The sequence below is a fragment of the Euleptes europaea genome, chromosome 2, assembly GCF_029931775.1.
Source record: "Euleptes europaea isolate rEulEur1 chromosome 2, rEulEur1.hap1, whole genome shotgun sequence".
NCBI lineage: Eukaryota > Metazoa > Chordata > Lepidosauria > Squamata > Sphaerodactylidae > Euleptes > Euleptes europaea.
Window position 1 is genome coordinate 25180268 of NC_079313.1, and position 241412 is coordinate 25421679.

A 241412-nucleotide genomic window follows, 5' to 3' on the forward strand; every position below is an offset into this window, starting at 1 on the left:
TACATGCAGCTTGATTTGAACCTTTCTCCCACAAATATACCATAACAGCAGCAACAAACCCTGAGGAGTTCAGAGTGGCATAAAAGGATGTTTAATCTTTTTTAAAAAATCAATTTTATCCCTCTTGACCTGAATTCTCAGGAAGATGTGAGGACCTGAGAATTCAAACCAAGCCTAACACTCTACCCGCTACACTTTCTTGTTCATAAAGAGGTACTGCTCACCCATTGGGGATCCCTGACCCTGTTCAGAAATTGGCCGGTGCGGGAAGAACTCTTTTTTGATGCTGTCTTGGTACTCTCTCTAGCACATGCCAGTCCTCCTACCCACCTCTACTCCACATGGCTCCCCTGAATCATTCACAGATATCTATCCCCTCATCCCAAGACAGTGAGGCTCATAGCCTATATCTATAAGACTTCAACAAAAGGCAAATGCTATCAAGTCCTACTAAAGATCTTACAAAGCAACCACAATAGACTGGAATCACTGCAAGTGAACACGAATTGCAAAAAGCAAGGAACTGCCACCTCCACTCTTCCTACTGAAATTGCATAATATACACGCCAAAGGCAGCCAAGCTGCATTAATGTGTGAAATTATTGTGAACACGTCACCAGCAAATGATCCCTTAATTTGGGATTTGTACCTGACCCTGGCCCTTTGCCCATCAGCCTCCTCCTACTTCCATCAACACAAAGCCACAACAAGTAGTGATGCGGTAGACCTGAATTCAATTCCCCGGGCCTCTAACACATGAAGAAGCTGCCAGGTAGCGGTCCACACACTGCATTCTTGTAGCAGCCATGGTAACTTGGCAGTTAAGCAATACTACTCTCCGAATCCAGCAGCACCTTCAAGACCAACAACATTTTTCCAGTGTATGAGCTTGTTGGGAGTAAAGCTCACTCTGTCAGATACAAATGGTCATGAAGATCCATCAGGCCTTCATTCTCATTCGCACCTGACAAAGTGAGCTGTGACTTACAAAAGCTTATGCCCTGGAAATCTAGTTGGTCTTTCAAGAGCTACTGGACTCGAATTCTGTCCTACCACTACAGATGAACAAGGCTACCCACCTGAAACAAGAATCACAGAGTTGGAAGGGACCACCAGGGTCATCTAGTCCAACCCCCTGCACAATGCAGGAAATTCACGTCTACCTCCCCCCCACACCCCCAGTGACCCCTACTCCATGCCCAGAAGATGGCCAAGATGCCCTCCCTCTCATGATCTGCTTAAGGTCATAGAATCAGCATTGCTGACAGATGACCATCTAGCCTCTGCTTAAAAACCTCCAGGGAAGGAGCGCTTACCACCTCCCGAGGAAGCCTGTTCCACTGAGGAACCGCTCTAACTGTTAGAAAACTCTTCTTAATGTCTAGACGGAAACTCTTTTGATTTAATTTCAACCCGTTGGTTCTGGTCCGACCTTCTGGGGCAACAGAAACAACTTGGCACCCTCCTCTATGTGACAGCCCTTCAAGTACTTGAAGATGGTTTTCATATCCCCTCTCAGTCTTCTCCTCTTCAGGCTAAACATACCCAGCTCCTTCAACCTTTCCTCAGAGGACTTGGTCTCCAGACCCCTCACCATCTTTGTTGCCCTCCTCTGCACACGTTCCAGCTTGTCTACATCTTTCTTAAATTGTGGTGCCCAAAACCGAACACGATTACCATGTTCCCTACTCAAGCTTCCAAATAACACAGGCAGAACGTTTCTTTCATTGGGGACCCTTCAATGGGGGAAGCGGTCATAAGGTACCTCTAGGAAGCCCACACACAAGGCGAGAGCACCAGAAACATCAGGAACCTTCCCGCCCAACCCCATAATATTTCTTGAATTTTCAGGTGCATCAAGGTTAATTTTACTAACGTCTAAATCCAATCTCCCACGATCAGGGGAACCCATTTTCTCCCATATTTATTCCCATAAGGGCACAGCATCGCCCCTCTTCCTCACCTCCTCCATGTTGCGGCTGATGAGGGGAAATGCGCGCGCACACACACTCACGCGCGCGCGCTCACGTTGACTCCCCTTTCCCGTAAGGGGGGCAAGTACGCAGGCGCAGTACCAATCCTCGCGGCAATAAGTACGCAGGCGCAGTACCAATCGTCGCGGCAACGTCGCCAGCGGCCCTCTAGCGAGCCACCGCCCCCCCTGCACGTCACCGGCTTTGGCGCGCGCGCGCTCTCGCTGCGCTGTCTGTTGATCCTGGGACACGCCCACGCTGCTGTCTTCTGCCCCAGAGGCAGAGAAACGGCTCAGGACTCAACGCGACCCTTCCTTCCGGCTGCCGTTCGAACGCGACGCTTTGCAGCGGCGGCACCCTTGCTCCCCGCCCCTTCGCTTGGGAACCGGAAGTATGTACGCTGAGTTCTGTGACTGCTTCCGTTTCCTTCCATAGAGCTGAAGTACGGCTAGAGCGGCACGCTCAAGATTCAGCGCTGCAACGGAAAGACGCTCTGAAGTTGCGCCTCTCGCGACGAAGGCCCGGCGACGCTAATGTCGCTAGAGCTTGGCCCTTCGAGTGGAGTAATTGGCCGAGAGTGGCTGAGTTTAATTTGGAGCGCCGCTGGCATCCGAGGGCTGAAGGGGAAGCAGCTCACTTACTTTCAGAACTAAGCAGTAGTACCCCGCGGAATTATTTGTACCTTTTTGTCGCAGTGTCCCCCAACCATGACTTCACCCCTTCCAATTCCAGGTAGAGGTGCCAGCCTCCAAGTGGGACATGGGTATCCCCAAGGGTACTTAGAAAAATATAGTACCAGGCTGTGTGAAATACACATAAATTTTAGTGAAAATATGAGAAAATTGAACATATAATAAAGGAAACTTACAACGTATACACTTAGAGACAACCAAAACAATACAAAAATATGTATCAAAACACGGAAATCTATGTCTTCTAACAACGCTTAACTGTTGGTCACAAAGGACTCTTATAAAGTTCATATGCATTCAAATCCCACAGGCGCAGCAAGAAAGCGACAGGCAGAAGATGGAGGAACGCCGTCCGGATGCTTCGCGTTTTCACTGCCACGTGGGCAGCTTCATCAGCTCTCCGTTTAGTTTAGCTTAGTTTGGAGTCAAAGCTCCTTCAAAATAGAATACTTATTCATATAATAATGAAACTACAAACTTTCCATGCGCCTGCTAGGCTGCTCCACTCTAAACCTCTTGCCTATAGGGATCAGTTCACCTGGAGAAAATGGGTGCTTTGGCAAGGGGAACTATGGCATTGAAGTCCATCCCCTACCCAAACCCCGCCCCAAAAATCTCCATGTATTTCCCAGCCTGGAGCTGGCAACCCTAGGATCCATCGGAATTAAAGCTCATCTTCAGAATATAGACATCAATTTGCTGGAGAAAATGGATGCGTGGGAGAATGGAATCTATGGCATTGTACCTCACTGAGGTCCCTGTCCTCCACAGGCTCCTTGTATCTCCAGGGGTTTCCCAACCTGGATCTGGCAATCTTACCTGCCCATCCCCTGCTGGTGGCCCGGGGGCGGGGGGGGGCAACCCTGATTCCAAGACATTACAAAGTGAGGGGCTGCCCATTTGGGAGGTGGGTAGGAGCAAGTACTTCCCAACAGGTTTTCGGTGGTGATTGGTCCAGACCCATTTATAACATAAAGTATGCAAAGTGGGGGTGTTCCCAACCTACTCCCCTTTATTCACCCTGCCAATTTCCCCTTCGCTGCCTCCCCCCACATACACTTTTAAACACTATTTGAAGTGAGTCTTCTCGGCCTCCCCCCACCTGCAGTGACAGCATAACAATGACACATTGTACAGCTTCCCATATGCCACTCTGGTAGCTTCAGCCTGCAATATGGAGATAAAATTGAACTATATTTACATTTACAAGGGGATTTTTAAAATATTTACAACCCACCCTCAAAATCCATTTTTATACAGAACATGAACAATTGAAAAGAGCACAAAGCCCTATTGTTCCTTCTCCAGGGGTTGGGGGGTGGAGGACGATGCCTCAGTGCTCAACTTAGCCATGCTAAAATACCAGACCTCTCCATTTTTTTCCTACATACAGCTTTTTTATTCTGCTGGTGGAAAAAACTACCCAAAAGTAGCCAGGAAATCTCACCTCTAAAAATCTATGGCGAGAGTAACTAGCTTAATTTTGGACCAGAGGTGCCAATCATTGCTCTAGGCTCCCCCCCACCCGGTCAGTTTTTTTTCCTATTATTCTCTGGGGCTGGTGAGGGGAGGAGCCATTTTGTGATTGTGGGCCTCACCATGGAAATACCAACTAGCACACCAGGTTCATTAACTGGTTGCCCGCCCGTCCACACCCAACAGACGAAATGGCCCATCTTGAAGAAACGACATACCCTCTTTGCAGCCAACTCCACATTCATCAGCCCCTGCAGCATCTTTGCTTAGTGCAACAGTGACTTGGGGGCGTTCCAACACCCCATTATGTTCTGCTACTGCTCACTTCTAACGTGATGTTAGTGAATAGTCTCCAAGAAGAAATCAGAATATCAGTCTCTCTCCTGCAGTTCCAGATAATGTTTTTAGAAGGCCCTTTGGCTCCTCTAAGAGATGAGTGGTTTGACATTTTTGAGGTGTTCTTGAAAGGCAGCAGTCTGTGTTGGCCTCTTTTTAAAATGTCCTTATTTTTTAATTCTTGTTTTTACAGTATGTCATGTTGTGCTGGTGCTACTGGTGCCTTGGGTCCTACTTATCTTGGCGAAAGGAGGATCTACACGTATTTTAAATAAACCAACATGAACTCCTGCCCATCGGCTCCTTTGCCCCTGTAGCCTGGTCTGCATCTTCAGCAGCAGAATGAGGTGGTAAAATCCTGAACTGGTAGAATGATCTGTACCACCTTCAAGCTGCACAAATGGGATACTATTTTTAACACCTACCCAATTTTTTAAAAAATCCTGTAAAGAGACATGACCCATGACCACTTCTAAACTGGCTGTAGCAAAAGTTAGCATAGGCACACTGCCAACTGCTGCAGCCGGGAGCTAAAGCTGATCAAACTCCAGCTTTGCTCTGTTGTTGCATTTGAAACTATTTGCAGATTGTCTGCTAATGAAGTACAAAGTAAGCATCATTGAACTTTATTGTACAGAACCACCAATAGGCTATTGCGTTAATTTGGATTAAAATCAGAACAGGACAATGTCCATAGAACAATTTTCTTAACATGAAAACCAAATACACAACTAACTTCTTGTACAGTAGTGATGCTGACTTATGAGACATCATTATACATGTTAAATATAATAAAAAAAATATTTCCATCAATTTAAGCAATAGTTTAATTCTCCATGAAATAAGCATTTCTATAAACACTTTATGTTCAATTCAAAAATGTAACAAATGTTTTTTTTGCACGTTAGAAAGATATAAAACAAGTATGGTTTCCAGACAGATACAGGAATCTTCTGAAAAGTTTGCCTGACCAGTCAAGACTGAGGATCGCTTTTCATGTAAATGTTTTGGACACATTTTACCAGGAATGTCTCCTGTTTCCTGTGTGTCCCACTGAAATTACTGGGAGTTGTGCAAGAGCAAAAGGAGCACAATAATATACCAGGAAGTTCTCTGCAAGCCCCGATTCATTGTAAAGGTGCGGGGGCAATGTCCTAGAGAATTGTGCCCCGAGTCTGCTAGTTGGCAAGAGAACACAGACAATCCTCTCCCTTAGTTGTAACGTTATGAAATAACTTACGGAATTCTTAAAGTAAAGGCAGCATTGAAGGAGACACCATTTTATGACATATTCTCATTTAGTAGCTTCGCAAGAAAAAATATTACTGCTGTTCTGCTCATAGTCGTGGCTTGAGATCCAAGCCATAGAAGAGTAGGTGCACGATTGCAGAGTGTGATGACAGATGTAAACCTCTGAGATGGGTCTGAGACACCAGCCCACTGTCTGGCGTTAGTATGGTGTGCTTTTTCTTAGTTACATCACCCTGCCCCCCCTTTTCCTCTAACGGAAAAAAACCCCTCTATTTATGCAAGGTAAAAAATAATTATGAACAATTTTTAGCAACATACTAAACACTTAGTTCTGAATTATTCGTTACCCATCTTTTAACAACTAGCCATACAAAATAACGTGTCAGATATGAAGGTATGGGGGCGTGGCTTTGGGCAAGGCAGCTAGGAAAGAAATATTCCACGTAAAAACAGGGATTCTTTAAATAACTTCCCTTTAGAAAGGGCCACCATTGGAACAAATGAAAGACACCAAAGGAATACGTTTCAAGGCTGGCTTTCTGCCTCCCCCCCTTCCCCCCACAGAAGGTGCCTTGGGAGGAATTCTTGAAGGGGCTGCAGCTGCTTTGTTCATTGTGCTCTTGTGCTTGGGGACCTGGCTCCAACTATGTGCTCTCCTCTTTGGGCGAGGATGGCACTGGAGGGGGCTGCGGCGGCTGCTGGGGCAGTGGTGGCGGCTGTGTGCCGGTTGCCGTTTTGATAGAGTTCAGGGTTTTGCTAAACCAAGAGTTTTTGGCCGCTTGGATTTCACTCATAAGGGCTCCTCTCTGGTGCTCCAGTTCCTAATGAGGGAGAAGAGGTCAACAGTGAGCAAAATAAAGCAGCAATACATTCAGAGCTGTTTATATCCAAGTCATTAATTGATGCTGCTGCCCAAATAAATGTAATAAGTACATTTATTTAGAACAGTGCATTACTGAAATTATACAGGGAACAACATCAATCCATCAATGGATGGGCAACTTTGTGTAGAATAAAATAGTAAGTACAGTATTGTCAACAAAAGAGTTCACAGTCAACACCGTTAAAAATTATCATGGCAATTTCCCCTCTCTACAGAGCAACAAGTAATACTACTGGTGTGGCCATACCCCTGCATACCCAGCTTTCCTAGCACACATGGAACAATGTGCAGAACTGGGAGCCCATGCAGAAGGCAAGCAACATGGCGAACCAAGGAGCGGAAGTGGCCTAAACTCCATCCTGGACAAAGCTGCAGAGAGCAAGCAGCACCCTGCAAAAGGCAAGCAGTGTTGTGAACCCAGCAACAGAAGTGGCCTGAACTCCATTTTGGATGAAGCTGCAAACCACTGGGAGAAAGAATGTTTCCAGCCTCACCTGTAACCCCTGAGCCGTGGAAGAGTGGTGTCTCTCCAGACAAAAGAAAGAACATTGTTACCTTTGAATAACTATCAACGTGGCCGCTCTATCAAGATCAGCCTGAAGACGGGAGCCAAAAGACAATAAGGCTCCTCTACACACCCTGAATTCCTTCCTTGGGAACAGGTTAATCTCATCTCTCAATTTCCCTCCTTTCTTCCTCACCCACATACACCTGACAGACTTTTAATACTGACAATTGCCTGATACTTGCCGATCATCAAGCCTCTATTGTTCTCTGTAATGCCTAGCTCCTGTTCTTTCTTTCTTACTGTAATGTTTCAGTACTTGAGAAGCAATCATACCTTTGTGTACCTTGACCACCTTTCCAGTAAAGTCACCCTGCCTTAGAGGAGAACTTTAGTATAAATATAGCCACCCTCACAGTGGCAACTTCGTATGCATTTTTCCTGGATCCAAAACGTCTGCCCCATACTGCTTGTGCGGGGTCTCTCTCTCTCTGTGAAGCACCTGTAGCTGATCACTCCTCACTGCAACCACTCTCCTTTGACTGCTCTCAAGACCTCTGATGGTAGCTATGATAACAGAGTTTCACTTACCTGTAACTGTTGTTCATCTGGTGGATCTTCTATGCAGTAACACACTGGGACTGCGCAGGCCAGCCACGGATAAGATTTGTCAGCTTCTAGCAAAATTGAAAGTTAGAGTGCTCCCCCTCCCCTTGGGGCATGCAGCCTTCCCGCCCAGCGGTCACATGACCCAGGGGGAGGGAGCACTCTCCCCTCCAGTTCTCCAACCTGCCGCCACGGAACCAATAACCACATGATTGCGGAGAGGTCCCACAGCGGGGAAGGAGGGAGGGAATGTGTTACTGCATAGAAGATCCACCAGATGAACAACAGTTACAGGTAAGTGAAACTCTGTTTTCATCTGCGTGGCTTCTATGCAGTCCCACATTGGGAGAGTAGCGAGCTCGGTTACCCGGCACGGTTAGAATGATACCTTGTGTAAAAGAAAGCTCGGGTTTCAACAGTACTTATCAGCGTGAAACTTAGTAAACGGTGAGGAACGACAAAGAGCAGCTAAATCTCTGACATGACTGGCCGAGGTGATAATGACCAGACAGACAGTCCCATAGGTATAGCAAAGAGAGGCCCCAGGTGGCCAGGCTCAAACGGTGTTTCATGAGTCAGGACAACATGAAGGGAAAGCTCCACTGAGGAACAGGTGGAGATACCCTGAGATAGAGGTTGATATGGCCCCATAAAAAAAGTTCTGTGAGTCTGGGTGTGAAAAAAGAACACAGAAAGAGAGTCCAACTCAGCATGAAGGGCCGAATTGTAGTTGAGGTAGCCAAAATTGACAACAGGAAAGAAGCAGCTCTGGACAAACCATTGCCAGTAGCCCACAGAGACAAATGTCTCCGTTAGGCCTCAATAAAAACGTCTCATGGACAACTTAATGGGGTGCAGCAGCACCTTAGTCACCCTATCTGACTATAGATTACATAGAATTCTCCATGCTGCCAGCTTAATTCTGGAAGGAATGTGAGAAAAATCTTGGGGAGGAACAGTACTCCCTTGAGTCAGGCATTAGAATTGTGGACTAGGATCTCCTGGGCCAGATGGTGCTACCAGGATGCCACTTGTCTTTTCCGACCAGATCTTGACCAGAACCTTGGTCAGCAAGGGGAAAAGGTGGGGGCGGCCAAGTACTTGGAAGCGTCCCCCATGGAGCGTAGGCTCACCCCCGCTCTGGAGCACCATGAGGAAACACTGAATTGAGCTGAGTCACAAGAGATACATTTGCGTGGTGCCCCAGATTAGAACTAGATAATGGAGACAAAGAGAGTCTATAGTGAGCTTGCGACAATCGTCAGGGTGATAACTTACGAAGTCTACGAGAACGTAACTCGTGCCTGTGAATGGTAGTGACAGTGGAGCCATGTGTTATGACCAGGCCCAGACTGCAATGGCTTCTGTGCACAGCAAAACCTTATGCCGCCCTGTTAGTGCTGGGCGGTGCTGTCCATTGTGACCTGAACATGTCGATATTGGAGGACCCTTGTAAAGGAACAGAGAGTAAGCCTAATAGAATAAGGCTCAAGAAAGTTAATGTACAGGGTAGATTCTAGAGCAGGCCATACACCATGGGCCTTAAGAGCCTACAATGAGCTCTCCATCCTGATAAGGAGGCGTCAGGAACAATGAGCCTGTGGAGAAAGCCATGAGCCTCAAGTAATGAATTTTAGTGGTCGTATGGAACCTTTCCTAGAACAGGTTAACTAACTGACAATGGAGTGTATTTCCTGTATTAGAAGGTAAGCTCTAGCTGTGGCCAAGTGCAGGTGGATACCATGAATCTATGACCTTAGAAGAGGTCAACAGAGACTTTTATAGTTGACCAGGAGACCAGGTTGGTTAGGACGGAAATTAAGAACCTCTGCCTGACTAGCAAAGGCAGGCTCTGAGTAACCGACTATCGACCCGTCATATAGGTATGGAAAACGACACATCCCTGCAGGGCCGTGTGTGTAAGTCCTACAGATAAGCACAACATGAAGGTGCAAGGTGCCGCAGCACGACCAGGGACAAACTGCATATCCATAGTTCCTGCCCTTGCAGAGAAAGCGCGACAGATTCCACAGTCTTTGAGGATTGCAATGTGCAATATGCATCACGCAAGCCCAACGGCAAACCCCATGCGCTCATTCGGGAGTGGCAGGCCCTTGGGTATTTAACATATAAGCAACATATGAATTTGTGGAACTTGACTGTGTCGTCCAGTCCCCAGGTCTAGATAGGGGTACTCCCCCTCTCTTTGTTAACTAGGTAGACATGGGAATAGTACCCATAGACCCGATCCTCTGAGGGGAACACCCAGATGGCCCTTTTCCATAGAGGTTCCCGTGGGCGGGAGCCGGCGACATAGTGCAAGCCGGAAAGAGGTAGGGAAGCAGCATCTCGAACTCAATAAAGCATCTGTGCTTTATCATTTGAGAATCCAATTATCATCCATGATGGACATCATATACTGTAACAACCAGACAACCGGTCTGTGAAACGCACTTGAGTGTCTAGCCACGCCTGCTTGGGCTTGAGAGATGGGCTAGGACCCTTGCTATGTCTAGGAGTGCCCAAAAAAACTCCCTATCCTGCTGGGCAGAAATGAGATTGGGGGTGGAAGGTACCCTGGTACCTGTATAGGCGAGATGTTTGAGACTAGATGCCAAAGTGTGTTGGCTGTAAGCTGGCACAGTGGGGCGATGCACAAGGACATAGCAGTTATCCTTGAGACGATCAAGAAAGGCATCGTTTAATCGCTGAAAGCGAGGTGCCCTCAAAGGGTGGGTTCCCAACATGCGACGGAGGCGCCCTCAAGGGCGAGGTGCTAGATACACAACCGAGTGTCATACGGAAGGGTGGATTGGTTAAGTCATGCCTGCTTCCAAAGGACTATGGACGAGGCCCTGACCTTGCTGGAAGGGTCCGCAATGTGACGCGCCGCAACAAAGTGCTAGCTGTCGAGGGTCATGTTTATGCTCTGAGAAGTTTATTCTGATGGGCATTGATCCTCCGGTAGGATATTAATTTGGGATGAAATTCCATCCCAGAGGGCATATTAGTATCTGGCCATAATTGCCATTAAATAGAAATGTGAAAACCAGTGGCACTGGAAGTATAAACATTCCTGTGTAAAGCATCTAGCCTGCGTCCCCCCCGGTTAGGGGCAAGGAATGTGAACATGATCCATATTTGCCCGACAGGGCGTTGACCACCATAGAATTTGGGACAGGCGAATGGTACGGAAAATAACTGTATTCACAGCGGATCTGTAAAGACTGTCAACTCTTCTGGCAAAGAGGGAGCCAAAAATTGGCTTGGTCCAAGCCTTTTTAGAAGTGCCTTCTCCGGCTTCCAGATGAAGAGGTTCAGACGATCATTACGAGCCTTCAGTGCTCTGAGGGTGGAATGAATGTGCCGTTCCCTCAGGCAAAGGAGGCAAAGCTTGTGGCAATAAGTCTTCGCATTTTGGTGCCACAAGAATAACATTGATTGAAAAGCGGAGCCTTCTTAGACTCCACTCAGTAATAACAGTAGAAGAGAAGCTATAGACACGTTCTCTCTCCATGGCGGCAGAAAGAGAACTGGAGGGGAGAGTGCTTCCTCCCCCTGGGTCATGTGACCGCTGGGAGGGAAGGCTGCATGCCCCACGGGGAGGGGGAGCACTCTCACTTTCGTTTTTACTAGAAGCTGACAAATCTTATCTGTGGCTGGCCTGCGCCTGCGCAGCCCCAATGTGGGACTGCATAGAAGCCACGCAGATGAACTTCCAGTTACCCTATCCCTACTAGGACTCTAGGAAAAGTTGAGGGCAGCAGGAAAAGAGGAAGACCCAACAAGAGATGGATTGACTCAATAAAGGAAGCCACAGACTTCAACTTGTAAGATCTGAACAAGGCTATCAAAGATAGGACATTTTGGAGGACTTTCATTCATAGGGTCGCCATGAGTCGGAAGCGACTTGACGGCACTTAATACACACACACAGTAGGACTCTGTGAGAGTGTGTTGAATTATTATGGTCTTTCTGTGTGTGTGTGTGTGTTCTCCTAAATAAAGAACACCTGTTTTACTGTTTATATTGCTTTATGTCAGTTTATTCCTCCTGATTTGCTCATCCCGTGTATGGGTAAAAGACCTCGCTTTAAACCAAACCCCCAGCAATCCCTGTAACAACTGGGGGAGGGGAAAACAAACCCTGGATCAATTTGTTTCCATTAAGGAAAAGCCAAGAAATATATTTCTGTGAATTAGAACATTTAAACTGAGTATTTTTATTGATTCAAAACAGTTCTACTGTTTCACTGTAATTTTTCACTAAATTTCCTTTTGCATTGCCACACCTCAACTGAATGCAACACACACCTCCAGAATCTAGCTATATCAACAATCAACAGATGCATCTCAGCTGACCAAAGGCAGTTCATGAGTGGCTACTGCAAGCGAGAGTCATTCATTTCAGTAACTCTCCTATATAGGAAATCTTCATATTCTAGGAATATAATGCAGTCTATTTTGCAAGTTTTAAACACATTTAAAATAAAAGTATCCAGCAGTATTGGTGGTTCCAACAAGGGAACAAGCTTGTGTGGTTTACCTAATGATGGTATCGCTGCCGAATAGCACAGTGGCAAAGGAGATTCCACATGGCAGTTTTCATGCCCCAGTCCCCCAACAGTAGCCATTCCCCTTTCCCCAGGATACTGGGGCTTTTTCAATTTTTTAAAAAAACCATTAAATAATTTCATACGGATGTATCAATATACTGTTATAACAATAACAGGTTCTGTGAATACCCAGCTTTCATTAAAAAAAAAAACCCTCTCTAGTCCCTTCCTTTGCAGAGATACTCTTCTTAAAAAAATGAAAGCAGAGAATTCACAAAAACTGCTGCTGGCGTACAAGGCTAGATCCAGTGGCAGAATGGTTACCAACTGTGGGGTGAAACTGGGGGGGGGGCGGTCTGTTGGGACATATGGAAGGTTAGGTGACTGTGTAGGCGGTCATATTTTTATGATTTGGTGTGCAGAAACAGTCAATCTGCAAAGTTAGGGAGCTCAGGGAGTGTGAACCAGTGAGTGGCTGCACTCTGCCAACCGCTTATCCACATCCACTGTGATGCCAGCCAATGATAAATGACTTGGCGACTGTGGTGAAGCTTTGCCCTTCAGCTGGAGTCACAGTGCATGCTGGGACCACAGCCGGGCTTTTGCAGGAAAGATGCCAGAAAGAACAGAGGCCTTTGCAGCCAGGACTCATCAAGATGAGCCAGGACTCAGTGACGGTCTGTGAGCTGAATCCTCACTTCACAAACCAACCACAGCTGAAATAATCCATGGTTTTGTATTGCGTCTGAACTGAATCAGTGGTTCAGTCCCTAGCTAAGAAGGTTGTTCATTTATAACAATCTCTGAAACAACTCTGACCAGGAAAGAAGCACTTAAAAGCATGTAGCATTTTGAAAAATGCCTCACTCCACCTTACAGTATCAGCTGAAAGCGGCGCATTTGCCGGGGTGTGTGTGTGCATAAAGAAGCAGCTTTTCCTTACTGCAAAAAGGCACATGTTCTCCAAAATGAAGTGGTTAGCTGCATTGTTACAGGAGGCCACAAAGGGAGGTCACATTGTTCATAATGGTGTCCACATCAAAATAAACAGCCATTCGTTTCCCCAGCACTGCTAGAGGGGTAGCAGAGGTGTCATTCACTGTACGGCAAACTATTCTACAACGTTCTCAGCCTATAAAGAGAGATCGCGTCACCTGTATTTTGCATTTGGCTTCCACAAGTTGTAGTTTGGTCTGCGCCAGGTCCAGCTCCATCTCCCGCAGCTGTTTCTTAAGGGCATCCTTTTCGTCATCTGTTTCCACCCCTTGGCTTTCTCTGGGCACGGCAGGCACTTTCAGCGTCCCTTCTTTACTGAAGATTTCACTGCAGTGCTTGCATGCCATCACCTTGCCCTGAAACAGAACCAGTTATGACACTTGAGAATGATAGCGTCAGCTCAGCTGATGGTCTTGGCGGCGATGGCAAAGTCACTGAGCAGATGGGAGTCCAGCTTCCCCGTGTAACTCTGCTTGGCCAAAAGGGTATCCAGCTATATTCAAGAGGTCACAGAGGCAACGTCATCTGGAATTATCCTTATATTAAGCTCCAGAGACAACTGCATGTCAGCTCTCAGAAGCCTCTCTACTGATGGGATATAGAAGACATTGCTTCCTCTTGCCCTACTTCTTGAGTCCCAGCAGCACTGTATTCCCAGAGTGCCATGTGCCCTAAGTTGCTCCATTACATGCCAAGCTTTTGCTTGAATTATTACCAATATTTAAGGTATATTAATATCAAATATCATCGGGAGGGATTAAAGCTTAGTAAATTGGTGCATTTCTCCATCTTGCACTCTTGACCAGGCTTCTGTAATTTCGGTTTTTGATAGCATATATTTGCCCAAAATGCACATAGTTTGAACAGGAAGACCACACATTTCTAATGGGAGGTGGTGGTGGCTAGGTTCCTTTTTTGTTCTTCTCGCCAACTAGGAGAAGGAAGGAACCCAAGATTAATCCTGCATATTGAGGTGAGAACTGAGCTAGCCTGTGCCTAATAGAAGAAGAGTTGGTTTTTATATGCCGATTTTATCTACCTTTTAAGGAGAATCAACCCGGCTTACAATCTCCTTCCCTTCCTCTCCCTACACCTTGTTAGGTAGGTGAGGCTGAGAGAGCTTGAAAACAACTGTGACTAGCCCAAGGTCACCCAGCTGGCTTCATGTGTAGGAGTGGGGAAACCAACCTGGTTCACCAGATTAGAGTCTGCTGCTCATGTGGAGGAGTGGGAAATCAAACCTGGTTCTCTAGATTAGAGTCCACCGCTCTTTACCACTACACCACACTGGCTCTCTAACAGGAGGAAGGAATTAGGTTGTCAATGGGGTACATTCAGTTCAGCTTTTGCTTTAAACCAGCACAGACTACAAGAGGTAATTCTACCCCTCTCCTCCTCTTTTTAGGAGCAAAGAGAGGAGGAGCCAGGAGGGTAGGGCTTTCTATGTCACTGCCAGCCATTCCATCACAGGCAGCCATTTCCATCACAAAACAAGATAAAATCATAAAATCATTAAAATGAACAAATCATTCAAGCCTACAGCGTAAAACAGCACAACCTCCCCCCAAAAAAGTCCAAAGCATAAAACAGCATAAACATTTAGCAGTTGAAATGTTCTCCACATCCGTCTTCAGGCTAGAAGCAACTGCAAAAACAATTTAAAAGATCAACACTTTAGTTAAGAGCCTGGGTGAAAAAAATAAATGTTTGGGCCTGTCACTGTATCAGGGTGATGCTCTATGATTCCCCTCAAACTCTCTTGTAGGTGAATCCTAGAGCGCTGCCCCGAAGCAGTGACGTCACTTCTGGTTTCATGCCTGTTTGTCTCGGTCAACATGATTGAAGTTTGGCTGCAATCTTGGCATTTTAATTGGGATTTTAATGTTTTACGTATAAGGCTTATTGATAAATGTTATTATTTTTAATGTCATTGAAGTATGATTTTAAATGATGTTACCCTCCCTGACCTTGGCCAGGGAGGGAGGGCTAGAAATAGCATAAATAAATAAATAAATAAATAAATAAATAAATAAATAAATAAATAAATAAGGAAAGAAAGAAAGAAAGAAAGAAAGAAAGAAAGAAAGAAAGAAAGAAAGAAAGAAAGAAAGAAAGAAAGAAAGAAAGAAAGAGAAATAGTGTATGCACCAGGTTAGCATCACAAGCAAGTGCCACCACTGAAAATGCCATGCCTCGTCACCACCCACTTCACCTCTAGATTTCCTAAATTCCCTTCTGGATCCTGATTCCAAAAAAGGCAACTACAAACAAAAACAGCAATTTCACACTTTCTTTTTAGGGAAAGCAGCACAACAGAAGAGCGATTAGTTCAGTCATTTTCCTATTTATTGTACTCACGAAAAATGGGACAGAGTGAGCTTGGACTGGCTATGGCAGAACAGCTTTCTGAAGAGAAGGCTTTTACGGAGGGAGACGCCAAAGAAAATAGAGAAGATTATCAAGAAATGAGACTACACTGCTTTGTTGATCCCACAAAGAGGAAGTATCTGAAGATGCCGAGGAATTCAGAAACCATTGCTCCCCCATCCTTGAGAAAAACAGTGTTGTACTTACCTGTAACTGTTGTTCATTGAGTGGACTTCTGTGCAGGCACACACGGGACTGCGCTTGCACAGAGCCAGCCGCAAAGAAGATCTGTCAGCTTCTGGAGAGATTCGCTCCTAGGAATGCTCCCCCCTCCCCTCCCCATTCGAGCCAAGGAGAGTTCCCACCCAAGCTGTCATGTGATGAGGAGGGAGGGGGGAGCACTTTCCCTCATTTCTACCACGCCGCTGTGGAACCACTGTACACGTAGACACTGGAACAGCAGTCTACTGCGGGGAAGAAGGGAGGGGTGTGTGCCTGCACAGAAGACCACTTGATGAACAACAGTTACAGGTAACTGCAATACTGTTTTTCACCTTGGTGGCTTCTGTGCAGTCCCACATGGGAGAGTAGCAAGCTCACCTGTATAGGCGGTAGGAGTATGACTGCTCATTTGAATAGTGACTGGAGTACTGCTTTTCCCACAGCTGCATCCTTCCTGGAGTCCACATCCATGGAGTAGTGCCGGATGAAAGTAGACGGCGTGGACCAGGTAGCCTCTCTGCAGATGTCCCCGAGATCTACATTGGCCATGAATTCAGCAGAGGAGGCTTGAGCCCTGGTAAAGTGGGCTCTGATGTGCAATGGGCAAGCTTGCTGAGCCTTATCATATGTAAGCCTGATGGCAGAGGTGACCCATCTGGAGAGTGTTTGTGAGGGCACACCCTTTCCCTTGTTAGACCCTTTAAAACAAATAAATAAACTGCTTTCCTTCCTAAAAATGAGGGTGCGTTCTAAGTAGAACGACAGTGCTCTACGCACATCTAGTGAGTGTAATGCCCTATCGGCTGCCGATAGTGGATTTGGGAAGAACACAGTTAGTATGATGTCTTGTGATGTGTGAAACCTTGACACAATTTTCAGAAGGAAGTCCAAACTCGGTCTCAGAACCACCTTGTCCGCATGAAATTTTAAGAAAGGTGGTTCAAAACGCAACAGCCTCCAATCCCCCACTCTGCGTGCAGACGTGATGGCAACTAAAAATGCAGTCTTGTAGGAAAGATAGTCCAATTCACAGGTAGCTAATGTGTGAGCCACAAAGATGAACTAGATGGGAATCCACCGTTTTAACTGATGAGAGAACTTGGAGGGCTTTTGCTATTTGCAGCATTAAAGGAAAGATCACAGGCCTACCAAGGCCAACGTAGGGGGGTGTTCAATCGTTCAAGCTTTAGGATTTCTGCATTTTAAACTGTTGAATGGACAGTTTACACAGGCGCAACTTTAAAAAAATTTGCAGCACTGTGACAAGCCATACTTGCATTTCTACAACTGTAAAAGGTAGAGAATATCTACAGCGGAAAGCCTGAACATCCCAGTGTAAGATAGAAACATAATTACCATGGCAATATATTGAGGAAGCAGCCACTGGCCCTTGCCTCCATCATGGTATAGTACAGGAAAAAGCCTCTGAATGTTATCTCTCAGATTAAGTAGCTCACACGTTTCCTCTGTGGTGCTTCAAACATGTTTCTGTTACGTGCCATTTTGAGGAAGGGTACCCTCAGAGGTTAATTGTTAAACTCTACCTTGACCACCTGTGAAAGCTAGCTTGCCAACTTGTCACGGTACAACTGTCAACAATGTCTGACTATTCTGTGTTAGTGACATCTGTTCTTACCTTCACAACCTCCAGTTCCTCTTTACTGGCCGTCTGCTGTTTCTCCAGCCTGCTGCTCAGCTGGGAACAAATCTAGGAAGAAATAACAAGACACTCTCAAATAAAGTTTGTTTTTCAAAGAAAGAGGAAACCTAACATGTTTTAACAAGGCCTCAACATTTCAGCTCCTTACAACTCACTACAAAGCCTGCATTCTGTCAACAGTCATTTCCTGACAGATGACTGAGGAATATATGCCAGGCTGATGATTAAACTACAAATTAGCTCTGAGGAGCTGCACCTTTAATGGAGTGAAGGATGTGACTTATTATAATTGGCTTAAAACATATGGCAAATAGAGATGAGCAAAGGGGAAAACATGTCTTTTACTGGTCTGCAGTGGGAGATGGCTAAGCATTTAATTTTATCCTCAGAAATCAGAAAATTATAATTTGTAAAGCTGCTTGTAAAAAGTACATGTACTCTAACCGACTCATTCTTCACAAGGTTAAACATATTGTATGATCAGCTGATTAAAAAATAAATCAAACACATTACTTGTTTATATTCTGCAATAATGGCAGTGGTCTTCTTTATTTCAGATTCTGCCTTCTCCAGCTGTTTTCTGAAGATTTCTTTCAGCTACACATAGAATTAGAGAAAGCATTAATACTAAGGGTGGACAAATGTCTCAGCGATCAAGTAAGTAATCACTCTCTTGAACACACCCTTCATCTACAATAAAGCAACTGGCGTATATTAGGAATTCCCAGTTCTTAGGAAATCTTTGCAAGAAATTTTAATTGCTAGGTCAAGCCTGAACATTTTCTAGGGTGTAGTAATTTCTCTCGCGAGTACTACTGTAATTATGTCCTTCAGATTGTGATATACCGTGCAATATTTTCCACCCAAAGATGGTAATCACAGCACAACAATGATCTACCAACAGTAGAAAAAGGCTGGGAAGTCCTTGTCAAATGGGCTCTTTTCTTCTCCAGCTCTATATTTTGTTCTCAAGGACTAGGGATGGCCTACACCAGCCCTACCAAGAAAGGGAAGAGAAGCATGATGGTCTTATGATTCTAGCTAAGGGTATGAAAACAAGCAAAGTGCTTTTCACAACTGTCAAATGTCACAGAGCATGCTGGGAATGAAACTCAGGAAGGCCCTAATCTCTTTTCACAAGTGCCTTTCCAGGTCCCTGTCATATCCCCATTGTGAAGTACACATTTGGGAGTTAGTAAATGTAGATCTGCTGATCCAAGACTACTATATCACTGAAGTGTTTTTAAACAGTTGGGGTGGCATGTTCAAAATTAGCACCTTTCATGTAGTCAAAATTAGAGGTAAACCTCTGCATATCTCCTCCTTTCTGAGTGAGTGTGTGTGCAGTAATGATTCTAATCACAAAGAGTATGGAACTGGGTATTGGCGCTGCAGGAATAGCTCCACACCTTGTTTGTTTGTAATAAAAGACATCTTGTATATGAACCTTTTGTAGGCCATTTAAATGTGTATGGCTTCATACTCTTTAGACAAACTGGAGGTTGTTGGATCAAAGCAAAGAAACCAGCCTCAAGCACAAGTTGAACTCAAACATTCCTGAATGGCACTTCCTCTCATCAAACAACATGAGGCACAATCCACTGGGAACTTTGCCAGGGGAAGCCTCATTGGTGTGAATGGGATCTGCACAAAAGCACTTCCATATATTCCCAATGGATTATCGCCCATGGACCACTAGTATCTTTCCAACTTGCGAACACCCAAAAGCTGCAACTTGAGATGGCCACACTTGCCTTGCAGTAGGACCTTGTGAAGTGAAATTACTTAGAAGTTTGATGCATAGTTAGCTAACATGCTACAGTGCATCAACGGGAAAAGTATTTAAGTGTTTTGCACACAATTGCTAATGGGGGGTTAGCAAGTGTGTACAAAACACTTAAATACAATGCCACCCCACATACACACACTCACACACTGAGGAAGTTTTACCTGGGCTGTTTCTTCTTCCTGTTTCCGTTTCTCCTCTTCAGTCTCTACCAATTTCTGCTTTGTCAGTAGCAGTTCCTTGTTCAGAACATCTGCCTTGTCTTCCGCCTGAGAATTTAAAGAGGGGCTCAGCTACACAAGACTGACATTTAAAACTGAGCAGATGCCACAGTTCCATCTCGTTCAGAGTCCAATCCTTCCCTGCTCCTTGGGATTTGGTCCAGACATCTTCCATCATACCTTGAGAACTTCATCAGAGCGCAACTCTGAGAAGGAACGGCCCACTCCTTGCCTCACCCCCTGGCCTCCCTTTACCCACTTTCTTGCTCCAGCAGTGTGGAGACAGCAGCCTCTAGAGGATTCCCCCCCCCAATCCAGGCACAAGGTTGTCTGAGTGCCTGTGTCAAGACATGGAGCCCAGAAGTACACATCTCTAGGCATGCAGAAGTGAGTTAGGTACTTAAAGAGTCATGTCTAAATTTCTGAATTTCTTCCTCTAAGCCCAGTACTGGGGACTAGTAGGCTCTCAGAAACACCCAAGGCACTTAGAGAGTGATCTTTGTGCCAGAACCAAGCCTCACTCTAACTTGGTCACACTGCTTACTAGAAGTCCACTGGAACAAATTTGATCCGATTAGCAGTCTGAGGGAGTGCTGATCCTGTTTAGATTGCTCACAGCCAATCTAATTGTATTTTGCAATCATCCACAGTGATCCAATTAGTTCAACCTTAGTCTGGAGCCATCATTCTCAAGATGGAAGGCGGGCTCCCTTAATGATGTATGGAAAGCTGCAGCCATGTGCCCGTGTGTGGGGACAGCTGACCCTTTACAGTCTAGTTCATGAATCAATAACGAACAACGAAGTTCTTTTCACATATTGTTAATTCTTATAAGGACCCCAGAAGAAAGAATACTGTTATTGTGTGGCAAGATGCACACCGCAATCTAAGGCCAAAAGGACTTTTCTCATGTACTTCAAAGCTTCGATCCATACGCCTATCACAGCTCTGAACTACTTCAGGAAATTCTCTCTCTCTCTCTCTCTCTGGCAAAAATGCTGTTCGAAATTATATTCTGGCCCTGGCTTGCAAAACTGAAAAATTGCTTGCAAAATTATATTCTGGCCCTTGCTTGCTAACATTTTCCAATCTAAACATCTCCACTATTCAATCAGCAATTAGTTAGGGAGTTATTATTACACGCTTGCAGTGTCATCCAGATAGCAAAATGACATCCTGTTTACAATTATAGCCAACTCCATCCCCTTCCTCCAGGCCTGCAGCTAATGGATGCCACAAAGCTTGGGGACCATAATTATTGCTCGAATTCTGCTCTGCAGTGGATTTCTGCACAGGCCTTCGTCTGACGCTTGGTTGTAGAGAAAGGCCTTTTTCACCTGGTCCAAGTCATTCCGTAGAGCGATTTTGCTTGTTACAAGTTCATGCGCGAGATCATCGTTCTCTTGCTCAAGCCGCATGCTGGCTTCCTGAAGCCTGCGGTTCTCCTTCTGCAGAAGAAAAGAGAAGCCACCAGAAAAAAACAGGAAGTTAACCAGTACTGAGCAAGAATGTAGAGAAAGGAAATTTATTTGGGTGTGCAAACCTCGGGAGACAGAGAGTGATACAAGTAGGACAAGATTGCAGCTTTAAGCTGCTTTAAGAGTGAATTAAGCTAGCAGTGCAGCAGTTTCAAAATCTCATCTGACCTGACCCTTTTAGGAGAAAGGAAAACACACCCCTCCTTCAAGTATACCTTGGAAATTAGTGATGCCACTTCAACTCCTGCAATGTTATGCTATAGGTGGTTATTTAAGTGTGAAACTCAAAGAACAACACAGTGATTGTAGGGTTTCCTAGCAGAAGAGAAAAACTATTTGACATTATGGGATAATCATCACAGGAAGAAGGGCTAAGGATAAAATCTGACATGCCAGATACAATGTTAAAGTGACAATGATTACAAAAAGTTAATCTGGCTCTACTTATCTCATGCCTTTTAAAGATATTTCCAGTGGTCCGTATCTCATTAACTCCTAGTTTCAAATGAATCAAATTAGCTTGAATGACGTGTACACATTCTTTTCGCTTCTTCCAAAACCCATGTGCATGCGCATGAAATATGTCGATGGGGGATACAAATTGTTTTTGGTAATGCTTACTTGAAGCACAGTCCACAAGAAATGAAAATTATTGGATGGATTCACTTGTTGAAAGTAACTGTAAAATGCTATTTTGTGCTTTATATTTGTGTTTATTTACTTAAATTGTATTTTGTTATTTTAAATTAAACTTAGGTGTATTTGTAAGTTGCTTTGGATCCCCATTGTGGAGAAAAGTAGGGCAATGTATTTCCTAAAGACAGCAGGACAGGACAGCAGGAAGAATTTGGATATAATTCCAAGGGGTGAGCTGGAGGAGCTGCATACACATCCACTGCTGATTGTCCTACATGGGTAGATGTACCTTGCTAGCAAAGCAGAAATGTGTGGAAGCCAGAGACTCCATGAACAAACCATGTGAAGGATCTGCTCACCTAAGACTTGGGCTCCAGCCTCAGAGCTCTCGTAACAATACATTGCCCGGGAGAATGAAGCAGCCCACACAGATAAGCAACAATTAGGGTTGCTTTCACTGGCTTGAGAAATTCCTGGAGACTTGGGGGCAAAGTTTGAGGGGGGGGGGCTCAGTGGGGATGCGATGCCACAGATTCTGCCCTATGAAGCTGCCATTTTCCCCAGGGGAACTGATCTCTGAAGAGAATCAGTTGCAATTCCAGGAGAACACCGGGCCTTGCCTGGACGTCAGCAACTAGGGTTGCCAGGTCCCTCTTCGCCACTGGCGGGAGGTTTTTGGGGTGGAGCCTGAGGAGGGTGGGGTTTGGGGAGGGAAAAGACTTCAATGCCATAGAGTCCAATGGCCAAAGCAGCCATTTTCTCCAGGTGAACTGGAGATCAGTTATAATAGCAGGAGATCTTCAGCTACTACCTGGAGGTTGGCAACCCTATCAGCAACTCTAGCAACAATCGACATCTTTATTAGGACGTTTTCTACATAGGCCCTGGGTTTGATGTTGTTGGGAAGCAGTGTTTTGTTTTTGTAAAAATCTGCTTCCCTACAGCATTACGGTATATCTGTGTACCTTCCAGGATTTCACTTGCTTTTCTCCAAGAGTTTCCAAACCTGCTTTGCAGCAAAGTTTTGAGAAAGACCGCAGCAAGCCTGGATGGGTCCCATTCCTGATTCCACTAGGGTTGTCAGGTCCCTCTTCGCCACCGGTGGGAGGTTTTTGGGGTGGAGCCTGAAGGGTTTGGGGAGGGTCTTCAAGGCCATAGAGGCCAATTGCCAAAGCGGCCATTTTCTTCAGGGGAACCGATCTCTGTCACCTGGAGATCAGTTGTAATAGAAGATCTCCAGCTAGTACCTGGAGGTTGGCAACCCAAGATTCCACCCACATGGCAGCCATTTTCCATCCCCACAGCAGCTATTTCCTTCCCTGGCTACTGGGGTTTCTGTTTTTGTTTTAATTAGCAACTGAATATTGTTATAACAATCTGTGTAACAGGTTCTCTGAATTCCCAGCTTTCAGTTTTTTAAAAAAATCTCTAGACCCTTTTGTTGCTTTGATAAAAGGGGAAAGGAATATCTCTACTATCATCAGGTTTTTTAAAAATGACATTATTAGTGACTTATTCAGGAAAAAAACCTGATAATGGATTCATTTCCCTTATATGGAAACAGTCTCCAAACATCAAAATCAGGATTCCAAATATACAAAATGTTCCTAATTTTTTACTTATAATAATTATGTTCAGTTTGCTCCAATTCTTAGCTGTGCCACTGTCTTAATGCTGGAATTATGACAAGAAATCATATATTTTTTCTCATATCAGGGTGCTGATAACTCATGACTGGCCCAGCGATACTTCAGAGCATCTCAGAAGAAAGGACATTTAAAACACAATGCTTTGTGTCTTTTTGGCTGTTCCTAATAAAAGGTACTACACGGATTTCATCTAAAGGGACACCAAAGTTCTAGATTCAGTACATCTATACCCAAGCTACAAGGAATGGAGCTACAGCCATTCCCACCATGATATGCTAGAAGGAGAAAAACTGAACTAATATCTCAAAACAACTCTAGAACTTCAGGTATGTGCAAGGTGTACTTTAGGTATGTAGGTGTACTGTACTACATGTGAAATAACTAGGTCTACGTGAAAGGTAGCCAAATGTTCTGTATTTTAACCACAATACAAAAGGCAGACCAGTTACTTAAATGAAGCTAGCTGACAGGACAGCAAAGGAAAGCTAACATAGTGTAGTAGTTAGTGTGCTAGATCAGGTTCACCTGGGTTCAACCCCCCCCCTCCCGCCCTAAAACTCAACTGATGCTCTTGGGCCAGTCAGCCTAACCTACCTCACAAGGGTGTTGCGAGGCCAAAACCAGGGGGAGATCATTATGTTCACCACCTTGATTTCCTTGGAAGGTAGGTTGTCCATCTATACATTTTTATCCTACCGTTCCCCCCATAGTGGGAGACAGAAAAGGGGTTCAAGTTGGTAACACTTCTGCTCAGATTAAAAAGCAAAACCAAAAATTCAGCATAAATGACTTTTTAGAGCTTTTCAAGACAGCTATCCTGCCTGAACAACAGTTTGCTTTACATGCTCGCCAAAAGCTTTGGTGTCTGCAAAGCGAGAACCACACTTGTGAGCTGGAGATCCTGGCTCTGTCATCAGACAAGTGAGCAAGCAAGCAGCGTGGCCGGAAGTGCAGTGTCCTCCCCACTTGTGATAAAAAACTATGTGCCAAATTTAAAGACGAATGTTTCTTATCTATTACAGGAAATGACTGCAGGCAAGTTCTGATGTCCAGTACTTCCCCGTTTTCTGCATGATGGTCTCTATCAAGCTGCTGTTTACCCTTCTATACTCTACATAAAATGTCTAGGAACCAATTCTAACATAATTTTTCCCCTCCAAGGACACTTCTCACAAGGAATAATAATGTCATGTTAGACTCAGCCCTTGCTCTCCACAACCCCAGCAATGAAGAAGTTGCTGCTGCTTCTGGACACAACAAACAAAACATTTTAATCCTGGAAAACACTGTGACTCACGGAGGAAAAGACACTGAATTATGCATCTCAAGGAATAAGCAGGATAGTTTTTGCAGTCTCTGGGGAAATTTCAGATTCAACTTAAGTGTAACACACTGGAAGCAGACTTTCATAACCATGCTCCCCTAGCCTTAGATGTAAACAGAGACTTCCTCTAGCAATGCCCCACAGCGTTATAGCCCCAATGGCTGTAACTGAAACACCCCAAAATGCCAATTGTAGGTCTTTGCAGAAGCAACAAGAAGGCATACAGCTGGGGAGAATGTTTGTTTTCAGCTGCCCAGGAGGACACTGCATTTCACAAACAGAGAGAAATAAACAGAATACAACAATATACACATAGATCAAACTTACCTCCACCAAAGTCACAGAGCAACTACTGTTTTCAATCATATATATAAATTCAAGAGAGAGAGAGAGATGGGGGTAATCCAGTGAACTTTAAACACCAGCAAACAAAAATTAGGAAGTAAGCAAAGTCTCAAGTTTTCAGTTTTGCTGCGAAGGGTGGAGGTTGACTTGGTTCTTTTTAAAAATGAGTAACTTATTCCAGTTTCAAGCTATTAAAGCAGCTGGAAGGAAGTTTGAAGCCAGAAGGCAAGTTCCAACTCAGAAAAGTTGGTGCTGCCCTAAACTCCACCCTCAACTATCCTTTTCCAGCACAGATGGACACATTAGACTGATTAGCCAGGCTGATTTTATTGTTGTTCCTAAAGCCGAGAATGACTCAATGTGTCAAGCACCTTGCCAAACATCTTCATTGTCATACTTCATTGCAACAGACCGGACATTTGGATACTGAGAGTCTTTAACAGAGGATAATTTAAGAGTGAGTAAAAAGAATAAATAAAATTTAAAAAAATATCAGAATAGTACTAGTGTGGAGGGTGTGGTTAGACCTCAGAACAGGTCCCTACTCAACCAATACGATCGGTGCATAACCCTGAAACATCCCCCATCCATCTCACAAAGTTCTTGTGAAGACGACATGGGGGAGGGTCATCACCTACATCGCCCTCAGCTCCTTGGAAGAAGGACAGGAGGATAACAGGAATAATAGGAATAATTTCAGACTCCTGGATGTCAGCTGCTACGGAATCAGTCCAAAGGAGAAAGTATAAATGCAAGACAAATAACTGAAAACTATCCACATCACTATGCTGTCAAAGCTAAAGTTAGCCTTGGAATTTTGTGAAGTACAAAGTTTTTCCACTGTGTTGTCTGTTGCTAGGTGTAGTTTAAAAACACAACTCTTCCAGAGAGTCATTTCTTGAAAAGAAAAATGGCACTCACAGAACAGCTAATTTTGTCTTCTCCTTCAATCGCGACATTAGCACAAACACACTGCCACATTAGAAATTACTCGGCTGTCCGTATTCTGAACAATTGAAACAGACTGATATTTCAGTCCCTACCCCAATTAAGAGCCCCGTGGCACAGAGTGGTAAGCTGCAGTACTGCAGTCCAAGCTTTGTTCACGACCTGAGTTCAATCCTGACGGAAGTCATTTCAGGTAGCCAGCTCAAGGTTGACTCAGCCTTCCATCCTTCCGAAGTCGGTAAAATGAGTACCCATCTCCAACTACGCATGTTTTGAGATAGTTGGAGGCTAGTCAGGAAATGTAACTAGTGCTTCCCTCATATTAATTAACAGGGTTAACTAAGTTCTCCTGTGCAAGCTCCAGTGAAACAAACCAACCACCTTTAAGAACTGAATCCTGTTTCTCATCCACTCTACCATGCTAAAAAGCATACTAAATCAAATTGAGAGTATTTACTAATCATTTCTCTATTGTTTTCTGCAAGCTCATGTATATAATTTTAATGTGTGTGTGTGTGTATATATATCCCAATAAAATTCATTTATTTCCCCTTCTCAATGTACTGCTTTGATTACAAAATACCCATTTAAAACCACCAAGAGTTTGTCAGTACAGTTGTTGATTTGTATGTCTCGGGCAGCCTCAAGACCCTGAATTGTTAGAGTGTGCCACTTTCTCACAAATAGTACCCCAAACAAAGAGGTCATTACGTGTAAATGTCTATACTAAATACCCTATGCCTGCTCCAGGAGATTTGGTGGTGGAGTCTGGGGAGGGAAGGGACCCCAGTGAGATATAATGCCATGGAGTCCACCCTCCAAAGCAGCCATTTTCTCCAGGAAATTATAATTCTGGGAGATCTCCAGGTCCCACCTGGAGGCTGGCAACCCTAAGCAGGGATGGGGAAGTGAAAATAAAGAAGTGAAGGAGAAGGAATGCCTATGCCTTCCCTGCTATTCAGTTCTCCATTCTAAACAGTCTCCCCTCAACAATTTCTTAGACAGAAGGATTTCAAACATGTTTGTGAGGATAAAGACATTTCAAATCCTGTGAAGAAAACCATAAGTAGAGGGTGGGTGAGAAATGGTTAAACATCCCTCCTCCTCTAGCTTTCTGATCTCAACCCCCCCCCCCATATCACTCTACTAGTAAACAGTCTGGCCCCTATGTGGATGATAAAAGCAGCAAAATCGGGTCACCTATAGGTCTATAGACAAGGTAGAGGTCTCAACCAACTTAGGGGACCATGAATGCAGAAAAAAATATGACACTGTAAATTACCCAACCCTAACAAAAATTCGTAATGAAGAATCTATTATTCTAAGAGGACTAACTATGTTCTGGAAGGGACAGAAAATTGAGCGTAGCTGAGTGTCAGTTAAAGGAAAAAAGTGGGGAAGGAGAAACCAGCCTGCTCAACCCCTGTCAGTTTAGAGAAGAAGGAGAATTAGGGGGTAGGGTAGGATAGGATTTCCAAATTTCCCCCTTCCTCCACTATTCCCTGTAGGTCCAGAGCTTGTCAGAGTACTAATATCCAAGCTAATATCCAGCCATTTCGCCTAGCCTTGTAGCAGAGCACCTTTCTAACGCCACACAAGCTACATGGGAATAAGCACCTAGAAAGGTCTCTGAAATTACTTTTTTCATGGGGAAAAATAACTTTGCATAATATATACATTACTCAATTCTTCTAACTGCTTTTCTCACCATTTCCTTCCTGCTATATTGGTTTGTCAATACTGGAAGCAAGCATATATGTCGGCTGATATCATAAAAACCCCTCTGTTCATGATGGGCATGAACTCAGTTTATTGCCTTGTTCATATGGTCTCCTTCCCTCGCACATGGAACATGACTGAGGATTTCTTGATTTAAAAAAAGCTTTTTAGTCAAACTCCAGTTTGCTGTGATGTTCCAGTATAGGTACTTGGTCAATTTGGTTTCCTCCCCACAAACCAAGATCCTAAATTACAGTTTAATCCCAGTTTAGAATCCTGGTTTGTGGGGCCCAGCAAAATGAATTTCAACTGAAGCCTAAAACCATACCTTGTGGGGGAAGGGAATGAGTGAGCACGGCAACAAGCAAAATTCATGCCCATCATGAGCACACAGATATTTGTCATGACATTTCAGTGTAGCATAATCCAAAAAATAATGATTGGAGAGTTTTGAGGGTGTGATCTTATGCATGCTTATTTGGAAGTAAATCCAGTTTAATTTAGTATGACATCTAAATAAACATGCACAGATTTTCGCTGTTAACTATGCACAATTTGGATACATATAATTTGCAACTGCACAGGAGTTCTCCATTACAAAAATAATGAACCAGCAAGCTAAATTATGATGTGACTTGAAGGGGAGTTTTCACATTAATTTTTCATTAATGCAAGAACATGCTACCATGATATATAGAACCTTTTCTTACAGTTTGATTTTTCAGCTTTCAGAGCTAGCCATTGGTCAACCATAATAATACTGGAAAATGGTAGCCATTGAGCGGTTCATTTTTTAACCCTTACTGGCAATATGGGATTCACTTTTATGTTTATATTTATATATTTTAAAAGTTACAGCCCACCACCATGGCTCCCTGGAACTCTCAGATTGGTAAAAAATTTATTTTATACAAGTATATGAAATTAGTAACAAATATTGAAATATTTTTTCATTCATATCATGCCCCATTGTAGACAATTGCCACACTGGATACATTCTTGGGCTAATTTCTATTCCTGTTTATGAACTGGGCAAATGCTCAGCAGCTATGGGGTAGACTGTTCTGAAATTATTACCACTCAATGTGGAAAAACTTGATGAAGGCCTCCAAATATGTTTTTATATAAGGACACATTAAGTGTGTATGGCAGAGAATACTATGACTGGGGAAAAACTTTTCATCTCATTTCCAGTCATTCAGCATTTTTCATTAATGCGATTTTAAAAGAAAGTAAAAAGCTTCTGTGGATCTGTAGGGGTTACAGACAGGGAAGAAGAGGACCACATATATTTCTATTGCTTAGAGTCAATCTGAAATTGCCCAGCCTCTGAATAAATCCAAGTCTAGAAAAACAAGCTGCTGTCCCATATATCTATATAGCAGAGGGGTCTTCCTAAACAATAATGGAAACAGTATTTCTGATCAATACTTTAACTGAACCGAAAGATAACTGTTTCTATCTGTCAAACTGTCTTGATTGCAGAGCAACTATTCTGACCTAGAATCCTGTTATACTTCAGATCAATATAACAAAAAACATTTATTTGCTTTTCATGCCATTTGGGGGTCTTGTTCATTTATTCCAGTACATAATGGATAATGTAGATTTGTATTTGTTTGTATTTTTATCAACGAACAAAGGAATCCAAATATGGATTAGGACCATATTAACAAAAAATTGGGAAAATATTTTATTAGATCAGTCAATAGTTTAAAACAACACAAACCTCCAAACTTAACATCTAACATTTAACCGGCATATTTCAAGTATTCAAAGCACTTCACAAACATTGTCTCAAGAATCCTTACAACAGCCCTGTAAGGTAGGCAGCTGTGAGCATCAACATATTACATATGGGAAACCAAATCTGAGAGAATAATGGCTTCCCTAGTGGTGCCCTGTGAGTTTATGGCTAAGGTGAAATTTGAATGTGGGACTTCCTAGCTTTCACTTTTAGCTACTCTGCTTCAGAGCAATGATAATAAAAACATAAGGCTTCACCTTAGCGGTGATTTTCACTTTATCTTTGCCTATACAACCATTGTGACCAAACAACTTGATCTAAATTCACCTATTCTGTCTCTCTCATTCTGTGTGATCGAAACAGCCACAAACACTAACAAAGCTTCCAAAAGTTTTGCATTACACAGAGAGAAAACAATTCAGTCAGTCAAGTCAATATTGGAAGCATTCACCTTCCAAAATGTGCTTGTGAGTAGCAGACCACACACTGCTTTGTTTAAAGCAAAAGGAACTCCTTTTGTGTGTCAGTGGTAGAGAATCACTCTGTTTTTCTCTGCATCCCATGAAGTTTCCCAGAAAAGCTCAACTGTAGAACAGTTACCTATAAACATATAAACTGAAAGAATAAAAGTGTTATATGTGACTGCTCGAAGGTGCCCATTTAATGGTTTTAAATAAAATATAGATAGATAGATAGATAGATAGATAGATAGATAGATAGATAGATAGATAGATAGATAGATAGATAGATAGATAGATAGATAGATAGATAATTTACTTACGGCCCTTAGCCAGATAAAGCAAGATAAAACAGAAAACATGGGCTAAATATAAATGTATATTTTAAACAACTATAAAGTGTCTGAACAGAACCACTTTTAATGAGCTACAGCATGCAGCCCACTAGTGCTGTATACATCCATTCTTTACACTGCAACTGTAGTTTGTTTTCCTGTAACTGAGAAAAGGACACTGTCAGTATACTTTGTACCTCATTACCTTGTATCTGTCCAGAGGGTCTTCCTGCTGCAGCTGGTTCTCTCGCATCATTTGATATTCTCTCTCATATTTCTTCAGTTTCTTCGTGGGGACCTTCGTGGGAATAAAGAAAACCATGCTAGTAGTGTCAAGAGAATCAGGGGAGAAACAGGATATTATATCAAAACACACGCGCACGGATGGGGAGCAGGAGATCTGGACTAGGTAAGGTAAAGGTCCCCTGTGCAAGCACCGGGTCATTCCTGACCCATGGGGTGACGTCACATCCCGACGTTTACGAGGCAGACTTTGTTTATGGGGTGGTTTGCCAGTGCCTTCCCCTTTACCCCCAGCAAGCTGGGTCCTCATTTGACCGACCTCGGAAGGATGGAAGGCTGAGTCAACCTTGAGCCAGCTACCTGAAACGAACTTCCATTGAGATCGAACTCAGGTCGTGAGCAGAGCTTGGACTGCAGCACTGCAGCTTACCACTCTGCGCCACGGGGCTCCTAGATCTGGACTAACCCTACTGAATTTCAGCAAGATCATTACATGAACAAGCCAAAGCCTGTCAAGGCATTCAAGCTTCAGGCAATGCCTAGACTGAAACTGTATGTGTAGACTGCCCCTAAAGGAGCGTGATATTGTTCCCATGACCAGCAGGGTTTGGCAGCACTGTTCTACCCAAGAGACAGAGAGAGGGATAGTGACCAAGAAAGAGCCAGTATTAAAATAATAATGGATCCTGTCACCCATGATGATGATGATCCAGCTCTTCTCCTTAAACCTGCCTACCAGCTGAGTAGCACTTCCTGGGGCAGTGGAGTTTTTCATTCCAATGTCCTCTTGAATGCCTACCCCCCCTCCAATGAAGTTTAGCCAGTCCACTTGAGTGTACCCAGGCCCCCCATCATTAGATTCACCTGCCCCAGTTGCAGAACTGGCAGCATAGACAAAAAAGCATTAATCACTGCTCTGCCTTCATAACACTACGTATTTTGTACCCATATAATCAACAACATTAAGTCCAGATAGAAGGGCTGTGGCTCAGTGGCAGAGCATCTGCTTGGCATGCAGAGGGTCCTAGGTTCAATCCCCGACAGCTCCAGTTAAAGGGAATAGGCAAGTAGGTGATGTGAAAGACGTCTGCCTGAGACCCTGGAGAGCCGCTGCTGGTCTGAGTAGTCAATACTGACTTTGATGGACCGAGGGTCTGATTCAGTATAAGGCAGCTTAATGTGTTCATGTGTTCAATTAGTGAATAACAGAGCATACTGAAGATAATGGGTTGGATTCTGATTAAGGTTTCTGCGGGTACAATGATTTCCATGCACAGAGTGTGATTTCCCACACACACGGAAACCCAAAATGCTCCCCAAATCCTGTATCTGGCTCCTGATTCCCTGGTGGGAAAATCATGCTCTGCAAGTGGAAATCCTTGTGCCCACAGAAATTTTAGTCCTGATCAAAATCCTTGGTCCTGCTGCCACACTCAAGAAGCCAAGATGTATACCCATGCTATCTAAGATTGCCTCTAAGGAAGTCTCTGGTACCATGTCAGGGTACTCAGCCTGAGTGAAGGCAGACATCTTGGAGGTGGGCAGGCAAAAAAAGAAAAAGAAAGTAGACTTGAGGTACACAGGCTTGAAGATGGCTGGTAGTCTTTGTGCAGATAGTTAACCAAGTAGTCTCCCACAAAGGCGGTACTTGGACTGAGAGAAGGCATTGGATGGGTGCTCTAGTATCATCTGACTCAATGTGTCAGGAGGATGCGTGAATATCCTGTCTGGAACTGCCTATAGCTTCCCCGCTCTGGTCTGCCGCCCTGGTGGTACTTGTAGCAGGAAGTCAATGCCTGATCAGCATGGTCCCTGGTTCAAGCACCATTATACCTGACATTGTTTCTATAGCCCTGTGTACATATTATTTGAATGCATTGGGGAGGAGATATAAAACAAACAGGCCTCACAGTTGCCCTCCACATATTTGGGTGATTTTTTGTATAGTGTCTCCACATGTACAACTTTATGCATATAAAACACTTCTACTCTTCTAGGGCCTCTGGTCACCTGGAGAGAGCCATTATACACACAAGGTCTATGCAGACAACTGTTCAAACATGTGACGTTGAGGAAAAGGAACCATGTGTGTGATCCTACCTTACACTTTCCCCCCCCCCCCATGCATTCAAACAGCATAGGTACAAGGCTTATGAAGTCCACAGCTAGCTCTTGGGGAGAAAGGATGGGAAAACAGTAGTTGTAAACCACATGTTTGCTGGTTCATAGTATTCCTCTCTGCCAGTTTCCTCCAATGAGATATTAAAAGACCCAGGTTTTCCAATAATTTCCATTCTTTATAACAAGTAGATAAATGAATGAAGAACAGCGCGGGGTGGGGGGGAGCACATCTCCCAACCACGCAAGACACTTTTATTTCATCAACATTCAGGTGTAAACAACATTGACATATCCCAAAACTGCCAATTCTCTGACAAAATGCTTCATCTTAAAAATATTTTTCATTATTTAATCATCCGTGAGGGAAAACAGGGAGTCGTGCCTAAGAATTTACTATCTCATACTTTTGTACATTTGGTTTCTAAAGCTACTGTTAACACATTTCAAATTCAAACTCAGATTTTTAAGAACTGAAGACCAAAATGCCCTTCTGTTACTGCCTTGCTGTGTTGATGTGATCCTTACTTTGATTGTGCTCAGGGAAACAGCAGACTCCTCGAATGGTTAGTTGCTAGGATACCTCTTAAAAGCATACATCTTGTGTTCTGTGGTGCTCTGCAACTGCCCTTCCATCAACAGAAGCAAGCAAGACAACAACAAGAAATACAGGGAAAGAACATGGGCAGAGGAGAAAACTGCTGCCATCAAAGCAAGCAAAGCCAAGATTCCCAAAATATGGGGCTGCATAGGCAGAAACACCAGAGCTGGTTATTAAATGAACAGCAATGCTTTTCTTTGGGCTTTTATAATTACACTGGATAATAATTAAAGGCACAAAAAGAAGGATTTGTACCCGATTCTTATTCTGCAGACATAGTTTAGGGACTGTATATCTGCTATGAATGCATGACCTCAGAGTCTGTTTTATTGCAAATACTAAGTTTGTATGTACTACAAAGGCAGAAAAGTATATGCTCCCCCCGCCCCAATTTTGCTTAAAATGGGCATTGTAGTTAATCACCCTGTAGTAAATCACTATTAATGAAATAATTTTTTAAAAAAATACAACCTTTGAAATGATCTTGTGATTACACAAAGCTTATCTCAGATTCTACTCATTTGCTGCTTAGAATTGAGACTGAAAAGCAAATCATCACATGCAGCATATTGTCTCATGTTACAAATTATTACTTCATCAGTTTGTTCTAGTTGTCAATATGTTTTACACAGAACACACCAATAAATGAGAATGAAAGAACACACCTCCGAGCAGTCCATTATGAAGCATAGTTAACGTATGAATATTGTAGCTAGCTTGATAAACACACCCTATATTTTGCAGATACCTCTGTCATTCTTTCTGAAAAAGTAATACTGGAAAGCATATTAGGCTTTAAGCTACTCCATTCAAAGGAGGGGGGAATGCAATAGAATTTTGATGGGACACGACAGACCCATTCATCCCTCTATTAAACTACAAGGAATTTAATCTGCAGAATTGATATACTAGACACGACACAGCAGAAGACAATGCAAAAAAACCTCTTCTAGGAAGCCTGATTAATCATAAACAGAAGATCCCCACAGGAAGGAAAGGGCAAGTCCCCAATGCAGTTCCAGAAGAGTTGTCATGTTGTTCTTCTAAATCCAGGATTAACTGGTTCCACCAATAGGATTCCAGCACATACACTTTACCAAAGTTGAGAGAGCTGAGAAGCAACCACGTCACTGGCACTGGCCACATGATCCCAAAGACACAAATAGTAGTCACAGGCTTCCATTAGTCATTCTTCAGCAACACGTCAACTCATATCTGAAGCTAAATGGTGGGCAGTGTCATACATTTTAGGAGATTCAGTTAAAGGTCACATAAATTTATTCCAAATGCAACACAATTCTGCTAATTTACTTGTGCAAAATCATCTCTACTACTCGTACTACTACATGTCTTCCTCTGTCCTACCTCTACACAGACAATGCAAGCAAGTAAATAACATTCCATTGTTTTGCCAAGACACCCCCCAACCCGGTTATTTCAGTTACAGATCAGAAAGAGATAAAAGATAATAGTTTTCTAACAGCAGATTCCTTCAGAATATTCAAAGACTAACTGAGGCCCTCTAAACTGAGCATCATCTTTACGGATGTATAATATAGGCAGCTTAGGTAAGAGTTAACATTGCTTGCATTTTTCTTGTTATTATCTAAATGTTAAAGAGGCAGTAGCTCAAACAAATGAAATGTATAGTACAGAAAAGTATGGACTATTAAAAAAATTATGCTATCCTTTTTAGGCATCTGTTCGCAATCAAATGGACTCCAGGAATGCATCTAATGCAGTACTACAGACCACTCAGATATTACCAAGTGAAGAGACAAAAACTGTATGTTGCTAAAAAAAGCCAGCACTACCATTCCACTGGAATGCAGTCTTCATTATTGGGGCATTTGCTTTCCGTTGTCAAGTGGGAACCTATGCTCAACTCTTTCAGCCTAGAATAAAGGACAAGGCAATATAAGGAGCTTCCATGAACTGTCAGGGCTTAACTACATATTACACCCTGGCCTTAACTACATGCATATGGGGTGTGTGTGCATGTATTTAATTTTTAAAAAAGTTTGTCCCTTACGCATAAAATATAGCAGAGACTCTGTACACACCCTTCCCAAGCACATATATAGAACATAATGGTACAATCCAAGAGAACTTCTCTTCTACATAAATGAAGCAGTACAAGAGGGATCTGTTTGATGTCTTGTGGCATTGCACAACTCACACTCCCATTGGTCTGTGCCTCAAAAAAGGTATCAGCCTCACCTCCCCACAAATCCCTGCATGAATTTCATGTGGGGGAAATGCAATAACTGATCCAATGCACGAGGTAGGCTGCAACCTCTAACCAGTTTAATTGGTAAATTAATCAAAGCTTTAGCTGATGCGTGGGGGGGCTATTCTTCTAATTAGTGAGGGTGAGAGGGTGAGGGGTGGATGTTTTGCTTTGTGTACCACTGTACTAAGGAATGAAACAATGTCAAAGATGGCCTTTATTTCTAGAGATAGCTTTTGCTTCTTGCAAAACTTTCAGTGTTGCAGGAAAGCACCTGCACTGAGGTTTGGGTACTATACACATCCATTTAAATTACTTTAAAGACATTCGATTTGCAATCTCATGCACACTCACTTGGGAGTAAACCCCAGTGAACCAAATGGATCTGACTTTGAGAAAACTCGGGAAAGACTGCCTGCATTCATACCAGTACTGATGGCGCTAGAATGAAATGTAACTGAAGGCACAAAAACCTATATTAATAGTTTTACATTGTTATATTTGGTTTAATTAGTATTTTATCTGTATTTTATCTGTTTCGTTAGCATTTCTTGATATGCAAGATTTTAGGTTTTGGAAATGTAGTATAGAAATGTATTATGATATTTTCTGGTCTATGACTGCAATAAATTAATTATTATTACTCTATATTAGTAGCTAAAGCAGGTTTCTAATCAGTTAAACATCAATAAATAAGCAACTACTGCCTTTAAAAGCCCAGCACAGTATACTTAACTGTGTACCACGACACATGGTAGTAAATGGCAAAAAAACTATTAAATTTCATAAAGCGTTTATATATAAACTTTTCTATGTTTTGATCACATTGAATTTCAATACAACAGAGGTGACAAATAAGGGAAGGGGACTGAGGAACAAAAGACTCCCTGCTTTTGTAAGTGGACATTCTTGCTTTTCCAAAGCTGTTTTCCATATCCAAAGTGACAATATCAAAGGGGCACACTGCACCTACATCTTGAAGGCCTCATTCACCTGCACATCCCCTAAAGTGATCTCACATGCCAGCCATGCTCTCCTCTCATTTATATCAGCCAACCTGGGCAGTCTCTACACAAGAGAATAAATGGATAGAAAGGAGACTTAAAAAAAAAAATGGAAACACTGGGAAACCAATGGGCGTGCATTTAGATCTTCTAGGACATTCATTCACTGCAAAGGTTGCAGTGTTTCAGCAGAAAGTTTCAAAGGGAGACTCCAGAGAAGCTACTAAATTGGAATCCATATGCAGGTTTGATAGTGTCAGTCTTGGAATAAATAGGTAGTTGGGATGGTTAGCTCAGAACAAAGAGCAATTGTTCCTCCTAACAGGTTTATTTACTCTGTCCAGATTCATCCTCCTTTGCCAATTGACCAACAACTGGGAGTGGTCTGCATCCACTCTGAGTGGATCATTTTACTCTTTTGACTGGATCTTGTTTTCATCTGTGTTTAGCTGTGCAATATAGCACACCTTGTCCAGGGGAACTGGAACTTCTTTTTTTTTTTTTAATATAGATTTTATTGGATTTTATACTAAAAATTTTCCATTGCATTAAACAACATCTATGACAATATAAAATTTCAATTCTAACCTAAAGTTGTTATAGTTCCATAACATATAATAAAGAAAAAAAAGAAAAAAAAGAAATGAAAAATTTTGACTTCCCCTTCACCTCTATCTTCCTCTTAATAAAAAGTTCATCTCGTCGTAGTTAATCTAATCTTAATAAACTATCAATATCCTGTATAAAAAAAACCATAATCTGTTAGTAAATATAATTATGCTTATTCATTATAAAAAAAACCAAAAATAATCCTCTGGATCAGATTAGAAAGTATTCTTCCATTCTTCCCAATTTTAACTCATATTCACAATAATGCATCCACACCTCCCATTCCCCCAGAAACCGAACGTCATTTTCTTCATTTAGAATAGCTGTGAGTTTTGCCATTTCTGCCACTTCAAACATTTTAACAATCCAGTCTTTTTTCTCAAGAATTTCTAGCCCTTTATTCCCAAAATAATGTCTTAATCTTAATTCCACTACATCATTAATAGCCATGCCACCCGTCCACACTATCAAAGCCTTTGGATCCAGCAATCTTGTTTAAATCAATCCTTTAACCATGGTCTAATACTTCCTTCTGTAACTGAAATAGGCCAGTCAGGTATGGGAACAGGATTTCTTTGTTCTCTCTCATTTCCTCAGACAGGATACGTATCCAAAAATAACTCTTTCTGGGCTTCATCTCCATCGTGGCTTCAATCTGTATTCCTTGACCTGCTCTCTTCTTCCTTATATCCAGACGTCGTTCCATGACTTTTTTAAATGAAAAGTCTATTTCTTGTATGTCTGATCTCTTTATCGCCGGCTGGTTGCTTTCTTGAACATCTGTCTTCTTCTTTGTATCCTTGTATTCTTCCATGACTTTTTGGGCAGAAGAGTCCATTGCTTGTATGTCTGTATTTGTGGTCATCGTTTGAATTTTCAAGACTTTTATGTCTTCTATAACCAGATCCAACTTCTGATTGCCTACCTGTGATGATTGGTCAAGAGTCGTCATCATTGAAATCAGTTGAGCCATCTGTGTTGAAATCTGTTTTAATTGTTTAATTGTCGCCTCAGAATGTTTAGCAAGCATGTCCTGTATTTTTTTTTCCATGTTTGAATTCTGTAAAATTCCCTTTGATTTCATAGGAGCAGGGCTATGTATTAAGCCAAAAGAAGCTGGTAAAATACATGTGCACAGACAGGGCCTTTAAAGTTCTAATTAAAAGATAATAATTCAAACATCAGCCTTATAATTTTTTCGGGTTGAAAAGAGTCGAAATTGGCTCTAGAATTGCGTTTTAAAGTTTTGAAATACCAGTGAGTTTTTTTCGGTCGCTCTAGGTCGGGCTGATCAGGAAGTATACAGGAAGTTGCTAGTGCCGTGGACCTTCTACCGCCTCTTCTCGATGGTTGTTCCTTCAGGAATGATTTCCAAGTAACTCGAGTGCGACGCGTAATCGGTCCTACAACTACTTCCTGTTATTTTAGTTCCGATGATAGATAGGTTGTTATAGAGGGTCTTCCGTTCCAGGCGCTCCCTTACTGCAAACGTGGCAGGATATTCTTCGCCGGAAAATCAGGAAGAAAAATCACCCTCCCCTTCCCTTGGACCTATTGGTGATAGTTCTTGTCAATCAAAAGGTATCCTTCCGACTCTTTATTATGGTTTAGGCTGATCGGATTGATAAGGCTCCTGTTGCTAATCCCGATGGCTAACTCAGATCAAACTTTTTCAGTTCAGATTAAGGAGGAATGGGGGTCCCAGAAATATTCTTATCAGCCCCCCGTCTGTTCAAGTTTCCAGTAAGTAGACGAAGAGTTCTTTTGTACTCACTTGGGTGTCAAGAGGTGAGGTTCTTTTCTTTATGTAGTCCTTATGTTGGTATTAAGGTGGTGGAGGGTGGAGCTTGATGCCTAAGTTGCGTTTTGGCGATGTCCTTCCCTAGTGCCCTCGCAGGACCGGCGTCCAGGACTCCGAGGGGCTTAAAAAGCCCCCTCAGAGTACCTAGGAGGTCAAACCGCGTTTGCGGGCTGCAGGGAATTCCTGCTTTCCAACCCACTTGCAAGGGTCGGATTGGGGTATCTATGTACCCCAGAAATAACGCAAACTTGGATTTCTCCCAGGACAGCCTGGGGAAATGGAGTGCTCTCCCCAGCAGCACCACCGGAAGTCCCAGGGGGGGGGAACTGGAACTTCTGGCCTCTCAGTAATAGCTTCCCCTCCACTCCCTTCACTGTTTGCAGCTCTGGGTATAAATCTTTCTGACAGTTCGATTTTATACCTACAGTAACGGTGATAACTGCATGAGGATAGTACTTCCTTGGTTCCACTCAGTCAATTAGAATTCCTAGGGGCTGAACTACTGGTTTCCAGCAACCAGTCATAAGTTTTCCGGATAGTGGTGATCTGGATGCTAGGTGATGCAGACTGTCAGCAATTCTATGAGCTCCCAGACCTTTGAAAGGGAGGGGAGCTGATTCCATCTCCTTCCTCTGAGATGGGAGTCCCTGACACCATTCCTAGAATGCTGAGTGAGCTCTGTTTCATGTTAGCCAGATAGATGTGGGAGGAGCTCACCGTCCATCCTTCTGAAGTATGCTTATACATCTGCAAGGGTCCCCATACCCCAGTTTGAAAAATGCTGGGGTAGCTAAGGCACATGATACATCTGAATGACAAATGCTATCTACCACAATTGCTCTCATCACCTACTGGCGCTTGCCACCATCTTCACCACCTCATATAAGCCCTGGCTTGAGACTGGCAAGCTCTACCAGTGAGACTTGTTAAGCGGATTGAGAAAATGTCTCCAAAGCATCTTTGTGCAACTGATAAAGGATGTTGTTATCGACACATGTGTGTGCTACATTGTATCTGTCCCTAGGGAGGGGCTGCAGCTCAGTGGTAAAGCCTTTCCTTGGCATGCAGAAGGTCCCAGGTTCAATCCCCGGCATCTCCAGTTAAAGGGACTAGGCAAGTAAGTGATGTGAAAGACCTCTGCCTGAGACCCTGGAGAGCCACTGCCAGTCTGAGTAGACAATACTGACTTTGATGAACCAAGGGTCAGTATAAGGCAGCTTCATGTGAACATACATCACCACTAATCTTTTCTGCCATTAAAAATAGGTCTCTATCACAATTTATCTGCTTGTACATTTGTAGTCACACATACGTTCATTCCCAAGGCTGGAACATAAAGATTTGGGATGTTTCTGGGACTAACACATTTTCACCCTGCCCTTCCTCCAAGGAGCTCAAGGCAGTGTACAGGGTTCTCTCCCCCCAACACCCCAGTTTGCTCTCACAACAATCCTGTATAATAAGGTTGAAGGAGTCTGACTGGCCCAACATGAGCTGCAGAGCAGAGCAGGGCTTTGATTTCCAACTTTCCAACCCACTGGAAAGCGGGCAAGGCTATTGGTTGATGGGGTTGGCACTTAGAACAGAGAGAGGTTTCAACCACCCCATTCTTGCAACACTAGAGTTCAACTTGAAGGACACTTTGAACATAAGGAAGCTTATCTTTCAACATCCAGCCTGATAGTTTTCTTGAGAACCTGAAAGCCTGCATGCTGTTTTGCGTCATCAATCTGACCCGCCAGCCCTTCTCCTCACTCCAAATACACAAAGGCTGGCTGTGGATCAATAGTGGAAGGGAGAGCCCCCCCCCCTGCATGCACAGAGATATTCCAGTAACTAAAAAGGTTACAGCTATACATTTAATATTAAAACTTACATTAATTTATTATTTATGTTATTTATAGTCCGCCTTTCTCACTTGGACTAAAGGCAGTGTCTTATTGAATGTGTGTGTGTGGTGGGGTGGCATACAGTTGTCATGTGGCTATTTTGGTAGATGGCAATCGCAAAGGTGGCTCTCCAGAAGCTGTGGAATGAGCACCACCGCTCTAAACCCTGCACATCACTCACTCTTGGTCAATTTCTCCTTCCTTGCCATTTATGAATCAGCAGTTGCCACTGGTATTAAGTGTAGGGAATATATAAGGCAATCAACTTTTGTTGTTATTAGACAGATTTTTTAAACATAATTTACATTTTACTTTGAGTGACAGAGGGAGGCTGAAATAAAGCTCAAAAATGCAGAAGTTCAGAAGTGCAAGAAACACTGGTTTAATGAAAAAAATCTGTTTCAAAAAATAACACTGGAACAGGCATTTGTGTTTATAATTTCCTGAATGGGTAAGATAAAGAGTGATGACGGTCACTGTATAAAACTGACATTTTGGTGTCTTGAAAACAAAGACTACATTTTAATGTTTCGTAGCAGAGATTACTCTCTTCAACATCACAAAGCACACGTTACTTGACACAATGGGAATCCCTTTCACAACAGAACAGGAGATCCCAGGAATTGTATTTATGCCTTACAAGCCATTCTGCTTGGGTTTTTTAGATCGTCTCTGCATCTCTCATTGCTGTCATCAATATCCGAGGATGATGACAGGTGTTTAAAATTCTGCAATTCACAATTCCTCCTCTAAAGGACATAACATGTTATTGTTAAATATATAGAGATGGGGGAGCATAAATGTTAAAATTAACACTGTAAAAAACTTTTGTGATAACTGAACTTTGCAAACCTTTTGTTTAGAGACTACAGTGCGTTATGACAGCATGTGTAAGAAAAGGCCTATGACAGTGTCAAAAAGATACACCTTGACCAGAGGTCCCCTAGATTTTGAGGCCCTAGGCTTCAGCCTGCGAAGCCTATTGGTAAATCCGGCATTGGCTGCATTGTAAAGGAAGCTGGGTGCCACACAAGCACATGACACACAGACAGCAGCTGGAAGCAAGTATTTCTTGCTCTCAGCACAGGCATGCTAGATCTGTTCTAAAGAGCACCTCATGAAATGGGAAGATCATAAACTGATATTTTTCTTAGCTGAAGTTAGTATTTGAGAGATTAATTACTTAATAAGCTTGCTACCAAGAAACGGAATCACAATGTGCAACATTTATTCTCATAGTGCCAGGAGCACTGAATCTAAGACTGAATTTACACAATGTTAGCGCTATTACTCTAAAGCAGATAAGACAGTAATTAGTAACAAGAGTATGAAAGACTGTAAAGAAAGTTTTATTGTTTTTCTACAGGAAAATTGGCTTCAGGGAAACTTGTAACCTACTTCTTTCTTAACAACATTGTTCAAACCAGCATTATCTTTATCTAGAATTAATAGTTAGCAGAAGATTGTATTTATTATGCAATATTTAACAACCAGTACTTACTACACAGACCTGCCCTCCACAATGTGTAGGGTTGCCAACTCCCAGTTACTAGCTGGAGATCTCCTGCTATTACAACTGATCTCCAGATGATAGAAATCAGTTCACCTGGAGAAAATGGCTGCTTTGGCAACTGGACTCTATGGCATTGAAGTTAGGGTTGCCAGGGAGATTTTGGGGGTGGAGCCTGAAGAGGGAGGGGTTTGGGGAGGGGAGGGACTTCAATGCCATAGAGTTCAATTGCCAAAGCGGCCATTTTTCTCCAGGTGATCTGATCTCTATCGGCTGGAGATCAGTTGAATTAGCAGGAGATCTCCTGCTACTACCTGGCAGTTGGCAACCCTAATTGAAGTCCCTCCCCTCCCCAAACCCCACCCTCCTCAGGCTCTGCCCCAAAAACTTCCTGCCGGTGGCGAAGAGGGACCTGGTAACCCTATCAATGTGGTACCTGCGGGCCCCATGGCACCAGTGCATTTCTTGACACCCACTTACTTCTTCCTCAAAGTAAAGAGCCAATTCTAGCTTCCCTCTATTTCACTGGAGTAGGAGATACTTCATAACTGTCCAAGAGGCATCAACTTTGTGTCTGCATGGAAAACTCAAGTGGAAGAAGCTGCCTCTGTCAACGCAGCATGGTTGCCTTAGAACATCTTGATATTCTGTACAACCTTCCAGTGCTTTGTGATTTGACTCCTCCCCATGGCAGCCATTTTGTGGATTCACCCACTACCTGTTCTCAAAATTCCAAGAGGGCCCACATGTGCAACAAGGTTGGGCATCTCTAAATGAACATTATGGGCCAATCCAGACCGAAAAATGCAGGGGGGGTATTGAAGGCTTGGACCAATGGGGGGATTTTTACATTGGACCAATTGATAGACTATGATGATGAGTTTTTGTCATTTTCTCAGCTGAGGTCTAGATAGGACTTGTCAACTTCTGTTGAATGGCAACATCTGCAACATCTGTTGGTATCTAAATAAGACCCTGCGGCATTAAATGTCTTAAGAGTCCCCTTTGCTCCTGGAAACACTAATTGAGCCAATGCCGGGGGGAAACCTACAGTATTTGTCATCATCAACATCAAAATGTATTTCAATACAAGATCAGCTCCAGAAGATTAACAAATGTGTTAAAATAAAAATAAAAGTAAACATATATAATGTGGCAAATATAAGACAATAAACATAAATTGAGAGGGAAACAGAGAAGAATAAAGCCCTCCCCCATCAACCAGGCACAGTTGGAAAGACTTAGTCAACCACTTTCATACCCGGCATGCCCACAGGCAAAATTTAGCAACTTTATAAGGTATCTCCTGGGAAGAGTCAGAACGAAGAAAGGAGGCATAAAATTGTCCAGATCTTCCTGGTATGGTTGACAAAGCTGGAACTATACACTGATGTCGAATATTATCAAAAAATGGGCAGTATCAATGGACTCTGCTTTCCCAGTATTACATGGCTAGAAGGCAGATGCCATTATGTCCCACTTTCTCAATGACTCTAGCAAAGGACTGAGTAAAGTCTCTAACTGCTGGTGTTGTAACTCACTGGATGTGTCCCTTAAACATGCTTTTGCTGTGTCCATTCATTTGGTTTTTCTGGGAAGAAGTTATTAGATCAATTTTAGATTAGAATGTTCATTGATTTTTAAGGATGCTTATGTACTTTTAAACTATTTGCCAGTCTCACAGAGGCTAACCGACAGTCAATGAAAATGCCTCCCCTCCCCCATGCCTTTACTACAGCTAAAAGACTTGTATTATAACACTGGAAAGATAAATGCCCACCTCCGGTAAATCAAACGACAGAGGACCTTAGAACTCCATTAATATTTGAACATATGGAATATAGACTTATTTATAGAAAGTTGGAAATGTTTTATAGAAACTTGTGTGTAGATCTGCCACCATTATTGTTGTATTTTCTGATTCCACTTTATATGTATACCTTTACAAAAATATATTTAGCTGCTGGATTTTGAGTTTTTTCTCCCTTGTTCTTTTTTTGTTTCTAAAGAAAGAATTCTTTTAAGGGTTGGGCATCTCTGCCGTAGACAGAGCCCATATGTCTTTCAAGTAATAGCATGTCTGATATGGATCAGGGGAGGCCGAGGTTTGAATCCCCACTCTGCCTTGAAAGTTCTCTGGGTGAGCTTCAGCCCATCGTTCTCTCTCAGCCTAAGCAACCTCACAGGGTGGTTGTTATAAAGGTAAAACCGAAGAAAGGAGAACAATGCTATAAAACACTTTGAGTCTCTGTTGGGAAGAAAATCACCTCTTTTGTGACTTAATTTCTATGAAAAAGTGCAAAAGAGAGGACTAACAGCTTGAGACTATGGCCACCAGTGTGCGATCTAGATGTCAGAATATGGGAACTTCTGCTTGCCAACCTCCAGCTCAGAGCAAATCTATCTCAAATCTGAAACAAACTTTTCCTTTTTGAAGTTCAACTGACAAATGGGCAAAAGTAGTTTTGTGTTTATTCATAAATGTCACATTCCTCGTTCTCCATTACAGAATTAGGCAAGTCCTAATTCTACTGGTAAAAGAGCCCCGTGGCGCAGAGTGGTAAGCTGCAGTACTGCAGTCAAAAGCTCTGCTCACGACCTGAGTTCGATCCCAACAGAAGTCGGTTTCAGGTAGCCGGCTCTAGGTTGACTCAGCCTTCCATCCTTCTGAGGTCGGTCAAATGAAGACCCAGCTTGCTGGGGGTAAAGGGAAGCTGACTGGGGAAGGCACTGGCAAACCATACCGTAAACAAAGTCTGCCGCGTAAATGTCGGGATGTGACATCACCCCATAGGTCAGGAATGACCCGGTGCTTGCACAGGGGACCTTTACCTTTAATTCTACTGGTAAAATTCACAATTCAATACTATATGTTCGATTGACTCAATCTCATTAGCATTGCAGGGGCATAACTGTGGGCCAGCATTGAAATCTTCCGCTGAGCAGGGCCAAAGGGAAAGCATTAAATCGGGCTCTAGAAAGGCCCATCGATACTTGGAAAAGGTGATAGTTGCTAAATATGGAGCAGCAGAGATTCCAGCCCATGACTTTAATTTCCTGTATGAATAGGTCTCATTTTGTATCTCAATAACGGTAAGGCATTGGTGGATTAATGCTTTCGCCCTCCTGAATCCTAGTTCCAATAATTGTTCAGGGTCTATGCCTAACGTGAATGTTTTAACTATCTCTTCACTCCAAGTAGATTGCGGGATGAGTAGAAGGAGGAAAGACATTAAACCTGTTGGATGAAGGTGTACTTTTAGCCAAACGTTGATAATAATCATCTTGGTCTAGCCAATCACATAATTTAAGACAGAGGTGTTTGGCATATAGTTTACTGACTATTTTTAAAAGGCTGATAGGTCTGTAATTGGATGAGTCTGTTTTGCAGCCCTTCTTAAAGATAAGGACTATTATGGCCATGCCCCAGTCCTGAGGAATTTGGGCTGTTTGATCAATGCAAGTGAACAACTCAGCTAAAACTGGGGCCCACCAATCAGCATTCGATTTTAATAAGTCAGGAGGGGTGAAATCATTACCCAGGGCTTTGCCACTCTTTAGCTGAATAATTAGTTGTTTGACTTCATAAGATGTTCCTGGGGGCCATTGTGGAGTGGAGTCAAGTGAAATTTCTAATTGAGTATTAATATGTTTGTCTCTATACAGAGAAGATGAAAACAATCATGTAATCTTTGAACATATTCCAATAAAATACTGTATAGAAGATGAAAAGCCCTCCCATCATTACTTCCCTTTACAAAGATATGGGAACTCATAAGCCAGCACAAGATTCTGCACATGACTCCTATAGTTTAAAAAAACAACAACCCACTTGTACTGAAGCAAGATAATAGGGATGATCTTGCATAGGTTTCTCAGATGATCTTGCATAATTGTACTTTCAATTGCACCCCACCCTTGTAAAGCCATCCGGACTGTTTGTTTTTGCTATTGAAAAAATATTCTGCAAATTAAGAATGGGAAGGCTCGCTATTTTTCCAGCATCTTCAGAAATGTTTCAGGGAAAATAAAAATTATTCATCTTTTTTGGACTATGGGCAAAGGAAGATTAGATTGCCTGATGTTTTGATATTTTACGCAATTTTTAATAGACAGAAAGGCACATCACTTCATCATCATTGAAAACTATATCCAGCAGATGTAGTGAAGCAGCAAAGATGCAAGCTATGAGCCAGAAAATCTCCAAATCTCTTTTCAGCCACAAACACATTAGGCAGCCTTAGACAATTAACGTGCTTGCAACCATATCACAAAATGAGGATAATACAACCAACCTCTCTTAGGATTGTTGAGGAGTACCGAAATATTGCTTCAACATTCTAAAGCACAATAAATGCTATTATATTACTAATCTATTTCTCTTTTGTATAAATATTGTATTATATCTATTTCTGTTTTAGTAAAGTTGGACCCACGCTGATGTTCTCATTGAAACTTAACTAAATGGAAATTGTATCAAGGAAATAACTTGTGTTCTTGCTTCTCTTAGTTTAAATTTTTTTCCATAATTGCTAAGATTCTAAGATTTTTCCACTTCATATTTTATTAGTCTAAAATTCTAAGATTTTTCAACTACATATTTTATTAGTCTAAGTAGTGTAAACAGCCCTGGTTAGTATTTGGATGGGAGACCACCAAGGAATACCGGGGTTGCTGTGCAGAGGAAGGCACTGGCAAACCACCTCTGTTAGTCTCTTGCCATGAAAACCCCAAAAGGGGTTGCCATAAGTCGGCTGCGACTTGACGGCACTTCACACACATACACAAGTACTGTAAAAATTGCAGTCTTCTCTCTCTCATAATACAGCCTTTCCTACCAAGGTCTTCTTATTATCCAAAACTAATATGATTCCAAGAGACAAAACTAACGCCCAACATAAATCAACCATAAAACCAAAAGCCTTTAACAGATGAGCAGGTATGAGGCTTTAGGTCTGAATCACAATTTCAACATAAATCAGAGTAATTTGACAGTTCTGATGCACTGGGACAACCCTGTCTTTCACACACACAAGAATTATTTAGGGCTTTTGTAATAAGGGCAGGTTGATGGGGGCGAGACAGAAATCTAGCCAGTCATTTATCTGTGACAATAGACCAAAACTGATGCTTTGCTTCTGCTGGCTGGGCATGGTCACCCCTCAGTGTCCATCTCTAGGATCCTCTCCCCAAAAAAGGAAGGGTGATTATGCATTATTGTTCCTCATCACCCAAGGGTCTTCGTGACATTGCTTAAAGCACAATTTAAACAGCAGTTTGAGAAAATATACCTTTACTTTCTTCACAGGTGCGGGAAGGGGGCTTGGGGAGAAAGTTGTGATGTCTGTATGGTGCAAGTAGATTTATATGAATAGAGAACAGGTAACATAAGCTTTGCAGGGTTGAAGAGGAATTAAATAAGCACAGCCATCCTATTAGAGAAAATGGATAAAAATTAAGGGCTCTTCTGAGGTGAAGGGGGGGGAGAAGTAGAAGTTACTGCAGGTGAGGTTGATCTGGGGAAGAAGGGGGGATTAAGGCAACAGCATTAAAAAATGACATATTTTGTGAACTTCGTTTTTAAATGTGTTTCACATTGTTCTTATAATATACTTATCAATAGAAGCACACTCTCCCAGAACAAGAATGTAAACAGTAAAATTGCATGCAAATGTTGAATGGCTTGTTGACTGGTGTGGAAGCTCAACTACAATGACTACCCAGGAGGCCACAACGCAGCCCATCAGTGGACAGCCCTGTGTTAGAGGGATTCATTCACAAATCAGTGTTGGTGCAGTGCAAAAGTACGAGACATTGAGAGAAACACAAAGAGACCCAAAATGCCCTGTCAACACTTGTTGTATCCTGTTTTATCCCTTCAGGAAGGAAAGAATTCAAAATAAACTATACTTGTGGACACTATGTACTCAAGTACTGTATAATATTTGTTTAGGGAGTGTACGGGCTATGTCAGTGCTCAACAGAAGAACTAGAGGTCCATACCTTAGATATCTGTATACACTGGAGCTGACATAGCAATAAAAGCTTTCAAATGGAATATACTTTGATTCTGGATTGCACCGGATTATACCATTTTACACCAGGTTTGTGAGGATAAATTGAGAATTAAAATTCCCCAGGATTAAGCTACTCAGCTCTCGTGCAAGTAGCACAATAGCTAGCCTGTATTTGATCCTATGAAATACCAAGTATTACACACGAAAGCTACCTTCTCATTCCAAAACCATCCTTTTTTGTGTGAGTTTTCATCCCTAATGAACTGAAGACTATGTAACTGCCGATGCTCACACTGCCTTTCTCCTCACTTCTATAAACATAAATTCTAAATAAAACATAACAGTGTGGGTGGGGATGTTAGATAAAGTGGCGACTTGAGCTTACTAGTTCTACAAGTTAAGCAAAGCCAGCCACAGACACAAACAGCTGCCTTAAGGCGTCAAAGTTTGTTTAGTGTAGCAATTCCAAGGTTGAGCAAACCAGCCCTCCAGGAAATAGCAATGGGCCACATAGAATTATTCTCACTGGTGCATGAGAGAGTAATATTTGTGAGAGTGTCATAGCAATAGACATGGGGAACCACATCAAGTCAGTGAGGGCTAAAGAAGGCAGAGCAAGGAGAAACACCTTCCCTATAGACATTAACAATAAACTGGAGTCAACAGTATTTCACAAACTGGACACCTACCACACATTTGGGTTTGCTGATTGCCACCAAGCTGGCCAGAAAGTCTTCATCATACAGCTGGCTAAAAACATGGGAGTCGTAGGCCACCACAATGGAAATTTCTTCCATCATTTTGTCGGCACGCTCTCTGCTAGCAGTGGCCAGCAACAGGTTCAGCATTCAACGGCAGAGAAATAGCTCAGCTCTGTGCCGGTTGCTCACACCCACCTGAAGAGACTAAGTGGGTGGAGTGTCACAGAAGGAATAGAGGAAAAACACACACACACACATACAGCAGCCAACCAGATCTGCTTCTGTGTGCTGCTTTCCTCTGGGAGTCTCTCTGATCTTTGCAGAAGTCCAATTTAAACACCTGTTCATATGTTCAGAAAATATAGAAACTATTCAGTATGGTAGTCTTCAATTTAGAAGTCTTCTACCAATATGAAACTGTAAAAAAAAAAAGCAGTGATGTGTCCATTTGAAACATTCAGTTCATAACAGAAAATTCTTTTGTATTTCCCATAACACTATATTTTTTGAAATGCTGTTTTTCGCCACAAGTAAAAAAATGTTTTCAGTGGAGAAGTCTAAATTTCTTACACAGACATGCTTTAAGGATTTCCACAGAAGGAACAAAAAAATTCTGCCATTCTTGGAATGTTTCAGAAGATCTTATCAGACATCCAAGGAAAAATGCTGCTTCTCTGGCAGTTTTGCTCTGCCTGGGAGCTTTTTTCTTTTTTCTTGGAGTTATACTGACATAAAATAGAAATATGGTGGCTTCATCAGTCTTTGTGATCGCCGTCTGAAAACTATCTCACGTAGCTGTACGATTATAATTACTATTTTCCTCATTAGTCGAAAAAGCAAGATCACATTTCAGGATGAAGTCTTATCCAAGTAACGCTTGCTTAAAGCAAAATGTACATTCTTGTTCAAGAATCAGAAGAATAGGAATCCAAATTATCATTTGCAGGCGTGTGAATCCAGGTAATGTAAGACTACTAAAATGTCATAAAGTGACAAAGTTACTACTAACAGTAACTTTATCAATAGTAAGAGTTGAGCAAAAAAAATGGCAGGTCTGAAAAACATGAGTATTTTGAACTACAGTTCTCCGAAGACTTGCAAAATGATGTAAAAATTTAAGTCTCCCAAGTTCACCATAAATTATAAATTCACCTTCACATTGAAAGGCAATCTTCTTGGATTAACAAAGAACCAAAACAACAACAATCCAAAATGATGTTCTCATCTCACATACAGTACATATTTTATCTTTTTCTATAACATTTTGTTTCAGCAACAGCAGATTCAAGATGTATAAAATGACAGAAGCATGCATTTATCACACATAAGGGTACATTTCCGATGCTGCAAAAATCCTTTGGCATTTCCTAGTGCAAGCTGTTGTTCACACATTGCCCACATACTTGTTTTTTAGAATAAAATACAGTTATCATCAACTTTCCTCTTCTCTTTCCCTGTTTTCCTTGTGTCTCGCTCTAGAAGATTACATGTATATTTTCAACAGTAGGAGGACCGTTGAACAGGGAAGTTGGTCACAGCCACAGCATTTAAGATGAAAAAAAGTCCACTTTAATAAGGGAAGGGTAAAAGGACATGTTATTGCTAGGAAACAGCAGAGAATTTTAATAGGCTTAAGGCAGGCGAAATTCAAAACCTGAACAAATCTTTGTGATTACAACAGCTTCTGAACAAATATGCAGGTAAAATATAACCTGCAATGTATGAAGAAAAATCAATTTGATTTGAAACTTGCATGAATGCAGTTTTCTGCTTCTGAGGCTGGGTAGCTTTACTGGTTTTCCCGGCAGAGGTAGCTCAGCTCTAAAGAGTAAATACAACAAGCCATTCTTCTTGGATGTCAGTGGATAAAATTCCTACCTCATATTGTAAAGCCTTCGCTCTGTTTTTTTAAAAAACTTTATCAGATCCTGGGAACCTCTTCAACAAACATTTCCCCCTGCAGTCTGGCGTCAACTTCCTTGTAAAAAACGGCTGCTATAAGTGAAAGCGGTTCTTCCTGCCTTTGCAGCTTTCTCTCTCAGTGTGACTCACTGTGGGCAGGAGATAATGCGCTTATGTGAGGTGAACAGACAAAGGCACCTGTTGTAGGAGGAGGTAAGGAATGGGACTTCCCGTGATCCCACACTTCTTGCCAGGCTGTGGCTGCCAGGGAGGGATGAAATTACATTTAAGCAGCAAACGTGCTACAGCAACCTTCAGGCTTCTCTTTTAGTTAGAAAGACACCTCAGTCTGTGACAGAGGCAAAGGATAAAGGTGAGGAATGCCAGATCCTCCCCTCCCCACTTAAAAAGTGTCAGCATCCAAGTCTTAAGAATCATGTAAGGTATTAGGAGTCAGGATTTAGAATAATCTTTCTTCCAATGATCCTAGCCACATGCATTTAAATAGGCTTTTGTGAATTTAAAGCTGACACCATTTGCCCATGTGTTTTAACCAGTGACCGTGCTCACTAATACAGAAAACCAGAATACATAATACTAATGCAGAAAAGCCCTGTATTCTTGCCCAGAGCATTTATCTCCACTCCCATGTTTAGAGAACAATCCTAACAAGGTCTACTTAAAGTACTACTCGGGCTTATTCAGTGGGGGAAATGCACTGTTAATCACCAACCCTATACACCCTCCAGCCAGCTTAAGATGCGTGGTCTCCTAGGAGAGAATGCAGGAGGTAGGAATAATTACATACTTGAATATCGTGAAGGAGGATCTCAGAAATCCCTTGCCCCAATATTATCAATAACAATATTTTACAACGCTGGGCAGGGAGGACACGCTCTTTATAAAAGGTGCATTCCAGGGAAGTTATTATATTTTTTCTGACCTTACACAGACTCCCTTCTAAACATTTCCAGCATTTCTCTGCACAATAACTTACCGAATACATGATAACTATTTATTTAAAACATTTCTATCCTGCCTTTCCACCCAATTCGGGGTCCACAAGGTGGTGAACACTGACACTAAAACATTTCAAATATTTAAAAAGCATTTAAAATGTACACACGCACACAAAAATATTTAAAATAAATAAACCATATACACCCACAAACAGGGAGGATGACTAATTAAATTTAGTGAGTGCATGCCAAGCAAAACAAAAAAGTCTTCACCTGCTGGTAAAAGACAACAATAGAGGGAAACAGACGAATCTCCCTGGGGAAGGAATTTCCAAAGATTTGGCACCACAACTGAGAAGGCTCTTTCTGAAGCTGCCTCAGATGATGGGAGCACCTAAATCAGGGCCTCTGAAGATGATGTAGGTTCATAAGTCATTTGGGTACGCTGGCCCCAAGCCATATATGGATTTAAATGTCTACACCAGCACTTTGAATTGGGCCAGGGAAGAAACTGGGAGCCAGCGTAGATGGAATAAGGCTGAAGTGATATGGTCCCTATGACCCACTCCAGTCAGTAGCATTCTGTACCAACAGCAGCTTTTGGGCAGTCCAAATTGTGGGCCATGAATCCACTTCTTTAGGGGAGTGCAACCCCATCCAGAACAGGAAACATCCCAGTTCCTGGGTTAAACCTTCCCTCCCACTAGGAGCACCTCTATTTTGTTGGGATTAACTTTCAGCTTGTTAGCCCTTATCCATCCCAAAAGTGCCTCCAGGTAGGGATGTGCATTTGGATATTTCTGAAATGAATAAATATCTGAAAAATATCTTAGCAGTATTTTCCAGACATATTTAGGTTTCCAGATGGTATCTGGGATTTTTTCTTTCATTTTACTGTGTGTCTGTGTCACTGTCTTCTTGCCAGGTCTTGGTATCAGCTTGAATTCTGTACTTTGAAATTGGTTCTTAGCCTTGCAACATTGAGTTTGTTGTTCAAGTTAGTTTGAGTTGGATTCTCTGGTTCGACATTGGGGTATGTACTAAAACAAATGTCAGGATTGCCCACTGACAACAATGGGAGATGATGAAATGACCATTGGATATAATGGGAGCCAGGAATACCAATTGGCTTGCATGGGCTTCATTGAAATTACTATAGCACACGAAAGTGGCAATGAAAATGCAGAACAGATTTAGAATGACAGTCTCTGAGCCCAGATAGACTGCTCTAAGACTGTAATGACGCTCCCCAAAGTGGAACGATGGTCCCTGAAAGTAGAAGTTATTTTCTACAACTGGAATAACATAAGAACATAAGAAAAACCATGCTGGATCAGACCAAGGCCCATCAAGTCCAGCAGTCTGTTCACACAGTGGCAAACCAGGTGCCTCTGGAGGGGAATGACAGTCCCTGGAACCAGATAAACTGCAGGTGCCTCTAGAGTGGAATGACAGTCCCTGGAACCAGATAAACTGCTCTGGGCCTGGACAACCCCCAGAGTAGATTGATGGTCCCTGGAACCAGATAAGCTGCTCTGGGAATTCCAGTCCCATAGCAGTGTATCTGGTTCCAGTGACTATCATTCCACTCTGAAGCCTGTCATTCCAGTCCCTGAGCACTGATTCTATTCCTCAGCGCCATCATTCCACTCTGGGGCCTGTCATTCAAGTTGCAGAACACTTCTGCTATTCCTAGGGACTGTCCTTCCACACTGGGGGCTGTCATTCCAGTCCCTGAGAAGAAGAGTTGGTTTTCATATGCTGACTTTCTTTACCACTTAAGGGAGAATAAATCACCTTCCCTTCCCCTCCCCACAACAGACACCCTGTGAGGTAGGTGGGACTGAGTGTGACTAGCCCAAGGTCACCCAGCTGGCTTCATGTGTAGGAGTGAGGAAACAAATCCAGTTCACCAGATATGCCTCCACCGCTCATGTGGAGGAATGGGGAATCAAACCCGGTTCTCCAGATCAGAGTCCACCACTTCAAACCAATGCTCTTAACCACTACACCATGCTGAGCAATCTAGCTGGGCCCAGAGATCCTCACTGTAAATCCAATCCATATTTTCAATACAACTTTTGTGTGCTGTAATGTATTTCAATGGAACCCACAAATGTCAATTGGCATTCCTGGCTCCCATTATATCCAACAGGCATTCCAGCATCTCCCATTCTTCCCAATGGGCAACATTGTAGTTCATTTTAGTACATCCCTCCTTGTTAAATAAAGCTGGCTTCGATTCTCTCCTGAGATAATGATTGTGTTGGGCTTCTTGGTTCTGTTTCCATTGGGAGGCTTTTGGCCAGTGGTTGCTTTGCTTGCTCTTGTGTCTTGAGCTATTTTTTGCCCTGGAGAAAGCATGGAATCCCGCCCCCCAGAAACAATGGAAGATGGCTGGGGACACCTTGTTCAGGGGCCCATAAAACTGGGCCTCTTGGAGGTCCAACTGAAACTGGGGGGGGGGGTGTTAGTGCACAGGTCCCATCAGCTCTGCTGCAATTTTGGTACTATTTGCTTAAAAAACAGCCGCTCCAGCCCCCTGGAGAGATTCTCCATAGGGAATAAAGGAGCCAAAAAATATTGGAGTCTCAGGGGGAAAATACAACAGCTCCCATCACTAAACTAGTTATTTAGGACCTGAATAAACCTGAATACCGATATTTTTTGGTATCCCTGATATCAACATCTGAAAAATACCAATCTTTTTCATGGTACCCATCCCTACCTCCAGGCACTATTTATGGTTTCCACAATTTCCCTGGGACCTGCTGCAACCACAAGACAGGGCTGAGTATCATCTGCATATTGGTGGCAACTCAGCTCAACTAATCACTTCTTCTTAGCATTTCAATTAAATGCTACTGCTTTACATTAGCATACTGCAATGATACTACATTAGTAGCCCATGGGGGTGATTCATGGTGTGTTTCCTTCACTCTGAGCTTTTATCAATGATCTCAAGCATCTTAACTCGACCAGGCATTTTCTTTTACTGTCCTAAAATCACCATTTATTCTCAGCTTGACATGATGCCATTTGCTATATACCTGTCAAGGTGGGATGTGGGTTTTCAGCTAAATGACAACAAGATTCTTTGGGTTAAGGCAAAGGCACAACTTCAGTACAAGCTCCATTCAACTGCAGTTTTCATACCAATGGCTTTGTAGCTGTGTATGAAACAATGACCTCATTACATCAAGATAGGACTGTAAAAGCATTTTATTATCACTATGGCCCATCAAACAGAAGCCTATGTAATACCAAATGACATTTCAGGTGTAAAGCAAGGAGTAAATTTCATATAGACTTAATGGCACCGATGTGTCCACACTCCATAGCTTGGTGGAAAAATAAAACAACATACAGGCCATTAAGGAAAAGCACATACAATTCCAAGCTATTAAGACAGTATTTCACTGCCCACAGTGCAAAAATTTGTTCTGCGTTCTATCATGGTTTCAGGTCAAACCAGTTTTCCCAGTTTCCACAGCACTTCAAACTCAACCATGGAAAAGGCAAAAATAGCCCCAGAAGCATACAATAAGCATACAACAGACTTGTGTCCATTGCTTTGTGATTGTTCAGCACCCATTAGATAGTATCCATGACAAGGAGGCACAGGAGAAATGCTGCTGGTATTACATTAAAGGTGTTTTGATTACATTACTATTTTAGCAAGTAAAAGGAGGCATCTACATCCAGATGTGGTCGTGCAGCTCTTCAAAATACAATTAAAAAATAGTTCAGAATAGCAATCTCAATAGTAAAATGCCTTCTAGAACAATAAAAAAATAGTTTTGCATCTTCTCCTGTAAGAGATTAGAAGGAGCGACTGGGAGGCCAATACAAAGCCCTCCTAGATTAGGGTGGTTAGGCACGGTCCCTGATCATTTAAAGTCTGCAGGTATCTTTGGAAAGCTGACACAGGGTGGTGGGTGCAACCACAAAATGGCTGACACAGGAGGCAAGGTCAACCACAGGGAGCACAGCTATGCACAACTCTAGTAGTAACTCTTCAACATTTCAAGCAGAAGCTCTACTTAACAGGATGCCTTTAAAAATGAACATTTTAAAAGTATTTTCTTGTTTACACGCAGCTTTCTTTCAGTCATGCAGTGAAGATCCTTGTGCTGTGGTGGCAGCTGCTGCCAAAACAATAAAAAAAAACATTTTGCGCAGCCAATCAGATCTCCAATAGCCAATCAGAAGCCCTACTGGGCAGAAGCCCCATCTGGTCCTTCCCACTTCCTAAATATACCTGGGGGCCTCCACAAAAGATGATGGTGGGCACCATGGCACCCACAGGCACCCCGCTGAGGATCCCTTCTCTAGCAATTCGCTAATAAACATCCCTGTTTCACCCCTTTATTAGTTAAAATCATTGGGGTAAGTCTTCCAAAGGGAGAGCATCTCACTTGGCAAGAAGTACCATATATACTCGAGTATAAGCCGACCCGAATATAAGCCGAGGCACCTAATTTTACCACAAAAAATGGGAAAACTTATTGACTCGAGTATAAGCCTAGGGTGGGAAATGCAGCAGCTACTTGTAAATTTCAAAATAAAAATAGATACCAATAAAATTACATTAATTGAGGCATCAGTAGGTTAAAAGGTTTTGAATAACTTTAGGTTTTGAATCAACAATAACTTTAAAAGTACAAAAACCTTAGCTCAATCAGCAACCAAGCTAAAACACAAGAGTTAAAATCCTTCAAAACTGGATTCCTCCTCATCATCTGTATGTCCAAACAGAGCTTCAGCTGTAGCTGGTGTGAGGTTATCAGCATAGACTGTCATCATCACTGAGTTCGCAGTCATCACCATCACTGCTGTCGTTTTCATACAAAGCGCTGTCTTCACTGCCATCCATAGCATTACTAATGCCACATTTCTTGAAGGCGTGTTGCACCATGTCCTCTGGAATCTCTTCCCATGCAATCCGAACCCACTTTGCTATCAATTCTATGTCGGGCTTCATCAGATTTCCAACTTTTGTCAGTCGGGCTTGACCAGATGACATCCATTCATGCCACATCTTTCACACAGTCTTTGAAAGGTTTATTTAAACACACATCTAGGGGCTGCAATACAGATGCAAGCCCACCTGGAATAACGGCCAAAGTAATTTGAGAAGACTTTGCCAATTTTTTTATGTCATCAGATGTGTGGCCTCTGAACATATCCCAAACTAGCAATGATGTTTTTTTTCTTTAAGGCTGCTCCTGCTCGTCCGTTCCAAATTTCTTCCAGCCATTTTTTTGTTCCGTCTTCATCCATCCAGCCTTTAATATGTGCGCGCACTGTAATTCGTGATGGGAATTTGACCTTTTTAGGCAAGGTCTTTCTTTTAAAAATAATGACAGGCCGCAGCTTAGTTCCATTAGCCAAACATGACAGAACGACTGTGAAATGGTTTTTTTCATTTCCTGTGGTTCTGAGTAAAATAGTTTTGTCTCCCAAACTTGCCATAGTTCTGTTGCTTGGAAGATCAAAGGTCATAGGGGTTTCATCCATATTCCCAATAACTCCCAGGTCATAGTTATGGATCCTTCTTTGTTTTATGATGAATGAATGGAATGACATCACTTTTTCATCAAGGTCTTTTGGCAACTTCTGTGAAATCTTTGTTCTTTGCCGCAAACATAGGGCAAACCTATTTATGAAGCGGGTACACCATCCTGCTGACACAACAAAATTTTCAGTGCCTGGTGCTTTTAATTTGTCATCTTTAGCCATTTGAAGGGCACGTAAGCGAATTCCCATGAATGTTACGCAGTAACCATTTTGACGACACTCCATAACCCATTTATGCAATTCAGTCTCTAGAGCCCCATATGAAGTCGTTAAACCACGTCGAGCTTTTTTTGCCTTTGGAATCTTTTCCAAGTCAGCTTTCATTTTCCGCCACTCCCTCACTTATTTTTCGTCAACACAAAATTCCCTACTTGCAATACTGTTATTGCTTTCTTCTGCTCTTGACACAACCTTAAGTTTGAAACCAGCTTCGTATGACCTGCGTTTTTGTTTTGGTCCAGGATTAGAAGTATTGGGATCCATTTGTAACAGGATAAAAAAAAAGACTTTGAAAAAGAAGTGCTAACGCAACACATGCAGTAACACAGTGTGTACACAACGCAGCGTGTATATTATGAGCCCTAACATGCGCTCCCCCACCCCCAGCCACGCCCCCTCATCCTACGCCATGCACACGCTCCCCCTCAGCGTCGGGCGCCTCCATTCTCCCCCCTCCTCCTCCTCTTCCATCCTCGCCACTCCATCTTTTTTTCCCCTCAGCGGCGGCGGCCGCCGGAACTCTCTGAGGAGGAGGAGGGGGTCGGAGGCACCCCTCCCCCCACACTGCTTTCCCCCCTCATAACCGCCAAAGCCCCCCCTCCCAGTTGCCCTCACTGAGGGGGGTTCCGCCAGTCCGCCCTCCCTCCCCCCGAGGGACTCTCCCACGCCCCCTCACTTCCCCCCCCACCCGTGAGGCGGGCGCGTGGTGCATGTGCGGAAGATATCAGCAGTCATCGGACCTCCTACAGAGGCTGCAGGCGCCCGCAGATGAGTGGGAGAGACCGGAGAACACCCGCACGGTACCGGAGAACAGGTAAGTGGGATCCTCATTCCAGTATAAGCCAAGGGGGGCTTTTTCAGCATAAAAAATGTGCTGAAAAACTCGGCTTATACACGAGTATATACAGTATCTGAGTATAATCTCTTTATAAGAAATATCAATCTCTTGTCCCGGATCAGCCGATCAAGTTTCTCCAAGAGTAAGGTTCTCAAGACAGAATCAAATGCCCCTTTTAGACCTAAAAATGCAGCGAAAAGCTTACCCTTCCTTCTTTTGACATATTTGTTTATAAGGTGGGAGAGAAGGATACAGTGATCAAGAGGAGATTTACCTTGGCTAAAGCCAGTTTGTTCAGGGCCTAAGATTTTAAGGAGTGAAATCCAATTGGTAAGTTTAAGTTGCAAAACTTTGGCGTATAATTTCCCAATGATGGATAATTACAACAAAGGTCTTTTATGCATGGGTTGGATCTCCCTGCTTGGACCTGGGTTCATTGCACGTTAAAGTAACCTGGGTTGGGGAAAACTGTATGCATTGGCTTGAATGATCAGGGACAAAACTGTGTACTAATAGAACCATGAATACAGAAAAACAGTCTCCCAAACTCAAATCAAGTCCCACCCCTTTAAATGCTGCTCTGTAATTGGCTTACTTCAGTGCTCCCCGTGAAAGAAGATTTCTTTCCCCTAAACCCAGCTGCCACATAAAAAAGCATTTTAAGAACAAAAAACAAAAAACGGAACTAACTGAAACAAGGGGGGTGGGGGAGAAATCCAAGCCTCGTTTTTAAAAAGCCTTTCTTTTGCTCAGAAAGAGCTCCGAGGTAGAAGGAAGCACTTGAATCCCCGCCTCTTTACACACTGCTTTGTGATTGGCTGTGAGAGAAGCTAATCTTCTGTTTTCCCGTTTAACTATCAGCATGCTGCTTTGAGGAAGGAGTTGGAAAAGGGTGGGGCATGATGGCGTGGGGAAGCTCAACCCGAGAACGGAGTATGCACGCTCTGTGACTCCGGAATGAGCCAGGATGAACGGTTTAATTCGGGCCAGAAGAGGAATGGGAAAAGCCGGGTTCGTTTTGCATCGAAACAGCATTGAGCTTCAAAGGAACGAGACTTCGTGCATACTGAAAAATTTGATCCTGGCTGAAACGGGGAATAAAGGAGGTTAAAGCAGCCATGCATAAAACACCTAACAGACTTTTAATGTAACTGAGAAGTTTTAGCTGGTTCAGGTATTTTGTCCAACTTTCATAGCTGCACAATGCAATTACAAGTTAAAGTATTTTTGTAATAAATACCTTGATTGGGCTATTCCATACCATTCTACATCTCATCAGATCTCAGAAGCTAAGCAGGATCAGTACTGGGAAGGGAGACATCCAAGGAAGGCTCTGCAGAGGAAGGCAGTAGCAAACCACCTCTGCTTCTCACACTTGCCTTGCTGGCCCCTTGCTGGGGTCGCAATAAATTGGTTGCAACTTGACAGCACATACATACATACATACATACATACACACATACATAATGAACACCCTACGTTCTGTAATAATTTCAATCTCTTCTCCCAATTAAAATGAACAATTATTATTTAACTGCATTTGCAAAAATTACATGGGCACCTCCATGTGTACATCAGTTGCATGAATACACAGGAAAAGTGTGTGCAATTCAAAGTAGCTGGAAAAACAGAATCAAGTAGCTGGCAAAATGAAAGATACGCAGTACGCAAAGGTAAGTATGTCCGTCACAAGTTAGGTATTTGGCAACATCCCCACTGATTGTAATAAGAACACCCTGGATTAAGAGATCTCTGGCTGTCGTCATGCGTGGCCAAGGAAACAAAGGAAAGACATATATAAGCAGCAGTGTGTGTTTGCTATTTTCTTTATAGAAATTCCCCTCACTGAGGAGGCAAGTGCATGAAGACAGAGCATAATACAGCTGCCATACTGTTGCCCTGTATACACAACTGTGGTATTAGGGTAGCTCACATGGCTCTCTCACTTTGTCTTCTAATCCTTCAAAAGTTGTGTGTGTGTGTGTGTGTGTAAAGTGTCTTCAAGTCGCAGCCGACTTATGGCGACCCCTTTTTGGGGTTTTCATGGCAAGAGACTAACAGAGGTGGTTTGCCAGTGCCTTCCTCTGCACAGCAACCCTGGTATTCCTTGGTGGTCTCCCATCCAAATACTAACCAGGGCTGACCCTGCTTAGCTTCTGAGATCTGATGAGATCAGGCTAACCTGGGCCATCCAGGTCAGGGCCTTCAAAAGTTACTGGCTCTTTAAGGTTAAAGGGCAGAACTTTTTTGTAATGGTATTTTCTCATTTATTTGATCTGGTGGAGGCTGAACTGTGCCATTTAAGCACAGGACAGCTGGTATAGCTCTTTAGACTGACAAGGTAACACAAGGTACCTCCCCTTACCCTGCAATACCCATGCACTGAAATCCTGCAGTGCTACCTAAGGAAACAAAGAGCATGAATAACACACTTGCCCACACATTCTCTCTTTACAATAACTTACAAAAACAAAGCCACAATGGGGTGTGAACTGTGGGTTAAACTGTGACTTGGTATTTCTGGCTCACTGTTTCTGGTAAATATTTATTCAGGTACCAGTTGCACTGATAAAAGCTGAGGAACCCAGAGTACTTAAACTATAGGATGCATGCATGACAGAGTCACACACTGGATTCATCTATGAACATAAAGCAGCCATCCTGGATCAGACAAATGGCCCATCTCGTCCAGCACCCTGTTTCACACACTGGCCAACCCTGATACTCCCAAGAGGACTACAAGCAGGGCACCAAGTCTCTCCCAGTTAATACCGCCACCCTAGTACTGGTAGTCATGAGGGCTACTGCCTCCAAACCTGGAGTCACCATGAGTAATAGCCATTGATGGACCTATTCTCTATGAACTTTGACTAACCCACTTTTGAAGCCAATTAAACTAGTGACCATCACTACATCCTGTGGCAGTGAATTCTCTAAGTTAATCACTCTGGGTGTAGAAGTACTTCCTTTGGTCTGTCCTGAATATTCTGTCCATCAACTTGCTTGGGAGTTCTAGAATGATGGGAATGAAGTTCACTCTATCTCCTTCCTCCACCCCATGCATAATTCTATAAATCTTTGTCATATTTCCTATTTAGTCATCTTGTCTCTAAACTAAAAAAAATCACCCAGCCCCTTAACCCTTTCCTCATACTGTAACTCCTTGATTATTTCGGTTGCCTTTTTCAACACTACTGCATCCTGTTTAAGATACAGCAGCAAGAACTGTACATGTTCATTAAAATGTGGCTGCACCATAGGTCTATACAACAACCCTGGTATACCAGCCATTTTCTAATAATCCTTAGAATAGAATGTGCTTTTTTCACCACTCCTCCATACTAAGATTTGCATCAAGCTATCCACCACAACCAAGTACTCTTTCCTATTAGTAACTACCATTTCAGACCCCATCAACATATGTAAAATAAGAATTTTATGTCCCAGTGTGGATCACTTTACACTGATACTGAACCTAATTTGCCCCACTGTCACACATGCTCACCTAATCTAGAGAGATTCTTTTGGAGTTCTTCACTATTCACTTTGACTTCCACCATCCTGTCCTCTGCAACTTTGCACCTCATCCCTGATTCCAGATTACTTATGAACAAACATTTCTTTATCCAAGTCACATGGTCACTCTATAGAGCCTCTGAACCAATGACTGCTGCAGCTGAGTGGCTGAAGGCAAACAAGCTGAAACGCAGTCTTGACAAGACAGAGGTAATGCTGAGACCCTGATGGACATGGGGATCCCCTCTTTTGATGGGATCCAATTGTCTCTCACTGACTTGATTAAGAGCCATGGGGTGATTCTGGATCCAGCTTTACTGCTAGAGAAGCAAGCTGATGCAACTGGGGAAGAGGTGTTCTGCCAACTCCACTTAACGCAAAAGATGGTCCTTGAACAGCTGACCTGGCCACATGGATCCAGGCTATGGTTACCTCGAGGCTAGAATGCAGTAACACAGGGGTCTGCCCTTAAAGACAATTCAGAAACTCCAGTTCATACAAAACATAGTGGCCTGGCTAAAGCCAGGTGCCAAGCAGAATTTGCATATCACTCACTTTCTTCCAATACTCTTTTGAGTACCAATCAGGTACTGGGCTCATTTCAAGATTCCATCACCTACAAAATCCTTAATGCCACTGAACCCTTGTACTTGCAGGACCACCTCTCCTGCTATGTTCCACTGTGAAAGCTGCACCTGTCTGAAGCTGCCACCCTGCAAACAGGTAAAACTGGCAACTGCCAGAATTCTTGGTGGCAACTCCCACATTAAGGAACTGTCAGCTTGAAACTATTAGGAAGGCCTTCATGTTTCTATTGTTTCACAAAATGTGAAAACATAATTGTTCAGGAGGGCATTCTTGTGGAGGAGTACAGCTGTGATGTAATGGATAGGCTTGAGCGGTAACAAAGCTTTACTAACTTATTAAACATACAGGAAAAATGTCATCAAACCCTAGATAAACTAGTAAATGCACAATGAGATAAGCCAGCAGGACTTTCAGTGTTGTATATGCACATGCTGTATATGCTACGCAGAAACAAGAGGCAGTATTGTCTGAGTTTGCCTTCATTGGGCAGAGCTAAGCGGGTAGAGGAGTTCCTCTACAAGTTCCTCTACAAGTACAAGTTCCAAAATAATTTTGCCAAACCTGTGGAATGAGCAAGATTTCAAGATATGTAACTACAACTCTAGTCGACACTGTAAACTTTCGCTCCGTACAACCTTCCAGGAGCGATTCATTCAGGCAGAGAACGTCTTGCAAGTGTTTATGTTCTTAATCTAACTTTTGGTCCACAACCGAGTCTGCAAATTGGTTGCAGGGACTGAAAAGCAACTTTTTGGTAAGCTCCAAATGTTTACATTCAGTTATTTTGTACTTTTCCATTGCCTGACATTATTACAGCGAACTTTGTTAAATCTCTGTATCTGAACAGGAGTCTCAACACAGTCACTTCACAGTGGCAACTTCCACGATTGCAGTGGCACATTTTTCAGTTGCTGCAGTCATAGGAATTGCCTTGAAGAACCACCAGCTGCATCCATGTACTTTGTTCATGAGACACTTCTGAGCAAATTAGATCTTCTGACAGCCTTGCACTGAGACAAAGCCAATAGTGAGGGCCAACCCTTAAGCAAGAGTGATCTGACATAACGGGTGTCACTTTTTTTGTTTACAAATATGAGAGTGTGTAACCCAGTGGTTCCCAATGTGGGGCACATGCCCCACAGGGGGCAATTTGATTTTTAAGGGGGGCAATTCGAGAATGAGTTATTAACAGTGAATTTTTGCATTTCTTATGGTTCTAGGGGTCTCATATACAGTATATAAATGTATATTGTGACATACACATTTTTAAAATGAAAATAAGAATGTACACGGAGGTCAGCTGGTGACAATGTCACGGGGGGGAGGGGCATCAGGATTTTAGAGATGCTTAGGTGGGGCATGGTCAAAAAAAGGTTGGGAACCACTGGTGTAACCTGAAGACCAATCAAATAATATATATAACATTCCCAAAGGAAACACATGTCTGTACAGTTAAAAAAAAGTTCAGACCTATGAACTAGCAGGTTTTTCTATTGGTAAATACTCTGTGCACGTGGTTTATGCCTTATAGAAAAAAAGCTTTAACATTCAAATAAAGTCATTTATATCACAACTGAAGCTGTGAATCAGAACACACCCCATAGAGTGAAAAATAAAAACGTGGCCCTTCTTATTCCAAAATCAAGACTGCATTTTCACAAGCCGAAGATAATAGTGCAAGGATAAACAGAGCAAAGGAAATTTAAGTAAGACATACTACATTGCCACAGAAGCCTTTCCTATGAAGTTGGAGGCAAGCTTTTCCCTAATAATTTAGTATGTTTCATTTATATTTATTTCTAGGACACATCTAAATGTTCAGACAAATAACCACCCAAAGCATAAAACATACATTCAAAATACTCTGCCACAAATATACAATCAAACCTGAGAACCCTTTCCACTATTTTGTCCATCCTTACATGAAATACAAAATCCAAATAAAATCCTTCCTGACCATTGAGGAATTGTTTCTGTCTCTTCTATTACAGGATATATCACTGATATATTAACTGATATACCACTGGCCAAAGTGAAAGCTCACACAATCCAGCAGACTACCTACAATTACCATCTTAATTCCTGCTGTTCTCGGTTGGCCTTTTCCACTACACACAGTATAAATTACTTCTGTAGCATCTTCACTGTGGAGGTGAAGTATTAGACTGATAAACTATTTAGTGATAATAGCTAAGCCAGCATTGCCCGCAAAACCCCTTTAGACTGCAGGGCAGATTATTAACAATGATATGAATACTCCTTTCTTGGTCAGAAAGGTTAAATTTCATATCATAGTTTGAAAAACATAATTGAGCACAAGTAATATTTACACAGAAAGGGAAATGTGTAGTTCAGGAAGTTTTAACAGAGAAAATTATTACAAAAATAATGTTCTATGAGATTTCCTAAGGACCACAAGTTCTCAAATCCAAAGAACAGCCATGGTTATACTAAAGAAACAGCTTCGTCGACACACCATGGTGATCCAGCTTTCATTCAGGAACAGTTTTCTTTCTCACTGTGTTAATACCAGCCCCTGCAAAGTTATAGTTATACAAAACTTTGACTCCCCCAGATCTTCCTGGATTACATTTGGAAATGTGGCTTCTGAATGTATAGGCCTATCTACATATTGCAGAAGTAGGGTCAATATTCCAAACATGAGTAACAATCAGCTTCTACTGTATGTATCATTCTGTTGTGATCATCTCAATCAAACCAGGACAGACATAAAGGAAAACAAAATCTGCCCATTTCATCCTTATGTCCCACAACTGACAACAGCCTCATGCTGATCTTTATGGAGCACGTTTCATCACCACAGACATGTCTGGAGCTGGTCTCCAATAAAACTCCCTCTTCCAAATGTTCAGCAATCCCAAATCTACCATTCAGCAAGAACCGTCTATTCAGATAATGTTACACATCTACAATCATCATCAATAGGCTTGTGAAGGACAGAATGCATTTCAACAAATGAAGACTATGTATATTATAGATTGTATAATAACATCTGTTTTCATTTTGAAATCAAACAGACTGTGAATGGGAGGGAGAAGAGTTGAAGGAACAGGAAGAACACTGATATGTTCTCCCCCCCCCCAAAAAAAAACTTCATCATGCTTTCTTACTCCAAATTCCCACTCTTAAAATTGACTGTTTCTTATCTGAAGACAAATATGATCGCTCTTACCTTTACATTGCATGCCTGTTCCATAAGCCGTCTAGCATTCTCTTCAGCTCGGTACCTTTTGGGCAGCTGTACTCTAAAGAACTTCAAGGCCCCTTCAAAATCAGCTTGCAGAAGATCCTCCTTGGAAGTCTGCAAAGAAACACAGTGGAGAACTACTATAAGCAGAGAACACAGTCATATTGGCACTCTTATGGCCTGAATTTGTAATCTGTTGAGGATACTCTACACAGCATTATGTGGACAAATCTCTATTCTCTAGAAGAAACAGAAATCTCTGTTCTTTGAATGTCAGAGCACATTCAAAGAGATCACAAAAAGAACAACACAGGAGTTAACAACCTGATATACTTATTTTTCTACACCCAACAAGTAATCTGGCAAACGCTGTCAAGATAAAAGTTTGCAAAAGAAAAACAGAAAGGGAATTAGTTCTGACTATTGTCTTTGCTTTCCAGTACCTAGCTGGTTTTTCTGTCATTGTTATGGCTTTGCAAAGCTTCAAACATGACAGGACAATGCAGCAAATACATTCCACAATTAATACATCAGGAAGTTATCCATCAGCAAAGATAAGGAACATCACCAAAAACTTGGGCCTGAAAACACTACCATACAAAACAACATAATTTCCATTACATTCAGATTGACTATGCTGAGCTAAATCAACATATAAAACTAACTTCCAGAAGGCTCCATGTCAACCATAGTTGTTTTCAGAAACATTGTCAAGATCTAGCACTTGAATGTAAGAGTATCTTCAAGTATGTGAGTACCCACAGCACATCCCTGCACATCTGGGCTTTTCAAGAAACATTTTGCAACAACCAATTTTTAAGCAGGCTTAAGAACTAGCATCTCTCATTTGAAAGATTAAACACAGGAGCAAATACTATATCTCTATATTTCCATGTATCAAAAGTTATAATGGAAAGGAAAATGGATGGTCTTTGGAGGTAAGTATTTGCTGCCGATGGGGGAAGAGAAGTCCATCTACTTATGCTCCAGCAGCACAGTGAAGTGACATCAATTTCTACCACAAGGCACCAAGCTACCTGCCCCTCTGCTCCCAAATCAATCTGGCTAGAATAAATTACAGATGTGCTATAGCAACAGGAATAGCTGTCTTTTGCTTTCCACAATAAGCTATGGTTTCTTTGAAAAGTCTGAATACAGGAAACCACAGCCCTAAGTTTGCAAGACCTGAGCAAGGCTGTTAATGATAGGAGGTTTTGGAGGTCATTAATTCATATGGTAACCATAAGTCAGAAGGAACCTGAGGGCACTTAACACACACACACACAGTTCCAAAACTAGTTACCAAAGTTATAGAGCCTGGTTGGGAAACCAGCAAGGCTTCCCTTATCCAATGGATCAGACTACAACCTAGATTTACAGTGCACCATGCCAAAAATTAAACTTTTTACCTACTACAGTATTATGTTATTTTAATGTTATTTTAATTTTTTGTATGGTGGATTGTGATGGCCTTCGGCCGCAGACAATAAACTTTATCACTAGTACCTACTACAGTAAACAATTAGTTTTTTTGGCAGATTGAAACATCAGGGTCAGACTTTAATTTCATGGGGTTGGAATCAACAATCTTTTTATCTCAAGATCACTTAATGTCCAACCTTATTATAACATCCACCCCACAATTGTTTTGTCCAAACAGGTTTAATAATCCCCAGCATACTCTTTTTTTTTATTCAAAGAAGGCAGCTTTCCCTTCTTGTTCACCTGATAGAAAAGCTGGTTGGATCCAACTCATGGCATTTCTTCTTAAATTTGCTTTACTTAAGATATGTGAGCAAGAACCATGAGCAAGGCAGATTTAACATATAAGGAATCCAATAGGCCACTTGGGGCACCAGAATTTGAGGAGGACTGCAATATAGGAGGCAGCAACAGGTGTGGCTTACACCAATCATCATAATTACACTCCAAACCCACCCCACCGCTGTGTCTGCCAGAAACAAAGTGAACTTCAGCAGCGTTGGAGCTCTGCTAGGGCTCATGAATCCATGCTGCTGGAAGCAACAGCCCGTCACCTTCCCAACCTACACCTCCACTTCCCAGGAAGAAAGTGAGGTCCCACCACCCTAGAATGGTATCAGAAAGAGACAGGGACCAGAAAGAGCAATGGAGAAGAATGCAGGACCTATACCTTCTGCTTATAAGAGTGGTAGGATACTGCCCTTCATCAGGATGCAAGTCTGTTAAATAAAGCTCCAGTATGCAGAATCTACACAACAGTAATATGTGCCTTTTTTAAATTGAATGCAGGAGGGAGATCGACTTTTGGGATAAAGAAAGAGCTCCTCTTCATCCTATATCCACAAACTTAAATTTGGTGAGTGAGCTTTGATACTGAACACAAATGGACCCAGAGGGGATTCAGGAAATGTGGGTAGGGTATATATAAATTTTGTTCCAGGCCCAGAAAATCATGCTAATGACCCTGCTGGTATCATCCATTGCATACACTGTAGAAAAGTTTCTAACTCTGGACCATTTGCAACATTGCAGATGTGGTATTAAGACAGCAGATCTTGTGCATGTTTGGTCATATTACTCAAAATTTTAAAATACAATTGGAACCTGCAATGACTTGTGGTGAAGGGGAAATCTGCACAGGAGCCACATGGCTGTTCGATATAAGAACTGGTAGAAAATGCTTCATCTAATATTTCAGGCTAATGCAATCTCTTGCTGGAGTGTGTCACCAAACGTGTAGATGGAGTCCTCTGGTAGACTACATATGTCAAACTTTTAAAAAGCTATTGAGAAAGTCTTTCACAAACATTTAGTAGTTCTTGGATAAGATGACAGACAAAATTGATAAGTTAAAATCAAACTCATGGTAGGAATAATATTTGAGACAAGTAACTAGTCTGTTTCTCACCCATGAACTTTACTGAAGGTAGAATAAAAATGTAATAGACAAATGTTAACATTGATAAATGATTTGAAGCCAGGGAAAGAAGCCAAGTTTGCAGACAGCATCAAATAATTCTGGATGATGAAATGGGCAGCAAGAAAGCAAGATGAGACTCAAGGTTAGTAAGAAACATTTTGGAACCATAAGGATATGCTCGATGATGCCTCTGTGTATTTCAGAGGCAAAACAAGGCAAAGCCCATGATGTACGTTATTAGGCAAAATGAGTGACACACACACACCCCAGCCCATAGTTCAGTTTTTAACTTGGCAAGCCAAATTATTTATCCTAAAACATGGGCCCAGTTGAAATCTGATGGTGTTAAATGAGATCCGATCCATCTCCCAATACACAAGGTATCCCAAAATCCTTCTCCTAAACTCCCTTACTTAGATATGGTAGTGGCTGTTCTACTGGCAGCAGGAGGAAGGTATGTTTCCTGCACTCCCTGCTCTTCCTCCTAAGACCACTCTATGGCAGAAATGCAGGCTGCCTCAGTAGTCCTGAGAAAGACCCTGCTTCACCAGAATATAGCAGACATCTGGTGTGTGTGTGTGTGGGGGGGGAGAGTTCTCCAGCTAGGATTCTAATCAAAATTTAACCTGAGGAATTATACCTTTGTATTCATTGCGAAAATTACAAATTGCCAAGGAATTATGAACTTCAGCAAAATTGCTACGAAAAATAAACCCTGCATATCATAGCTGAATTATATAAAATGAAGTGAGGCTGATTTAAAAATACTGTGTACTCCTCTGACTGCCCTATTTCAAAAAGGAACTGGAAAAGGTACAGAAAAGAGAGAGTAAAGTGTTCAAGGGTTGGCGCAAGCACCCTATGAGGGGAGGAGGGAGATCAAGGAAGAGCAATATCTCAGTGGCAGAAGGTCCAAGATTCAGTTCTGAGCATCTCATCTCCAACTAAAAAGATCAGGCAGCAAATGATGCAAAAGACCTTGGCTTAGGACCTTGGAGAGTTGCTGCCTGTCAGAATACACTATACTGGGTTAGATGCATCAAACAGACTGACTCTTTATAAGGCAGCCTCATGTAAAACTAAATACTACTTTTAAATGTAAATAAACACAAAGGAAACAAGGAAATGACAGGTTCCACCCACAGGTATTCACCACCACACTTGGCTTTTCTGAATTTGTCTACACACCTTTTTTTTTTAGAAGCGTAATTTGCAGACAGTGAAATGTGCCTTTTTTAAACCTAGCATAAGTCAGATTGACAACACCTGTGGGTAAACATATTCTTCAATGTTTTCAGCACATAAAAAAGAGGAGGTCCATATAGAACCAGCAACACTTCAACTTCCTCTGAAAATGACTGCATGAAATAAGGCATAGATGATACCTATCATGACTCCTAGGTTTATGGTGAGCTATGAATCCACAGAATAAAAGGAACTGAAATGTTCTAGAGACCTAGGCACACGTTCTGATCCTATTAGAAACAGGGAGTTGGGTTTATTTATTTATTTATTTATTTATTTATTTGGCCTCTCTTGACTTTTGCTAAATGGTCAAATGATCTGATGTCATTTTGGCAGTCTATTAAGTAAAGAAAGCCTAGATTACTTGTGATGCTAAGAATTAGATGCACTAAAAGAGTTTAAGCAATAAGTCTGGATCACTCAAACCAGTATTTTTTTGCCTGTCGCTGAACAGCTCCATATTTACCACCATACTAAGCAATGCAAATCAAGTCCAGACAGCAATGTGATGCATTTGTTGTAATGGATAAGAACACCTTTACACCATTTAATGCACAGATAGCAAGTTATTTTCTTGCTTCTAGCCATATAAGTACTTGGTTTGTGTAACTGTTGATTACCAACACTAAAGAAGCTGTAATCTTAGCTTCAAGATACCAAGTTTTAAGTAGTTGGAATGCATTTGCAATTAGCATTAGTCTGCCAGCTTACGAAAGCATGCCGTTTGAAAGAAGAAAAATCAGAGGGCTTAGAAAATCCTTCTAAAAGCAGATCCAGCTGTGACACCACTGGCCAACAGAGGAGTGTCTGTGTAAGACACTGAAGGGAATCTAATCTGGTCCCTCCTTGCCCAATGCCCATAAGGAAAGCAGCCAGAGTCATTACTTCCTCAATGTACTGTGTAGAACAGGGGAAATCCTGATGCAACCACCATATGCAATGGAACCCTTGCAGACAGCTGGAATGGGAAAGAGGATGGCAGAATTACCATGCATTAATCTGAAGAAAACAAGATCTCACCGCAAGAAGCCGAGGCACAAACAGGCGATGCCCCATCCCCAGAAGTTCCAGAACTCGACAGGCATACTCATTCACAAGCTTGCTTCTCTCATCATGTATATCTTGGGACTTTCTGATGGGTGGTGCGAGCTTGGGAGCCGGGGCTGGGCAAGGCACCCCTTCTTCCATCAGCAAAAAACAGCAAATATCCAGAGTGAGAAACACTGTTCTCTGAAGCCACAAATTCGTACCGTGGTACTATGGGAGCCAGCTTTAAGTCTCATATGCACTCACTGTCTACAGCAGGAGCTGTCAAGGCAGGGTCTCAAAAGAAGGAAAACCTCTTTGCTAAGAAGCATGGGAAAAGCTGGTTCCAACGGCATCCCAGAGTAGACCAAAAATGCAAGGCAAAAAAAGACATGGGTCTAAAAATGCCTGAAAATGGGGGAATAGGGAGAAAACGATGCAGTGCAAAAAAAGGCTAGGATGGCCCAGCTTGCCTGTGCACATATATGAGAGCAGACTGGAGCAGCCGTAACAGCAATAAAGCCAGGCCAGTTGTAAAGCTGCAAAGAGAAAAAGGATGAGCTCATTGCAATCCCTGATTCGTGACAAGCGTGGCTGGGCTGCTGCTGCCGCCTCTCGCTGTGAATCAGTAATGAAGGGTAGGAAAGGAAGGAGGGGGAAGGGAGAGGCGGAGGTAGGTGAATGAGCATGCAGAGGCTGTCTCAGGGGAGAATGCTGTAATAAGAAGCCAATAGTGAGCTCTTGGATAGATGAGCTCCCCCTCTCATTCCACCTTCCATCTCCATTAGTCTGATAGTTGCCCAAATGCACAAACGCACAGGGACATGGAAGCACAGCCTCAGTGCTTTCGTGCCCGGAGGACATTGTGCTGACGGCCATGCAAAATACTGGCCTCAATTCATTTCTGCTTTCAAATAATGATTTCAATCCTTTCTAAGGCAGCACACAGAAGTGGGGGGGGGGAGACCCAGGCAATCCCACCCAGTTACTGCATGGATGCAAGACAGATGGAAGAAGAAAAGCGGCAGAGTGCTGATGAAGCACAATAAGCTGAAACGGCACAGCCTGTATTTCTACTCTCTGTGCAGCATGGATGGCAATCTCTAAGGTGGGGAGCTTCGAAGCTGTTGAATGTGGAAAGATCTGCAGAGACTGAAGAAAACTGCTCTAAATATATCAAATAAGCATGTGGGGAGATAATACTGACTGGGAGGTGCCATGAAGGACATTAGTGAGGTCCTCAGAGTGGAAGGACTGCTGAATTTAAGAGATATTTTTCTTTGCATGTAAGTCATTTCACATCCCTCTCCCCCCACCCCACCCACGAAAATCTTAATAGAAGCAGCTGACGATCATTCTGGAGGCAACACAATGGGCGCTTCTTTTTATTTGCTTGTTTCTAATCCTTTAGCATTCATACCTGCCATGTTTTTAATTAAACATGAAGTGCCGGTAGTATGCACATAAGCTGTATTTTACCCACCCATATTGCCATATGACTATTTTAAATGTGCCTGGGAGCAGAGATCATGTGCTCCTGCCCCCTGGACAGAGTCTTCCTGATTTGCTTATATTCGCTATCATTTGAATGTGTGCGTGCATGCATAGCTGCTAGCTGCAAATGTGCAGCAGACAATGCCTCTCCCAAACTCCCCTGACTAAGTCCTAGTTTTTACTCAGGTGGAAAACCTGTATCTGGCCTGTACCACTGTTGACTGCTTGGGAGTTCTGTACAAAACCCGCCTGCCCTTAGAAAACTAGCATGCCAAAGAGAAGGTTATGTAAGGTTCAAAGTCAAATTTATTGTATAAGGCCATAGGCCATTACAATCTAAAGCAATATAACAGCAGATCTAAAACAATTTAATAGCAAATTAACATATACAATATCATTAAGACGAATACAAAGGTTAAAAAACTGAAGCACGCCCATTCGGCTCTATCCAGTTTTTCTACCTTTTGTGAATTGCTTCGCCCTGCTTTTCTTGGTCTCTAGTCCATGCAGTGCCATTTTTTGAAAAATATAAGGATCTATATCAGATAACAAATTGATTAGTCGGTCAGCATCAGATGATAACTGTAATACAGAAAGAATATTTGCCAAAATCTTGTTCTGAGGCTCAGTGTATAAAGGACAGGAGAAGATTATGTAAAAATCGTCCCTGACCTATTAGCTTTCTGAGTGCTGGTAATTTTTTGCAAGATGCCCTCATGTACAGCAGTACACCCGGACACAAGTTTACCACCCCACCAATGTATTTCCTGGTGCCCATTTGCTTCTCCCACCCCCAAAAAGAGCTGGTTTTCCTCAATCACGCTGGAGCAGGAGATGGTTCAGAGGACCCCTGGAGGCATCACCTTTAAGTCTGCAAAAAGCACACATTTGGAAACAGCTGTCACATCACACAAGGATGCTTGGCTTGGAACCTCCCAACCTTCAGTAATTGCTCCCTCATGGCAAGTATTTTGTAGTGGCACCCACTACCCTCTCCCAGAAATTCAAAAGTATCCACGGGATTAATGTTAGGGACCCCTGTCCTAATTAAGGTTATGTTTCTGGGTCCCATCGAGCAGACATACACTGAGAGCTTCCAGTGGAAACTTGGATTCTCAGGTGCACGGGAGTTGATTCAGATTGGGAATTTGGCATGTGGGGAGAGGAGGCATAACCTTTCTATGTGCACCTTTTGTCAACCTGAAACGACCTCCAAGCACCTGCAAATCTAAGTTTCAACTAGGAACTCCGAGCATACGTTTGCTTGAAAGGACCGGGGTAGACCCAAAAATAGTGGATCATGTAGTTAGGCCCTGAGCCTGTGCACAAATCACCACGCTGCTTAAAAAACAAACAAACCCAAAGTGATTTAGCATGAGAGCTGCTATAATAGAAACATGCAAGAAACCTACAGTGAGCAACAACCTGTTAAAGTAGCTTAACCACTTTGAGTGGATTCAGGAAGTTATTGTGTTTGTCAATTTGTTTATGGAAAATATATGTTTGTAAAATTTATAAACCAGAGAAAACTTCTATTCCACAGTGAACTCAGCAGACATTTCCCCCCAGTGAATTTGGCACATTAAATTAGGTTGCAGCCACACCTCTTAAAAGAAAAGGATGTTGTACATTTGCTGTCTGAACTGTGAATAGGTATAGTTTTTCCTAAAGTGACTCCAGGTGGGAGTCAGGGACTTGATAGAGAAGAACTTCAGCGTCCCTTAATAGCTGTAGATATTTCCTGAATGGGCAATTCCACTGCAGGAGTGGGGTTTGTGTTCAGTCCTTGGGAGATGAATACATCCAAAACAGCAGTTTACTTACAGTTTTGAATCTGGAGGCAAGCAGAGCTGCGAAATGGCTAAAGGCAAAGCTGCTTGAGGTGTAGGATTTCTGAAAATCTAATATGGGGTCACAAATCTGCAGCCCTTGTAGGGGTGCCTCTCTGCCTGCATTGGTGCTTTACTTATGTATTTGTAAATAAAGCAAATATCACAAAGATGACACAAATCTAGTCTTCTCTCTTGTAAAAGGAAGAAACCAGTGGCACTGCCTCTGGTACTTCTAACTGTTCAGGAAATCAGGGAGCACATAATGATAAAGTTAAATACCCTTTTAAGTACGTGGGTAATTATATTGGTCTCTTGATTCCTGAGTCACTTGTCCTTTAGAAAATCTAAGCATGGGAGAAATGTAGCAAAAGAAGTCTTCTTGGCAATTGTTTAGGTCTCATGGGCTTTTCCCCATGTTCCATGGAACACTTGTTGTTAGCCATGTATAACTTAGGAAGCACCTCCTCTCATATTCCAGACCTGTTACAGTTGGACTTTTGGCCTGGTTTTGGCATGGAAACTAATTTGGTTGATTTAGACGAGGTCAGGGAGGAGTGCAACTCTGTTAAAGTTCCAAGACCTCACAGCCATTTTCAGTACCATCAAACACTTCTACCCTGCTTTTCTTCCATGGAGCTCAGAGTGATATCAATGCCTCTCTCTAGGGGTGTGCATTCGGTAAACCCGAAATGGAAAAAAGCCCCTGCTTTCAAATCACTGCTGCTTGCAGGGTCTAATCTCCACATAGAGGTTGCAGTTTGCAAGCAGTGGCAATCTAAAAGCCCCAGTGGAGCAGAACTGAATGCTGGGCTCCGTAAAGCCCACCATTTAGCTCTGCCCCACGTATTTTTCAGGTTTGGGTTTAATAAACCCCCCAAAAATCAAATTTTTCAGATAGCCAAATTCATTATATAGCCAAATTCATTTTTGGATTTTTTGAAAATTTCCAGGTTTATTAAACCCAAACCCAAAAAATACCAGGGAGAAAGATGCACAGCCCTAGTTCTCCCTTCCTAAATTCATGCTCACATAAACCCCAGTGCAGTACGTTAGGATGAGAGAGAATGGCTGAACTCTTTTCCCACCCCGACTCAAGTAGGGGAGGGGCCATGGCTCAGTGGTAGAGCCTCTGCTTGGCATGCAGAAGGTCCCAAGTTCAATCCCCAGCATCTCCAGTTAAAGGGACTAGGAAGTAGGTGACGTGAAAGACCTCTCCCTGAGACCCTGGAGAGCCGCTGCCGATCTGAGTAGACAATACTTACTTTGATGGACCAAGGGTCTGATTCAGTATAAGGCAGTTTCATGTGTTCATGTGTCATCCTTGCTATATGTTCCATAGGTCATCAAAACCATGGCGACCCGGCTTCTTAATTATAGGTAGAGGCCATCATGGAGCTATTTATCTCTCTACTGCCCAAATCACCTCCCTCTCCCGGGAGCAGACTAGGGCTTCAGCAGCCATGTCCCTTGAGGCTGTCTGGAAACATACTTGGTCCATAAGCCTTAATGACCCCAATTTAGTAGGTCCCACACACCATGAATACTCAACCATCACTCTTAGTTTAGATCAGTATTTGCTTTCATATTGCAATCAACACCCTTGAACACCACACACAAAAATTATTTTTCCCTAACATTAAAAAATGGCCAGGATTTTATCACAAATGCTTTGTACGTGCATGGTCCTAAGCCTCACCCTTCCTCCCATCCCCATCACACACATACCTGCTCAAAACACCAAAGAAAAATTTTCTGCCCAAAAGGAAAGAAATATCAGCTTACAAAACAGGTTGCTTTTGATAAGGTAATGAACTCTCCACAGCCAACCCCCCCTTTTTTCCTGGTTCTATATTCAAAGGTGAGCATCTCCAGAGCGCTTTCCCGTCACTTTCCTTACAAGTTCCTGGTTGGAAAGCTATGCACCTAGCCAAACTAATAAACTGAGTGCTTATACAGGGTATGGAAAGTAACACTGACCAAGGCTAATGGAAGGTTTCACCCCCAATTATCACTTGGGGAACACATCTGGAGACTTCTGTAAACACTTTGTTTTCTGAATAACAATGTACCAAACTTACAAGCTTTTAAAAAAAGATACATGTGCCCTCTCTAAGGGATGGTTCCAGCAATCTGTTATTGACAGTGTGGATCTTCCCTGCTTTCCCCCTCCTCCTAACAGCAACTTTCAGCTAAGTCTGGGACATACATGAATAGCAGTCACTGAGAGGGAAAGAAAGGACTAAAATCACTCTTCCTGCCTCTTCCATTGGAAGAGCTGCCTCTTTCGCTAGTGGAACTCTGCTAATGGAAGAGGGAGGAGTGAATCAGAGAGCAAGAGGAATATTGAGAGTTGGGTGTGAAATAACTGCAATCCATCTTGAGCTCCCAGGAGAGACGAGAAGAAATTTCAAATGAATATAAATGCACTTAACATACATACCTTCTGTGAGATAGGTTGTGCCAGAGGGAGGGAACACTGCTGTAAGTTCTCACAATGTATCTGAACTTTTGATACTAACTCCAACCACCTGACATCATAGAGCTTTAGAGAAGGCCAGAGTATCCACTGAATTACACATGCATTTACCTCGAAAAACCCTTTCACATTAGGCAATGTTTTAACAAATACAGTTTCCCACAATCATGCTATAACACCTGCTGTCTTCTAAGTCAAGAGATATTTGATTTCTATTATTCAGGTTATTATTCTATTATTCTGCAAACTTTGTGGGCAGGCTTATAAATAGCCTTTTGTCTGGTCAGCTGTGGCAAATAAGAACTAATAAGAACTACTTCTAGGTGACCATGTCAGGAAGCTTTTGTGTTGGAAAGCAGCAGGTTTTTACCCCTTTTAGGTTATTAATGAACTACAAGTGAACAACAGACACATGTAAAGTTTTTGTGGGTTAGTAATGTTTCTGGGTAAATAAACTGCTTACCTTTAAGAGAGCCAGTGCTACATTAAAAATTACATTCAAACCCTTTAAAAAGAGAGAGAGAATACTATTATTAGTATCAATGTTGCTTATAAAATATTTAAGCTAGTAACGTAAATATTTATAAGTATAAATATGTAAAGAAAAATAAATATAAAATGTAGACATTACACCAGCACCACCCCAATTGATTAAAAACAATCTCTGTGCACATAAAATGACTACAAATGCTCAAACTTGTACATGGGGAAAATGACTACAAATTCTCAAACTTGTACATGGGGAAAAGACTAAAACTTTTCCTCTTCATGTCCAAATTTTATGTGGAGGAAACAGGGGAGGCGCCTCTTATGGGCAAGGTGCACAGTACCCTACCCAAGAAGAGTGGATCTCCAATAACACATACATGTATTAATTTTTAGGGGCTATGAGGCTTCTGTAGAACTTATGAGAACTTCCTTGCACTCTCCCTGTTGTACTAGACATTCATGCCTGAGTGTACCAGTCTGCCTGATTACACGTGACAGCCGTCTCAGTCAGGGAGTGATCAGCACATTAACCTCAAAGATTCCATTATATATGCTGAGGGCAAACCATATATGATGGTGGCCACAGGGCCAACCCATGGCCACTGACACCATCTTAGAGGAGAGGTTACTCTCTCTGCTGACAAGCTGCAGAGAGCCAGAGGGGGCCAATTCCACAGGCACTACCACCATCCAAAGATCTGGGATCCCTTGGGTGGCTGTCAGGATGGACAGTTGTGGCCACCTGTGCTGCAAGGGGAAGTCTTCCTGCTCAACATTCACTGCTAGCTGAGCTTATCAGAAGAGGCAGTCATTGCAGAAAGGGAGAAGGCAGCCCCAGACCTGCAGAAACACTCCTAGGCCTGTCTCTGTTTTGATTATATTTCAGGCAATTGTCCCTTCTCCTTAATCAGGACATTCTACAGTCAACTCTGTGATCTAAGAGTGGTTTAGAATTGGTAACTTAACAGATAAGCTACCAGTGGAAGTTAACAAAATTTTATCCAGGTTGTTAGGTGTAAAGTGAAGGGAATTAATTAATTTTGAACTGATTGTGTTGATGTCACTTCAACACAAATTGTAGAAAATGATTTTATGCACAATGGAGTGTGCCAGCTGAGCTCACCAGAAGAGGCACTAGCAGCCACTTCAAGAGAAGGATGTCCCATATATAATCAAGGTCTATTCTGATTATATGTCAAGAAAAAAACAGCGGTATTTTAAGCACCATTGTGCACTAATTGTTTTCTTTGTGACAGGTAATCCTGTTGGACATCTCAAGCTCACGTATTTAAGCTGCTATAACTACTTTATTTTGCAGTGCTTTTTTCTGTGTGAGTGGGGGGGAGCCCCAGTCATTTGGTCCAAACATAAAATTGTCATTTATAGTTAAATAAATGGAGTGCCCTTTTTTGCTAATATGCAGCCAAACACTTCTATCACCTCATCTCCTTGAAGTAAGTGTAATATTTCATGCAATGTGCTCTCTGCAAACTGAATTAACATCTGTATTTTAGGTCATAACCTTTAATCATAAAAAAGTCCTCCAAATATTAGCTTTCACAGAATCAAAAGAGCAACCATTCAGAAATAAAGCACAACTTTCTAATAATATTTATAGGCCAAGACATACAGTACTACTTCTATAAGGGGCCAAAAGATGAGGGAATCAGTAAATAGCAGGTGGCACTTCTCCCAGTTCTATTTATTTGCTACAATCTATTTATTTGCATAAGCACACAAGGACATTATATTTCTGCCAATCATAAACATTGTAAGCAAACTGCATTTCATCCACTAGATGTCAGAATTGTAGCAATAATTAAAGTCAAATACCCATTTACAGATCCACAAGACAACAGTAACCACTTTATGAAATGCTACGTGTAAACAAGTCTTATTTATAAGATAGTAAACAATATAACATCAGATGGGGTGATGGGGGCATGCATACACACCCCACTGAGCTTGCACTCCTCCACTTCCTCTCTCTTGCACATGTAGATTCCCTCCTCCATGTCTTCGGTTTTCACTTACCAGAGTTTGCTCTAACAACCAAACTGGTAAACTATGGTTATAACCTCACCTCCAAATCATGAATTGAAAACAGAGTTTGAAGTGCATTTGTAAACTGTAGTTTGGAAGCAAAGTTTGACAATTCAGATACGGTAAACTACTGTTGGCGAAAAACCAGGAAATGAAGTAAGGAAACCATGTGCACAGGGAGAAGAGAAAGTGTGAAAAACAAAGCAACACTATTGAGAATAAAGGCACTCAAATACACAGATACCTATTAACTTATCCTGTACCCAAGAGTGTTTGTGACACTTTACAGACTTTCATAAGCAAACAATAGACAGTGGAATTGTACAATCTCAAATTCTGTAAAACCGTACAAACTGAAATCAACAGCAGGAAAGACAACAAAGGGAGGGAAGAGAAAGAGACAGGAAGATAAGAAGAAATGAATGTGAGCAAATATAGTTACACAAACCTAATTCTTATCTCTCTCTGTATTTAAGAAACTAAGCCAAAGGAATCATGGAAAAGATGAGTCTTAGGGAAGGTAAAATGCAATTATTAAATACTATTCGGGAAAACAGGTACATGTGTCAATTGTCAAATTGAAGTTAACCACTCAGAACAGCAGTGGTTCAATGCTGTTAAATGAAAATTGTACAAAGATCAGACTAGGAATGTGAAAAAGAAACAGTTACATAATATACAAAGGGAAAAATCAATAGTTTGCCTGTAGAAAGCTTTGTTCTCCCAAACTGATTCTGGTTCATATATGATCAAAGGAACTCTGAGATACAACAGCAAAACTTATAATATTAATTTGTATACTGACTCTAGGGACATGAAAAACAAGTATGTACAGCTAACAACACATAAGTACGTGGTTTTTGGTCTCAAAACAAACAGTAAATTTGGTAAATTCAGCCATAAAAAATGTTCAAGTTCAAAAAAATTGAGACAGCTTGGAACAACTGTTAACGTTTGGAACAATTGTTAAAGACGAGGAACTGAAAGACCCGGGTCCAGGTCCCTCACTCCATCATGGAAGCTTGCTGGGAAACCCCTGAGCCAGTCTGTCTCCCTGAGTCTAATCTATCTCATTGGGCTGTTGTCATAAGGATAAAACTTGTGCAGTTTTTAGCTGGTGTCTATTAGGACTATCCTGTGACTATAAAGATCATTTGTATATGAATTTTATTCTTTCTGTATTTAATGTTTCCTTTATGTACCTACTGGTCGTGGACTGTACTAATAAAGACCAAAGGATAAAACTGAAGAGAGGAGAATAATGTTAAGGGTATATATATCTTATTATATTTGTATTACATGAGAGTTCTCACATTCTTAGATTTGCCAATTACAAAAAGGAAATCTTAACAAATTGGGTGGCGGCGGGGGGGGGGGGAGATAAGTAATTATTCATATAACAGTAAATAAGAATTCATGTAAAACACTGCGTCTCCTTTTGAAGCTGATCAGGAAACCCAAAAATTGAAACCAGACTCTTAGGCTATTCATATAAATAAGGTTATATATAGTCTATTTGCTTATTTTGTTACACTTTTTAGACTGACATCTGCTTCCCCCTCACCCCTGTTTGTGTGTTGGTTTTTTTAACATCCAGTATGATGAAAAGTTCTGGTTGACTTGAAAGCTCACATACTGTTTTAGTTGGTCCTCCTAATAAAGGGTATTACATGGATTGTGTTCTTGGTTTTGCATTTTGCAACTGAAAACAACTTCTTTCTTCTTTGAAAATGCAACTAAAAACAGTAAAACTAAGACAGGCACTAAATCAAAGAACATACTCCTAAAAATGTCACGTGTGAAGTGGTCTGAGAAGACTACTTTTGGTAAGCTTATGTGTGGAAGAGTTCTACATAAGCAGAAATACCTCGATTAGATGAATAGATTAATAAATTAACAGAGTATACAGCTATGGAAAAATTGACATCGTTTATACATAATAGATCAATCTCACAATTTTGAGAAAAACTGAAATTTTAAAAATTATAGAGCTAGAAATTTGGAATAGAACTGAATTAAACTGAGAGAAGGAGAAAGGTTTAGGTTAAATATGTTTAATAAGCAAGTTACAAATGTCTGCTTTGCTATTTTGACTAATTCTGGAATACCTGGAACGATCTTATATGCCAATAAAGGTTTTTGAATTGAATTGAAGTTACAAATGTATTAACAGATATGGAAGAATATGTGGAGAACAAAAAGAAATGTAATTCAAATAAGTTGGCAATCGAATGGTAATTTTGAATGGCACGTTTCAAGTGTTATATTGTGTATATGATTTAATGTGTTTATGTTTGTTTGTGGTGTCTTGTTAAAATAAAATTTTAAAAAAGAGTTCTACATGAGTGAGGACACGCACGGGTAGAGGTCTCCACTCTATAGCTGACCAATAGTGATCACTGATCTGCATGATTCATCATAATGATCATCATAAGCATATGCAGGTTAAGGTGTAGGAAGGCATGGGGACGCTTCTGGGAGATTTCTGATGCATTGTGCAAGTCAATTACATCAGTAACTTACGTTACTGAAGTGCAGGATGCCCCAAAAGTCTCAATGCATATATCCTGAGGTCAGATGGCCATTCTAGCTTCAATTTTGCAGCTTGGGACACTAATTTTAGAACATTACCATTCTGTTCATCTCTATAAGTGATCAGCATTATCACAGGAATACCCACTAAAGAACGATGCTTACCAAATTTTCAAAAGGTATTTACAGCATATGGGGGTCATGCATTTACTTTTCAATGTACTTGGTAAGTAGATCAAAGTCACAGAACCAAGCAGAATTCAGTACTGAGGCCTCCACTTTAAACATCTTACGTTTAAACATGGCTACAGTCACCAGTGAGCTTACATTTTCAGCATAAAAGCATGTAGCATCCTAAGTGTGGCAGTATCCTCTCATACAAAAGAAGCATATGCTTCATCAATGCTTTTTAAAAATCCATCATCTCAGGATTCTTAATATAAAATGCTATTCCCCAATGTGTCATATTTTCTAAATCAATTTATGAATCTGCATTCTTACATATAACCTTGTAAGTACCTATCGGTACGCAGTATTTTAAAAGCAGCAGATGGTACTGCATATGGGCTGAAAAATTGTAGACATCTACCCAACTAAATTGTCAAGATAAAGACCTGCAAGTAAGCCATTCAAAATACCCAGACAGGAGATAAACTTTGAATACACGTAAAAGTCAATCAGTACCGATCACAATTATAGAAGTGAAAGCTGCTGCATAGAAGTTACATATGCAGTTCTGACAAAGCAGAATAAATAGGAAAAATCAGATAACCAGCACTGCTGTAGCATTAAAATCATCATCCACCCACTTTCATTTTAATTCTCCAACTACCATCCTATGCGGTAGTTTAGGGCTGAGAGAGTATAACTAGTCCAAGGTCACCCAATGAGCTTCCATAGCAGAGTAGGGATTTGAACCTAGGTCTGCCAGATCCTAGTGCATCATATTAACCCATACACCATGCTGGCACACAAGCAGGAGCTTGGGAAGCTCCAGGGCAAACAGGAATAATCAAGATAACCAATAGATGAAACTGCAATTCTCAACTAAAATTTATTTGAGATACTATGAATGCAATCTTAAGCAGTTACATCTAAGTCCATTCAAGTCAATGGACTGCACTGCCAAATTATCTTTTCGGTGAGCAAAAGAGTATGAAGCAAACTAATTTAAAGTCTAGTATTTCACCTTATTAAAACATCAACTGTTACCTACTATCTGTCGAATAAGTTTTATAGTGGTGAGATGACATCTAGTCACTGTATGGGATCCTACAAATCATTCCTAATATAAGCAACAATTTGGAAAGGGTTTACACATATATATGTCTTATATCTAAATAAATATCTTTCAAAGAAAATCAGGGAGATGGCAGAGATACCCATGTTATTTTTAGACAACAGAACAATGCGTAGGAGCATTCCTATCTAACAGGGGAAGTGGTCTTTCTTCCTGTCCAACAGAGTAAAAACAAGCCAAAGAAAAGCAGCACAATTCATGCAAAGCTAGACTTTTCTGAGAGAAGATGGTTTTATCTTACCTCACAGAGGAGTAAATCAATTATGTGGAAGACCATGCAGAGGGGGAACTTGGCGGTGAAAAGGGTGAGAAACCACTGCGATGCATACATATGAGCTTCCAAGTTCAGCTCCAAGAAATGGCTATACAGATCAGGCAGCTGCTCCTAAAGGAGAGGTGCAACGGGGTGGGGTGGGGGGACGTCAATAAAACTTCTGTCCTCTGATGTGTTTAAAAAGTATTTCTATCTAGGGAAGCCTGTAAACATAGTAACACATTGATAAAATGACATCACACCTCAGAAATATTTAGGTGTTGTTACCAATGGCCCTCTTGAATACCACCCCCTCATACACACTCCTTACATGGTTTGTGACTTCTCAACAGCACACGAGCCTTTCCAACATCTTCAGGAAGGCTAATCCACAAAGTAGGACAAAACTGCTCTTGATTTGGTTAGTGGCCAACCTAACAATCCCTCCTACAGGAAGGAATGATCAGTAGGTGTTGGTTTGAGGAGATAAGTGATTCTATGATTCTCTAGGATATTGTTTGATTGCTGTAATTGTTGCAGGTATGAATCTTTGATGAGATTTCTGGGCAACAGAATGCTTGAAGTATTCTCCTGAGTACTGAACGATTGTTAGGATGGGTGTAGGCAGTGTAACTAATGGTCTGCTTAGGGTGCTGATTGAATCATCTTAAGGTGAGACAATGGAGATTAGTCAGCCCCACTGTCCAGCCAGGCACTCCCTGGACCATGGCAAAATGCACAGCAGCCAATTCCTTCCTGCCTCTGACAAGCACACAAAATGGCTCCCACCCTTCCCTGAGAGGCAACAATTTTCTGTGGAGCAGTGCCTTTCTCTTAAGTCTGTCTCAAGCCCCTATGCCTATAATGGCATCCCGTACATGGAGGAGTCACAAGGTGGGGCTTTTGCCCAGCAGGGCTTCTGAGAGACTGCGCAGAATAAAAAACATGCTGTTATCAGAGCTTCTGACTGAAATGTTGAAGAGGTACTATCAGAGTTATATATAACCTCACTCCTTGACATTTTGTGGTTGGATGTGCTTCCTGTGGTAACCATTTTGGACTGGTTCCATCTCTTGTGGCAGCCATTTTGTGACTGTGACCACTGCCCTTTTTCAGACTTCCAGCAGTACCCGCAGGCTCAAAAAGGTTGGGGACCCCTGATTTACACCAACACAAACCAAATAACCTTAAAGGTGTACACTTTCTTCTTTAGAGAGGAAAAAAACAAAGTATTTTGGTTAAAAATTTAAGTAGATTTTGTATCACTTAATGAAACAAATGGGATGATACCAACACAGTCACCAACTGATGTTTTTACAAGCACATTCAATAAATACATTAGACAGCTATGCATATTAAGAGAGCGACAAAAGGTGAGATTCCACAATGCACATGCATGCACATTTTTATAATGTAATGATAAATTCTTGACCCTGGTCCTACCTGCATAAGCTTCTCCAGCTGGTAAAATTTGCATCGAAGATCTTCTAAGTTGTTTTTGTATAGATCCCGCAGGCCATAGTCATACATGATCTTCACCAATACACAAAACGCTTGTTCTTCAGGCATCTGCAGGGAGACCATTAATTAACTTAGTGGGGTCCCCACCCAAGGTTTATGTCTTAGCCCTAGAATTCCTTGTGTATGACAGAATATATGCAGTAGGAATGTAATAATAACCATAGTCAAATACTGTACTTGGATTCCCCATGTATGCCAATTTTTCTTGCAAAGCACGTTCTGCTACCACAGTCCATACAGACCAGGCACCCATCATTTCATTTATAATATAGTTCTGTTGTTTGTGCTGAATGCAATTCAGCTGGCTTGCTGATAAAGATCATATGTTTTCCACTCTCCCATGAAGACTCAAACAGGAATTCTAATGCTGTCTTTGTGATCTAGAAACATTCTAGTTAAAAACCAGAGCCCAAAGAACAGTAATAACAAACCTCTCTTCTACATATTAGGACAATGTTATCTGGAGTTCTGGACTTGGGAGGAGTTCTAATAAGGAGTACAAGCCCCCAAGCCACTTTCCACATCTGTGCTCAACACCTGCACGCAATGATTCTGGGAGTACCAAGGACCTGTTCTACGCACACAATGCGCCACAAAAGCTTTAGTTATGAGACATGAACAGATATGGCTTGTTGCCATGCTCACAAATGTGGCTCTGTCCTCCATCATTGCAAAGAGTTCAGTTAGAATACCGTTTTTAAAAAAAAACAACACTCTGGCTCCATGGTTTCAGGGAGTAAACAAACTATGACCCACCCAGGCAGCTGCATTCATACATCATGGCCCTGATGAGGGCCAAAACAGGTCTTCCCTCAGGGCAAACATATACCAAGGGGTATTAAAATTATGGGGGGGGGGGAAACCAGAACAGCTAGAGCAAAATCGTTTAGCAGTAAATCATTTAACATCATGTTAACAAAAGATCCACCACGCTTTAACTTCTTAAATAAGATATTATTTCAGTATTCAATTCCAGATGACCTTTTAGGGCTATCAGCAGCTTATTCCCAACTTAAAGACTGGGTCTACAAATTCGATGCCCTGATGGACAAAAGCCACATTCTGAAATTGGGAACTGCTCCTTGGGTTAACCTTTTCAAAACTGACCATCTTAGACCTTCTTATTTAACCAATATACCAAATCCAAAGCTTAGAGCAGCCTTTCAAACAATATACACAATTCTGAGAAAGCCTTTTGAGTAATTAAACTCTTGGCCTAAACAATATTTCGTTCCTTCCAAAAGAGAAAACATTTTATTGGAGTATTTGTAAAAGTTCTTCAACATTTCCAGTTTTTTCCATGGGAGAAGAGGGCGGATCTTATGTTCCCAGTTTTTTTCTGGCCTCTTACATCTTTACCTCCAACTAAAAGACTATCCTGATGGGAGCTGCACACTTAAATGGGAGAAGGTTGCTCCAAACAGCGAAAGGAAGAATGCAAGCTATATTTATCTTCACATGAGGGATCAAGAGAACAGTGTGGTTCACTTCGATTGAAGATTCATTTTGTGATACTCACATGAAGCAGAAGAACAGCAACAAGAAAGGAATGACCCTGACAGTAACCATTTTCTTCATCATATACTGAATATGCCTGGAATTAAAAAAAAAGATAAATTTGGTTAGATTAGTGAACAATTAAATTAAAGCCCATGCAGATGCAGTAAGACTAGGATTAGGGAGACCTGGGTTCAGATGTCTGCTCAACCATGAAGCTTATTGAGCAACACCTGAGCCAGTCACACAGCTTAGCCTACTTCACAGGGCTATTGTGAGGATAAAACAGAAGACCGCAGAACAAGGCCTGCGGGGAGGAAAGGCAGGATAAAAAGGTGAAAGAAAGAGACAAACTACATGGTCATAATTCAGATGGCTCTATGAATTTTCAACAAGAGCCCCGTGGTGCAGAGTGGTATGCTGCAGTACTGAAGTCCAAGCTCTGCTCACGACCTGAGTTCGATCCCAACGGAAGTTGGTTTCAGGTAGCCGGCTCAAGGTTGACTCAGCCTTCCATCCTTCCAAGGTCGGTCAAATGAGTATCCAGCTTGTTGGGGGTAAAGGGAAGATGACTGGAGAAGGCACTGGCAAACCACCCCGCAAACAAAGTCTGCCTAGTAAACGTCGGGATGAGACGTCACCTCATGGGTCAGGAATGACCCGGTGATGCACAGGGGACCTTTACCTTTTACCTATGAATCTTCAGACTTGCCTTTGTTTAACTGCATCTGCCTAAAGTATAAGTAGACTGCGTTTGAAACTCAGAAGAGCAGTTGTGAAACTTAAAAAGGATTTCAAGAGGCATTCGTCATACAGCGTGGGGGTCTGCTATTCAAAGGAAAGTCAAGAGTTTGTTTAGATGCACCTCAAGGGCTCTCTGCATTGTGGCACTTGTCTGCAGTTACTTGGATCCAGTCACAACTTCGGGCCTAGTACGGGAAGGTGGATGATAAACATCCCAATAACTGACAGATGAACCAACAGGCACCCACAACAGCCGTACGTATTAAGAGACTGACCAGGAATTCAGCTTTTTTTTGGAACACACCAAAAGCCAGCAAAGCCACTATGACTAGAGCCTATACGAGACTAGAAAAACTGGACAGATGTATGGTGGGTAACAATGGCAATATCAAAACACCCCCACCATTCTGAAAATTTAACAAGAGCCTTCAGCTTAAAAGCTCTCCCACACAAGCACTATTTTTGTAGCACCAGTGATATTAACAAGTCCTGCCTGACAATACATCTACACGAACTTCTTAATCCAAGCAAATGATAGAACCAATTATGGAAGCATCATGCATTTTACCACACATACACTAAATGTTCTTCATCAACCAAAGCCTTCCTCTCAACTGTATATCTAATTCCCAAGTCTGACACCTGCCTGCAGATGCTTAAATTCGCAGATAGGGGGCAGACTGACCTCCAACAGGTTTTTCTTCAGAAAAATCTGAAACTGTAAAAAAATGTGGGGTTTAAATCTCACCAAAACTAAAGGGATAAAAAAACAAAAGCTGCCAGCATCCCTCCCCCACCCCACCCCAGAGGCAGCTGTTCCAGGACACTGACTGGGAGGACAGCGCATCAGCCAACATGTCGTTGGCTTATGGCAATGGATCACACCCCTATGCCATGCCAACGCCTTGTCGTTGTAACCAAATAAAAGTTGTAGCCATTTCCATCCAGCTAGTGTCGTCAGTATCTTACTGCATGCCCGGGTTATCTTAGGGTTTTGGGGTGGTGCTCCTGGGTCAGGGTCGGTTGGGCGGTAGATGTTTGACAGCTCTGAGCACACCCCCAAAATTGACACTGGATCTGCAATAAGCGAATTCTCCATGTTTATCTCCATCAAAGTTGCCATTTAATATTACAAAGCTAAGCTTGTCAATCAATTGGCCGGGAATGGGTAGGATAAAAATTGAATTAAATAAATAAACAAATAAATTGTTTGGGGTTTTTTTCCCTGCTTTAAATACCTATTGTTGTTAGACTATTTCTATTCCTGCCTCTACTTGGATATAATTTTGACATCTAGGTGGAGCATTATTTTTCCAAAGGTGCTTCTGAGATGTTACCAGTAGACAAAGACCAAAATGACTGCTTTGAGGAATGTTGGACTAATAAAGAATTCCTAAACTGTACGAAGATTCTTCCAGTTGAATTGGGTTGCCCATAAACTTAAATTGTGTTTGAATCAAATAATATATATTTCATCTAACAGCAGCAGAACAAAGATATGCGTTTTGAGAGGCTCTCAGCAATTCTCCCTTTCTTACATGACAATATGCAATATTTGTTCATAATTTTGCACAGACTATCACTTCTTGCACTGTTAACTGCTCCATACTGATGACAAGCATTGAAAATATCAGTATGGAACTGAAAAGAGAGGGGGCACATGCTCACTCTTTACTCATCTCCTTTCTTATCTGGTTGCTTAAAATTATTACATTCAAATATCATGTGGCATATGTAATCAAAACCATCTGGCTAGCCCAATGCAATCTCTCAGAAGAAAAGCTATTTATAACCTTCCCTACCGGCTGAGTAAAAAACTTGATCTAAAATGACAGTTAACTCTTTGGTTGCCAACAAAACCTCAGCACTTGCCCCCTTTTTTCTGCCTCACTAAACCCAAATGAATCTCCTTGGCAGAGACCCTACATCTCCTTTTGCCTCCAAAGTGATAGTCAAGTCAAGGAGCGGCCTTCAAAAGAACGCACAGTAATAGCCACTTGGGGTGAGATTTTTGTTCGTAAAAGCAAAACCAAGATATGAACAAGATGGGCTCCCCCTTTGCTCCCCTAGAGAAGAAGCCTCCTGTCAAGCAGGGAGAAAGACAACTGAAATGCTGAACGGGATGACAAACTTCTATAGATGGTCCTGTGCAACAACCAAGGCGGTCAGAAGCTGCCCTTGCAACAGTCTCCCTCTGTTTGGAAGGAAGAAGAGTTGGTTTTTACATGCCGACTTTCTCTACCACTTAAGGGAGAATCAAACTGGCTTGCAATCACCTTCCCTTCCCCTCCTCACAACAGACACCCTGTGAGGTAGGCAGGACTGAGAGAATGTGACTAGCCCAAGGTCGCCCAGCTGGCTTCATATGAAGGAGAGTGGAAACAAATTCAGTTCACCAGATAAGCTTCCGCCGCTCATGTGGAGGAGTGGGGAATCAAACCCAGTTCTCCAGATCAGAGACCACTGCTCCAAACCACTGCTCTTAACCACTACACTACATTGGCTCTCTTGAGCTACAGCCCAAGCGCACTGTCTTTCAGCGGCTGCACCCACACTTCGGAACAGCCTGCCAGATATGGTATGGAAAGCTCCTATGCTCTCTTCCTTCTGTAAGAGGTGCAAAGGAGGATTACTTCTACGTGCCTTTCACAGAAATAACTAATGAATGTCCCTGGCAGCTGGTAGTGACAATGTTGCAGTTTTAACTTGATGTATTTTAATTTGCCCGTTTTGTTGTGCATGCTTATATTTTGCAAGCCGCATCCCAGGCACTGTAGAAAGGCAGGAAATAAATATATTTTAAATACATAAATAAATATTTGCTAAGTGATGAATGTCATCTTCTATACTGCACTTTTTCGACAGAATCAGTAGGATTAATTTTATATACGTGGCGTCCTCCCTTCACAAACTTGCAAGGCTCAATGATACATACATATGCCTCTCCCTTTTTATTATCCAAGGAAATATAGAGGTTTGTAAGCTAGCTTTTCTTTTATTTGTAGAAGAGTACGGGGGGGGGGGTGGAGTGGAAAGTAGCTGACAACCAACTTAGCAATGAGCAGTCCAAAGATGTCCAAGGAAGCTTGGCTTTCTGTGTGCTCCCTTGTCCATTTCCTGCCCATTGACCACTCATACAGCAGCTAGACATCCTTGATGTGATGACACTTTGCAAAGAGACGTGCACCATAAGGGCAGCTGGGATACCAGTCAGGGAGTCCATTTACCAGGAGAAAAGGAGACAAAGCCACAGACAAACTTGGACTTTCAAAGCAAACTCGGATTCATTTCTGTGATCTGCCACACTAACCAATGTTTGGTGAACAAACTGTGGTTTAAACTACCCATGGTTCACACCATGATGCCTGAATGCAATCTGAGGACTAAGGCCATTCACTATGAAATATCCTCTTAGGAACTAGCATAGCTCCAAAATAGCAATTTTAATTGCCAAATTAAAATGCTTTGGTGAATCTTATACCTTGGCGGGGAGTGGGGGGAGGGAGGTGATGCAACAATGGAAGAGAAGAAAAGTGAAACACAGAAAAGCTGCTCAGGGAAAATAAAGGATTTTTGTCATCTTGTTTACCACAGCAGTCCCCAATGCCCCACTGAAAAGCTGCTCCCAGTGCCAAGGACTTTTAGGAATTATATGGGATGCAGTCAGTGGCGGGGGTGGGGGTGGGGAGAGGAAGCTGCAGCCACAATGGGAAATTGGCAGGAATCCTATTTTTACTTTTATGCAAGTTCCTCCGTAGTTTGTTCCACTTACAGTTCTTTCGGATCCAGCCTTCAGTTACACCTGGAGAAGTCTACATTTGCCCCTACTTATGCAACAAAGTTCATGAACTCTCTTTTAAAATGCTTTTTTTTACTTGTTTTTATGTTGTTCTTCCAATCTTTTAATTCATGAACTCTCATTGCAATGAGACCCAAAAGGGGTCGCCATAAGTCGGCACTTTACACACACACACACATACTGCAATGCATTAACAATAGTCCTTGCTGCAAATCCAGCAAGTGCCTCACGGATAACATATTTGGACTTCCACATTAATGTTTACAATAAAAAAGAGGCCTGAGAAGGACGAAGAGAAGAACATCCCAAAACTGCTTCTGATTTTCACCAACTACGGGTGATTCATGCAAACCGACTGGCCTTTTCAGTTACACAAGGTTGCAAATTCACTAGAGCAACTTAACGCCAAGCTGCAAGAGAACTGCTACTTTAGACTATACTTGCTTCCAAAACTACTGCAAAGGACATCTTCACAGCACACGATATTCTATCCCAGGGGTGGGGAACCTTTTTCCTGCCAAGGGCTATTTGCATATTTATAACATCATTGGGGGCCATTGATCTCCCCGCGGGGGGGGGGGGGCTAGGGTTGCCAAGTTCCTCTTCGCCATGAGTGGGAGGTTTTTTGGGTGGCGCCTGAGGAGGACGGGGTTTGGGGAGGGACTTCAGTGCCATAGAGTCCAATTGCCAAAGTGGCCATTTTATCCAGGGGAACTGATCTCTATTGGCTGGAGATCTCCAGCTAGCACCTGGAGATTAGAAACAAAGAGGATAACCTATGGTGGAACTAGTGGAGACTGTTGGAGAAGGCAGCACGTGGCTCAATAGTAAAACTAAAGTAAACCCAATTTGGGTTTACTTTAGTTTTACTATTGAGCCACGTGCTGCCTTCTCCAACAGTACCTGGAGATTGGCAACCCTAGTTCCTTACTGTTTTCTCTCTACATATCAAGACAAATGGAAAGGTATTTGGAGGGTGGCTTGTGGGCAGTTCAAAGGTGGAATAGGACTGCACGCCCCTCCACCCGAGGGTGCCGGAGAAGCCACCAGAGGGAGGGAGGGAGGGAGGGAGGGAGGGAGAGAGAGAGAGAGAAAGAAATGGAGCAAGGGAGAAAAAGAAAGAAAAGTAGGGAAAGAAAAGGACGGAGGGAGACAGAAAGAGGCTGGGAGGGGGCAGCTGTCAGCGGGGCAGGACGCCGAGCCTCCGCGGGAAGGGAAGGGCCTCCCGGTGCCCCGTGCGCTTTGGGCTGTTCTGTGCGCGCGTGCCCCCCCCCCACCTCTCTGCTGAGGGGGGAGGAGGCGGGGGGCCGTGTGTGTGTTTGGAAAAAGCGGGAAGGCTTTTCTGTCTCTGGCCGTTGATGCACGGGAGGTTTTGCCTTGGATTTGCCGCTCTCCAGATGCACATTTTCCCCATCCGGATTCTCAAAACTCTGCATGGGGACTTATTGATGAGTTTTGAGAATTTGGATGGGGAAAATGTGCATCTACAGAGCGGCAAATCCAAGGTAAAACCTCCTGTGCATAAATGGCCAGAGACAGAAAAGCCTTCCCGCTTTTTCCAACCAGTTTATTGCTCTCTTGCCTTGCTAACTACAAGTTCTGAATCAACGAAAAGGGCTCTATAATTTATACTGGCACGTGACATTGATTTGGGCATGTCTAATGATGGGACATTTTGGAAATCATTAATTCATAGGGTCGCCACAAGTTGGAAGTAGAGGACCCTGAACATTACATTAATGGTGAGAAGGCACTATTATAGTGCCACTGAGATCTTTAGAAGCTCTGTTCTGTGGGCCCCCATTTTCTGAGGTGAGATTAGCAGCTCCCTTCCTACATCCCCTCACCTGCATCTGGTCTTCAGGTACCACACGAAGATATTTTTATTTCCCCAGGCCTTTGAGGCAATTGGGTTTTTTTATGTTCTCATCATCTTCACCGTTGCTATAGTTACTAGTACTCTGCTGTCAGTGAGTTCTCTGTATTTTTAGTATTGACAACATTTCATTACTGTTGATTTGTTTTATTGTATTTTTATGGAAATTAGGTGAGCTATTAGGAGAACTTTATTGAGAGGGATTATAAATGTTTTAAATAAAGTTGCATTTCAGCTTTTAAATTTACATGGCTCTATACCTTGTTTTCATATCATCGAGTTTGCAGGCTTATTTGCATCATATTTTTATCCTACCTGTCCTCTAAAGATCTCAGGATGGTGTACATCTTTCTCTCCTCCTCCAGTTTTATCCTCACAACATCCCTGTATGTAAAAGGCTGAACGTGCGCAACTGGCTCAAGGTCACCCAAGGTGCTTCATCACTAAATGGAAATTTGAATCCAGCTCCCTTCAGTCCTAATCCAGTATTCTCACTATGACACCACACTGGGGCTCCCTTTCCTTTAAGCATTTTATCTATAAAATTAAAAAGTCAGTCTTTACCTTTAAAAGGAAAATCATTAATAGCTACCGCCAGCATGGTGTAGCAGTTAAGAGTGGTGGACTCTAATCTGAAGAACAGGGTTGGTTTCTCCACTCCTACACATGAAGCCTGCTGGGTGACCTTGAGCTAGTCTCTCTTGAAAACAGCTCTCTCTGCTCTCTCTCAGCCCCACCAACCTCACAAGGTGTCTGTTGTGGAGAAGGGAAGGCAATTGTAAGCAGCTTTGAGACTCCTTAAAGGAAAAGTGTGGTATAAAAACCAGCTCCTCCTCCTCTTCCTCTTTGCTGATCATTCTACTTTTGCTAATGACACACTCTGCTTTTACGGCAGCTGACTGGCAGTAGTGGGGACATGCTAGAGGACAACTATGAGAAAGGACACAGGCAAAGGGATACTCTAGAGGCCTTGCCAAAGGTAGACTGGGAATTCCTAGAAGTCTTTGATAGATCTATATCTGACTCACAGGGAGATGCCAAAGCTGGTGCTCTACTTCTTCCTTTCTCCTGCCCAGCCTTTCCTTTACATCCTCTTTTCTTTACAGAGTAAGGTATACAATCAGCTACTTGGAAGCTGGGGAATTTTGTTGTTGGGCTAAACTGCAAGCTGCATCTGCATTGATTAAAATGAGGAAATTGATAATTTTACCTTGAAGAGGGATAGTTAAATTGTGGAACTCCCTGCCCCAGGATGTGCTGGTGGCTGCCAACTTGGAAGGCTTTAAGAGGGGAGGGGATAGGGCTATCCATGGCTACTAGTCAAAATGAATACTAGTCATGATGCATACCTATTCTCTTTAGTATCAGAGGAGTATGCCTATTATATTAGGTGCTGTGGAATGCTGCTGCAGTAGGATGTTGCTGCAGTCATCTTGTTTGTGGACTTTCTAGAGGCACCTGGTCGGCCACTGTGTGAACAGACTGTGGACTTGATGGGCCTTGGTCTGATCCAGCATGGCTTATGTTCTTAGGAATTGAGCCTGTATATATTTGTTAATTTGGACAGAGACCCTGATTAGGAATAGATGTATACTCCAGCATGTGTGTAGGCATTGTTATATTAAGGGATATGCAGAGGGGAAAGGGTCCTATCAACACATCCTTACTGAGATCTCTTAGTCATTTGTTTTCCATTCTGAATGCTTCTACAGTTTTCTTTGTATGAAAAACCTTTCCTTTTAAAAAAAGAATTCTTAAAACCGATGAATATTCCTGGAACAAGTGATTGACAATGCGTGGTACTCCCTACTGAGGGCAACGGTTACATAATAATAGCTGCTGTTATTTTTAAACAAATGAACAAGCTTTCAACACAAGCATTTACTAACTTGCCACTGAATTGCCTTCAATGATTTTTGGGTTTGGGGCTGGGTTTAGTGTTTTTGTTTTGTTTTTTTTCAAATCAGGAAACAATCTGGAGGCAAATGTTTGTCTTTTACAATCCCACTTTTACAGCAAAAAAACAAGGAGTGAAGAATAAAAAACTGAGTATTAACAATTAGACCATCTTTTTCAATACACTGCTTTCTTCTTTTCTGGGCTCAAGAAGATGTTAGAAATCCATAGTGATTAACATACCTAAAGGAAGTTTCTAACTGCCAGGCAAGTTCATGATTTACATGATGAAAAAATAGGTTTTTTGGTTCCAAGTCCTCATATAATTAAGGGTACAATTATAGGCGTAAACTATGGGGGGGGGCTGAGGGGCTCAAGACCCCCCAAACTTGGCCGGGGGGCTGAGCCCCCCCCCCCAGCAACAAGGGCCCACATGAGGGGCTCAGTTACAATGGCAGCTGAAGCACAGTACTGTCCTACATTCCTGTTGTATCATATTACAAAGGAATCCCTTTTATTGATAGGTATTGTCCATGTAAAACTGGGGATCCTGAACACTTAACCCACGTGCTATTGTACTGCCAGCTTTACATGAGGCTGAGGAATACTTATATTAAACCCTTACTGCCTAGTGAACAGAGTCTTTCAGATCAGCAGTCAGTGATGTACTTTTTATTTGATAGAAACCCTACCGTTACCCAACAAGTAGCTAGTTTTCTCCTGTCTGCACAAAGGATTCGCAAGCAGTTTGTACGTACTTCTAAGTAATGTCCTTTTAATGTAATCTGTTTTAATCGATTTCGTAATTCTGTTTATGGTATACTGATGTAAATGCCTAATAAAGGTGATGATAAAAAAAAAACTTTAAGGATGACAATGCGGAAATTGAAATTGTGCAAGAGTATCTATTCCTTGGCTCCATCATCAACCAAAATGAAGAATGCAACCAAGAAATCAGAAGGAGATTGAGACTGGGAAGGGCAGCCATGAAGGCGCTAGAAAAGATTCTTAAGTGTAAAAATGTGTCACTGGCAACCTAGATCAACTTAATTCATGCTATAGTATTCCCTATTACTGTGTATGGGTGTGAAAGCTGGACAGTAAAAGACAATCATGCTAGGAAAGGTCGAAGGCAGCAGGAAAAGAGGAAGACCCAACATGAGATGGATTGACTCTATAAAAGAAGCCACAGCCCTCAGTTTGCAAGACCTGAGCAAGGCTGTTAATGAAAGGATGTTTGGGAGGACATTGATTCATAGGGTTGCCATGAGTCAGAAGCAACTTGATGAAACTTAACACACACAAACACAATTTAATCTGGATTGCTGGAACAAAGCATGGATCACTGTGGCCAAATCACATTATATCCACAGAGGAGACCTGAGCTTCCAGCCATAGGCCAACACCCAGTAGCGCCCTCATTTACAAACATGATCACTCAGGTGGAGTGCAGCCCCCTTCCAGGACAGGCTGACTCCTCAACAGGCTCTGTCACTGAATGGAAGAACATCAGGGCCAAACTACATGAGACATTTTAAATGAATTGGCTCCAAGCTCAACTTGCTTTCCTCACAGCCACACAACAGCTGCTGGGAACATCATTTTAAACATCCGCAAGGGGGGGTTAAGATCACAACCATAGCAAGAAGGGAGGAATATTGCACGTGCAGTTTCAAAGTGGGTCAAATAACTACCCCTAGGCTGTTTCCATTTGAGAAAATGGCATTGGGGAGACAGGAGCCCATCCTCCTCTACTTCTGCGTTGAGCCCTTCAGATTTTTAAAATAACGTTCCCTTAAGCTACTGTGTTGCTGCAGGGAAAATAAGCAGGGCCCAGGGAACCTGGAGCGGACTTGTTAAAGAAGACTTGTGTAGTTTGTCCCCAAGTCTTGTACGGACTGAGATTCAGTTTATTGGTCCTCATCCAGGCATCTGTTCAGGACTTCCGTGGGCTCACCCAACTGAGTTGTTAAGGAGAAACAGAGATGCATGTTATCCACATATTGGTGGCATCTCATTCCATGGGGCTTAAACAGCATGGGGGACAAGAGGGCCACAAGGCCAAGCAATACTCCCCCAGTACTATCATGGAGTAGTAAAAGAGATGAAGGGTAAAGTTCCCCAACACAAGGGTTGAGGGGGGGCACACACTGAAACAGAGTGTAGGTGAGGCAGCTGCCTTACAATACAGCCATCAGTAGCTTTCAAAATAAATTGCAGTTATCGCAGCTAACACGAATGAGAATGTTACAGGGAGGGTGTTTTATTTTGACAAATTATTAAACCGAATCAGTTGGGATACTAACTGCCCATATATTAACATCTGCCTAATAACATCACAGCAGTTGTTTCCCTGATAAACACAAGTTGCTTTAGCTAGAAAATGTAAAACATCAACATGCCTTAAATTAAATTGCGCACTGCAGTCTCAGCAGTACAAGCAACTAAGACAACTAGTTTTGCCAATTATTTTGGTTTCCTGTAGCAAAACACCTTTGAAGACACATGCAAGGATGAAAGTAGGTCACCAGTATTATTCCATAATACAGAGCACAGAAAATTAATCTTACTATATGATGGTAAAGAAAACAGGATTTTTTAAAAGTTTCTGAACATCTGACTTAGCCAGGATCAGAAAAGAGATTTTCAAGCATTCAAGCGAGTTCCTTATACAATTTCAGACAGTTCATCACCGCTGTTATTTTCTCAGTTGCTATATCCAGTCTTACATGTTGTATTTCAAAAACATGGAGGATGACAGTCAACACTTGGAGAAACATACCAGAAAGCCACTCACAAAGCTGGAGGCTATAACAAAAATTCAATTTTCAAACAGAAAGAAGCCCTCAAGCCCAGCATCAAAAACAAAGAGCAAAAATTAAAATAAAGTTGCCTATTGATAAAGAATTAGATGTCAACAACGATAACTGGATGGATCCTGATATGGTGCATTCCTCTAGCACAAAACTGTGGTGATCACTGTGAATTGGGTTTATGCTGCTGGAGGGGTAGTGGTACATTGCATTCACCCAGGAATAGGCTGAAGATATTTTCAAGAAACACAGTCTGACTTCATTCAGAACAATGAACAGACAACATAGCAAATCCCACCAGAGTATTTTGGGGAGGGGCTGTGGCTCAGTGGTAGAGCATCTGCTTGACAATGCAGAAGGTCCCAGGTTCAATCCCCGGCACCTCCAGTTAAACGGACTAAGCAAGTAAGTGATGTGAAAAACCTCTGCCTGAGACCCTAGAGAGCTGCTGCCTGTCAGAGTAGACAGTACTGACTTTGATGGACCAAGGGTCTGATTCAGTATAAGGCAGCTTCATATGTTCCACGTACACAAGAAGCACTTCTCCTACTGCCAGAGGATGACCTTGGCAGAATCCAACTCAGTGGCAGTCAACACCACCAGAGTTGATTTTAGCAGGTCAATATACTAGGGAGCTAAGGCATACTTTGTCTTTTTAAGTTTGATAAGGAGATATTGCATATATTACCTACATTTTACAATTTTCCTACCCAAAAACAAAATCCTGGAAAAGAAGGGTCTCCCCACCACCCCCCGTCATGGCTTAAAACATTTCCACTCTAGATCTTGCTGGCATATGCATGTCTACAGGCGCAGAAGCACATGCACACAGTCAACTCCCCCCCCCCTCAGTTCATCCTGTGGTAAAATGAAATTTGCCCCAAAGGCATCTGTAAAAATTAAAACTTCACAGGTAATTTTTTAATTTGCACTCTGTTGATGTTGAGAGAATAATTGAAACCCATCTTTAGAGACAGGCAGAAGGCTGCAGCTGAAGTTTCTCTACTTAGCCTTCATACTGCCAGGCAAGGAATATCATAATTCATATGTTAATGCAGCCACCCACAGAACAAAGTAATTTTTCCTGTGACACCAAAACCTGCAGGTAATCAGTAAACCTCAGGGAAGCACTTGGAAGCTAGTAATTTTCCATCAGGGAAGGATGGGAGCATTCTTACCAGGTTCAAAGGAATAACTCCCCCCCCCCTTAATGGACAGAACAGAACTTGGGAGGCGACTGGACTGGGAAAGAACGCTTGACTTTGAAATGGCAAAGTTTTAGGAACATTACAGACTTCAATGAAAAACCCCTGAAATGGCCAGAAAAAACAGTGTTGCACTTACCTGTAACTGTTGTTCATCGAGTGGTCTTCTGTGCAGGCACACATGGGACTGCGCGTGCGCAGAGCCAGCCGGAGACAGACTTGTCAGCTTCTAGAAAGCTCAAATACACAGAGTGCTCCCCCTCCCCTCTCGCACGGAGCCGTAATTTTCCCGCCTGGACGGTCACGTGACAAGAGGGGGGGGAGCACTCTCCCTCAGTTCTCCTATGCCGCCGTAGAGCTACCATAAGCACTATAAACAGTCCGGGCAGTCCACAGCGGGGTAGGAGGGAGGGATGTGTGCCTGCACAGAAGACCACTCGATGAACAACAGTTACAGGTAAGTGCAACACTGTTTTTCATCTTCGTGGCTTCTGTGCAGTCCCACATGGGAGAATAGCAAGCTCACTTACTTGTAGGAGGTGGGGTGTGGCTGCTCAACGGAACAGAGACTGAAGCACTGCTTTCCCCACAGCTGCATCTCTCCTGGAATCTACATCCATCGAGTAGTGGCGTATAAAGGTAGATGGCGTAGACCAGGTGGCTGCTCTGCATATCTCCCGAAGATCAACATGGGATGCAAAAGCAGCTGATGAAGCTTGCGCCCTGGTGGAATGAGCCCTGATATGTAGCGGGCACTCTTGCTTCGCCTCCTCATATGCTCTCTTAATGGCTTGCACCACCCACCTGGATAAAGTCTGTGATGAGACTGATTGACCTCTGTTTGCCCCTTTAAAACATATAAACAAATGTTTATCCTTTCTGAAGGGCAATGTTCGCTTCAAATAAAATAACAACGCTCTACGAACATCTAAAGTGTGTAGTGTCTTATCTGGGGATGATTCCGGGTCTGGGAAGAACACCGGAAGCACAATGTCTTGTGAAATGTGGAATCTGGACACGACTTTAGGTAAAAAGTCCAAACTAGGTCGAAGGACCACTTTATCACTGTAGAATTTTAGGAAAGGATGGTCACAACGAAGTGCTCTTAAATCTCCCACTCTGCGGGTCGAAGTGATCGCCACTAAGAATGCCGTCTTGTATGACAGGTAGCTGAAGTCACAGGTTGCCAAGGGTTCAAATGGTGGGTACATAAGTTGGGACAGAACTAAGGATAAAGTCCATTGTGGTGTAGGTTGTGACACTGGCGGGAATAGATTATTAAGTCCCTTCAGAAATTTTTTAGAATGTTGGTTGGCGAAGAGGGATTTAGAGTCAAAACCAATGTGGAAAGCTGAAATTGCGGCTAGATGAACTTTAATGGACGCATTGGATAAACCAGAGTCTTTTAAAGTCAACAAGTAATCAAACACTTTAGGTAAAGGACAGGAGTCAGGTTGTAAGCCCTGAGTAACAGTCCAAGAGACAAAACGTTTCCATTTATGAGCATATGAGCGCCTGGTGGAAGGTTTACGGCAGGAAAGCAAAACATTAGCTACCCTAGCCGACCATTCATTTACATGTTGATGAGCCATGCCGTGAGATGTAGCGACCTCACATCGTGGTGGCGTAGTGAACCGAACTCTAGCAGGTCGTCTTGAACCGGGAGAGTGATGTATCTTTGTCGAGCTAATGCCCAGAGCGTGGAGAACCATACTCTCCGTGGCCAGTGTGGTGCAATTAGTATGCAAGAAGCCCTGTCCGCTTTTATTTTCGCTACTACCTTGTTGAGTAACGGAAAAGGGGGGAAAGCGTAGAGGAGCCCCTGTGACCACGGCATCTGAAAAGCATCCCCCATGGAGCATGGACCTATCGCTGCTCTGGAGCAGTAATGGGGACACTTTTTGTTGCGTGATGTAGCAAACAGGTCTATTAAGGGATACCCCCATTCCTGAAATACTGGTTCGAGGTAACTGGTCTGAAGTTCCCACTCGTGATGCTGTGCATTCTGTCTGCTCAATCTGTCGGCTACAACATTGTCCTCCCCGGCTATGTGGATCGCTGATAGCCATGTGTGATGGGAGACAGCCCAGTGCCAGATGGTGCAGGCTTCCCTGCATAACCTTCGGGACCCTGTGCCCCCTTGTTTGCAGATATAGAACTTTGCTGGGACATTGTCTGTCACGATGAGAACTGATGTATCTCTGGTCAAAGCTGCAAAAGAAAGAAGAGCGTATCTAATAGCCCTTAACTCTAGTACATTAATATGCAGCTTTTTCTCCGATGGTGACCAAAGGCCACTGACATGTAAACCATTACAATGGGCACCCCAACCAGATAAAGAAGCATCGGTAAATAATTGTAACCGATGTTCCCTGACCCCAAAGCAGACACCTTGGGACAGATTACTCTCTTCACCCCACCACGTTAATGATCTGAGAACAGATCTGGGTATTGACAATTTAATCCTTGGGGGGTCCCAGTTCGGTCTAAAATGCTGCAGGAACCATAGCTGCAGTGGCCTCATATACAGACGGGCACATGCAACTACAGAGGTAGTAGATGCCATCAGACCAAGCAAGCGTTGTATTTTGATAGCCCTTTGGTAACGATGTTTTGTAAAACTAGCTACCAATTTTTGTATGGCCCGTATCCTACTGATGGGGAGAAAAGCTTTCCCTTGGGTGGCATCTAAGCATGCTCCTATGAATTGTAAATTTTGTGTTGGCTGTAAGGAGGATTTGTCGTGGTTAACCACTAGACCTAAGTCAGCACATGTGGACAACGTTAAGGAGACCTGGTTATGCAACTCTTCCCTAGAGGGGCCCACTAGCAACCAGTCATCTAAATATGGGTAAATGGTGCACCCGTGCATAACCAGGAAAGCTATTACAGCTGAGATACATTTGGAAAAAATCCGGGGAGCAGTAGCCAACCCAAAAGGCAAAACATTGTACTCATAGTGATCATTCTGAACAGTAAACCTCAGAAAACGTCTACAAGATTCATTGATAGCAACATGAAAATAGGCATCTTTGAGATCCAGCCCAACAAACCAGGAATTTGAATCTAATAATGTGAGAACATCAGGTAGAGACAACATCCTGAACTTCTTTATATACAAATACTTGTTTAGCCTCCTTAAATCCAATATTGGACGCTTTCCACCTCCCTTTTTATCAATCAAAAAGTATCTGGAATAGAACCCAACACCTTTATCAGAGTCAACCACCCTCCGGACAGCACCTTTAGAGACCAATTGAGCAACTTCGTGTTGCAGCAAGGGGGATGATGGGTCACGGTTGGGTATTGGAGGGGAAGAAGGAGGCATGTGCTTGAATTCAAGAAAATAGCCATCTTTTATTATGGTCAAAACCCAGGTGTCAACTGTAACCAACTGCCAAGCAGGGAGGAATTGGCGTAACCTGTTATTAAACATGGTATGAGCATCTAGTCATGGCAGGCCCTTTCCCTTGTGGGAAAGATCAGGTGGGGATTGAGGACGTCTCTTGCCTCGTTGTCTACCGTGAAACTTTCTTCCCTGGTTGGATTGTGGGAAGGAAGAACGATATGGTTGGTAGTTTGCAGCCTGGGGTCTGTATGGCCGTTGAAAGTGTTGGCCATGCTTAGGGAAATAACGTTGTTTAAATTGGGGCAAAGATTGAGGGGCAAGCCCCAGAGAACGTGCATTATACCTGTTTTTTCTAAGACGGTCGAGCATTGTATCCGTCTCTTCGCTAAAGAGTGTTTTACCTTCGAAAGGTAAATCTTCAATTCTGGCTCTGTTATCAAAAGAAAGGCCAGATGACCTTAGCCAAGAATGCCGTCTCAACTGAATGGCTGCAGACATTGATTTACTGCAGCTGTCTGCCATGTGGCGAGCTGCATTTATCTGCTGTTTCCCCAAACGCATACCCTCTGACTGAACCACCTTGGCCAAGGGTTTCTGGTCATCGTTGAGGGAGTCAATGTGATGAGACATACGGTCCCATAAGTAATACTGATATCGACTCATAATAGCAAAGAAATTTGCAATTCTAAGGCCTAATGCTGCACATGAATATGATCTACGGCCTAACATATCTAGTTTACTCCCTTCTTTATCATGTGGCGCAGACATTGAGCCAGCTCTATATTTGGATGGGAGAGACTCAGTAATAGTTGAATTTGCAGGAGGATGTTTAAACAGAAATTCACAACCCTCATGACGGATTTTGTACAGATTCTCCAATTTACGTATAGATCCAGAGCTCATAGCTGGATTTTTCCAATTGGCAATAACAATGTCCATAATAGCTTGAACCATTGGCAAAGCAATAGGCCCATTGTCCTCAGTATACAGAATGTCCATTATCGGGTCAGATGTGCGAGGTTCAGACTGTTGGTAATCAATATTCAGCGCCTTGGCCATTCTAATTAGTTGTTCTGAATACAGTCTGATATCATCAGAAGTCGGGACTGGTGTGGGATCCCCCGCTACTTCTGCAGGTGAAGGCAAGTAGGAGTCATCCTCCTCATCAGATGAATCATCATTTGGACCCTGCACCGACTCTGATAAAGGAGCTCTATCACGACGTGGTGAGCTGCTTGCACCTGGGGCTGTGTGGTCTTTTGGGGCCACAGGTTCCTGGTAAGGTCTGCCAAGTGATGGAGGATTATTATGACAGCTCCTCTCAGAATAGCCAGAAGGATGTCCCCTACAGCAGGAGCAGGGGGCATAATCATACCAATCACGGTCCTGGTAAGGAAACCCTTGTTGATCGTACTGAGGGGACCGTCTGATAAGACTGTGTTGCTGATCTTCCCTCCTTCTACCAGTAGAGGGACTCCTTGTCTCTCGGCGTCGGCATGACGGCGAAGGTGTGTGCGGCCGCACAAATGTCAGTGGAGAGAGAGACTGACGCTGCAGCGGGGATCGGCTTCTCCTGTAGCCTTCTTGACGCCGATTGACGCTGAGCATATGTTGCTCGCGGCAGAAAGGCAATGGGTTGTTGGGGGAGCCAGCTGCTGAGTGCAGAAGGATGGGTGATCCCGCGTCATAACTCGGCGTCGGGGTGCGCCGGATGGGGCTTCGGCCCCGAGTTACAGGAGGCGAGCGTCGGCGCCGAGGTGAGGCTGACGGCGAGCGGCGCTGAGGGGCAGGTTTTGCTGGCCCCGATGTTGATTCTGCCGCTCTTTCTTTAGCTCGCTTTCTCCCTGGGCTCACGTCTTTCTCCCCCTCCTTCGATGGGTCTGACGTGGCCTGTTTATTAGCCCTCTTTGACTTCGCTTTCTTTGAAGTCGGCACAATCGGGGCAAGAGGCACTGAGGGAGACGGTTCCTTCGTGGAAACTCCATCCCTCTTATCTGGGCCCAATGACACTTCATATAAATGGGCTTTTAGCCGGGACTCTCTCTCCTGTCTGGTTCTGGGTGTAAGGAGGTCACAGGCACGACACTTTGAGGGAATATGCCCCTCTCCCAGACATAAAAGGCAATTCTGGTGAGAGTCAGATGTTGCCATTTTAGTGCCGCACGACTGGCACTTTTTAAAAGGAGTTCCTTTTCCTTTTGACTCCATTATACGTTTTCTCAGAAAATTTTACCTCAGTAATCTTTCTTCAACGAAGCTAACAGTGTCCTCTCTCTACGGCGGCAGAAAGAGAACTGAGGGAGAGTGCTCCCCCCCCTCTTGTCACGTGACCGTCCAGGCGGGAAAATTACGGCTCCGTGCGAGAGGGGAGGGGGAGCACTCTGTGTATTTGAGCTTTCTAGAAGCTGACAAGTCTGTCTCCGGCTGGCTCTGCGCACGCGCAGTCCCATGTGGGACTGCACAGAAGCCACGAAGATGAAAGGGAGAGACCTAAATTAGGCTTGGGGAAAAAATCTGGTAACAAGATTATTCTGCCTACCGTGTGTGTGTGTGTGTGTGTGTGTGTGTGTTAAGTGCCATCAAGTCACTTCCGACTCATGGCGACCCTATGAATGAAAGTCCTCCAAAATGTCCTATCTTTGACAGCCTTGCTCAGATCTTGCAAATTGAAGGCTATGGCTTCCTTTATTGAGTCAATCCATCTCTTGTTGGGTCTTCCTCTTTTCCTACCTTTTACCCTGTCACAAAAACTACATTTGTGATACATATTACATACAACTCTGGCCATACCTTACAGATCTTGTAAAGAGATTCCTGCCCATCTCCTCCTGTATCTTTAAAATAGTCATGTGCTGGGAATGTACGATGAATGTCTCGAGTAATGACGCTCTCCTGGGGTGATTCCTGCAAAATGAGAAACAGCACAATGTATTCAAAGTATGAGTAAAATGGGGAGTGGAAAATATTGTCAATACATCTTGAGAACAAGTCTCTGACAGATTCCCCACCCAACAAAACTTCCACTGCCATAATCACTTGACCACCATGGCAGGATTGGACTCAGAAAATTAAGGCACCATCTTAACATGTAGGAAAAGATAGGGTATTGAGGGCATGCTTCTTGCATTCATAAACATAAATGTATAAATCACCGCTCTTTTATGAGATATCTTGGAAAAATCAGGTGTCTAATTATGATTTGAATTATTGATTTTGAATGGTTTTGAATTAATTATGATTCTGAATGACTGGATATAATGCCTTCCTAAACCAATGTAGTATGAATTTGCAACAACAACACCAATGCTTTTAAACAGAAGATGAAGATGCAACAAACAAATTATTTTGCCAAGTCTGAAAGAAAATTGGACTACCTGGGTCTATAAGCCATGATAGTATTCCTAGCTAATAAGAGATCGTTTTTCATTACAGAGAATAGCCCATCAATGACTAACACAATCCAGAACCCTGTTATTAGTGTCATAATTACATATTAAGTCCTTGATTTCTTTAATATGCTGGAACAATTTCCAGACAATCTAACAAGTCAGAACCCATTGTGAGCTTAATATTTCTAACACATGAGCTGTGGGAGAAAAGTTAATTGCTGGATTACTCTGAATTTATTAAATGAAACCAGTTTGCTTTTACTGAATTGAATTGCTGTTTCTAGAGATATGATGACACTGGGATGCTAACAATAGGAATTAAAAACATATAAGATTAGTCTGCCTAGAATGGTATCCGGATAAGTAGTATTCATAAGGGGGGAATGGCAATGTTTCTGAACTAAAAAACGAAAGAAAACTAAAAGGTTATTTGCGTCCTTTGGAGAATCAGTGCTTCCTGTCAATTTTTACATTATACACACCAAATTGGAATGAAAAATATTGTGGTGGTGGAAAATGCCATCAAGTTGCAACCAATTTATGGTAACCCCATGGGGTTTCCAAGGCAAGAGATGTTCAGAGGTGGTTTGCCTTTGCCTGCCTCTGCGGTCTCCCATGCAAATACTAATCAGGACCAACCATGCTTAGCTTCCGAGATCTGTCAAGATCAGGCTAGCCTGGGCCATCCAGGTCTGGAGATGAAAAATATACCATCAATTAAAAATGCACAGTCCATTCTAGATTATTATTCTAAAACATAACATGGTATATACATTTACCCAAATAAACATGCATTACCTGCATTTATCTTACACCTTTATTAGCAGCTTTTCCATTTTTAAATAGCTCTCAAAGTGACCTTGAAAATGAAAAAACCCCAACTAATATTAAGTAACATAGCTACAACAGTTTTTGATGAAATGGCTATCCGCTAAATAAAGAGGAAAGCCTTGTGCCTCTGGAAGTTGATAGAATTTAGACTTGAACCCACATCAACGTCATTGTTTAGTGTTACATCTGCATCAGTGTTAAACATGATTAATTCTAACCAAGGTCCCTAAACCAGGACAAGGAACCAAGATTTCAAGCTGATTAATCCTCAGTTAGGAGTCAACCATGATTATTACCTGTGAAGAAACAACTGACTCTGATTTAAGGGCAGAGAATGGGGAGAGAATGATCCCACAACTGGTTCTTGATTCATTAAGCATAGTTATGGTATATGAAACATTACAGCACACTCCTACTTTGCACCAAAGATACAAATGAAGTATCTTATGAGCTGACAGGCAAATCCATATTTTCCAGTGTTATAACTGTGGCTGTAAGCTTTCTGGGTGATAATTAAGTCTCTGTAGTGTAATACAGAGTCTACTTGAAAAGCTCAGAGTCTATAAGAAATATGTCCATAACAGTAATATTTAATTGCCAAAACCAAGCTAGGGCAAATTTTTAGTTACCGGTAAGCTATTTCCTGGCGCTTCAAGGAAAGGAAATAGTACATTTAAAATGTACACTGTATTTTACAGCATATCAAAAAGCACCAGAATTAATAATCTGACATGACTACAATTTTTCATATGGTGCTTCAAAGATCCTTACACAGAAATATAAAATTGCGTGAACAAGTGTGGCCAATTTCACATAAACATCCACAATAATTTCAGCTCTCCTCTGCTGCCCTTTTGCTAGCCATTTCAATAATGGGAAGGGCTGTGGCTCTCCCTCATACGCAGTGATCATTCCAAAGGTCAGTGGAAGGGCCACGAAGCCTACTCCTTGGCAAGCTGCTTCACCAACTCAGATCCAGAAGGGATTGGAACAGATATCAGAGGAAATAACTGAGATTGTGCCCTGGACAAACATCACCTCTTCCTTTGCCAATACAACATATTGTGCATTTCCAAAAAGATCCCCTTCTCCAACACATCAACATTCAATTTAGATGGGATGATGGGTGTGTGTGTGTGTGGGGGAAGTAGTTGTGAGTTTCCTGCATTGTGCAGGCGGTTGGACTAGATGACCCTGGTGGTCCCTTCCAACTCTATGATTCTAATTTGTTGTTCTACTTTTCAAGAACAGCACAACCAATAGAACACATACTGATATAAAACAAACTTTTCTTTGATGCCATTTCTAAAAATATAAATACATAAAGTCACTACATAATGCCCCAAAGAACATGAAAACACTCAAGCCAGTTCTCAAACTTCTGAAGCCTAAAACCACGCAAACTGGTACCACATCTAGAAATATAGCCTTATCTTAAAATTGCAGCAGTAAAATACTAAAACCAAGCTGGTTAAAACACACACACACACACACACACTGATCACATAGCAGCATAAAATGATAACAGATCTAAGATCAATAAAAATGCCAATGGGCCAGTCTAGGGAGAATTTAAGCTCTGTTTGTAACATCTGGACCAGGCACAAGGTCAAAGAACAAGAATTCCATGGACGTGGCATTAAAACAGATAACAGGTTGCCAACCTCCAGGTAGCAAAATAAGAATCACCCTGTGCTGTAATGAGAATAGCTCAACCAAATCAATAGCACACACAATATCTTGAGCAAATACAAACATGTGGACAAACATATTGCATGTTATTAGATAGGTATTTCCTTTGTTACTGTAATTACTGTAAATACACTTTGTGTTTGCTCAAGATATTGTGTGTGCTGTTGATTTGGTTGAACCTCCAGGTAGCAGCAGCAGATCTCCCACTATTACAACTGATCTCCAGCCGATAGAGATCAGTTCACCTGGAGCAGGGGTCGGCAAACTCATTAGTCAAAAGAGCCAAATATCAACAGTACAACGATTGAGATTTCTTTTGAGAGCCAAATTTCTTAAACTTAAACTATATAGGTAGGTACACTGTATATTAACTTAATAAACTTTAATTAAAGTTTTAAGTCTTAATTAAACTATAGGCACACTGAATAAAACTTGATATCATACTTAATAGTGATCTTATTTATTGATAAAAATTAAATTGTAAGTCCCTGCCATTTCCCCCTCCCCGTCCGGAGTCCTCGTCTGGAGGCCTGGCCTACTGCCATAAAAGCCTATTGGTAGACCTGGCCTCTGGCTGAGTCCCATTGGGAGGCCAGGTCTACCCATTGGCTTTCTTGGCAGTAGACCTGGCCTCCGGAGGCCCATAGAAGCCAATTGGTAGACCTGGCCTCTGAAGGGGGACTTTTTCCCCTCCTCGGAGTCCAGGTATACTGCCAAGAAAGCCAGTAGGTAGACATGGCCTCCCAATGGGACTCAGCCAGAGGCCAGGTCTACCAAAGGAAGCCCGCCCCGCCCAACAGCTGATAGGTGGGGGGGCAGGAACCAACGAGCTGCCCACCCAGCAATCGCGCGGCTAGAGGGGAGGGGAAGCTTTAGCCTCCCAACCATTGAGGGCAAGGGAAAGGGGGACCCGGCCATTCTCCACGGTGGGGGGGGGGAGACAGCAAGCCCGCTCACCCACTCTCTCTCTCTCTCAGGCGCGCCGGCTCCGCAGCCCGGCTGCCGGTGCGAGCGGCGCAAGATCAGGGGCTCCGAACCAAGTTCGGAGAGCCGCACTCAACGGGCCAAAGAGCCGCATGCGGCTCTGGAGCCGCAGTTTTGAGACCCCTGACCTGGAGGAAATGGCCCCTTCAGCAATTGAACTCAATGGCATTGAAATCCCTGCCCTCCTCAGGCTCCGCCCCAAAAACCTCCCACCGGTGGCAAAAAGGGGCCTGGCAACCCTACTATCTTCCCCTTGGCAACTTGAAAGAAGGGGACACAAAGCGGATGATGACCTGAATGCTCTCCTGTAGGGGCAGGCAGTCCTTCAAATACCAAGGCTTTTTAGGGATTTAAAGGGAAGAATCATCACCCTGAATTAGGCTTGGAAACCTACAAGCAAACACTGCCGGTGATATATCATCTCAAATGATGACTGCTAGCAGCCTTGCCACTGCAATCTGGACCAACTGACATTTCCAAACCACCTTCAAAGGCAGCCCGACACAAAGTGTATGATGGTACTGTAACCTGGTGGTGACCAGCACGTGGATAATCATGGCTGGAGGGCACTTCTCCAGAAAGGGCCACACTGAGTTGTGAGTGAGTCCCCCACCCTCCACATTTGTGTACCCCAATAAGACCCTTTGTCTGACACAGGCCTGGATAAAATAATCCAGCTTGATATTAAAATGGGGGTCCCTGTTCATGCACTAGAAGGAATTCTCTGGAATTTCTCCCAAGGGAGTAAGCCCACTTTCCAGAATGCTCCAAGGAGCATGCTGACTAAAGACCTATGGCCCTCAGCCCTCCAGAAGTTCTGTTACACCCAAGACTGACTGGCCAACAAACATGTCAATTACCTAAGGCTATAAAAACTTTGTTATAATAGCAGGAGCTGTTCCCAATCCTGAAAACTCAATCATCCCATCTAAAAAAACTCTTTCCATCTCCCTGCTTTAACACCCCACTTTCTTTATCTAAACCTACTTTGAACCCGAAACCCGTTTTTCCCAGAGCCCTTAAAAAAGGTGTCCCAAACCACTCCAACTTTGTACTTGGTTTTAGACCTGAAACTGCTTCCTCACCTTCCTGGATTTTTGCCCTTCTGCTGAATCACTGAGTCTCTCCCCTTGGATCCCCAACTTCTTAGTGGCTTTTAGTTTGGATTTTTACTTTGTCCTGAACCGGCTTCCCTTCACTTCTGGCCCAGATCACAGCCCAGTGGATTCAATCAGGCAACAACCAAGGGTAGCATTCCAGGACTGCAGTTACTGTCCTGCAACACTGTTTCATGTTTTTGCTCTCCCAAACATTTAATCTTCCTAGCCTTGTTAGGAGAATAAAAATTATTTCTTTTTAGACACACTCACTCACTCTCGGTCTTGTTTTCCTTCCTAATTGGAGTGCTGTGTCAAATCAGGATCTGGGTATACACCAGACTGTTAGACCTCAAAACAATGACCTCGGTGACATCATCAAACCCTACAAGCATAGAGGACACTTTTCATGTTATGGGCCCAACACATGTATTAATGTGGGTAATAACTGCATCTGGTGAACCAATAGATGCTGCTGAAAGCATCTGCCAAATCAGGACTAATAGCACCCTCAACTTTTAAACCTACTGTTTAAGGGAAAATGCAACCATGTCTCTAAGTAGGCTCAATCTCAACTCCTCAATCAGTTCTATCACCAACCACAACATCTCAATCTTTTCCGGATTAATCTTCAATTCACTGGCCCTGGTGCACTATTTTGGTGTGAACAAGTCTCATAGCTCTTTTAAAAACACAAACATACACATCTGTTGTTGTCACAGACTGCCAGTTTAAGAATATTCGTAAATAAGGAAAACAGTCAGCCTTCAAAAATAGTCACCTGGGGCTCATCAGGCCCTTTGCTATGGAAACTAAAGAAGGATAACACAGGAATTGCTTTCTAAGAGCATTTAGAGGTTCCAGTAATAGGAAGAACAAAAAGAGTTTGGTCTTTTGAATAAATATGAAAAAATACAATGGACACTTTTTCAATATATTCCAAACACGTATTTGTAAGTCTGAACTCGTCTCAGACGTTTAGATTAATTGGTTTTTACAGGTATTATTTGTGACATACTTGCATTTCTGATTATCTTTGTGTTTCTGCAAACTGAAAGCAATAAAGCAGTGCTATTCTATCTACATAATTTAATACTATACTGCATATTGTGTTTTCTAACAATTATGCACATGGTGAAAAAACTACTCAGAAGTGCCAACCTTAGCACAGCATAATTATTTTAGTACATATTTGAACACATTCCAAAGAATTCCCACCTCTACTTTAAACCCTGTAATTAATCACAGGACTTATAAAGCTAAAAGGACAACATAAATAAAAAGAGAGACTCTAGAATGTAGAGCCAAGCACATTTGAAAGTGCCATCAAAGAAAAGAGATAGAATGGGAGAGCTACAGGGGGTAAAAAAGGAAGGGTGCTAAGGATGACCTCAGAGCAAAGATGGAAGAAATTAGCATTCTGCACAGTTCCACCTCAACAGGTATGTGCTTGGTGCAAACAGCTTGACTCAGGATCCACCACAAAAGATTTCAGAGGCTGAAGGAGCCCAACAAGACCTCTATGACACTGCTGAGAGAACCCACTCTTGTGCAGAAGGAACAAAATACATATCACAAGAACCAATGTTGAGTACATTTTGTTCGAAACAAACAGCAAATGACCTTTGTTATCCATCAGAGACAATTGAAGTAAAAACAAGAAACAACCTAACAACCTTAACATTAGAGCAAAGCTTGGTCTCTTGACTCTTTACACTGCAAGTAAACCTCACAATCCTTACACTGGGGGAGAGGCTATATGATATGCAGTGCAATCCTATGCAATTGCTTCAGTCTAAGCCAATTGTTTTACACAGGCTTAGACAAGTAACTCTGCTGACAAATTTACAGTACAATCCTATGCAAAGATCAGACATTATACAGCCCAAATGTCATTCTGCTCATACCTACATCCTGCTTTACCGCATACTCAGTTTAATTGCATTTGTTGTTGCCTGTCAATTCTTGATCTGAAAACTGACACCTGAAGAAGAGTTCTAGGCAACTGAAAAGCCCTCTTCCACATCCTGAATATTAACCTTTTCAGTATAGGCAATGGTCTTGTTTGATCTGTATCTGTTATGGCTACAAAATGCTGGTCCTAGTCATGAATAATAATTTACAGCTTAACATTAAATACAATGTAGCATATTATACTTTAAAATACCTCTGAGTCAGAATGCATTTCTGTTTTACTTCCTCTAAGAAAATGCAACACCACAAACAGGCAAAAATGTTTAATTTGGAGTGAGGCTTTTTCTGCCTTCGGAATTATTCATTACAAACAAATCTTCCAAAGTGCTTCTCTCATCAATAATTGAGAGACTGAAGGAAGAAGACTTGACACGGAATCTTATAGCACATACAATATCATAATATAACTCATCAGTGTGAAATAAGGACATGATATTAATAGAACTTCCCAGATTACAATGGACACAATTAAGGTCACATAATAAAGTTGTCGGCCAGTAGAATCCTTTATTGATCCTTCAAAAATTTAACACTGATTCTAATTTGAAGAAATAAAATGACACTGTCTTATGTTCACAGCCTATGCATGGGATTGGATCAAAAGAAGAGCCCTCCATGAGCTCATGGAAGGGTGCTCCTTTTGACCCATCCTGTTTGTTTCCAACCCAGCATGACCTCCACATGGAAAGCCATAATGAAATAATTCAATGGAATCTACATAAATTATTTAAAGAATACTGAGTATTTCAAAATCTGATTTTTATTTCCTACAAACTCTGTTATTATCCATAAATCTGGAAACAGGAAACGATACCAGAAAGGTAACTTGTTAATCTAGAAAATACTGAGGTGCTATTGGTCAATGGGGAAGCTGGTGGGGGGGGGGACTGTGGAGCCAGCCTCTCCTAGAGGGCAGCTGCACTCTTCCTGAAAGAACAGGTTCATAGATTGGAGCTCTACTAAATCCAGTTCTACAGTTGGAGGCTCAGGTCTCTTCCATTGCTGTTATCACCTCATATCTGCTCCAACTGGTTGGCCAGCTACGGCCATTCCTCAAAAAGCATGATCTGTCCACAGTAAGCCATGCTCTGATCACATCCAAGTTAGACTACTGTAATGTGCTCTAAGTGAGACTGCCTTTGGAAACAGCTCAGAAACTCCAGTTGGTTCAAAATGCAGCAGCCAGGCTTTCAGGGGTTGGTCGCAGGGTGTGACAGGAGAAGATCCCACTCTCTTTCCTTCCCCATCCACCTCAGACCAATCTAATGTGAAAGGCTGAATGGAACATTGGAATGTGAAACGGGGGGAGAACCCACAGGAGTTTAACAGCCAACATCCAACCCAAAAAGAGGAATTGGATTTCGGAGGAAGAAGGGACAGGACGTATCTTGAACAGGCAGGGAGTCTACTAGGGATTTCAGAGAATTGTTTAGACAAGCAGGGTTTGTGCGCTGTTCCTATAGAATAACAGTGAAATGTTAAAGCTTGTCTGGTTATTGTTTTTACGCCTGAGACTCTTAAAGCATTCACTTTGTAACCATGAAGCACAAAGCACCTCCCAGCTCTGGTAACTTGTGTCACCTAATATACTAGAGGCATTAAATGTCATGCTTACCAAGTTAATAAAAATAATTGCTTGTTATCCTGACTCCTATGTTCTCACCCACACAAATAGCACACAGCAAACTCTATAGGATCCAGGGAGAAAAAGAGGTCCTGATTGGTATCTGCTGTAATCTTTGATTAAGAATTAAGGAGTGTTGTGTGTAAAAATAAAAAACAAAAATAAAATAAATCAACTTTTCCTCACACTCGTAGAGCTGGAGGTGTGGGTGGTGAGGTAGTTCACAACCCTCCAGCCTGAAGGAAGATCTATGGTAAAACTAAGAAATAATATGGAGAAGAGGAAAGCCTGGATCAGGAGTTGTGACACGGGGATCATATCCCCCCTGGGCTGAAAGATCTGCACTGGTTACCCATCCATTTCTGGGTACAATTCAAAGTGCTGGTTCTTATCTTTAAGGGCCTAAGTGGCTTGGGGCCAGGGTACCTGAAGGACTCTCTTCTTCCCTACTGACCAGCACAACAGTTAATATCCATATCTCAAGCCCTGCTCTCTTTGCCCCCATCTTCAGAGCTGAGGTGAGTGGCATTTCCTGTGGTGGCACTTTGCCTTTGGAATGCCCTCTCCCTTGAGGTTTTCCTAGAATCATAGAATCATAGAGTTGGAAGGGACCACCAGGATCATCTAGTCCAACCCCCTGCACAATGCAGGAAACTCACAACTACCTCCCCCCACATCCCCAGTGACCCCCAACCCTCCCCCCGTCATGCAGGATCCCACAATCAAAGCACTTCAGACAGATGGCCATCTAGCCTCTGCTTAAAGACCTCCAAAGACGGGGACTCCACCACCCTCCGAGGCAGCACATTCCATTGTCGAACAGCCCTCACCATCAGAAAGTTCTTCCTAATGTTTGATGGAATCGCTTTTCTATTAGTTTAAATTTATTACTCCGTGTCCTAGTCTCTGGAGCAAAAGAGAACAAGCTAGTTCCCTCATCAACATGACATCCCTTCAAATATTTAAACGGCTATCATGTCTCCCCTCAACCTTCACTTCTCCAAACTAAACAAACCCAACTCCCTAAGTCCCTCCTCATAGGGCATGGATTCCAGACCTTTGACCATTCTGGTCGCCCTCCTCTGGACTTGCTCCAACTTGTCAATATGCTTCTTAAATTGTGGAGCCCAAAACTGGACACAGTATTCCAAGTGAGGTCTGACCAATGCAGAATACAGTGGTAGTATTACTTCCCTTGATCTAGACACAATACTCCTCTTGATGCAGCCCAGAATTGCATTGGCCTTCTTAGCTGCCATATCACACTGTTGACTCATGTTCAGTTTGTGGTCCACTAAGACTCCCAGATCTCTTTCACATGTACTGTTGTCAAGCCAACTATCTCCCATCCTGTACCTGTGCCTTATGTTGTTTCTGCATAGGTGAAGTACTTTACACTTCTCCCTATTGAAATCCATTTTATTGCTTATGGCCCAGCTCTCCAGTCTATCGAGGTCATTCTGAACTCTGACCCTACCCTACGAGGTATTAAGTACCCCTCCTAACTTGGTGCCATCTGCAAATTTGATTAGCATGCTCTCTATTCCATCATCCAAGTCATTTATAAAAATATTAAATAGCACCGGTCCCAGGACAGACCCCTGTGGTACCCCACTGGTCACTCCTCTCCAGGATGAAGTTGCACCATTAATTAACACCCTTTAGGTTCGGTTGGTCAACCAATTCCCAATCCACCTAACAGTAGCAGTGTCCAGCCCACATTTTACTAGCTTTGTTTCAAGAAGATCATGGGGGATTTTATCAAAGGCTTTACTGAAATCAAGGTACACAACATCTACAGCATTCCCTTCATCTACCATACTTGTCACTTTTTCAAAAAAAGATATGAGATTAGTTTGGCATGACCTGTTTTTGAGAAACCCATGTTGACTGTCAGTGAGCACGGCATTTCTTTCTAAGTGTTTACAGACCGTCTGTTTAATTATCTGCTCTAGTATTTTGGGGGGGAAGGCACTGGCAAACCACCCCGCAAACAAAGTCTGCCTTGGAAACGTTGGGATGTGACGTCACCCCATGGGTCAAGAATGACCCGGTGCATGCACCTGGGACCTTTACCTTACCTAGTATTTTACCTGGTGTTGATGTCAGGCTAACTGGGCGATAATTGTTTGGGATTTCTTTCCCCCCCTTTTTAAAGATGGGGACCACATTTGCCCTCCTCCAGTCTGTTGGAACTTCACCTGTTCTCCATGAATTCTCAAAGATTATTGCCAGTGGTTCTGAAATCACTTCAGCCAGTTCTTTTAACACCCTTGGATGCAGTTCGTCCGGCCCCAGAGACTTGAATTCATTAAGAGTAGCCAGGTATTCCTGTACTATCTCAGAGTCTATACTATGCTGTAATTCCCCTATTGCATCCTCTGCTCCATTATTCCCAGGTTGTTGTTTTTTTAAACTTTTTATTATTTTATTTGTATAATTGGAGGATACAGGAAAAGAAAAGAGGGAAGGGGTAAACGTTATCATTATAAAAACAATACAGTATTGTAAAATGATTTCTGATAGAACATAATTACAGAATATCTTTTAGTTTGTTATACTTGCATCAGGCTGATTTCTAATGTTTTCAAAATTCATATTCTGCTTGGCAGTTAATTAAGACAAGAAAATATAATACAGAGTTTATTATAATGTTTAAACATACTTCGTTTAAGTTAGCTGCATTTCATGTAAGTATAAAAGGACGCCCACTTCTCCTCGAATTGCTCAGTGGATTCACTAGGTTTAGGATTTAATTCAAAAGTCATTTTGGCCACGGTTGCATATTCCAGAAGTTTTTCTTTCCAGTCATCAATTTCAGGTATGTGAGTTTGTTTCCAGGTTCTTGCTAAAATTGTTCTGGCAGCTGTTGTAGCATATTTGAAGACGTCATGCGATTTCAAAGGTAAATTTGACGGCACTATACTGAGTAGATAAAATTTAGGATCAAATGTAAACTTCATATCTAACATCATCTGTAATTCCCGATGAATTCTTTTCCAGTATAGTTGTAGTTTTGAACACGTCCACCATACATGAAAGTAAGAGCCGTCTGACTCTTGACATTTCCAACATGCACCTTTTTTCCCTGGAATTGTCATCTGGGAAAGTATATTAGGAGTCAGATACCATCTGTAGAAAGTTTTGTACCAATTTTCTTTCACTTCTTGACAGACAGTATATTTCAATTCGGAAGAACAAAGTTTTTCCCATAGATCCATATTGATCATTTCTCCGAAATTTTGCATCCACTTTATCATATTTGTTTTCACTTGTTCTTCTTCTGTATCATATTTCAGGAGAAGCTTGTATATTTTTCCTAAGACGTGTGAATCATTTTTAGATATTAACTGCTCAAATTCTGTTAATTCACGAAATGGTTGTGGATATAAACAGTCTTTTTGCAGATTGGACCTCAATTGTAGATAAGTTAACCAATTCAACTTTTTAAATTTTTCTTGAAGTTTAATCATAGTCTTAATTTCTCCCGTGGACTCTATCATATCATTCTAGGTAAAATGAACACCCGGTTTCAGTTTAACATTATCGTGATAAGCTTCAGTTGGTGACATTATGGATGGCGGAGAAGGACTTATTCTCTTTTTGTATCTTTTCCACACTTTCAGTAACACTGTTTTGACATCGCAATCTTCTGATACTTTGTCTTTTTGAATTTTTGATTTGAAATCCCACAAAACTTTATGGAAACCTTGTCCCAAGTCCGACCGCTCTAGAATAACATGCCGGCTTTTAGGATGTTTTATTCATTCAGTTATCCAAGTTAGGCAGGCAGCGTGGTAGTATAATTTGAGATTAGGCAATGCCAGCCCTCCTCTTTTCTTTTCGTCTTGAAGAACTTTAAATCTGACTCTCGGTTTTTTCCCATTCCAAACAAATCGGTTAACTTGTTTTTGTCAGTTTTCTAGTGTCCTATCAGGGATGTCAATCGGCAAAAATTGAAATAAGAAATTTAGTCTAGGAAGAACATTCATCTTTATCGTCGATATCCTTCCTATCCATGAAATATTCATTTTTGACCATAAGCTCAAATCTTTTTCTATTTCTCCCCATTATTCCCAGGTTGAGCACTATTCCCCTTCTGGGAGAAGACAAAAAAAGATTCTGCCTTTTCTGCCTCCCCTGTTAATAACTCACCATCCTCTCCATGCAATGACCCGATCATTACCTTGATCTTCCTTTTGTTATGGACATAACCAAAAAACCCTTTGTTGTTGTTTTTAACTTCCCTGGCTAGCCGGAGCTCATTCCTGATGCCTTCTTGAATTTTTTTAAGGCACCAGGCTTAAAACACATATTTTTTACACGGGGTTTTAATTAGGGTTTTTATCTTATCCACTTTTTAATGGCTTGCTTGTGTTTCATGGATAGTTTTTATGTGGCTTATGTCTAATGGCTTGTGGGTTTTTTTTACACTGCAGATTTTAATTGTAAGCCGCCTCGAGCAGGTCTCTGAAGAGGCAACATACAAATATGCTTAATTAATTAATTAACGCTAGGAGGTTTACCTCAGCCTCAGCTGCCAACATGCTAAAGCCTAGCTTATGAATGTACTACATACACAGCATTCATTGTTAATTTTCATTACCATTTGTATCGATGCATGTAAATTAACAATCTTAAGACCAAAAAGTCAAATTTCAGCATGAATCCTGACTACGAAGTCTAGGCCCTTCTAGATCAGGGGTGGGGAACGTCAGGCCCGGGAGCTGTATAAGGCCCGTGAAATCGTTTGGTCTGGCCCTGCATGGGTCCTGGCAGATCTCTAGCTCAAAAGGATGCTGCCCTGCCTGAATCTCTTGGGCCCAGCTGGGGACAGCAGAGCTCAAAAGCGAGTCGCTCTATGTGGCAGACACTCGGAACCGTCTCCGGTCGTGCCTCTTGGCTAAATGTTTGACCAAATATAGCAGGCTACTTTTTAAGTTGATAATTTTGTATGGCCCGCGAATGATGTTCTAAATATCCAAATGGCCCTTGGCAGAAAAAAGGTTCCCCACCCCTGTTCTAGATCATTGAGTAGTAGATGCTAAATATTGCCATCTGGGCTTTGCACCACTCAAACCCACTCATTTACATTAACAATTTAAACACATTATAAAATATTTGTTATTTTCCAAGTTGTTGTTAAAAATCTGCACCCAATGGCTTACGTTAATTGAAAACAAGAAAAACAGCATGAAAATAAGGAGAACCCTCCTTCTGACAATCTACTTTTATCCAAAGCCAGATATGCTACAGAAAATGCCAAACCTGAAGTTGTGACTGACTGCCAATTGTACAGACTATGTATGATAAATGTACCAACGTAAGAGGCAACAGATGGTATAAAACGTTAGTTAAAAACTAAAGATGCTGAACTGGACACATCACTAATTAGCAGACTGCATTCTTCTCTTTTCCTTCAGAAAACTGTCATAACCCATGAGATTTATTCGCTTAACAAAAGGTAGTGTAATAAGATACACTGTATTTTTCAATGAAGAGTGCTAACACTCAGTATTTTTAAAGCCAAAAGTATAGATCTGGTTTGCTTGCTTAGAAACGAAAATCCTAGATAGGTATTATAAAGTGTTGACATTTGTGAAGAATAGCTTTTTAAAAGGCAGCCCACTTCGCTTTGACTTCATGATTTAAAAATGTTCAACAGCAAAAAAAAAATTATTAAAAAATCAAGCAGTACTACAGTTATTGTGACTACTTAAAATGTTTCTCTGCTTCAATTTTTTGTTCAATTGAATGAACAAAAGGCTGTATGGTAAACATTCCATCCATATTTTACATGCAACTTAAAATTACCTCAACTAAGTGGTGCAGGCCCTGACCTGGATGGCCCAAGCTAGCCTGATCTCATCAGATTTCAGAAGCTAAGCAGGGTCAGCCCTGGTTAGTATTTGGATGGGAGACCACTAAGGAATACCAGGGTTGCTGTGCAGAGGAAGCCACTGGCAAACCACCTCTGTTAGTCTCTTGCTATGAAAACCCCAAAAGGGGTCGCCATAAGTCGGCTGCGACTTGACGGCACTTCACACACACAAGTGGTGCAGAGTGGCAAGCTGCAGCACTGCAGTCCAAGCTCTGCTCATGACCTGAGTTTGATCCCAACAGAAGTTAACTGGCTCAAGATTGACTCAGCCTTCCCTCTTTTTGAGGTCGGTAAAATGAGGACCCAGCTTGCTTGGAGTGAAGTGTACATGACTAAGGAAGGCAATGGCAAACCACCCTGTTAATAGTCTGCTTAGTAAACATCGTCATCAGACGTCACCCCATGGGTCAGTAATGACCCAGTGCTTGCACAGAGGACTACCTTTACCTTTAAGTAAGGTAATAGAATTAACCATGTAAACTCAAGCAGGTTCTCTAGGGAGGCACAGAACTGCTCTAAATAAATGTAGACACCCACTGCCCTATCAGTTTGTGTATTTTGTTACATTCCATCTGCATACAAAAGGAAAGTAAAAGGGAAAGAAAAAGATGTTTCCTTCTCACTGTCCACTCCGTCACATGCCCCATACAACTAAGAAGAGCTAGATGTGCATCCACACTCCATCCTTGAAGTAGTACTCTATGTCCAGCCTACTACTTCTTGGCCCGTGAAGGGGTCAGGATACAAATGCCTAAAGTCCCCAAATTATATAGGCATTCTACAAACACAGGTTCGCAGATGGGAATTTGGCTGCCTTCCCCTTACCGATTCAAACTCTGTACCCCCAAAGTGTCTACTGAGGGTCAAGGGACCCCTCAGAAATAAGATTTGGCATCAGAGGGATAGAAGGAAGAATCAGCAGAAGAAACATACACACACTATACACTCTTGCATGAGTGAGGAAAGGATTCCTGCTGCGTCCTCTTCTTTTGACACGTGCCATATCCTATGTTGTTCCCAAAGGTCACCTGACACTCAGAAGCCATGGGGGAAGGGGGGGCTCAGGGACTGCAATGGAAAGAGAAAGGTGACCAAAGAATGCTCCACAGGGGATTTACGAGCTCCAACTAGAGCACACAATGATTAACACCAATGAGTGACCCATATCGTTTTTTTCCTAAGCCCTTATACTAAACCTGATTTGTTTTTACTGCTTGCTCCAGTTCACTTTCAACAGAGGCTTCCAAACAACTAATCATGTTCTATTCCAGGTCTAGATCTTGGTTTGCACTTTTGACTCTGATTAAAACAATGTCATTGTGATTATGTAAGAAATCTTCTCCCTCTTCCTTCACATATTCTGAGTTTTACCCTTCCAATTTCCAGAAAGCTACATTCCTCCCACAACCAGCATCTCCCTACAAATTCATTATGTAAAGAACGAGTAAGAGAGTAAAGCCTGGACCCTGTCTACCACGTTCCAACAACCTGATGTATAAAGTAACATGAACTTTTCCAAATAAATGTATTCTTCCATTTCCATTCATGGCTAGGATTCCAGTGAAACTACATGGGCATGTCCTTAAAGACAACTTGAAAACGCCAGCTGGTGGAAGCCTTTAATGGTTTTGGACCCCCATACCTACAGAACCCACCTCTCCCAGTATGCTCCGCTGAAACCTTTGCAAGAGGGCAAAGCCTTCAAAAGGTGCCACCCTGCAAATCGGCAAGATGGGCAGCAGTCTGTTTATGTGCATTCTTAGTGGTGGCTCCCGCCTTTTGGAATGGCATGCCTAAAGTGGTCAGGAAGGCTCCCACAAATCCATCATTCCATAGAATGTGGGAAATGGTACTGTTCAAGAGGGCACTTTTAAAAAAGAAATTAGAACTGTAGTAGAAGGGATCAGTCAAAGAGGGCACCTTATAACGGAATAGGACTGTAATGATTATTATAGGTATAATTTGCTTTTACTGCCTTGTCTTCTACCTTGTAATCCACTTTCTGTACTGTTTATCATATACCTTTGCTTTAGTTTGTTGTTCACATTGTCCTGATTATGTAATCCTATAGGGTTACCGCACTTTGCAGAGTTTGAAAATGTTGTAAAAAACATCGCTTTAAAAGGGTTTTTGGATACCACGGCTTATAAATGGTTGGAAGACGTCTTCACAGCTAAAGGGGCCAAACAAAGTGCAAACAGTATTTTTTATAACGTTTTCAAACTCTTAATACATCGGTGGGAATACATAGAAAGTGTGAACAGTATTTTTATAACATTTTCAAATTCTTAATACATTGCTGAGAATACAAGTGCGGTAACCCCCCTAGTCCTATCGCATTTTTCACTGGTTGTCTTAAATTGTCTGATAGGGCTGCTTTATGTTCTGTAATCTGCCTTGATTCCTTGCAAGAATAGTGGTCTATTAAAAAAGTAATTTAAATAAATAAATAAATAGTTTAAGACATATCCTGAGAACGGACTACAGTAATCTCTTTTCAGGAAACCTAGTTTATTTTCAAAAATGAACGCATCTGACTTAAACATTCATATCTAACGGAAGAGGATTTACAATGTTTGCCAGGCAAGTAAATGCATGCTAGCTAGTGCTACAAGCATGCAAGCTGTGTTTCAGCACCAGCAGTGCTCAGCAGAAATTGAGCAGCAGCATCTGCCACAGATCCTTCCTCCCACCATTACCTTGTGAAAAGTGCCCTTCCTCATTGGCATTTGTTCACATCCCTTTGCAAGAAGGGAAGTGCTTGGAAAGGGGCAGGTGTAATGGAAAATTTAATATATTCAAGTTTTAAGGCAAACATAGCTAACTAGTTGAAGCACACTGTGAATGGGGAGGCACACCTGCATGTATATCCCAGTGAAAGTAAAGAACTGCAGGCAGAAGACACCTGCATTTGGACATGCATCCCAATTCTGCTCTAATGTAACTCCACCATTGGGATGCTACATCTTCCTGCACAGGAAATGAAACTGCCAGCATAGCAAGACTGGGAACACTGACCCACTTTCCCTGCCAATGGACAGACTGAGGGTAACACAAGGGCTTCATCTGCCCACAGCGATGTAATAAGGCAGCAAAATCTGATTCAGATTTGCTACATAGTGCTGTTACATCACCACATTTACTACATGGTTCCTGTATGGCTGGGGTCTCCCAATATAGAAACCCTTAAAAACGCACTGAAACAACCACCTAACATAACTGTGAAGGTATGAAAAATTCACAAGAAGCCAATGTGAGAAGAAAAGGTCTCAAAAGGGTTTTGCATCCCAGAAAATCCATTCTGCCTCAAAAATACCTGATTCCAAAAAAAATTCTGAGCAGGAATATTTGCTTTTCTTCTCGTATCTGCATGCAAATTAGATCCAAAAAGAAAGCTAGAAATCCCCAATTCCACATTTTAGTTAGATTTACACAGCGTGGTACAATTAAAATTCAATGTAGCTAAGTTGCTATGGAAGTAGAATTTCCACAGAACAATGCACCCTTCAAACTCAGTCATGAATAGTGCTACTTGGGTGAACTTAAAGGCTGATAAGAGAACCATAGGGAAAAGGCAAGTGAGAAATGTTGGGTTTCTCCCCAAAATAAAATTAGTGCACACATATTTAGACCTATTTTCCTATCCTCAATTTCTCTGAGACCAGAAAGGCACAATGGTTATTTAAGCGGATTTCCCCCCCATCCCTCGAGTAACTGAGAGCTTCCCTGATAACCAATTCAGCAGCACTCGCCTCAAGCATATTGGTATGAGCTATAAATAGGGCATTCTGCCATCTGCTTTTCTATTTCAGTGTTAGCATTGTGTTCACAGTTCAGCAGTGCTAGGCCTGGTGATGTAGAGCCAGCAGCAACAGGCAATAGAAGTGCAAGACGGGGATAATGAGGTGAAATAGTAGAACTCATACCACTATAATTAACAGCTGCTTTGATATTCACCAGTATAACCACCACCACCCCCGCATTGTCAGAATATCAACCCTGGAAACCAAATTTAATAACCTGATCTAAAAGGGGTTTATTATGCACCTGTGACTGGTCAGAATCGATTGAGTATTATACAGTAACAGAACAGAACAAGCACAGCTAGCAATTTCAGTAAGATAAGTTCGTTATTACAGCACTGCAAAGTGAGAGCTCTAGGTATTGGGAAGGGCGTGCTGCTGAAAAATTGTGTGTGTCCCCCCCCCCCAAATATTAAGGGTTCAAGCAGACCATTTTCCACAGCCCACTTAGCTCTCCTTTTTCCATTTTAATGCAACTGACTTCAGCATTCTACGTTTCCTGGAGAACAATGAGCATTGGTTCTTGTAGGTTATCCGGGCTGTGTAACCGTGGTCTTGGAATTTTCTTTCCTGACGTTTCGCCAGCAACTGTGGCAGGCATCTTCAGAGTAGTAACACTGAAGGACAGTGTCTCTCAGTGTCAAGGGTGTAGGAAGAGTAATATATAGTCAGAAAGGGGTTGGGTTTGAGCTGAGTATTGTCCTGCAAAAGTAATGTGCTAATCATTGTCCTGTAAGTATCAAGATAATGTGCTAATGAGGGTATGGTATGTTAATATGGAACCATTGTATCCTGAAGTGATCTGTTAATGTGTGTAATTGTCAGCCCTTGGCCCACAGAACCAGAAATCACCACAAAGTCGTATAGAGTCCAAACAGGTGGATTTTACTGATCAAATAGGCATACAGTGCAAACGAATAAAATGACAGCTATGAAAGGCTCACTAGCTGGGAGATATTATAAGGCAGGAAAGGCGGGAGATTACACGCAGGAATACAGTTTCCCAGGAGCTGAGTTCCCAGGCTTAGGCTTAGGCATGCGACCTTGGGGGGCAGACAATACAGCACAGAGACAGAGGCAATAACGAAACCGAGATAGCAGCCTGACATTCTGCTCCCCTCAAGGCCCCCTCCCAGTTCGCAAGGGGGCTGGCCTGTTCGGGTAAGCAATGTGAAAGGCGTCAATGAGGTCGGGGGCGGAGACATCTCGTGCGCGCACCCATTCGTCATAGGCAGGGGGGAAATGTTTCCAACGAACTAGATACTGGAGAGTACCATGGTGAATACGGGAGTCAAGGATCTTGGAGACTTCGAAGTGTTCTTCCCCCCCCACCATGATGGGTTGCGCAGGCGGTGGGTCCGGATGCCACCGTGGAGAAGCAACATGGGGTTTGAGGAGGCTTATGTGGAAAACAGGATGCACACGCCTCAAAGATTTGGGGAGAGCCAGTTCCACTGTGACAGGGTTTATGACCCGAGTAATGGGGAAAGGGCCAATGAATTTGGCGCTGAGTTTATGGCACGGTTGGGTGGACCGGAGGTTTTTGGTGGAAAGGTAAACCAAAGCACCCACTTGCAGATCACCCCCGGGGGAGCGATGTTTGTCAGCTTGCGCTTTGTATTTACGTTTGGCCCGGTCGAGGTTGCTAACGAGCCAGGGCCAAGTGGTACGGAGGGCGTGTGCCCAGGAGGCAATGTCGGGGTTCCCCTCCCCCTCCACATCATCTGTAGGAACGATGGGACTGAAATCTTGTCCATACACAGCAAAAAACGGGCTAAAACCTGTGGATTGATGCATGGCATTATTGTAGGCATATTCTGCTAAAGGTAGCAGTTCCACCCAGTTATCCTGGTGGTAGTTAACATAACAACGCAAATAGCATTCGAGTACAGCATTGACACGTTCAGTTTGACCATCAGTTTGAGGATGGTATGCACTAGACAATCCCTGTTCCACCCCCACCAACTTGAGGAAAGCTTTCCAAAACTTAGAAACGAAACCACTTCCGCGGTCACAAATTATTTTACGCGGAAACGAATGTAAACGAAATATATGCGTCACGAAGAGGCGGGCTAGTTTCTGAGCAGAGGGGATCCCTGCACATGGAATCAAATGTATTTGCTTAGAAAACAAATCAGTAACAACCCACAACACAGTTTTACCCCCACTGAGAGGGAGATCAGTCATGAAGTCCATAGCGATCACTTCCCAAGGTTTGCTGGGCGTTTCAAGAGGTTGTAGCAGACCCGGGGGTTTGCCCTGCGATCGTTTCGCAGCGGCACAAACGGGACAGCTGCGGATGAAGGAGTCAATGTCGGAACGCATTCCCCCCCACCAGAACTGTCTGCGCAATAAGTGAAGGGTCTTCAGAAACCCAAAGTGCCCAGCTGTTTTGGCTCCATGAGCTAAATGTAAAACGTCCTTCCGGAGAGCTTTGGGTACATACAATTTTGAGTCTTTGTACCAGGACCCCCCTTGTTCCAAAACACCAGGAGGTAGGGTATGAGCGGAACGTTCTAAAAGGCACTGGTCCCGAAGGACAGTTAAAAAGGATTCGGAGATGGGGAGTTTGGAGGGAGCCCCCCCGTCGGTTTTGGAGATCTGAGAAATAGTTATAGGGCTAGTGCTTACGTGTGGCGGCGCGCAGACTGCAGGCGGCTGAGCGGTCGGAGGGGTAGGAGGGGCGGGAACTCCGGTCTGTTGCGGTGGCGGCTGGGCAGCCGGTTGGGCTGGCGGAGCTTGCGAGGTGTGTTGATGCTGGGATCGGGTTTGCACAGCCAGCATAGGTAGGGCCCCACGTTGCATAGGGGTGAACAGAGAGTTGGTGGGTCTTTCGAGTTTTACCGGATATTGTGGTAAACGGGAGAGGGCATCCGCGAGAACGTTCTGCTTCCCAGGGACGTGCTTCAGGGTGAAACGGAACTGAGCAAAGAACTCCGCCCACCGTTGTTGTTTCGCCGATAGCTTATGGGACCCCGTGAGGGCAGCTAGATTTTTGTGATCGGTCCAAACTTCAAAGGGTATTTTAGACCCTTCCAAGAATTGCCGCCATAAAGTCAGTGCATGATGAACTGCAGAGGCCTCTTTCTCCCAGATGGGCCAGTTTAATTGAGCGTGCGCAAATTTTTTTGAAAAGTAAGCGCAAGGGTGAAGAAGACCGTCCGGTCCTTGCTGGAGGAGAGCCCCTCCCATGGCTACATCGGAAGCATCGACTTGCACAATGAACATTTGATTTGGGTCTGGGTGCCGTAGCACCGGCTCCGAAGTGAAGAGGCGTTTGAGGGCCAGAAAGGCGGCTTGGCATTGCTCAGTCCATAGGATCTTTGCGGAGGGCAAGGCAGCCGAGCTTACTTTTCCTTTAGTTTTCAGCAGGTCCGTAATGGGTAGAGCCACTTGGGCGAAGTTAGGGATGAATCCCCGATAGAAGTTTGCAAATCCCAGAAATTGCTGTACTTGCTTACGGTTGGTGGGGGGAGTCCAATCGAGGACGGCTTGGACTTTGGCGGGGTCCATGCGAAGACCTTGGTGGGAGATGATGTATCCCAAAAACGTGAGTTTGCTTTGGTGAAATTCACACTTAGCTAGTTTAGCGAACAGTTGATGGTTACGCAGGCGTTGTAGAACTTCTCTGACCAGAGTCACATGCTCGTCCATAGTTTTCGAATAAATGAGAATGTCATCTAAGTAGACCACCACCCCACGATATAGAAGGTCATGTAGGATTTCATTGATGAGTTGCATGAAGACCCCCGGGGCCCCTTTTAATCCGAACGGCATTACAAGGAATTCATACATTCCGAAACAGCTAGAGAAGGCAGTGAGGTGTTCATCTCCTTCGCGGATACGGACTCGGTAGTAGGCTTCCACCAAGTCTAATTTAGAGAACACACGGCCCTCCTGTAATTGTCCCAAAATATCCGATATTAATGGGATAGGATAGGCGTTGGTCTGGGTAACCGCATTGAGCTTTCTGAAGTCAATGCACAGGCGAAGGTCGCCCTCTTTTTTCCGGACGAAAAACGCGGGGGCCGAGTTTGGGGCATTCGAAGGGCGAATGAACCCTCTGGCGAGGTTTTTGTCCAAAAAGTCCCGGAGGACAGTGCGCTCGGAAGCGCTCATAGGGTAAATCTTACTTTTGGTTAATGTGCAGTCCTTTACTACTTCAATCGCACAGTCTGAGGCCCGGTGGGGGGGTAAGGCATCACATTCCTTAAGGTCGAAGACATCTTCAAAGTCCCGGTATACAGCGGGTAGAGCCGGTGGTACTGGGGCAGTAGAGGTTAACGCTGGAACGGGCGGAAATGGCAGAGCAAAGTTTTGCCGATGCTGGTCGCAGGTGGGACTAGCGAAAGAAATAGTGTCTGATTCCCAATCAATACTGGGACTATGTCCTTTAATCCAGTTAATTCCCAAGACCACTTCAAATCGGATAGGGGCTATAGTGAAGTCTATTTGTTCCCAGTGGGAACCAATTCCCATTGCCACCCCTATGGTGCGATGATCAACTGGACCCCCCTGGAATTGGCTCCCGTCCATTTGAGCAAATTGGACGGGGGCGGGTAAAGCCTCTGAGTCGGCTCTGAGGGCAGCAAACGTGGCTTCGCTTATGAGAGTGCGACAGCAACCGGAGTCAATTAGTGCTTTGACGGGGATTTGTGGACCTCCGTTAAGTTGTTGTAAAACTGCATCTACGTAGACGGTGGAGTCCACTTCTTTGATTTTGGTAGGAGCATTCGGTTTGATAGGAAGATCCTGAGAGGTCTGTGGAGATGCTCCATTCACCACAGACCGGAGCCGTTTTTTGACAAGTCGAGGGGAGATTCCAGGTTTAAGGCTGGAGAAATCCAAGGGTTTTCCTCATCCGAAGAGGGAAAGCTGTCCCCCAATGGGGCACTTGTAATCCGAGACCCGGCGGGGTCGTTGGAAGCAGGCAGGGAGGCTGGGTCCCCGGCATGGAGTGCAGAGGGTGTGGGCCTTCCCGGAGCTGCGCTGCGGGTGGCCGCGGTGCCTCTGCGTGGTGGACGACCTCGGGCGCGGGTTGTCGTGCTGGGACGAAATAATTCCTGGCGGCGTGGGCAAACGGCTGCAAAGTGGCCCATTTCTCCGCATGTAAGACAGGCACCCCTCTGAAATCGGACTTCACGTTCCTGGAGCGGACGTGAGGGATTTCGTGGGACGAGCAGTGGTGCCTTGGTTTGAGGCTTTTGGGTGCCCTTCTCCTTGTGCTTTTGACGGACGAGAGAAATAAAGCGGCGGCGGCTTTCCACTTCCTCGGCTAATAGGATCCAGCCTTCGAGGGTATCGGGATCGCCCCGCATGTAAGACCAGTTCAGAATGTCAGGATGCAAGGCTTCCCTGAAATGATGGATTAGGGTGGTCTCGGGCCAACCTACAATTTTACTTGCCAGTCGCTGAAATTCATCGGCAAATTCCCGAACTGTAGCAGAGCCTTGTTTTAATTGTAAAAGTTCCGTTTTGGCTCTTTCTCCCAGGAAGGGGTCCTCAAACCTCCTTCTCAGGGCAGTCATGAAGTTGTTGAGGGAACGAATCGCACGAGAGCGGGTGTCAAACTGGAGGACCATCCAGTCAGCCGCTTTGCCTGTCAGGAGGGAAGCTACGTACCGCACCCGGCTATCTTCCGTGGGGAAAAGTTGACCTTGTTCTCGCATATAACTGTCCACTTGATGCAAGAAACAAGGCAAAGTCTCAAGAGATCCGTCATACGTAGTCCTCAATTTGAGTTGCTTCCAAGGGCCGGGCGCGGGCTGACCCGGTTGCACGGGTGGTCCGGGCGGAGGAGCAACAGGAGCTCCAGGAGGCAAGGGTGGAGCAGGCACATTAGCAGGTGGTTGCACGGGTGGTCGGAGCGGAGGAGCAACAGGAGCTCCAGGAGGTAAGGGTGGAGCAGGCACATTAGCGGGTGGTTGTACGGGTACCGCCTGACCCGGTATCGGAACGGGCTGTCTCTGAGCTATCAGGGTTTGTTGTAATTGCCTGTTCTCGTGAAGCATAAGTTCCATTACTTCTTGGAGTTGATCCACACGGTCGGAGAGCTCCCGATTCTGGGCTCGTAAAAGATGAACCTCCTCACTTGGGCCCCCAGTAAGATGAGGCTTACTGGTTCGGAAGCTCGTGGCCCATTGAGAGCTATCCCCATATAAATCCTCGTCTTCAGACTCATCTGAGTCTCGACGTCGGTCAGCCAAACGGCGTGCGCGTTGGGTCGTACGCGACGGGACAAACGCCGGGGAAAAGGTGAGACCTGATAGTCCCAGTACATAGTCCTTGGGGCGCGTGTCCACGTTCGCCTGATTCCTTGCTGCAGCCGCCCTGGCTGCTTCCGCCGCCTCTCTCTCTCTTGCGACCCTAGCCGCTTCGGCGGCTTGCTGATCCGCAAGAACTTTGGCGTTCTCAAGTCTTAGGGCAGCCTCTGCCGTAATGCGTGGCAAAAGTTCTGTCTCGAGGAGCAAGAGTATGGGGTCAGGTTCCCCGCCCAGCAGAGGTTGTACTCGAACCGCCAGTGCGGATGCCTCGGCTCCAAACGTCGGGGTCAAAACTTGAGCCAAGGTGGCTACCGGGGTGTCTTTTGTACATTCCACAAGGAGAAGAGCGGTGCTAATAGCGACTCGCTTGGCCTCAGCCTGGCAGCTGGCCGCATCCGGGATCAGGGAAAAACCCTCCGGTGGGGCTCCCGCCATGGTAGAAAGAGTTTGTCGAGAAATAAGATTATCCAGAAGTCCAGTTAATATTTGTAAATCCTCAGTCGCCAATCGGGCATCGTCCAGTAATTGATCCAAGTCCTGAAGATCTAAACGAGCATCAGTATCCTCCGATGTTAACATCCAGAGACGTCCTGTAAGAGATTGCCACTGCGCGTGTACCAGTCCCCTCAAGCGGCAAACCTCTCGGTTCGTCCGGAAAAGTTCAGCAATTAAGTCCTGTAACAGAGTAGGGTCCTCTGAGAAGGGCTCCAGGGTAGTAGAGCACCTGGAGAGCTGCACAGCTCCCATCCAAGTGGCAGGCGAACCCCCCTGGGCTCCAGCCTGGCTAGGAGAATGGTGAAGATGTGACATAGCTGTCATAATGTCAGCCCTTGGCCCACAGAACCAGAAATCACCACAAAGTCGTATAGAGTCCAAACAGGTGGATTTTACTGATCAAATAGGCATACAGTGCAAACGAATAAAATGACAGCTATGAAAGGCTCACTAGCTGGGAGATATTATAAGGCAGGAAAGGCGGGAGATTACACGCAGGAATACAGTTTCCCAGGAGCTGAGTTCCCAGGCTTAGGCTTAGGCATGCGACCTTGGGGGGCAGACAATACAGCACAGAGACAGAGGCAATAACGAAACCGAGATAGCAGCCTGACAGTAATCCAAAGCTAATCTGCATGGCTATTGTTGAATGTTGTCTTTGTTAGTCTGGAGGTTTTTTAGAACAGGAAGCCAAGCCTTATTCATTCTTAAACTCTCCTCTTTTCTGTTAAAGTTGTGCTGATGTTTATGAATTTCAATGGCTTCTCTGTGCAATCTGACAAAATAGTTGGTAGAATTGTCCAGTCTTTCAGTCTCTTGGAATAAGACCCTGTGTCCTGTTTGAGTCAGTCCATGTTCAGCCACTGCTGATTTCTCAGGTTGGCCAAGTCTGCAGTATCTTTCATGTTCTTTTATCCTTGTTTGTATGCTGCGTTTTGTGGTCCCGATGTAACAAAGACAACATTCAATAGCCATGCAGATTAGCTTTGGATTACACACATTAACAGATCACTTCAGGATACAATGGTTCCATATTAACATACCATACCCTCATTAGCACATTATCTTGATACTTACAGGACAATGATTAGCACATTACTTTTGCAGGACAATACTCAGCTCAAACCCAACCCCTTTCTGACTATATATTACTCTTCCTACACCCTTGACACTGAGAGACACTGTCCTTCAGTGTTACTACTCTGAAGATGCCTGCCACAGTTGCTGGCGAAACGTCAGGAAAGAAAATTCCAAGACCACGGTTACACAGCCCGGATAACCTACAAGAACCAATGAACTCTGACCGTGAAAGCCTTCGACAATATTTTGAACAATGAGCATGCTCAGTCCTCACTGGACTTTCAGAGGGAAAGAGTTTGTTTTTGTTTTAATTAGAAACTAGCATTGTTCCACATACTTAGCAATCCCCCAAGTATACATCAACACCTGCCTCATTGCAGAGTCGCTGCCATCATTACTGGCCACTTGAACATCAAGTCTGTTATTGGATGTCAGACAGACAACCTTTATTCGGTATATAACCAGCAAAGTTACAAAAAGTCCCTAATCCTAATACACTGGTAAATCTAACCCGCCATCCAAATACAGTGGATGGAATACAACACCCCACAGTAAAATTTAAAACTAATATAGGTATAAAATGCACATACAAACCCCATCCAATCGCCTAGGTAATAACCTAGTCTGTTATTGGAGGAAACAAGCAGGGGACAGGGAGCCACAAGTAATCACACATAGAAATCCCAGCCCCCATATCTCCCCCTCTGTAAATTCTCAGGGGACTTAACATGCCAATTTTCTTATTACCACCTGGTTTCTTTTTCCTTTGCTTCTGAACTGCTCTCAACATTCCATGCCTCCTGAAGCATGCTCAGTCTTCATCAGACCATTTGGATTTTTTTTTACTGTTAATTTACAGTCATATTGTTCTGCATACCTAGAGAGTCCTTTGAGTGTGTAGAAATCCCTTCCTTTTCTGTGGATGGCTTGGCTTTGTTGCTTTCATGATTGGCATGAGACACTCCCTTTACTATAAATATTGTAACAATAGCCGAGCTTTTTTTGTGATTTCATAAATGTCCCTCTGCTCCATACAGATACACTTAGTTTAATACAGTCACTAAAATGCAATAATAAAGATAGCTGAGACAAGCAGAAACCTCGGGTACCCTGAAAAAACCAAATATGAGATGCCGCACCAGACAGATCAGCCAGCTACCACTAACAGGACATGAGCACGACTACCCGACCTGGGGGGAGGGGGGAGTACAAACTTGTAATGCCTCCCACAAGTATACCACAAGCCCACTGAATACACACAATCTCATAAGTTTCTATTTTAAATTCTGAAGCTACATTTTCTACATTTCTGAAATTATATCATGGCCCATATTGGGGCTTTTCTACCATGTCCCAAAGCACTGCCTCCCAGTTTTAACATCACGGCCAGCCTGAAGAGGAGGTAATGTTGCTGTTATATGACATTTTGGATTATCCTAAGGTACTATCTTATCAGTATTTTTGTTTTCCCCCCCCCCCATTTTAATGGGCCAATGCAAACATTTTGTAAACAGACTGATCATAATAAAGCTTTATTTTTCTGTTCTTTTTCATTGCAAAATCATGAATGATCTCCCCAAACCCAATATTTCTTAATAGGTGGCTTAACCATTTGTGTCCCACAGGAAAATGGCTGCAGTTTTTGACAAGAAGTAGCTTTCTTTTATTACCTTCAGCTTCCGTCAAAGTCATTGGCAGTTTGCAAATAAATCTGTAGGGCTTTGCACGCTTCAGTGAAAAGCAGTTGCAACTTTTGGGGGGCATCTTATTTAGTAAGGAAGTGGAGGTAGTTCAGATTGTTTTTCCAAAGTAGAGTTGAAGGATTTCAGGGGAAACATGTCACAAGAAACATTCTCAGAAAGATCTGTAGCTTCTTCCTGTTCTCTGGTATTACCTTTCTTTTGAAACCATGAGACTGGAGCTGCATCTATTGCTGCTAGAGTTGTCAACTATGGCTTTGGAAATTCCTGGAGATTTGGGGGTGGAGTCTGGGGAGGGAAGTGTTTGAGGGAAGGGAAGAAGCTCAGCAGTGTGTAATGCCTTGGAGTCTACCCCCTAAAGCTGCCATTTTCTCCAGGGGAACTGATCTCTGTAGACTGGAGATCAGTTTTAATGCTGGGAGAACTCCAGCCTCCACCTGGAGGTTGGCAACCTTGATATAGACACTGTGGCAGTAAAGAAGAAAAGTTCAGGTAAAATTACAGTTAGGAAAGATTTGGGCTTGAAATAAGTGGGGCAGGGAGTTGGCTGAGATAAAACAAAAGAAATACAAATCAAGAGAGCAACTTGTGAAAATGGACTGAGAGAGCCAGTTCAGTTCAATTCTAAAACTTCCTTAATGTGCAGAACATCAGCCTCAAATATATGGCCAATAAATCTTTTTTTTTCTAGCTTCAACTTGAAAATTAGGTTTAGTTTTTAGCTTCTAAGCTATGTGTTTTAATATTGATGTATTTATATGGCTATTGCATTCATTTGGTTGGAAGCCACCCTCAGCCTGGCTGTGCCGGAGAGGGCAGGGTATAAACTTAATAAATAATCAGTAATAATAATAATAAAACAATATATTATGGCAAGCCACTTTTAATTCACCTGAAATAGAATCAGGCCTGATTGTTTCCATACTTGTTCTTCTACTTGTGAAAAGTATGGAATAAGCTAATAGAAAGCTGATATGGCAGAATGGACTGCATTACTTCAGAAAAAACACGAAAGTTCACGGAGACTTGTATTTTTAATGGTCTCATATGTTTAAAAAAACCTCTGTACAAATATACTACAGATGGACAGAACCCACATGATTCTCTTTTTCCCCTTGGATAATAATGCAGCAAAACCTTTGAAAGAGAAATCCTTCCTGCCCACTCTTCTGACATGCAGCTTTTTCAAAAAAAGCTACTTGATAAACCAAGCAGAATACTTCTTCTGTTACCTATGTAGCTGTATTAACATAATATGCTACAGCATATTCTACATGCTACCCTTTTTAATTAGCTATTTTGAGGCTAACCTAATTCGAGTCCTTCAGCTCATTTCCAGCTGTTTCAGATGCATTCCTTTTCCTGGAAACCTCTAATTGATTGTGTGGTTAGAACTGGCTTTTGAATGCTATGCAAATGTGCATTATCAGAAAAAAAAGGATTCAGAAAACAGGAAGAAAATATTTTTAAAGCATATCTAGAACTATTGCTAGTTCTGGACACTATTGTAAGATGACAAGCTGAATAAAATTCACAGTGGTAGCCGTGTTAGTCTGTCTGCAGTAGTAGAAAAGGGCAAGAGTCCAGTAGCACCTTAAAGACTAACAAAAATATTTTCTGGTAGGGTATGAGCTTTCGTGAGCCACAGCTCACTTCTTCAGATACAGATAGAATAAAGTTTGTTTTATAGCAGTAAAATAAGAGATTAAGATTAAGTACCGCTAAAGTCAGTTTCAGGTAGCCAGCTAAAGGTTGACTCAGCCTTCCATCTTTCCGAGGTCAGTAAAATGAGTACCCAGTTTGCTGGGGGTAAAGTGTGGATGACTGGAAAAGGCAATAGCAAACCACCCCGTTAATATAGTCTGCCTAGTAAACGTCGGGATGTGACGTCACCCCATGGGTCGGTGCTTGCACAGGGGACTACCTTTACCTTTAAAAATATCAACAAATCAAAACTAGTCCAGAAAGAATACCAGTAAGTTCCATGTGGCATCAATTCTTATAAAATTCCGCAGAGCTCTGGCATTTCTCAATATACACAGCATGCTCTCTGAGACACAGAAAGCAAAAGATCCCTCTGTGCTAAAACACCATGAATCTGCAGTAGCACAAGGGACTTTGTTTGATTGATCCCAATTATCATGTCTTTCTGTAAAGAAAATATTACCAAGCAAGAGCATGTAAAACCAACTCAATCAAATTATGAGCAACTGCAAGGATAGGAAACATATTTAGTATCCAGGACCATGACAGGATATACTTTTCCATATTTTCATGTAGGCTTGTTAATGCAGTACCAGACAGGGCCTGTCCTTGCTCTTCTGGCTCTATTGATTCATTAGCTCATGCCCTCTTGGAATGCCGCTTTTTTGAGGAACTTCGATCACGTTATATCTCTCCCCTTTTATCATATAAATCTAATGCCTCTGTGTCAGACATAATGCCTTTTTTATTAAGTGACAGGGATCCCAAGGCTACATTGTCAGTGGCAAGATTTATTTCAGTCCTTATATCCCTCAAACATTAGATTTACACTGCTCAAGATCAATGGATCAAGGAGCTTCTAGGAGATAATGGTTAATGCAGTAGGTATCAGGCCTCAAGGAGTAAACTTGAGTCTCAGCATGAAAACTGGATGATTAATGAAGTAAGTAAATAAATAAATAAATGAGACAACTGATGCCATAAGCTGTGTTTTCCACAATGTCTAAGGGGCCTTTCACACTTGAGAAACCATCTGTGCCATGCTGGAAAGTATACCAAGTCTCCTAAGGCAAGCTGAGCTATAAAGCCAGCTGAGCAAAAACAGAGGTTATCCAATCCCATACTCTTCGTGGCATGAATTTAAAAGTGTGTACCTTTTTCAGTTCCACTCTAGTTTTTCCAGACTGGATTTCCTTAACCCCGTGAAAACTAAAGATTTACTTGTGGTGGCAGAAAGTGACGTCAAGTCGCAGCCACTTTATGGTGATCCCATAGGGTTGTCAAGGCAAGAGACAAACAGAGGTGGTTTAACACTGCCTACCTGGACTTCTTTGGTGGTCTCCCACCCAAGTACTAACCAGGGCCGACCCTGCTTAGCTTCTGAGATCTGATGTGATTGGGCTTGCACACAGTGCAAACAAAGATTCTAAATAAGCCAAGAGGCTCCACAAAACTTTGAAGTTTCAAATGTGTTAACACTAGTGGCATAGTGGTTAGACAACCATTCTAAGACATAGGAAACCCAGGTTCAAATACTAATTCAGCCATGATATTCACTAGGTGACCTTGGGCCTGTCTCCCTCTTTCAGCCTAACCTACTTCACAGAGTTCTCCTAAGGACAAAATGGGAGGGAGGGGAGAATATTTGAGATCAGATAAGCAAGTAGCAGCCAGGAAGTCAAGAAATCTCACCAGCCTGACCCTCACCAAAGAGACTGCTAAGATAAAAAGAGAAGATGCAATGCTGAGTTCTTGGAGCACCTAAAAGACTGAGACATGGGTCAGGTATAGTGACAACCCAATGGATGAATGAGTCTGTGGAAACCTCAGGTATGCACACTGTCATCCTTCACACACAGCTCAAAAATTAAACACACCTGCTTTTTCAGTAAAACAGTTCACTGTTTCATCTGAACAAAAGCTGTTCAGAAGATTTTCATGCCACCTCTCTAGGGTACCTAGCCAAGATGGCTTACAATATAAAAAAAAACATAAAAACACTGAAAATTAACATCCAGCATTAAAAGCCAAGCCAGAGCACAAAACACTGAACTACTTAAAATGAATTTAACAGTTATGAGCTAAAAGCACTATAAAAATGGTGTAAAAAACAACAAACTGTACTTTGATCTCATCCCTCCAAACCTGGATCAAACTGTACTTTGGAAACCTGATTTGGAGGGAAGAGAACAAATAATTTGTGGCTTATGCAAACCACAAATTGCTTTGTTGGAAGTGAAGCTGACACTTGTTGTGGCAAATCACTTTTTGATCTCAAAGTCTTTGATGTTCTAATGTGGAGGTAATCGCTGCTTGTTGTATGGATGGAAGAGCTGAAAAGGAATTGAGTCAATTCTCCTCTATGGAGTTTTCAAGGGGGGGAAATTCCATATCTGCGTTGGGTTGGGTGGATGAGTCAGACCACTGTATCAAATCCTGCTGAGAAGAATCCATCAACTTGCATTCATGGGATCTATCAATGCCAATCAAAAGGTTACGGTTTTGTGGCTTCATTATCAAAAGAGTTGGAATGAAATTATCAAAAACCCGAACCAGGAAAATTCCTTTGGTGTGCAAAAACTGTTTCTGACACAGCAATAACAACGGAATCCTAGGGCTACCAAAGGTGAGCAGAACTCTTTGTGCTTGGTTCAAGTTGTTAAGGCGCTCTACTAAAGTTAAGTCAGTTAAGAAAAATCTCTCACCAAGCGATGTGATGGCCAATGTCTATATACAATAAAATTTTCATTCAACTGCTTTGTTGTTAAAGTATTTAGTTTTTCAGCTCCATGCAGGGGAAAGGAGAAAGAGAGACAGGGCGTATGACTGAAGCTCCCACAGATTCATTTGTGTTATGACAAACCATGATTTGTTGTATATGAACCACCAGGACTCAGCAGGAACAGCACACAGCAGGCTAACTGTTGCCGCGCCTGTGCCTTTTTGCCAACTGTCTCAACAGCAATCAAAATCACTAGCTAACTGGACTGATGCATTCAGGACTCGCTGTCTAGTAAGCTACACTGTGGCACAGAATAAACCACTGGAGTCTGCCTGCCAAGCTCTGTGGCCAGGCCACAGAGCCTTACACTTGTGCAATATCATAATTTCAGTGGGGTTTGCAAAGAGAGTAATTCATGGAGAAGTGCCTGTGTGCCGAGCAGTTAAAGAGCAGCATTTATCATTATTATTCATGCCTTAATTACCTTTCTCCCACACCATCTGAGGCCAGCTATTTTTAAAGAGCTCCTCTCTACAGTAATGCTGTAATTACCTCCCCCCAAAATAGATTGTGCTCATCCCTTCTTATGCAACTCGGCACATTTGAATTTACAAATATATCTCTATGGAGACCTCATTATGTTCTTTATCTCACATACGTGAACTCAAAATACGCAGAAACACTTAGAAAGGATCACAGATTAAGATAAAAACAATGTTTTTTTTAGTTTAAAATAATTTGAAATATATAGTGCAAAATATATAGTGTTCGTCTGAGTGGGGCATTTTTGCCTCGCACTTTTTGAAAAGGCTTCTTTGCGCCATTATGCTGCACTCTCTCAACTGTTTGTGGTGAAGAGTGGGTCTCAATTTATCCAAATATCTTCAGAAAACAGTAGCATTGTGTTGAGGTAAGACTGAAAGAACCTAATCTGTTGGCGGCAAAAAAGGAACTGAGGGGAGGGTACTGTTGGCTAGGTGACCGTTGGAAGGGAAACGGTCAGAAAGGGCATGAGACGGCTCTAGCGCCCTCGAAGGGTTAAAGCTGGAAAAAAAAGTCTGAGGCAGTCCTGCACATGCGCAGTCCCCCAATGTGGGACTGCACAGAAGAATGAAGATGAACAATCAGTCACTTAGTTATGAAAGAACTCTTACAGTAATTAATATCTCAGATCCCTTGATTTCTTGAAATTAACTGTTTTTAAATAATATTAATTAATTTGAACCTCATAGAATTATAATATTTTTAGTATAATTAGTAGTATAAATCAGGTAGTTAATGTCAATTAGTAAAAAATATACCTGTGGTTAGATTAGGTTAAAATTAATTAGTTTGGATTACTCACTGTGCACTCAAATGTTTAGCAAGGGGAAATATATAACTGAAAGCAAGGCTCAATAGGATTATTGCATTAAGGGCAGACTTAGTTGTAGGGGTCTATTATGAGTCGGTGCTGAAGACTCCGTCCACCAGATAGCATTACTGAAGCGTTTACTCAGGGATCTCTTCTGTCAGTCTATAGGTTGGTTGGACTTCGTAGAGAAGCAGGAAGTTGGGGGGGCAATCATACCAGTCACGGTGTTTCTTGAGGGGAAAGACTGGCAGACCTGCACTTTTTAGGACTCCAAACACTTGCTTTCCCGGACCTTTTACTCCTCCAAACTGTCTGACTTCACCAGGCAAACCCTCATTATCAGGCGGATGTCACCTCCGCACCCACACTCACTTTACTGAGTCCCAGCCAACACAAACGCTGCCACGCGGGCCAATCAAACCAGTGACCCCAGCCGCCATGATATTCTTTGGTCTCTCCCAATTATGCCACCGTGTTCCAGCCCCACTGCTTCACAATGTTTCTCAAGCAATTTGGCTTCAATTCTCACCCTCGCTGTGGTTCTCCTTCCTCTCCTGAATTTTCCACTCTTATTTAAAAATATTTGTAATCCACTCCGGAAGGCACAATTCCAAAGTGTCAGAGAGCTCTTTAAAAAAAAAAAATAGCTTCCTTTTCCACAGATTACTTCTCCCCCCCCTCCCATTGCCTCAATGGCTTAGTTTCGATTTCTCCTCCGTTCCTCTGCCCCTCAAGCCGATGGACTCAAAGGCAAAAGAAAGCTCCACTCACAACGTCCTTGGTACGGAAGACAAACTTCAAAAGCTGCTTCAGCCAGGTATGCCATGGGATGAATTCAGTTTGTTGTTAAGCCTGGGCACGGATCCTTTAAAGGAAAAAATATATAGAGAAAGGGACAGCGGGAAGGAGGGGGGAGGAGAATGGTGGGATTTAGACCAGCTTGGGAAATCCCGGCCCTCAGACAGCTTCGACCGGTGCCTGGCTCAGGGTCAGGCACCCAGTACTCGAGGGTCCCAATCTAATGGGGGGAAGTTCAGATCTGAGATTCTGAGCTTCCCAAGTCTCCACACCACCTGGAGACACACACCCCCTAGCTTAGAGGAGTTGAGGGCAGTCAGACGAGGCTGTCCTGCCTGTTGGCCATGTTCCCGTGGAAAAAAACAAAGTGTGCTTATACTGAAATCATTTATTGTTATGCCTCTTGGTGTTTTTATGCAACTTTTGATATTCATGATGATTGTTCTTGAAATAAATGTATTTCCCATTGTAATTCTGTAGGATAGCTCCCTTTGCAATTTATGATTAAGGTCAGAGTGATTAGTCAACTTCTATTGATTAGTATATTCCTGAATGTGGCATTTTGTTTGATGGCATAAGCAAAAATTAATCTATATTATTGATACTTGAGAGTTTTGTGTGCTCATGCCCTTCAATACCCATCAACTTCACTTAACTATACAAGCATATCTGTGCTGGTCTGAACTCAAAGTACTGTCTAATATTATGATTCATCACAAAGAGTTTTCCCAAGCTTTCTAACTTCTAAGACCATTTTCAGCATTGATCTATCTGCTGACAAACCTCTTCAAGTCTGCCACTTGAAGTTTGTCCCTGGGCAAATTCCAGTTTGTTGCTAATGATTCTGGGTTGCATAGCTAAAATCAATAGTGGAGAGCAACTGCTTATCAGGCAACATGTCCATTACTAGTCCTCTTCGCTGAAGAATCCCTGTGTGAGGAGGTGATGAGCTGGGAGTCCCCTCTGGGGCTGCAGCGCCCTCCATAATTCCACTTCCCTGCAAAAGTCAGCCTCAGTAAATCCGAGGGAAGAATTTCTGTCACCCCATTTGCCTTCTTTATTGGCTCTCCGCTTGGTTGATGTCTCTTACTTGTCAGAGAACATCCATCCACCCACCTCCTCCTTGGCTGTCTGAGCTCCTTTTACAAGCTCCACCTTGTAATGGTGTAGGCCCAGGGACAGCCCCTGCTTCATAACAGCAAGTGATATCATCTGAGAAACTCCCTGGGAAAGCTCTACCCTTGTGAATGGGAAAATCCCCAGCCCTCTCCCAGGGGAACAAGATGCAACTTGCCTCATCAGAGGTGATCAGCTAACACTGAAATCCCCACTGGCTCTCCCAAGGAAATGAGACCCAGCTAGCCTCAGAGGTAATCATATCCCCCATTTCCCTCCCCTTGCCAGCTGGGTGGGAGCAGCCTCTTGGGGATGGAGATAGGGCCAGGCCTCTCTGCCAACTGGGCTCATCCCACAAGCCCACACTCTCTTGAGAAGTGGATACAGAGTGGATCTTCATTGCCCCCAACACTTCTTGGGTGAGTCTGGGAGATTAGCAGCAGACTACAGATGTCCTGGTAAATTTCCAAGGAAGCCCATGGTTCTTGAGTGTATTTCAAAGCAGTCACAAACGTAGCTGTCCAAGGTCCTGAACTCAGATTCCCATTTATAAATTAATATCAGAGAGTGAGGTAGTATATCGAAGCACCATTCCAATATAACTTGTGAAGTACTGGAGAACTTGTCAATTACGTCATGGCAAGAAGCCTGAAACATGAACAGGGAAGAGAAACTAACAGAGCCCTTGCTTTTGGGCAGAGAAAAACTTATATTCCTCCCTTGTACTCAGGCTGAAAATGTTTAAAAGTCTCACCTGCCTACCCCACCCTTTCTGGGCAAATTCTCAAAGGATGAGAACAACAGAGCATTTACAAAAATATCAAAGATTTATTATGACACTAAACGGAGTAAGTATGTCAGAAAGTTAAAGCAACATTAATAGGATTAGCAAATTTTTCACTTATTTAAAACAGGGTTATTATAAATGCCAGTCACCTTTAATTGAAATCACACATTAGCAAATGTATTCATATTACTAAAAAAGCCTAATTTTTAGAACATTTAAAGTGAATAATCCCTCTTAATGGTAGATCAATGTCATTTCCAGTCATCAGCTAGTAATACATAGAAGAGTTTGAATTCTTCTTTAAGAACTCTACCTTTATATTCTGCTTTTCCTTTTTTAAAAAGCCATCCTCATACAAACAAAAAAATAACAAAACAGAGTTTACAATATAATAACCATTTGAAATTCTCTAACATATCTAGAAATCAACAGGAAACTTAGCATCCTACTTTCTGTTGGTGGCATCAACTGGGTTATCTGAATACTCAGCATGAACACCAGATTCCAAACCTTATTTTTTAAGGCTACTGGAGTTACGTTTTCCTAGATTTGTTTTAGGGAATAAGTAGGAGAAGGAAATGCTGAACACACCCAGCATCCAAATGCTTGATCCTATAGGGCATCATTTCAAAGCTTTTATCATAGATTAAAAACTGTTACTATGAGGTTCATAAAGCATGTAAAGTGCATATTTGCTTTTTTAAATAGTGCCATTATTTACCCCCAAAAGATCAAAAGCTGGGGTCAGTACAAGTTTTGTATCTTTTATACTCCCCCAGGGATGATGAATGAGTTACTGAAAAGTCATTTTTATGCTCATGAATATTCTAGCTACTGAGAATTAAACTCTCAGCACAACGTAACTCAAACAGAAGGGAATGGAAATTCATAATGGGAAGGAAACCAAGAAAAGAAGGTGGTATTATCACTGTGGTAATCCACTGTTTAGCTATGCACATTATATGTGTGCACATGTTTCTGTACTAGAAGTGTGGGTGGACAGAGTATGACGTCTGGGAACAGGCATGGAACTGCAAACAAAATGTATGTATTGCACTTGTAACCCCTCACTTAGCATGTTTATTTATTTATTGAATTAAATATTTATATCCTGCCTTTACTTGTGGTTCAAGGTGGCTTACAAATTATGAAAGTGTTAATAAACAGAATTCACACAATCACCATATGGTAATACTGGAGTTACAAAAAGACCAGCCTTCTTACAAATTCTAGCAAAGAACATTTGCTTTACTGGTAATTCCAAATCAAGGAACCAAATCTGACAATTGCTGCACAACAATTTTAGGTTTACTGTTTACCATTTTATTCATAAAAAAACAACGTCACTCTAACAAGCTCTACAAATGTGCAATGTCAGATTTATCTCCTACAATTTTCATAGACACAGCACATTTGGCTATTACTTGGCAGGTGTTTTATACAAGCTACAGTTACACAGACTATCATAACAATTTAATCCCTAACCTGACAGGTTTAACCTCCAGTCAACAGGTTTAATTAAAATAATCCCCTAAATAATCAGTCATCTGTATTTTTTATTTTTTTTCCCTTCACTTTTCTGTCTTTAATTAGATTTTATCTAAGTAAACCAAGTAACAGGGGAAGGTAGCATACAAAAGAAAATGTACGGCTTACTAGGCAAAAGTACACTTGTTCAAAGGACACAAAGCTCTCTCTCAGGTTTCAAGAAAATTAATTTCAGGAAGGAGGAGAGCTAAAAATAGTTTTATAAGTTCCCATGGTGTTACCAGAAGCTACAATCACACACGCGTTTTGCTAAAAAAATATACGAACAAGGAAACCCTACAACTGGAAAGAGTTTTACCACTGTAATGCTCTGCTCACTTCCACCATTGTTTCTGGGCTTCCTAATCCTTAGTCTTCCTATCTCCCAGGACCTATCCCCAGTCTTCAACTACGTTACAAAGCTTCTCTAGACTCAAGGTTTCTCTCTCTGCCAGCCAGATCTTCTCTTCTCTCACCAAACTTAGATTGCTACCATGGCCATTTGTCCTGTTTCATAGAAAAGAGTCCTACTGTATATTGATCTGTCCTGTCTAGTAGAAATCAATATAACATTGGACTCCAAAAATCCAGCCATACATGGAGGCAGTAAAAACGGACATAAAGTTGTCCAACAGACCAAGGCTGCAAACATATACACCTGGGAATAAGCAATGGGGCTTACACAGTGGGACATAGGTATACACAGGATTCTGTAGCAAGATGCTGAACTTGTCTTGAAGCTGATGCAGCAGCAAGCAGGGCTGTCCTTGGCAATGTCAGTGCAGCATCTTGAGTGTGAACAGTTTTGTACTGCTTGCTCCCCATAAAAATATGCTTGTGCCCTGCCCATGCATCTGCAATGACCTGTTGTGCAGACTGCTGGAGAATGCCACTGTCTTAATCAGTATTTTCCCCCTTCAATTCCTTCCAGAGTTCAAAGCAACTTAAAAGTACGTTTAAAGTATTTACATGCCTCCTCATTTCCTTAGACTCAAGGCAGCTAATGGTGCAACAAACTGCAAGATCACAAAAGCATAAGAGTCCATTAACAAATAAAAACTATGAACAAATTAAAAAGGCCCAGACCCAGTAAAATCTGCCAAAGCAGTTCAACCTCCACCAAATGTCCTGAAATAGAAATGTCTTGTGCACCTTCCTAATGTTGGTAGTGATTATTAAAAATTATTTCCCATTACTTCTTTCTTAAGTCCCTTCCATCCAATTATTCAATTTTATTACCCCTTTCTTTAACTTGTAGTCATCATTCTCACAGAATCTAACCAGGCCTTCCAAAGTTCTAAGATATTTTTCCCTTCCCCTTTGCTTTCTTGAATATATCCTTTTCTTCCCTCTCTTCTGCTAGTTGCCTGAACCCAGCGAAGATTTGACTATTGCTTTCTTAATAACTTTCCACTAAAGCCCTCCCATAGTTCCCCATATTAACCTAGTTTCTTCATACCTTATTCCGTATTCTTGAATTATCAGACTGCAAGCATTCTGATAATTTTGTTCCAGGAGTTGGAATATCTTTGAAAATTTCAGAAAACACCATATTGTGCAGTTCTGTTCACCGATGTGGTATCATTAATACAAGACATACAATATACAACTGTCTGAAATTATGAACAAGCTGAAGACCTATTAATAAAAGAGTTCAATACCAAGTCTCCTGTAATAAAATCAAATTAATTGCTTCCTGATGTTTTTAATTATTGCTGGCATCAATAAATCCCTTCATTGGTCAGAACATTAACGTTTTTATTTAGTCATTTACAGATCCAGTCTTCAGATACCAAATAAGGAAAGCCTCCTGAAGCAAATCCGGAAACAAATGAACAAATAAAACTCAGAACAAGTTAATACCTTGGAGTCTTCATATACATAAGGGTTACAGGAAGTGTTCTCTAATTCTTTCACATCTGGAATGTGTGTGCGCATTCAGAAGCTTCTGGCATGTCACCTATTTTGTTATTCATTGATAAAAAACCAAATTCACTAGGCACTGTACGTTAATGGACCATCAACTAAAAGATGTTACATAATATATAGTAAAATCACAAATATTCAGGATAAAATACAAATTCAAACATTTAAAACCATAAACATTACTAAAATAATCAATACAGAAAACTCATAGGCACTGTACAAAAATTAAAACTAAAGACACACTGTATAGTGACTTCTAAAGGTGCAAGCATGGGAAAGGAAACAGTGTTATAATTAATGGCCATAGTACAGGCCTTGACAAATCCCAGGTGCCAAGGCGCCTAGATGTTTCATTGTGCTGCCTAGTATGTTCATCAGTCATTTATTGTAAGTGCCTCCTGGTGATTCTCTGTGAAAGTACAAGGCTTATTTGGGTGAGGGACAGAGGTCAGCTTTTGTTAGGACAACCAGGGTTACCCCCATATTTATTTATACACAGTGCTTTTGTTATCGCTTTTGAAAAAATGACAAAAAAAATTATGAGTTTAGGTTTTGTGGTAGCAATAATGAGAAAATATGGTAATTAAAATATCAAACCCAGAAGGCTGAAAAATAAGTCTGGTACCTAAATTTTTGGGGTGGCTCTTAAACCTGAAGCCTGCCACAGACTAGAACCAGGATGTTTGCCACCTTTTTTCCTTGTCCACCTCACTGTCCAAGCGCATTTAAGTGGCTGTGCTGCACAGCAGGCAGCATTTCTGAAACAGCAGCCAACACCCTGCAACACTTCCACTGTTCAAAGAGGGCGGAACAAGGACCTCAGAACTAAAGACAGATCAGTCAGCTATCAATGTTAGCAAGCAAGAAGAGACATCTGTTGCCTCACATATGCCACCCAGGTCTGCCACTCAGTCAACCGATCCTGTTGGAAGTACTGTACCACACTGGCTTTCTTGGGGTGACTGCTGCAGACTCACGCAAGCCCAGCTGCTTGCTAGTGTTCATGTATGTCACACAGTATCAAGTTGCCCACTGGTTGCTGCCAGGGCTGGCCCTAATCAGTCCTCCCTCAAAGGCCAAAACTGTCCTGAAATGGGCCCTGCCCCCTCCCCCTGCCTTTTACTGAAGGCAAGGCTTGAAGCCTGGCAATACTGTTGTGGTTGCCTAGCAATGGCCACTGAGGGCATTTGTTTCTTAACGCTACAGGCACTGCTTCTATTTGGAAGGTTTTTAACTGCTGCAATTTTTTGGTTTGTTTTTAGATTTCAGATTTTTCTGCAAAACTAGAGAATTTTTCAGTTTTGTGGAAAGATCTGTCTTTTCTGTTCATGGTTCCAATCTCCGGATTATATAGATACTTAAATCTGGAGATTAGAACCATGAAAATAAAAGACAAATCTTAGGCATGTTGAGATTTAGATATACTGAAAATGCCTATTGTATACTATAGACATATGCAACATATTTTCAAGAACATTTTTATTTTTAAATGCAAATAATTTTGGCAACAACTATTATGCTATAACATGTTTGATGATAAACTTAACATTGAAGGCACTGAACTCTCAATTAAAGAATTAACTAGATATCCAAATATGCTAGTAGTCCCATTACAGCCGTAAGTGACTGGTTCTTCATTGGCAAAAATTAATATAGATGTGAGAAGGCTACATAGAAATGCAACAAATTGCAGCTCTCTTTAGGCAGCTTCCCTTTCGACCCACGAATGCCCTATCCAGTTACTCCTGCAAAACAGCTGGCACAGCCCCATGTAACTCAATGGGAGAATTTCACAGGGTGGGGGAGGTTTAAATGCTGTTTTAATTTTTTTTTCTGGCCAGGAAACTTCTCAGGAGGCAGTGTGGTGGTTCCGTTCCCAGCCGTGACCTGCCTACCCCCTCATCCAGAATGGGCTGTAAGACATTAATACTTCCAAATTCAATAAATATGACAAATCATGCTGTGTTTAAAATTATGCATTTTTGTTGTTAAAGCAGTAAAATAAATTTTGGTGTGATAGGAAAGTATTATATATATTTCAATTTTTCCCAACATAGGTAACCAGCTTAAAGACCAAGCTTAATAGATAAAATGAACAGAGAGAGAGAGATTGTTGTATAGCTATTACACATCTAAGTTTAAAAATCCAGTCCATTCTCAATGTCAATAAAACATCCGTCATTCATTAAGATATCAATAACAATGAAGTCTAAACTGAGGACCACCCCAACTGTGACTTTTGTTCTTAAAATTAGTAAAAGTAGCAATTAAGTCCTTTGAAAGTAGAAATCAAAACTGTAATATTCTGTATGTGATGTTTGTTTAAAAAAATAGCTTTCAAATCAAGTGGCTCCCCTCCCCCCACCCACACAAAGAATGCCCTTGTGAACACACTCATCCCCTGTGGGATATAAAGCCAAGAACAACTGGAGCAATGAAAATGTTGTGCCCTTGCTAATTCACTGTTCTCAATGACCCAGTCATTTTAACACGTTTGTGCCCAAACACATAGTTAGTCTTACCCCAAATGCTACTGCAAATCAAGCCAGAATACAGGATTCAGTGAGAACATTACCAGAATGGATCATGCAAAAATGGTTGGTATGCATACAGTTTTAAAACAATACAGTAAAGCTTAAAACTAATCAACAGAAAGTTAGTATGGCATTAGGGCCAGACACTTCAATGCTGTCTTTTAGAAGAAATAATGACAATACTCCTCAGGAAAACACTGACCACCTGTCTGAGGAGTAACCTGTAGAGGGACTTGGGAGTAGGGTTTGCTCATTTGTGATATTATGGAGTTTTTCTGGTCACTCCTGGTTGAATTCATGTTTTAAGTAAAGGATTTTAAAATGTAAAACACTATGTATTATTCTGTGAAGATTCAATGCCTAAAGATGCTTTAAAACCGTTTTTGCTGGGAAGCAAAACAGAAACAAAATGCCTGTCTAAAATTTCACAAATTATACAGAGCAAACCCAGATCTTCCACTAAACCAGCCATTCCTGGCTCCACAACCAGTCTCTACAGGGTTCAGCTACATGCTACACAGTCCTTGCATCATCTCTGGGTTCACCACAAGAACTTTCTATCTGCTAGTAAAGATAGACATTTTTTCATAAATTTTGAAGCCTTGGAAAAGAACCATTTTCCCTTTTTTGAAAATGACAGATTTGGGAAGAAACTGAAATATATGCAATACTAACTTTCCTATCAAACCTAAACCTATTTTGCTACTTTCATAACATAAAGCACATAATGTACACCCAATAATAAAGCAATAGAGACCTACACACTGTTGTACCGTATGCTGTTTTAGCATGCTGCCTTCAGGATTTTTTCAGTGTTTGCCACAGTTTCTCAATGTTCCCAGTGGAAATATTAAATACAATACAATTTGAATGAGTAACAGTTCGTCTGAAAAAGTATTTCACTAGATCTAAAGAAAAAAATATTTCATAGTAGTTTTTCCCCCTCAGTGCCCCCTAAGGTTTTCCAACTTTTCAATTGTAAAAATTGGGGGGGGGGGTCCTCAGAGAAAAACAGGGGGGAAGTTTTTCTAAATTGTTCTGGGATTTGTCCCTAGCTGTCATATAAGAACATAAGAAAGGCCATGCTGGATCGGACCAAGTCCATCAAGTCCAGCAGTCTGTTCACACAGTGACCTACCAGGTGCCTCTAGGAAGTCCACAAACAAGACGACTGCAGCAGCATTGTCCTGCCTGTGTTCCAAAGCATATAATAGGCATGCTCCTCTGATCCTGGAGAGAATAGGTATGCATCATAACTAGTATCCATTTTTACTAATAGCCATGAATTCCATGAACATGTCCACTCCTCTCTTAAAGCCTTCCAAGTTGGCAGCCATCACCACACATCCTGGGGCAGGGAGTTCCACAATTTAACTATGTGTTGTTTGAAGAAATACTTCCTTTTATATGTTTTCAATCTCTCACCCTCCAGCTTCAGCAGATGACCCCATTTATGAGAGAGGGAGAAAAGCTTCTCCCTGTCCACTCTCTCCATACCATGCATAATTTTATAGACGTCTATCATGTCTCCCCTTAACCGCCTTCTTTCCTAGCTAAACAGCTCTAAGAGTTTTAACCGCTCCTCATAGGGCAGTTGCTCTAGTCCCCTGATCATTTTCGTTGCTCTTTTCTGCACCTTATCAAGCTCTGCAATATCCTTTTTTAGATGTGGTGACCAGAACTGTACACAGTATTCCAAGCGTGGTCTCACCACAGATTTGTACAAGGGCAGTATGATGGCAGCAGTTTTATTCTCTATTTCTTGTCTAATTATGGCCAGCATGGTCATAAAATCTCTAGCTGCAGGATTCCTGCTGGAAGTTCAGTTTCTAGGCATGCAGGGGCCCAATCCAGAGCACAGGGAAAGGGTGTTTAAAGCCTGACCTAAAACATTTTCATTTCATTATCCTGACTTGAAACATTGGGGGGGGGGGGGCTCCAGATGTACTTATGGCACATCTGCAGATCTCCCAAATAGGGCAGAGTGCCCTAGGGCTATTTCAGGTTGTGAAATATCATGGGAGGGTTTGCTCACATGCTGTGCTCCTACCAAACAGGGACCCATGTGCATGTGAAGCAAGTTCTCAGCAGGAAAACAGCACTGCACACCCTTGACAAAAAGACACAACTTGCAGTTAAGTGCTAGAACTCAGGCATTTGTCACATTTTCTCAGGAAAAATATATGCAAGTTTTTTTAGTAAGCGTAACACCTTTCTGCTAGTCCAGCATCCACCTGGTTTTGCCTTTAAAAGCACATAAATAAGCCCTACTTGAAGACCAGTTAGCATTTATCTGTTCATAGTAAAAGTATCACACACACACGCACACACACTAAACTACAGAGCTCTGAAGGCAAATTAAGTAGCCAATACTTTCCCAAAAATATGCAATCAGTACAGATAACAGCCAGTGGATTTAACACTTTGATTGACTTTTGTTTGTAAATATTTTGTTCATCATATTTAAATTACAATTCTAAGTTCGAAATTATTCATAAAATGTATAAACCACTTTTCCATTAAAAATGTTCAGAGGCAGATAAAATTTAGAAGGAAACAGTATAAAACAAATTCAAATGCTAGCAGCACAGGTTTTAATTTCTTACTTCAATTTCAAAACAAAGTTGAACCTTTAAATTCTAGTAAGTAGCCTATGCATTGCATTTCATTTTTGTTTCTCAGATAAACACCTATGGATCAAACACATGGGGACTCTGTGTCTTAACATTTGTCTGAATTACTATTTCAAATTTACTTCTAAAGCTCCTACAACAACTAAGCACTTATAAGGCTCTGCCTGCAGAATTTCCATCTAAGTCATGCTGAGACAACTCTACATCTGCAAATTTTTTATTTACTTACTCCCCATGGAGACTTCCACCACTCTCCTCTCCTCCATTTTATCCCCACAGCAACCCTGTGAGGTAGGTTCGGTTGAGAGCACGTGACTGACCCAAGGTCACCCAGCAAGCTTCCACAGTAGAGTTGGGATTCGAACCTGGGTCTCCCAGATTCCTAGTCTAACACTCTACCTACTATGCTACGATGTTTAAAAATAAACATGTCCCATACTTTAACAGGTACTTATTTAAGTACTTAAATGTGAATATTTAGAAGCTAAAATAAAATATCATTTCTACCTGCAGGCCTTCCTTCTGCATAACTGTCTTCTTTGAAGCCAATGGGAAAGCCTTTAACAGAGAGCTCTCATGGACATGAGACGTTCCTTGATCTACACATGTAACCAAGGAGACCATATAAATCTTTAATCTTTTTACATTCTGCAATGTAAATGTACTCCAAGTTCTAGAGAGAACACGTATCAAAATTCAGGGCATACCAGATTCAGCTCCAGAACCAGACTGCAATACCAAGCTTCAGAACTTTCAAATAAGAAACTGCTTCTGAGGATATGCCGAATTATTTCCTTTTTCAACTGAGCAGTGCAAATAATATACCCACACACACAAAAGTACAGAAAGGTATAACACAGCTTCATTATATATTTTATCAAAAGATACATATATTACAATACTGCTGTTAAGCTAATATTTTGTCTCTGGGTTACAGCCAACAGCCAGAAACTAGCAATTGGGGCCCAAACCAGTATTTATATACTTTACTAGTAACTATGCATGTAATCCAGCCCAAACTAAACACTTGTCCACAGCACTGAATTTACTGGGAAAGATTTAAGCAGTTGCACATCTCTCTCCCACTTAAATTGATAGGACTCAGAAACACTTAATTTGGGTTGTGCCCGCTATATTTAATAAGCCTGCATAAATTCATTACAGAAGCCCAGAGAGAAGTCCCAATCCTAGATCCTTATATCTGCATATCCCCTAAAAGGCAGTTAATTACACAAGTAAATAGGAGACTAGATTCAATATTAAGATCTTTTTAACTCTTAAAAGGGTCCACTGCGTATTTAATATTTCACACAAAAAAATTATAAAGCCTATTTAAAAGGTTATTTACCCCATGTTTAACATAACTTTGGTTTAACAAAATGCAATGAAACTCCTTAAGTGCAGACTACAAAGTTGACATTTTAAGAATATACAGTATGCACCTATGGAATTCATGCAGTGAATTAACAGCTACAACAAGATTAGTACACCTGCTTTAAAAAAATAATTTTACAGTATTACTGAGAAGATAAGCCACCCTGCTGCCTTGTGTTACTGTTTATATATTATCCTCAAAGGAAAAGCATAACCCAAGAAGTTACCAAAGATTTGTGCTAATTTAATACACTAGAAAATGCAGAGTCATTTCGTTAATTTGAGTGTGCTGTTTCACTCACAGGATATAACCTTCCCCAGAATGTACCTACCGCATAATCAACCCCATGTGATTTCACTTGTTGGTTGAATAGGAGTCACACAGTGGATTTTGCCCAAAGGTTACTCAGTAAGGGCATGAGCAGTTCCCAGACCTGCATCTCTCTCTGAGTGCAAGGTCAATGGATATGTGTGAGGTAGACAATACAGGATGGATCTGTCATAAATAATGAGGGCATGGACTTCCAAAGAAGAGAAGAGAAATGAACATATTATACATGTTTCACTTGTCAAGTCATTTTCCTCCAAGGACAATGTTATCTTTACATTGCAAAAATCTTATCTGCATTAAACGTTTTTTCACACAAGACAAAAACTACCAGTCCAAAGCTGTCTTAGATTGAAACATTTATTTTATGCCTACTAAGTACGTCATCGATACCACTCTCTTAAAGCAGATGTATCTTAAATACAACAAATTACTACATATTCATCCACATATATAATATGTGACAATTTAACTATTAATGTTGGTAAAGTTGTTCTTCAGCTCTGATACATTTAGTTCATACCACTAGAAGCTTTCCCTCATATGTAGCAGTGACTTAATCTCAAACCACAATTTCATAAAGAGTATGTCACCATTTCAGTACTCTTCCACAATCCATTATTAGAGCAACCTGCTTTCTTAACAAGTCACTTTTTCAACCCATAATTCATTTTGCAGTGAATAAGATATTCAAGTTGAACTTCTACATTCCGAAGTATGAAATACTACCTAGCCACAACATCAGGTTGTATTTTATTAACTGTCCCAGTTTTCTTCAGATGGAACAAGAGTTAGCCCGTTTTCTAGGAACTGGGTCTTGAACAATGATGTCTTTTTTACGTATACAAGATGAACATACTGTCTCTGAAAGTCTCCAAAGTCCCAGCCTGAAAACACTGTTTGAGAGGCTATATATGACACAGTTACAAAAACTATTGCTTATAGCAAGCCATGTTGTTAAGAAAGAGAGGGCTGTATTTTCTAGCACCCTAGAGCTCTCTAACATGAAATATATGATGTAGGGGAGCCAGAGCACATAAAACACACTGGTTATACGAAATAAAACCATAGCATAGCGACTGTCAGGATTGTGTCCAGTTTCAGCAGCAGTATCCACTTCATCTGTAGGGAAACGAGCTCTCCTGTCATTTATCTCTTTGGTGTGCTGCCGGCAGATTTTAAATATGTGAAAGTATGTAAAGCAGATTATGAAGGCAGCTGGAGCATATAGTAAGCATACGATAAAACCAGTGAAATAGGCATTAGTAAGCCAAGAGGTTGCACACCATTTAAAAATGTCTCCATGATAACCTGGCTTTCCCCAGCCAAAAAAAGAAGGCAAGAAGATCAGGCAGGAGTAAAGCCAAATCAAAATTATGCAGATTCTTAATCGGCAAGGTGTGACCAGCTGGTTGTAGGAGAGTGGTTTCGTAATAGCAAGGTAGCGATCTACGCTAATGAAAGCAAGGCAGGCCATAGAAACACTCTTCAGCACAGAGATGACATATCCAAAAACTTGACAAGTCAAGGACTCGTGGACACCTGTAGAGTAATGAAGCAAAGATAAGGTAGGAACCAAGCAGCTAACCCCAACAAAGAGATCAGCATATGCCATAGTCTGGATAAAATAGCTGGTGGTATAATGATGTAATAGTGGAGCACAGTGAAAGACAAAAATTACTGTTAAGTTACCCACAATAATTAAAAATGTTAGTAAGACTATAATGATAGTCTCAAGAATGCAGATGTCAATGGCACTGTGGTGTCCAAATCCAAATGGGCAGGAGTGGTGCTCAGATACATTCACAACGCCATTGCTTGAATTCAGAGTCTTCCACTCAACCCACATGGACTGGTTCATGGTTTGCATTACATAACAATATGATCCTAACTCCAATGATTAAGTGACCTGTCAATCACCACTTAAATCCCTTCCTGTGTCTCAGTTTCTCAAGGTAGTTTTTGGAACTGCCTCTGAAGAGTTAATATTGCAACACAAAAAAGAGGCAAAAGGGCCGTTAGTCTGTTTCTTCCTGTGTTCATTTCTTTCTTAGGAAACCAAGGCACTTCTAAACAAAGCATGTCCTTCAAGCTATACTTTTGAAAGGTAGAAAGAAGAGAAAGGAAAGAAGAGAAAATGCCAGTATTGTGATACATTTTCCTGAGAAATGCTTCAAAAATATAAAAAGAAAGAAACAATTATATGGAGATAATCTGCAATATAATTTTCCTAAAACTAATTCCTAACAATTGCTGTTTAAGAACAAAGAGTCCAAGTATTCCAGCATCCTCATCTTAATATACAGCATATTGTTTGGATCTCTTCAAGTAGTAATTCATTCCCCTTTGGAATTGTAACTCTGCACGAATTAATGCAAAAAAACTTCACTTTTGTTCAGAGAAGAAACGAGTTTGAACAGTGATGGAAATGTGAAGAGCCATGTCTTAACATCAATTCATGATGTTCTCCCCATTTAGTTCACAATGCAGTACATAATGAAGAAAAGCAACAAATTTAAAATTTTCAGTCAATAATTAATTCTGCTTGAAACATGTGTCATCCATTACAGTAATGAAGTATCAGCAGGATAATCCAAGTTTCTATCAACACACAAATCCGCCTTGCACTTAATTTCAGGAATCACTAAATTAAAGAATTGTCTTCAGAAATAATGCCACAGCTGCTACCATGATGATCAATATTGTGAAGTTCAGGGCTCTATCCCATCTCATTTCTCACTTCTGTAATGATGTCCATATTTTTCAATATGCCTCAAACACAATGAAATCATAAACTTCGATCTACAGTCTTCTGAGATGCTAATGAAATGCTGGTTTTAAAAAAAGAAAGGCTGTCAGTTTTATACTCCTCTTAGTAGTCTTCTGGCTTCATTACTTCAGTTGCTCTCTATGCCTTTTCTTCAGACCATTAAGCTGATAAACATCTGCTTCCAAAACTGCAGCTCATCAGCCAAATGTATTACCACAGCCATTATAATATCTGCAGCTATACCACATCCATAGGTTAAATGAAAGCACTTTCAATACTAATAAGAAGGCATTTGGCTACTGTATGGATCATTCAGTATATGCAGCAGTCTTGCTTTTCAGACCACCCCACCATCCACACCCAAATCAAATGCATCTTTAATAATGTAAAGATGCAGAGGAGCAAATTAGTCCAAAGCTTTGAAAAAATCACATTCCAAGGTCATTCCAATTTTATGTAAATGTTCAGCGGAACGGCTTTTAAAAAGTGCTGAGTTCTCACTGTTTCTGTGTAGTCCTTGCTGTGCCTTCTGAAGGAATTCCTTACACGAGCACAGAAAAGATTTTTCTCTGATCCTGCTGCAGCAATGGGATAGAAAGCAGCCTTTTCTAAGTTTCAGGTCTCACGTTCACCATCACGCTGCGCTGACCATCCTTATGCTTTTATGAATATCCACAGAATGTTGCCCATCAGTCATTTCTTCTCTCTAAGTCGTCCACTCCATTCAAAATTAAAACTGCTTCATGTAAATTATCTTGTCAGAGCAATAAGCCAGAGTCTCCCATATACATTTGCGCTGTCGGATGCTGTGGTGAAGACACAGAAATCCTATTTGCTGTGATCTGTTTTGAGAATGCTCCTGCTCTTTCCCACATGCTCTCTCGTGATATTACAGCTTGCACCTCCTCTTCATCCTTAGCTGATGCAGAAGAACTTGCCATCAGAAAGGTGACTCGGTCCTTCAGCCCCAATCAAAAGCACAGCCAATGGCTACTGCAGCTGAAACTGTCACTAGGTAACAGTTGCCAGGCACAATGCCGGCTTATAGTCTTCCACAGCAAGCATCCGTGAATAAGAATGACAAGGAAGACAATGGAAATGACCCATCTGAATTGATACGCCAAAGGTTTGGGGAAGCAAGGGTTTTTGTGGGATTAACCTTGCTTCAGCTGACAAACTCTGAAAACATTCACAGGCATAACTCTATATCCTCCAACACCGAACCTACCTTTAATATGAACCAGTGGCACTTAGAAGTCAGCAGTAATCTAATTCCCACTGGCAAGAAAGACCTATTAATTATTAAACTCAAAAATAAGTGAAAACCTTCATGAAGTTAAACAACCGCTTGATATTTCAAACATTCACACATTGCTCTGTAGCGGTTACCAAACGCTGAAATTTTTCTTGACGTCCCTGCATAGTTCAAACAACTAATGTGGCCATGATAAAAGATGCAAAATAAAGGCTTGCTGTAAAAATAATTCATTTAGAATACATAACCATGCATGGAAAACTGACTTACAATTAAGGTTTGAACTCCTTGATTAAATCACCTTACTCAGATTGGGGTGTTTTCTTAAATATGCAGAATGCATTATGCCTTACCACAGCTTTTCCATTAATTTCTCATTAACCACATCTTAGTAATGTTACTTAGATTTTTATAGCACTTACAGGAAATCCAAATTCAAAACTCTGAATAGAGGCAACTGAGCACTAATTGCCTTATTAAAGTCCCTAAAATGCATACCTATTTGGAGTATGCTTGTGGAAGTTTTGAAACAATACAAATCTCAATACTCTTGTTTTATACAGTTTGCTACTGCTCATAATATCCCCTTCCATTTCATCGCAATTACCAAATTAAAAATGGATAACTGCACAATAGTTATATTTGACATTTAGATGTAAAATAGTCAGCACGAGATTATGACCACATATGTTAGCATGCAAGACAACTGCAGATTTTATAAAAACAGTAATGGCATTCATATATGGCCAGAAGTATATACCTAAGAATAAAGAAACCCAGTACTTTATCAACTAGCCTTTAAGTAATTGCTTCGTTCTCCTCTGACAAACAGGTGCAATTTATTTAAATTACAATATATCATCCCATATTTACAACTCTGAAACAGCAATTAAGGAGGTTACGGTAGTTTAAGAAAGGCTCTGCTTTGGGGTTCTGTCCTCAGGAGAGGGCATCAGTAAATGGGCACAGAGGAGCCTCCTCAGTGATGGCATCACCATTAAGGTAGCTCCCCCCATTCAGAGACCTGGCAAAACCTTTTACACTCTGCCAAACCTTTGGGGAAGTCTCATCATTTTGCTTTCTAGTTACATACTATTTACTGACTCTGTTTATTACTATTTAACACCAATTTTAATTTGGGGGTTTTATTTTGTAATTTAATATAATTTCCACCTATGCATTGTATAGTTTTATTTTTGAAATCTCAAGTTGCATAAAATATAAAGCTATATGTTACACTCTTTGCTTCTCAGAAAGTATCCTAGAGTAGTACAGGTAAGTTCAAAATCAACAGGCAAAAAATACTATCTGGCAACACATGTCTGATGTCTTCTAGTTCTCAGTGGGCCTTGAAATAGTCTCTCTGGTTGTGACTGGTTTACATGCTTTGATGGGATTAGGTACATCCCTGGGCAAGTCACCAGAGTGTTAAAAAGGACTTGGGAATCATCAAAAGTGGAACGTTGGTTTAAACTGCCTAGCCATGATCCAAATGGCTGCATGAGGAATGTTGCTTGAGCACCAGAATTCTTCCAATCATTTCTTTTCCACAGAAGTCCCTTCCTCCATCCAGAAAAGCCCGACCTGAAGGGATGGTTTAGAACTTCATTCGACATGGCATGATGTGAAACAGCTTAAACTGAGTAAAAGAGGCGGGGGCAGCATGACAGTGCTTCAAAGAAGCCTCCTCCCACACAGCACCCCACACTGTGTGCCTGCCCACACTGGTGGGCTGATGCTCACTGGCTCCCTTGCATGGACCACCAACAGGGCCCCACCACCTCGCCATGCTCTTTTCTGGGAAAGGGATGGAGTGCCAACAGGCTTTTGAAACGGTGCTTGTCAGGCAAGCATTTTCGTAGCTCTATAAGGAGCAGCATTAGCCACAGACAGGCACTTAAGGCATGCAATATAGTTATCCAGTGTTTATGATACGTTTGAACTGCCACAACCTTATGATGTGCAATTTAGTTTATTTTAGGGCGAGTTTCACAGGAGTGATTAATATATAGAAATCAATACTAATGAATATTAGATCATCCTAATCCCTACATGATACCACTTAATTTGGCAACAGTAATATCAAGCCAATAGCTTGGCACAATCCCCTAGGAAAAGCAAGCCTATACCCAAGGAAGCCCGGGCTGGAGGGTGAAGGGAGCAGGACCAGAATAGGGCTCTCCTGCTGGTGCTACTTCTGCAACAAACCAGCAGAGATCCATTTCTAAGGTGGCAAATGGATTAGACAGCCCTCCCCACCCCAGACACACATCACATTTAAGCCAAGCTGGAAATTAAGACCCAGGCACCTTCTGGATCAGAGGCCATTCGCAACCATTCGTAGAGAAATCAAAGACAAAACTGGTCTCTGTATTAATCTGTTTTGTGTGCGTATACAACACATTTAGAATCAACAAGACAAAGACAGCTTAGGATGCAAAATGCATTGAGCCCACAAAGAGAGGGCCTTTATAGTTCACAGTGACTCAGATATTTCTTGTAAAGAAACACAAGAAAAACTTGGAAATCGACAACAGTAAAACCCAATCCTACACTCTATTAATTTCTGGCCTGTTGAAATATTGTGTTTGGGTCAAAGAAGCCAAGAATTACAGTAACAGCAACAATTTGGCATAGCTCAGTAAAGATGGAGCCATATGGCCAGAGCTAAGTCTGAGGAAAATACATTGTTGAAATTCACCTGACTCATTCAAAGTCAGTTTTTGCCAAGAATAATTTTTTCCCACCCCTTTCATTAGAGTTTTCTTCATCTGGCAAAGAAAAGTAGAGCAAATAAGAAGGGCTCTCAGGAAAGGTGCCCTGACCGGGACACCCAGGCTAGCCTGATCTCGTCACATCTTGAAAGCTGAGCAAAGTCGGCTCTGGTTAGTACTTGGATGGAAGACCACCAAGGAAGACCAGGGCTGCCATAAATCACCTGTGGCTTGACAGTACTTTCCATGACCACCTGGGAGAGAGGTACTGAATTCAAAATACCATATACCAGTATCACTTGTTCATAACAAAATGAGCTAGCAGGCACTGATAACAGGATTTGTTTGAACATGGTAGGAGATAGGTCTGAGAAGTCTGAACAACAAAGGAAGATAACTGGGATAACTGAGATATAATGACCGTGCAAGGGCTATTTCCCCCGAATTTGTTTTATTCATTTATTTACTTCATTTATACCTCTCTTTCCTCCCCAGGGGAGATCCAAAGAGGCTTACATTGCTGACCTCTCCTCCATTTTATCCTCACAACAACCCTGTGAGGTAGTAGGTTAGGATGAGAGGGTGTGACTGGCCCAACGTCACTAAGTAAGCTTCCATGGCAGGGTGCAGATTTCAACCTGGGTGTCCTAGATCCTAGTCCAACACACTAACCACTATACTATACTACCTCTATTTAATGCTACTCAAAGACTGATTAAATATATCTGCATATGACTTGAGATATTATACAAAAGAACAAAGTTTTCAAGTGTGTTTCTTTCCTGTAGTTGTTATTTTCAATTCTGGCAGAATCCAAAAGGTTCATATACTATCTCTTACTAATAGTTAATTGTATTCCACATAGTTCTTCAGTCAGTAACCTGTAGAGTTAACAGCAGCGATTGTCCATACTTCACATTATCAAAGGATTGACAAAGATAGTGTCTAACAGTAATTTTGCAGAATTTCAAAAATAAAGTTTATTGTATCTCTACATTAGCTAGTTTGCTTTACAAACATTTACTATTGGAACAGCAAACTGACAGCTGCCAAGCTTGAACATATGACAGAGGAAAGTCAAGATCCCCAGCCACATAGCTAGGCTTTGGGGACCCTTATAGTATTTTTAAAAAGCCAAACGCCTAGTTAAATGGAAAGAGGAAGCAAGTCTGAAACAAGATTTGTGATAATTTCATCCCCTCCCTTCCAACCTGCCTGAGCTTCCAAGTGGTTAGAAATTCACAGAGCAAAAATACCTTGGAAACTCTGATTCTTGTAGTTGCTTAATTGTAGTCAGTAGCCTGAAACAATCCAGCTATTCAAGTATTTGCTCTGAATGTTTAGCCTTAAAAAAAAAGTCCAGCATGATTCAAGAGTTTGCATGCTGCGCTTTATTAAATTTATTATCTCACTGTACCATGATTGTGTGGTGAAATTCTACGGACGGCAGAGTTTATAACTGTGAGCAACAAGTCAGGCCTTATGATTCATGCACACAGACTATTAAGGAAGGTTAAGATCATTCTAGGGCCATCATTAAAAAGGCTGAAATTTTGAAAGTGATCCATCTCTCCACACAAAACAGCCCAGTTTTAAAATCTGTGTGTGTTAGATGCTGTCGAGTCACTTCCAACTTATGGCAAACCTAAGAATTAATGACCTCCAAAACATTCTATAATTAAATGTTTTGCTCAGGTCTTGCAAACTGAGGGTCAATTTTAAACAATACCCTATCTCTTTTCTGGCATTCTCTCCCTGCTTCTGTGCTACACACTTTATGGATAGTCTTTAGCCAGAGGTTGTCAGGCTTATTGTTTAACATCCTTTAAAACGCCTTGAGATTGTTTTCTCTCTGCCACCTCAAACACTACCATATTTCATTGTTGCTTGCATCTGCAAAGAATTCTAGATTACAACCAGACCAATATGTTTGGCGGAACACTGTAAGCTGCTGTTGCAGTTGGTGAAATTGCCAGGTAGGAATAAAGTTTCGTCTGAACAATGAATGTAACACCACTGTTGAAATAAGCTGGACAGAAACACTATGCACATACCATTCAAAAATACAGTTTGTTTACAATGAATGCAAAGAGAATTATAAGTAGACCTCACTGTAGTGCTACTTGGAAAAAACCCATTTACTGTACGACAGATAACACAAATCCATGAAGTCTTGGTCCTCTGTATTAAACAGCAGAAAATCCCACCCATCACAGACTTTTCCACATAAACCCCTTTGCCAGAAAGTGACACAAGATCTGCCAAGAGCTAGATTCAAGTCCCATAGCACCTTGTTGAAGGTTTTCAGGGTATAAGCTTTCGAGAGTCAAAGCTTCCTTCATCAGATAAAATTCGGCTACAGTTACAGGTTTGGACAGTTGCATGATTAATTTTACAGCCGTAGGAGTTGATGTAAATTCTGATTTTCAATATGAAATGCCAATTTATATGGTTTAACCATTAAAACATTAATATGCTAATGCTTACATGCACATATTTTCTCTTGCAATTTGATAATGTATTAAACAGATGTGAAGGAAATACCCAAACTGTTATACGGAAGTGGCAGGACAGGGACGTAGTTCAGAGGTTATTCCCCTTGCTTGGTTGCAAATCTTATGATTATGGGAAATAGGCAATATGATGTGAAGCACATCCTCTCCAACACAAGAAAGAATGTGTCTTATCAGGTTTCTCTGACTGTGTTTGAGGATGCCTGTCACAGCAAGCAGCATCTCCACACGTTTTGCTCTTATAGATCAGCTAAACATCCCAGTTATCCACTACGGTCAGAAGTTAAAAACAGAATCTTCCAGAAACTTGGGAACGGCATTTTAGGGATACCAGTGGCAACCATGTGTTTCTTGATGAAAAATACACTGAAGGGGGGGGGATCTAGTCAAATGTTATACTCCACAGTTTGGTCTTCATCTTGGAAGGGCAGACATTTTCCAGAGGGTATGCCATCCAGGAGGTATAGAAATCGGACCACTTTAGCTCTCACTGTATATAGAGAAACTCCTCTTGAAAAAAGCCCTCTGTTGTCTTTATATTTCACTTCAGTACAGGACTTCAGACTCTGCTTTACCAAGATACCTATGTCAAAAGCTATCTTTTTAAATTACTGGTCGCATTTGTTTTAAAACAGATTTTTTGGCTGTACTTTGTTCTATACTTATCACATAAAGCAGCAGGAAGCAATCACAAGACTATATAAAAAGGCATACAGATCAAATGCACATCCTTCAGCAGACTTCAGTTAAACCTGTATGCACATTTCCTCAGAAAGGCTAGTTAAGGATTTTCTCCACACACAAAAAAGTGATGCTGCTACAAAGCTGGGTTTCTGGCTTCATCTGGGAAGATGCCTCCAGTAGCTAACAGCAACATTTAAAAAAATCACAACCTTTGCAAGACGGGCAATCAGTGTCTGACAATCTCGTTGGATAGCATCCTACAAGGCAACAGTTTTTTGGAAATTTGTGCACTGGCAAATATAAACAAACAACACCACAAAGAAGCATAGTTAAGAGTATTTCAACAGTTGTGCTTCTTGGAGTAGGTGGAAATGATTGGCAGAACAAGGCTGAAGTAGTAGTTCCTTTTTGCTTTTAACCTCTGCTCCTTGCTATGTGACTATCGCCTATTCAGTGATTTATAAAAGCACACTCAACTACAATATTGACTTAATTTTTTAAAACTGCCCTTTTTGCATACCAAACAGACTTGCACACTCCTGTAGCTACCCTGAAGCTATAGATATATGGAACTAAGTATAAATCAAAAACACGTTAATTGTCAAAAGTTAAAAGTCCCAATAACAAGTATAACTGAGCAAAGGAACAGCTAAGTAGAATGACAAAAAACACTGAGATGGGAGTTAGGGTTTGCCAGGTCCTCCTGGCCACTGGCAGGGGATGGGGTTGGGGGTAGGGTTGCCAGATCCAGGTTAGGAAACTCCTGGAGATTTGGGGATGGAGCTTGGGGAGAACAAGGACCTCCATGGGGTACAATGCCATACAGTCCACCCTCCAAGGAATCCATTTTCTCCAGGAGAACTGATCTCTGGAGATAAGCTGCAATTCCAGGGGGATCCCCAGGTCCCACATGGAGGCTGGCATCCCTAAAATTGGGAGTAGATGATAGAGAGATGACAGCAGATGAGCAGGCACAAAGGAGAGACTTGGGTAAGAAAAGAAATAAGGCGAGATGAGAGGGGATATATAGTCAGTGACCACAGGACAGGGTGAACGAAGAAATGTGCAGCAACCACTTGTATAAGTTAAGGAATTATAAGGGAGAACTCAATTAGGGTATTCTAAGGCTGTAAACCCAGGAAGAAAGTGAAAGTAGCAGTATCATCAACTACAACCGAAAAGTCAATTCAAAGTATGATTATTCTGGAGGCTCTAAATAAATATTTCCAGTTTAAAGTGTGATCGTTCGCCTGAAACCCCACCCCCCAAGCCACAAATAAAAAAGTTGGATGTAAGAACAGCACTCCAGACAAGACAACTTTCTTTATATAGGCATATTTATGATACATGCTTAAAAATATAAATACCTTCAGTGAGATCCTTGTACCTATGGGCCATCACTCAATTTCTTAATACTAGGTTTCAATACTATTTGCTCAGTGCCACTTTAAAAAGTCTCAGGGAGAAATCACTGGCCTAGGTCCTATTAAGTAAGCTGAACTGAAGTCAAGAAGCTATAACCCCCTTATTACATGGATTTTTCATATGTAAAAAGGTAACAGCAGTACCCTGTGCAAGCACCAGGTCCTTACTGACCATGGGGTGACATCATATCACAAGGTTTACTAGGCAGACTATGTTTACGGGGTAGTTTGCCATTGCCTTCCCCAGTCATCTACTACACTTTACCCCCAGCAAGTTGGGTCCTCATTTTACCGACCTCGGAAGGATGGAAGCCTGAGTCAACCTTGAGCTGGATACCTGAAACCAACTTCCGTCAGGTTTGAACTTAGGTCATGAGCAGAGCTTTTACTGCAGCTTACCACTCTACGCCATGGGGCTCCTTTTTCATACATACTAGAGGGGGGGAACTGTACACTCCCTGCAGTGGTAGCCACGAAATAACGTGAAATGTAATTTAATTACTTATTGCTTTTCAAACAAAGAAAGCATTCACCTGTTTCCCTAGACACGTGTTAATAACATCTACTAAATTATCTTAGCGGCAATGGCTATTTCTCAGTTCCACCCTTGGGAAAATCCATGTAGACTATATGAAAACCTTTATTGGGCAATGTTTACATGCTGGCTTGAAAACAGACAGTACATACTTTTGAGATGCAATGCTGCTATCAAATTGGGGCTAATTCAGTTCTGGTTACTCCTGCGTGAATATTGCTGAATGTAGGATTAAAGGCTCAGTCACTCTCTGACACAAGAAGGTGTACGTGCACGCACACACTGTACGCTCCCTCTCTCTCTCTCTCTCTCTCTCACACACACACACACACACACACACACTCCAACCAAGGGAGCCAAAAAGAAAAGTGGTCATATTCATAAAGCTGGATTTTATTGTTATGGCAACTGATTTGATAAAAGAAAAAAGGGGGTAGCAAAGTTGTTATGGCAACTGGGAATTTAAAAGCAGTCCAAAGTAAAAAATAAAATCAAACGTCAGCCAATTTGAAATATAACATCTATGACTCAACTGCCAAAAGAAATACAGATCTGCTTTTTAAAATACATTTCCATTTGGAGAACACAATTAGTCTTCAATGTAGCAGAATAGATATTTAGTAGCGCATACAAATATCAAAGTACTAAACAGGAAAATAATAAATTTGTTATTTGCATTTAATTATCGTCAGGTTATTTTAAGGAAGGGTGGTTTTCTTTATTATGAAAAAGATTTGCTTCATACTAATGCACACCAATTCAGGTAAGATATGGTATGAAAGAGGCTGCATCAGACCTCCAATTAAAAATCCTGAAGTGCCGCATAAGGTTTCAGAAGTGGGGGCATTATTAGTGCTACCAAACCTTTTTGGGGGGGGGGATTAATGGGAAAAGTTGAGAGCAAGCAGCAAGGAACAGAGAATGAGTGATAGGAAACCCTCCCTGATCTGCTTTGTTTGCACAGCAACGAAGCTTGGGGAATAGTTTGAATGGCAGAGTTCAACTCACCCCTCGGAGAGGCAAAAAAATAAATAATCCAGTGTATTTACTTCCCATGTTTATAGGGCTGTTTCCTACAAAGGAACTGCATAGATGGGAAATATGGGATTGCTGCTGAAAGACAGGCACCCAACCATAGGCTGGGATGGCTATTTGTGCCTGAGTGGAGGGGGAAGCAAGGATGAATTTGGGAGGGTGGGCCCAGCTTTGCTGTAAGCCAGGTAGCTACCAATCGGCTTCCTGCAGCCTGCCTCTGAGGGGCTGGCGTAGCACCACGGGATGGCGCCTGGAGCCCCAGGTTTCCCTCTGGTCTGCAGCTCGGGTTAAAAAGGAACTGGCTGAAGGTGGTCTGCCATTCCAGAACTCTCTCTCAGCGAAGACCTACCCTGTGCTTTTAGAGGGTTTTTTTTGCAGTTTGCTGCTCATCCTTTCCTGTGACTGCAGGGGGTCACTGGTTAACAGGGCTGGAAAGGAATTTTAACCCAGGGCTTTAACTGGCTCTGAGGCCCTGGGGCTTTTGCCTTGCCCACAGCAAAGGAAGTGTATGTGTGTACACACGGTCCATCCAAGACTGTACTGTAAAGAGCGTAACTGCCATAATTGGCTGCTGGCATTGAGGCACTGGCTGGGCAACATAGTGCAGGTTGTGCAGGGAGGGCAGTTCCCGCCACTTCCAGCCCTAACACCAGCCCTCTGCCCTTGATTACCCCAACAGCCAAGTTGGGGAAGGTGCTGACAGCGGTTGGTCTGTCAACCACACCCATTATCCCCAGCCTAAGCTGTGCCAAGACCTAAGGAATAAAGTTGTGTCCTGATTCCTCCCAGCATGGTGTGTCTGTGTCGTCCTTCCTTCTCTCTCCCCCCCCCCACCCCCACCCCCCACCATGGACTGGTCCCTACTCCAGGCACAAATGGCATCTTCTGGTCAAGTTCTTCTCTAGCATGCTCTTCCATAACATGCAATAATATCTATCCCATGTCATTATGTTCTGTGAAACATTCATTAAACTCACCCTAACCTAAAAATCTCGAGGGAGCTCAAATCAAAACTCTGCTTCACTAATTCACAAGGCCCACAACAATGGAGGAGGCATTGTTTTTGAGTTAGATCTGCTACCTCCTCTGATGCAATGGGCAATCCAACAGATCTATAATGCCTTCCAGCCTCTGCCAGAGAATGAGGTATTCTTGAAGACCCAGTTAGCTGCATCCTTGATGGTAAAACTGTGCTGTCAAGATCACAGAAACTGGGAACATCTACAAAATACTATTATACTAGCATGATCACACACTCCCTCAACCCTGAGAAATCACAGATCTTGAGAAACGTGCGTCCAGGTATCGTAACATAAAAACAACTAAAGAAAACTAGCCTGTTGCAGGAAAAATTTAAAAACCCATAATTCTTTTGCAATGCAAAGGGCTAATTTTTTAAGGGTGTCTTTAATTTTTGTTTGTTTCTATGCTGCAAACGCTTTCTTCTGCACTATACAAAAGAAAATGTGCACACAAGCCCCCTTTGCATATACTTTGGCACCTAATGGGGTAAATTTGAAAAGGGGTTCTATTCTCTTTAAATCCCAGTGTGGGATTGAGCCACATACCTGAAATTTGAAGTCTCAGAGTAGTGCCAATTCATTTTTGAGGCTTCCCATACCCCCAAAACCTTCAATAGAACTCTGCTGCTCATCTCACCCTTCCCCCTGTGCATAGTAAACTGTGTTCTCTCCATCAAAAGCACCAATCTGTGTTTGCTGATTACATGTGATTGCAGTCCAAATTTTGCATGTGTGGTGCTCAGCACCATATGTACAAGAATATAGTAAATGGCCATCCAAACCCACAAATTTCACAAGTAGCACTGAAAAGGCAGGAAATCCCTGCTCAGCCATGAACCTCACTGGTTAACCTTAGGCCAGTTATCTCTCAGCTTAATCTACCCTATGGGTTCTTGAAAGGACAAAACTAGGAGAAGGGACCTTATGTGTGCTGCCTTAAGCCTCCTGCAGGAAATACAAGATACTGAGAGAGAGATAACACCATTGCCTTGACAAGAACTGTACTTGAAGACTTCTGAGAATTCTGGAATTCTAGTACGGCAAATAGTTTATACAAAGGGCTGGTCCACTTCAGACATCACACTTCTTGCCCTTGATCGCCCTCAAATACACGCTTATGTGTTAAACGTTTGAAACCACACCAAACGTCAATTCATTTCAGGAAATGTGTACTGCAGTCATGATTGCCACTCAGCCCTGGGGGGGGGGGTCAATTAGAAAAAATTAACTGGATTTTAATTAATCTAGATTTTTTAAAACGATTGTTTTTATTTGAGTTTCAGCTACAGTAAGCATCATTTAAATATAGCCTGATCTGAAACTCAACCTGAACTTACTTCATCTATAATGAATCTATAAAAGGCTGCCTTTCTTTGTAAGCGAGTTATTATGAGGAAAACATTTTTGCCCTTCATGAGGTTGCACAATGTACTTCTTCTCTGGCTTCACGCTGGGGATTTAGGAACTAGCAAAGCACCACAGGTGTCATCCCATGATCTATCTTGTTGACCTTTTTACTCCTATTTTATGCTTCGCAGCCAACTGATCTCTTTAATTGGCTGTCAAGGTCTTGATATTGCCACAGTACTCTTATTATAAATGAGACAGACAGTTCTAGGTGAGATGATTAACTTTTTGGGAAGTAGGAGTGAGGCACAGAAGGGCAGTAATATGACAAAGGAGAAGGGCAGACTTAAGCAGAAAGAAACAGTGGAAAGAAAAACAGAGTTGCACTTACCTGTAACTGCTGTTCATTGAGGTCTTCGGTGCAAACACACATTTGGGACTGCCCCTGCACGCAGGCCTGCCACCGGAAACTTTTTACTAGCCTCAGGCCTAAGACGGGGATGCCCCTCCCACCGAGCCAGCAGGCCCAGCTTCCCGCCCAAACCACCACGTGCTCCTGGGTGGGGCATCCCCTCCCTCCTCAGTTCCTCGCCCGCTGCCGACCAATTTGGCATCCGACTGAGGGTTTACTAACCCCCTTACTCAATACACCTGATGCCCTGAACAATCTGACAAATTCCCATCAATTTCTCATGTTTTGTCTGGTTTCCCTTATTTATTTTTTTTGTTCGACAGCAGGGTTGGAGGGAGGGAAGGTCTGCACCGAAGACCTCAATGAACAGCAGTTACAGGTAAGTGCAACTCTGTTTTCATCTTCAGTCTTCGGTGCAGCCCCACATTTGGGATTTTAGCAAGCTACTCACATCTTGGAGGTGGGTGTCGAGTTACTGGAACAAGGACTGGAAGACCGCTTTTCCCACTTCTGCATCTTTTCTTGTCTGCAGGTCTAAGGCATAGTGTCTGATGAACGGGTCCTCACTTGACCACATCGCTGCTTTACAGATGTCTAGGAGTGGTACCTTCCTGTGAAGAGCGGCTGAAGACCCTTGGGCCCTAGTTGAGTGAGCCCTGACTTCTAGGGGGCATGGTCTGCCTGCCTCCTTGTATGCAGATCTGACTGCTGACACAACCCACCTAGCGATGGACTGTGCTGAAGCGGGTTTCCCCTTATTGGGGCCCTGATAGCAAAAAGAGAGACTTTCGGACCTCCTGAACGGTTTTGTCCTATCTATATAATAGAGGATAGCCCTCCTAGCAACTAAAGTGTGAAGGGACCCTTTTTTCTTTTCCTGTATTCCCATTTAATACTAGAAAGCAATAAAAATATATAAAGTGTGAAGGGACTGTTCAGCTGATGAAGATGGGTTTGGGTAGAAGACTGGGAGAACCAGATCTTGGGCCATGTGAAATGACGATATCACCTTAGGTTTAAATTGCAAACTAGGATGCAGGACCACTTTCTCATTGAACACCCTTAAAAACGGGTTGTCTATCCGAACAGCTGCTAACTCCCCCACCCTCCTGGTAGAGGTGACAGCTACTAGGAAGGCCACCTTGGCTGTAAGGAAGGGTAGTTGGGTGGAACCCATAGGCTCAAAGGGAGGTTGCATAAGTTTCGCTAATACGACCATTGCGGTGTGATCCTGGGCATCGGGGGGAACAGGTTATTAAGACCCTTCATAAAACGTTTAGCTAGAGGGTGGGAGAACACGGTGCAGCCTTCCACCTCATCATGGACTGCTGCGATGGACGCTAGGTGTACCTTGACCGAAGCCACCGAAAGACCCCCTCAAGCTAGTTCCAGAAGGTAATCTAAGATACGAGGCAGTGGAAGGACGACAGACCCTTAGATTCAGCCCATTGGTGGAACCTATCCCACTTCAGCCCATAAGAATAGCGTTCGGAAGATTTTCTGGCTTCTAAAATAACACCTTTGACCGGGGTGGAGAGCCCCACACGTTGGGTGCTATCCTCCAGGCTGCCAGGTGTAGTCTGTCTACATGGTGGTGAAGGAGTGTGCCCCACTTTAGCAATTCTGGGGAGCTGGGGAACATCCTGTAGTTGCCCTCCGCCAGTTGTAGAAGTTCCGCATACCAGATATGGCGAGGCCAACGCGGGACGATCAGAATACAGGAAGAACGGTCTGCCCTGATCTTCCCTAAAACCCTGGCTAGAAGGAGAAAAGGGGGAAAGGCATAGAAGAGGGCCCCCGACAATCTTATCTGAAATGCATCCCCCAGCGAATCCGGGTCATGGCCTGCTATCGAGCAGAACGCTGGTGCCTTCTCCTCCTCTCTGGATGCGAACAAATAGATCTGTGGAAAGCCCCACAATTGGAAAATTGGGTGTAGGAAGACATCTTATATCTCCCACTCATGGTTCGTGTGGAACCTTCTGCTGAGCGTGTCCGCCCATGTGTTGGACATGCCAACTATGTGAATGCCCCTTAAGACAATGTTGTTCTCAAGAGCTACTTGCCAAACCTTCTGAGCCTCCCTGCATAACGGGAGTGAGCCCGTACCCCCCTACTTGTTGATGTAGTACACTGCTGAGGTATTGTCGGACTGCAGCAGTGTCCTGGATCCACGAAGGATATCTGCAAAAGAGGTAAGGGAATAACAGACAGCCCGTAGTTCCAAGATGTTGATGTGGAGTGGTAACTCAGTCCTGTCCCACTTGCCATGGATGGAGGATGATTGGCAGTGGGCCCCCCATCCCTCAAGGGATGCATCAGTATTCTGTGTAAAGTCTGGGGTCCAACACCCAAAAGGCATACTGGACAGTAAGTTCGATTTTGATAACCACCAACCCAGAGATCTCAAAACTGCCCTGGGGATGGAAAGTCTGTGCCACTGTGAGTGGCGAAATTGTAGAATCCTCATCTGTAGTCTGGCAAATGGGGTTACCACTGCCGTAGAGGCCACGAGGCCCAGCAGTCTCTGGATGACTATAACAGGTTGGAGTCTACAACGTAAGAAACGTTCGACTAGGCATCTAATAGCCCTCACCCTCTCCTGTGGGAGGAAGGCCCTCCCCCATGTGGACTCTAGGACAGCTCCTATAAACTGGGCCCTCTGAGAGGGGACTAACTTGGATTTCTTCCAGTTGACCAACAGGCCCAGGGAGGTGCAAGTGGACAAAACTAAGTCTACCTGGGAGGTATCAGGACTATTGGCTGTGATAAGCCAGTCATCGAGGTAAGGAAAGATGCTACATCCCTTACTCCGAAGATGAGAGACGACTACCGCTACACACTTCGTAGGCACTCGTGGGGCAGTAGCCAAACTGAAGGGAAGCACGGTGTAACAGAACACCTCTCTACCGTAGCGGAACATCAGGTACTTCCTATGTGAAGGGTGGATAGACACATGGAAGTACGCGTCCTTTAAGTCTAGGATGGCGAACCAGACACTGGGGTTAAGTAGTTCCATAACAGATGGTAATGAGACCATACGGAATTTTGAAACTCTCAAATATTTATTCAGTTCCCTGAGGTCTAGAATAGGTCTAGAACCTCTGTCTTTCTTTTCCACCATGAAAATTCTAGGGGGGAAAACCCCAAAACATTCAGGGTGAACATGTTGAACTGCACCCTTCTGCAATAACTCTTGTAACTGTGGAGCAAACTCTGGGAAAGGGTTGTCCCTCGCCAAACTGGATGGGACACAAGAGGGAGTAACTTTAAACTCTAGGCGATAGCCCTCGGAAACAATCCTGTAAACCCAGGAATCATTGCAGATGGAGAGCCATGCAGAAGAAAATTTAGCCAGTCTTTCGAGGAAAGGAAACTCCTCTGGGACGGCGTGCCATAATGGTCAGAATCTCTGGGCAGGTTGTTGTTGATGGTCTTTGGACTGAGGACCACTGGGAGGTCTCTGTCTGTGGAATGGTCTACGCTTCCCTGATTGGCCTTGCTGGTATTGTTGGTGTTGAAACTGCCTCCGTTGAGGATACGGTTGGTACCTCTGGTGCCTTTGTCCTCTGTAGAAGGGCGTGGCGAACCCCTGCTGGCGGGGTTGGAATCTCTCTTTCTGAGGATTACAGACAGGTGTGATGCCAAGGGATCTAGCCGTCTGGCGATCTCTCTTGATGTTGGTCAGGAACTCCGTAGTATTTGAGGCGAAAAGCGTGTCTCCCTCAAAAGGCAGGTCCTCGATTTGAAATCTAGTGTCCAGTGGTTGATGCAGTATTACACAGCCACGAGTGACGTCTTAGGGTGACTGCCATAGCCATAGACCGAGCTGCAATCTCCGCAGCATGCTTGCCCACACTTATCTCCTGCTTGGAGAGTCGAATCGCTTCAGCTTGAATGAGTTCAAGTGCGGTCTTGGACTCCTCTGGTAGCAGCTCTAAATGGGGGGTGGCCTTTTCCCAGAGAAAAAGTTGGTAACCCCCCATTATTGTCTGGTAATTAGCAATCCTGAAGCTGAGAGCTGAGGATGTATATGCCTTCCTGCCCAAGTAGTCCATTCTCCTACTTTCTTTCTCAGCAGGGGTAGAATGTTGGCCCTGCTTCTGTCTCGTTTGCATTTCTCCTGTAACAATGGAAGACGGGGGAGGGTAGATGGTCAAGAACTCCGCAGAGTCTGGTTTTACCCTATAGAGGTTTTCAATCTTTTTGGTGGATGCTGACGAGGAGGCCGGATTCTTCCATACTGTCTTGGTGATGTCAGACAAACCCTCTAGTATAGGGAATGCTGCTATACCCGAGGAATCTGGGTACAGCCGACTAAGGATCCGATCCTTAGGTCCGTTGTCTGAGGTAGCAACATTAATTTCCAGCGCCTCAGCCATCCAGATCATCTGTTCGGTACTCAGGCGGAGATCCTCTGAAGGGGAGACCGCTTCAGTATCCCCCACCTGTTCCTCAGGCGAGGGTTCAGATATGCCCTCTGAGCTGTCTACAGGTGCTAGGGCTTCAAAGTCCTCTGGATCCGAATCAGCTGAAGAGGCTGGTTGTGCATAGGAAGTGGATGGAAAGGGACCTAGCTGTGTACTACCCTGTGGCATTGGTCTCGCCTGCAGGTTAAGTTGTTTAAATCGGCAAAACTCAATCCACTCCTGCAAGAGGGCAGGAGAGACGTTGGGTAGGGGTGTCGAGGCCAAAACCAGCTGTGAACCGGGTCTCGGATCTGAAGCGATCAGATCCAAAGGATGCTGGATCTCTACCGGTAGGTCTAGCTCCAGATCAGAGAACGAGTGAAGAGGAGACCCTGAATGGGATGACGGGGTCCTCGGTGGAACCAGGACTGGATCCTGTTCTGGGAGCTTCAGATCCAACACTGATGGAACCGGCGTGGTTGGATTGGACCTGGATCGGATCTGGTTGCTCGACTTGTCCCTGTGCTTTGACTTGTTCTTATGTTTCTTAGCATGCTCCGGGTTCGATTTCTTTTGCGTCAGATCCGAATGCTTCAGATCCGAACTGGATCCAGAGGCCGAGGTGGACGACACCGAGTGAACCGAAGGAGCGCGTTGGGGTGTCCTGGAACCCGCAGAGGGAGATGGGGCTATTAAAGCCTTCTTCCACAATTCTGCATTTAGACAGTCTGCACGAGCATTTCGCGCTCGGGTGGAAAACGTTTGGCAGATTTTGCATGCTGATACGTTATATCCCTCGCCCAAGCAGATCAGGCACAACTCGTGTTCATCTGTGTGCGGGATCTTGGTAGAGCACTTGGGGCAGCGCTTGAAAGGCGATTTAGGAGCCATGCCGGCTCTCAGCACACGGCCGAGGGGACCGAGGAGAAAATTTTCTCTTCTCCCCCAAATAAAGAGCTAGACAGGAGTGGGGGGAAGGGGCTGATCAGGAAGCCCTCAGCAGCAGCCGGAGAATAGAATAACTCACAAAAGCGAAAGTAGAAGTCGCACTAAGGTAGAAAAGCTCCATTCTCGGCGGCGGCAAAGAAGGAACTGAGGAGGGAGGGGATGCCCTACCCAGGAGCACGCGGTGGTTTCGGCGGGAAGCCAGGCCCGCTGGCTCGGTGGGAAAGGCATCCCCGTCTTAGGCCTGAGGCTAGTAAAAAGTTTCTGGTGGCAGGCCTGTGCGCAGGCGCAGTCCCAAATGTGTGTCTGCACTGAAGTCTGAAGATTAACATCTTGATTACAACCAAAATGATTAAGGGACTAGAGCAACTGTCCTATGGGGAGCAGTTAGGACACTTAGGGCTGTTTAACTTGGAAAGAAGGCGGATAAGGTGAGACATGATAGAGGTCTATAAAATTATGCATGGTTTGGAGAGAGTGGACAGGGAGAAGTTTTTCTCCCTCTCCCATAATACTAGAACACGGGGTCATCTGCTAAAGCTGGAGAGCAAGAGATTCAAAACAGATAAAAGGAAATATTTTTTCACACAACGCATAGTTAAATTGTGGAACTCCCTGCCCCAGGATGTGGTGATGGCTGCCAACTTGGAGGGCTTTAAGAGGGGAGTGGACATATTCATGGAGGAGAGGGGTATTCATGGCTTTAGTTAGAATGGATACTGGTCATGCTGCATACCTATTCTCTCTAATATCAGAGGAGCATGCCTATTATTTTGGGTGCGGTGGAGCCCAGGCACGATGGTGCTGCAGTCATCTTGTCTGTGGCTTCCTAGAGGCACTGTGTGAACAGACTGCTGGACTTGATGGGCCTTGGTCTGATCCAGCAGGGCCTTTCTTATGTTCTTATGTTAACATCCTCTTTTTTAAAAATTGTTATGGCTTATAGGTTGTCAAACCCTATCTTGGGTCATGAGAAGTAAACCATCTAAATAAGCAATACATTGCATATTGGTTTCTAAAAGAGTAAAAAAATACATTAAATATTTAAGAAACCTACTAATGTTTGTCCTGAGGTTGTATGAAGAGAGCGAGCTTGTATGTCTTGAGGTTTTATTGGGGGGAGGAGGAGGGAAGGGGGGAGAGAGAGCGCACACACTAGGACAGCCAGAGTATAATTTTATTTGGAAACTTTTAAATAATAAACATAAAATTGTGATTTAAAGTATGGATTTGTTTATGTAAATCAATTATCTATATCAATCTTTGCCACTTAGAAAGCAAAACAATTTTCCTAAGTGTATGATTTTAATCTGAGAGCGTTCCCTAACGTAATTCAAAGCACACACACAGCAAAGCATCAAGAGTGCACGACAGTGCATTTGCACTACCAGGTTTACAGCATACACCGCCAACCATAGCCAACACGCTGCCCCACGTAGTGTGGGGACTGATGGGATTTGGATTAGTCCTGCCCAAGCAGACGCAGACTGACAGCTTCCCATATCAAACTAGAAACCAAGGGGTATGTCATTTTATTTATTCAAAGACGACTATAGCACATGGGCTTTTAGACAAAATAATATAATTAAAACACATTAAAGAGGGAACATTCGTCGCTTAGAGAAAAATAATATTAAATACACATTTTAAGGCAACAAATTAAAATTGCAGTTAAAATAGCCACAGAATCACAGGGTATTTAACTAGGCACTGAGTTTATGGCAGTAGCTTGGATTTTTAGTGCAGCCAAGATATGGCAACTGCCAGAGAGATGAGATATTCGTTTCCAGACAGAAGACTGATTAAGTAATAATCATTCAAACGGCTGGGAAAAGTTGCAAGAAGGGGGGTTATCAGAGAAGCTGTTAAACTGCCACATAATTTGCATGACAGGAAAAAAATGTGACAGGATTTCAGGGACCTCAAGACCACAGGAGCTAATCCTTTGGCCATGTGGTACGTTAAAAAAATCTCCCAAAAAGATCAGCAGTAAGTAATGCATTGAAACGAGCCAGGGAGAAGAGGAGGGAATCGTGAGTGAGTATAGTTACTGCTGTCCCCACTTAAAATGGGTTTGTCAATATTACCCGGAAGGATGCAGCTTTAGTATACTTGAGGAACCTCTTCAACGGAGAGCATTTATGCTAGCTCAACTCAATTCCTTTCCATCTAATGTTTTATACGGGAGATTTACTAAGACTCCCTTTAACAAGAGGGTATGTCCATGCGTAACGGGCCAGCCAGACGCCCTACATCACATTATTTTAGATTGTCGTTTACATGAAGAACCCCGAAAAAAATTTATATTATCCTTAATCAGCAAATGGATGGCCCCTTATAGAACATCCACTTGCCAATTCTTGCTGAACGACATTACAGCTGATGTTACGGTGAAGGTGGCGTAGTTTTTGGCAGAAGTTGTTAAGGTTAAGATTCAAACTCAATTTTAATCTAGATATGTATTATCTGTTTATCTCTGACCTTGTGACCATCAATTTTATTATGCCAATAAAGGTTATCTGATTCTGAGTCTAGTTACTGCTGACAAATGGTCTTGAAGGAGTAAAACCCAAATACAATGGACAGTAAATTTGTTTGACCCCAGTCCTTCCAGTGGATCCCAGTACAGGAAATAAGGCCCATGAACTATTTTGAGGACCAACATAAGGATTCTCCCAATCCCTGTAATTTTCAGCTTTGGGCCTCACAAACATTTTTAATTGTTGAAACCCAAGGTGTATGTGCATTATGCTAGCATTTCTATCTCTGTGTTTGTTCCTACTCTCTGTATCCAAACCCTGCCCCAAACCTCAAAGTCATCTCTCACCGGTAGTAGCCAAAGCAATAGGTATGAAGAGCAACTCTCCTAAGGAATTACATGTCCCTTTTGTTTTTATGCCACAATGCAACAGAACACCTTCTGATGTACCACCACCCCAAGCAGCCATCTAACATGCATAGCCTACCAACAAATATAAAAGTCATCCTTCCTTGCTGAGAAACTGTACTGAATTAAAACTTGGAGGAATATAGACAATTACATATGTCCAAAGAAAAAATACCTTCTACATCGAGCAACCTCTGCCTTGCTAACTGGGTGTCTGTCCTTAACTACAAAATTGGCAAGATGTGTGTAACCACTGTTACAACACAATTTACAGGCAACTTCAAGCAGATTAATGTACACATAAAGTAAATCAAAGACGATTTAAGATGCACTTCTGAACCCATTCCCAGTGCCCTTTCAGCACATGAAATATTGTCTTGCTTTTCATCCCCAAAATGCATTACAAGCACGAGCTAATAATTCTTTCAGAAATGACAATTTATAATACTAATTTCACAGCATTTTGACAACTGTAAATTAAATGATAGAACGAATTTTTTTCACTCCATATTTTATCATCTTAATGGGGCTATTACAATTAGGATGCCAAAGCCTAAAAGCATATGCAGAGCAAAAGAACCATCACAACATAAACTAATAAGAATTCAAGAGCATACAGCTCACATGATCAAAATGCTCATTTTAAGGCGTTTTCTTAAGGGAGGCTTAGAAACTACCTCTAGAAATGGAGAGAAAATATTTTGGAAGAATATTAATAATTTCCACAGAAGTCCTAACTAACTGTATCAGTTTCTATCTCTTCCCCCAATTCTCTAGCCTGATTTAACATCCTTACGTTATAGACCCCGAGCTATAAATCAGTTATTAATCAGGTCCTCAGCTAACATGGTCTCAACGTGTTTCTCTGCTGGGTCTTTCCACTGTGACGTGATTATTTGTCTCAGCTTCAATTCCAATTTGTTTCAACTTTTAATCTTGTTCCAGCCTGAAGATTGCACTAACCATCTGAAACAACGCTATTAATCAAGACGAGAACCCATGTAATGAAGCATCATGGCTATAAGAGGGAGAAATGCTTCAGAGTAAACTCAAAATATCTGCATCAATGTCCAGCAACAGCAAGAAGGTAAACCATTATAGGAAAAATAATGGTGACAAGTAGCCCATTCACTTCTGCATTACTTGCCATCAAAGTAAACAATCCATTTGGTATGTGTCAGTAGGGTTTTTGCCAGTCTTGAAGGAAATGGTTTTCAGTGTGGATGTCAAGAAATATAATAATAATAATAGTGCTAGAACTCTGACACCAATGCAAAATCAGGAACTGACAACAGCAGATGCCTCTTTCATTTATGCTCACAGTCACCAGATGCCTACTGTGATGGACAGGAGGCTGTCCTGCCCCAGTAGGGGAAAATCAGCCACTCAGAGGAGCCCATAGGAGTGCTGTTCCAACAGCGTGGCGTAGTAGTTAAGAGCAGTGGACTCTAATCTGGAGGACCAAGTTTTATTCCCCACTCCTCCAAATGAGCGGCGGACGCTAATCTAGCGAACTGGATTTATTTCCCCACTCCTACACGCGAAGCCAGCTGGGCAAGTCACAGCTCTGTTAGAGCTCTCTCACCCTCACCTACCTCACAAGGTGTCTCTTGTGGAGAGAGGAAGGGAAGGCGACTGTAAGCCAGTTTGATTCTCCTTAAAAGGTAGAGAAAATCAGCATATCTGGGACAGAGAAGGCGGTGGGAACTAAAGTCTGGCTCAGGAAAAAAGAGCAGCCAGTGTGAGGGGTAGCTCTGCCTGGTTGTGTTGCAGAGAGGTTCAGCTCTATCTCTGGAACAGAATATGGTACCCCATTTATTAGGCCTATCTCTGGTGATGAGCAGACCTGGTTTATTTTGGTCTGACTCTTGGGAAAGGGCAAGGCTGATACAGTTGGAATCCTGAGTATGTGTGAGGGGATCCAACCTAGTGGCTAATCAGTAATAGCCTGTTTGTGTCTGAAAGCACTAAAGAAAATTCTAACTACTCTCTAAAGCCATAACTGATTTAAATTCATGTGCCTCAGCCAGGTTTCTCATTTGTCTGCCTGGAGACCTGTGCTGCTGTTCTATTCCTTGAGACTATCCTGTAAATAAATAAATATTCTTTGTTGTTTGTGTTCAAAACCTGCCTCAGTGATCTCCATAAACTACTTGCACTCTACATATACTCACCTCACAGCAGTGAACCCAAAGCCTATACAAGCACAACCTTTAGAACACCTGGTAACTGAGCGGAAGGTTAAAACAACCGTAAATCCCAGAGAATCTTAGGAGGCTGTGTGCATACCACAGTCAGTGAGAAAAAAGGCTTGTCACACCTACCTTACCTAGAGACCAGAGACAAGCTTGCTATTCTCATGTCAAATAACCTTGAAATCTCAGATTCAGCACTTTGCTTCTAACTTTACAACCACATGTTCCAGGGAACAACCCAAATGCGTATCAGAATAATAATAGTAGAAAAGAGCAAGAGTCCAGTAGCACCTTAAAGACTAACAAAATTTCTGGCATGGTATGAGCTTTCATGAGCCACAGCTCACTTCTTCAGAATAATAATAGTTAAACAGTTGCAAGCATCTGACCAGAAGCAAAGATACCACTGTAACCTTAGAGAGGACAGCTTCCCTAACAAACATCTGTTCAGGAAGGTAGTCAAGTCCTCACCAAACTCCATCATTCAAACTCTGGCAACTTCCCACAAAAACTGACTTGTTAAATCAGACCGAAGGTCCATCTAACCCAGAACTCTTTTCCCAACTGAGACTTAGTTAGATGCTTCTGGAATCTCATAAGCAGAGCCACAGTGGTGATAAGACATCGGCTACTGAAGACTTTTAAAGGCAAGCTGTACTTCTGAATGTGAAGGTTTCACTTAATTATCAACAGCTGTCAATAATCACATCAAATATTTAACTATCAGGGGACCCACAAATAACTTGCAGGGACAGAGAAATCCCAGCCCCCTGCCAGTTCCCAATTCTTCCTCTCTTCCACCTAAATCTCTTCTCTTATTCACCCCTCCTGCAACCTTCCCACCATCACCTCCACGTCCTCTCCCTTGCCACTGCCTGCCCCCTCCTTCCTGCCACTGTTGCCATTGCCCTCCTCCCCCCATCATCCTATTACCAGCAGCTCCTCCTTGGCTGCTGTACTTGATGCATACTGCGGTGTTATTTACTGAGAGTGCTAGGGAACCCAAAGACGGCAGGTGAGAGCTTGCAATGTAGCAATGCGAAAGCTTGTCATTTCTTTAGCTTAAAAAAAAAAAAAATCTCCCTCAAATTTTTACATTTTGAGGATCCATCCCATCTAACCACAGTTCCATTGTGTGAATTTTTTGATCTGCACTCTGAGGTCATAAGCATTATTAAATATAGAGATAACAGCCTAGAACTATTAGCGCTACAAATTAGACCAGCACTACAAACTGTCACAAATCAGCAACGCTAATCCTTAGAATTTATAGTCCTTTAGTATTAAGCAACAAGCATTCTTTAGCAACTGCATAGAATATTAGATGCCATTTAATAGCAAACAATTTGCATCACGGATTCCTCTCCTGATTAAAGCAAGCGATTATGTACCAAATAAACTTTTTTAGAATTAAAAGCTCCGTTAGTCCACAGACCGAAGCATAATAAAGGAAACCGAAATACTGACCTTTGTGATGAGAATTCTGTATTTGTCCAGCATTGTCTGGTTATCATGACATCCAGCCAGTAGCTGCCATACCTCAGCTCTTAGTGCCTCTGGAACACCACTCTTCACTAATTGAGACAGCCCTTTTGGTCGCACACCAAGATTACTGTGCCTAACCCAAAAAAGAGGCACAGTTGTTGCTTTGTTGAATAACAGGAGGCTGAGAAATACATACTCACACATCCCTGCCTACCTATTTACAGAATAAATACTGTCAAAAAGCAATTCTCAAAAGAATTTTTTTCTTTAAATCTGCTATTTGCTTCAAGAAAGTCATGCACTAAAGCTCATCTGAATAATGTCCACTGAAGTCTTACAATGGCCTTTTAGTTACTAGGGCTGGTACACGCCGTGGATTCCTCGCCCAATCTTTAAAAGAAGAGTCTCCAGTGTGCTAACTCAGCATATATGATTACAGCAAGCCCCAAAGAACCTTGGCACAGCTATACGTTACCCAGTGACCAACGAGGCAAACAATGGGAAAGCTGCAAGGCCATCCCAAGTGGTACAGCCCCCCAACCCCACCCCAGAATCAGGAATTCAGGATTTCACACAACTTTAGGAACCTTCTTTTTTCAGATACTGTTTCCTATATTGTCCACAAGTTCCAATTTTATGTTAAAGCACAGAAAATGAGACATTTCTGTACAAATGTCTGGTATCTTTTAAACACATTGCTCTCACGTTTAAACAAATCTCTGCAATCATAATGGCCAGTAGCTCTCTTTAAAATTAAACCTAGGTTTCCAAGAAACAAAGTATCAGAAGAAGGGAGTGCTGACTCTCGAAAGCTCATACCGCGAAAATCTTGTTGTTCTCTAAGGTGTTACTGGGCTCTAATCTGGTTGTTTTACTGCAGACTAAAAAAGGGGGAAGGAAATCTCTGAACGACAATAACAAGGGGTACAAAGTACCACAGGTCTGAAAAATGATTATTAAAACATCCAGATATCAAAAGGTATATAATTCAAAAACTGCTAAGTGTAAAATGATTATTAAAACATCCAGATATCAAAAGGTATATAATTCAAAAACTGCTAAGTGTAACAATTTTTTTTACTATTATTAATACAAAAATACAAGGTTATATCATAACATATCCACGAGTCAAAATGGCAACAAATAGAAACATTGTCAAAAGATTTACAAGCCAACTCTAACAAATAACAATTCCAGTACAGATATTATGTACAATTTCAATGTGGCAATACTGTAACACAAGTTTACAAGCGAGAGAAGAGCACACAACAAAGGACAGGATGCCAGCTAAGTTCCTGTTTCGATGTATGAATCTTCATCAGTCATGAACAACCTTGCACTGGTTCATTTGGAAGCCAGAAAATCAAGAGCAAATTCATAATATGTAGTGCGATGTAACCTCAAAAGACAATCATTATGACTCCCTACCCAAAGGTCAATCTGTGTGAGTATTGTATATGCATAAATGAGAATGCTGCTTTAAAAAGTGGAATGGGGAGGGTTCTTAAAAAAAGAGGGATGAGAAGGCCCTCCATTTTTAGTATTTGGATGTTTTTATAAGTGTTTTTCAGACCTCTGGTACTACTGCAGACCAACGCAACTACCCTCCGAAAGTATCAGAAGAGAAAGACGTGTTATATGTGATACACGGGACAAATGTTTTTCTCATCTTTATTTTAATTTATTCTCATCTCATTTTTAATCTTTATTGTTCCAGTGCATTGTTATTTCATTCTCTCTTCCAAAGGGCAGATAATCATCCCTTTATTAACTCTTACCATCTTCCCAGTAACTCCCCCCAGGAATACAAGATCTTCTCAGGGCAATCCTTCGATACATCACCAGTGCCACTTGAAAGTTCATTATCACTCTCTGCAGAACAAACAAAAACATGCTAAAAGATTTGGCAGTGCTCTGATATATACTGATCACCATTCCACATCTTCAGAGCCAAAGGTGAACAATACAGTGAAGAGTGCTGTGGTGAACAGAACTGAAAGCTGGGTAGAATGCATGGGGCTGCCATAGCTCCTAGTTGCCAAAAGCAGGGTAAACTCACACAAGTCATTTCTTAATTTACACTAGACTGATAGTACATGATACATCTCTTCTCATACTAGAAGTATGAGAAGCGGGATTTAATTTGAGGCATTATATTCCAGACTGGAATTGAACAGATTCATCTCACTCTTACCTTCTTCAACATCATCCTCTTGTGGAGATATCTGATCACCACCACTTGATAAGCTAACTAATTCTTCTTCTCCTCGTTCAGACTCCCGGTGCAGGCTCATAACTTCATAAATTGCATCTCCAGCATTAGCATGGCTTTTCCCTTCACACTAGCAAGAAAGAAGGTGTGTTTCAACCACAAGCCACTAAGTTAACAAAAATATCAGGTTTGAAAAGAAGAATTTGGATTTCAGACTCTCCCCACAAGTTTAATCCCTAGTATAACATCCACTTATCAATACCTTTTTCCAAAAACACAAACAAACCCCAAACCCTTTTTTTGCTGCGCTTCAGATTTATTTATGTTTTTGGTCTTTTCCCTTGTGTCATATTCAGCAGCCTGAAAGGCTTCAGGCAGTAACCATGTCCCTTTCATCTTTGTAATCTGCTTAGCTATTAGGTGCTGAATATTTAATGTTACATTTTATTATAGAAATTAAATTAGTAGATCTCCTGAATTAAAGCTTTGGTGTTTAAAAGTAAAGGATGTCAGACCTAAAACTCATTAATGTATCAACATATGTTTTGAATTTTATGAGAGAAGAGAAAAGAAAAAGATTTAAACCAACAAGAAAAATATTGTCGAAGGCTTTCACAGTCAGAGTTCATTGGTTCTTGTGGGTTCTCCGGGCTGTGTAACCGTGGTCTTGGTATTTTCTTTCCTGATGTTTCGCCAGCAGCTGTGGCAGGCATCTTCAGTGTTACTCCTCTGAAGATGCCTGCCACAGCTGCTGGCAAAACGTCAGGAAAGAAAATACCAAGACCACGGTTACACAGCCCGGATAACCCACAAGAACCAACAAGAAAAACTTCCAGTGTGCTATCATAATACATTTTCACAGCTTTGTATAAGAATACAGCTAATTCAGTGTTATCGAAAGGAAAACATAAAGAATATACTTTAAGCTCAGGTTCTCTAGGGCACCTCAGTCTCTGCAGTTTTTTCCTACATTTGCAAAAACGGAAGCTATTTTTCAAATAAGATAAGAATTTCAGTTCAGCATCAAAAAAGCAAGTGTAAAATAAAAAGAACACTTAAATTCAATGCAAAAGCAATACTTTACATGAAAAATAGAATCTCTTATATGGTGTTGAGTATAATTTGCTGGAATTTAGCTTCATCAACAAAAGAGGAATACTTCATGAAATCACCTGATTCTTTCAAAGCCAACAAGAAAAGAGTGTATAAAATATATATGAAGTGCAGTGTCAAGAGATATGAGATATATATCATGGCTTAGTCTCATGAAGGAAATTTTTTAACCTGATATTAGTACTCACTTCAGAACACAAATTCGGGCCAGACTCTATTGCAGGATTCCCTATCCATAAACTTCCTCCACTTAGAGGAATAGGGCTTACGCATGGTTGCCTTACAAGAGGCGACAAGAACTTCTGCCACCCTGTCCGACCATTCACCTAGGGCTGGATCAACCATGCAAAGAGGTGCAGTGATTTCACATTGTGTTGGAGAAGGGGGGGGCTACATGCAGGAGGTTGTCCTCTAGAGGGAGTTCCCTGTACACCCCCTGAGCAAGAGTCCAAACGGTTGAAACCACCCCTCCCTGGGCCAGTACAGGGCTATAAAACCACACACTGATCTGCCCAATCTACACTTGGCAATAACCTTATGAATTATAGTCGGGGAGTGTAAAACAGGCACCTTTCCCGTCAGAGCTGTAACACATCCCCAACAGAGTCCCTGTCAAATGCTGCCCACAAAAAAATAGAGGGTACTTGGTGTTTTTGCTTAAAGTAAACTGGAATTTTCCAGGTTTTTTAGCAGATGCTGGTCCTTACGCTGCCATTGCCCAGAAGATGGTAATTATATCCAGGATACTCTGGATCGTGGGGAGGGCGATGGGTCCAGAATCAGAGCTATAAAGAACTTTCATAATAGGATCCCACTGGTTTAGGTTCTGCTGACAGACAGTACAACTCTAGAGCCTTGGCCACCCTAATAAGTTGCTTTGAGTAGAGCTGGGGCAGGGTAGAGTAGAGTAGAGCTCTGCCTTTCTGTCAGCTGGGTCCTTTATCATAACTAAGCCTTCCTCTGCGACTAAATCAGGGGACTGGAGAGCAGTAATGGGGTTCTCCGCTAGGGGAACTTTTAGTAGCTCTGAGGTGCTGCTAGCTATATTATAAAACTTCTCGGTGGTTAGTGGGATTTGTTTACTTGCCATAGGTTTTCACCACTCTGCCTTTAGTAAGGTTAAAAAGTAAGGTTAAAAACTGGCACAACCTTGTCTGGGGTGTCATACATGCGAAAAAAACTCCTTTGAACCCTTCTTTTTCTCAATGGATTGGACCTCTGAGACCTCAGAGAGATTGAGGGCTGCTAGAGTTTTAGACAGTAGAAGCGGGAATTCCTCCATGTTAAATAGCCTAGTTTGTCTGGGCTGTACTATGACATCCTCCCCGTTGGAGGAGAATTCACCTTCCTTCTTTCTCAGTCCCTTCATCCCCAGAAGAGAAAGGAGAGCTGCTGCTCTCCGATTTATGTGGGTGTAAATCGGGATAGGCTTTTAACGCAGCCTTGGTAGGCCAGCATCTATTGTCCCGATCAGGAGGGTGACAGCTGACCCCTTCCCTGTGGGCAGAGAAGGGCTCTGGTGCGGTTGACTGCGCGCCATGACTAGAGGGAGTTGGGGAAGAGAGTTGAGTTGCCCACAAGCCTTCAATGAAGGCGTCTTTAATGAGGGCGGTGATTTCAGCTCTTAACAGGAATAAACCTCCAGCCTCAGACAGGGGAGATGGAAAAGTCACCATACCAGTTGTTGCGGCCTCCCGGCTGGAATCAAAAAATGAGACACCAATAGTTGGGGCGTTAGGAAATACTGGCGAGGCACCAACTGCAGGTGTAGGCTCCTGGCCGCTCATCATTCGAGTAACGGCAACCACAGCTGTATGATCCTGGCCGCTCTTTGAATCTAACTTCTTTGCCGCAGCCGACACGTGGGCAGCAGTAAGCAGGCACTTGTCACTCTTGCTGTGAGTCGAGCCGACTCGCTTTCTTTTGCTGGCTCCGCTTTCCCCTTTCTTGCTATTACCCTTCGATGCACTAGAGTAGTGACTGCAAGAGGGTTGATCCTGGGTCGGTGGCATAGCCACGAGGAGACCCGGGTCCAGGTCCCCTGGGGCAATATAAGTATCTGGACTATCGTCCACCATTTTGTTTTGGCAGGAAACTCTATCCCCCGAAGAAAAAACTAAACTAAGGTTAAAGAGGGATAGGACAGATTAGAACAGATTGAAATTAGTAGAGATAAGGTTAGATAAGAAGAAAAGGGGGTAAAGTTAGTTTCCTAGAAGGTAAGTAGGAGAACACTGCAAAAAAGGCTGCTCTCCCATTGCTAGACAGGAAACAAACTGAAGAAAGAGGTGCATTTCCCTCAGGAGACAGGAAGTTAAAAGTTTGGTTCCTGCCTCCCAAAGTGAGGAGAAGGAAAACACCACATTGAAGATGCCCTCCTTCCTCTGCGCAAGAAAATCATGTTTTCCAGTAGTGCCATGATATCCTACATAAGAACAAGAAAAACCATGCTGGATCAGACCAAAGCCCATCAAGTCCACCAGTCTGTTCACCTAGTGGCCAACCAGGCGCCTCTACGAAGCCCACAATCAAGACAACTGCAGCAGCATTGTCCTGCCTTTGTTCCACAGCACCTAATATAATAGGCATGCTCCTTTGAGACTGGAGAGAGTAGGTATGCATCATGACTAGTATCCATTTTGACTAATCACCATGGATAACCTTATCCTCCATGAACATGTCCACTCCCCTCTTAAAGCCTTCCAAATTGGCAGCCATCACCACAACCTGGGACAGGAAGTTTCACAATTTAACTATGTATAGTGTGAAGAAATAATTCCTTTTGTCTGTTTTGAATCTCTCACCCTTCAGCAGATGACCCCTCGTTCTAGTATTATGAGATGGAGAAAAGCTTCTCCCTGTCCACTCTCTCCACACCATGCATAATTTTATAGACCTCTATCATGTCTCCCCTTACCCATCTTTTTTTCTAAGCTAAACAGTCCTAAGCGTTTTAACCACTCCTCATAGGGCAGTTGCTCTAGCCCCCTGATTATTTTGGTTGCTCTTTTCTGCACCTTATCAAGCTCCGCAATATTCTTTTTTAGGTGTGGTGACCATAACTGTACACAGTATTCCAAGGGTGGTCTCACCATAGATTTGTATAAGGGCAGTATGATAGCAGCAGTTTTATTCTCTATTCCTTGTCCAATTATGCCCAGCATGGAATTTGCCCTTTTCAAAGCAGATCACATGAAGTTGGGATCTGTTGTCTCAATATGCATCACTTTAAAGTTGCACACATTGAATTTCATTTGCCACTTTAATGCCCATTACTTCAGTTTGAAGAGATTTTGGAGCTCTTGACAATCCATTTTTGTTTTAACCACTCTAAATAATTTGGTGCCATATGCAAACTTGGCCACCTCGCTGTTCACCCCCAGCTCCAGGTCACTAATGAACAGGTTGAAAAGCACCTGTCCCAACACAGATCCCTGAAGGACCCCACTGCTCACATCCCTCCATTGGGAGAACTGACCGTTGATTCCTACTCTCTACTTCCTATTTTTCAACAAGCTCTCAATCCACGAATGGAAATCATTCCTGAGATCTTAGTTGTACCCATTAGTAGTCCTAAAAGCTGAAATATTGCTGCCTACATCAAAGTCTTCCATAACAAGCACCCCCACAAGATTTGATAAAGCACCATGCTTTTGCACATCTTAGGGAGTCAACGAAGGTAAAATTGGTTTCTCTCTCTCTCCACTGCCTTACTACCATTCCTTTTTGAGAAACAAAATGGGTTCTGTGATTCCAGGCATCACCTTTCCAGCGGTCAGAAGAGACTACTGGCATTCTCTTCTTTCCAAATGTTATTTCAAACATAAAATTGTTATGCTGCCCTTGTTCCAATGAGTGTACATGGTTCCCCCTTCCCTATTTTATCCTCGCAACAACTCTATGAGGCAGGGTTAGGCTAAGAGTCACACAACTAGCCCAAGGTCACCCAGTGAGCTTCACAGCGATGTGGAGATTTGAATGTGGGTCTCCCAGATCCTAGCCTACCATTCTAATCACTATGTTGGGTCTAGCAGTGTGACAATTCAAGATGGTTGGGAAGAACTTGCTGAGGCATGAAAAATCTTCAAAATTGTATGCACTTATGACACACCTCTGCCAGTTTGCAGCAATTCATTACTTCTGCAGTTCATACCACAGGTCCAGCTTTGCTAAAAGGTTATTTCCAGGGAAAGGGGGAGCGGCAGGGTAGAGCTTCAATTCACTGTATAGTCATAGGACTGCAGAATTACCATATCAACAACCCATCCCTCAAAGATGTCTATCAGCAAGTCCTGAAGCAAAACACATTACTTTCTCTGCATTCTTTTCCCCCCTCTGGGATGGCAATTGAAGCCCAGGCAGTATTCCCCAGGCAGTCACATTTGGCCCAAGTGCCACTCATCAGTGACTGCTAATTTACACATTATCTACTGCACTTTTTGTTTAGATGGCATATGCAGAAATAAATGGTCATGTAGTGAAGTACAATTCAGAATGGCCTTAGTAAGCTCCGCCTCCAGTTTAACAGGGAAAAGGCATTACCTGTTTCAATCTCATGTAGAAGGTTTCTGTGTACGTTTTTCTGCTGAAATACCAGAAGCGTTCGTTAGCTGGATATACACGTACAAGGGTCTCCAGAAGAAAACGAACGGGCTCTATCACCTCTGTGACCACCATATCCACTGCCACAGTCATGTACACACGTTTATCTGTTCCACAAAAAAAGCAAGTTCAGTTTCATACACAGGACCTCAGGATTAAATACTACAACACAACTAAATAATGCTTTGTAAGCAGAGGTTAAAAATGCTTTTAGATTATACACTTCAAACTCTTATTTCCCATCGTGTTGTCTCCATTCTAATGACATTCTTCTCACCCAACCCCTGGACCACTAGCATTTCTCATTCCTATCTACTCTTGCTGCCTACTGTTCTCTAACTCCAACACCTTCCAGCAAGGGTTTAAACAATATCTGAAACATACCTCTCCCTCCAGAGGCTATAACCTCTGACCCCTGCCTCTTTTGCTCTTTCCCCTCCCTCTTGTGCCTCTTCCCCTCACATAATAGTCTTTTTTTCTAGTTTAACCTAGTTTATTGGCAGAGTACCTAATGCTGAAGTTCTTCCACAAACACTATATATGTTGTGGCTTCACCTAGCACATGGAAAATCCTACGTAGAAGCAAGTTACACTAGCTCTTTAATTCTTCTGCAGTCATGTGATTGTATGAAGTACCAAGTAAATAAGCAGCATTTTGAACACAGTTACCCTTAGGCGTTTCTTCATTCAGGACTAGAAAGGTAGGTGCATTAGGATTCCACATTCCAGTTATAACATACGCTTTTCCATCATTGCTTTTCCCCATGCATTCCTGAGAACACAAATGTTAGCTTCTTCACGACTGAATCTGAAATTTCCAGTCATATATCTGAAGATCCTTCAGATGCACACAAAACAGATGTTTACATGCAGTTTAGGCATCCCTTAGGATCACTGCAAAAAAGCCTCTTTAATAAAGGACTCGCTTTTATGCAGTGAAAACCTAGGAGAGCACTAAACAAGGACTCCACAAAGGATGCAAGAATAAATGTGCCAGCTGTTACAGGGACATACCCTAGGATAAGCAGCCAATTGAAAGACATCCTTAAAAGCATGCACACTTCAGATGCCATTATGTTTTAGCCCTTATGTACAAAGACATGGTTCCACAGAGAAGGAAACATTTCCATTCCATATTTCAACAGTGAATGCTTAACTAAAAAGTGTATTTTGTAAGACAGTGTCATGTATACCTTAACAATGCCCCTTGAAAAGATAAATGAGCTGTATCCCCCTCCCTCGTAGTTGCTACTAGTTGTGCAGGAGAACCCTTACCATATCAAGCAAGTGCATGTCACTGTTTTTAACATTTCGTCCTGGACTTAGCAGCATCCCAAAGCATCTGCAAACAATATTCAGAAAGTAAGCACAAGAAAAATTAATGTTAAAAGGAACTTTAATTTTATAAACAACATCTTAACACCATTTTCCATATAAATACAGGTAAAAGGTAAAAATACAGGTAAACCCTCATCTGGCAACCAGTCATGCCAATGGAAAAACTGACCAGTTGGACACCCTACATGGAAAAGAATGGAAGTACCATATAAGACGATGTTTTTTCCTTTAAAATTTTGCCCCCAAATTGGGGGTTGTCTTATACACGGAAGCGGGCGGTTGCCACCGGCCCGCCCATCAATTGAAAGGTGGGGCCAGCGGCGATTGGTTTGAACACAGGCCACCAGCTGGCCAGACCCACCGGCCTCTTTCCCTGATCGCTCTCTTACCCGCCTGTCAGCTTACAGGCGGAGAGGAGAGCGAACGGCCAAAGAGTCCTGTTGCCCTGGCTGGCTGGCCGGCATCAGCTGACGGGAGGGGAAGAGAGTGAGCTGGAAAAGAGGCCAGTCGTCCTGGCCAACCGCCGTCCAGCGTTAAAACCAGTCGCCAACCACCCGACCAGGCAGGGTGGGCGGCGACCGGTTTGAACGCCGGATGCCAGCTGGCTAGGGCGTGCTCTGCTAGCTCCCGGGCTCCGGCGTGCTGAGCTCCCCAGCGGGGACAGGCAGCCTCACACGCTTCCTGGGCAGCTGACGCAGCGGCCTCAGACGACACCCCATCCGGCTCAAGGTTGGTCCCAGCCAGCGAGCATTGCGAGCCTTCGGCCATGGCCTTGGCGCCGCCGCCTCTTCGCCCAGCTGCTGTCCAAGGCCAGCCTTGCCTTGGACCTCCGACCAGCCGAACGTGCTCCGGGTCCCGGGGAGCCGCCCAGAGCCAGCAAGGAGGGCTGCAGAGGCGGGAACAGCATCGCGAGGAGACCTGCCCAAGGGCCAGCCGGAGCTCACCCTCTCCCCCACACAGGAGGAGGACGCCGGACATTAACCGGCCAGGGCGACAGGCCTCTTTTGCCCCCATGTATAAGACGACCCTTATTTTTTTCTTAATTTTGGGTTCAAAAAAATAGGGGTTGTCTTATACATGGGGGCATCTTATACATGGGAAAATGCGGTACACTGTGGGGAAAATGGGGTTCAGGAGTACTCATTTCTGCCCACGCGCAGATCAGAAAACTATGCAGCCTTCCTAGGTCACCTCCCAATGAGGCTTCTCTCTCTCCACTCCCTAATTCTCTCTCCGGGCATCACCACCACCAGGAGGGGTCAATGGTTGAAGTGAATTCTCAGCCTAAAGATTTGCCCATTGGCTCCCTCTGTCTGCTTTGCCCTTGTAGGCTCAGCTCAGCAGTTTGGTCTCCTGGACTTCAGTACTTGTTGCCATGGGGACTGACATGGCTGACTGAAAAATTGCAGGAGTAGGCTGCCCCTCCCCTTTTGGTTCACATGGATTAAACAGGGTTTAAGATATGTCACAGAGATAAGACTGACCGCATCAAAAATGAAATGTATTAACAAAATAAAAAGCACACGCATCCTCTTTAAGAACAACATCAGGGTAACAATCAAAGAAAAGGCAATATACATGCAGTACTCTGCTTCTGAATCTTACATATTCGTAACAATGGTAAATAAGAATACGCTGTTCAATTCTGGGAGTTACAACCATTTAGAACTCTGTTACCTTGGTATTTGGGGCTCCCCCACATGGTCTGAGCAACAACATGTGCTCATGGCTGTCCTCTGTTTGGCTTATTTTTGGGTGTAGACTTCAATCTAAAAAATTGAGGTACACATCCAGTCTATTTGGTCATTCAATCCATATAGTACCAGTGTGTTAAGTGTGAAAAGCCAAAATGTTTTCTCTGTATTTCAATCTCTGGAGTCAACATGGAATCCAGACAAAACAATGGCTTGTAATAAAATGGAGATTGCAATGGAATGAAATCTTCTCCATTGTCCTCAGGAGCTTTGTAATCTTCCCTTCTAACACCACCATTCCCTTCCGTTTTGCATACCCTCTTTCAAAGGAAGAGTTGCTCTTTCCTTGGTCTCCAGAGCTCTATAGTTTTAGGTAATGAGTGTGGGTGAGGTGTGACTTGCCTGTCTTTTCTCCTCCTCTGGCTAGAACAATATACATTTTTATAGCTCAGTGCCTGGGGAAGTAAGTCATATGTCTCTTTCTTTCCTATTAGCCAGCAAAAGCAGTTACAAACTCTGAGCCTGGACAGTGTGCAGACCCAGCTGTTATCCCAAATTTGATGGCCCCAAGGGACAACTCCTAGGGCAGTGATGGCGAACCTTTTAGAGACCGAGTGCCCAAACTGCAACCCAAAACCCACTTATTTATTGCAAAGTGCCAACACAGCTAGAAGTCCACATGGAGTTGCCAGGTCCCTCTTTGCCACCTGCGGGAGGTTTTTGGGGCGGAGCCTGAGGATGGTGGGGTTTGGGGAGGGACTTCAATGCCATAGAATCCAATTGCCAAAGCAGCCATTTTCTCCAGGTGAACTGAAATAGCAGATCTCCTATTACCTGGAGGTTGGCAACCCTGCATGGGCGGCCAAGCGGGGGAAGGAAAGCAGCTGGAGCATAGCCCCCACCCCTTCAGTTTGGTTCTTTTTCCAACTGTTCATACGAATTAAAAAAGACTGTTATGCGGGGGGCGCTGGTGGTGGGGACAGCCCTCTGCACACGCTCAGAGGCACCTTCGGTTGCATGAACGAGCAGAGTGGAAACCCGAGCTAAGCGAAGGGCTTGGGTCCCGCACACGGTTCCAGCACAAACGCCAGGCGGGCCCCCGTTCGGCCCTCACCGCCAACCCCCTGCGCTGCAGTCACCAACCAGCCCGCCGCAGACGGCTGCCCAGGCGTCCCACTCCTGGTCCATCCCCGTCCTGGCTCCGCCTCTTCCAGTTCTCGACAGAAGGCTTGTCGTTGTCTTCACTTCCGGAGCATGCAGCCAGCGACTGCAGAGAAGGCACTGGGAAGGAGCCCGGAGCTTCCCGGAGGAGCCGGGAAGGCACCGCTGGTCCCCAGCCTCCTCAGCCGGGGGAACGAACTCAGGCAAACTCTGTGCTGGGGCGACGGCTCGCGTGCCCACAGAGAGAGCTCTGAGTGCCACCTCTGGCACGCGTGCCACAGGTTCGCCACCACTGTCCTAGGGTATAAGGCGTTTGACCACATACACCATGCAGAATTGGGAGCTGATGGCAGCAAAATAAGATGAGGAAGATACAGAAGCAGGCTTAGGCAAGTCAAGCATCCATGTCAAAGAAAAAAATTGTACATGAAGGAGGCGTAAATGACTGCTCTGGCAGTACACATGGGGCCAGATATGTGAGAACCTCAAGCTTGCTCATTTTAAAATGAAAAGAGCACCATCTTTCTCAGGCTAAAAAATCACCTGGAGGAATAAAATCAGAACAAATGCCTGACTTCTTCCAACACAGAAACAAAAATCTAAATTAAAAACATGGAAAAGGAGGCTGAAGATCAGGAAAAATTTCCAAATGAGAGCTGCCTTTGACTTCCACAAGTCAAATAGAAAAATTAATATATCCAAGGGAATCAGATAAGGAACAAGGTGCTCCTTTTGTAAGAAATGAAAGTCTAAAGAAAATAGGGGGGAAAGAGCCTTACAATCTTAAGGAGAAAGCTGTAAAGACAACACTTACAGAGATGCTTCTAACACAGTGGTCAGAAGACATGCCCAGAGAGGCAAAACCCATCCTCAGAACTTGAGTCCCAGTTTTTCGGCTAAAACTTTGAATATATAAAAACAGCTTTTGAATATTTTAAAGAGGTTTTGTGTGCAACTGTACAGACACAATGAGAAAACACCACTCCATGATTATTAAAGAACTTGCTCAGCGTGGTGTAGTGGTTAAGAGCGGTGGTTTGGAGTGGTGGAGTCTGGAGAACCGGGTTTGTTTCCCCACTCCTACACATGAAATCAGCTGGGTGAACTTGGGCATGTTACAGTTATATTAAGAGCTCTCTCAGCCCCACCTACCTCACAGGGTGTCTGTTGTGGGGAGGGGGAGGGAAGGTGATTGTAAGCCGGTTTGAGTCTCCCTTAAGTGGTAGAGAAAGTCGGCATATAAAAACCCAACTCTTCTTCTTTCTACTGAAACCCTGTTAAAAATCTTAAGAGACGGTTGCCACCTGGTGGATTTGCTTTTAAATACATCTTGAATAACTTCCTCTTAATAATTTTAAACAGAGGTCCCCAACATGGTGCCCATGGGTGCCATGGTGCCCACCAAGTGTTTTTAGGAAGTGGGTGGGACCAGGTAGGGCTTTTGCCCAGCACAGCTTCTGATTGGTTGAACAGATTTTTTAAAAAGTTGCTTTGGCAGCAGCTGCCACCACAGCACAAGCATCTACACTGAACTACTGAAGTTAAGCTGTGGCAATCATTCTGTGGCTGGCTCCACCTCCTGCTGCAGCCATTTTATGCCAGCCATTTTGTTGAAGCACCCACTCCTTGAGAGCTCTTATCCGGCCCGCAAGCCAACCGAGGAAGCCAACCCCCGCCCCTCGATCTGGGCTGGCAAGGCATGACCCAGCCTAAGTGACATTTATGTCATATCCGGCCCTCGTAACAAATGAGTTCGACACCCCTGATCTAGGGTGACCTTCTTTCTCTGCCAGAGCAGCTCCTGTATCTTCAGCCAGCAACCTCCTGGACTACTTCACATCCACACAGATCCATCTCTCCCATACACTTCTCTTACTCGAGACCTACTAGCACTCCAATCCAATCATTTCCTTTGAACACTCCACTGTTTATATCAGGGGTGGGGAACCTTTTTTCCGCCAAGGGCCATTTGGATATTTATAACATTATTCGCGGGCCATACAAAATTATCAACTTAAAAATTAGCCGACCAAGCCCCAAGCAGGAAGCTGCCCCTGATGACCACCCCCAATGTGGGCAAGCAGGCAGGCATCCAACCAGTGGCGCACTCGCCCACCTGGTGGCACAGGATGGTCTGTTGCACCAGCCGGGAGTAGCCATCCAGCCACACGCTGAAGCTGCTCCTGCGCCGCATGGTCAGGGCTGGATTCTACAGCCGGCTCCTGCTACCTCTGCCTGCAGGGATGAAATGAGGACATTCTGGCTAAGAACTCCCCCACCCTGGTGCATTCTGGCCCTGCCTCCTTTAACCCCTCCATTGTCGCCACTTCTGCCCCCAGCCCTCTTGTAGTACAGAAGGAATACGTTTCTCCATGGCCCAGATGGAAAAGGGTTAACACAGTTTCTTGGGTGGTCCTAGCAGCTCCACAGCTAATAACTCTTTTGCAAGAGAGGGAAAAGGTTCCTTTTCTCGGCAAAACAAACTCACATCTGCCTTGAATAGAGGCTATCCCTGTCTGTTGGAGGGGGCGGATCACCAGTCTTAGATCCTTCTGAGCTAGAGATCTGCCAGGACCCATAAAGGGCCAGACCAAATGATTTCACGGACCTTAAACAGCCCCCAGGCCTGGCGTTCCCCACCCCTGGTTTATGCTTGCACAGTATCTTAAGCAAACCTGGTAGCCAAAACTCGATGGTCAATTGCTACTTGGAGTGACAGGGAAGCAAGCTAGGTAACAGCCACACACTGGCAAACTAGGACGTGACCCGTCCAACATTTTAGTAGGATTAACCCAACTAGCATAGCAGTGATACAGAAACCTACGAGATGACAGTTTCCCAATCCAGAACTCCAAAAGATGAGAGAAGGGCAGATTTATTCACACACAGTCTGTCAGGCATTGGCCTGGTATCCGGCAGCAGTTTTAACAACAAATCGACCTTAAAGCACCACCTGGCACTGCCGCCGGATACCAGGCCAATGCCTGACACAGTCCTTTAAGTATTTGTAACACAGCAAAACTGACAGAGCATTGAAGATATTAATACCACGCACTGTCATGTTTCCATTCAGTTTTGATCATTACCTTTCAATGGCTAATTCTTTGTTAGACATCTGCTGCACTGTGATCACAACTTTCTTCTCAACTCCCTGCTTTAGTTTGAAGAACAATTTCTCTCTGTCCTTTGGCACTGGGCTAAAGAGAAAAAAAAGTATGAGTGAAATCCCGTTAGAACACACATTTTACGGACTTCATAGACAAGAGGTCACGAATGCTAACAAAAACTACTGATGAAAATTTGAGTCCATCTGCTTCAGAAAAAAACAGATCATGAATGTAGAAATCGACAAAGTAAAGCCTAGATCTTTCAGGTAAACATCTCCCAGAAGAACATTCTGTTTACAAAACTGCAATGGCTGTACCACAAAGAAATTGGGCGCAAACAGAATTAAAAAGCTGGCTTGATAGAAATTTGTCGAGTTTTTACAGAAGCAATGACAGATGAAAATGGATTCTCATCTTTTTATTATGTGCGTGTGCAAAGTGCCATCAAGTCGCAGCCAACTTACGTGACTCCTTATGGGGTTTTCGAGGCAAAAGACTAACAGAGGTGGTTTGCCATTGCCTGCCTCTGCACAGCAACCCTGGTATTCCCTGGTGGTCTCCCATCAAAATACTAACCAGGGCCAACCCTGCTTAGCTTTTGAGCTCTGACGAGATCAGGCTAGCCTGGGCCATCCAGGTCAGGGCCTTTTTACTATAGTGGACCAAATACCTAACTGATTTTGTTTACTGCATGCTGCGGAACGCCTAACAATTAAATTTGAACCTGGAGAACAGTCTGAACATAAAAACTGAGAATGTAATAAATGCCGCTTCTTGACAAAAACAAGCAAAATAAGTGTTAACTGCACAGTTTTAACTAGCTGAATTATTAATAATAATACTGTTGTAAATGGAAGGAGTGAACAAGTGAGAGCCGGAATGGTGTAGTACTGAGTGTCAGACTGGCATCTCAGTAACCCAGGTACAAATCCTTACTCTGCCATGAAGCTTGCTGGGTGAACTTCAACCAGTCATTCTCTCATCCTCTCACCCTAACCTACCTCACAGGGTTGCTGTGAGGAAAACAGAACTACGTACTCCACCTAAGATCCCTGGAGGAAGGGCAAGATTTTAAAAAAGTAAATAAATACACTACCTGAAGTTTCCTTTACCGTCATCTTCTCTGACTTCCAAAGAAACATTGAAAGTGAACACATCACTGTCTGGAGTTGGGAAAATAGTATCCTTTACATGATCCGATTCATGTTTGCAAGAACGTTTGAATGCTGTTGAGAAGCTATACAAAATTCTGCTGACCTAAAATTGGATTCAGGGTTGGGGGGGGCAGAGAAACCAATTAATGTTATGAAACAAAGGTAAATGTACAGTTGTGATGTATTAGCGCAAGCGACCATTCTACACTATTAGGTAAAATTGTTTTTGCCCACAGAGAACCTCTTACTTGGTAAAGAAAGGGTACAATATCTTTTAATAGCTCTTCCCCTCCTAACAAGAAACTGGAAGCAAAAAACAAAACATGCCAGTTACATTTTTCTGCTAGGGAGTCATGTCACAACATTTCTTAAACTACCACCTTTCTTAAACTACAACCTATGTACCAGATCAAGTAATTAACAAAAATTCTAGATTTCTGAAGGACATAGGTTAATACCTGTCTGCAGCTAAATGTTTCCAAAGTTCAGTGAATCAGACAAACTTTTTTCAGAGTTGCTTTCAAATAGAAAAAGCCTTCTTAGAAGACAGGTTCTTATCTCTTAGAAACAGATGATAATCTATTATACTGGAGAGAGGATCTAATGCAACAGAATATATAAACTGAGGGGAGGGAGAACAATTTTTCCCCACTGTAAGGGTGGGAAATGGAAGATGCTGAATTGAAAATGAAGGGTTTTTTTCCCGGGGGGGAACCCTGTCGACTAGGAGTAAAGCAGCCAATCACAGCCTGAATTTATCACAGATTATCAGATGTGCGAGGAGCGCTGCAGCCCTGCAGCTCTGAAGTCTGCACCCCATCTGGTGCCAAGGGCAATCCTAAGAAGGAGGATCAATTGGCTAAAGCTTAAGATTTCTAATTATTTATACAGAGCTTTCTGGAGTGTGCAAAAGGAAGACTGCATCTGAGAGAGAGCAAAGAGCTTAAAGTCACATAACTCGCTTGTACTGATTCAATCGCTCACTGGGAGCTGTCTGGACCCACTCTCTCTGAATCCTTTACTCTTGACTGGATTTTGCTTTTATCTGCATTCCACTATGTAAATGTAACACATCTACATCCTGGGACTCTAGGCCTTCTGGCCTCTCTTAGAAATAAATCCCATCCCTGCCCTTCTATTGTTTGTGGTTCCCAGTCCGTGCGCATATATATCTGCCTACTAAACATAACACTTTGATGAAACCAGCTCTAGGTCATGAAAGTTTATGCCACAATAAAATTCATTAGCCTTTAAGGAGCCATAAAGCACAGCATTGCTGAAGTTAAGCAGGTGTGGACCTGATCATTAATCTGGATAGGAGACCACTGGGAACCCCAAGTGTGTATATTGTAAGAGCAACTACTCAGGCATCTTTCTTCAGAGATTTTCATTCATGACTCATCTGATTAGAAATGTAAAAACAGCCAGGAGGGATGCTGACTACACTCACAGTGCCAAACCAAACCTTCAGAAATAAGGGATGATTAGAAATTCCTAAGTCTGAAATAAGAGTCATCTGTAATGTTATATGGACAGCCAACGTGGGGTAGTGGTTAAGGTGTCAGACTAAGATCTGGGAAACCCAGGTTCAAATCCCAACTCACACCATGGAAGCTTGCTGGGTGACCTTTGGCCAGCCACACACTTTCAGCCCTGACCCTGGCTAGTATTTGGACAGAAGACCTTCAAGGAATACCAGGGTTCTGACAGGGAGGCAGCCAATGGCAAACTACCTCCAAACATCTCTTGCCTTGAAAATCCTACGGGGTCACAATAAGTCAGCTGTGACTTGACAGCAAAATAAACAAACAAACACTATGGTACATGTACTGTGTCCCCTATGACCAACTTATCTGGGCTAAGGGACTACTTTAAAAATAACGAACATCAAGCAAACCTAACCACACCATTTTGTTATGAACCTTGAGCAACAAGTCAAAGAAGCTCTTATAGCGGGAAACTGAGTTCAGAAACATGCCCTTACAAAGATGCCAAAGCACAAGGATTTATCTTTCACAGAATTCAGCAGGGCAGTTTGTTAGTCTGCTGTGGAATAATCAAGAAGCTTCAAAACAAGAGCCTGCTTCATCACATGCATGAAGTGAACTCAGTCTGCAGATTATTTTGTGTGTCTAACATGATGCAAGAGGTCTTCTAAGTTATGCACAAAAACTGTCAAAGGTTTCTTGCATTTCAAGACCTTCTACCCTATTGTGTTCATTTTTTTGTTTTTTACACACCCAGGAAAAGGAAAAAAACAGTGGTGCAGTGGAAAAAAGAGTTGTTTTATTCTAATGCACTTAATATAAATAGGGGCGGTATATTGGAATAAAGAAACTCTTTTTTCCACTGTACCTTTTGTTGTTCTTTTGCTCCATCTTTGGTGTGGCCATCTTCCCCTGCATCTTTACACACCCACCTATCTGCACTGTGGTTTCACTTCATGCATTTGATGAAGGAACCTTTGGCCTAGGAAAGCTCATGCTTCAATAAACCTACTTAGATTAAGGTTCCACAAGACTTCCTTGAATTTCCTACCACTGAATACTTTGAAAACAATGTAAAACTTTATCCTGATCTCCCCAAACGCACATTAAGTGTTTGAAATATGTCCATTAAAACATTTAAAATAATAATTCTGGATTCTACTCACTGCCTCCTTAATTTCACAGGAGAAGACATGAATCTGGAACTCTTCAGTGCCAGAGGAGCTTTCAGTAAATGCAAAGCAGTCACATTCCGAAGTCCCATTTTGCCCACGGACACAGAACAATACTTTGTAGATCGGGAAAGAAGCAATTTCTGTACTACTGGACTGATCTATTATTCTAAACAAGAAGAAAAAATGGCAAGAACTTTATAAAGTCAATAAGATGAGGATGACTTGCCACTTCTGATACGCAAAGAAAGAAAGAGATCTTATTTATTCAAGACACTCAGAAACGTGGACACGTAAAAGTCAGATCATTAAGTAATCTGCATAGTTTTATTCAATTTAAGCTATCAATATTAAGTTTTGTGAGATTTTAAACTTTTTTTAAATTTATCATGTGTCAATAAGATGTCATCTGAAACATCTTAAGAGCCAACATTCATCAGAAAATTATACTTCACATTTTTACCCAAATGGCATAGCAGTCTTGTAGCTAATATGTAAATGTCTCTTAGTTAATGTGTAAGGAAGAACAGGTTTTTGAAAAATATGTCTTCTGTATACAATCTACTGTATTCTTAAATGCTGTATTCCACATACTGTCATATTCCCTCTCTCACTGGAATAGTTTTCAATATCATAAATGTAAATAATAAAAATTAGTTTACAGTAGGAAGCTAAAAAAATAACTTTTTTTGCCATGCCCTCCCTCCTCCAGCTGTGGTGGTGTTCTTTTGAACACTATACACAAAAATGAAACAGAAAAGACAGAATGGCCCACTTTACTAATGCAGGTATGATAACACAGTGTTATAATTAATATATTAAATATATGACTATGCATATCTATTTATGTTGTTAACATTTATTGATCATGTTGTGCTAATATTGGAAGACACTGCAAGAAATGAAGGGTTGAAAGAACATGGTACAGTAAGAACATGGTACAGTAAGTAGATATATTGAATAAAGAGACAAACAAATGTAGCTCACCTAACAGAGCCATCAGGGATATTTGGAACATATAAAGTTACAGGGGAAGGTGAATGACTTGAGTTTTTCAGAGCCGCCATGGCGTGCAATGCCTCCGATTCACTGCGAGGAGCAGTCACTTTCATATATCCAAGATACATCAATTTGTTAAATAACACGCTGTCTTCTTCTGAGGGTACAGTAGGGGAATAGGGTCCTGGTGGTAAAACTTCTGAAATTGAGAGAAATTCAAATGTTAGCCACATTTTTTTCCTTTCCTTGCAGCAGTCATTTGTACCCAAAGTCATCCTAACTGCATTATTATGCTTGAAGGATATTGGGACACAGCCCTTCCACATACCATGGCTTACTCCAATGCAGCCCCAGCACTGGGCCTCTACAACTTCTCAAGCTTTGACCTCAACCAGCAGAGTTTAGTATACTTTAAAAACACCTTCTTTGCTCACAATAGTGCCTAATATTTCCTGTTTACTTGCATGTACTATTTTTAAACAGCAAAGAGGTGCATTTGGCAGCATCTCCACAGTTAAAGAACTTTCTTGTGGATGCTCAAAAACTAAAGCTGAGTATTTTCTTTAAGGGGGCCTTAGTTTGCATTTTCTTTCAGCAGCAAGAGAAAAACAAAAGGGGGAAGTATTTTTATTTGATACATTTTTACAATGCAAGGTGCCACAGGACTCCTGGTGGTTTTTAATCTTTTTTTCTTTTACTTTTAGTATTGCTATTTTACCTGCTTTAACAGCATATTGTTAGGTATTTTTTTCCAGGGTATAACTTTGCCTATGTTAGCTGATTACATTTTCATGTAAAGTCAGCCCATGAAAAGTTTACACTGGGCCAGTTCACAGAAAATATTCGTGCACTGATCACTGTCCATTTCAGTCACAAACAATAAAATGTAAAAAAATACCCCAGAAACACCAAACTAAGAAAATTTGTTTAGATGAGAATGGCATTTTCAATTTTTCTTTTACAGAACAATAAAACCCAGATCTCCCAGTTTTCCCACTTCTACCTCCACTCGCCACATTCTTCCTTAGATATTAATTAACAAAAATATTTTAAAAATACCTGTGGTACAAGGATCAAGTAGAAGATGCATAGAAGGCTGACTATCAGAAACATATTCAAGTGACTGCCTGCAATCACCACTCAAATGTTCACAATCAAGAACATCCCATTTCTGACCCTTATCAGAATCTTTCAGTATCTCTTCCGTTGCTTTCTCCATTTGTTCATCTTCATTTGGAAACATCTATATAGGGACACATGCACACAATTTTTTTTCCAATAAAACCATTCAGTAAGCAACAGTATTCCATACGTTTACAAATCGGTTATCCAGTGTGGTGTACGTGTAGTCTGTTTATTTATTCAGTGTGGTGTTGTACGAGGGTCTGGGAGACCCAGGTTCAAATCCTCACTCTGCCAAGGAAGCTTGCTGGGTGACCTTGAGCCAATCACGTGCATACACACACACTGCCTAACCTACCTCACAGAGTTGTTGTGAAGATAAAAAAGAGGAGAGCAGAATGATTGCTTTGGGTTCCCACTGTGGAGAAAGGCAGGGTATGAAATCAATCAATAAAACCTGGTTCAACCTTTTATTGGTCCAACATTCATACTACGTCAAATTTTAACACAAAGTTATAACAAAAGAACCTAACCATGCAGCTAATATCACGTTTACTAGTTTTGGGTACCTAATATTTTAAATAAATGGCTGCCTTGATTAAGAAGAAGAATTGGTTTTTATATGCCGACTTTCTGTGCCACTTAAGGAAGAATCATCGTCACTTCCCCTCCCCACAACAGACACCCAGTGTGGTAGGTGGGACTGAGAGAGTGTAACTCGCCCAAAGTCACCCAGCTGACTTCGTGTGCAGAAGTGGGAAAACAAATCCAGTTCATCAGACTAGCGTCCACCGCTCATATGGGGAAATGGGGAATCAAACCTGGTTCTCCAGATCACCGCGCCAAACCACCGCTCAAATATGCACACGATAAAAACATGGCAGAAAATATGAGGACATTGTGTTCCCCACTTCTGATGGAGTTCAGCTGATCCTTGCTGAGCCTTGGGGTTATACTGGACCCAACTTTATTGCTGGAGAAGATCAAGACTAGACTACTGCAATGCACTGTACATTGGTATTCCCTCAAAATCAATTCTGAAACTCATGTTGGTGCAGAATGCCCCAGCTCAGCTATTATCAGGAGCTAGATGGAGCATGCATATTACTCCCCATCTTACAGGCACTTCACTGGCTGCCCATCAGTTACTGGGCTCAATTTAAAGTATTGGCTATCACATTGGCTAAAGTATATCACATACAATGCCCTTCATGGCCTTGGACCCTCATATCTGTGAGACCGCCTCTCTCCCTATGCTCATTGCTCATTGGAGCAGGGTCTTCTGCAAATGGGCAAAATCAACAACTGCCAGTACATGAGAGCTAACGTGGTATAGTGGTTAAGAGTGATGGTCTGGAGCAGTGGACTAATCTAGAGAACCGAGTTTGATTCCCCACTCCTCCACATGAGCAGCGGTCGCTAATCTGGTGAACCAGGTTGGTTTCCCCACTCCTACACATGAAGCCAGCTGGGTGACCTTGGGCTGTTCACAGCTCTCTTAGAACTTTCTCATCCCCACGTACCTCACAGGGCGTCTGTTGTGGGAGGGGAGGGGAAGGTGACTGTAAGCTGGTTTGATTCTTCAGTAAAGTGGTAGAGAAAATCGGCATATAAAAACCAATTCTTCTTTTTCATGTGCCTTCTCCATGGTGGCCCCCACCTTGTGGAATGGCCTGCCTGAGGAGGTCAGGAAGGCTCCCACTCTCATGGCTTTCCCCAAACTATGCAAAACTGAATTATTAAAGAGGGCTTTTCTACACAGGACGTAGACTTGCACTGTGCTAATGATTCACAAAGTTACTCAGAAAAATTATTAGGGACTGTGGTTTACACTACTATGTATAGTTTGTTGAAACTAGGATCCTGCTATAGAATTTTGCAACATTTAATGTGTCATGTTCAGACCTATGCTTTGCTTCAGTTCTGTTTGTAAACCTCTGGCTGGTTCTACAACCTTAATACTATTACATTGTTTATTGAATGTCCCCTCAGTTGATTGTATTCACTCATTCTGTGCAATTCGGCTTGAGTCCAAGTGAGAAAGGTGGAGTATAAATAATATAAACAAACAAACAAACAATTCTTCCCATTTTATTACAAGCATATTTTGAATTAATTCAGGCATATTTTAAGACTGATCATGGCACTCATGGGAGATAAAAGAAACTCAGAAGTTGTTGAAAGTAGCTTTTGATTAAATTTGCAAGATGAGAAAGTGTTACCTTCAACTGGAATTTCTCATCTTTTTCAGATGGATCCTCAGTCTGTTTGTTAACCAAGACATATTCTTCATGATTTAACACTGATACAGTTTCAGAAGAAAGATTGGCTTTGTCAAAGGAAGATCCAACTTCCATTTCAGAATTATGATCCCTTCCTGTGTCATAAACCAGAACCAAATGCAAAAATTCCATAGTTAACACTGGAATTAAAGCAATTTATCCTTTTGTGGTATTAAAAACTCAAAAGTTATTGTAAAATTATGAACTGAATATTCAACAACATTATACAAAGAATCCTGCCCAACAGAACAGTTTCCAAAGATAGATACACTCTTCTCTAACATACAATACATTTAAGGCTCGATATAGACATACACACACACACATATAGAACACCAAAATCAACAAACAGAAAACAGAGGGTAAAGTGATAAAAAGGCATTTATGGGGATTTATGGACAAGAAAAGAACGACTAGCAAGGGACAAAGTAATCTAAACATGACTATGCAACAGCAACAAGGCTTTTCAAATTGACTGTCTATACAGCAGTTTTTCATTTTTTTCCAATAAAAAAAATAGCCTCCTACCTGTATGGCCAAAGTAAATAAATTTACTTAGGAATACATTTATTTAGGAAACTGACTTAAAACATGATCTTATCTTGCTGCAGTGCCTCATATGTTTCATGGCTCCTCCAACCCTCAGCAGTGGGGAGGCCCAAGGTGATGCCAGAGAGAGGGCAAGTCAGGGAAAACTAGTTTCCCTGAACTCTCCCCATTTTGTAGAAGCTTGGATCCAAACTAAATATGAACAACTACCTTTTAACTAAGCAATTAGGAAAATATAAAAGTGTGTTCATTAAATGGAAGAGAGAATGCAACAGTTTCCTAGGTGAGCATCCTGGGTAAGAATATCCAGATGCTACCACAGATAATACTTTATTGGTTCTTATAGGTTATCCGGGCTGTGTGACCGTGGTCTTGGTATTTTCTTTCCTAACGTTTCGCCAGCAGCTGTGGCAGGCATCTTCAGAGGAGTAACACTGAAGGACAGTATCTCTCATTGTCAAAGTGTGTTGGAAGAGTAATATATATAGTCAGAAGGGGGTTGGGTTTGAGCTGAGTCATTGTCCTGCAAAAGAACCAAAGGTAATGTGCTAATTATTGTCCTGTAAGTATCAAGGTAATGTGCTAATTAGGGTGTGGTATGTTAATGTGGAACCATTGTATCCTGAAGTGATCTGTTAACATGTGGAATCCAAAACTAATCTGCATGACTATTGTGGACTGTAGTCTTTGTTAGTCTGGAGTTTTTCAGGACAGGAAGCCAAGCCTGAAAAACTCCAGACTAACAAAGACTACAGTCCACAATAGTCATGCAGATTAGTTTTGGATTCCACATGTTAACAGATCACTTCAGGATACAATGGTTCCATATTAACATACCACACCCTAATTAGCACATTACCTTGATACTTACAGGACAATGATTAGCACGTTACCTTTGATTCTTTTGCAGGACAATGACTCAGCTCAAACCCAACCCCCTTCTGACTATATATATTACTCTTCCAACACACTTTGACACTGAGAGACACTGTCCTTCAGTGTTACTCCTCTGAAGATGCCTGCCTCAGATGTTGGCAAAACATCAGGAAAGAAAATACCAAGACCATGGTCACACAGCCCGGATAACCTACAAGAACTGATGAACTCTGACCGTGAAAGCCTTCGACAATAATACTTTATTCCTCACCACACACATACAGAGATTAAAATAAAAAAAAACACAAAGAAAGTGTCTCTTCATCCAAAGGTGTGGGAGAAATACAAATGAAGATACAATTGCTAGGATGTACTTGTGTAAATGGACTGATTTTGCAATTTTCCATAGGCCCTATCTGAACATCCCACACAACTCAACTGCAACTTTTAAGAATGTTGAACAGCATATAAGCAGTGTTAAATGTATGAAAACCTACTTCTTGTTGCAGCAGACACACCTCAACTTCTATCCATGTCAGGGCTCAAACAATACCAAAGATCCAGGGGGGCGGGGGCACACCTGAGAAATGAAAATAAAACATGACAGAATTGTAAGTGTGAAAATGTAAACCTTCCATTTCAAGCATGCAATTTATAAAAGTGAGTTTCTGTCCAAGATTCCAGACTACTAAAAAATAAATCCTTAACAAAACTAACAGAACAGATGTTGAGAAGGGACCAAGTTTAAACCATTTATTTCCAACTATCGTCCACAGTTTATCATATTTTTCAAAATTCATGCAGTGAACATAATCGTCAACCTTGTTTACTTCAATAACCCATGGGGACCAGTTAGTCTAATTTTTTTTTAAAGCAACCTTAATTACAAGAATCTGATCTCCTTCCAGCAAAATATTTGGAGTTTTATCAAAGGGGGGAAATAGATTGTAGGCTTTTTAAAATTTTCAGCATCTGCTTCATTCTGCAGCAGTGATTTTATGTTCAATAATGATGTAGTTCTAAGTAAAGAATATCTTTATTGGCAACTGAACTGGGGAGCTGAAGAATCCCAGCTACATTTGCTGCATTTAGACAGAACAAATCTGTTGGCTCATAATGAGAATAAAGCACAAGGTGCTAATTTGTGTGCTTCCCACACACACACCCTGTCTGTGAAACTGGGTGTTCTCCCCAAATCGAGCCGTTTGGCTTGCTTTTCCCTGCTGCTGCTTTTATGCGCCTTTTTGAGGGTTTGCCAGGAGGAAAGGGGCCCAAAGATTTGCTCCTTGTCCCCCGACATGAGCTCTTCCGAGGCTCTTTCCCCGCTTTCCGACATTGTCTCCGAAGGAGAAGGAGGGGGATTGAAACAAGAAAAGGGGGGAGAACAAACAAGCAAGGCTGCCGGGTTCACAAGGAAGACAGACCAAAATGAGAGAAATAAAAAACGGACAGGAAGAATGAGCAGTAGGTTTGGTAGAGAATTGTTAGTAAGGGGGAAAGAAGTTTGCTATGGAGCTAACTCCTAACACTGCTTCTCCCTCTGAGGCAGGAGGAGAACTGGGGATAAGACAATAAAGAGGTAATCTAAATAAAAATGACATGTTGACAAAACTGCTTCAAGGACAGGCTGTAACTTTTTCTTCATAGGATAAAAATTTGTTCATAATGACGAAATACTGCTGTATAAATAACAGAAAAGGTGTCTGAAATAGAAATTGAAAGTAAATTAACAGTCTTTTATTCCAGTTTGATTATTCCAAGGCATTCTAAATTATAGGACTGGCAAAGATATGGCAAGTGCCAGCTTACTCAGAATTATAATTGCAGTAAACTCATCTGTTGCTAGAAGGACACATCATATGTCACCCTTCCAATGTAGTGACCTCATGCTACATAATTTGAATCCAGTGGCATCTTAAAGACCAACAAAAAATTTCCAGGGAATAAGCATTCCTGAGTCAAAACTCATCAGATACCCAGATGCCACATAAGCGACTGTGACTACAAAATTATTACTTTAACTAGCTCAGCTGCTTTCACTGCACATTCTATTTCATGCAATAAATAGCACACAGCTCATAAGAAACAGCCCCGTTCTTACCTGAAGCGGCATTTGAGGTCATGGGGCCAGGAGCATGGCTTTCCGCAGGGCCAAGACCATGGCTTTCCACAAACCATACAAAACTGAATTATTGAAGAGAGCTTTCCTACACAGGTAATAGAGTTGCCCTGTACCAAATGATTCACAAAGTTGCTTAGATAAATGATTAGGGACTGTAGTCTATGCTACTGTGTATAGATTACTCAAACTAGGATCCTACAATGTAATTTTTGTATCATTTAATGTGTCATGTTAAGACTTATGCTTTGCTTCAGCTTTGTTTTTAGATTTCTGACTGGTTTTACAACCCCAATCCTACTGTATTGTTTACTGAATACTGCATCCAGTTGATTGTATTGACTAGCTCTACAATCCAAATCCTATTTTATTATTCACTGAATTTCCCATTGTGTTGCTTGGACTACACGTTACGTAAATGAATAGAAATAAATAAATAAATGAGGACATCATGCCATCACACAATCAACTAAATTTGCCTTCCAGAAGGCCAACAAACATGGCATCATCCTCACCTTCTAGAAGAGGGAGGTCCATAACCAAGCGTCAGCAGCTGAAAAGTCTTTCCATGACTCCTCACTGATCTTACCCAAGACAAGGCAGGTTATCACAGGAAGGCCTTACTTACTGATCTCAGGGCGCGATATGTTGATGTGGGAAAAGGCGGGCTTTAATGCACAGGGGGCCCAAATCATATGGCTTTAAAGATCAAAACCAATACCACTGAGTCCATAAACAAATTGGTAGGCATCACATCTGTAACAGAACAAGTGTTGAATATTCATTACAAGACCCGTAAGGACCCTAGCTACAGTATTTTGCAACAGCTGAAGCTTCTGAACTGTTCTCAAGAGCAGCACCGAATAGACCATGTTGTAATACTTTAATCTGAATTTTATCAAAACACACAGGATGATGGCTAGATTGGTCTTCTGCAGGAACAGCTGCTGTTGCTAAACCAGCCTAAGCTGGAAAACAACCTCTGGCAACTTCTGCCATGTGCCTCTCCAAAGGACAGTGAGGCATCGAGGAATACCCCCTAATCATATGCCTGCTCCTTCAGGGAGAGAATCCTGCTGTCCCAAACAGGCTCCTTCAGGGAAAAAATCCTGCTGTCCCAAAATTGCATTAAATATTAATTTATTCACCCACATCCAATCCATCGCAGCCTCCAAACACTGGTTCAGTACTACCACCATCTCCTTGGACTCAGATGGAAACAGAGATGGCTGTGCAACATCTGTGTATTTGCTGCACTCTGCCACAAATCTCTGCATAATATCTCTAAGCAGTTTCATGCAGCTGTTACCTTGAGAGAGCTCATATGCCAATGCCTTGAATAGCAATACTCCAGCAACCCCTTCTGGAACATGACCTCCAAAATCAGATTAAAATCAAAGCAGGACAGTACCTGCCAGGCTCAGGAAGATACAGTGGTTGATTGTACTGAATGCTACTGAGAGGTCCAGGAGAACCAACAGGTTTCGGCACACTCCCTCAGCAGCAGACTGGTACAAATCAAGCAGGGTGACCAGGGCAATTTCCATACCTTTATCAGGTAAAGGGTCCAAATAACCATTTTCATACAGTGCTTTGCTAGACAGCCCAAAAGTTGTTCAAATCAGTTAAATCTAGAGATGACTTCTTTCATAACAGTCTTACTACTGCCTAATCTTAAGGAGCCGACTGTCTGGAAAGACACTTTTTACCAGGAAACAGCCATTGAGCCAAGCCTTCCCTTTCACAGATTTTACGAACCCTGAAGGGCATGGATCTAGGGGCCAGGTAATAGATTTCCTTTCTACAAGAATCCCGGCCTTGTCTTCAGGTTGCAACATTTTAAAGGCATCCATGTGAACACAACAGAAGGAAACCACAGGGACATTCAGCATCCTGGTAGCCCATGTAGCACAGGGAAAATGGGGAAGAGCCTGCCAACTGGCCAACATTGGACTTTGTTCTTCTACTGCTCCACAAGCATCTAAGGCACAGCCAAGCCAGAGGGATCCATTAATTCTTTCTGCAAGCCCAGATGAAGAAAGCCTGTCACTACCCTAAAGAGCGTCAATGAACAGCACTGTGAGACCACAATGATAGTTAAGCATTGTTTCTCAGCCACCCACTAAATATGCTCTAAAATGGGCTCTAGCCTTCGGTCGACCTCAGCAAAATTCTTTTTCCACAGTCACTCTACTTATTGTCCCTGCTGTTTCATTGCCCCTAGTTCTTCTGTATGCCATGGAGATAAAAAAGAAATGGCCTCCATGAGACACTATTAAGGAATAACCATATTTCTGCACAAAAGGCCTCGATTCCCGAGGCTGACTCTTCAATATTACTGCCAGACGTATCTCACCACCAAGTTCCCCCAGAGTTGTCAGGAAACCAATCAGAGCTATCATTCCCCAGAGTTGAACCATTTTAATAGCCCACCACCACTATTACAGGGGCTATGAGCCTCCAAAAGCTTTAAGAACAAAAACAATTTTTAATCAACAGTTTATTCTAATTATAAAAATACTTAAGCTGACTGCTATTTTGAAACAGTTCAATTATTTAAAAAAATGTAATCGACTACTATAACTTTTAAACATGTGTTCAATCCACTAAGTGAGCTAACTTCCACTAGACAAAATTCTTTCCAACCGAGGAAAGAAGAACCTTACATTGGAAGCTCTCCAGTTGAATATGCCTCACTTTGTAGAAGGGAACCACTGGACCCAACCTAATGTTAGGCAAGTTTTCTATAAATGTGAATGATTCATAAAGAGTTCTCTTCAGCTTTCATTCTGGAACAGTCTATAGTTAAAAAGGCTTTTAAAAAATTGAATTAAAACCTAACAGATCAAAATAAACTTAGAAGCTGAACATCTAAGCAAAATTTACATTTCAGTAAAACAGGATAAAATTAAGCACAGGAAATAAATGACACAAGTGCAAACTAGCTGACTAATAATCAATGTGATACACTTACAATATAGATTACATTCTAAAGTCCAGAATTCTTGGCCACAAGAAGGTGATTTTTGACCTGCAGTTCCCCAAATATGATGGAAGTAATCCAACAATCTCCTTCTCTTGTCAAGTCACAGTTCAAGGACTCAAATGACATGTGCACAGAGAAGGACAACACAAAAAAATATAGCCGTAAAGATCAAGAGACAGTTTTCTTTGTGCGTAAAGAGGCAGAAGTAGATTGCACATGCCAGAGCCTAAAGTATTGGTTAGGCTCATGCAAAGGGCTAATATAAATGTATTTTAAAAATGATCTCTGAACAGCCGTACCAAACTTTGAACGCTCAGTTTGAACAGCACTTTACCAAACAGCATTGGCATAGTATTTAATCTCAAGGTTTTAACACAATAAAACCACCAGGATTTAATAAAAATAGTTTTTCCCCCTAATCTGGGAGTGGGGGGATGTCCCACTTTAGGATATTAACATGCCCTATTTTATTACTGTTCTAACTATACATACCACAAGATGTTCACACATAAGGTTCCATAGTCAACCCTGCAGAATCTCAATTTCAGCAGTTTAAAATACCCTAGACTAGAGGAACCAACGGTCTGATGCAGTATAAGGCAGCTTCATGTGATCACATATTCAAATCGAGACTGAGACCATGCTCAGGGTTGTGTGCATAAATTGCAGAAGTGAATGAAATAGTCTTTCAGAGACATATTTGTCACACTTTGTCACAAGTCACACTTAAGCAGTGACTTGTTAAAGGGAAGAATTTTCGCTAGTAGGATTCTGCTTCCTCACACAGTAGAAAGGACGTCAGCTGAGAATGGCACATCGAATGGGATAACAGAGTAACAGCTCCCACATGTGGAAGAAGAGGGCAGGAAACACACTACAGCATCAGATGGGAATTTCCATTCCCAACTAACCGAGTGTTCTCAAAAGTAACAGGTGGGTGCTACCTCCAGCTAGACTGATGCGGAAATCTATGAGACTTGGGATGTAACAGGCAGGGAACAACCAAACGTTTTCTCACAGATTGTAAACCGGTTTGATTCTCCTTAAAAGGTAGACAAAGTCATCATATAAAAACCAACTCTTCTTCTATTCCTTATTTCATGATGAAAACCATTGGACTATAATGTATCTTAAATAGATTTTCCCCAAAAAAGAATTTTATTTTTAAAAATCTGATTAAAATTTTAAAAATCTAATTTTAAATTTTTTTAAAAAAGAACATTGATTTTTTAAATCTATCCTCTGGTCTGTGATTGGGGCTTCTCCCTGCCTCCTCTACAGGTTGACTTAATCTACAATTTGAACCTGGGACCTCATGCTTTTCGGCATGGTCTTGTAACTAGACCAGTCCTGGTATAGGGATCTGGAGACTAGGAGAATAAGAATGCCTTTGGGTTCTTCTGATGTCCATATATTCTGTAGTTCTAGTCCTCCTTCCACTTCAATGCCTGTTGCTAGACAGTCAGCCATAAAGTAAGTTTAGTCTTAATGCCACACCACCCTAGCAGGAACCTAATCTTCTGTACTGCATCTCAGTGCTTTATCACAATGAGGAAGATCGAATCTTGGACTTCTCACCATGAAGGTTCCTTCTGCTCTGAGGTTTGGAGGGCATCTTCAAGGTGGGTGATTCCCATTGCTTACTCAGGGAGGCAGGAACAAAACAACTTCCTGTCTCCTCTGAGGGAATCGACTCCTCCTCATCATTTTGGAAACTTCTCAAGCTAGGAATGGACAGGAAGGAACCAAGGACAAACCAGAACCACAGAAACAATAGAACAGTGGAAACAGCAATCGGAAGAATCGAACAACCTCTGTCAAGAAACAGAACGTACAAAGAACAGCGCAACAGGAACAGGTGAGTTGGACGGATACTTTGATGCTAAGCTTATTTCCTTCCCTCTTTCAGAAGATCTGCTTGAAGAATAAACCACACTCCTTTTTTTTCTTTCTTTGTTCAGAAAAACAGAAAACAGAACCTTTATTGGCATTAACAGTAACAAAACAAACATGTAAAGCAGCTAGATATGGATCTAAAAAAGAATACACAGTTCATCGGTAAATATTATAATAAACAATTAAATGAGGGTTTCCCTCCTTCTTTCTTTCTCCTTTAGGACCTTGGCCAGGAACTCGGCTACTTGAGTGGTAACTTCAAAGCTTTTGTCATCCAATAAATGGGCTATGTTTCCAGTAGTCATTGCAATAGTAAATTGAGGAAGGGAGCTAATTAAGCTGCATCGAAGCTGTGTGAAAAGTGGACAGTACAAGAGAATATGTTGTATTGTGTCAGGTTCTTTGCATTGACACCTACAATATCTTGCTTCGCGTGGTATTCCCTTGTATCTACCACTAACAACAGCTGAAGGGAATATATTAAATCTGGCCAACAAAAATGCTCTACGGTGAGAGGGTATAGTTAAGTTAAAAAAATACTGGGCCATAGAGTTTGTTTGATAAGAAAGGCCTAAAAAACGAGGGGAGCAGATACCTTCAGCACCGGCTTTTATTATTTGGGAATCACTGTCCCATATCCTTTTTTGGATTGACCTAAAAATATATAATTCACTGGAATTGGACAAGGAATCAAGATCAATCCCGAGTGATCTGATCCTATTTAAGATAAGCCGAGACCATCTAGAAACAGTTGAGTCAGTATGTAAAGCTGCCAATAAACTACTTGGGGGGGGGATCGAAAATGAGAGCGTAACCAGTATTTGATAGTGATCCAAGCACCAGATTCTATCGTGTGCAGTCCCAGCTCAGCGCACAGAGAGAAATAACAAACAGAGTTTGTGACGCCAAGGATGCGTCTCAAAAAAACTGCCTTGAGACGCTCCACTTCTTTATTAAAACCCTGGATCCAAACTGGGATTCCATACAAAAGTTGCGGAATCACAGTGGCTTGGAAAATCTGTAAGGCGGCCGGAACAAAATGGTTACCCTTCTTATAGTAAAAACGAGTTATTGCAGCCATCTTATTTTTGGCCAAGGTTAGGGACTGATTACGGTGTGCAATCCATTTTAAATTATAATGAAAAGAGACCCCCAAATATTTGAACATTTTCACTTGTTCGATTTCTCTTCCCTCAATTTTCCAAACTGATTGCTTCCAAGTCTTAGAAAAAATCAGGATCTTGGTCTTATCAAAATTAATAGATAGAGAATTCCGTTTACAGAATAGGATAAAAGAAGCTAATAAACGTTTAAGACCCATCTTTGAAAGGGATAGGACTGCTGCGTCATCCGCATATAACAGAATAGGGACTTTCTCAGAGCTTAGCTTAGGTGCATGACCATCAGTATTAGCTAAAAAAGCAGGGAGATCTGAAATAAATAAATTAAATAAGGATGGTGCCAGTACACAGCCTTGCTTTACGCCCTTTGTCACCGAGATTTTTTGGGTTAAAAGGCTCCCCTCATCGAATCTAACTTGACAGGTATTGGATGTATGGAGGTTACGTAATAAAAACAAAAGGCGTTGGTCAAGGCCCATATGGCATAGTTTCTCCCATAAAATCTGTCTATCGACTGTGTCAAACGCTCTTTGAAGGTCGATAAAAGCAACATATAACTTTCCTCTAGGGAACTTAAGATATTTTTCTGCCAAAAATGCAAGAACTGTGCAATGATCTGTTGTAGAATGGTTAGGTAAAAATCCAATTTGCTCTTTCCCTGGGAGATTATGAAGGGCCATCCATTCAGATAATTTCTTGAGGAGATGCTTGGCATAGAGCTTTCCTATAATAGACAAAAGACTAATTGGTCTGTAATTTTCTGGTTTACTGGGATCACCTTTCTTAAACAATGGTATTATGATAGAATTCAGCCACGAATCTGGGAGGATACCAAATTTGTCTATAAGCGTGAAGAGGTGTGCGAGTGGCGGGGCCCACGAATCGGAATTACTCCTTAGGAGCTCTGCAAGAATACCATCGGGTCCTGGGGCTTTGCCCAATTTTAAGCTAATAATATGTTCTCTCATCTCGTCACAGGTGACAGGAGGCCATTCTGGTACATCAGGGGCTATAAAAGATTCTCTGATAGAAACCCCTGGGGACTTCACATTAAAAACATTAGAATAGTGCAAAAACCATGCCTGAGAATGAATTAAACTTGCAGAGTTGCCGCCAACCGAATAATTAAGTCCTGAAATTAGTGACCAGAAAGCTTTGCTATTTTTACTATTAAATGCTTGGAATAACTGCGACTATTTCTCCATAGCAAAAGCATGTTTTTTTCCGGCTAGCAAAATTTGGTACCCCTTTCTCTTTTCGCAGTACACTGAAGGGACCCAAGGTAACAGGCCTGAACGCATCAACTTAAACAGATGGCGAAGCTCTTTCTTTGCAGCAAGGCATTCAACATCAAACCAGGTGCTATTTAGGCATTTAGAGGACCTATGACTAATTGGTTGAGCAAAGTCACCAAGTCTGTCAACAATATTGTTATATATTGACAATGCCACCATTGGGGTTTCAGCATTTAGTAGTTCATTAAATAACTGCTGCCCAGTATCACTATGTATCCATTGCTGAATTTGGGTCGCAGTAGATGGAGACCATTTAATCCTCTTATACTTGCTGACAGTGTGATCCTGATCCTGGTTCGACAAAAAGGGCTTGGCAGGTTCACAACTAGTCTTAAAAGTCAGGAGCAAGGGTAGATGATCACTTTCTGATCGATTGCCAACTACATAATTGACAATGTGATCACTTAGGTCAGCTGAATGGACTGCAAAATCAACAACACTACAACCGCGCGGGGAGATATAAGTGTACTGGCCAAAGGGATCATATTGTAAAGAACCATTCAGTATACATAGATTAAAATTCACACAAAGTTCCACCAAATGATGACCAGTCTGATTTATAACAGAGTCTTTTGATGACCTAGGGGCTAAAAATGGGAATGGTATGAAATCTTCAGCATCCCATTTCATAAAATTAATTAACTGCATGTTATTATGGCCCAACCTGGCGTTAAAATCCCCGGCAAGTAAAAGGGCAGCTTCAGGTCTTGAATTTAAAAGTTTGTTCAGATAGGCATTTATTGTGTTCCAAACTGATGAGGATGCAGTACTGTCAATAAAAGGGGGAATATAAATATTAACTAATATAATTGACAGTTCCTTGGTGGGTAAGAGAAATGCCTGAGCGAAAGGGGGACAAGTATCTAGTTGCCTAACTTTAAATTTACAGGAGTTATTAACCAAACAACACAGGCCTGCTTTAGGGCGGCCCTTGATATTAGTTTTATGAGCTGGGAGGGCATATGAAGTAAAGCCATAATAAGAAATATTAGTAAGAGACCAGGTCTCCTGTAAAAAAATAATATCAAAACCCTTCAAAAAGTTTAGCAAGTCAGGATCCCTGCTTTTGCTTCCCCAGCCAGCAATGTTCCAAGATATAAAGTGACAGACTTGACCCTGAATTCTACACCTTTTTTTAGTATTAAAATTTAGTCAGTCTAGTTCAGATATTGTATTTAGGGCCCTGTTGTGTTCTGAACAAACACAGCCATTATTGGGGCATTGCAGATTATTTATCTCAGCATCACTATTCGGTGATATCGTTCCCACATTATCTATCTCTATCGTTCCCACATTATGGCCTCTTGAGGACTGCACTGATCTCGCTCTTGAAAGGGAGTCCCACTTCGTGTCCATTGTTTCTTGTGGCCGTGAGGTAAAAGATCGTTTTTGTGATCTTTGTTTTGCTAATTCCTCCTTCAGGCAGTCCAGTCTATCCATAATCCATTGTTGATCTTGATTGGATAGGTCAACAAAAGTCTCCTGAATACACTCTTCCATGTTATCAACTTCCGACAATAATTCAGGAGGGGTAGATACTAATTGAAGGTTTTGTGAGGTTGTGCTGTCCTCGGCCTCCTTCTGAATTCCAGCATCGGGCATAGCCTTCAGTTTGGTAGTATTTTCAGCCATGTAATGCTGGTTATGCATGGTCAGCCCGCTTTCCAAAATTGGCTGCGTATCCCAAGATATTAAATCATTTTGGGGGTTGTCGGTTCCCATCCTTTGGGGGGTGTCAGCTCCTATCCATTCCTCCTCCATGGAATCAAGAATGGTATTGGTCGGTGCTGGAAGCTTAACAATCAGAGGGTTAGTAATTGTATTCGTAAAGACCCTCACAGGAAAAACTCCTCTGCTCCTAAATCTTTTTTTCCATTTATGAATCAGGAAAGATATTCTAGTTGAAGCAAAGGTGAGAAGGACCCTTTGCACCTGATTAGGAGGATTGAGTTGTTGTATCTGGAGAAGGTCCACTTTAACATTATCAAACCTGAGTAATGCAGACAGGTGTGATTTAACCCTATAGAGGCCGTGCCAATCAGGTGCCTGGCCAAAAGGACTGCAGATAGTTAGACATACTTTTTCAGGGTTGAGTATTAGCTGGTTACTACTTTCAGTCAGGCTCTTTTCAGGCATCCGAAAATTGCTGCGATGATTCCTATCAGTACATGCTTGTTTGGGCTGTAAATCAGTAGCCCGGAGTCCGGTGTTACTTAAAGTCTTTTTGCATAAATCATATAGTCCGGCTACCTCCATCCTCAACTGCTTAATTTGTTTGGAAATATCATGGATATGACCAAATATACAGTCTACTGTTCTAGCAGTCAGAGCCAAATGACTCTCAGTGAGTGAAAGCCCATCCGAATTATTCAGGGGAGGGACTTTGCAACTCAGGAGGCTCAGGAGACTGTGCCCTTAAAGCTAGGATGTCATCATCGGGGGAAATTTCTTCTCCTCCTTCTTCCCTTGGAGACTCCAGAGGGGCAAAACGATTTGTTGTTTCAACATTATAAGCATAGCATCTACTCCCCCTCTCAGGGGAGAGGAAGAAATCATCAAGTTTGGATTGTTTTGAAGCTGGAACACTCGGGACGCCATCTGGATCTCTTGGGCGTTTACCAGGTGCCATAAATCCTCCTTCTAATCAGTAGTGGGAGGAACCGTATAATAATAAAACTTATCCAAGTCTTCTGTGGCTGATAGCACACAGCCTTTAAAATTTGGTGATAATAAAAAAGTTCAGCGGCTTCAGCAATTAAGAAAAAAAGACAGTTCTCTTAGCTAAGCCTTAGAGCCTCACCAAGTCTGCAACAACACAGAAAAAAAAAAACACTAAAAATTAAAAGGAGCTACCTCGCTTCACAGCGGCAGATAGCCCTTTCGGCTTATGAAAAAAAAGAGAACTAGTGAACCAGATAAAACCTTTAAAAAGATAAAAACCTCAGAGCTCCAGGGCTGTGACCGCTGCAGCTGCCGCCATCTTGCCGTTTCCTTCTTTCTTTGTTAAGAAGGCCAGATTATTGAATTGTGGAAGACTTGCTCCGGGTGAGCAAGAGGCCCTCCAGACTTCAGAGCAGAAGGAACCTTCACGGTGAGTATTCCAAGGTACGTTCTCGCTCCGACGAGGAGGGCATCTTCGAAATGGGACCCTCAAGAGCTGAGTCCCAGACCTAGGCGGGATTAAAAGCCTTCCGCTACGCTCTGCAGAACCCGCCTACCAAAGGCAGCATCCACTGAAGAGTAAATATTTAGCTTGTAGGGGCAGATGACGGTGCCGAGGGAAGTCCATGTCACCTTGCAAATTTCTTCCACAAAGCAAAGAACAAAGGGAGGGAGGAGGGAGAGATGACGGTGAAAAATAAGGGGAAAAGTAGGTTTCCTGAGTGAAAGAGCCTAAAAGTAGCAGAACACTGCTAAAACACTGCTCTCCTCATGTAAGACAGGAAACAAACTTGGGAGGAGGGGTTGATTCCCTCAGAGGAGACAGGAAGTAGTTTTTTTTTCCTGCCTCCCCAAGCAAGCAATGGGAATCAACCACTTTGAAGATGCCCTCTTCCTCAGAGCGAGAACATGGGGTTTGATCCTGTGATCACATAGTTATGATTTACCCTGTTCCTTGTCCTGGCATCTCCCTTCCTTGGTGATACCCCCCCCCCAACATATACACAGGTTCCCCCATCCCTGAATGGTATCTGAATCCTTCTCTTGGGGGAGGCCTCAGGTTCTCTGTGCCTGCCTTCCTCCAAATAAGCTGTAAAGCTCACTGGGAAGTCTGCTCTTCCTTCCCTGTCAAAAGAGCTGTTGTTCACAAGTGGGGAGGGGGAGATATAAATCACTATCTGCCAGGACTCCTGGAACACACTGTTACCATGTGTGTGATGACTGTGGCACAGTGACTCAAACTGGTGAGAGAATGAGGATAGGTTTGTGTCTAGAGGACTGAGTGGAGAGGTAACATCATGAAAGCTTCCTGCATTTGACATGTGTGGTTTGACTATCATTCTCCTTCCAAGCAGAACAAGCAGTGGCAGCACACCACGCTGAAATTGCTGGGTGTCCAAGGGTGTCAGCATATAGCTGTTAGCAGTGGAGGAGTGCATGTCAGCAGTACTGAATTATCTGTACCTTGCCCTAGTATCATTTTGCTTTCAACTTCTTTACCCTGGGAGTACATAACACTATGTCAATATTAACACCAGCACAGCAGAACCATAGGATGGACTGCCCCGCTGGTAAGATACACTAAATTAATCAATCAGATCCATGTGAACTGAACCATCAGGATTATGTGGTATTTATTGCAGGATTTACTCCTTAAAACAACTCAAACAGCCAGACAGCATTTTACTAAGAATACTTTTAGGGTATTGGAGTTTTCAAAACACTACAGAAATGTATATATAAAATGAGAAAACTATACTATGATCTCATCAGCTGTGAAACAACACTGCTTTAAAATTCAGGTTCATGGCAACATGGTGGAACTGAACAAAAAATCAGCACCATTTCACTGAAAAAGACCCCTAGATTCAAATAAACTGGGATTGTTTCATTTCCCCCACTAAAACTAATCTGTATCTGCCCATCAGTCTTTGGATGGAGTGAAAGGAGCTGTCCCAAAATACTTGGTAATAAGAGACAAGCTAAGTGGCAGAATGTTCAGAAGATGGCATTAGAGGGCAACAAAATTAATACGTAGCTCCTGGACCTACCCAAACAAGCGATGACATACAGGTACCATGGGCAAGTTGTGTGTGGAACCACAACTGCACATCACATAAATTATTCTGAAAGGCAAGCTGCTAGAAAGATTACCACAAATAATAAGAAGTCTCACCTTTCTACTCCAAGAGCACTCAAGATTGCTTTTATATTTTGAAGCGAAAACAACAGCCACTTCATTAATAGCACGTTTTCTCTCCACAGCAAAGTGCTTCTTGTGCCAGAGAAGGGATCTGCTGCTAGCAGAATGGATTAAGAGGTTCTAGGAAATATGGATGCTGAAGCTTGCATAGCCAGTGCTGTAGCTTCATGTGCCTTTTTCAAGTAAATTCCGCCTTTCTGTCCAGAGCATCCCTGATGTTGCCCATCCCATCTTCAGAAACCAGTTCTGATGATTGAAGGGCGGCCACAGGGGCATCTACCAGTGGCACTTTTAAAATCTTCATAGCTGAAGGAGCTAGGTTATATAGTTTCTTAACGTGAGCTGGAAATTGTTTGTTAGATGCTAGTTTCTCCCACTCAGTTCTAACAAGGCATTCAAAATAAACAGGAAAGGGGACTGCCTTGTTTTTACCCTGTTGAAAGGGAAAGAACTCTTTGTCCCCAATGCCTTAGGGTCCTCAGTGGGGACAGGTTCAGCATTGAAGTCCAGAGCCACCATTGCCTTGGCCAGTAGGCCTTGGAAATCGTCGCTGCAAAAGAGACGTGGCTGATGGTCTGAAGCCTCGGGCATCTCTTCTTCGGAAGAGAACTTGCCCTCCTCCCTTTTGTCCACTTCAGAATCTAAATCGAGGGAGGAGGCATCGGGGTGGGGTTCCTTAGCCACTTGCATCCTAGCTGCCTTAGTATGCCAGGGGGCAGTGCTTTCATTTGGGTTAACTGCGGCGCCTTGCTGGTATACTGCTGTAGAGCAGTGGCCTCTAGCTTCCCTGGGAGCCACCATGGGCTGAAGGGCATGGATACGCTCCCTAATGGCTCACCCCACAGCGTCAAAGAGCTCCGCATGAGTCACGACTCTATTCCCCTCCATACTCCCAAAGGAGGAGGGGGGTGCATTACAACGTGTAGCCTCCAGCTCAGCCGATGCTCCTTGGCCTGCAATTGCCCCCTCGTTGCCACTAGGGGCCGAATGGGAGACGCTGGAGTGCAGTTTGGTTGCTGACTGAGTTTTCCCACCAGAAGAGCCAGGCGCGTCGGGCCGTTTCTTTCTGCACACGCTCTCCTCCTCGCAAATGCTGTCTCGTTGCAAGGAGGTACGTCTGCGGCCGGCATGGTGATCTTGGGAGTTCCAGCTCCTCGTTAGTAAGGCCACCTTCATCGAAATCCCCCTCAGAGAGGAGATCGTCTGCCCATTCGGCAGCTCCGTCGGCCATGTTAGATTTCTAACCCCCGATTAGAATAAAGCTCGGGGGGGGGGGTGAATGGAAAGGCGAAAGATCAAAATTGACAAGATTAAAGAGAAAATGTGACAGCAGGTAGACTTCCCCTGACTATGGAAGATCCACTGATTTAGCAATTTGTAATAATCTCTTTTCCTTTCTGTAAAATGTATTAGGTCAGCCAGGGAATGGCTTGTTGCTGGGCAGAATATCCCTGTATGTCTGTGTGCTAAGGAAGTGGGTTAAGAGTCATGGAGAGTCAGAGTGAACTATAAACATTGATAGGAGAAACTGGATAGAACTGAACTGTACTGCGCCGCCTCTATGTCTGGAGTGCTATCAGCCTACCCTGAATGTTGATGGGTTGTCATATTTTGAATTTGGATAAATATCCCTTCCTCAGTATGATCGGGGCTCAGAGATTTTTACTCGGTAGAGTGCTCTGGGTCGCAGCTGCCAGAATAAACTGTTTTCTTGAATATTGATCTCAGGTCTCTCTCTCCCCACCACGAACCCTTGTTTGCCGTATCAAAAAAAATAGAGACAGGCAGGGTTGTGAGAGGATTGAAGAAAGGATAAAAGAAGTAAGTAAGAATAGTACATTTCTATCCTAATCCTAATGAGCCTTGGAGAGACTTTCCAAGCAGCCTTCCCTGGTTAAGGCAGGAACAGAAACTGAGGAGAAATGGGCGATTCCCGCCAGAGGGACAGGAAACTGAATTTAGTCCTGCCTCCCCGGGGCAAGCAGCGAGAATCACCCAATCAAGATGCCCATTTCCTCAGGGGAGAATGAATTAATAGGATCAGGACAAGTATTAAAAAATAACCATTATCAATAGCATCAACAAAGGCTCCACCCCATTAAAAACTGCAACACCAGAAACATGAGAAACGCACACAAACATCAGTATCAAACACTGGAAAACAGGACAGACTGGAGCCTACATTTCTAAATAAGTAAATAAAATATGACAAAGATGTAAGAATCCTGACGGATGTTCCCTAAGCAGGGCACAATTTCACAAAACTGCCTCTAACTTCTGAAGGTAGTGGCACCCAGAGAGGAGGCTCTGCTGTTATAAATGGATGGGGCAGATACACAGAGGTGATTCAAATCCCAATCTGTAGACTCCTTTGGGCTTTAAAGATCACTACTGAACAATGTTATAGCTTGTCACTATCCTAGATATTATCAGAGACACCACAACATACCTGCTGTTCATTCAGATGGACTGATCTCTCTCCCACACCAGTAGCCATGTAACACCCTGTGACAAGGAACCAACAGAGCCCATCCCCTACACTTTCTCCATGTTTGGAGGAACCAAATGCTCTCCCTGTGGGAAAAGTGAGGGGGGGTGTTGTCTGACAAGAGTTTGTGGAGGATATTGTGTTCCTGAACTCAGTACTTTCATATTTCATTTTTAATCTCTTCTCCACTCTCCCCATTGGCCTATTTTATAGTTTTAATTTTTATATCGAAAGGTGTTTGTATCTTTTTAGATGAAGTCAGTTGCATCCTACTAATGTTATAGGCCAATCTGCTTAAGAAGCAGGATGCAAAGACAAGTTATGTAGGTAAATAAGAATTCACTCTGTACTTTTAAATGCCCTTTTAATAAATGTATCTGCATGTGATTGATACAATACAGAAAGACCCTCAAATTGCAATACTATGATCACCTGAAACTGGAACACTAATCTCAGCAGAACATAATCACATAATCTATGATGCTCCTTTGCACCAATGCAGACCATTGGTCCATTCAACCCAGGAGCACTCTGCCAGAAACCCTTAACAGTCACTGCCAGGTGTCTTCCCCAGCCCTATGACCCAAAACTGAACCTATTTTGAAGCATGTGCTCTATAGAATCATAGAGTTGGAACACCTAGTCCAACCCCCTGCTTAATGTAGGATCAGCCTAGAGCATCCCTGACAAGTATCCGTATAGCCTCTGCTTATAGACTGCCAGTGATGGGGAGCTCACCACCTCCCTAGGTAGTTGATTCCCCTGTCAAACAACTCTTACTGTAAAATTTTTTTCCTAATATCCAGCCAGAACCTTTCTGCCCACAATTTAAACCCTATGACTAATCAAAACTCCTACACAACATATAGCGTGAAAAAATTGATTAACCACTCTGTTTCAACAATTTACACTTGGTTACTCACACTTCCTAGCACCTTCTCAAGCCATTCCCAGGGCATTCCTAAGAATGACATAGTAAGGAAACTGGACATCTAGGTCCTCCTAATCATAAGATGACATACATAGATTAGACACATAATAAGAAACTTGTTTACTCCAACTGAGGTCAGTAGGACTATTCCCTGGTAAATGCACACAGAACTGAAGTTTTAAAACTCATGAACAGTCCTGCTGACATAATTGTGCAAGCTATGTCTTTCTACAGAATCAAGACTTTTTCTGGCCATGTCACCTTCAAGCATATTAAATACAAGCACCCTTGTGCTTGATCGTAATGGGAATTTCTCTGAGATGGTTAGAAATGCACTTTTAAAAAAATTCTAGACTTTGACATCACCTCAACAAAACACAAAGTGCGCTGCAGAAATCTGAACAAAAACAGACCCACACAGCAATTTGCCTGCTCAATTTAAAAGGCATTCTCCAGCCATTCACTTTAGAAGGCATTCTCATATGCTTTTAACTTCCACAAAAAGCAGGCCATACTTGAAACACAGGCCAGTAAAGTACACAAAGGCAAGTATTTTGTTCTCGTGGTTTTTAAGACTTAAGTGCACTTAAAAACTCACTACCCAGCAACGCGACTAAGCTTGTACATTCTGTTGATTCTTAATTACTTTAGGACTTCTCTATCTACAGAGAAAGAATTTACAGGGTAAGTGAAACAAGAATAGCAACTATTTGTCAGCTGGGTTTTCCACTGAACATCAGTCATAAAACCACTACCAGGAGTGAAAATAACGTATACTTCTTACCGATACTATGGGGGAGGGGGTCCTCAAAGCAGAAAACGGGAGGAACCACTGCACAGGTTTATTTCAATGCTTTACTACAGGACGCTATATTATAGAACAGCAAAGCATCTCTCCATAACATTCACAAGAAAAGGAAGCCTTGCCATCGAGTTCCCTCTTCCCATGCCTATGCATCCAGCACGTTTCATCTTCATACCAGCTCTCTCTTCCCCTAAGAACAACACACTCCCAAGTGGAGTTTGGGACCTCAGCCAAAGAGACTGCGTGCCAAGCATCACCAGCTGCCAGGCTCCAATCGCAGCCTGGCAAAAAAAAAAAAAAGAGAGAGAGAGAGAGCAAACATTAGCCTTCCCGTCCTCATTTTCTCTTCAATGTTTTGAAGGGATACAGAGCAGGAATCACAACAACATGCCAAAACACGCAAATCCTTGGGCGCCACCCCCCTTAAAACACCGCAGATAGTGGCTCCAATGCTTAGGAGGCCGGCGGGTAGAGGGGAGACAAAACCACTGGAATTATGTCAAACCCAAACGCATCTGACGAAGTGAGCCATGCCTCCAGAAAGATTGTGCTGCAATCAATTTTGTTGGTCTTTAAAAGTGACTCTGGACTCTGGCTGGATGGAAGACCGAAGTGGTCTTTGCTGGCCCGCCTCGCCAGTAAGACGCCGGCTGCCCACAGCTTGCCCAAAACAGTTTCATTGCAGTAGTAGAAAAGAGCAAGAGTCCAGTAGCCCCTTGAAAATTAACAAAAATATTTTTGTTGGTCTTTAAAAGTGACTCTGGTTGGATGGAAGACCGAAGTGGTCTTTGCTGGCCCGCCTCGCCAGTAAGACGCCGGCTGCCCACAGCTTGCCCAAAACAGTTTCACTGCAGTAGTAGAAAAGAGCAAGAATCCAGTAGCCCCTTAAAGACTAACAAAAATATTTTCTGGCAGGATAGGAGCTTTCGTGAGCACAGCTCACGAAAGCTCCTACCCTGCCAGAAAATATTTTGGTTAGTCTTTAAGGGGCTACTGGACTCTTGCTCTTTTCTACCACTGCAGACAGACTAACACGGCGACCCACTGTGAATTAGTTTCACTCCAGTCAGGGACGGGGCATCAAGGGTGCGGGGAAGGAAAGCAAAAATGCAAGGCAAACAGACCTCCCCCCCCCCAAAAAAAGTGCAAGTCGCTTTAAACCTGAACCCGTTTACAGGCAACCCCTTAGCCCAGGCGAGCGTCCCACCCGCCGCCCTTTCCCTCTTCCCTTCCTACACGTACCTCCCCCGCCCCCCCTCTTCCCAGCATTGCTCCCCCCTGTTAAGGGGCTACCTTGCCTCATAGGACAACGCCCCCCGGCGGAGGAAAGAGCCTCGAGGGAAAGCCTGCGTGGCCTCCCCCCACCCCCCGGTCCTTGCCAGCAGCGCCTCACTCCCTCCTCCGGGTTGCTGTGCGGTTGCTGCTGCTCAGCGGGCCCGCCCGCCAGTTCCTCCCTAGCGGTGAGGAGGACTAGGAAGGAGGAGGCAGCAAGCGAGACAGAGAGAGAGAGCGGTCGCGAGCCAACGGCCGCGCAGGCGCACGAGCACCTTTCGAAAAGGGCGCGCGCGTCATTCCAACGGCAAAAATGACGTAGTGGGGGGGGAGAGAGGCTGTGGTGGAAACCGACGGAATTTTTGTTGTGGGGGGGGGCGGGTGCAAAGAACCGAGGCGCGCTCTCGTTAGCTGCTCTCGCTTTCTATCTCTCTCGCTCTCTTCCGGTCTCCGTCCTATCCTTGACAGCCTTGCTCAGATCTTGCAAATTGAAGGCCGTGGCTTCCTTTATTGAGTCCATCCATCTCTGGTTGGGTCTTCCTCTTTTCCTGCTGCCCTCCACTTTTCCTAGCATGATGGTCTTTTCCAGTGACTCTTGTCGTCTCATGACGGGACCAAAATACGACAGCCTCAGTTTAGTCATTTTAGCTTCTAGGGTCAGTTCAGGCTTGATTTGATCTAGAACCCACTGATTTGGGGTGTTTTGTTTTGTTTTGTTTTGGCTATCCACGGTATCCATAACACTCTCATCCAACACCACATTTCAAAGGAATCTATGCATAGGCGTAAACTATGGGGGGGGGCCCTCAGGGGCTCAAGCCCCCCTCACAACCAGTGCCCACATGAGGGGCTCAGTTACAATGCAGCTGAAGCACAATCATCCCACCTTCCTGTTGTATCATATTACAATTTCCATTATTCTTTGGAGCTTTGTTCCTGTTTGCTAGTATGTATTTGTGATTAAGAACTTATACATTCCTTAAAATACCTGTTCCTGTGGCCCAAACAAAGGATCTTCCCACTGAACTCTGCAAGTTTGTTTCACCCACCAGGGGCGTAGACTTTCCAGTTGGGGGGGGGGCTGGGGCTGGACCAGAGGCATTACTATGACATCATAGGGAGGAGCCAGTGAAATCACAGGGAGGGGCCTCCGTTGCCACTATCTATGGAGGCAGGGCCACGGGGGATTTAGGGAGGGGCTCAGAAATTTAGGGGGGCTTCCAAGAAACCTAGGGGGGGGGTTCAACAAGTGATTGATCAGACAGCTGAAATACAACAACTTTTAATGGCATGGGTTAGGGGTCACTGAGTGTTGGGTGGAGGTAGTTGTGAATTTCCTGCATTGTGCAGGGGGTTGGATTATATGACCCTGGTGGTCCCTTCCAACTCTATGATTTTATGATTCTATGACACTGAATGTGTTTGTTCTCATTGATATTCTTTGAATGAACTCATTAGCTATAACATTGAGATCAGTTTCCTGAGAGATCTGTTTATGTCCATGAAGAATCATAGAAACATAGAGTTGGAAGGGACCACCAGGGTCATCTAGTCCACATTCGTCTTCCATTCATTCGCTTTCATAGTCAAAGGTCCTAAGGGGCAACTCCCTAGGAGTCCCCTTGTTCCTCTGTTCCTCAAGTCCTCCAGAGGTTTCGAGAATTGGCACACCACCGCCCAAATATTTTACAAGATTATGATGTGATACCTCTTTTCCAGGGTGAATCTAGGGTCCTCACAGTGTCCTTTAAGACAGCAAATATTCCAGAGGAGGACGTTGAAAAATGGTTGCAGAGATACTGCAAAGTGTTGATGCTACCAAGAAAAAGCCTTAATCAATGGGGCATTTGGAAAGGAGAGTATAAAGTGGTAATGGCGAAGAGATCACAGGAGTAATCTGCAACACCTCCCCAAATATTTTTTCTTGGGAAATGATAGGGGGGATCACCAGGTATAGTGGCCAACCCTCAGCCTGTTTTCAATACGGAGAATTTGATCACATCAGGCAACACTGTGCCCACCCCCTGTGCGAAACGGAGCCGTAATGCTATTCTTTACCTCACTGTCCAATGACAATATTAAATTATTTATTATTGCACACACAGATGATGTGTACTTATGGATGAAGGACAAAAAGAATTTCGCAAGAGTCAAAAACCACCTGAAAGATTACGGGAAAGTTTCGGGTGCAAAAATTAATGCATCCAAGAGCAGAATCTATGTTTTGGACAGTGCCACGACAATTATTACAGTCCAGGTGATGACCAAAGAGAAAGGAGAGAGGAACAATGGGGATGGAGCATTTCATGAAGCTATTAAGATCTTGGGAATTTTCTTCTCTCTAAAAGAACAAGGATGGAGGAAGAACTGGGGTAACTGGTACGAGCGAGTCATGTAATGTTTGCAAAGATGGATATACTGGAGGTTGTCCACGGGCCAGAAAGTCCAATATTTTATGACTTATTGTGTTCTGGCAGGGAATTATCTGGCAGGAGTTTTCCCACCCCCTGATACCATCACACAATGGATCACTCGAGATGTTTTCAAATGACTTTTTGGCACGTTCACTTTTTCCCTGGCCAGAGTGGTTATCCAACATAAGCGGAGGGAAGGTGGTCTAGGACTTATAGACATGGGGCTGTGGTTCTTGGGGTTTTTTTCTCCACCTCAGCTGCGGTTGGTGGTATGCTATGGCAGACTCGTGTCAGAGGATCCAGGAAGACTCTTATGCATGGATTACCTTTGGAGATGCATGGAAGCCCACCCGATGGGGTAAGAGGTGGTGGGGTGAGGACTTGCCACTCCCTCGTTTAACAGCAGCCTTGAAGAAGGATATTTCCGATTTTCTCGTGGAAGTGGCAGTGGCAATCAGGCATTACAATATCTTGTCGACGGTAATTAAGAAGAAACTTGAAAGAGACATCATCTCTATGGCCCTTTGTATTGGCTCCTTTTTCAACGGGCCAGATTGACACCTTATGACAAGGGAAGGAGACAGAAATTAACCTTGTCGCCCTACTTAAAGGACCAAATTTTTCATATCTCTACCTTCGTAGATAAGACCACACCCTACTTCCTTTGAGACATACAATGGTGAGCATATTATCAAATGCTGTACACAGAAGCCATGCGAATGGGAGCAGCGGAGCAACAACAACTTTGTAAAAGACTGGCTTGCTCCAGTGTATCTCCCCCTCTATTGGAAACCATTTGCCACATGGTGAAGCAATGTGTCACTGTTAAGAGGGAGTGGGCGGAAATGACAAGAGTGTTGAGGTGGCCCTTCTTAGGTGTGCAGGATTGGGAGACCATAGTTTCGGGTCTAGAACCGAAAGATGGTTTTGGGCAGCTGTGGCCTTGGGAAAAGGAAAGTCTCCTTTATGGTTTTAGCAGGGAACTCACTAAGAAGGCCCCTTGGTCAATAGTTAGGTTAATCAACTTAACATTTTTATTTACAGTTTTCAGGAACAGGTGTACTGAATTTCAAACCGAACGACCTGTACCAATATCAGAAACGCTCTGGTTTTTCCTTAACTTTAGGGTGAAATTATGGGAGGAGAAAAATACAAAACATACAATAGGTGAGGGTGTTTCAAGAGGTTAATCCCCCTATACCATGAGATAAAGTACACTGATGTATTTTTTCCCCATTATCAGGAGACCCAAACTCCTTAGAAAATAACCCCACTCACTACAAGAGAAAGAAGGGTGGTTTTTGTTTGTGAAGTTCTGGGAGCCATTTTTCTACTCCTGGTTTTTGGTGTTGCCATTTATTACTTGTTTTCCTTTATTACTTGAAATGTTTTATTAATTTTTATTAAGGTTTACTAAATATTTTTAAACTGTATTAAACTTTGTTATAGATTAATAAAGCTAAGCAAGGCTCAGAAAGGTTGGTAAACTTTAGAAAAGTTTAGCAAAGTTTGAAAAGTTTGGCATAGTAATACAGTAATAATTACTATTCTTTAATGTTTATTAATCTTTATTAATGTTCAGCTATCTTGTCTTAGCATTTTTACAATTGACAATTTGCATTCTTGTGTTCTTGTGTTTTTCAATTTTTGAATTTCTATAATTGTAATAGTATGTAGAAAGGTTTACTTATAAATAACAACTTTATTTTCCTAAAAAAAACCCTTTATTTTCCTAACCCTAACCCAAACCGAACCCTAACCCCAACCCTAACCCGATCACTAACCCTAACTTTAACACCAACCATTACCCTAACCGTAACCCTAATTCTAACCCATAAACCCTAAACCCCAACCCTATCACTAACCCTAACCCCTAACCCCAATCCTAACCCTAACCATATCCTAAACTTAAACCTAACCCTCACCCTAAGTTCTAACTCCTAACCCATAACCCTATCCCTAACCCAACCCTAACTTTACCCATAACCCGAACCCTAACCCAGTGGTCGGCAAACCACGGCTCGCGAGCCGCATGCGGCTCTTTCGCCCCTTGAGTCCGGCTCTGGAAAGCGCCCTCCTCTTCCTCCTCCCCCCCTTTCCCTCTCCTCACAGCGCGGCCGGGTTTTGCACACAGCGCTCGAGCGCGGCGCCAAGGTGGGCTGTGGCAGCCAATCAGCGGGCGGGATTTTTCCCACTGGTTTTGGCTGGCGGAGGAGGCCGAGGCGCTGACGAGGGGCGGACGGGCGGATGGCATGCCGGCCGGGGACAGAAGGAGCCCAGGCAGCGGCGAGGAGGAGGAGGAGTCTGATATCCAGAGCTCCTCCGAGGGGAAAGAGAGGAGGAGGAAAGAAGCCGGGGATGCCAATGTGCTGGAAAAGTTCGCCCTGGTCTGGGCAGCTGAAGCATTTTTGCCGGGGGAGGATGAGGTGGGTGCCGCGGCGGTGCGGTCAAGCCGTGCGTGGGCAAGGGGAGCCGCTGAGCCCCCGGGGGGGAAGGAGGGAGGGCGGTTAAGAAGAGCTGGCTTTGCCAGCCCGCCTGTTGCCCCCCCGAAGGTTTTCCTGGGTGGGGCTGCAGAAACCGAGGTGGCCTCCCTCTCCCCGTCCTTGTTTGCTTTATCCTGGCTCCTCTGGAGCCTTTGGCGGGGCTCCTCGTGGTGCAGGGGCGCGCCTCCTTTCTGCCCTCGGAGCAACTCCTCGGTTTGTCGGTGAGCCTCCATTAGGCTTACTCCCAAGTAAGCAGGCGCAGGATCTTAGTCTGCGAGGGATCTTAGCGGTCACGCTAGGAAGGCGAGGGGTTCGTTCCAAACACTTAAGTGTCTCTGTTTTTATAATAGTTATGACTGGGGAGGGACCGTGGCTCAGCGGTAGAGCATCTGCTTGCCATACAGAAGGTCCCAGGTTCAATCCCCGGCATCTCCAGTTAAAGGGTCAAGTAGGTGATGTGAAAGACCCTCTGCCTGAGACCTTGGAGAGCCGCTGCCTGTCTTGAGTAGACAAGACTGACTTTGATGGACCAAGGGTCTGATTCAGTAGAAGGCAGCTTCATGTGTGTTCGTGTGTTCGTATGTTCATGAGGAGGAGGAGGAGGAGGAGGAGGTCGGGGCCCGGGGGGGGGTGAAGCCATGTTTGATTCATTTGTACTCTCTTTTTGGGATTTGTACTCTCTACATGCACATTTTCTCCATCCAGATTCTCAATACTCTGCATGGGGGGTTATTGGCCATTTATGAATGGGAGGTTTTGCCTTGGATTTGCCACTCAGATGCACATTTTCCCCATCCAGATCCTCAAAACTCAACAATAAGCCCCCCTGCAGAGTTTTGAGAATGCAGATGGGGAAAATGTGCATCTAGAGAGTGGCAAATCCAAGGCAAAACCTCCCATGCATGAATGGTTGTTAAAAGGCGTTTTGGCTCTCAAAAGAAATCTCAATCATTGTACTGTTGATATTTGGCTCTGTTGTCTAATGAGTTTGCCGACCATTGCCATAACCTAACCTGAACCCTAACCTGTAAACCATAACTCCTAAACCAACCCCAATCCTCACCCTAACCCAAAATCCTAATCCTAACCCCTAACCCTAACCTCTTTACCCTAACTCAACCTTAACCCTAACCCAACCCTAACCCTCACCCTATCCCCTAAACCAACCCTAATATATCTTCCATGTCTGAAGTAAACATATCTGTAGACAAAGTATTAATGCTCTATGGCAAAAAACAAACCAACAAACAAACAAACCATTTCCCTTATGCTTTGCTTGTGTTTGGTTTCTGAATTTTTTAAAGTGTGGCATTGACTAGAGTCTTAGCAAGAACTCTCTCTGAGAAGCAGTGAAATTACTTTATAAATAGCTTACAAGTGTGAAAGATTGGCTATTCAGTCCTACTGAGATAAAGTTGGAGCTGATCAGTCCAGAATAACAAGACATAACAAGAATTACAAGAGACATTAAGAGAACCCCTGATTTTCTACTTCTGCTGAGGTGGAGGGTACTATTTGCCAGATTTCATTTGATTCACATTCACATGAAGACACAAAGCTGCCTTATACTGAATCAGACCATTGGTCCATCAAGGTCAGTATTTTCTACTCAGACCGAAAGTGGTTCTGCAGGAAGAGGTCTTTTACATCACCTCCTACCTGATCCTTAACTGGAGACATTGGGTATTGAACCTGGGACCTTTTGTGTGCCAAGACACAGTCCCTCCTCTTTGATATTTCGCATTGGTGTGGTGTGATCCCATTGAGCTGCAATGTGTATGAATATTGGACCCATGTGGATCTTTCACAGATGGACAATAGCAAGTGGGAAAATCACATATAACTGGTACCACCAATGTGGTTCTTGTCTTCACATACATCATAGCTGCCCAGGATCATACCACAGAAAAAGTGACCAGGGAACGGTCTACTAACTGTGCTTGAAATGGATCACTGCAGTTATACAAACTACCTGTTCCCAAAAAGAATGCCTGGAATAATTTCTGCATCACAGTTATATACCACTCTATGACCTCAAAACAGCTTATCTGAATCTCTTACAGCCCATTTCTGAGCTGTGTGGGCGAACGTTCTGTGGAGGCGCTCAAGGGCCCGCGTTGGCGCTCGTGCCATGTGCACCAGCACCTGGGCCACTTGTGCCGGTGCGCAGGCTACTCGTGCCACCATGACTGGCACAGATGCTGGTGTTGGGCCGCGCACGCTGGACTGCCTGCACTGCCACGGCAGCGCAACTCTGGGATGTCGGCTCAGCCTCCCGCCGGCACTGTTGTCCCAGGGGAAGTTCCTGGGGTGTTCCAGGAGCGGACCTGCCTTTAGGCAACTTCCTAACCCCCCTTCAGGCCAGGAACGCCCCCTTTGCTCTTGCTTGCATTTATGCCACCTTTTAAGGTGTGGAGCGGTTCCACAGGGCTTGCATGTAAGGGCCACTTTCTGCCTTTGGGGGTAGCGGAATCCTCCTTTGGAGGCAGTGCCGCTGTGTTGCCTCCAGCCACCAGTGCAGCCCCTCCCCTCAGGAATGGGCTATTAGTGTTCTGCACTAGATTCAAGTCCAGTGGCAACTTAATGGTGAACAAGATTTTCAAGGTATAAGCTATGAGAGTCAAAACTCCCTTTGTTAGATAGGGAGTTTTGACCCTCCAAATCCTATGCCCCCAAAATCGTGTTGGTCTCTAAGGTGCTACTGAACTCAAATCTAGCTCTTCTACTGCAGTCCAACATGGAAACTCTCCGTGCCCTTTGAAACTCTCTCGGTGTTCTCTCACTGATGAGAGCTACACTCCCTTCAATTATGGATGCTTACAGACCGTTAATTAGGCTTCTTATGGTATAAGATGTCTTATCATTACACTCAACATCAGAGGGACATTGCCGTCTACTTTTTGAACTGCACTTTACTCCCACATTAACTTTAGAAGTAAATTATTTTGTATGTCTGCTACTGCTGTAATACAACCTCAGGGTTATTTGTTTAGATAGTTACACCCTGCTTTTGTCCTCAGTGGGAACCCAAAGTGGATTATGACATAATTCTCCCCTCCAACTTTTTATCCCCAATGCAAACTTTGTGAGGTAGGTTAGGCTGAGAAAAAGTAACTGGCCCAGTCTGCCCAGCAAGCTTCCATGGCAGAGTGGGAATTCAGACCTGGATCTCGCAGATCCTAGTCCAACACTAGGACTAAGAGAGCCAGCGTGGTGTAGTGGTTTGGAGTGGTGGACTCTGATCTGAAAAACCGGGTTTGATTCCCCACTCCTCCACATGAGCAGCGGAGGTTAATCTGGTGAACTGGATTTGTTTCCCTACTCCTACACATGAAGCCAGCTGGATGACCTTGGGATAGTTACACTCTCTCAGCCTCACCTACCTCACTCTCACAGCTTCACCTACCTCACCTACCTGCCTTGTGTGGGGAGGGGAAGGAAAGGTGTTTGTAAGCTGGTTTGATTCTTCCTTAAGTGGTAGAGAAAGTCAGCATATAAAAACCAACTCTTCTTCAAAATATTGGCTTTTTTGTACAAGCTGAGAGAAAAGCAGTGGCTATTCTATATTGGCTTCCATTGAATAAGGAAGTATGACTAATGATGCTTTTGAAAAGACACTCTGCCCAAGTACTTCACCTAAGGAGGACAGCAGTAGTCCTGAATCGATGTTGAAAACAATTTTGTGGCATGTTAATCTCTATTACGGTGTCCCTGACATTCCGCTTTTGCTGGAAATAATAATTAAGGGGATACCACGGCTTCTGGGAAGGGAAAGGAAGATATGCATCCTTATCCTCTAATGTTTACTCAGAAGTAAGACTTATTGAGTTAATAGGGATAACTCCTGAGTAAGTGTACATAAGATTGGAACCTTAGACTTTGGAGCCAGAGATCTTGGAAGAGACCTGAACTTAGAATACCTATGACATTGAGCAATTGATCGACCTTGAACAAATCACTGACCTTCACCCTCATTTACCCACATGTACAATAGAAAGTATGGAATCCTATATCACAAGACTGCTGTAAGGACAAATAAATACAGATTGTAAAAGACATTCCAGATAGATAGATAGATAGATAGATAGATAGATAGATAGATAGATAGATAGATAGATAGATAGATAGATAGATAGATAGATAGATAATTCACAGTATCTGAAGAAGTGAGCTGTGGCTCACGAAAGCTCATACCCTGCCAGAAAATATTTTTGTTAGTCTTTAAGGTGCTACTGGACTCTTGCTCTTTTCTACTAGATAGATAGACAGACAGACAGACAGACGTTCCTTCTATTAATGGATAACCAATCTAAAACAAAGGTCCTCGTAAAATTTATTTCCATCTTGAAAGGAAATACATTGGTATCCTTCAGGAATAAATTAAGATCTGGAACAAATGGCACAGGATCATACATATCTGTTAGGATACAAGATGAGAATAAAATTATACAGTGGGAAAAATTAAAACTAAGGTTGAGCCAGTAGAGCAAAATAGTACGGCAGAAGGTTCCAGAAATCAAGTCAAAAGTCAATCTGATTTCTAAAAAAATCAAGGGATGGACTATAGCTCAACGATACATCCAATACAGTGTATACAGACAGTCCATGGACAATCCCTGGCATCTCCAATGAAAGGTTCTCACATAGCTGACTCCTTAGAGAGCCACTGGCAGTATTGGACTACATAAACCCGTGGTGTGACTAATTACCTTATGAACATGTTAAGTTGCTTTATACTGTGATCTTCATCACAATTATATGTTGATGAGGTAACCAGTAACTTTAAAAGCTCATCAATATTGTCCTGGATGTTGCTTGTGGGGAGGGTGGCTAACAGGCCTAGAAAAAAATGTCCTGTCCCTTGTGTAGAGGCAGCCAGCCCAATCCTAACAAGGGGGGGGGGTTAGTTCTGCTGCGGCCAGGGATGGTGCAGCCGCGCCACTTCCTGCAGTGACCTTACTCCAAGCTGCTTATAAAGTTGCAGGCATAATTAATCCCTGTTGCCTGGCAGATGGGAGTAACCAGGTGTGTGGCACCAACCAGTGCTGAGTACAGAGGACCTTTGTACTTAAAAAGGTAAAGTATAGGGATCAAGGAAAGATGCTGAGCATTCAATATGTTATCAGTACAGTTAGAGTACTTTCACATGATCTGGACATCTAACAGTTGGTTCAGATGTATTCCAAGGCACTCTAGAAGCATTTGAAAATGCAACATTTATTTGTTTTACTCATTTATTCACTTAATTTATACCCCACCTTTCTCCCCCATGGGGACTCATCATTCTCCTCTTGTCCATTTTATCCTCACTACAACCCTGTGAGGTAAATTAGGCTGAGAGTGTGCGACTGTCCCAAGGTTACCCAGCCAGCTTCCACAGCCCAGTGGGGATTTGAACATGGGTCTCCCAGATGCTACTCTGACACACTAACCACTACTCCACATTGGCTGTTTGTACATTTGTTCTGACTCATGCAACCCCATTCTAAAAACCTGACACCAGCTGACACTGGCATGGTGTCAGCACCCTTAATCACTATTCTATGGCTGTTCTTCACAGGAGGAATAAGTGACAGAAATACCCCTCTCCAAGATTCAGAAAACATAGTGATTACACTGAACCCATAGCAACCCTGCTGACATCCACCAATCACATAGCTGCTTGCCACTGATCCCCCTGTGAATGGCACACATGGATGCGGCCAACCAAAACTGGATGATGAGGCCATGGTCCCCTGACATCAGGCAGTCACCCCTCATATAAACAGAATAAACTGAGCACAGAGGGAGCACAGATGCCCACCACCACCGGAAGGAGCACCATAGCATCACTAGGCACCCTAGATTTAACATACTCAAAGGAGCTCTGTTGATGTAGGTTCAAAACCCTACATTCCTTTTGGCCCATGAGACACACAGGGAAGGAAACGGCCACAGCATTTCTCATGCTCCCATGGCTCCCTCAGCAAAGGCAACAACAAAGGAACATCAAAGACACCTATTACTCAAGAGTTTAGATCATGACCAAGGTGGGACTTTGGAGTACTAGTCTTTTGCCAGACAACAGAAATTGCAAATTCTGGGACAGTAACGACGGAACACACAACTGTACCTTCATCCAAAGACAATCCTGTGAAGGTCAGTAAGGAAAGGCACCCATGTGTCAAACACGAGGTGTATGTTCAATTCCCAGCAAGGAGAATGCTAGCCAGAAGGCAAAGCTCACCCATTCCCCAGTAATAGGCCAAGAAACAGAAAAATTCAAGGCAGAAGCTAGACTAGAAGCCACACCTCACACTTTCATGAGTAGTTCTTTAACCACTCACCCAACTGGGTAGGCAGGAATGAGATACATAAGGCATTAAGCATCCCCCAGCATTTCTGCTGTTGATACTAGCCATATAGAGAAGGACAGGGGCGACTGCAATGACAGGCGCGTGTGTGTGTATTAAGTGCCCTCAAGTCACCTCCAACTCATGGCGACCCTGTGAGTGAAAGTCCTCCGAAATGTCCTATCTTTGACAGCCTTGCTCAGATCTTGCAAATTGAGGTCTGTGGCTTCCTTTATTGAGTCCATCCATCTCTTATTGGGTTTTCCTCTTTTCCTGCTGTCCTCCACTTTTCCTAGCATGACTGTCTTTCCCAGTGACTCTTGTCGTCTCATGATGTGGCCAAAATACAATAGCCTCAGTTAAGTCATTTTAGCTTCTAGGGTCAGTTCAGGCTTGATTTGATCTATAACCCACTGATTTGTTTTTTTGGCCTTCCACGGTATCCGTAACACTCTCCTCCAACACCACATTTCAAAGGAATCTATCTTCTTCCTATCAGCTTTCTTCAATGTCCAGCTTTCACACCCATACATAGTAACAGGGAATACGATGGCATGAATTAATCTAGTCTTGGTGGCCAGTGACACATCCTTACGCTTCAAAATCTTTTCTAGCTCCTTCATGGCTGCCCTTCCCAGTCTCAATCTCCTTCTGATTTCTTGGCTGCAGTCTCCTTTTTGGTTGATGGTGGAGCCAAGGACAGGCATAGCACTGTGGAAAGACCCAGGTTTATCCTTTTATGTACTGACTACTTCTCTTTATTGTTTCTTACGAACATTTTATGTGCAGGTTGTCTGAAATGAAGCTCAGAACGGTTACACTATACAAAACGGTTCACAAACTTCCTTGGATAAATGATTAGGACTGTGGTCTATACTGCTGTATATAGCTCATTGTAAGTAGGATCGTATTGTATAATTTCTGTACCACAATGTGTCATGTTGATACTGTACTAATGCTATGCTTCAGTTATTTCTGGTGATTCTAGACTTCTAAAATCCTAATACATTGGTTATTGAATGTCCTGTTTTGTTTATTGTACGACTCACCATGTAATCCAGCTTGAGTCCCTGTGAGAAAGGTGGACTATGAATAACGTCAATAAATAAATAAATACCTTCTTTCCAGATGTCTTTGTTGAGGCGGGCGGTTAAGTTTCCAAGCAACTCTCTGCCACAGCTGCCGCTGAAGGATGGATGAAGGGTAGATGAAGCCAAAAATACAATTCCCAGTAACACAATAATGCATGTGGCACTGTTAGCCCACATAAACTCCAACATAACAGAAAAACTTTGAGAAAATGAACAAATTTATTCTGGATGCTCACAAAGAATGCTTTTAAATACCGAACTAATTCCAAATTGAGCCCAAGGAAGCCTACACATCAGGAATATATTCAGTGCTGAATATAACACCTCGGCTTTTGAATCTCTTGCATCGCAATAATTTGAGAATCCTATATTCTACTCCCCATGCTTCTGTGGAACTAAGGTTGCAGTTATATGCACATTTACTTGAATTTGGGATTTGCTTCTTAGTAAACATGCAGAGGACATGACTGTGGCAAATCTAGAATATTCAGGGAACAGGAGTTGGTATTTTGTATGGCAGATGGCTTCCTACAGGCTTTCAGAAATTAAGCAGACAGTTATATAATTATAACAGAAGAGGGCAGCAGAACATCAGTTAAACATACAACATTTTCAGTGGTCACCTTTCTTACAGCAATGTGATTTAGCAACATCCTTAAAATCTATTCTAGAGCTTTCAGTTTGCAAGGGGGGAAAGATAACCTCTCATTATCTGACAAAAGGGAGCTTTGGCTCCCGAAAGCCGGTACCTCAAAACTCTTGTTTGTCTCTAAGGTGCTACTGGACTCTAATCTAACTGTTTTCCTGACTCGGGGAGAAAATGCAGCCATTTAGATAGTCATGGAACACCCTGCCATAAAAATTGATTTCAAATGGCTTTCTACGCGATGATCTGGAGTATTCTTGCAGATCATGCCATAACTTGGTAGCTCCCCAGTCTGTGGACCATTTTGAGCCTGTGGACCATTTTCGGATTTTGAGGAAGGGTAGTGGGCACCACAATAAAATGGCTGCCATAGAAGGAAATTGTAAAATGGCTGCCGTGGGGCTGGGCCCATCGTAAAACGTCTAGAGGTCCCCTCCTGAAATCTTGTGGAATTTCAAGCCAAGGATTGTTGTCACACAGTGAAGGCAGCTTCTTCCTTGGGTGCTCCCTAGGTGATGCCTCCTGCGCTGCTCCGAAGTACCACCTCCTCCAAGGAAAGTGGAGGAAAGTGTTTGCTTCAGTTTCCAAAGAAAAGGGGAGGGTTTGCTTCCTGCTTGGCCACTGCAGAAGCTGCCAAACCTACAGACATAAGGAAGTCTGTCCCTATGGTCAAACCAAGGGTGGGCAGCCATGGCACATCTGCTTGAGATGAGCTCAGCATTTTGCTAGTCCGTCAGAGAGTGAACCGAAAGTAGCTCCCTTATTTTTAATTTTTTCCTTTTCCATTCAAGATTCTTTCAGTTTTATTCTCAAGAATCCCCCCCCCCCGGCGCCATATTGGAGATCAGTATGGATGTGTGGCTTTTCTCATTGACTCAGACTTTTCAGATTAAGGTTGCCAACCTCCAGGTACTAGCTGGAGATTTCCTGTTATTACAACTGATTTCCAGCCGATAGAGATCAGTTCAGCTGGAGAAAATGGGTTGGATTCTACGGCAATTGGACTCTATGGCATTGAAGTCCCTCCCCTCCCCAAACCTTGCCACCTCAGGCTCTGCCCCAAAAACCTCCCACTGGTGACAAAGAGGGACCTGGCAACCCTATTTCAGATAGTCTCATCTTGCAGGAAAACATCTGTAAGATGCTTCATCAGTGGCACCTTTCACTAGGACTGCTCGGATGTATGAGGACTCTAGTGCCTCCCGTTGGTTCTGTGGAGACAATAAGGCAAATTTTATATGCATGATGGCCTTGTTGATGCATGCAAGATTTGGGAATGGTAACATCAGTATTATCTTATGGTATGGAATTGAATTTAAACTGTGAAATTGAATTGTTTCTACTAAATTTCACTACAAAGTTTCCAGGTAAATAGCGAACAATTGTTTTACACACTATAACTGCAGCTAGATTAGTTTTCACCAACGTCTGAAAACAGAGTAACTCCTCAAAAAAGAGATTGGCTAGCTAACGTTAAAGACATTTATTCTCTGTTGCAACTTAGAAGGCATCAAAAAAGAGATGATATAGCCAAGTTAGATATGCAATGGAAGACAGTTATATTGTGCATGGATAACAAATCTGTTGAGGTTTAAAATGGCGTAGATGAAGAGTTTGTTAATGAACTTGTTCTTATCTAGTAATTCTTTTTTTCTTAATAAAATAAAATTAAAATGAATTTATTCTCAAGATGTAAGAAGCAAATGGATACCAGGAAACACAATGGCAGGTGCCATGATGTGGACTGCTGCCATAGCTAAGAGTTTGTATGTTTGCTTGAGAGAGATGAAGGTAAATGAGTGTATAGAAGCTATAACACACTGCTATTTAGGGGTCACATTCAGCTTCTGAATTTTAATATTGGAATTTGAGGAGCAAATGCAAATTACACATTTCAGCATCTGATTTTGGCATATGCCATGTGTTCTGGATATCAAATTTATCCCTTAAATAAATCATTGTGGCAAACAAAGGGCAATTTTGCAATGTGTCATCTTTGAGATTCTACCATCCACTCCTCAACACTCCATGCAGTGGCAAGGCGTTACCATGGCAAATACCCACTGTCTCCTGACACACCACTCTGTTCTGTAGCTTGGAACAAAGGATACTGGGGTGAAATATAAATTTTAACAACGTATAGTTGGTCAAGGCAGTGGTGCCATTGGTGAGTGAACACAGACCTGGCTCCAAACCAAGTGACATGCTTTGCTGGCCCCCTTCCCAATTGACCACTCACCCAACTACTGATCAAGGGGTTGCTGGCTCACGAGGCAGCAAGAAAACTGGTCAATTCCACTAGGATTTGTCATGTTTTGTTAATCCACTGGTGCTTTGGAACACAGGCAGGACAGTGCTGCTGTAGTTGTCTTGTTTGTGGCTTCCTAGAGGCACCTGGTTGGCCACTGTGTGAACAGACTGCTGGACTTGATGGACCTTGGTCTGATCCAGCATGACCTTTCTTATGTTCTTCACTGGAGTCATATTGAGGACAGCATCTCATGGATGAGATGGGGCACAGGTAATCTCTGTAACCTAGTCTAAGCATTGGCAATTATCAGTCCTTGCCCCCTCCTGCAGTTCTGCCCTACAAGGCTACCTGCTCTAGCTATTCCAGTCTGGAACACTGCCCAAGGTGTAACAGAACACACCAAAGGATCAGCAAGGTGTCCAACAATGTTAATCACGACAGCACATGGCAGAAGTTAAGTATCTGGTTTCTTCTTTACTAGTGCTGCCACATGCAGCAAATTGCTGAGTGTATGTGCCTGGCGATGGGTGCAGGCATGCAGTGTGCCAGATCTTTGGATGGCTGAGGGCCCAATAAAGTGTCCAGCCAGCCAAATTGGTGCCAACATGTTTGCGAGTGTGTGCTATATGCTTGTGGGTTGCTGTGATATCTCCTCTCCCCAGTTGGTTGTTATACTTCTACAGATGTTACCAGCTCATTTCCGATCATGGCTGCATTGACTTGTAAGCTTGTTATAGAGTACCTGTGTGGTGCAGTAGTTAAGAGTATCAAACTAGGACGGGAGAGATCTTGGTTCCATTCTCCACTCAGCTATGGAACTCACTGGCTGACTTGGAGCAACCGAACTCTCTCAGCCTTAACTCACTCATAAGATTGCTGTGAGGATAAAATGGAGAACGGTGCACACTGACCCAAGCTCCAAGGGTCCATCTAGTCAAACATCTTGTTTCACACAATGGCCAACTGGTTACCCAGCAGGGACAAACAAACATGACAAAAAAGGCCAAGGCTCCTTCTGAAGTTGCATCCTAACAACAGAAAAGTGGCCAACTCCTAGCACAGGCCTTCAGAAGTTTACTGCCTCTGGATGTGGAGGTTCTTTTCAGTCATCTTGGCCAGAAGCTTCTAAAGAACCCGTGTAATCATTCTTTGAGGCCATCTGTGCTAGTGAACATAAGAGGTGCCTGGCTGGATCGAACTAGTGGTCCATCTTGTCCAGCATGCTCTCACACAGAGGCCAATCCGTTGCCCGGGAGGGCCAACAAACAGGGCATAACAGGCCAAGGCCTGCCCCAATGTTGCCTCCTAGCATTGGTAATAATAATAATTTTATTGCAGTCATAGACCAGTAAATATAATATTGCATTGCTATGCTACAAATCCAAAATCTCAAACCCTACATTTAAAAAACTGGTAACAAGACAAATGAAAACATATAAAATACTATTCGCAGTATAAAACTTGGAGCAGAGTTTCTATACTTATTAAATTTCCTTATCCTTTCCATCGGCCCTTTTCTTGCTCCGGGTGTTTATCACAACAGCACAAAAACTGGCTACTTGTTTTGAGATCGTAGGGTTTTTGTCAATTAATAATTTATCCCGCCATGCCTGCTCTGGACTTCCTGTGAATTTAACTATTATAGGACGGACAAACTTAACCCTCAGACCACTATAATATGGGCATCAAAAAAAGGCACGCTTCATTGGTATTCAGAGCTTTGCTGTCCCTAGCCATGGAGGTCCCCATTTGACATCCTAACAGCCACTGATGCACCTGTCCTCCATGAATTCACAGTGGGTAGCCGCGTTAGTCTGCCTGCAGTAGTAGAAAAGAGCAAGAGTCCAGTAGCACCTTAAAGACTAACAAAAACATTTTCTGGTAGGGTATGAGCTCATACTGAAGTGCCCTGGTTGTCTTATAGAGTCCAATGAAGACAACTAGGAGGAGGTTAAAAAGAGCAACAGTTCTTTATTTAGCTAAACACAGACCTGGGGGTGAAATAACCCACAAATAAGATGTGCAGATAAGGCTTGGCTTCCTGTCCTGAAAACCTCCAGACTAACAAAGACTACAGTCAACAATAGCCATGCAGATTAGCTTTGGATTTCACACATTAACAGATCACTTCAGGATACAATGGTTCCATATTAACATACCACACCCTCATTAGCACATTATGTTGATACTTACAGGACAATGATTAGCACATTACCTTTGATACTTTTTGCAGGACAATGATTCAACTCAACCCAACCCTTTTCTGACTATATATTACTCTTCCGACACACTTGACACTGAGAGACAC

General features: G+C 42.6%; 2 protein-coding genes across 3 annotated transcripts; both read right to left on the reverse strand.

Annotated features, from left to right (window-relative positions):
- Nucleotides 1-6307: 6307 nt before the first annotated feature.
- Nucleotides 6308-202760, reverse strand: RABGAP1L (RAB GTPase activating protein 1 like). 2 transcript variants are annotated; one of them, XM_056867417.1, is made up of 20 exons: nt 202626-202760; nt 200341-200524; nt 199270-199480; nt 198277-198451; nt 195566-195726; nt 194449-194559; nt 188445-188511; nt 187839-187941; nt 187110-187276; nt 181437-181584; nt 181021-181114; nt 179225-179375; nt 104785-104898; nt 86335-86409; nt 84738-84863; nt 83283-83426; nt 77141-77182; nt 65688-65816; nt 30375-30467; nt 29889-29991 (listed from the first exon to the last, which is right to left on the reverse strand). In XM_056867417.1, the coding sequence occupies exons 1-20, from the start codon at nt 202758-202760 to the stop codon at nt 29977-29979; spliced, it is 2445 nt and encodes an 814-aa protein (XP_056723395.1). In that variant the 3' UTR covers nt 29889-29976. The 2 variants fall into 2 exon arrangements, with proteins under 2 accessions (XP_056723396.1, XP_056723395.1); XM_056867418.1 differs by lacking the exons at nt 29889-29991; nt 65688-65816; nt 77141-77182; ... (14 more) ...; nt 200341-200524; nt 202626-202760 and adding exons at nt 6308-6549; nt 13433-13630; nt 17500-17571; ... (2 more) ...; nt 20868-20978; nt 48881-49051.
- Nucleotides 152253-153527, reverse strand: GPR52 (G protein-coupled receptor 52). The gene has a single exon (XM_056867419.1). The coding sequence runs from the start codon at nt 153478-153480 to the stop codon at nt 152386-152388; it is 1095 nt and encodes a 364-aa protein (XP_056723397.1). The 5' UTR covers nt 153481-153527; the 3' UTR covers nt 152253-152385.
- Nucleotides 202761-241412: the final 38652 nt, after the last annotated feature.

Bases quoted from the DNA above. Each gene is read 5' to 3' on its own strand.
- GPR52 (XM_056867419.1), bottom strand. From the start codon at position 153,480: ATGCAAACCATGAACCAGTCCATGTGGGTTGAGTGGAAGACTCTGAAT.
- RABGAP1L (XM_056867417.1), bottom strand. From the start codon at position 202,760: ATGGAAGTTGGATCTTCCTTTGACAAAGCCAATCTTTCTTCTGAAACT. The intron at 194,560-195,565 runs GTAGTGTATTTA...TTTTCTCTTTAG, and splicing joins GACGGTAAAGGAAACTTCAG to CCCAGTGCCAAAGGACAGAG. The intron at 104,899-179,224 runs GTCAGTATTTCG...CTCATTTTGCAG, and splicing joins ACAGAATTCTCATCACAAAG to GAATCACCCCAGGAGAGCGT.